Source organism: Gobio gobio (assembly GCF_949357685.1).
Source record: "Gobio gobio genome assembly, chromosome: 15".
Taxonomy (NCBI): Eukaryota; Metazoa; Chordata; class Actinopteri; order Cypriniformes; family Gobionidae; genus Gobio; species Gobio gobio.
In genome coordinates this window covers 30,522,026-30,799,580 of record NC_137108.1, presented here as the reverse complement: position 1 = coordinate 30,799,580, position 277,555 = coordinate 30,522,026, and the positions used below count along the sequence as shown (strand labels likewise).

The window sequence follows — 277,555 nt, the reverse complement described above, 5'->3', positions numbered from 1 at the left end:
AAAATAATACTTAAGTACAGTAATCAAGTAAAATGACTCCGGTACTTTACACCTCTGGTCTGGGACATTGTGAGCAGTGTACACCATGAGTTTTTACAAGCTAAGCTAAAAGTTGGTGTGAAATGGATGTAGCGATCGTTTTTTTCCCTTCCCTATTGTGCAAAATGTAAGGAAAGACTTAATTTTGTCCATAGGGAATTAATTGGATTGTTGTGGTTTGCTATTGCTGGGATCATGCCAGTAAACACATCAGAGAAGAGATGCAAGTGGGAGGGGAAGTTAATTTGATTAAAAATGATGAGCACATGAATTGTGCATGGATAAATCATTTATAATAAACACTGCAATATTCCATAAAAATTACAATTGTCCATTTTGATTTCATGGTGACTTTAAAATGTTTGATATGGCGTTCTCATTTGAAACTAATAGGATCTTGGACCCAGAAAAAGTATTCCTTACATCATGACTTGTATCTGCATTTGGATCCTCTCTTCCATCTTGTTGTCTGAGTTCATCCCAGAAGAAATTTGAGAACCCATACATAATTGATGTAGAATGAGTTATCTAGATTTTTTTTAAGTAGTTATCATAAGATTAGGATTAATCGAAGTTTCTCCTTAATGCCTTTTAAATATATTTTGAGCTATTAAAATGGTCTTGGGGCAGAAAAAGAGGGTTAAAGAGTAAGTAGCTCTATATAGACCATCCATAAAACTCAAGAGTACTCTCATTACACATACACTTTGTAGACAGAGAATCCTTCAGAACATATTTAATAGCATCAACACAGAAAATCACATTGTGTTACCATAAAGCCAAATACAGTACAGAATATGTGGTCTGTCATCTTTTGTTTCCCTCTACAATATACTCACATTATATATTTTCTAATTTATGTCAGTCAGTACAAACAGTCATGTGGCCCATGCTATTTCATAATCACAGTTGTCACATCAAACACAAATATTTTACCAATATTTTATATGTAAAAAGAAAGAAAAAAAATTGAGGTTAAAAATGTCACAATATTACAAAAAAACTTGCAGCACCAGAACAAATGAGGAAATAAATTAGCGACTAGATCTTACGTTATCTGGCCAGGCAGGTGCGGCTTAGGTTACAATGATGTTGGAGATTACTTGAGGTCTGTGTTGTAAGGGCTACTGAGATATTTATTCAGGAAGCTCCATAACGACACTTAATTGTGATAAAACCTCAGCGCATATACCAAAGAATAGCAGAGTGACATGTACAGTATTGCAGAAAGTGATGGGAAATGGGAGTGACTGATTGGACGCGTTTTCTCAGGGCTGTGGTGGACATTATGTAATGTTGATCGGATTTGTTTGCTCAGGGCCGGTTTCACATCAGACTACATTTCGCACATTTCACCTGCTTCTCTTTGCTCAGCAATCCAAACTGAGAACTGGACAGAGAATCAACCAATTTCCAAAAATCCTTGAACGTGACGCCCTTCCCCTCTTCCACGCTCATGTCTGTCAGGAGTTTGTGCAACCCTTCCTGGTCGCCTGCTGACTGGAAGAGAATAAAGGGTGTGGGAAACTTATCAAAGGTGATCAATTGTGTATTTAGGTGACCAAATGCTTTTACTCGTTCGCTAGTCTGAATAAATATATATTGGATTTATAATGCAAACAAATGTCTCCCCTTAAAGTTTCACATATAGTGAGTCCAAGTTTGTATTTTGAAAAATAGAAAATAAACCTTATATTTGATATTTGAAGTCAACTCTAAATTTCTATTTATTTTCAGTCTAATTTTGGTCTATCCTATGCCAAAATAGTATCAAGTAGGTGTTGTTGCTTATGGAAATGTGGCTTTTGGTTTTGTAGTATGGATGATATTAGTTATTTTGAGAGACTGAAATGTAGTGAAGTGATGCAATGATTGGATTGTAAATCCTGACATACCTTCACCATGGTGGGCAGCTCTTTGGAGACCATGCTCTGGAACTCCTGGGCTGTGAGCGTGTTGGCATTAGTTGATGATGCCGAGTGGAAGTTTTCCACCAGGGTGTTGATGGCCAATTCTAGATCTGTGTACTACAGAGGGAGCAGGTTCAGACTCAGCGCAGCTAAAAAGTAATGTCTCCAGAGCCAGAAAGGAGTCAAACCTTGGGTGATTTGCATTTACTGCCCTTCAGGCCTATCTAAGCACCTCAAAAATGGTTCAGTGTTAACACACTCCTAGTTTCACAGACAGGGCTTAAATTAAGACAGAATTAGGCTTAGTTCAATTATGGCATTTAAGTAGCTTTTATAAACATGCCATAGAAAGAAAAATATACTGGTGTGCATCTTGAGACAAAACAATGGCACTTACCAAGGCTACTTTAAGATATGTCAGTGCAAGTTGCTTTCGGTTAAAACAGCTCAAACATGCATTTTAGTCTGGTACTAGCTGCCTGTGAAACTGGGAGGAAAGAAATTAAACCCATTGTAATCCTATCTTACAGAGACCTATTTTCAGTACACTGAAAAAAATTCCCATCATGTTTCCATTCATTTAAAATAATATTCAAAAGTCATGCTACTTGATTTTATGAAGTACCAGATTTTTCTTCATCAGTTATAAAAAAAATTTTATACTGTATGTAATATATTGTAATGTCATTAACTAGTGTCTTCCAGCATAGCTATTCCTCGTAGCAAAACGCTACAATATCATCACATAACGGCAAGGCTTTGTTGTTAGTAGCCGTCTGTTTGCTGTTGAACAGGAGCTGTAGAGACCTGTCACTACCTCTACTCGAACATTACATTCCTATGCCAGACAATTTCACATAGCCTAACATATGCCGAAGTAGAAACCACATTCGACCGCTCGAGGTAAGTCGGCGCTCCCGCCATCTTGGAACGGTCAGCGTGTCGTCACTATCATAGGTGAGTGTGTTGGTTTGTGCTTTTATATGCGTTAACTCAATATTACAGGTTTCTATATGGTACATGTTTAATGTTGTGTTAGCTGACGCATTCGTCTTGTATTGTGTTAGTTTAGGAGTCTTTTGCAGATATTCATACATGTGTCTACCTACGGGTGCAGTACCACGGACCGGTGTTTTAACCGTTCCATTATGGAGGACGGCTTACGAATAGAGGCCTAGAAACTGCCAATAATGAGGCATCTATGTATATGTTCTATGGTTCAGCATGACTGACAACTACTTACTGGGCGTTGGCCACAAAAAAAGAGACATAAAACAAAACAAAGCAAATTCAGTTATTTTAGTCTTAGCGTTTTTAAATGGCAATCTTCAAAAAATATTCATATAGTACTAATATTGTTAAAAATAATGTAGGCCTAACTTGTAGCCTAAATATATTTGAACGGCAGAGAAAATGAGTCCATATTGAACAAATTATAAATAAAAGTATGTAAATAAGTTATATTTTTATCCAATTTAATTCAGTTAGATGGATAGAAAAGCTAATTTTAATTCATTTCCTCTATTAAATGTTTAAGGGAACTTATGACGAAAAACTAGCCTAGGTGAAATATTGCTATAGGTGGATCATGCAAGCAAACATATCGAAAACATAAACTATTTAAAATCGACACAAAATAGCAGCTTACCTGTGGATCCATTGGGCCCGTTTCATGTCCTGATTTTGCGGAAACTAGAGCAGGTGAGGTGAAGTGACGGTATTTCATCACCTGACCAGAGCGCTTCCGATCCGCCTACTCTTCACGCGCACATGGGTTAGGTCCATGCTTTTATTGTATTCGGAGTTTATATGGGAATGTCTTGTACGGAATGTGTTAATTTTCGATGCAAACTGAGACTATCTTGTATTTTTCAGTTGTATGTAAAAAACAGATTTAAATGGCTTGAGTATGTGTTTTACAGTTAAGAGACTGCGTCTCATATTTGACATTCTTTCGACAACCATGTAAGCAATGTAACCAGACCAACCGCATTGTGACAGATGTGATGAGATTACATGAGGTAAAATTAGTAAAATATTTGTAGTTTCATCACGTATACATAGCCTACCCAAGTAAAAAAAAAAAAAACATATTTCATTAAATTCAATTAAATAACTCATACTGCACCTGTTTTAACATACATTTATTCAACTTCACAGAAAACCGTACTCTGCACATATACACTTGCTAAAACATAAAGAAGCTGTGGCCTCAAACACTGTTATTGACAACCATATTTTGATGGCTAGATTGTCCATTGAGCCACACAGAATGATCCTGATTGGAAATACTGAAACAAGCATATAAAACAAAAACATAAAAAGTTACTACTGCACTGCTAATTTGCCCTCTGCATATGTATAACTCAAAAATGTGTGACAACGCTGCGCACACACACCTGATCATTACTTTCGTCATCTCAGTGCCCTGGCCACTCTGCTGTGATGTTTCAGCGGCCTCCCGTAAACCAGCTTGCTCCTCATCGCTGGAGTCTCTGAAACTCACAAGCCTTTATGTGTAGAACTGTCCATTTTCAAAATGGCAAATAAAAGCTAATCTGAACAAGGATTTCTTCTGGTTAAATATCCAGGTTATATATAAATTAAGCTGTTCAATACCACAAACTATGATGTTTCCTTCCTCAATTTGTGGGAAACACACACACACACACTGACAATTGTGCTATCATTGCACTATCATTGTTCTGTCATGTGACTTACAGCTCTTGCTCCTCCTGAAACGTGAGCGGTCCCATGCAGATAGCACAGAGGTTCCCCATCAGTCTGAAGCACAGCGAGCAGTAACGGCCTGTGAAAGGAAATAAATGTGCCCAGCAGGTTGGTCTAACAGTCTATTTCTTTCCTGACAGTTAAATATGATCTTAAATCAATAATTTCTCTAGAGTGAGAAAACCAACCTGTGCAGCGAGGGGTAGGGCAGATATGCACTTCATCATCATGACCTCTCGTCTCCAACACTTTCCCACAGGCCATGCATGATTCTTTATCGATATCCAGGAGCCTGGCTATGATGACACCCCCTGGCAGGCTGCAAAAAGGTGAGGAGTGTGAGAATTTATTAAATTTTTCACCATGATGTTATTTAATTGTCATTTAAAACCATATTTCTGTAGGATAAATTGAAATCTTCACCCGAGGAAGTGCTTTAAAACATTACCCTTTTTGTGTTTTTGCTCACAAAGGCTGCATTTATTTGATTACAATACTGTAAAATGTTATTACAATTTAAAATAATATAATTATTTAAATTATTCCTGTGATAGCAAAGTGTTACAACTTGTTATAGTGATTTTTATAGCAGCTTATACTCACCGTTTGGCCAGTGTTTGTATAATGCCATCATGTTGCTGGTCCACCTTGTTTCGCTGTACTGCCCTCAGTAGGGCTTTTCCTAAAGACTCACGCTGAGTGAGAATACGCCTGTGGAGGTACTGGATCCTCTTCTGCAACATGCACACATTTAGTATAAACTGTTCATAATAAAAGCAAACTGAAAGTAAAATAGTTCAGTCACTGTCCCTTTACAAGCCACATCTGCACACAAGTACTGTGCTTCTCCTGCATGAGACATAATTCTCTTTATAGATTAAAAAAGCAGTTTAAATGCATTAGAAAGGTGACCAGCTTAGTAAATATTTGACAAATACTTTATATCTGTGAATCGGAAAGGTCATTTTGATGGTAATTGTGCTAGGAAACTTTCTTACTTTCTCTCTTTCAGGATGGGACCCGGCACACACGAACCTCTTAAAACGTTTGACGTAGCCGCCAGCAATCACAATAAACAGCGTGAAGCCATAAAGAAGACCTTTGTTTGGAGGGAACACAAAAGTCAGGCATATAACCAAATAGAAGTAAAATGTTTGCATTGTAAGAAATGCCATTTTGCTGTTTTAAAGAAATGTTATTTGGTCACTTTTACATTAATGCTATATAAATATGCTTGAATGCTATTTGCTTGAAAAGCACCTGCAATACTTAAAATGATCTTGATGTAGAGTATAAACAAATGTACTTGACTTCCTTTGTTTATGATGTAGAACAGGATAAAATGAGCAAAAGGTGTGAAAACGGATATTCATGTAACCGGCCACAAAGGTTAGCGAGAGGACAAACGGCGGAGAAGGGAAGACGATAAAACCACAAGCAGAGATGAGGCTAACAAAGACTACAGTGAGTGAACAAGGGGAAGAGTGTGAAAAAAACAGCAAGGACATCTGTCATATTAGACTCCTACAGAAGGAAGACTGGCTTATAGATGACATAAAGGAGTTGATGAATGAAATGAAATTAGAATTCCACAAAAAGTAAAAGGCAGGGATGCCTAATCCTCTTCTTGAAGATCTATCTTACTGCTAAATTCAGCTCCAATCCTGATCAAATACAACTGAACCAGCAAATTAAGATGTTCACGAGCACTTCTAATTACAGACTGGTGTATTGGATCAGGGTTGGATCTGAACTCTGCCGGTTGGTAGATCTCCAGGAACAGGAATGGGCACCTCTAGTATAAGGAGTAAAGCCCTCCTAAAATAATGCCTGGATTAACCTTAAAGGAGACCTGATACCCTATCAAGGGATGCTTTGCTTGACACCATCTCCAATATTGCTGTATATTGGTTACAATATAAAGCAGTTAATGCAAACATAAAACTTAAAATCAGCTAAACTAAAAGCTTTGGGTGCTTCTCAATTCTTATTTGTGCATCCTCGTCCTTTCCTTGTGCCTTAGCTCCACCCCCTTTAGGATGCGAGGGTAGGATACACCTCTTCACTCATGACAACTCAGGAAGCTTCCTTCCTCCTCATTCCTCAACTTCTTGTGGTGCAATTAGAGAACTGAAATGCCCTTCAGGATTGCTGAGTTTGATCGGTTTCCGGGTCACAGGCTGGAGGAACAAGAATACGAGGAAGCATCAATTTGAGTATTGAGAAGCACCCTCTATAATTAAGCTCTAAACCTTCGGTTCTCAACTCTGGCCCTTGAGGTCTACTTTCAAGCATTTTTTTTTTGCTCCAACCCTAAAAAACACACCTGAACAATCTAATCAAGATCTTCAGAATTACTAGAAAATTACAGGCAAGTGCATTTGATCAAGGTTGAAAAATGGAAAATGGACCTTGAGAGCCAGAACTGAGAATCCGTGGTTTAGAGCTTGATTATAGAGATTTTAGCGTAGCTTTATTTTTTGCATTAACTGCTTTGTATTGTAACCAATAAAATAAGCATTGACTCCAGTGAGACTTTACTTATTACGACAAACTAAGCCCTAAACAAGAACATCCACAAGGGAGTCGTCTAAGTCATTCCTGAAAAACTTCAACCTGTGGGTGGGTGAGAACTATATGGTTTAAGCTACCTCAATAATCATAAGCTTAAAGTTGTAAGATAAAAAGACACATCAAGTAAAAGCATATGTCTATTTTTTTATTTATTTTTTTGATCTTGAAGCTGTGATGCGTTTTACAACATTAAAATGTGTCTGAGATTTAAAGATTCAGAAAAACAACTGTAGCTGCTTTCTAGCTCAAGTTTCAGTAAAACTATATTAAATAAATTTTGAATCAACATCAAAAGCACATTTGTGAGTAAATATGAAACCGTTTTGACTGGTGAAATGTTCCATTTTCTGTTCCAGTGTTGACCACTAGGAGTCACTCTAAAACAATAGACTACATGGATGTTATTTGTACAAATGTCTAAATGTACTTGAATGTACCAATGAGAAGGTATCTCATGTAGTCTGGCTCCAAGGGATTCATGAGACATTTCTTGCTAAGCACAGTGATATTTCCTTTCTGCAGGACGTCAAATGAGGCTGCAATGTCCCTAAAGATATCTGAGGCGTAACCAGATCCATTCACTTGTACTGCAACCACTACAGGAGCTGGTGAACAAAAATCGTGATGATAATAAATATCACTGAAAATAATAAAATACTGAAAATATATAGTAGAATATACTAGAAGGATATACACAAAGCAGGCATAACATTATGACCTAATATTGTGTCGGTTTGCTGGTAAAACAGCCCTGACCCGTCAAGACTCCACTAGGTCCCTGTGGTATCTGTGGCACCAAGATTTTAGCAGCAGATCCTTTAAGTCCTGTAAGTTGCGAGGTGGGGCCTCCATCGATCAGACTTGTTTGCTCAGCACATCCCACAGATGCTCGATTGGATTGAGATCTGGGGAATTTGCAGGCCAAGTCAACACCTCAAACTCGTGCCCATAGTGCATCCTGGTGCCACGTGATCATCAGGTAAGCGACGCACACGCACCAGGCCATCCACATGATGTAAAAGAAAACGTGACTCATCAGACCGGGCCACCTTCTTCCATTGCTCCGTGGTCCAGTTCTGATGCTCACATGGCCAAGGTTGGTGCTTGCTGACCGGTCTGCGGCTATGCAGCCCCATACTCAACAAACTGCGATTCACTGTGTATTCTGACAAATTTCTATCAGAACCAGCATTAACTTCTTAAGTAATTTGAGCTACAGTAGCTTGTCCGTTTTATCGGACCATACAGGCCAGCCTTCACTCCCCACATCAATGAGCCTTGGCCGCCCATGACCCTGTCTCTGGTTCACCACTGTTTCTTCCTTGGACCACTTTTGATAGATACTGACCACTTCAGACTGGGAACACCCCACAAGAGCTGCAGTTTTGGAGATGCTCTGACCCAGTCGACCAGCCATCACAATTTCTCAAATCCTTACGCTTGCCCATTTTTCCTGCTTCTAACACATCAACTTTGAGGACAAAATGTTCACTTGCTGAATAATATATCCCACCCACTAACAGGTGCCGTGATGAAGAGATGATCAGTGTTATTCACTTCATAATGTCATAATGTTATGCCTGATCGGTGTATATACAGAAAATAAGCAAACCATTGACTTATTACATAGGATTATATGTTTAAATGTAAAAAATATGCTTAAATAGATTAGGTAGATTAGTGAAACTGTGGAATTCAACAAAAACATGCATCGAAACCATTCTGTGGTTTTAATCTTTTGTACCTTGGGCCACGATTTCACCCTGGGCCTGGTGGTGTACCAGCTCAAACACCCAGAACACCATGAGGTCAACAGCTATCAGTATGACCGTCATGAACATATACCTGAACAAAGACAACATCTGACCTGCCATAGCCCGTCTCTCTCTCGCAGTCAGATACAGAGAGCCTGAGGAAGACATGAGAGTCATTATTAGAGTCAGTCTAGGGTTGCATATAAAATCACATAATTCCCTACTATATAGTAGACAAACAACAGTATGTGACAAAAGAAGTCTGTCCGAATTCACAGTACTCATAAAAGAGAAGGGAAAAAGTACCCGGATAACCTACTTCTTCCGTTGCGAATCTAAAGTGTGCATACAATGGACACTTTACTATCCCATGAGGCCATGGGAGAGGATTTGTGAATGGCAGTGAAGCGACGTAACTGATGCTGGTAGTTCACATGATAATGACAACATGGCGAATGTAGTATAATAGTATAGTAATGGTATAATAGAGCACCCAGTGATACGTCCAAACACATTAAACTGTAGAATTAAGCTTTATCAGCTCCACAGAGATACACACATCTGGCTAAGACGAGGGCTGCGTCCGAAATAGCATGCTCTTGAGTAGGTACTATGACTACTAGACTAGACACTTAGCTCACAAGATGAGACACAAGATTGGGTTCACAAGACAAGACAAGATTTTTGCACAGCATTTTAAAGAAATCCTCAATGACAAAATTTATGATTGGAAAAAATAGTCTGCAGGGGCATTTTGAAATGTTTTAACTAATCTTGTAATGAATGTAATTTCAGCTCTACTTTCTGAGTATGAATTATTATGTGCATTGAAAGATGTGAATTGAATCGAATAAGAATCAAATGGGAATCGAATGTGAATTGAAAGTGAATCGAACGTGAATTGCATTTAATGTGAATTGAATTTGTTGGGGTAACAGCTTAGGACACAGGACCAGTAGTGAAAAATGAAGACCAAGAGTCAGGAGTTAGATTAATTAAAGAAAAATGTACTGAAGAATAGTTTGCAGTTTCATCAGCAGAAGCCAGCTTCAAGTCTCACAAGGAGTTCGTAGGCCGCGCTCCCTCTAACAGTCTCCCCGCCTCCACCTATCGTACATACAATTTCTGAACAGTTATACTGTTTTCAAGGTCTAACCACGTCATTATTGTCATGTGGAATGATTCTGATTGGCTCAGAGAAGATGGACAGTCTTGGTAAATTTCCACACATTGTCAGTTAATCAGATTCACGTGTACAGATATCACTTGTTGACGCTTTCACCCCGGAATTAGGCACGTAATGACCTTCCAGATTCTGGAGCAGGCACCAGCTTGTCCAGAACAACAAGCCCCTCATCTTTTAGGATGCCCGTAATCCACCCCCAATACTGATCTGTAACACTGAATACTGCGCACATACAGAGATACACAGTCTTTCCAAGGTTGGAGTTGGTGAGATCTGGTCCCAACCAGAGAAAGTTTTCCAAAACATATTGATAACATGTGCTTTTATCTCAGTGAGAGATACAGACAATAGTACAGACCATATTCATCTTGATTCTTTAGGGTTTCAGTAAAAGGAAATATAAAATGAAATAAAATAACATGAAAGACAAATCCATATTTCATCTCTGGAAGCCGGGCTAAATGAGCAATCTCTGTTACTGCATTCCTGTCGAGTTGGAGGTGTGTGATGCCTCTGAAATCCAAACACACGACAACATGTAGAAATCAAGTGTTTTTGCGAAACATCACACACCACCAGGACAGACCCTCAGTCACCACTCAGAGGACCAAATACAAACTTTAGAAATTATAAAGGAAGAAACAATCATTGGTCCTATTGATATAAGCAAACTCATAACTGGACAGAATCATTAAAATCATAATAAATATATAGGAGGATGAATATTGATTGAGGCTTTGATTATAAATTTAATTAGAATATATATATACTGTTTATACACAATTATATTGAAGCGGTAGTGGATTTCAGAATCCACCTTTCAAATTTTATTTGAAATGTGAATAGAATTGAATGTGAATTGAATTTGAAATCACATTCAATTCCATTCACATTTCAAATCAATTCACATTTGAATTCACATTCAGTTTACATTATATTCACATTTCAATTCACATTCACGTCTGGATTACATTCATACTATATAGCACATACTTTTTTAACGGTCGTGAAGTAATTACTTGTTCAAAATAAGTACCTACTCGAGAGTATGCGATTTCGGACGCTGCCCTCGTCTTGGCCAGGTGTGTATCTCTGTGGAGCTGATAAAGTTTAGTTCTACAGTTTAATGTGTTTGGGAGTGTCACTAGGTGCTCTAAATTAGTGGGTTTTGTAACTGGTTTAGCTTCAGAGCCCAGCTCCTCAATCAATGTAAACTTGTTTTTAATGTAGTCTTTTTATACCTTATATTTTATTCTGTACACTACTATCGTTCAAAAGTTTGGGGTCAGTACTTTTTTTTTCTGACCCCAAAAGGAATGAAAAGGAAATTCATACATTTATTTTATAAAAGTGACAAGGACTTTTACATTGCTACAAAATATATATATATATATTTTTAAGTTCTATTGAGGTTTCTGTTCATCAAAGAAAACGTATAATTTTCCATTAAATATTAAGCAGCACAACTGATAATAACGATTCAAAATGTATAATAATAAGAAATGTTTCTTTAGCACCAAATCAGCATATTAGAATGATTTCTGAAGGATCATGCGTCACTAAAGACAGGAGCAATGACTGAAAATTCAACTTTGCCATCCCAGGAATAAATTGCATTTTAAAATGTATTAAAATAGCAAGCATGTATTTTCCAATATTTTTGCTTTTACTGTATCTTTTGAACAGAAGTGATATTTTGCAGGTTAATATGCCAAAGTACTGCATAGTTTGATTTGGATTTTTCCCAGAACAGACGTGCAACACATTTTTGGATCACCAGAAGTATCCTAGAGCAGTTTACTTTACTACAGCAGTTTGACCTTTTGACATGTCCTGTCTCTCTGAGTGTGAAACATTCCCTGTTTTCTGGTACTTGTTGATGACCTTTCCCTTGTGAACTTTTTCTCATCTTTCCTTGTTAATCTCTCTCAGCTCAGGGTCCTCCTCCACATTTTTTTCACTTATCTAAATGTCTATGAACATTCTTTCCTTTCTTCCTTCCTATTGACCCTTCACCCTACACCATCTATCTGCTAACAGACACATACACGCAAAAGCTATTCAAATAAGTATACACTCACAGGGCCTGATGTAGGTGAGAGTTTCTCTGTGGCTGAGGGGAAGTACTGCTGCTTTGCCCTGTCTGGAGCGCTTCCTGTCCAGCTCAATGAACTGGTCAGTTATGTAGATGTTCTCAAATTCATCATTATGAAGGTACTGATTTTTGTACAGCACAGCCCTGTTCACAAACACATAAAAAGACAATTGAGCATTACACAAATACAAATGGTTATATTTTCCAAATGTTTGATGCCTAGGACCCCAAAATATGATGAGCCAGAGGGACCCTCTGAGCACGATATTATGAAAACAACAATACAATGTCAGATTTTTTAAATGTTAACATATACAATTTTATAAATGTTTATAATTTATTATAAGTTGTATTGCATTCTAGTTTATTTAATATATAATTATTTTATAATTATTAAATAAATCATTATTTAATAAAATAATTAGAATTTTTACACGAATATGAATAGTTTATAATAGTGTATAAATTATAATTATGCTATTAGTATTAATATGCATTATATTTTGTTTACAATTTTTAAAAATAATAATAATACTTAGTTATTAATATTATTATAAATATAATGTATCAAAGTACTGTCATTAGTTATTATACACCGATCAGGCATAACATTATGACAGGTGAAGTGAATGACACTGATCATCTCTTCATCATGGCACCTGTCAGTGGGTAGGATATATTAGGAAGCAAGTGAACATTTTGTCCTCAAAGTTGATGTGTTAGAAGCAGGAAAAATGGTCAAGCGTAAGGATTTGAGCGAGTTTGACAAGGGCCAAATTGTGATGGCTAGGCGACTGGGTCAGAGCATCTCCAAAACTGCAGCTCTTGTGGGGTGTTCCCGGTCTGCAGTGGTCAGTATCTATCAAAAGTGGTCCAAGGAAGGAACAGTGGTGAACCAGAGACAGGGTCATTGATGCATCAAACATACGAGCAACTGTAGCTCAAATTGCTCAAGAAGTTAATGCTGATTCTGATAGACAGGTGTCAGAATACACATTGCATCCCAGTTTTTTGTGTATGGGGCTGCATAGCCGCAGGCCAGTCAAGCTCCACCACCGAAAGCGCTAACAGTGGGCACGTGAGCATCAGAACTGGACCACGGAGCAATGGTCTGATGAATCATGTTTTCTTTTACATCAAGCCAGTGGAGGCAGTGTGATGCTTTGGGCAATGTTCTGCTGGGAAGCCTTGTAACCATGCACACCCTTTCATGGAAACGGTATTCCCTGGTGGCTGTGGCCTCTTTCAGCAGGATAATGTGCCCTGCCACAAAGCAAAAATGGTTCAGGAATGGTTTGAAGAGCACAGCGAGTTTGAGGTGTTGACTTGGCTTCCAAATTCCCCAGATCTCAATCCAATCGAGCATCTGTGGGATGTGCTGAACAAACAAGTCCGATCCATGGAGGCCCCACCTCACAACTTACAGGACTTAAAGGATCTGCTGCTAACATCTTGGTGCCAGATACCACAGCACACTTTCAGGGGTCTAGTGGAGTCCATGCCTCGACGGGTCAGGGCTGTTTTGGCAGCAAAAGGGGGACCGACACAATATTAGTCGTAATGTTATGCCTGATCGGTTTATTATTAATAACAATAATGAATGATTAGTATTTATAATAATTATTATTATTGCTTTTGATATACCGTAATTATTATTATATTATCCTTATTATTATTATTATTATTATTGTTAATTTATTTTACACTTTCTGAACAGATAAATCCTTATTCTCTTAAAGTTTTAGTACTACAAACTTTATAAACATTATTCAGTTCTGACTAAACCAACAGACTTTGTTAATAAAATAATTCAATTACAGTACTGACATGGTGAAGATATCTAAATGTGTGTTATTTATTGACTATGGCAAGTTGTGTTTAACAGGAAGTACATACTGGAGATACATGAAGAGAAGCAGGAAGAACCCCATGTATGCAAGTAGGCCCTTGAGCTCCTGGAGGAGGACCAGCTGTTCAGACACCTCATCCATGATCTTCTGAGTAGCATCCTGCATGGACTGACTGTTGTTCAGAAGCAGATCAAAGTTGATGGAGGTAGAAATGTTGAATTCAAATTCTTTTTTAATTCGATTGAATGCCGCAATGGTTGCTAGAGGTAACAACAAAAAAAAATGGGAATAACTAAATAAAAAAGTATTTCTCTGAACTTTTTTTGATGATTCACTCCATGCATGCAAGTAAATCACTCAGTAATCTTTAACACAGGTGAATCTCAGAAGGTGAATTTTACTTACGATAAGCCAAAACAGTCTTCATGTGGTCAGCAATATATGAAGGTAAGATGCAGAATAGCTGTCCCACTGTGCAAAAGTCCATTATAAAAAAAAGGTATTAATTTCAAAACATCTATGAAAATAGCTTCTTTTAATAAATAATTTTAGTAAAGACATGCAGTTTTTAAAAGTTAATTAAGCATAAAAGAACTGCTCTAAATGGCAGAACTCTGCTCAATAAGGCTGTGTAGAATTAATTTTAGCGCTTATTCTGTTGCTAGAGGTTATGTTTGGATTTGCTGTCAGCCTGTTGAAGAATGTGAGATATGCATACACATGGGAACACAACCACCCCACTTCAAACTGTAACATTTAGGGTACTTAAACGTGACAAACTGCTCCCACAAGAACACATATTGTAAATAAACTTGGTATGTATATTGAGCATGTGAGATTAACAGGAACCATTTATCACAGTTTCTGCAACGGCAGAATACACTGAAATATAATAAAACTAAATCACTGTTATGCATAAAATAATGCACTAAGGAATCAGTGAGCCGTGGCTATATGGCTTCCTGTAAAGAGTGTAATGACAGGGCTTTCAAGGGACTAATCATATGCCAGAGACGCACCGCGTGCGAGCCCGCAGAGAAGCTGGAATCCATCTAGGAGGTGGCAGAGGAACGAGAACACAGAGAGCAGCTCCATGCAGTTCTCACGGCTTTCATCAAACAGCCTAGTGCACTTCTGATACGGCAGACCCAGCTTGTCATTACATACATCACCAATATCTGCCAAGAAGTGCAGTACGTTTCTTAGAATACGAGCTGAAAAGGAAAAAGGGAGACGGAGAGACTTAAGCTCAAACCTCAGGAAACAATTAAAAATCATAGGGCCAGATCCGTTTACCGGATGTTTGGTCAATTGATACACTCACCGACATGCCGCACAGATTCCGTCAGAGCTCTGAAGAGGTTTTGTGCTCGGCCTGCCATTGAGTAAGCATTCCTCGCCATCTCCTTAATCTTACTCAGGGCCGCTAAACAAAGCCATTTTCAGAATATCAAAACAGAAATATACATACATAACATAACATACAACTGTATTTTTCAAGTAAACCAGAAGAGGTTGAGATATGTATGTGTATACAATGTATATATAGTGTTAGAAATAAATATATAAAAAATAAAAAATATTTTATCCAATATATCAAATATAATATAATATTTTATTATCATTATTATTATAATGTATAATATCAGTCTTTTATCAAAAATCACCTTTTTCTTCTGCAGTTCTTTTGAAGAACTGATTTTGTCCACACAGTGAATGTCAGTGAGGTGCCTGACAACACTGGACCACATTTTGGACTTTCATCATATGGACAAAAACATAAATAAATACTGAGACATCTACTGTGTTTCACAGAACAAAGGTGAGGGTGAGTAAATGATGACAGAATGTTCACACGATCTCTTCAAGGGATTATGGCATGAATTTCTACATAATCTCACTATTTTGTTTTGAGCAGATGTTGGTATTTTTGAAAGAGATGTTGATTGTTGATATTGACATGATGATCTTGCAGATAGACTCACGTAGCAGTGGGTTGGCGGCACGCTGCAGGAGTTGTTGGGTCTGATTCATGGCAAGTTCTGCACCACAGATCACGCTGTCTGCGGCCCGTTCAACATTCTCCATCGTGTTGCTCACGGGGCCATGGATAACCAAGGTACAGATGAGGAAAAGAAGGAATTTTTTACCCCTGGCTTAAAAACAACAACAACAACAACAACAACAAAAATGTGTGAGAGAAGTGTTATAGTGAGCAATACAATAGGGAAAACTGAGAGGTATAATAAACTATTGGTAATGCACATGATTTGACAGTAGTTTTAAAGTTAATTCAAAGGAGATTTAGAGGAGACCAGCGCTGTGAAAATCAAATACTTCCCTACTATGTACTCAGCCGTGTAGTGTATGAGTTTTATAAAGTTATTTTGTCATTCAGCATTGGAGTCTGATAGCTCCTCCGCTACATAATTAAAGCTGCAACCATTGAGTGCATGAAGTGTCCAACGTTCCACACTTCATTTTTCCATTTCGTACACAGCGTAGGTCACAAAAGGAAGGGCTGTATCTCAGTATCTGTACGTTTTTGAGACAAAGGTCCAAATACATCAAAAGTTCATTAGCAGTGGTATTGTAAGTTGGTTCTAAACACCGAGTTTTAAAGCGTTATGTCCTTCACACCTATCATATCATATTTTTGCTATAGCTAGTTGTTGAGTTAAAAAATGAACTAAAACTACTCTAGCAATATATTCAGACAAATGGTGATTTTAATGTTTTTTTAAAGTTACATTTTAACTCAAACTTGTGTTGTCAGGGAATATTTTATAATCGTCCATATTTTACATGTTAATTTCATGTTTTGATATATTTGTAGGCCTACATTATCTATTCTTCTTTTTTTTTTTACTGTTCATAATTGCTGTGTTTCATAATTTTAATAGGCTATTTAAATTTTGCTGAAAAGCTTGTAGGCCTACTAGGCTGTTTAATTTTCTCCCAATGTGACATGATCCTCTATAGTTCAAAACGTAAAGTGGGTGTTCAACTAACTGTAGGCCTAACTTTTTCCCAATGGACAGTAACAGTGGAAATATTAATTATTTTCTTCCTGTTAAACCAAGGCTTTAAATTGATTAAAAAAATAACCTAGAGAAAGCCCCGGTCTCCCCTATATCTGTCCTTACGCTTGATAATGTTAATTTACATGTTCACATGTACCAACACAGAATATGTTTATGAAAGAGATTGACAGGTGTGTAGTTACTCGAGCACAGCATTGGGATCATCAGCTTGACGTTGGTGCGCACGAGGTCAGAGAGCCCCGTTCCAAACCCCGCAAAAGCGGCGAGGATGCCAGTAGTGATGACACAGAACCAGAGGTTTTGGTTCTGGATGAACAGCGCTGTCATACCGTAAACTGATGCGACGAACAGACCCAGAGTAAACCCAGAAATGCTGCGCTTCACCTGACGCACCGCCGAGCTACGGCGCAAAAGCGATATTTTCCTACCGAGCGACTTTAAAAAAGGTTCCTTTGGAGTCATCCTGAAGAAAAAGAAAGTAAAACGAATAAAAAGTAAGCAATTTATTAGATGTTTAGCTATTTAAAAAGAGAAAGATGAATTAAGATAAACCCCAAAACATCGCTGTTTTTAGACTTAGGCCTACCTGTCCACAGTAGAGCTCGCAGTAATAACTTCTCTTCAATGCAAAATATACCCGCTTTTTTCATTAAAGTTTCACTTTTATATATGTTGACAGGTAAAGGGGTGATCTAGGACCCATTCAAATACACATATTAGTACATTGTCCTGTCAAAAAATGTTAAGTAAGTTAGGCTGTTTTTACACCAAACCATGAGGGCTCATTTTAACCGACTCATTGTTGCATCTTTTAAAACAGCTTTCTTTTGCTGTGTTCTTATGTAGCTGTGAAGAATAAACCAGCAATGGAGTGTCTCGGGGAAACCAGATGTAAAACACCCCACTCAAGTGTGTTTATCTTACATTTTGTTTTTAGATACCAATTTAAATATGTTAGTAGATATATATAACACTTTTGTGAACTTGCAGCTTTGGAGCGGGTGTGTAAGTGTTTTCTGCCAGCTGGAGTTCATAGGTTCCTGTTCGGCCCACTGTCAGAGTTTCCTATGGTCCGACGTCTCACGGGTGCTGTGTTTGGAGCTTTGAGTGGTGTGGGTAAGTAACTGCAAAACCTGCTCTACTACCATTCAAAAGTTTGGGGTCTCTTAGGCTCACCAAGGCTGCATTTATTTAATCAAAAATACAGTAAAATATCATTATTACGAAAGAACGAAAAGAACATTTATTTGAAATTGAAATCTTTTGTAACATAAATGTATTTACTTTAACTTTTTTTAAAGTAATGTAATGCATCCTAGCTGAATTTCTTTCTGACCCCAAACTTTTAAATGGTAGTGTATAAATGATTATTTCATGAATTATATAACTAACTTGTGATTCTAATCTTGTCTTAACCTGTTTTTAAGGGTTGTTTTTCGGACTCATGCACAATATTGCCATGTCAGCAGTACAACGTGTTGTTGTTGGATGTGTGTTTGTAGGCAAGTACACTGCAGAAAGTAAACATTTGACCCTTAAAATAGTATCATCTATTAGAAACTTTAATTCAGTCATATAAAAAAATATTATAATATTCTGCTTCAGGTGGCATATGTTTTTTTTCTAAGGTGTCTTTGTGTGTTTGTGTAGGTCTATGTAGTCTTGGAGGCATGTTTTCCTCACTGTTCCGCTGCTCCGTCCTCCTGATTTTTCCTAGTATGATTGGATCTCAAGGTCGGACATTCCTGATGGTTTTTGTGCTACAGGGACTTTACCAAGGTAAAAATCCTAGGGACAGGAATATAACATATTGTGACTGACAATGACAATACAAAGCACAGATCTCAAACGTAGACACTCATGAGCTTTCATTAGTTTTTGACCCATCACCTGTGCTCTTCCCATCAGGCCCCATTGCAAACATCCAGCATAATGTGCAGGATGTGGCCTCCTCGATGGGCTGTAACATAGACCTGCAGATCACACACAGCAAGGTGATGTGGAGAATGCTGACAGAGCCTTACGTCCAAGTAGTGAAGGAGATAGTGGTGAGTCTAGGAAATTGAGTGTGAATATACAATTTGCTGATACGAGTAATGGAAATCTGTCACACAAACTTCTTTCTTCTCAGAGTGACAGTGAGGAATTTGAAAAAGAGTCTCAAAATGTGAGCAAAAAGTTCCAGAAGATTCGGGATGAGGTAATGGGTCGGTATGGATATGACTCTCCTGCTAAGGAGTCCGTCCATACGGCCAACAGCACTCAGGAGGAGTATGTAGAGAAGACTAGAGCACGTTGTGACTGTGAGTGTAAATGACAAGAAATCAAGCTATTATCGACTGTGTATGAGGTTTCAAGATGTCTAAATGATGTTGTGTGTAACAGATGTGGTGCAGCAGGGAATTAGCCGATGTCAGGATTGGTTCGGTATGAAATGGGAAGAGTGTATGAAAACCATTCAAGCCCCTCTTATAAACCACTTCCTCTGCATACCTATGCAATTCCACTTTCTTTGTAATATCATGAGAGGTAAGATTTGCATGTTGCATCTGATCTTAACATTAAGCAATCAGGATCCCAGGTTTATTGAGGGATTTTCTCTCTCTCAGTGATGACATCATGGTGCACAGAGAAGATCCCAGTTGAGGGAAACTTTGGTCAGACCTTCGACAAACTAAATGACTCGATCAACAGGCTTGCAGAACACTTCACCACCAATGTAGTGCTTCAGGTATGGCAAACTTTCTGAGTTTTAATATAAAAAGGTAAAAGGTAAATCTTTGTCCCCATGAAATGTTGACATTTTTAAATCTTCCCCATGAATGGTTTTGTCTTTTAGTATGAATATGTTAGTCTTACTGTTATCTATAAGCTAGTGTGCTCCAAAACAATTACAAAATTCACATTTAGGAGATATAAGCATTCAAAACTTTCAATATTGATGCGCCAGTATGGATCAATGATCATTCTTAAGCGTCCCGCCTCCTACATTACAAATAGATGCTGAAGCTCCAGCTAAAATCTGTCATTTGTTCACACATGTACTATTTTTTTTTACATGGTGAATGGGACATGAAATGAAGTCTGGTTTGACATTAGTGTCATGCAAACTGCTGCAGAGCGCACAGTCTACTCCTGTCCAGAGACACGATAGCACAGAACGGATCATATGCGCGAGTCTGCGCCAATCACAAAACGAAACGTTTATGCTGAGTTCACACTGCACAATATTTAGCCCCGATTTTGACTCGCCGACAGGTTTTGCGAAATCGCAGAAAAAGGCAGATCAGTGCTCATTCACGCGAGTGACAATCACGTGGTGTGAATTATCAAAGACACGATCTGAGAGAATCGCTGACGCGTCGCCCGTGAGATAATTTGGCATGCTAAATATCTGGACCTGTCTGTGATTCAAAATCCTGCTGTGTGAAATGTGTTCTGACTAAAAATGATATCAGCGATGACCTACAGCCAGTGAGAGCGCAAGATACAGGGCAGCAGGAAGTTCAGTTATAGAGTTATAGACCAGAGTATCAGTATTTTAATACATATATTTACAATTATATCAAACAAAAATAAAGCACAAACATTTGCTTGACCAGCAGCACATTGCAAAATTATTTATTTACATCACAATCGGTGCTCCCCGCTTCTCCCCGACCATTTCCTCCATAATTTTTTTTTCTCGTTTTTGGTGCAAATCAGCGCACAGACAGTTTGGATCACAAGCTTTCTGCAGGCTATCAATTTTAGCAATCAACGCGAGAACTCTGACATGCGCGTGATTTCACGTTGTTTCCTTGTCACATCTTGCGTATGTTTGGTTGTGAAACGTTGCTGCAGACCAAACAGAGTGGATGTTGTTGGATATTCGTTCCTATTGTACAGTCATGCAGTGTGAAACCCCCTGTCATCAATCCATCGTGCAGTGTGAACACAGCAGCAACTGAATGCTACCACAGATAGTCATGGAGTGTGAAAAGTATGGAGTCAAAATAGGGCCACATATATCTGCAAAATAACACAATGTTTTGCAAACAAAAAATATGTTTTGCAAAAAAAAAAAAGTTTTGCAAAAAAAAAAAAAAAATTTGCAAAAAAAAATAGAATATTGAGAAAAAAATGCTTTTTTGCAAGTAAAAAAATAGTAATTGCAAAAGAAAAGTTACCACTGAGAGGAAAAATAAAGTTTAGCAAAGTAAAACTTGCAGCATTGACTTTGCAACACCTTTGCGCCGCTCCTTTAAATCCGCGTTTCCGTCATCCGTGCCTCTGAGGCGCAAGCTTTCCTTTGCGCTTCATTTTTCTTTGAGCCTCGCTTTGTGTCCCTGATTTGACGTCGGGGAGGGGTCAAGAGGTTGGGGTGTGTACATGGGTGTGTACAAGGGACGAAGGCGCGTCCTTCTCGTTACGTCATCAGCGCGAGCCCCAGACCGTATGGATCTCGAGACCTCTGTGTGTCATTCTGCTGCATATCATCTAACTGTCTTTGAACACAAGAATATATTGGGCATGATTAATTGCATACATTTTTTTAATCATGTGTTTTTTTTTAATTAATGAGTTAAATTGACAGCTCTACTTGTAACACTTTACCCCAACACTGATGATGTGTCAGACAGATTCAAGAAATGATTCCTGATGTAGTTTGGTTAGTTAACATAGCTGAGAGCTGCATGCATGCAACATGGGTATTTATAACCCTTACACCAGAATGCTAGACATCGATGGATCATCCTCTGCATAGAAAGTGAATGAGATTGGGCAAATTAATTGAGACAGCGAGAGATCAGCACAGTTGCTCAGCCTCAAGGGCGAGTGGCCAAATTTAAGTCAGATTGTATTGATTGACGTAACGAGAAGGACGCGCCTTCGTCCCTTGTACACACCCATGTACACACCCCAACCTCTTGACCCCTCCCCCACGTCAAATCAGGGACACAAAGCGAGGCGCAAAGAAAAATGAAGCGCAAAGGAAAGCTTGCGCCGCAGAGGCACGGATGACGGAAACGCAGATTTAAAGGAGCGGCGCAAAGGTGTTGCAAAGTCAATGCTGCAAGTTTTACTTTGCTAAACTTTATTTTTCCTCTCAGTGGTAACTTTTCTTTTGCAATTACTATTTTTTTACTTGCAAAAAAGCATTTTTTTCTCAATATTCTATTTTTTTTTGCAAAATTATTTTTTTTTTTTTGCAAAACTTTTTTTTTTTTGCAAAACATATTTTTTGTTTGCAAAACATTGTGTTATTTTGCAGATATATGTGGCCCTATTTTGACTCCATAGAAAAGAACTGTGATCTGACGAGTTTGAAAACTCGGCATTAAAGATTAGGAGGAAACTGCGGCTTTACCGAGCTCAACCGCTCTGGCTTGAGCTGTGATATAAACGAAACGCTAAATAGAAGAAGGGTATACAGTATGTAATTTTTTTATATATATATATTTAGACCATTTCTATTATTGATCTATTATAATTTCAACCAGTATAACAAAGATTGTTTATGAAAAACATTGCCTAACCTACCTATAAATGAAGAAAAAAAACATTCTTGTTTTTAAGAAATTGGAGCAGCAGTCAGTGCTTGGAGTGAACGTCCTCCAGAATTTTTCCAAGGAGCTGAGCCGTGTGTTTCAAGAGAAAAAAGTAATTGCTGAGAAGATAGCTGGGGTGATTAACTTCCTTCTCTCATTCACCTTCATCACGGTGTTCACCTCGTAAGTTCTCACTTCTTCCTTTTAGCGCTGTTGTGCTATATGTGACCTTACGTGCACATGCATTGTTCATTTGCATTGTGCATTTTTGATGGTGTATCTACTGAATTATTATAATAAAACAATAGGTAGTTATATAAATAATATATTTGTACGTTATTTAACTACAAAGTATCTGCCAGGAAAATTGCATTTGACTTGTGTGTGTGTGTATACACTCACCTAAAGAATTAATTGGAACACCTGTTCAATTTCTCATTAATGCAATTATCTAATCAACCAATCACATGGCAGTTGCTTCAATGCATTTAGGGGTGTGGTCCTGGTCAAGACAATCTCCTGAACTCCAAACTGAATGTCAGAATGGGAAAGAAAGGTGATTTAAGCAATTTTGAGCATGGCATGGTTGTTGGTGCCAGACAGGCCGGTCTGAGTATTTCAAAATCTGCTCAGTTACTGGGATTTTCACGCACAACCATTTCTAGGGTTTATAAAGAATGGTGTGAAAAGGGAAAAACATTCAGCATGCGGCAGTCCTGTGGGCGAAAATGCCTTGTTGATGCTAGAGGTCAGAGGAGAATGGGCCGACTGATTCAAGCTGATAGAAGAGCAATAACCAAGCAATAACAAGAGCAATAAGAGCAATAATAAAATATAATAATTTTGTATATGACTGAAATAACCACTCGTTACAACCGAGGTATGCAGCAAAGCATTTGTGAAGCCACAACACGCACAACCTTGAGGCGGATGGGCTACAACAGCAGAAGACCCCACCGGGTACCACTCATCTCCACTACAAATAGGAAAAAGAGGCTACAATTTGCACGAGCTCACCAAAATTGGACAGTTGAAGACTGGAAAAATGTTGCCTGGTCTGATGAGTCTCGATTTCTGTTGAGACATTCAGATGGTAGAGTCAGAATTTGGCGTAAACAGAATGAGAACATGGATCCATCATGCCTTGTTACCACTGTGCAGGCTGGTGGTGGTGGTGTAATGGTGTGGGGGATGTTTTCTTGGCACACTTAAGGCCCCTTAGTGCCAATTGGGCATCGTTTAAATGCCACGGCCTACCTGAGCATTGTTTCTGACCATGTCCTCTGTCTCTGATGGCTACTTCCAGCAGGATAATCCACCATGTCACAAAGCTCGAATCATTTCAAATTGGTTTCTTGAACATGACAATGAGTTCACTGTACTAAAATTGCCCCCACAGCCACCAGGTCCACCCAATAGAGCATCTTTGGGATGTGGTGGAACGGGAGCTTCGTGCCCTGGATGTGCATCCCACAAATCTCCATCAACTGCAAGATGCTATCCTATCAATATGGGCCAACATTTCTAAAGAATGCTTTCAGCACCTTGTTGAATAAATGCCACGTAGAATTAAGGCAGTTCTGAAGGCGAAAGGGGGTCAAACACAGTATTAGTATGGTGTTCCTAATAATCCTTTAGGTGAGTGTTTATAACTATGAAAGATATATAATCATTATGTAAATGATTACTTAAAGGTCCCATGGCATGGCATTTTTCTATTATTTTATTATGTTTCCTGAGGTGTACTTATATTGTTAGTATGATTTTTACATCATAAAATATCATAATTTAGAAATAAAAGGCATTTTTTCTATACTGCTGTTTGCCCTGTGGCTGAATGCCCTGTTTCAAGAGGTGTGTCTGCTGTGAGACTTCAGTAAAAACGCCCACAGTTGTGATTGGCTGACATCTTTGCATTTGAAAATAGCGGAGGGGGCGTGGTTTAACGAGGCACGAGCAGGCACGAGCTGCTCACTTCTCATCAGTTCTGTCAGTACGTCTCAGTTCAGTGAACTGTTGTAGTTACAGCATATACTTCAGGTTATTAGTTTATTTCTAGTCGGAGGGGCTGTCACTCATGTCAGAAAGTTAGTAACTTTAGTAAATTATGGATCAGCGCTGACTCGAGACGCGAACCCTTTAGAACGATTCAGTCCGATTTGGTGAACTGATTCGGTTCACTAAAAAGAACCGGTTCAAAAGAATGATTAGTTCGCGAACCGGACATCACTAATGTACCAGAGACTGAGTGATTGCTAACAAAGTTATTTATAGTAACTACTGCGTTATGAGAGCGCTGTCTGTCAGCGCAAGTTTATTGTGTTTGTATCGGAGAGTTCTGAATAAACACGAGTCCCAGTCACGCCGAGTCCATCTTCATCATTATTCTACCAACTTTGTAACACATGCAATGTACCATTACAGCGAGATGAACGAGTTAGTAAGTGTTGATTATAGCATTATTTTTAGATATGTTCCAATCATATGAAAAGCGTCAGTGACGCGCATTGAGTACACAGTGCAAACAAAGACACAACAGCAGTAATCAAATGTAATCCAGTTTATTGTGGGGATAGCTGGCTAGCCTAGCCAGATACCCTCATGCTTACCCCCCTTCTGCTTAATCTCGCGCCGCGTTTGGTGCCTCCGCTGTGGGCCAGATGCAGTACTGGGGGTCGGGGATGTTGAAGGCCGGTCAGTGCTTCCCGAGCCTCGGCGTGTGTGAGGTTTATCTCTAAAGATGTGACTCTGCTGATGTTGAGCAGAAACTCACGACTGTATGTAGAACAGATAGACGCGACGAGGACATACAAAAACACTGACTCACAAGATAGAAAACAAATAATAAATAATTAGCTACACATAAGAAATCACTGATCACAGATCAGAAGGAACTGAAAAAAGACTTCTGTTTTCATTTGTACATCCAAACACTGAGAAACTGCCAGCATTCACTCGTTCACAAGCCATGATCTCTCCAGGACAAATATAGCGCTTGCATGGGCGTGCCAGATTCTCTGGGCGGAGGAAAGGGAGGTAACCGTTCCTGCTTGGACGTCAAAACAGGAGACTTCAGGATTGGCTAGTCTGGCCTGTCATTTTCTCAAAGGCAGAGAAAGTTCAGCCAGAACTCGGTTTTACACCGATCAACATTTCTATCCACTTGGGGACAATATTCAGGCTAGGGGAACTCATATTAATGTTGAAATACCTCAAAAAATTTAAATTTCATGCCATGGGACCTTTAAATATTAATCAAAATGTTGTTCAGTTTAATTTGTTTTGTTTTGTTTGTAGAGCGTTTGGATATGTTCGTCAATTTTGCAGAGACATTCACTTTGACAATGTCTACATAACTACTTACTTCAGACAGATTGATGCTCGCAGAATAAGAGCTGTAAGTTAAAATCTTAAACATACACTTGCACATTCATATCTATGTTTGCACTCATTTCAGCTTCTGTTTTAGGGGAAGAGGCATTTGCTGCCACTGAAGAAAGCAGAGCAAAAGAGTTTTATCAACCCATGGAGCTTATCTATCCACCCAAGCGAGCTCATGCCTGTGGTACTTGTTTTGGGCTGTATGCTATTATATGGTCCCTGTGTTCAGCATTTAATTTATGTTCTGATGGCCAGGTTGTGTATTTATAATGGAGCACAGTTAAAGGTGAATTTCTGTTTTTCTAATGGCACCAAACAGAATGGCTAATGTCATGTTTTCAAACAGGCTTTTCAAACACTCAAAACAGATAATTCCGCCCAAACTCCTGCCATTGTCTAGGCCATTGGTTGGTGAGGACCCTTAAAGGTCCCGTTCTTCGTGATCCCATTTTTCAAACTTTAGTTAGTGTGTAATGTTGCTGTTAGAGCATATATAATACCTGTAAAATTATAAAGCTCAAAGTTCAATGCCAAGCGAGATATTTTATTTAACAGAAGTTCCCTTTCAAAGCCTACAGCGAACGGCCAGTTTGGACTACATCCTGGTACTTCCTGCTTTAATTACGTCAGTAGAACAGTTTGTCGACTAACCTCCGCCCACAAGAATACGCGAAAAAGGGGGCGTGGTCTTGTTGCTCCCTCGTGGAGAAGAGGAAGTGTTGCGTTCGGTTCGGTTTGGTTGCGTTTGTCGCCATGTCGTTCAGACGCTGTTATTTTCATCCCGGAGTCAAATAACCTTTGTTTGGCCTTCAGGGGCTGTAGTTTGAGCGCGTTCATCTCCCCGTTATGGTAAGAGGCGTGACCTTTCCGGGCAATGTGCGCTATGCTGCTGTCGAATCACAACACGGGAACCGCTGGCACAATCAGAACTCGTTACGTGTTTCTGAAGGAGGGACTTCATAGAACAGGGAAATCTTTCAAGCCGTTTTGAGGACAGTGAAAACAGCGGTATACAGATAAGTAAATTGTGTGAAAAATACTGTTTTTTTTACACATGAAACATGAACACATGTTATATTGCACACTGTAAGCACAATCAAAGCTTCAAAAAAACACGAAAAACGGGACCTTTAAAGAAACAGATAAATGTTTTGGTGGCGCCACAGAGCCAAAGTGTTGGTGCTTTTCAGGGAAATAATGGCTTACTTATAGTTGTCTTTGCAAACAGGAAAGCATTTATGTACAGTATTTTATAATAAGTTGATGTTGATTTTAATTCTGAAACAATGTCTCTCGTGCAGATTGTGGGCTTCCTGCAAGTTGCATCTCTGGCTCTGTTTGTGTGTGTTCTGCTGGCTGTTGATGGAATCCTGTATAACATTTTTGACCTCATCCGAAGACACACTTTCACCACATACTCGGTTACTAGTAAGCACAAATACAGACTTGTATATAAGCATGAGCAGGGTTTTCCTTCAAGATTAAAGGAATCTACACCTACACTACACTATAGTAGTGCATCTACACTACTTGTGCATTAATTTGATGTAAATACTAGATTGTCTGTCTTTATCTCTGCTTTTTTTTTAAGGTGTTCATCATGCACACATTGTAATCGGTGGAGATTCCATGTTAGCCAGACTTCTGCGGAAAACCATTGGTGCCTTCAACACCTCCTCCAATCTTGATGTGCAATCAAGTAACTTGCGTAGGTTATCTACTATTTGAGTGTCGATATTCTTACCCTAACCCTAGTGAAAAATTTACATGACAAATTTTGGGGAAAAAGAGATGATCATAATTTGTGGCTAACTCAGCGAAAGCTAAGAATAACTGCAGGCACAAAAGCCCAGTGCAGATGAAAGAGGAAAAAAAGATCTAGAAGAACATAAGCTCAATACACCACAGTTTGGAATAACTAAACTTTTATTATGTTCTTGGATCATGGCCTAGATATCGATATATTATAGTGTATTGCCAAGTCCCTGATCTCTCAAGATGTGTACCACAGCACTCTCAAACTAATCTCAGCTAATGTGGGTTTTAATTAATAAACTGTTTGCTCATTCCATGATAAGAAACATCTATTAAAGGAATTATCTATTCTGTTGGTTTTTCTTTCAAAATACAAGTTCAAAAATATCTGGTTTCATCTTAAGGGGATGATACACAGGGCAACTTTTTGAGCAATGTTACCGAGCAATGTTCCCTGGGCACTTCGCCATTGAGAATGGGCAACAAATTTCTATCTGGATACTTTAGATTGGTCATGGCCCCTGTGTCTCACCTGGTTGCCCATTGACGTCAACATTGCCCAGCAACATTGCTCAAAAGGTTGCCCCGTGTATCACCTTTAGTGTCCTGAAAACATGAGAGGCAGAGGAATGCACCAGCTTTAGTATTAGAGAGATTGTGAATGTACTTGTGACTGGCTCAATGATTCAGTTGGACTCTCCTGAGGCCAAATGACGTCTTCGGTCTGGCCGTCTATTTAATCTGATCAGAGTTAAACTAAAAGCTCTGATTGTGTCTGTATGTCTCATCCAGATAGGTCTAAATTGATCTAGTCCGGTTGCCACACGGCAGCACACACACACACACACACACACACACACAGACAGCTGATGAGAGGACTATTTATAACACTAACATGACAGCACGCATGCCATACAACATAATGTCGATACATCAATTAGACAGCAGCCATTGTATTCTGTTTACTTGCTATGTAACCCGATCCAGAAATAGGTTATTGTGTCTATATATGTTCAAAAGTTTGGGATCAGTATGATTTAAATATTTTTTTTTTTGATTGTTAGAAATTATTTCCATCATTCAGCAAGGATGCATTACATTGATCAAAACTGACATTAAAAAATGCTGTTCTTTCGTGTGTATGTTTGTATAGATTGTTTGCCCCAACCACATGCTCTGAGCCAGTCAAACTACTTGTGGATCTTCCTTCCCCTTTTCCTGATGTGCCTCATGTGCTGTCTGCAGGTATACACCAATCGTCTGCGCCGGGTCATCACCGCCTTCTACTTCCCAAAGGTAACACCACATGCCTCGTGAGCCCAGGTAGCACATTTCCACTGATGCACTCCTGTCTTTCGGTCAAACAGTCCCATTCAGTTCAGCAACCCTACAGTGACCAGTACCATATGAATGACTAATTGAGTTTGTTTGGATTGAGAGACAGAAGCCAGTACTCCTGGCAGCGAGTTTATCATTAACAATATTGGTCGCTCATAAACACAGAAGCTCCTTATGCTTTCTTTGGCTAAGGAGCTTAAGAGTCACTGTTATGCATGTGCTGCTGCTTCCAGCTAATGCTGATCACGTTTAATATTGCATAATCAGAACGATGTACTGTACTAACAGATATAGATGTACGTTGTTATATGTATTATAAAGAAGGATTTAATTTTTGTAATTAAATTAAATTTTCAAAGTATCCAGAATAAGTTCTGGTATGAGGTTTCTGCGCCATATTTTTCCCTAAATGGTTTTTATCATTGCATTTCTTCATCAAAGAAATATTATTTGGCACCTTTATAGTCAGTGCATTTCACAAAAAAAACATTTCACAAAAGAATTCTCTCAGCAGGAGAATATTTATTATTGTGCAGGATGTTGTTTTGTAATTGTACATTTGGCACAGGAAGGCTTGAACAAATGCTAAAGGTCTCTCCTAGCATAATTGAAACAAACAAAAAGCACAATAATAGGCTAAATTACTTCCTCTGAAGTCATTTTTGTTTACCGCCGGTTCTCCAATTAAAATAAACTTTGCATTTTCATTTCATATGAAATAGGGTCCAGAAGATTACAAGAAAGACAAATTCAGATCTCCCATATTTTAAAGCAATTAGTGTAGTATAATACAATTTCTAACAAAATAATAGAAACTTTGATGACTTGATAATGCATCTTTGGGTTCTTGGCTCAGTTCTGCACTTTTTTTGCAGAACATGTGCAACTAGTCCTTTGAGTGAAGTAAAACCCTTAGGCAATTTAATCGGTTTGGTCACGATTGTAACCGATACCCTGATTCAGCAAGTTCAAAGCGCCTGATACACAGCGTGCAGTGTAAAGAGAGAATACTTTCTCACACATACTGAGTGAAATATGTGTTCTCTAGTGTGTGTGTGTGCGGGTAAAGCACTAATAAGATAAGAGGGTTTTAAAGTAATAGCATTAGATTTGCAGCATTTTGTGGGCCCGTGTCGGCGTGAGGAGGATTACAGGCCCCCTGTGAACCCTGATTCAGCTAGTGTCACAAGTATTACCTCATTCATAAAGAGGTGCACACTGGTAGTGTTTTTATCCCTATAATCCTGCAGGAGAACACTGTAGTGTCCTTTATTCCTATAATCTGAAATCTATCTACAGCGTTTTGCTGGACGAAATCTGATCTGCCCTGCTTTTTCAGAGAGAAAAGAAACGGATTCTGTTCCTCTACAACCTACAGATCCAGAAACGCATCTCCTTCATGAACAGACAATGTCATCGGCTGAGAAATCAAAAACAGACATTTGTAACGGTGTGTATGATAGTTCAGCATAGGACCCTACAGAGAAAACAACTGTTTCTGTTGTTGCAGATTTTCTGCTTACAACTTGTTTAGCATTTTCTCATCTCAATTATTTTGTTTCCGCTGCACATACATTTTAAAAAATGCATTTGTAGGACAGAATTTTAACACTCCGTAGGTCATACGTTCAGTAAAATCTGAGAATAAGCATGAGACCAAGGGGGCATCTGAAATCGCATATTTCCCCCAAAAAACAGTATGTGAACGGAATAAAATATCCAAGTTCATAATATTAATAAAACAGTAGACAAAATTTTCCCGGATGACCTACTAATTCCGGCGAGATTCTATCCCATTAGGCCACTTGAGGATTTGTGAATGGCAGTGAAGCAATGCAACTGACATGACAACAACATGACAAATGTTTACCTCCAGATTGCATTCATATTATATAGAAAACATTTTTAAAGGTTGCAAAGTTATGACTACTAAAAAGAAGTACCTACTAGAGAGTATGTGATTTCAGACACAGCACAAGTTGAAAACTTGGTTAGATTCATTTGGAAGTACTTCCCCTCTTATAAAAACTGGCAAATATTTTGTGGGAGATTATCTGTCTGTCAAGCAAACTAAAACAATCACACCATTCTTCAATAGCCGTATTCTCCAGCTGTAGCAGTAAATGCTCAACAATGGCCTTTCTTCTAGGGTTACATGCAAAAATAGTAATTTTTCAAGAATCAATTTTGATAAATGAGTGCCAAAATATATTTATGATCGCATCTTCGAACTCTCACTCTCTTCTCTTCCAGGTGCTGTCGGTTCTGGTGGCCCTTCTGAAGCGTGTGGGCTGTAGACTGCACTGGTGCTGGGTGTGTGATAGGTTTGTGAGGCAGAACCAGGCTGTGCAGTGCAGTTCTGTAGGCTGCACAGTGATCTATTGTCAGCAATGCTGGACAGACCTGGACAACATTTGCTATGCCTGCTTACCTCGTAACCAGTGTGGACCACAAGATAACGGCTCTGATTCTGATGTGTACTACAGCTGCTGATGAACGTCACTGCACCTTCAAAGTTCAGTGGCTAACATGTACAGTTTTCATAGTTCCAAACGGCATTAATGGCTGATAAAACCTTTTTGATTGCAACATATCTATGAATTTAAAGTGACTTTGCTAAAGTTTAAACAACTGGAATTGGTTAAAATTACACTTATGTAAGCTTTATGCAAATCATATTCATAAAATACTAGGCCAGTGGTTCTCAAAGTGTGGTACGAGTACCACTCAGGCTGCCTCTAGTGGTACGCAGAGGAATCACTAAATAAATTAACGTTAAAACACATTTTAATTGAATCTTTATTTGAGTAAAGTTTAAAGTTAAGTACAGTACAGTACAGACATTTAAATTTAATCATTATTTCATTATTTTATTTACCTGTATGTAAGCACAGTGCAGTGTTAATGTAAAAACTGTGTATTTGCTGTGTATGTTAAAGTGTAGAGCTGTCGCCGAATAGTTAGGCCTACTACGCTACTGTATTTTAATGTTGGTCATTATGGTGGTACTTAGAGAGCCAAATATTTTCTGAGGTGGTACTTGGTTTGAGAACCACTGTACTAGGCTATGTGAGAAATACCTTTGTTCATCTTCGGAACACAAATGAAGATATTTTTGATAAAAATCCGAGAGCTTGTTAAAATAGTCCATGTGACTCCAGTGGTTCAAACTTAATTTTATGAAGCAACGAGAATACTTTTTGTGCGCATTAAATAACCACTTCATTCAACAATTTCGTTCTAGTCTGTCAGTCTCTTAAAGGGTTAGTTCACCCAAAAATGAAAATTCTGTCAATAATTACTTACCCTCATGTCGTTCGACACCCGTAAGACCTCCGTTCATCTTCGGAACACAAATGGAGATATTTTAGTTGAAATCTGATGGCTCTGAAAGGCCTCCATTGGCACAATGCACGGTTCACTCTCAAGACCCTTAAAAGGTACTAAAGACGTTGTTACAAAGTCCATCTCACTACAGTGGTTCTAAAATAACTTTATGAATTGGCGAGAATAGTTTTTGTGCGCAAAAAACCCCTAAATAACGACTTATATAGTGATGACGATTTCAAAACACGGCCTCATGAAGCTTCGAAGCGTTATGAATCAGTGAGTCGAATGAGCATGAATCATGATTGAATGATGAATCATGAGGCCGTGTTTTGAAATCGTCATCACGATCCCACTATTGAACAGTGCGCACTGCTTGACTATTTTTTATTCGTTACGTTTAAAAGTGGACATTTCAAGCTTTATACACATATTTCTCATGTTTGTGAGGCAAGTAAACTGCTGAGTTTCGGTTTATTTGAGACGCGCTCCTGTTCATGTGTAAAGCATGTGATCGATCCCGCGATTATTGTCTGCTATAGATTATTTGCTTCTTATTTATTAAATCCAGGTAATTATCTGATTAAACGTTGATTAAAATTAAGATACAATTTATACAAAACGAAATTCCCATTAAAGACAGGCTTTCTAAGCAAAATCATACAAAATTTCGTTTCTGTCTTCTGACATATTGCGCATATTTTCACTTTTCATAATCAATGTAGCCTAGATTGAATTTAAAAATAACGTTATAATATTTAAACATAAACAGGAACTTCCTGTAAATGGTCTGAAAGTCCGAACCATACAGAAAATGCTTTCAGACTAGAAACGAACCGAACCTTTGTTCAGTTTGATCCGGACCGAGACTACCTCTTTTTGTCGGACCAAATTTCGTCTGTTTGGTCCGGACCGTGGTACGGGGGACGTTTCACACCTGCAATTTTGATTCGGACCAAACTGAAAAGTCCGAAAATCCGGACCAAACAAGGCAGGTGTGAAAACGCCCTCAAAGTGCAGTGGAAAGTGATTACATATTACAGTTAGAAGTACGGTGCAAAATGCAAATGTAAACAGTTGGTACTGTAAATAACAGTCGGCAGTGCAAATGGGCATAATACAGTTAAGGTATGGAAGTGCAAAATGCATAAGTAAACAGTTGTTACTGTAATAAACAGTCGGTAGTGCAAATAACAAAGTGAAGGCGGATGTGAGGTAGGAGAGTTATCAGTATATGAGGGAAGTGGATCAACGGGGGTTTGAGTTCAGTAAAGAGACAGCTCTGGGGAAAAAACTGTTCTTTGGTCTGCTGGTCCTGGTTCGGTGGATCCTTTCGCGGTTATTTAAAAAAAAAAAGTCTTACTCTTTTTTTTTTGTCCATCTCAATACTGCTTTGACTAACTTTATTACCTCTCCCACCCCTGCTTTAATCGCTGTGGTTTAATAATAGTGGCTACGCCCTTTAGTAGGATCTTTCGTTTTACCAGCTGTTGAAGAACCTATGCGTAGATAATCTCCATGCCAATGATGTGAACCCGGCCGGACAGCAAAGAGTTAACTCGAAAGAGGAAATCCTATCTGGTTGGTCACACTGAGAAATGCGATTATACTGCCTCAGTTTAACACGGGCGAGCGGGCGGACTGCGCACTATGCGATCTGTCTCATAAAGCTTATTCTTCCAGGTTACAGGCGATTCCGCTGATCTCAAAACGAAACGAGCGAAATAGAGAAGCCATTATTATTGCCAGGACAGGACTGATGTTTTCAGCAGGATGTCGGTTGCCCCTGACAGAACCCACACTGGGCCGGGAACACGCTTTGAGAACGGACTGCAGCTCGGCGTCCAGCAGGTGAATGGCCAGGTGCGCGTTCACGTGTGACGGATCCTCTGGCTTCTGGCCGTCTTAACGTGATTAGCGTGCTGTTGTTATGAACTCTGCAGATCCACTACTCCACTTGAATTCAAAGAAGAGAACAATCAGTGCGTCGCTGCACCATGAAGCATCATCATCAGTTGTTTAGATGTTTTTGGCGAACTGTCGTCACACTTCTTCTGTTTGAAGGCACCCCGCTTGTGATGTTCAAGGGGTCCCTCACTCTGACCCTAAACGGGGATGACAGCAGTTTCACACTGCAGCAGGACGCGCGGGTAACTCACTCCTCTCACAATGGTATGGAATACTCCGCTTTCCTATTGCTTTGAAGAAATGTGTTGCATCAAGAATTGCGTTCTTTTTTGCGCAGTTAAAAGTTGTACATTTAGAGCTTTTTGTGATGCACAAATTACGCTCTATTTTATGTTTGCACAGCAGACAGTGTCATTACAATCAGTCTAGTCATTTACATATGAAGTAGCCTATAGGACAAAATCCCTATTTCAAATGGTGTTGCAAATTTGAAAGAATTTGATGTTTTTTGGTATTTATGCTTAATTTTATAATTGATCAAACATTGGCTATCTAAACAAAAAGGACCTTAAAAATTAGGCTATTAGATGTTCTTCACACAATTCAATATTGTTAAAAGTACAGAGCGTCTATAAATATGCAGCCTGCAATTTGTAATATCCTCACATGAAGGAAGAAAAATGTAGCCTACATTTATGAATTTATTATAGACACTTTTACACGTTACTTGCATTACATTTCTGGGGATTCATAGCATGAATGTGGTGTTGTCAGTGACATGCTCTATAGTGTTTGACCCATCACAGTCTGCTTAGAGAAACACATCGGACAGCTCAGCTATTTTAGTTAGTCTAGATAAGTCACAGGCTCTGTTCTTTAAGAGCCTGCTTAGGAGACTGACATTTACCCACCTCACTGTTTGTAAACTGCTAATGTAGGCCTATTGATTCTTGAAAATGATTGCAAACGTCAATCTGGGCTGCTGGAGAGGAAGCTCGCTCTATAAAAGCTATTCACATCACATCCAAAATACTTGCCCATTCCCTTCAGGATTTCCAATTCAGACTTATTTCCAAATGATTTAAACAATTTGTTGAGAATCATAGAACTATGTTGTCTCATTTTTGGCTTGTAATTTTTTGAGGCAGATTGACCGTATGCTTCTGATGCAGTTTAGAGGCCATGCAAACCAGTGCTGTACATGTTCCAGCACAGCTGTCAGTCAGAGACTAAACAACAGCTGCCCTCACAACACAGTGCACTCTTTTACTCACTCGCAGTGTTACTTTTAGGAAATCTGTATATGAGTGTGCATCTGAAGAAAACCGTTCTGATGGGCAAGCATTATTACTTAAAAAACACCATAAAAATCTCATCAACACAACTTTAATTCTTTGGAAAAGATTAATAATGAATCCCATAAAATAATAGAGGATTGTTACACCACTGAAAGACAGATGGAATGCGAATCTTACTGTTCTGAAGAAAAAAAGAAACAGAACTTTCTGTCCCTGTTTTGCCTTTTTTTGACATGCAGGGAGATTTTTGGCACTGTTAGCCAAACCAGTGATTACCCAAGTATTTGGGTTGCATTGACAAAAAACATACTCTTCTCAGTTGAACAAATTAAACCTTTTGTCATTTTGACTCATTTACAGTAAACAATATGAAATCAATTCTACAAAGGTTTTGCAGGGGGAAACAAGCTTTTGAAATTGTGAGTAACATCTATATATATATATATATAGCGACACACAAACAATGTGGTTGGAATCACTTTCAGAACAAAATTTTTCCAACAGATGAACAATAAAACATTTATTTTTGCGATGGATGTGCATTGACTGCTCTATGCAGAGATTCATTTGAGATTGTGTATCTGAATTATTTTTCAGGATGTGAAAAGCAATTTAAATAAACCAGGAAAATGGACACTTTTTGCGGTGTCCATGACGTTTCATGGCAAAATAGGAAGTTTATGAACTAAAGTTTATCTATTTCTACAGTTACAAGTCATAAAAGAGAGCTGAAGCCTCTAGTGAAGACAAGACCATTTGCTGTGGTGGATGGAGTTAGGAGAAGCCTGAGTGATGTTTTACAGGTGGGTTTTTGCACCGTCTAATAACAGATATTATTAACCACACTAAAATAGCATGTCAAATTGACTAACATCATACTATAATTCATGCCTGTATGGATAACATTCCTTGTTACTGGAACTGGTAATAAAAAAAAGTGTGTGTGTGTGTGTGGACTGGGGAGTGGGGGGAATTCAGCAGGACATGACTTCAGTTGCTCTCAGCTGCACAGGAAATGTCCGTCCCCATAATGTTGCCTCTAGTTCCTCTCCTCTCAGATCATACTTTATGTCAGGAAGTTTCCAACTGAATATGTCAACACACCTACATTCTCCCTCCAGGACAGGACAGATACAGACACCAAACCCAACTCCCTCTCCTAACCTTTAATTACTCATTCGCTCTCTCATAATTTGTGTTATTCACTTTGTCATTTCTCTCAACTGCGATTTAAAAAATGATCCCTGGGTTACAAGCTGATTCATTTATTTTGTCATCACAGTAAAGCAGCCCCTCTGTGCCTGGCTGAATCACAGAAACCGAGGCAACGATGGTCTGTTTTTAGCATGTTTTGCCATTGAGAGGAAAGGCGGGTGATGGCTTGGGTGTGTGTGCATTTTTATGAATACAGTCTGTTGATTATAATCAGTGTCCTCAAACCATCCACCACCCACTACCTACTCATTTATAGTAGCACAGCAATTAGAGAGTGTTTGTTTCAAACTAACAACTTATACTGAGTGATATTTTTGAGTGCCATAACATCTCTAATACGTTCTACTCCTGTTTTAACACGGTTTAAAATGTGTAGTCATATGCCACACAGCTTTATTTACATTTACGCACAATTAAATATGATTTAAGGTTCAATAAAAAAATGTACTGATACGAAATTATTGAAAGTGAAATGATGTCTCTGAAAGTGTTCTCTGCACTACTTTGTCGTGTGAAATATACAGTGCTACCTGTGAAGCAAATTACTTTTATGAGCCCTTTCTTTCAGCCATTTCTTTAAGTGAGTCAAAAACATACTGGTGTGATGAGTGTTCAAAGTCCAATTCCTGTGCGAATAACTCTGAGACGGTACATTTCAGAAAGTCAAAAATATACAGCATGACCAGTGAATTCTGACTCTTATGAGCCGGCTCTTTTTAGCGAATCGCCAACACTTATAAGTGTTCATATATGAATCAGTTGTATCAGTTTTAATCGTGTGCGACTCCATGAACCAATAACTAATAATGTAGTAATTGAAGATTCACATTAAACATTTTGTCAGTGGAGCTGTGCAAAAATAAAGGATTAAACAATTACATTTGGAAATTCTAGAAATCTCTAGAAATTAATATTAATAATGATAATAATACCCATATGAGCAGTTAAGGCACAGGCAAACTGTGAGATCTGGCACAATCATCATCCTCCACCCATTCTCCCCTTCCCTTACGCACTTTTTTTCTTCACCCTCAACTAGCCTCAGTAAAAGTACCCCACCCAGCATTCATCTGCTGCTGAGGTCATCGCGCTGCATACTGCATGTGCTCAGGGACATTACCTCAGACAGAAAGAGACGCTTATAAAGAAAGGGAGAAAAAGAGAGGCCAGAGCAGAAGGCAATAACAGAATAGAGGGAGAAAGAGGAATCAGGAGAACAGATCGGCTGAGGCAGAGAGAGAAAGAGGGGAAAGAGAGAAGCAGATATGAGTATTCTGGGGAGGAGTGATTAAAGGCATAGTTCACCAAAAAATACGAAAATTCTGTCATGATTTACTATGACTTCGCTTCTTTTGGAGAACACAAAAGGCACATTTCATGCAATTAGTTCCCATGAGGATGGATGGTTTCAAGCTTCAAAAAAGACATAAAAGCACCATAACAGTATCGAAAAAATCTGTGAAGAGATCATTCAGTTCGGTTTTATTAAAATATTTGACTCAAAAGAATAATTTGTTCACAAATTAGTCTTTTCTCTTGAACACGCCAGAAAAAGCTATCGGGCAGATAACAGGATTTTCAATAAAAAGATTTTCATCTTCCTCACACAATGACTTCAAAAGACTTAATATACATAATATAATTCACAGGCCATATGGAACACATTTATATTTGTATGATGCTTCCATGTCTTTTTTTTTTGAAGCCTCACTTCTCATTCATTGTAAATGTATGGAAAAGTGTCTAGTACAGTCTAAATATCTCATTTGTGTTAGTAAAGAATATTCACATTAGGTCACATTAGATTGGAATGACATAAAGGAGAGTAAATAATAATAACAGAAATGTTACTTCTGAGTCAAATATTCGGTAACACTTTACTCGAAGCCTTTATGTATAATGAATTATAAAGGTATAGGCTATTCATAATGTACGTTGCAATGCATATATCTTTTCATAAATAATTGTACCTGGGGGAAAACGTCCAACCCCCCTACCCCCCATTCCCCGAAAAATCTAAATGCCTGCGCATTTTGTGGGTCCGGGCGGCGACCCTGCACACACACACACACACACACACGCTTTTTCATCTTTGCCTCAGACACTAATTTGACTTGCCTATGGTTGTTCAGAGTCGAGCGATCCACCCATTCCCAGTGAACTGCAGTCTGTTCCCAGGAGTTCATAGTGAAGGCGCTCACCAGAACCATCTGATAGTAATAAACATATAACCCACAAATAGACGCCTATGGTTATGGAGGAAACCTGAACAATGCTGGAACAGTATCTGATGCTTGAATGTGGGCTTCAGTTTTTGTGAACAGCCCAGAGGTTCGATCCTGGAAGAAAGTGTATGTATGGGTGTGTTGTGCAGCTTGGTAAACGACTGCAGATGTGGGAAAGAGAGTGATGCTCTTAGGATGTCCGTCTCAAGACCTTTTGATGAACCAAACTCCACAGTTGGGGTAAAGCTCAATGGCAAAAAGTGTCCCAATCAAGCTGAATTGGCCCCTATCTTTAAAGGGTATTTAAAGTTTTTGCAAGAGGTTGGATGAGATCTAAGGGAGCTGGAAGGGGTTTCACATTTTGGCTTGTTATGCATTGGTGTATGACATCAAAGTACCACGAGAGCTTTTGATGCTTTTGATGTCATACACCGCGATCGGTCTGTGCATGTGCCGCTTCAAGTCGAACACTCCTGTAACATCAAATAATGTTAGAACATCACAAGCTCTTGATTCAAGTACCATTTTGATTCGGATTCATTTGAGTATTTTAGCCTATAATGTGTGCATATTTAGTTTACACATGAAAGAAATACTCAGCTATTACTATATTTATTACATGGAGCCCTCTAACTTGGTACATTGCATAAACATAGATACAAAAAATTAACAACAGACAGAGTTCAATTGCTATTTTTTAACAGATAAGTTTGTGAGTTTTTTTTAATGATTCATTAAAAAGGGCAGCTCAAACATTTGCAATTTCTTTCTTAAATTAGACTACATGGTTGTTCTACATGCTTCTGATTCACTAAAAAGAACCAGTTCATTATTATTTGCTAATAAACTGCATGCAGTCCAAGGACAACGTGTGCATTTCCTGCCATTCTTTAGGAAAAAATAATGCACTGCCGGTAAATGAATGAATGAATGAATGAAGCATTTTATATAGCGCTTTCATATGAACTACTGTACACCCCTGTCAAGGGTCTCTCCTCAACCACCACCAGTGTGCAGCATCCACTTGGATGATGCGACGGCAGCCACAGTACAGCGGCGGCAATGCGCTCACCACACACCAGCTATTGGTGGAGAGGAGAGAGGGTGATAGAGCCAATTCAATGGATATTAGGAGGCCATGATTGGCAAGAATGGAGGGAATTTGACCAGGAGACACCGGGGTTACACCCCTACTCTTTTACATGGGATTTTTTTAATGACCACAGAGAGTCAGGACCTCAGTTTAACATCTCATCTGAAGGACGGTGCTTGTCAGTCAGCCCTGCTAAGCTTCAGTGGGCAACCAGTCTTGGGCTACAGGGTGATATGGCTGCTGGCAAATACCATGCAGGAATACCATAGAATAAAATATTGTTTTCAATCAATATTCGGGTCGTTCAAAGGAATATTGCGAGTATCACAAAATGAGTATTTTTAATCACCCTAATTGGGCTACTAAAATGTGTTAAGACTAACTTCCAGAAAAATAGAGATAACAGATGTAACCTTTCCTTTTTTTAAATGAGTTTGCAATGAGAGATGTCCGTCTTGCTTTGACTGGCCGGGAAAGAGAGAGGCCAGTTAGACCTGTTCTGAATGGCTGGTTCAGAGAGAGGTCAGATAGACCTGCTTTAATTTGCTGAGATGAGGGGTCAATAAAGTGAGCTTTTCCCATTAGCACATTGGAGAAAAGCAGGAAACAGCAGCAGCGGTATAACGGGAAGCTGAGTGGGGTTTCACTTTTTCTTCAGGCTGCTGAATGTGTGTGCGAGCCAAGGGGATGTGATAGAATGGCAGGAAAAGGTGCTTAGAGTAGGAAGTGAGATGAGAGAAAGGCACAGAAAAAGTCTGGAGGAGGGGAAGTCTGTTTATAGCCCAGCTCACCCTTTAAAATGAAGCTATTTTATCCTCTTAGAGAACTCTCTTTTCTTCTGGTCATGTGCTGATGCAGTGATTCCAAACCACTGTGTGTATAGGTTCCAGGGTACATACTTTACATTGTTAAACCTATAAAACAGATTATATCATTTTAGATAAATAACTTTCATAGCAGAATGTGCTGCTTGTATGTCCATTTTTCCTCCAACAGTACTCACTGTTATTTTTTATTTTAATAATATTTATAATAAATACTATAATTACATTATTGAGTGTGATGTTTTTTTATTAGCTTTTAATGCCGTACGGATTTAGGGGCCAAAAACATTTATAGAAATTAAGAAATATACCTATGCTTTGCAGGTTTAACATAAAATGTATTTTCCTTCATAAAGAAAACATGATCTCATCTGTACTGATCTAAATAAAGGCATTTGATTGACATCAGTAGGGCTCATAAATATGCTGATCATTTTGTTATATATATATATATATATTATATATATATATATATATATATATATATATAACAAATACACTATTCAGATAATATCTTTATAACATGAAATCTCTCTCTCTCTCTCTCTCTCTCTCTCTCTCTCTCTCTCTCTCTCTCTCTCTCTCTCTCTCTCTCTCTCTCTCTCTCTCTCTCTCTCTCTCTCTCTCTCTCTCTCTCTCTCTCTCTCTCTCTCTCTCTCTCTCTCTCTCTCTCTCTCTCTCTCTCTCTCTCTCTCTCTCTCTCATTCTCTCCAGAATGGTCACCCTGACAGATTGCAGTGTGGGTTACAAGTGGGAAGCAGCTTGTATATCCTGGACCTGGAAAAAAACCAGTAAGTCATTTCCTGTGAGTCTAATCAGCGGCTAATGAAGATAAAATAATCATACATGAACATTTGTTTGCAGAGATCTTTTGCCAAAGCCGCCTAATGTGTTCTACTATCTGCCAAATGGAACTGGGATATCCATGAAGGAGAGCCTAGTGGTGAGTAGAGCCCTTCATACACAAGCGCCTTTTGCAATGTTACTCTTATTGAAGCAACATTTGATCTGTTCCTTTGTCAGACACATTGCTACTATCACGGTTCTGTGCAAGGTTTCCCTCAGTCCCGCGTGGCTCTCAGCTCCTGCTCTGGGTTACGGTAATATTTGCTTTACATTTGTCAAATCTACAAATGTGTTGTTTCTTGTAGTTATATAACTCACTGACCACTTCCTTTGAGAGATTCTACTGAATTATGGTTATTACTAAACTTTCAACAATGCTGTGGCTTAATTTATTTGTAAACAATAAGACCAGCTTATATTTCAGAGGTCAGGTTGTTAGTTTATCAGAAGGACCGTGAAAGAGAGTGTGAAAGCAATGGAGGAAATATGAGAAGGGAGTCTGTATTTCTTAAAGGGTTATTTCACCCAAAAAATTTAAACTACCCCATGATTTACTCACCGTCAAGTCATCCTAGGTGTATATGACATTCTTCTTTCAGACGAATACAATTAGAGTTATGTAAAAAAAAATGTCCTGGCTTCCAAGCTTTATAATGGCAGTGAATGGCTGATCTGTTTTGAAGTCCACAAAAGTCTATCCATCATAAAACTAAACTAAAATAACTTGCTTCCGACAGACGGCTGTTCGCATCAATTTACGGCAAAAGAGTAACCACTGACGTATTGACGAACGTGAAAGCGCAGAGGATAGAGCAAAACAAAACACCGGCCATGAATTAGAAGTCTAAAATGAGAACTTTTTAAAGAGAAATGACGAAGGATTTCGATATAAGAGAAGAGGGGCTTGAGTTTGTTGCCCAGCCATTTCCTGCGTCATATATAGCGTCAGGGGTTATTCTTTTGCCGAAAGTCGACTTGCGTAGGCCGTTTGCCGGAAGCTAGTTATTTTAGTTTTCAAAGTTTTAAATATGGATATTTGTCTTATTGCATTAATGTGATTAAAAAAATTCAGTAAAATAGTAATATTGGGAAATATTACTACAATTTCAAATAAATGTTTTCTATTTTATTACATTTTGAAATGTAATATATTCCTGTGCCGACAGCTGAATTTTCAGCAGTCATTACTCCAGCCTTCAGTGTCACATGATCCTTCAGAAATGATTCTAAGATGTGCTGCTCAAGAAACATTTCTTATTATTATCAATGTTCAAAATGGTTGTGCTGCCTTCGATTTTTTTGTAAAAACGGTGATACGTTTTTAAAAGTATCCTTTGATGATGAAAGTTCAGAAGAATAGCATTTATTTTAAATTGCATCTTTTGTGGCAATTTTAAGTTTTACTGTCATTTTTGATCAATTTAATGCATCATTGTTGAATAAAAGTATTTCTTTCTTTCAATAAAAATGCCACTCACCCCAAACTTTTCCAAACAATGTATTTATAGCCTATACAGCATTTACCATATGTTTGTATCAGATGTCTGTGTGAACATGATGTTCAGTCTGTGTTAGTAAGTAATGACACTTCTTTTTCTCTCCACAGGGGAGTGATAGTCATTAACGCCACGCTGAGCTTTGAGCTACATCCTGAGGAAGAAGAGCATGGAAAATATGAGGAAGGGAGTGGAGAAATGGAAGGAGGGCTGCATGTGATCTACCCGACAAACTCACAAACATCTGAGTCTAGAGATTGTGGAGTGTCACACACCTCTATTCCTCCCATTCAGATCATCCCACACACACACAGGGTGAGCATGCTGTGTGCATGTGTATTTATAGGTATGCATATTTATCTGATTCTCATGATCCTTTTCTGCTGTTGTGTGCCAGAGTAAAAGAGACATTCTCTCAGAGACCAAATATATTGAGCTGGTGCTGGTGGCAGATCATAAGGAGGTAAGAGAGTAGAGGAATCTCTGTCACGCGCACACACATTTACAGTCATAAGACACTTACACCCTCTACTGGTGAATATACTACATCACCTCAACTCTTTATTGGTTTACCATACATCGTATATCTGAATATTTAAGACTTCAGTTTTAAATCTGTTCTTTTTCTGTCTGCCTCACAGTATATGAATTATCAGAAGAATAATAAAACCATGATTTACCGCATGTTGGATGTGGCAAACCAAGTAGACTGGGTAAGTTTTGTAATCTACATTACTTTTTGATTTATTTTTAAGTCTCTTATTTTTGTTAAGTCTCTTTTTCTTACCAAGACTACATTCATTTGATAAAAAATACAGTAAAAACGGTGATATTGCTGAATAAAAAAATTAAAAGCTGCGTTTAGAGCAGTACACTTCATTTTAAACCTGGAAATAAACATTTTAGAATTTTAAAAACAATGTAAAATTGTTAATTGCAATTAAATGTTTTGATATAAAGTGAATAAGAAATGTTTAAGATTCTAGACTACATCTAGATCACAAATAGATTAAGCAAATTTGTGACAATGATCATGCGGCTCATTGTACAGACGGTCAAATGTACCTGCTTTCATTATAGTACTTCAATTCTTAGATCATGCTGGAGAACATGATCTTCAGTTTTTACACAAATATATCAAATTTACCAATAGTGGTCTTTTCAAATCCAAATATAACAGTGTTATTTTAGTATTAATTATTAACTATTATTGATTTTATTCATATTTTGAATTGTGCCTTTCATTTTATATTTTGAGTTTTCATTTTAATTAAATTTTTTTGTAATTTCATTGTGCTTTTGACATTTTTATTAATTTTTGTTTAGTTATATTAACCTTTAATTTGTTGCTTTAGCTTTATTTAGCTTTTAATTTAATGATTTAGTTTTAGTAATTTTAGTACTTACATTAAAACGTTTGTTTTTTTCAGTTAGTTGCCAAAGCAACATTTATAATTTTTGGTTTTTATCTAATATTTATATTTTATTTTATTTCAATATTATTTCAATTGATGAAAACAATTCCCTTTCGATACAGTTTACTTTGCATTGCGTCAGTTACTGATGCGTAGGGGGAAAAGTTTTTCTCTGAATACGGAAGCCTGATTGGGACACGTCTGTGCACCTGCACAGATAAATGGCATTTCAGCCCGCCAAAATAGGCGGGGCTAACTGCCTATATAAGTCTGAATGCCATATTGTCAGAATCTTTCTCCTTCAAGCGTGAAGATAATCTCCTTGCTTACTCCGAAGAAGAGAAGAAGCTTTCTGCTTGCCATTGAACAATAATGCCGCTTCAGCGACTGCAGCTGACTTGGCGCTTCTCCCCTGCAGCTATCCGGCGACTCTTTAAGAGCAAATTTCTTTCTTAAAATAACAAATTTGAGCGACGTTTGTTGCAAAATGTTGCGCTACGAATGTGGCTCATGCAGGGTTTCCCTGCTTCCGTCAGACAAGTACACTGAGTGTGTAGCTTACTTGCTTACTTACCACGCCAAGGCTGCACTCAAAGAGACCTGCTCCTCTCATTCGATGTCTCTGCCCTCCCTCTACCCTAAAGAGCCGGATGAAATCAGGCCTTGGCTGGACTCCGAGCTCATTCGCGTCCTCACAAAGGCCATAAAAGAGCTGGGCTTAGAGTGGTCAGCTCCTGAGGAGCCCGCCCACTGATGCTGGGCACGCTTCACCAGTAATGCGCATGCCCAAACTCACTTACTTACAGTAAATCAAATAAAAAAGTTACCATGGCCCACAGCGAGTCAGGATTTTACAGCCTCTACTTCCTCATTCCAAAGAAGGATGGCGGCCTCAGACCCGTCCTCGATATAAGACATCTGAACCTGATAAGACGGATGTTCAGACCTTACTGTTCGACTTTCAGTGGACGCATCTTACCTCAAGTTTGTGCCTAATGACAGTAAAGTCGTCCTAAGCCCGAGAAGAGGCTATGTGCCTAAGGTGCTTTCCACGCCCATCAGAGCATAAGTTATAACACTCCCATCAGAGCATAAGTTTTAACACTCTCATCCTCAGTGGCATTTTCCTTCCGCTGAGGATGAGCAGGCACCACACTCACTCTGCCTGGTTCTGGCCCTTAGGGTGTGCATTGAGCGCTCTAGCCAGCTATTTGTGTGCTATGGACGCCGCTCAAAGGAGCTGCCAGTTACCAATGTTGGGGTAACAGCTTAGGACCTAGGACCAGTAGTGAAAAATGAAGACCAGGAGTCAGGAGTCAGATTAATTAAAGAAAATTTTACTGAAGAATAGTTTGCAGTTTCATCAGCAGAAGCCAGCTCAGGAGGAGTTCGTAGGCCGCACTCCCTCTAACAGTCTTCCCCGCCTCCGTCTAACGTACATACAATTTTCTGAAGAGTTATACTGTTTTCAAGGTCTAGACACGTCATTACTGCCATGTGGAATGATTCTGATTGGTTCTAACAACATGCAACGTAAGCAACTTTCCACACGTAGACAGATAGGAGCATATATCACTAAAAATGCGTAGACTTGATGTCGCCCAGGCCCAGATTAGTCCCTAGTGACCTCGGAGGTCATAGAAAAGACGCCTCCAAGTCTAGAATCGTCTGCCGAAAGGACCATCTCCAATACTGGATCTGCACAGAATCATGAAACGCACACACAATGCTCCACAGAATAGCAGTTTCCATCAAGGTCGGGAACATCTTAACTAACTATCAACAAAGCACTTCTCCAAAACATGCTGATACTACATTGAGTACAGAAGTGAATTTATTCTATTTATTAAGAAAGAAAAGTATATCAAAGAGGTACATTTCTCTGAGTCCCCAAAGAGTCCCATAGCTGTGACATAGATGACCCCAGGGGTCACTTTAGTAAGACATACAGTTAACACATGCTGAGCACTCTTCACTCCCTGGAGTGTTATTACAAACACCCAGGACATTCGCCTGTCAGCACGTCTTGACACAGACTCAGAGCAGCACCTAAAGAATGTGGATTCAAAAGCACACAGCAACTAAAACACTACAATATCCAAAATCACTCCTTGAATATAGAGAACTGATTTATCAAATGTAGGAAATGGTTATAACTTGATTATCATTCATTCTTATTTTAATATTGAACATAAAATCATTCTTGAAGGATATGTGTCTGATGAAGAGACAAGTGATGTTTGGCTTGACCCTTGACCCTTCACCAAGCAGAGACTTTCTCGATGGATAGTGGACACGATAGCGCTGGCCTACAATTCCTTGGGCTTGCAGTTCCCTATATGGGTAAGGGCCCACTCCACCTGAGGAATGGCCTCCTCTTGGGCTTGGTCTAGCGGAGTGTCCATTGCTGACATCTGTGCGGCAGCCAGTTGGTCCTCGCCGTCCATCTTTGCCAGGTTTTACAAACTGGGTGTCCCTGCTCTTCAGGCATGAGATATTGTCTGCCTAGCCAGTTCCCAGCCTCTGGGGACTTTCTTCTGGCGGCACCATACCTCACCAGGCTTCAGTATTCGAAAAAGGTTTCCTCCATACACGTCGGTAACTGACTCAATGCTCAGGGAACCGAGGTTACGATAGTAACCAAAACATTTTTAATAGTTTTAGATTTAGTTAATCATAACAACACTGCTAGTCACCATACATATCCTGAAAGCACTCATGAGTCTTAGCTTATGTCTAAATCTCTGCCTGGCCCTTTGTCTCAGTTCTACAGGCCGCTGAATGTACGTGTGGCTCTGCTGGGTTTGGAGATCTGGAGTGACCAGGACAAGATTCAAGTGGATAAAAGTCCCACTGAAACTCTAAACCGCTTCCTGGATTGGAGGACCAAGGAGCTACTACCACGACTACGGCATGACAATGCACAGCTGATCATGTAGGTTGAGATTCCAAAAAATATCCGCACAGTGTAATCGGGTATTAATAGACATAATTCAAAATCATTCAGAATTGCGATATGTGCTTATATGTTAGGGGTGAGCCATTTGATGGGACGACAGTCGGCATGGCGTCTCAGTCCTCCATGTGCTCAAAGGATCGGTCAGGAGGAGTGAATGTGGTGAGAGAAATCGTTCATCTAATCTTGCTCTTTATGCAATACGTTAGATCTTGTTCTAGTATTCACCTGTGTTTCCTGTACCGTAGGATCACCTTGTGAGTGTGTTAGGTGTGGCTTCAACTGTGGCACATGAGTTGGGTCACAACCTGGGAATGAGTCACGATACGGCCGACAGGCTCTGCCAGTGCCAGAACGAGCCTCGGCTTGGGGGCTGCATCATGGAGCCCTCTACTGGGTGAGTGAAAAATGTGTGTTTGTGAATGATATTATATCGTTAGTGATAAATCATGCAGTACGAAGTAAATGGTCCCATGTGCAGGTTTATGCCCGGTCAGCTCTTCAGCAGCTGCAGTGAACGGGATCTCTCTCTCAGTCTACTGCACGGTGGCGGTATGTGTCTGTTTAATGTGCCTCAGCCAGAGAGCCTTCTGGGAGGTCCGCGCTGCGGGAACCTGTACGTGGAGAAAGGAGAGGAGTGTGACTGCGGCCTGTTGGATGTAAGAAACAGCTTCCTGCCTATTGGTTCCTGGTTCTGCTTCATTTACCTGTGACTTACGTCAAAGTGCATTTGACAACTTCGTTCATAGTTCAATAGTTCACCTAAAATTAAAATTTTGTCATAAATTACTTACCTTTATGTTTTTCCAAACCTGTATGCCTTTGTTTCTTCTGTGGAACAAAAATATTATAAAATATAATATAAAAAAGTCTGGTACTTATGGTACTTACTTCTGGTAAAATACTGGTTTGATTGAACAATTACAGAATCTTCATTTTTTGGGGTGTACTATCTCTTTAAGCTGACAGCAAACATTACAAGCACAAATATTAAACCATCAGATTGATTTATATAATTACGGTTCTATCTTCTATTAATTTACAAATTTCAAAAATCTATTTATGAATTTTAGTTAATAATAACATAATATTTTCAGTGCAAAAACGGCAGAAGTGAGAGAACAGTGCCGAATTTATTTTACAGTGAGTTTATTGATAATTTTTTTAAATGAAAGTTTTACATAAAAAAATGATAATTCATTTAATATGGTTAGAAAAATATTGAGACTCCCACCGAACATTATCATGCAGAAGTAAAACTGAGAAGTTCTGATTTTATAATTCGATTCAAAATCAAGAATGATGACCCCAAGATTTGAATCAAATCAAATCATTAGATTTCTAATGACCCCTAATCATAATTTATAGGATTGTTAAACAAATTAATGTGGTTATATGCTCTTCACCTCTGTAATCTGCTTCCTGTCTGTGTCTGTTCAGGAATGTAATGATCCTTGCTGCAATGCCAGCACATGTAAACTGGTTCCTGGGGCCCAGTGCTCTTCTGATGGCATCTGCTGTGAGAACTGCAAGGTTTGTAAGTTTCCTTATAAATATATACTCACTTAGACATGTGCCGCTAATGCTACTCTCTCACTGCATCCCATTCATCTCTTTCCCCATAGTTGCGTGTGGCCGGGTCGGTGTGTCGGGAGCCATTGAGAGAGTGTGATTTGCCAGAGTACTGCACCGGCACTTCCCCCTACTGTCCTCCCAATGTGTTTCTGCAGAATGGAGAGTCATGCAAGGACGGTTCCTCCTACTGCTACAGCGGTGTGTGTGCCAGTATGGACGAGCAGTGCCAAATGCTCTGGGGACAGAGTGAGTGTCACACACTCCACAATGATGATTCTGATCATTCTCACCTAGTGTCTAGATTTATTGTGGTTCGTTCTCTGTTCTCTCCGCCCCTCTAAGACTCCACCCACGCTCCACCTATCTGCTTCTCATCTGTGAATAAGCAGGGCAATAAGTACGGAAACTGTGGCCAGATGCCCAACGGATCCTATATCCCCTGTTTGAAAGGGTAAGGACTTGTAGCCTGGAAGGTGATATTTCTTTAAGCATAAACATGATCATGATTGTTTCATAAAATGTTTAGTATAAAGTAGTCCGCTTTTATAAGCATAATTTCCATCAAAATGTGCAACAAAAACTCTGCAGGAATGTTGTTGAATTACATTGCATTTTATTAAAAAATAGCACTGTAATCTTTGTTTTAAAGTGTACTCTATTTTGCTTAGGGATGTGCATTGTGGTAGGATACAGTGTCAGGGTGGAAGTGAACGCCCTCTGCTGGGCTCCAACGCTGAGATTCTGACCACAACGGTCATACTGAACCAGAGTGACTTTACCTGCCGGGGGACCTATTTTAATCTGGGTGATGATGTTTCTGACCCTGCCATGGTGTCCCAGGGGACAGCCTGTGGTCCCAACAAGGTGTGTGCATAAAATGTGTACTTTTTAGGATTGTTAATTTAATAAATTTAATACAGATTTATTGTGTTTATATTTTTTTTAAATAATGTTATAAAAATGAGAAAAATGTATTTAACTCTAGCTATTTATATATATTAAAGGGTAAGTTCACCCAAAAATGCTGAGCTTTTTTATTTACTGAATGCTACAAATGGAATTATATTAATTTACAATATGGACACATTCATTACTATTAATCTTATGCCTAATCTGAAGAAAACGCCTTTGTTAATATTTCTTGTTTGTTAATTATATTATAAATTACATTACATTGGCCTATTTCAATACAAAATGGCGAAATTAGACAAAAGTTTATTAATTTGCCTGAATATTTTTGTCATTTGTTTAACATTTCTGACTTGAAGTGTTAGTTCACCCAAAAATGAAAATTCTGTCATTAATTACTTACCCTCATGTCGTTCAACACCCGTAAGACCTCCGTTCATCTTCGCAACACAAATGAAGATATTTTAGTTGAAATCTGATGGCTCTGAAAGGCCTCCATTGGCACAATGTTCTTTACACTCTCAAGACCCATAAAAGGTACTAAAGACGTCGTTACAAAGTCCATCTCACTACAGTGGTTCTACAATAATTTTATGAATCGACGAGAATAGTTTTTGTGCGCAAAAAAACCCTAAATAACGACTTATATAGTGATGACCGATTTCAAAACACGGCATCATGAAGCTTCTTACGGGTGTCAAACGACATGAGGGTAAGTAATTAATGACATAATTTTCATTTTTGGGTGAACTAACCCTTTAAGTTTTATTAGGGATGTAAAAGTAGCATTAAAGACTTTTACATTGTTAAATGCTGTTCTTTTGAACTTTCTGTTCCTCAAAAAATCCTGACAAATTCTATAAATATGTTAAGCAGTACAATGGTTTCTTAAGCATCAAATCAGCAGAAAGCTGAAAGAAGGATCTCTGGAGAATCAAGTGAAACTAAAGACTTGATTAATGACTGCTGAAAAATCACCGTTGCCATCACAGAAATAAATTACATTTTACAAAATATATTCAAATAGAACCAATTATTTTAAATTGTAATATTTCATAATATAGATATATTTATGTCCTAGTAAAAAGGCTTTTTGTGTAAAAATGTATTTGAAATTTATGAAAAATGTAATTTATCATATGTTTGATTTATTGTAACATTGTATTCTCAGGCATGTGTGGACCAAAGATGCCGGGATGTGTCCATGTTTGGCGTTGAAGAATGCCGTAGGAAGTGCAATGGCCATGGGGTGAGGAGGGGGGAGGAGCAGACAAAGAGAGATGAGTCACTAAAACTTGCAGTTTCATTTTTTCCTTCTCTATTTTGTCTTTGTATATGTAGGTTTGTAACAGTAATAAGAACTGTCACTGTGATGAGGGCTGGGATCCTCCTGACTGCAGATACTCTGGAACCGGAGGCAGTGTAGACAGCGGCCCTGCTCGAGAGCCCAGAGGTACTACACACACACACACACACACACACATTCAAATATAACTTTAAACATTTGAACTCAGTAAGTAACACATCATTACATTGATTACATTGCCGTGCTAGTGTTTAGCCTCATTTTTGTCTGTATACAGATTCAGATCCTGGACGGGTGGCTCTTCTGGTTATCTTCCTGTTTGTGTTGCCGGTCTCACTGCTGTTTGTTGCACTCCGCTTCCCCCGCTGTCGACGAGGCCTTGTGTACCTCGGCCACACCCCGTTCAGCAAGAGCCGACAGAGCCGGTGAGACTGAGAGAGACACAGGGACAGAGAGATGACATGCATTATTGATGCAATTTATCTCACTTTACTGTGAGACTTTAATTCATTGAGGGTCAATAACATGATATACTGTATAATAATAATTATTATTTATTATTAAATAATACATAAGAAATGCAATTTATGCATGCAATTACTTAAATACACATCTTCTATGATGAGTATATTTTTAATTTCTGAATTAAAATACATTTTGATATATGTTGGGGGGAATAATGATGGGGGAATTTCACTGTGAAATTTAACGGTGAAACAACTGGCCTGACAACATAATAAAGAAAGAAAAAAATCAATAGAAGAATGAAATTCTTAAACAGAAGGCCTTTTGTTGTAGTTTGACATAATCATTTATGTATAAATAATTGTTTAACAATGAAACATTTTAATTAATAAATAACAAAACAAAAAAACTGTATGCAAGATGTAAGGAAAGTGTTAACCCTCTGAGGCTCTTCCGAATTTTTTTAAATAAAAAATGTTAAAAATCGTAGCTTCATCGGAATGGTCCGAAACTTGGTGACTTTATTGGTACTTGGTATATGAATACCCAAAAAAATTGGGGACAGGATTTGAAAAGTCTAAGTGGTCATAAAAAAAATGGTCACACTCAGGACCTTCGGGTCAAAAATGACCCCCATAGGAAATGAATGGGAAATTGGCAAAAATATGAAAATACAGAGTTTTTTTGTGCATACAATCTTCAAATCATCCAGGATGCAGAAAAAAAGGGCTCAACAGTGAAGGGGTGAATCTCTAAAACATCAAGAGTGCAAAACACACAAAAACACTATTAGCTTTTGGAATGGCACGCGTTAATTTGTGTGTGCGTGTGTTTTTGTGTGTGTGAGTTTTTTTGTCTGTTTTGCACTCTTGATGTTTTAGAGATTCACCCCTTCACTGTTGAGTCCTTTTTTCTGCATCCTGGCTGATTTGTAGATTGTACTATGCACAAAAAAACTAATTTCTCATTAATTTCCTGTGGGGTCATTTTTGACCTGAAGGTCCTGCTTAGACTTTACAAATCCTGTCCCTAATTTTTTTGGGTGTTCATATACCAAGTACCAAAAAAGTCACCAAGTTTTGGACCATTCCGATGAAGCTACGATTTTTAATTTTTTTTTTATAAAACGCAAGATCCACTATAGTGGTAAAAATGTGCTATTGCGTGATAAAAATGCTCAATGTGTCCACCGGATGGCACCAATCTCATTAAAAAAATTGCTTTCATAAGGCCTTGGCTTGACACAAAATGAAATACAGCTTTAATAAAAAAAATTATATATATATATATATATATATATATATATATATATATATATATATATATATATATATATATATATATATATATATATATATATATATATATATATATATATATATATATATATATATAATTTTTTTTTTTTTTTTTTTTTTTTTTTTATTATATTCAATGGGAAAAAATGGGTCATAATTATTGCATAAATATCAATTATAAATCATAAAATTATCTCAAAACACCAAAAAAGAAAAGAAAAAATATTATTGAACAAAAATATATTTCATTGATTTTACTCAAATCTTTTTTATCTTAATCCCGCCCTCCGGGTCATTTTTGACTGGAAGGTCCTGAGTGTGACCCATAAATGAAGAACCTTTAAATGGGTTAAAGGGGTCATGACATGAGAAATCAAATTTGCCTTGATCTTTTGACATATCAAAGGTCTTTGTAACATCCTGCAAGTTTCAGAGCTTAAAACGTCCTCCTCATAAACAAAGCATTTATTTAATTAAGCTCCAAAAGCAAAAAAAATTGTGACGTCACACTGGCAAATACATTTGCATATGACTGTCTCCAGAGCAAGACATCGACAAATAGTTTAACATCATTGCACCATAGGCCCCGCCCACTGGCATTCATTCACTTAACGACTGACACTTGTCTACACCAGATGTGAGCGTTGCGTCTGGATACAGTATACAGATGTTCACTTTCTGATGTACGCGTTTGAGTCTGCTGACAAGGGGACAAATGGAATATTCATTTTTATGCGCCCTGTTTAAACAGCTCCTTTGTTCATTTCTGTAGAAACTTCAGAAGGATACAGCGTCAGGAACAAGTGGATGATTTATTTTTAATGACGTCATGGATCGTGTCTGAAAATTTGTATAAAGGTTTTTCAAAAACATGAAATCAACATGCATACAAAGAGTACATTTTTAACAATTTGGGTGTTCTAAAGTAGTTTTTGTTTTCTTTGTTGTGGACACTTTTATTTGTCATTGACCCTTGGGAAAAAAAAAAGATCAGACCACCATTGTAAATGGATAAACCCACTCAAATCAACATAACGTAGATAACAAACATACTGTAAAAAACACTGGTGCCATAAAAAACAATAGCCAGCTAGAAATGACACAAGGTGTTAAAATGAGATAAAAGAGAAGATCCTTCATAAGAGTCATAGATCATATGATAAATCATTAGTGATAATGTTTTACTGTGTTTTACCCATGATGCAGTGGGGTCTCGGTGGCCTATATTGAATACTCTTTGGAGGAAAACTGGAGGTATCTGTGAATGTAGAACTTCAGTTTGTGCTGTAAAAAAGCCATATTGTAGCAGTAGCTATACTTAGTTAAACATTAGTTGAACATTTGTCTCTCACCAGCAGGGGCTTTGAATGACAATGAAAAACTGAATATAAAATTGGGCTTAACATTGGCTTGTCATTGACAAGCTCCTCTCTGGTTGTGTGTTGTGGGACTTCCAGAAAAACTGTCCCTCTGAAGAGTTTCTTAAATTTCTTTAACACACCAGAGGTCTGTGTTGATGAGAAGAAACATTTGTTTTGTTTAATCTCAAATATTAAGTGTCTCCCTGCTAGCTATCTTTCCCACACAGTTCTCAAGTTCCCTATTGCACAACAGTACTGGTGTATGTGAAGTAGATTTACAGTCAAACCAAAATTTATTCAGACACCTTCAACATTTTCTCATTTTATCCCAGTTTATTCGCTATAGTTTAGAAAATGGTAATAAAATATGACAAGAACTCAGAGTTAAACTGTGTCAGAACATATTAATCTTGATAATGTCAAATAACTTTTAGTACACAATTAGATAGTACCAATTTAGGTCAACCAATTACCAAGCAATGCTTAATTTTGTTCAGTCTGTGGTGTAAATGGTCGCATAAGCAACTAAAGAAAAAAACACTTAAGCAAAACATTGTCAGGTCAAAGTGTCTGAATAATTTCAGTCCTTGCTCACTTACATAAATGAACTATAGTGTCCTGCACCCACTAGTAAAAAAATTATATCTGTGTCTGAATAATTTTTGGTTTGACTGTATAGTGCGATGCTGATTTTTCTTTGTGGTTCTGTAACATTGGTTTTCACTCCGTTATTTTCGGTATAAATTTATGTAAAATTGACCAGCAATTGTTCTCATATTTAATTTTGTCATGCTGGAAAATATAACAAGAGTTTGGGTGTCTACAAAATGTGTGAATGTGTGTAATATTGTGAATATCTTGTATTTTCCTCACAGAACTCCTGCCATGGAGCTAGCAAATGCTCGAAATGGAGATCAGGTGCAACCGCTCAGGTACCAATGGCCCCACCAGAGCGACATCCCTCTCACCCAGGCTATCAGCAAGGTACAGTAAATCTGCTCTACAGAAAAACAGTGCTGCTCCCGAGCATCTGGCCCATTCGATGAAACGATTACTGGGGATTGATCTCCTATAATGTTGGTGTAGGGTTACAGAGAGTCAGAAGTAGAGAAATGAGTCCAGAGAGGGAATAATAGTCGAGCAAGCTGCTGGTAGCTGGTGATCGCGTGCAGTGAAATGTATTATAGTTGAATGGTATGTATACTGGTACCAAAAAACATACAGTGGTACCTACAAAAAGATTTGTGCTGTGTGATGTAGAATTTATGTTTTGAAATACTATTGCAATTTATAATATACTGTTTTCAATATATATATTAAAAAGTGTATTACTGTGATGGCAAAGCTGAATTTTCAGTAGCCATTACGCCAGTCTTCAGTGTCACATGATACTTCAGAAATCATTCTAATATGCTGACATTTCTTGCTAATATCAATGTTGAAAACAGATGTTAATAATAATAAAAAGTTGAAAAGAACAGACTTTGAAATGGAAATGTGAAATCGACTGAATGCGTCATTGCTGAATAAAAGTATTAATTTCTTTTAAAAATCTTACTGACACCAACTTTTGTATGGTAATGTAAATTCTGTAATGTATTTATACATTAAATAAGGAAATAATAGCAAACACTTTTTTTTAATTAGTTAAATTTTTTTAAATAATAATAATATATATATATTTTTAAATGTTTAACTAATGACCTAGGAAAATAAGTGAGTATAATATTTTTCATTATTAAATCTATATTTATCAATATTTACAGCCATAGTCTCATTTCCTCAGTTGCCCAAGCCTGTTTAATTGTGGCCTCAGGTACAGATATAGTATCAATGCTGAAATAACAAAGCTAGTATTATATCACTCCAAAATTCTGGTATCGATCCAGCTCTAGTATGTATGCAATAGTTCTTTTTTGGTAGATTTTTAATTTTCTTTAGCAATAACTAGGACAATTCCTAGTTAAAGAGGACCATTGAAAGGTCAAGTAAACCTACTGAGGGGTGAGACAGTGTTTAGGCCACAGTCCTGCTCTTTCACCTGGGTACCAAAATTGGTCTACTTGACTCTTTCATCAATCCACACAAAAAAAAAGAGCTTGATGCAGTAAAACTTAAGGTCAAATGCTTTTGGTCACTGCTCCTCCTTCAAACCTTCCCTGCATGAATTTTTGTTTCATTACAAACTGCAAAAATATCTGACAGTAACTGTAGTTCATTGCTTCTGCTGCCATCATAACAATACCAGTTTTTCTTGGCTTACTGTTATGACTAAAACAGCGAACTAACTTTTCTTATTATAACGTGCATGTGCTATAAAAGTTCACTCCCTCTCTACTGCCCCCTCCACATCACTTTTGTCTTGTTAGGTCCAGCACAGACCTGCTCCTCCAACTAAACCTCTTCCACCTGATCCTGTCTCTAAACCCGCTCAGGTAAATCTCGTCATGCTTGCCAAGCTTGTGAGGAATGGAGACGTGTAGAGCTGATCTGGTGGATGTAGCGGTGTGTTAGAAATACAAATCAATACTGTTTTATTGCTCTTTCTGGTTCTTCAGTTGGCAGGGCATTGGCCCGCTCCTCCCACCAAACCCCTCCCTCCTGACCCCGCCCCCTCAGAGAGCAAGATGCAGTGCAAGGTAGAGGGAGCACTTGCTGCAATAGCTGCCATGTTTAACTGTCTGTTATTTTGTCTTGACCCAAAGTGTCTACCTTTAGAAACTCACTTCATGTTCCTAGTCGTCGTCCGAGTCTTTGTGTGGTTTTGCATGCGGAGGTGTGCTTGTCATTTGGGTTTAACAGTGGGATGATGGTGTTTTGTGCATGTGGATGGGCTGATGTTTCCTCTGGAGTGAAACGAGTGTCTAGAGATCCCAGTGCCCTGTGAGATCAGACTGGGGGAGAGCATGTCATCTGGAATATTTTCAAATATCACAATAAAGAAACCCCCCTCCCCCACAAATTAATAATATATCACATACAGTGCTGTTTTTTATTTTTATTTAATCAAAATTAATGTAAAAAGTGCAAAATTTGTATTAAATTAACCTGTAACCCCAACACGTTGGGAAATAGATGGAAATTAAATAATCAAATAATTTAATATTTGTCATATGAACATGTTGTATAAAACCTAGGTGTGGAAAAATTATTTGAGTTATCTCACCGATACTAATTATAATACTCCACCATCACTAGAAGCAATGACTTGTAGTTATTTGTGAGTGTTTAAAACACTTTTTCACACCTGATGATAGCTTGATTGAAACTTTGAATATTAAAGAGATAACATTATATATTACCACCCTCTAAAATAATATTTGACCAGTTAAAGGGGTCAAATAACATCACTATTACTAAAAACTGGTGTATACAAATATTTGGTGATGCATTATGCAGAAATACTTTGTCTACTGAGCATTATGTAAGAGTAGGTGATGGTGGCAAAACAAGAGGTCTTTGCCCCCCTCCCCTCCCCCCATCTAAATTTCGGAGTTTGTGCATATTTTGCATATGTTTTATCTCTCCCAGTCTCTCTGCAAGGTGAAAACAGAAATATTTGTGCAGCCTCTTGCTTGGATGAATCAGAGGAATCAGTTGTGCAGTGCATGGCCTGTGATTCAGTCCGGTCTCGGACAAATTGTTCTTGCGATCAAGGGGAAATCAGGGTGGAATAGTTTGATTCCCAATGATTTGAGTAAAATTGTTCAATAAGTTGGTCTCACCGAGTGCCTGCTTTTCTCTGTCACATGGCTGCATCTGCAACTGTACGTCTAGCCCAAAGGAACACGACCGGCTGCACCAAGCAAGCCCCTCCCTCCTGACCCTGTCCTCTCTACCCGACAGGTATCACCACAGGCGTGTAAAGTGTAGCCCTCGATTAACAACACTAATGTGCTCTTGCATCTATTTCTCTCAGAGCAGTGCTATTTTGAACTATATTAATAGCAAATTGAACCTATAAGACGAAAAACAAGGTCAATACTGACTCTTCTGAATCACCTCATCCTGTTTCAGAACCCTGTTCCTCCCAAACCTCCGGTTCCCAAGAAACCACTGCCTGTGGATCCTTCACCCCACCCTCCTCCACCCCCACTTCTAGGACATCCAGGATCTGCTGCATCTTCATCATCTTACTCGCGTAACCCTGCATCAGCTGCTGCTCCTGCCAGGTGAGAGGACCCTCATCCTTCCTGCTTTCAATTTCATTCAAATGAATCATATGCAACAGGCAATGGAGTAAAATATTGTTTATTGGGAAAAAGTGTAATCTGATAAAATTCTTATTTATATGTACAGACCTGCTCCTCATCCACCTTTACGGAGACAGCAGTACCCTGGGAAACCTCACGCTCCTCACCCGGTATAGTCAGGAAGGAAACACTGGACTGGCTGCAAATTTCTGGACTTCAATTCTGGAATTTTGTTTTTCTCCTTAGTATTTTGTCTTGTTTTCCAAAAACAATATATGAGTTTCTATAAAACAATATACATTTTAGAATACAAATTGCATAAGATATGCATTTAAATATAAATAATTTTGTTCGATTTAATTAATAGAGTAATAAGAACCCGAACAGTGAACAAGTCTTATTATCTCATACGATTTTCAAAGTCAATTTATTTTAAAAGACTTTTTACTGGGAAACGAGACAAAAACACTGATTAGGAAAAAGATTTTTGCCATGTGGGACACTATGTGATGTAGATTTGCACAATTCTATTTGCACTGACCATGAGTGAGGAGTTGCTTCTGCGGGGTGAACATTAACACCTGTACTGACTTCTGTTGCTCTGCATCTGGATCAGAACTTTAACTTCAAACTCATTATGAGGCTCATTGAGCCATCGGAGGGATTACAGACTCCAATGAAGCTGAAAGGATGTTATAACTCTGAAGACAAAAAAGTGGATATACAGTACATTCCTTTTCTGATTCAGATGCTCAGTTCAACGCATGGAAATATAATATGATGAGATGATGCCTTGAGGAAGGAATCCTGATTTCTTTCTCTGAGATGCTGTATGCATGCTCGATTTGCCTGCCTATAGATGATCTGATCTTTTCCTACAGAATCTCTTCGGTGCCTAATTAATTTGCCGCACAACATCTCATCAAGGATTGTTCTAATACACTCACATCAAAACTGATATTCAGAACTCTTCGTTTTTAGAGCTGAAACTTACATTCCGTTTAACTTCAGCTGGTCTCAGTACAGACATCAGCTTTGACACAAACACACGTATGATCTCTGTAAAGTCTTTACTGTAAAGTAATGTCTTATATCGATATCAAGACAACTCAGATTGCAAATTGTGACCGTAAATGCTGCTGCGGGGACAAAGCTGGCTGGTTGGAAGATGAAGATTGCCTTTTCGATCAAAGCACTGAAGAAGGTATATGACGATATTTAAGTGTATTTTGAAATATGCAGTATTTTTAATGCAATAAACATGGGATCTATTTTTACAGTTGAATGCAGATTTGATTGTCTTAATCAATTCACGTATTTATCCAGAACTGTCATCCTTTATTTATCCAGCTTTATCACACAGGTTATGACCGTATGAACATTTGCTAACTACAAACTTTAAGACATAAAATAACATCTCAGAGGGATGTGACAGCACATCCTTTTATGATGGTGAGTGGGTCATATAAAGTTAATGATTGTGATGTATTGAGGCTCCTCAGTGTGTTTAGGGTCATTGTGAATTTAATTTTGACAAGAAAGTTTTGTAAAAAAAAAAAAAAAGGTTTTAATTTTTTAAACTATGTAGTGTGGGGTTAAATGTGAAAAATTAATAAAGCAGATATAGGCAGAAAAAAACAGACATTAAATAAGAGTAAAATGTTTAATTTCAAATGAATATATGCTAAAAACATCTATATCAATATGCCATTTAGTAGTGACAACTTTTATGTCGTGACGACAACCTGATATGGTGAAAAGCATCAAATTTGTCACGGATAATAATCATGACAAGATATGCTTAGTGTCACCTTTGCCACTATTAAGTTTTATTGCATGTCATGTAACTGGAGCACGTGGTACTATATTCACACACTTACATCTCGCATAAACTATAACTGGTCAGATACTAACAGAATCTTTTTGTTTCTTACTGACAGAAAAAACAACTCATTTACAGCCTGTTACATTGCAAACTAACCAGACCCAGTTCCTTGTCTCTGGCCAAGAGAGGGATATGAAATTGTCACTTAGACTTTTTTAGTCAGGTTTCTATAACCACACAAAACTTGTAGTTTGTCTTTTTCCTTCTTTACTCAAAAAGTGAGTGACCAAAGTGAACCCATGACCCATCTCAGCAATAACCTTTAGAAAGCCACCTTTATAACCATATCCCCTATTCTTATAAGGCATTTATTTCAAAACCAGTACAAACAATGGCTTGAAAATGTAAATAATAATAAAATAAATTTGTATTACTTTTTCAACAGATAGACAGGGATGGGAGGTGAAATTGCTAAAAAAACAAAACAAAACAAAAACCTTTAAACACTTGTTTTGGTTTTTGTCGTTCAAATAAGTTAATAATAACATCCTTTTTCTCAATTATATATTTATTATTCATTAGATTTCCAATTTGATCGTGTTAAAAATAATGATACTGTACGACTTCAATTGTTGGATAAAATGAAAAGGTCAGACCTCTGACGTGAACAGGTCAAAATCCCCATTTGGGGAGGGTTTTTTTTACAGACATGTAATGTGTTTAAACCTAGCTGTTGATGCTTGGGTAATGTTAAATTAGTTTATAAGACAAATACTCACAAGAAAATGTGCTTGTAATACTTAGGGGGAAAAGTAATTAGAGACCAAGTACACCGTAGAATGCATGAGGCATGGAGGTTGTAAATGATGTAATACGAAGTAACATAATAAACTCAAGGCTGTATAAACGTGTGCTCGACTGCGTTCTGACAGAAGGTCCTCTCTGCGCTCTCGCGCCTAGGGTGGGACAGTAGGGTGGGACGACAGCGTCTGAGCGGTATGTATCTTTTATCTCCTCATATCCACAAATTTAGCATGGAAACCCTCGTTTTCGGACAAAATACTAGTAATCTCTACAGTTATTTTAAACCACCACTGTCATAAAAAAAGAATCAATCAAATGACAAACATTTTGAAAGCTTCCAATATGGATAACGTATACTATCGCATTAGATTACAAATTAATTTATGATTTTACCTATGGTATTTGGGACATGATAACCACGATAACCACGTTTTTAAGGGTCGGTAAACGTTGTTTTAAAGCGACAGTATTTAAAGCAAAGGGATTCCATACTCCCCGACTTGAACGTTTAAAGCTCACTTGTGGGACCGACGAAATTCAGAATTGAAGTACTCTGACCCCTTAGATTAACGCCTTGAAGTTATAATTTAAGCGAAATGTTTGTGTAATGCTGTTGATATTGGGTAGAAGGGAACCATCTTTGTATGCTAAAAGGTTAAATATGTGTTCAAACTGTCAACTCAAAATGCTACAGTTTTTATTGTCTGTAATTGCTGTGTTTTTATATAAACACCTGCCCCATCCAGACAATTCACTTCATATTAACACCTACCCGACCGATCAGCATCGGAGATGGGTAAGAAATTAAAACTGGAACGGTCAAATGACAAAAAGGAGGAAAATGGAGATTTAAGGTAAATAATTTTATTGTGATAAAGGTTACGTTGACGTTTTAACAACCATTGTTCTTACAAATACATGAGTTTGAGCTGTAATCATGGTTTATGGCTCAAGTCCTGGCGTAGTAGCCTATATCTTCTCACGAAAGAAGTAGCCTAGATAATTTGTGATCAAAAAGAAATTAACTATGTAACTGTAAAAAAAAAAAAAAAAAAAATTAAATATATATATATATATATATATATATATATATATATATATATATATATATATATATATATATATATATATATATATATATATATATATATATATAACATTTTAATTATAGTTTTATTTGATTAATTTTTTATTTTATTGTTTACTTTTTTAATTCTTCAAACTTAATTGTGTTTTTTTTCCAGCAGTGAGAAAAATGGAAAGGAAGAGGAGAAAGAAAAGGTGGAGATGGTGGGAACATTCGAGATAGTGAGTATTATTATTATTGTGTTATTAAAATATTATCAATATTATTATTATTATTACAACCAAAAGCCGGCTTACAAATTGATGTGGTGGAGAATTAATTTTGTTAAATTTTGTAATTGTTTACTTTCAGTACATTTCTTAAAGAAGTGTGTCCTTGTGTCAGTTTCGTTATGCAGATAGTGTCGATATTTTTCTGATGCTGCTTGGGACAGTCATGTCCATGGCCAATGGGGCAGTACTTCCTCTGATGGTTATTGTATTTGGAGACATGACAGACAGCTTTGTGGAAGATACAGTTTCAGAGAATTTAAAGAACACCACCCTTCCACCCAGTGAGTGTATAGTTTGTATGCCTCATCATACTGTTGTTACACAGGAAATCTGTGAGTTTTTTTTTTTCAAAACTAACAATAACATATGGTCTTTTAATCTCTAGACTTCACCCTCCCAGTGTCCAGTAATGAGACATTGGGGGAGCAGATGACAAGGTAAGACCACTGTGCTTTGTATTGGAACATTGCCTTTTTCTTTCATATTTTGTGTTTTAATTTAATTAATTTAAAAGTCTTTCTTAGTGTCTGATAGTCTTGTTTGTCCTTCTCAGGCATGCCATATACTACAGCATCATGGGATTTGTAGTCTTGGTGGCGGCATATATGCAGGTGGCCTTTTGGACTCTTGCCGCAGGACGTCAGGTGAAGAGACTTAGAAAGACGTTCTTCCACTCTATCATGAAACAAGAGATTGGCTGGTTTGATGTCAATGAGACAGGACAGCTGAACACACGCCTCACAGAGTATGAAATGCAATTTAATACATAAGTAATTTACCTACATATTACACACACAATGGCACATACATCACTTTTTTTTTTACTCTCCAGTGATGTCTACAAAATAAATGAAGGCATTGGAGATAAGCTTGGCATGCTGCTTCAGAATCTCACCACCTTTTTAGTTGGCATCATCATTGGCTTTGTCAAAGGCTGGAAACTGACCCTCGTCATCCTCGCTGTTAGCCCTTTACTCGGGATCTCAGCCGCTATCATCGCAAAGGTGGGATAACAAGGAATATAGAGAGAAAGAGTTTTAACATTTTCATACCTACACAATCACAATGACTCATGTTGAAGTCAATATAGAGAAATGATATGTATATATATATATATATATATATATATATATATATATATATATATATATATATATATATATATATATATATATATATATATATATATATATATATATATATATATATATAGAGAGAGAGAGAGAGAGAGAGAGAGAGAGAGAGAGAGAGAGAGAGAGAGAGAGAGAGATTTCATGTTATAAAGATATTATCTGAATAGTGTATTTGTTGTATATATATAACAAAATGATCAGCATATTTATGAGCCCTATACTGATGTCAATCAAATGCCTTTATTTAGATCAGTACAGATGAGATCATGTTTTCTTTATGAAAGAAAATACATTTTATGTTAAACCTGCAAAGCATAGGTATATTTCTTAATTTCTATAAATGTTTTTGAGATTATATACAACATTTATTTGATTTCTATTTCAAATGAATGCTGTTCTTTTTATATTTTTTTATCTGATATGATTTTTTGTTTAATGTATTTATCGAAAAATGTATTATGGGTTAAAATATTAAGCAGCATGAACTGTTTTTAACATTGGTAACAATCAGTGTTGGGGGTAATGCATTACAAGTAAGTTGAGTTACGTAATACTTTTTAAACATTTTAAGTATATTAGAATAGTTATTTAAAATAGTTATTTTAAATTATAATAATATTTCACAATATTACTGTTTTTACTATATATATTTTTAATATATATCCAATAAATGCAGCCTTGGTTAGCATAAGAGACCTCTTTCAAAAACAATAAAAGAATTGCATGTATGTATGTATATTTTCATACAATAATTATATACAACAAAAATGAGAGATAAAGTTGATGGGCTAAAAATAAAATTATTCATAACATTAATTTAAATGATTGAAAAAACAATGCATCCATGTCTCATTAGGTGATGACATCATTCACGTCGAAGGAGCAGACGGCCTACGCCAAGGCTGGAGCAGTGGCTGAGGAAGTGCTGTCCGCTATCAGAACTGTCTTTGCCTTTGGTGGACAGAAGAAAGAAATACTGAGGTGTTTTTGAAAATTATCCTGTTTAGAATGTCAGCACCATAGGATGTTTCTCAGTGATGACATACATGGTTGTTTTGTGGAACATGACACAGAGAGATAAACACTTGACCTAACTTACTCTGTGAACTCTCATGTGTCCTAAAACAATTTAAATTGAACCTCAACCAGCTCATCTGCCAAACCAGTTTTAGCACTTTATGGTTTGGTTCTAAAAGTTTCAGTCTATTGTTCCCTCAAAACGTGAATAGGAAAAATTATGGGGAAGATTGTGGGGAATTTTCTATACAGTGTGATCATCATAAGTGTTTTGCATCCGTATAATAAATATCTGCCTTTTTCCTGTTCTTCAAAGGTATCACAAAAACTTAGAAACTGCCAAGAACGTTGGCATAAGGAAGGCCATCACCGTGAATATTGCTATGGGCTTCACATTCTTCATGATCTATATGTCCTATGCATTGGCCTTTTGGTATGGCAGCACTCTAATCCTGGCTGGAGAGTATAGTATCGGTATACTTTTAACGGTGAGTCACAGCAGGGTTATGTCAGACACATAACTTCAGTAACTCTTTGGTCTTATATTTATAGCCCACAGTCACATTGGTCCAGAATTCGGCCATGTGTCAAATATTGTAGGATAACAAAAAACCAAAATGATTACATCATCATAAACAGCATCTGGTTATGTTTTCTTTATGGGAACTTAAAGCAGATTGTTAAATAAGCGTGAGTCTGTTTCACGAGTGCATTTTCTGTTCCTCTATTTCAGGTTTTCTTCTCTGTCCTAATTGGAGCTTTCGGCATCGGTCAAACATCTCCTAACATCCAGGCCTTCGCTAGTGCAAGAGGGGCCGCCCACAAAGTTTTCCAAATCATTGATCATGTGAGTGAACTGATTGTTAGCTAATCATACATTATTTCAGGATATTATATTTCATGAAGTTGGAAGAAAAAACAATTGTCCTCAATGCAGTTCCATAATATAATTGCTACCTGGGTTGTTAGACAGGATATTAGTATTTTATTCTCTGCATTAAGGAGTTAAAAAAAAAAACTTAACCCTGAACTCTGACCATTCTTCCCATATAAACCTAACACTTCCCCTTTTTATGGCTTCTAAACTCTTATTGTTTCATGTCTTGTTCAGTCCTCCTGCAGTAATTGTGATAACACAATATATTCATCCATGTCTTTAAAAAAAGAATATAACTAATTAATAAGATGGCATTAGCATAATTGGAGCTCCCATGTCCATGAGACAGTCATATAGGCCATTTTGTACACAAATATTTTACTGTTTGGGTTTGGTAAGATTTACTAATGTTTTTGAAAGAAATCTCTCCTATAAATACAGTAAAAACTGTAATACTGTAAAATATTATTACAATTTTAAATAACTGTTTTCTATTTTAATATTTTAAAATTGCATGTATTCCTGTGATGGCAAAGCTGAATTTTCAACGGCCAGTGATCCTTAAGAAATCATTCTAATATGCTGATTTGGTGCTCAAGAAACATTCAATGTTGAAAATATTCAGTTTTTTTAATGAATAGAAAGTTTATTAATGTCTTTACTTTCACTTCTACAAAAAAAAAAATTCTTACTGACCCCCGACTTTTAAACATTTGTTTACATTTATGAATTTCAAGAATTGATACCTGCCATACAAATTTGCTGCCATTTCTCAAAAATTATAAAAACAAAAATACAAATGCAATCATGAATGCCTGGAAAAGTTGTGTAAAAATCCATTTGTCAAAAAGGTTGGGAAACCTGACTTTTAAAGGTTTTGTATTGTTTCCTGACTTTGTTGTGCTATATCTCCAGATGTATTCTGGCCATTTTTATATCCTTTCAGTTGTCCTGTCCTGGCCTGTACAGTATAGATCATTCAGCCAATCCTACCCATGTGAAAGTACAGTAAATCTACATCTCCTTCCTCCATCAGAAAGTGCAGCTCCTATGACTTTAGTGTTTTGAACATTTGAACATGGCAAAGTGGCAGAACTGTTTGATGTTTAACTTCTGTCCGTTTTTCCAAGAAGGAAAAGCCTGGACAATTGAAACACACACACACACACACACACACACAGTACTAAACTTGTCTTTTATTTAGACTAAGATCCTTAAGTTTAAACAAACACCACACACACGGTGAGCAGACAACATCTTTGAGATAAAGTCCAGAGACAGAAATGTACGCACAAATAATCCAAAGCCAAGTTGCATAACTTCCCTTCATTGTTTTAGCAGCATGAAATATGGCCAGGCTTCAGGATCAGAGGTGCTTCCCTGCTGAGATCCAATGAATAGAAGACCACAGGGAATAATTTTTCTCTTGTGTAGAGCAATTAGTGTGTTATTGACGTCTATTAAGTCTGATTGCTGTTTGATTGTTAATTTACCTCTATCCCCTACTGGAATTTGTATTTTAAATCTCACAATCCTTTTTTCGCCAACAGGAACCCAACATTAACAGTTTCTCGGAGGAAGGTTACAAACTTGATGTTGTCAAAGGAAACATTGAGTTCAAAAACATTAACTTCAAATATCCATCACGACAGGATGTAAAAGTAGGAACATCAAATGATTTATTAAAAAAGTTAACTTGAGCAATATAGCTTGATAGAATGAAATGACTCTTTTGGCTGTGTAGGTCCTGAATGGAATGAATCTTAAAGTCATGAGTGGACAGACCATTGCTTTGGTGGGCAGCAGTGGGTGTGGGAAAAGCACAACAATCCAGCTGCTACAACGCTTCTATGACCCACAAGAAGGAACGGTAAGTAGAAAGAGAGACAGAGAGATGTGAACTCTTTATTCTTTCCGTCCTTCATTCAAAGTTTCCTTTTTCTTTTCCTCTAACACATCAGGTGACTGTAGACGGTCATGATATTCGCTCTCTGAATGTTCGAAGTCTGAGAGAACTGATTGGGGTAGTCAGTCAGGAGCCAGTGCTGTTTGCCACCACCATCTCCGAAAACATCCGCTATGGGCGCCAAGACGTCACCCAGGAGGAGATTGAGCAGGCAGCACGTGAAGCCAATGCCTACGACTTCATCATGAAGCTCCCTGATGTAGGATAAGACCTTGCAAAACAATTCTTATTTATAAGGTGATAATTTGATCTGATAACAAAGATTGATAAGGTATGCTTTGACCAATATCTCTGGTCATTTTCAGAAATTTGAGACACTGGTTGGAGAAAGGGGCACCCAGATGAGTGGTGGACAAAAGCAGCGTATTGCTATTGCACGAGCACTTGTGCGTAATCCAAAAATCCTCCTCCTTGATGAGGCTACATCTGCTCTGGATGCTGAGAGTGAGACCATCGTGCAAGCAGCTTTAGATAAGGTAATAAAGAATATAGTAGTCAAGAAAAGTCTGGAAATACACTGAAAATATTGTGGCTATATTTAAAAAACAATTTTTACATCTGAAAAGGTGAGGCTGGGCAGGACCACCATTATAGTGGCTCACCGGCTGTCCACTATTCGGAATGCTGATGTCATCGCTGGATTCCAGAAGGGTGAAATAGTAGAACTGGGCACACATGACGAACTGATGGAGAGAAAGGGAATCTACCATACTCTAGTTACTATGCAGGTTAGAAATCCACAGTGCAGTACACACTTGAGCTCCAAATGCAACTGTTGCCCGTTGTCGTTGAAACGTTGTTGGAGCCATAGCCTTGTGGCTGCACTCTTAAATATGGTGCAGCTGCACCCTGAGATCAAGTCTTGGCTTGAGGGCCTTTCCTGGTCATGTTCCCCCTCTCTTCTCCCAATGTTTCCTGTCTCTCCTCCTACTGTCCTTTGATTAAATGTTAAAAAAGCCCATAACAGCATTAACTTCACATTGAGCCTGTCATTTTTAATCAAAAAAAAATTTTTCCGGTAAAACAGTAGACTTCTCTCTGATGAGGTATGACTTTTCCAAGTATTCCGTCCGCTTAAACGCTACCCCTTTCTTACAAGAGACCACAAGCTCTCATTCAGATCTGCCTCCATCCAACAACCGATGGATAGAATCAAGTCCCTGTCCTATATTATTTGTCTTTTACAATAAGAAAAATTTCACTTGTGTATCACAATATGAAAGAAAACATCACAACAAATGGCATTGAATTGGGTTAGCATCTCCAAAACTGCAGCTTGGGGTGTTTGTGGTCTGCAGTGGTCAGTATCTATCAAAAGTGGTCCAAGAAAGGAACACTGGTAAACTGTCGACAGGGTCATGGGCAGCCAAGGCTCACTGATGCACGTGGGGAGCGAAGGCTGGCCCGTATGGTCCGATCAAACAGACAAGCTACTGTAGCTCAAATTGCTCAAGAAGTTAATGCTGGTTCTGATAGAAAGGTGTCAGAATACACAGTGCATCACAGTTTGTTGCGTATTGGGCTGCATAGCCGCAGACCAGTCAGGGTGCCCATGCTGACCCCTGTCCACCGCCGAAAGCGCTAACAGTGGGCATGTGAGCATCAGAACTGGACCACGGAGAAATGGAAGAAGGTGGCCTGGTCTGATGAATCACATTTTCATGTACATCATGTGGATGGCCGGGTGCGTGTGCGTCGCTTACCTGGGCAACACATGGCACCAGGATGCACTATGGAAAACCCGGTGGAGGCAGTGTGATGTGACCAACACAATACTAGTGCATTCTTGCCTAATGTGATTGTTCCTGCCTGCATGCTTTGTCTAGCAGCAGAAAAAAAAGTTTCAGTCGTGCAAGTTCTTTATATTTTGTTGAAAGATTCTTTAGAGTAACATACTGATGCATGATAACACAGGGAAAATGTGTTCAGAATGTAAACGCTGTCCAATTTGAGTTTCTGTTTTTAAATCACAGATGTTTAAGAGCTCAGTGGACACAGAGGAGGGCAAAGAGGAGATGACTATGGATGAGAAGAGTCCCTCAGTCATCTCTCTAAATGATCACACACTCTTCAGACAGAAATCCAGAAGTGACTCAGAAAAAGATCAGCAGCATGAAGAAAAACATACAGAGGAAGTAAGAAACTGAGGCCACATCGTCAATTAATTAATCATTTTAATACCTTTATTTTTGTACCTACACTCACTCTAGTGGCACACGTGTAAATTGAAAAAGTAACTGTAATTCATATCAAACCAAAATGGGAGGGTTTGCAAAAGTCCCATAAATATATCTGTCTGGTGACATTTTGTAAATATGAAAAATTATTAATTTGATTGCAATTATTTTACATACTTCTTTTTGTATTTGTTCTCTCTCTCTTCTTCTCTGTAGGAAAAGCTTCCAAACATCTCCTTCCTTACAGTCCTGAAACTGAATAAACCAGAATGGCCGTACATGGTGGTTGGAGTTTTATGTGCCACCATCAACGGAGGCTTGCAGCCTGCATTTGCTGTCATTTTCTCTAAAATCATTGCTGTATGTTGTACAAGAAAATCAAATATCAATAATTTGTACCATTATTGACAGTCAACAATATTGAGACATTACTCCTCATACATTTATGGCCCTCCTCTTCTTACATTCCTCTTTCCTTTGTAGGTATTTGGTGAGATAGATCAGAATGTTATACGGCAGAGGTCTGATCTCTACTCTCTGCTGTTTGCTGGCATTGGGGTTGTGTCCTTTTTCACTCTGTTCTTTCAGGTTTGTTTTGTGTTAACATTAACATGTGATTACACACAATGAATTTTAACCAACTTATACTAAATGAAACCAACATACTAAATGAAAATTGTAGAACTTGCCTAAGACACCCTATATAATACATTTCTTAGGTGCCATCTTAATACATATTCAATTCAAAAGGCAAAAGATGAAGAAGTTAAAAAGTTCATGTGATCTTTCTTATCTAAAAGCTGATGACCGTTGTGAAATACCACGCCAATAAATAGCAGACATAGCTGTCAATAATTTGCTTAGTCAAACTACCAATGCTAAAGTTTGAAATGCTGAATGATTACATTTAACTCTTGTAGAAATAAAAAAGTTAAATAAAACCGAAATGAATAGAAAAGGTCAATTTAAATGTACTAAAAATAGGATTTAAATTCCAAATGTATTATAAAATCATAGGATTATATATACTTTGCAATATATTATAAATATGTTGCAAAAGCTTTTTATTTTATATATTTACTGTTCTTTTCTTTCTCCTGAATAAAAGGATCAGTTTCAACAAAAATATTAAGCAGCTCAAGTGTTTTCAACATTGATTTCTGAAGGATCATGTGATGCAACCAAAAATTTTTTTTTGTTATTTTAATATTTTTAAATAATATATATATATATATATATATATATATATATATATATATATATATATATATATATATATATATATATATATATATATATATATATATATATATATATATTAAATTGCAATAATATTTTACAGTATTACTGGTTTTTTATCAATACATTTTTATTTCAAAAACATCCCAAACTTTTGAACTGTAGTGTAATAAAACGGATCCTGCCATCATTTATTTACCTTTATAGATTTTTCAGATGAAAGTGTGCATCAGCAAATAAAAATACTATGATGAATGACAGAAAAAAAGCCTTTTAAGAAACAATGTTATGTCTTGGTCTAAATGGTCTAATTCTGGTGTAATTTTCACTCTTTCTGTTTTTTCTTCAATGTTTTAATTTATTCTAGGGTTACTGTTTTGGGAAAGCTGGTGAGATTCTGACCATGCGACTGAGGTTTAAAGCCTTCAATGCTATGATGAGACAGGTGAGATGATAATGGACATAGACCAGTCATCTGAAGGTTAACCCCAAATAAGCTATTCATGGATGTCTGCTGATGGGGAGTTGTATAACACCTGTCTGTGTGTTTTTCAGGACCTGAGCTGGTATGATGACAGTAAGAACAGTGTGGGTGCGCTGACCACCAGGCTGGCTGCAGATACAGCTCAAGTGCAGGGCGTAAGTCTCACTCTCCATCTACAGAGAGTAACACATAGTCCTATACATAACTTTGTCTCAGTCTCCTAAATTGATACCCATGTTCAGTAAAAAAGTGATTATATTCTCTGTTTACTTACTCATTTACTGTATTTTTGTGAAAATAAGCTCAATTCAATTTCATTTTGGTGTGCTTTTGTAACATGACAACAATAATATAAATTCAAATTGTAAATGATACCCATTTAACACAGTAGCTCATCTCAAACGGCACCATGACTTTATTTCCTACAGGCAACTGGAGTGAGAATGGCAACACTGGCACAGAATGTGGCCAACCTGGGCACCGCCATTATCATCTCATTTGTGTACGGCTGGCAGTTGACCCTCCTCATTCTCTCCATTGTGCCAATCATGGCTGTGGCTGGAGCCATCCAGATGAAGTTACTGGCAGGACATGCTCTAAAAGACAAGAAAGAGCTTGAGCAAGCTGGGAAGGTGAACATTTATGCTTATACTTCAATGCGTTATACTTTTTTATTGCACTATGTTGTCCAAAATGTATTTTTCCCATTTAGATTGCAACACAAGCCATTGAGAATATCCGCACTGTGGTTTCGCTGACGAGGGAATGCAAGTTTGAGAGTCTGTATGAGGAGAACTTAGTTGTGCCCTACAAGTATGTTTAAATTGACTAATAATAATTCTTTAAAAGTCTGTTAGGATTCTAAATGAGCTTGTGAGATAATTGATGTTTGTCCGATTTCCCTAGAAACGCTAAGAAAAAAGCACATGTTTTCGGCCTGACGTTCTCTTTCTCTCAAGCGATGATCTATTTTGCCTATGCTGGCTGTTTCAAGTTCGGCTCTTGGCTTATTGAACAAAAGCTGATGACCTTCGAGGGCGTCTTCCTGTAAGTGGCTCTATAAATGACTGTTATTACACCCACTAACAGCAGACTGAGGAATATGTGAGAAAAAGACCCCACAGTAGTATTAACATGATCCAGAGTCGTCTTGCATGTCTGTCACAGATAGTTCGAATGTAAGTGAGGTCAAGTAAAAGAGACACATGGGCAATATATGCACACTGCACACTCAAGCTAAAACAGACTACAGTAGAGGTGTCTGGTGGGAGTGGACTGGAATGTCCAAAGTCTGCTGGTTTCTACAGTGTCAATTAATGATTATAGAAAGAAATGTAAGTCCAAAAAAAGATGTGCTTTGAATGTAAATGGCTGATCCATGTTATCTAAAAAGGGGGCTTTCAAACAGAGAGATAATTAAAACTTAGACTCAGAGGCTATGGGTAAACACTGCTATTTAATCAGTTATTAAGAGAACTAATAAAGATGATGAAAAATGGGCTACACATATACATCATATATGCTATGCAATCTGATAATATCTGGAATAATGAGTTGGGAAAACATTAGTATTTTTTTATTCACTCAATACTGTAATTTTTCAAAATACTTGTAAAGTTTTAATTTCAGTTGTGTGACGTGAGCTTTATCGCCATGACAAAAACTGTACATGTGTATTACCAATTCAGTGATAAGTGATTAAAATTAAGTAAAATAAAATAAAAATAGTGAAAATGATATAATTACGTTTAAAAAGTGAAATAGCTATAGTGCAAATATATATTACATTTGATCAAACAGTGCATTTTATTTTATTTATGTATAGACAGTAGACACAGTTGTTGGATAATGAAACTTAAACAACTGGTTTTAGACCACAATCATTTATTACTATGGTGTTGTGCCTCCTTTTGCGGCCAATACAGCATCAATTTGTCTTGTGAATTACAGATACATAAAAGTCTTTCACAGTGGCCAGAGGGATTTTTAGCCATTCCTCTTCCAGAACATTGTCCAGGTCACTATGTGATGCTGGTGGAGGAAAACGTTTTCTGACTTGCTCCTCCAAAATACCTCAAAGTGGCTCAAACATATTTAGATGTGGTAACTGCAGGCCATGGGAGATGTTCAACTTCGCTTTCATGTTCATCAAACCATTGTGTCACAAGTCTTGCTGTGTGTATTGGTGCATTATCATGCTGATACACGGCACCCCTTTAAGGTACAATGATTGAACCATTAGGTGCACATGGTCCTCCAGAATGGTTCGGTAGTCCTTGACAGTGCCCATCAAGCACAGCTGGGAATGCCATGATATTGCAGCACAAACCATCACTGATCCACATTTGTGCTTCACTCTGGACACGCAACAGTTCGGAGGTTAAGGTTAAGCCTTTTTGGGGCTTCTCCACGCCGTAACTTCTATGTATGTGGAAAAGACAGTGAAGTTGGACTCATCAGAGAACAATACATGTTTCACATTGTCCACAGCCCAAGATTTGCACCTTTGGCACCAATGAAACTACATTGGCATTAGCACACCTGACCAAAGGTTTGGCTATAGCTGTCCGACCATGAATATTGACTCTGGAGAGCTCGAGCTCGAAACAGGAGAGTCGAGGTGCACATTTAATTCTGCATTGAGGTGGGCAGCTGTGGTTTTATGTTTTTTGTCTACAATCCGAGTTAGTACCTGGACATCCCTGTCCGACACCTTCCTCTTGAGTCGTCAGTTACTACCCTGGATACAATAGCTCTCGATACACCTCAAAGACTTGCTGTCCTGGTCACAGTTGAGCCAGTGAGACACACAAACAATTTGCCCTCTTTTGAACTCTGATATGTCTCCCACTATGTGTGGATTGCAATGTTTTATGTACAGCTGTGCTATTGCTCTGCTAATTCAACTTTCACACTCTGCTCTTACTGATGAAATGTAAAATCAGTGAAGATTGGCCACCAGGCCATATATATACAGTATATATATATGCTTGAACCATTAGTTGCACATGGTCCTCCAGAATGGTTCGGTAGTCCTTGACAGTACCCATCAAGCACAGTTGGGTATGCCATGATATTGCAGCGCAAACCATCACTGATCCACATTTGTGCTTATATATGGGCGTGAAACCTCCAACACTATGTTGGCTATACTGTTTTAGTTTCATTGTCCAACCTCTGGATGGATGTATAGATAACAGTAAATATGATAATGTATAGATAACAAATGTTTTATTTAGTGATAATAACCATGTGTAATATATCTGTTTCTGTCTCTCAGTGTGATTTCAGCTGTGGTGTATGGAGCAATGGCTGTTGGAGAGGCAAACTCCTTCACTCCAAACTACGCCAAGGCCAAGATGTCTGCTTCTCATGTACTGATGCTCATAAACAGAGTCCCAGTTATTGACAACTCCTCAGAGAATGGAGACAAGCCGGTATTCCTTTCGTACATGCATTTGAACACTAGAATATACAGTACGCCCAACAAGAGATAATTTTTTTTTTTAAACTATAGTGAATCTTACATCTAGGAAAGATCTCAGAGTTCCAAGAAGCCTGTCATGATTAACTGTCCCAGGCATCAGTCCTGGAAATTAAACATTAATCGGTTCTGCAGCTCCTTCCTAATCTGATAAGCACTCAGACTGAGTGGACTCTGCCCACTGTAAATATCCTGTCAATGTAAAGCCTAGTATACACAAGTGCAATAATGTGGTTGTTTGCTGTGATTGCTGCAGGATAAATTTGAAGGGAATGTGGGTTTTGAAGATGTGCGTTTTAACTACCCGACCCGGCCAGATGTACCAGTGCTTCAGGGGCTCAGGCTCCGGGTGAAGAAGGGGCAAACTCTCGCCCTGGTGGGCAGCAGTGGCTGTGGCAAGAGCACCACCATCCAGCTCCTGGAGAGATTTTATGACCCTCAGCAGGGCAAAGTGGTAGGTGAACACACAGACGGACAAGTAGCTCAGAGGCCACATTTTGTAGCTTTTTTAATGACATTTTATATAATTGTATTGATATGTTAAGCTCTTTTCCCAAGTACCTCAATTGACATGTAGCTTTACTGTCTCTAATCACTGATCCAGCTCAGCGAAATGTCACTCATGCACATACAGTGTAATTCAGTACACTCACACAGTCATGGAAGTCAGAATTGTAGCCAGAAAAAGGAAACCTGGACATGCACATCAAAGGATGGTTCTCTTTCACCTACATACATCAGGTCCTTATGACTGTCACATAACACAGACCTGTTTACATTTCAGGTGATCCAATCACAAGTGGACAGTGCTAAAAAGTGTAAACAGGTCCTCATTTTTTATGATCCAGTTGATCAAACCACATTCCAAAGTAGTCAGAAAGACATGTGACCACACTGCATTTTTATCATAAATGTGGATGTAAAATAAAATAAATGTTATTATAGCAAAATAATTAAGACTATTAAAGGATTAGTTCACTTTTAAATACAATTTTGCTGATAATTGACTCACCCCATGTCATCCAAGATGTCCATGTCTTTCTTTCTGCAGTCAAAAAGAAATTAAGGTTTTAGATGAAAACATTCCAGGATTTTTCTCCATATAATGCATTTAAAAGTGAACTAATCCTTTAAGTCAAAACAAAAAATCAAGTATACACAACTAGTGTTGAGATGTATTATACCAGTAATAAATCATATTTATTTGCCCGAACTGATTACAGTTACCTTTTGTTAACAGATGCTGGATGAAAATGACACAAAGCAGCTGAACATCCACTGGCTGCGCTCTCAAATTGGCATTGTTTCCCAGGAGCCTGTGCTGTTTGACTGTAGCCTGGCAGAGAATATTGCATACGGAGACAACAACAGAAAAGTCAGCCAAGAGGAGATCGAACAGGCCGCTAAGGCTGCTAACATACACTCCTTCATAGAGGGGCTGCCACAGGTACATAAACCACACAAAAGTCACTCTCAGTTACACTTCAGTTCAAATGTTTAGGGTCAGTACGTTTTTTTTTTTTTTTATGGTGAAAAAAAATCTTATTTTTATTCAGCAAGGATGCATTAAATTGATCAAAAGTGACTGAAATCTTTTGTTTATATATATATAAACAATATGCTGTTATTTTGAACTTTCTAATAATCAAAGAATCCTTGTATCGCAGATTCCAAAAAGTATTGAGCAGAATAACCATATTCAACATTGATAATGCTGAAAATTCAGCGTTGGCATCACAGAAATTGCATTTTAAAATATATTAAAATAGTGTATGTAAATTGTAGTAATATTTCACAATATTTTTTTTCTTCTGTATTTTTGATAAAATAAATGCAGCCTATTTTTATGCATATTTTGGGAGATAAAAACAACTGGATGGAAACGGCAAGATGCACATTCTAAAAGTTCACACAGAAAAAGTTTTTTTATCCGATAAGAAGACATGCACATAAACTATGACGTAAACACTTTTACCGAATAAATCCCTCGTTGCACAATAAAAGGAAACTCCCTTCACTTTGCCTCAACATAGAATGTGATTGGATAAGTGGACTAACCAGCGGAGCAATTTCATTGCACAGCATCTCAAATGTTGCTTTAGTCATTCAGACCAAAGTCTCTGAGCCATAGTCTGTCATCAAAATGGTTGGTTATAATTCCCTCCCAGATTTGTCTCGAATGATTGCGTTCCTAAACACCAGGCATCTGCCTCCGAATGCAAGATAACACGATATTGTTTATTGGGTTTTGTCTGCACTCTCTTGAGGTGCAAGTAATTTATTATGTATGAAAAAAGAGTCTCATTGGCTTCCCCAATTGCAGGAACTTCCATTTTTATTGCAGATATTTAGCGCCATTTCTTAGGAAGTGAACACATGGGATGGAAAGTACTTTATTTGCAAATGTTTCGCGCAGTATTCCAATTATGCGCAGTTAAATTCGCAACTTGGAAACAGCCATTGTAAATCACAGTAACAGATATTGGAATCGCAATAAACTCTCTAAATGTTCTAGTCTTATAACCAACAAACTAAGGAGCATTTAACTGACTGTCTACGGTCATAAACTATTTATTTTTGTGTTTTGTTGCAGAAATACCAAACGCAGGCAGGTGATAAGGGTACGCAGCTGTCAGGAGGGCAGAAGCAGCGTATTGCTATAGCGAGGGCCATACTCCGCAACCCCAAAGTCTTGCTGCTGGATGAAGCCACATCTGCTCTGGACACTGAGAGTGAGAAGGTACGATCACAGTTCATTCTTTATATTATTATCGCTCTGATATCGCTATAAAACCATAAATAAAGGCTATCATGAGTTTGAAAACTGAATGGACATTGGTTACCTGTTCATACAGACTGTATTCAGTCTGGATTTGTGAAGATAATGTTCTTGCTCACCTCCCTTTGTGTCCCTCTCTGTCCTGTTGAGTAGATAGTGCAGGATGCTCTGGACAAGGCACGCGAGGGTCGCACATGCATCATTGTAGCCCATCGGCTGTCCACTATCCAGAACGCAGACCGTATAGCCGTGGTTCAAAATGGGGTTGTGGTGGAGCTGGGCACGCATCAGCAGCTCCTCAACCAGAAAGGGGCGTACTACACCCTCATCACCTCTCAGATGGGTCACTGATGGGCAAGAGCAGCAGTGTACATGCAGCTGGAGCCGAAAAGGCAGATTCTTGAAAACATTCCTTATAATCGCTCTCCTGTGGTTGCAGGCCTGTATTTTATTTGTTAGGTTCATCTAAGTGGCATTTCAATATACTACAGGAAGCCAGGGAAATAATAAGGATGTGGTTTTGTGTAACTGTCAGTGCCTTGTCATGTCATACTTTTCGGTTTTAGGCCATAACATTAATCCAACTCAGCACTTTCTTGCTGCCGATTTAATAAAAAAGAAAAAAAGGTTTTGTATTAACCGATCTACCAAGCACTACCATTCAATTACTGGTCACACTCTTTGTACGCACTACTGTTCATGCAACAAAAACTGCAACAAAAACTGAGAGCAGAACATTTAAAACTTGATTGTTTTTACATAATGATGTACAGTAATATACAGTACATACCATAAATCATGCGTATTGCCAAAAACAATGCTTTGGTTTCTCATTAGTGAAGAGTTATTGTTCTTCATGTGACAAGATGACCAAAGAGTTTCTATTTTGAAGACTGACTGCCTTATAGATTTCTGTGTTGTGTCTTAATATTTATCAGACTAACATAAAACTGTTTTATTTTGTCCTGTTATGGAATTGTTTTTCTAGTGCACATATGTAAAAAAAAAAAAAAATTGGAATAATGTTTTCATTAACCTCATTATTTCATATTCTACGGCGAGACTGTAGACCGTAGACTTAAATTCTAAATGTATATATATATTAATTTTATTTGAAACTGACATTTAAAGTCACAATGAAACTGAAGTAACGACAGATCTTTTCTTCTGCACATTTCTTCTGTATCTTTTATACATCACAAGAGAATAAATGAACTGTCGCTTTACTGGAAGATCCAGTTACGACATTTTGCCGAGGTCAAAAAAATGAAACCTATGTATGGATGAATTGTTAATACAATAAGCCCAAAACATGCTTTTAGAAAAGTGTTATCACTTCATGCTAAGTTGTATAAATGTTTACAAACCAAAATCACATTTAGCGCTGGTTTACGCCAAGCTAGATTTTGATAATTTAGGGTTTAATAATTCACTTGTCTCTCCATAAAATTTAAATATTAGATTTGCTGCATACAAATATAAAGCAAAGTTCACAGCTGGAGTCAATGACCTGCCAGAAAACAATGTGCTTTTTCACTGAGACAGACGCGTATGAAATAAGGACTAAAAGACTACCATGATTATTTCAACAAAATAACTTTATGCATTTAATAAGCAATTAGAGAGCTGTAATCACTACAATTGCAACTGTAAATTATTCACAATCAACTCACATATCAATCTCAAGAACGCAATAATTGAATACAACCAGGCATGTTTAAGGCCATAAGTGATAAAGATAGTTTGGTCAACTAAAATTCATACACGGATACATGGATATTCAGTGGCAATGTTTGCAATATCTTTGCACGCAATTGAGTATGCAATGAGCGACAAGCCAACCTGTGTTCTTGGTAAACTTGTGGAAAATTCACATTCAAATTGACATGCATGCATGACAAACATTGTAATTAAAAATAGCAGGTGGAAAAGAAACAGCATGTAATATCTGAACCAACATTTCAGGAACGTTATTTCAATGATTCTTCATCAAATCTACAATTAAACGGTAAAACATTTTTGCGTCAGCACATATATCTTCAATAAAAAAAACACATTTATATCCAATGGTGCAAAAGATTTGGCTCTAGTGCATTAAGCCTTGAAGAAAATCTTAAAATTAAGAAAGTAAAGAGGAATTATATGTCTGCATTATATTTGTGCTGTTGCATTGATTGTGCATTAAAAATGTGAAATCAAACCATATATCTATTGTGCATGTAAGAGGTGAAGAGGTCAGGATCGAGTTCCACACTCAAGGGCTGTTTATTGCCTATGATTCACTAGAGAATAAAGATCAGCTTAAAAATCAAACTGCATTGTGTTAAAGTCTCTATCTAGTGGACTGAAAGGGATAGTTCACCCAAAAATGAACATTCTGTCATCATTTACTCACCCCCAAGTTGTTCCAAACCCGTATTAAGTTTCACCAAACAGTTGGTAGGCATTGACTTCCATAATATGTCAATGGCTACCGTTAACTGTTTGGTTAACAGCATTCCTCAGAATGTCTTTTTTGTGTTAAACAGATGAAAGAAACTCATACAGGTTTGGAACAAATTGAAGGTGAGTAAATCATGACAGAATTTTCATTTTTGGGTGAACTATCCCTTTAAGATGCATAAGCATCCTGTGACATTCTACAGTTTCACAGGTCGACAATTGACAGGAAGAAATACTGCTAATGTAGCATAAACTGTCAATTAGAAATCAAGCACCTTTATATAAGGATAAGAATTTCCTTATTCAAATGATTCAGAGTAACTGAAGGCACATGAGTTTAAAGCACCTGCTGTACTAAAATTATTCGCAGAACTATTTCAGGTCATTTCTGAAAATCCTCATTTTAATGTCTAGTAACTTCCTGGAATAAACATCACATTTCTTTAAAAGTCTCTAGAGCAGGGGTGTCCAAACTGGGTCCTGGAGAGTTTAGCTCCAACTTGCCTCAACACCTGTCTGGAAGTTTCTAGTATGCCTAATAAGACCTTGATTAGCTGGTAGTGGTACAGGTGTGCTTAATTGGGGTTGGAGCTAACTCTGCAGGACAGTGGCCCTCCAGGAGCAGGACTGGACACCCCTGCTCTAGAGTATAAATTCTGAATATGACCAAAAAAGGGAGCATATGAAAACCCTTTATATTTCGAGCATAGCAGATCAGTCTAAAGGGAAGAACATGCCTGAGATCATCTCAGCCCTGCAGAGCTTTGCTTCCTGTCCAGTGGCATAACTAAAGAACGTGAGGTTAGACTATACTTCCCAGAATGCTCTACTTTACAGCTGGGACAGAGTAGTGACGTGCATGATGTCATGGAAAGAGGTGGAGAGGTTCTGAAACAGGGTTTCAGCATCTGTCTCTGGACAAGACTTCCAAGCAGAGCAGGATGCAACAATTCTACAATAGGGTGAGAAAGATAAGGAATTTAATTAAAACTATAATATGCCCCCCAAAAATTATAAATTATAATAATAACTATTTTCAAATTATATGAATACAAAAATTACAATAACTGATATGGACCAACCTGTCATCACGGATGCGGTAGAAAAACCCATAACCGTGTGGCACCATGGGTGCAACCGCTCCCAGTACAGTAGTATAGCCCACCAGACTAGTAGAAAGCACAAAACTCCCCCCTCCTCCACTGTAAAACAGAGTGCCAAACAGAGAATTTAGCATTATACTGCAATACAAATAAATCAATACACTGGAAATGACCCACGGGAATGAGAGTGTTTGGGCCAGACCTTTTAGAATAGAGTGGATCTGAGTAGAGTTCAGGCACAGGAAGACCCTCCTCTTTAGCAATCAGGTACAAGCCCAGGAGGTGTCTGTCAAAGCCTGAAATGCGCAAAGATCTTTCAAACATTTGTCCCTGCCATATATTATCTATTACACAAAGTAAATATTATCACACTGACACACACAAACCTTTTCCATTCTGTGCCTCTCCCATCAGTTTGTTATGTTTGGTGAAGGCTGCATTTAAAGCTTGTCTTTTCTCTTCAGTCTGCATTAAAAAGACAACAAAAAAAGCCATCAAAACAAACTAAAAATAATTTAAATGTTTAGATCAGTGGTTCTCAGCCCACTAGGGGGCCTCAGCACACTCCCAATGGGGCCTAAAGATGATTTCAAAGGATTTAAAAAAGAGAAAACATGTCTTATTTTAATTCACCCCCTCAGCAAAGATTTTGTTTCTTTAAAGGTCCAGGGTTTCCACAGTCTTGGAAAACCTGGATATTTGAGGCATCATATATGAGTATGATTTCTAGACCTGAAAAAGTCATGTAAATGGTTAAAATCTTAAAACGACATTGGAATTTAAAAATATATATATATACATTTTTCTACTTAAGCAAAGTATTAATATTTGTGTAGAAAAAAAATCGGGTAGAAATGAAGTACAAATATTTGTTTTAATTCTTAAAAAAAAAAAAGATTTTGATGGTCCACTTTAGACATTCTACTAACTATACATAACTACATGTCAACTAACTCTCATTAGAGTATCAGCAGACTGTAGTAGACCGTAAGGTTAGGGTTAGTAGAATAAGTTGACATGTAGTTGCAAAGTTTCTTATAGTTAGTTGAATGCCTGTAGAGGGACCATCAAAATAAAGTGTTAGCAGATATTAAAGGGATCGTTCACCCAAAAACGATTTTTTTATGTTTATCTGCTTACCCCCAGGGCATCCAATATGTAGGTGTCTTTGTTTCTTCAGTAGAACACAATTGAAGATTTTTAACTCCAACGGTTGCAGTGTGATAGTCGTATAATGCATGTCAATGGGGATATTTTAGAGTATGAGAGCAATGAGAGTAAAAACACATAGACATACGAATCCGTATTAAACCATGCGGCTCGTGGCAACACATTGATGTCTTAAGACACGAAACGATCGGTTTCTGCGAGAAACCGAACAGTATTTATGGTATTGTTTTAGCTCTTATCAGACGAATGTCATCTAGTATCCCCAGCGCCATAACTTCCGGCGAATAAGATCAAAATACTGCTGCGATCAAAGATATATATACGTAGATGCCTCATTCGACCGATCCGCGCAGGCACTAATGAGGAATCTATGTATATATCTATGATCGCGCCGGTATTTTGCATGTATTTTGACCTTATTCGCCGGAAGTGATGGCGCCGGGACGGCTGATGCAGAGCCATAGAAAAAAATATGGATATTTTTCTTACACAAACGCATTGATTCGCTTCACAAGGCCTTTATTAACACCCCGGAGTCGCGTGGAGCACGTTATTTGATGGACAGATGCATTTTTTTATGGACTTCAAAAACAGAGCGACTATTACTGCCATTATAATGCTTGGATTAGCATGGATTTTTGTAATATAACTCAGATTTTATTTGTCTGAAAGAAGAATGTCATATACACCTCGGATGACTTGAGGGTTAGTAAATCATGGGCTAATTTTAAATTTTTGGGTGAAATATCCCTTTTATAGAGTATAAGTGTACTCATACTCTAATGAATGCTAGTTGTCATGTAGTTGCAAAATTACTTCTAGTTAGTAGGACCATCGAAATAAAGCGTCATCCATCGTGAACAACTGGAAAAGTTTTATTGGTTACTGGCAATTTATTGGTTAAAAAGAGTGGGATCCCTGAAGAATATTCAGGTGTTAAAACTTCTGGAACTCTAAAACTTATTTTGTATTCTAATTATTATTATGTTTTTAATCATTATATCCTAGTTTCTGTAAATTAAAAAGTTCACCTCCAAAAATGAAAATTGTAATATGTTATCCCAAACCTGTATGACTGTCTTTCTTCTGTGAAACACACAAGGAGAAATTTACCCAAACGTCTGATCTGCTAATTTCCAAACTGTTGAGCTTAAAAACAAAAACGCAAGCTATACAATACAACATTTAAATCAATATTTGTTGATATTCTTCTACCATACCATCTCCTGAAATGTAGCACACAAGCAGCATGAACAACTTTTATGATTTTTTTTATAGTGGACCGACAGCCCTGGGGCCTGTACCATGATGGTAGTTTAACAAACTCAGGGTTACAGGATTAGTTTTGAGTTGACAAAACCAAACCAATCTATTCAGGCTTTGTTGGTCCCATGATGCTGATCATCAACTTTCTCTGTCAACTCAGGCTTTGATCCTGAGTTTAGGAGTTTAGCTGTGACATCAGTAGTGAACAGCCAATCACATGCTGTGGATCAGTAAAACTGAGATTCACTTCTCACGAGAGAAGCAGTGTGATTAACATCACTCTTCTGCAGAATATACATGATTGAAAAATATTAAGAATTGAAACAAATTTACACAGAAGAAAAGAGCTGTCGAGGACAACTTTAAGAAAAATCTTATACATCAATGCAAGTAAAAGTTATGAAGTTAGTTTAGTTGATATATAGAGAGAATTGAACATTTATGCTCACATGTAATTTTTTATAGATTTAGTTATTGAATTTAAAGCTTATTTGTATGACCTTTATATAGGCTATTTATTTTAATATTAACTAAATGCATATTAATGATTGATTTACTAAAATTATACATGTGTAATTGATTAAGGGTATAATAATTACATAAATTATTTTTAAATAATTCAAAATTATTATTATTATAAATAAGCATTGTTAAAAGCCAGAGGCTTAAGTCTTTAATAGCCATTTGCTATGTAGTGACCTTTAATTTGGAGAAGAAAAAGGGGAGTGACTTTATTGCATCAGATATGTGTCACTTTGCTCACAGCTGATTGGTCCAATTTCAGTTTGATATCTCTTATCCAGAACATAACCTGCCCTGGAGCAGGTTAGCTGTGGAGGGTAAGTTACTATGGAGATGAACACAGCTAAAAGCCAAACCACTTTAATGGTACCTTAAACCCAGGATTGGCACAAACTAAGCTTAAACATATCTGGCTAGCCAGCTAAACCGGCTTCATGGTATAGGCCCCTGGTCTCTTTACTTTCACCATAAGGAAAAAGATGGGTCATACAGGTTTGGAACAACATGAGAATGAGCAACCATTTTTCCCCCATTGATCTAACTCTTTATTTATTTAACACAGGGCACTCACAGAGGCTGTAGGGTTCAACATGGTTCTGCACCAGTGCTGGGCTTCCACAGTGCAGGGCCTCATGGTCTCTGTGCGGCCATGGAAGAAACGGCGTGTGGTGGCCGTCTCATAACAACTACCAGGCCTGAGGAGGACAGAGAGAAAGATGCCAAACTTAGCAAGGAGTGAAACGTCTTGATTATTTGGTCACGTAGTTATCGAACACACTTACTTCCTATGTAGCCTGTAATATGCTAACTGAAGAGCCAACTGTACAAATGTGTCAGGGTGAAGCTTCCTCTTCTTAATGGCTGCTTTTCCAAAGGAGGTAAAGGCGTAACTGACAACCTGCAGGTCCTGAGACTGTTGATACAAGCACATTGAGATGAGTTTCATGATTTTACTAAAAACTCTATATTCTGTTTGCATTAATGCATTATGTGATTGTATAACAATGATTGGTCAATAGTGTGTGAAAGTCAATGAGAGTACTGTGTGTGTACTTACACTTTTGTTGTACTGTTCTTTAGCCAAGGCGATGTCTCTCCTCACTTGTTCATCCACGGTGAAAATGAGCTCCTCTGGTACAGGCATCTCATGCACAATCTCTGAACCCTGGGAGGCATTTGATTATTTCAACATGACAGTCATGCATATAAAATGATATAAACAAATATTCATAAAAGTGGTCCTACCTTCCATACTCCACCACAGGCCTGCATTTTTTGATCTACGTAGTATCCATTAGACACCAAAACCATGGCATCATATGGCGCATGCTTTAAACAAACAAACACATACACAATGAAGACAGATTAATATTCAAATTATGTATTTGTATCACAGATATATGATAAACATAGACATGGACTGCAATCTGATTACTGGTAACATTAAGCCTTTATTTCGACTAGAAATGTATTTAGAAAAATATGTTTTCTGATAAAACACACGTAAAATAAAATACACACATGTTCAAATGTTTATGGTCAGTAAGATTTTTTTTCTGACAGTTGTTTGAAAGTCTCGTATGCTTGCCAAGACTGCCTTTATTTGATCAAAAATACAGTAATATAGTGAAATATTATTACAATTGAACTAATTTTAATATATTTTAAAATGTTATTAATTCCTGTGATGCCAAAGCTGAATTTTCAGCAACCATTACTCCAGCCTTCAGTCACATGATCCTTCAGAAATCATTCTAATATGCTGATGGTGCTCAAGAAACATTTATGATTAATATCAATGCTCGATCAGGCATATTATTATGACCTCTGTGAGGTGAAGAGAATAACACTGATTATCTCTTCATCGCGGCACCTGTTAGTGGGTGGCATATATTAGGTTAAGTTGATGTGTTAGAAGCAGGAAAAATCGGCAAGTGTAAAGATTTGAGCGAGTTTGACCAGGTGATGGCTAGATGATGACTGGGTCAGAGCATCTACAAAACTGCAGCTCTTGTGGGGTGTTCCCGGTCTGCAGTGGTCAGTATCTATCAAAAGTGGTCCAAGAAAGGAACAGTGGTGAACCGGTGACAGCGGCCAAGGATCATTGATACACGTGGGGAGCGAAGGCTGGCCCTTGAGGTCCGATCAAACTGACGAGCTACTGTAGCTCAAATTGCTCAAGAAGTTAATGCTGGCTCTGATAGAAAGGTGTCAGAATACACAGTGCATCGCAGTTTGTTGCGTATGGGGCATGGAAACGGTATTCCCTGGTGGCTGTGGCCTCTTTCAGCAGATAATGTGCCCTGCCACAAAGCAAAAATGGTTCAGGAATGGTTTGAGGAGCACAACAACGAGTTTGAGGTGTTGACTTGGCCTCCAAATTCCCCAGATCTCAATCCAATCGAGCATCTGTGGGATGTGCTGAACAAACTAGTCTGATCCATGGAGGCCCCACCTTGCAACTTACAGGACTTAAAGGATCTGCTGCTAACATCTTGGTGCCAGATACTATAGCACACCTTCAGGGGTCTAGTGGAGTCCATGCCTCAATGGGTCAGGGCTGTTTTGGCAGCAAAAGGGGGACCAAAACAATATTAGCATAATATATGCATAATGTTGTGCCTGATCGGTTTTTTGGAGTCAGAATTCTTTAATGAATAGAAAGCTCAAAAGAACAGCATTTGTTTGAAATAGAACATTTTGTAACAATGTAAAAGTATTTACTGACAGTTTTGATCAATTGAATGTATTCTTGCTGATTAAAAGTATTCAACTCTCTCAAATCTTACTGATCCCAAACATTTGAACGATAGTGTATGTGAAATAAACTCTTATAATGCTGCCAAAATCAATAAATGTATTTACATCACAGTTAGAAGCGAAGGTCCCATTAGAGAAGCAGATCAAATTGTAAGATTTATCACCCCAGCGGATCGTGGGGTCACCAGTTAAAGCCAGCTGGGTCAACTATCGTGAAAGAGAGAGAGAGAGAGAGAGAGAGAGAGAGAGAGAGAGAGAGAGAGAAATCATAATTTCTTACTCGGAACAAATACAAAATCTGAGTGACGTTTATGACTGTCATCATACAAGTGTGTATGTATTGTGCTCAACCTGTGTGTAGTTTTCAGGGGTGGCGTAGGGCTTGGCATCATCTAGTGCGACCACAAATAAAGAACTCTGAATGGTTTCTAGTATGGTCTTATTCACAGGATCAATGGAGATCAGATACTCCCGAGCCTGAAGAGACAAATGGGGGGGGGGGGGGGGGGGATCTCATCATGATAAGCCTGGAATATACTTGTAGATTTCAGCACAGGTTCAGAAACTGTGGGTGGAACTTTGCTAAAGATTAGTATTCAGCCACATCCATGATGAATGACAGGTGGAGTTCATTTGCCTACTGTACTGTGATTGGTTGTGGTGCTCCAGCGTAGGACGTGGCTTTACCTTTGCCCAGCGGGTCCTTTCCTCAGTGGTGAGAGCGCTCACTCCATCCCCCTCAGCCTCTCCATCACAGCATTCTTTAATGTAAGTGAGCTGCCTACAGGTGGAATAGCATACTACTTTACTATTTCAGCAGTTTATAGTATGCTTACGGTGTAAAATATGATGGACACTACCGTTCAAAAGTTTGTGAACGGTAAGGTTGTATGTTTTTGAAAGTCTCTTGCTCACCAAGGCTGCATTTATTTGATCAATGAAAATGCTGTAAAAACAGTAATATTGGGAAATATCACTACAATTCTGTTTTGTTAAAATATATCATAATGCATTTTAAAATATAATTTATCCCTGTTATGGAAAATTTGAATTTTCAGCAGCCATTACTCCAGTCTTCAGGGTCACATGATCTTTCAGAAATCCTTCTAATAAGCGGATTTGGTGCCACTGGCTGAATTTAACATGTAACATTGATGAGGTCGCGTGACAATGACGTAGTGTGAAACATTTATAGTAGAATACTGCCTATTTTATTTACTAATTAAAATGTTTGAAGACATACATTATGACAGATTACACAGCATCAAAAAAACAAACCCACTGAATCAATGAAAACTTGGCACCATACCTCAACAGCTCTGGGGGAGTGAGGATACGGCCATCACAAAGAGCATCAAATGTGAATACCCTCCCACGACACATCACTATCATGTGAGAAGGGCAGGGTCCTTCGCTCTCTACAACACGGAGAGATCCCACATGCAGCATCATGTAACATAAAGACACATGTATGCATACAAAACAAGCATGCATATGACCTGACCTGTTTTGAAGAAGTTGAGGATGGTGTCTTTAGTGATGCCAGGCACTTTGCAGGTGCAGAAGAGCATGCGGAACTGATCCATGTCAAAGGGTATCGTTCCTGCTTTATGAACAGCCAGTCTCTCCCTGATCAATATCAGCAAATACAAACAAATAACCATATTACTTACAGAATACATTCCTGATACAGACAAAAACAAGACAGTCATAAACAGAAATATACAGAGATTAGACACTTTTGAAAATAATTTACATCTGTTGTTTCTTTGTTTACAAAAGTGATCACATACGTGCGGATAAGGTCCCAGTACTGGAGGGTGAGCCACAAATTTATGCTGGACCTCTCCAGCTGTGTGCCCTCACGTGGAGGCCAGCAGTGCTCCAGGTAGGCTGTAGGTCCCCCAAAATTTACATTCAGCTGAGAGGGGATGCGCACCTCTAGATACGCTGTGTCCAGCCACCATTCCTCAAGCTGAAGAAGAACAAAACAGCAGGTTCAAAAAAAGTCTATAAACTACATACATATAAATGCATGTAGATTCTAAATGCATCGGATATGTAATTGATTCATTGATGTGGCTCAAAAAGAGCAACACAAAAAATGTGTGTACCCAGTTGCGCCTGCTCTTGGCTCTCTGCAAAAGCTTCTGGTGCAGCTGTTGTCCGATACCCTCCTCAAAGCGTTTCACAATGGCCTCTGTGGCCCCAAACTCCTCCTCAGATGCAAAAGGTTTTACTGGAAAAATAATATAATACTACATTTTTAATTCTAATAATAATTAAATTAAATTCAAATTTAAATAATACAATCTAATTAAATTCTACATTTTCCCCAGCTAGGTGAACACGTGTATTTTACTCATGAAACAAACACACACACACACACACACAAAAAAGTAAACAAATATTTAGTTGCTTAATAAGACAATAGAAAAGTGCTAAACATAAGCTAACAATTTTGTTTATAAATAATAAACAAAATTGTTAGTTTAAGTTTTGCACTTTAATTAATGTTAAATATTTATATGTAATGCTAATGTTTCAATGCTGTGAAATCTATCAATTTATAATGGGAATCAATCAGTTGCATATTTTAGTTTAAAACAGGGCTCTGTTTTCTCTCTGTTCACACACTTGACCAACAATGTGTTGTTCATGTAGAAGACAAAATAATCGTAATAAAATTTGAATAATATATTCTTTAAATATCTCTCTCTGACACACACACACACACACACACACACACACACACACACACACACACACACACACACACACACACACACACACACTATTTTTCCCTTTTATGAAACTTTGACAAGCTAATGTGTGTTTTTTTTTTGTAATTTAATTTAAATGTTTATATATATATAGTTTTAGTCATTTTAGTACTCTATTATTTATTTATGCATTTATTTTATTTTTTTGTGAAAACAAATTGTAATAGTTTTAGTTAACAACAACAACATTGACACAGTCAGACATCATCTTTCAAAAGTAAAAACTGCATTAAACAGCTCTCTATTTGTTATTAAAAATGTTAACATGAAATCAGTAGTCTTTCGTTTATTTATAGTCAACATCTTCGTGTAAAATACATCAACAACTCAAAAGTACATTTGGTCACAAATGTAACAAGTGAAATGAAATAATCATCATGTAATTGCATATAATAGCCAGCAGAATGCAGGCGTTGAATGACCTCTCACCTGAATGCAGGTATTTGTTCAGTGTGTCCTGTAGAGCGGGCACAGGTAGAGGAGGGAGGCTGTCCTGATACTGAAATGTCCGCTCTGCAGTGGACTCGAACGCCTGATTATCCATTATTACTGGACTGCTTATTACGTCTGCGAATCAAATCAGATAGTAAATCAATAGTCAGAAAGGCTCAGTGGTGGCAGCATGCCCAATCATATCATATTACAAATACGCTTCTGCAAAATCTGTTTGTGTTTAACGTTACTCCCCCTAGAGAAGTGCGCTTGACGCAGTGACTTTTAATGCAGGGTTCACTTTGGATTTAATGCAGTAATGCATTAATACATCACCGAAATAACTTCATCAGACATTTAAATAAATAAATAAAAGCCTAAATACACATGTAGGTCGCGATGAATACACATAATGCAAACGGAAACATTGTCGAAGTGACTTACCTCAGTAAGACAAGAGACTGTATTAATCCAGAAACGGGTTTGAAGCTGCACGGGTGAAACGGAGAGTCTTGATACTCTGCTGCTGAAGAACCTCGTTGTGTACATTCAACGCTAGATCGAGATTCGTTCCCGTTACCTTTGCCCTAATTACAAGATGTGAAGTCAAAAACAACAATGACTCAATCAACATGGCCAACTGCCTGAACATATTTCAAAATACAGGTTCTGCAGGAACGTTGCGCGAAGGAATGAATAACAGGTTGTGTGATCTTTTAGGCTCAATAAAATGTTTTCAGACGTTTTTGAACATTTTCTACGACGATTTTGATAAAATTGCTTTATAATTGCGAAGTTTCTTTATTCGAATCATTATTTCAAAAACGTTTTTTCCCCATTCATTCGTTCAATAAATATCAAAAGTCATGAATATTTTTTTCCTTAGTTAACTAAAATTTACCTAAAACCGTCCATTTTCATAGTTAAACACAGGAAAATGTGATAAATGTTTTATTTATAAAAATGTTCTTTTGTATAATCTCTGGACACCAAGAGTATATTTGATATAAAAATTGTAATTTATTATTATTATTCACCTATAACGTCACTTATAGGTCTATATATTAAAAATATTTATATATTTGTACATTTTGTGTTGGATAGATTTTTTTACCTAACCCCCAAAAAAACCTGATGGATTTGGTCTTTCAAATGACATACACAAATTATTGGTTTGCTGAAAATACTCCTGAATTTGATTCACTCAAAAGTTTTCTGGCATCTATTCCTGAGTGCTGATTTTTCCGATTTAGCAACACTGTACAAAAGGCCTGGCCTTGCATTCTGCATGCATCCGATCCAAAGGGGTGTTGTGATGACTACGCTTCAGTGAGCACAGGGAGGACAGACGGTCTTTGTGTGTAAGGGCACAATTACTGGTCCTCAAGTTGAGGACTCTGTTTAATACTAATGAAACAATACATGAAAAGATTTTGTTAGAATATTGAAAATAAAGAGGACAACATTACCATGATTTTTTACCTCTTTATTCAATGACTTTTTTTTTATATAAAACAAAAACAAGATTAAAACCAACATCTTTAGATCTGATTGGTAATGAGATGTTATCAGGTGGTATCACTATGATACCAGGGGCCTGTTTCAGAAAGGAGGTTCAACCAACTCTGAGTTTAAACCCGAACTCTGAGTTGACTTACTCTGAGATGGGAAACTCTGAGTTTTGGGTTTCAGAACAGCTGAATTGAGGTAGTTCAATCAACTCTGAGTAGACTGACTCTGAGTTAAGCTCATGCACTCCAACTATGAAAAGCCACGATCAATGGAGCTCCGAAATTACGATTCACCATGGCAACAGCACCCAACAAAAAGACGTTTGCATACTTCCAGGTCAATACACAAGTTTAATTCTTAATTATTTTAATGAAGTTTAATTTTCATGGTATCCAAAAGGCAAACAAAGAATGTGGCAGCAGCAGCTAAAAAAAAACAAAAAACAAAAAACATAATTCAATCAGGAAAAGCTTTAAGCATAAAATGTTCATGGGTGTAGGTTTAATGACTTTACAAACATTTGACACATTAAATAAATATCATTCAATGTCCAATGTGCAGCAGCTTTTCCCACATAGACCCTTTTCACAGACTGTGATGACGTTTTAATGGTCATTAATATCGTAAATCCTGCAACGTTTTTTGTATTTTTTTTTATGTATGTACATTTATAACACTAATACTTTGTATTATATTACTTTTGCATCAAATTACAAAAATCAAGTTACCGCTGCTGTGAGAGTGTTTCTAATACAGCGTCTATGGGAGTGATAGTTAAAATTAACATATTTCTCTCTTTTCACTGCAGTTATCAATCTAACTTTAATTTTTCACTTTTTGAAAGTTGTGAAGGAGTTTTTATTTTGCTATTTGAGCAAATGGAGACACAAAAATATATATTTGATGTATTCTCTCATTCACCGTTATAAGAGTTAACCCAACTATGACGACTTCAGCTTCAGAAACCCAGAATTGTGAAAAGGGTCTATGCTCTTTTCTCATAATGAAATGTTCTCTGATCCCACCTGTTACATTTATTAATCAGGGTAATGACATTAAACATTTGACTTCTATTCAGGCCAGCCAAACACCAGCACCACTGACAGATGAAGAGGAGATGGAGGAAGAATATTAACACCCAACAGGAAAAAGAATAAAGTATTTGTAGGAAATAAAGATGACTATAAAAAATGTAAATAAATTTATATAACAGCTGTGGTGGTGGTTATGCCATATATCTTGTACTACCATCTGGCAGCATCCTTCCATTCCATACAATAATCCGTTTTCAGAAAGTGTGATGATGGGTATATGAGTGTCATAAATGCGCCCAACCACTGGAAATCCTAAAGGAAATTCTAATTATTAGGTTACTTCTAGAGGTTTATCAAGTGAACGTCAGGATCCTGTAGGACATGCCATTTTTGTCACTTTGACAGTGTCCTCATGATGAAAATATGAGGAATGAATATTCCCACAAAGAATGCTTTTCTTACTTTGTATTTTTGTCAAGTGGCAGATAATTTAATTTGTTTTAAGTAAACTTTGCTTACTTTAGATTTAGATTAAATTTATAATTTTTTTATATTTATACTTGAAATACAACCAAAATACTCAGTAAGAAAAGCATTTGTGGCGTTTGAAATAATGAATAAAGTATTTAAACACTGCTGGTGCTTTAAAAAGGGGGAGGAGAACGAAATAAACTCTGGGTTTACCAAAGAAAATCTGCTCCTGACCAGGTTAGGTTCACAGAGTAAGTTACCCTGGTAACTGACTCTGAGTATAAGTTACCTCTCTTTCAGAAACGGGCTTGGCTTACCCTGCTTTCTCGGGTTTGACATACCTCCCATTCTGAAACAGAAAACCCAGAGTTTCCCTTATTTCAGGGTTAACCTACTCAGAGTTTTCACTTAACCTCTTTTCTGAAACGGGCCCCTGGTGAATAATTTTTTAATCAGTTAATCTATAATACATAAGAAAAAAAGGTTAAATAAAAAACTTTAGTTTCAATCTTGCAGCTTTTGAATAGTTTTATAAACTTACAAAACTATAAGTTTATTATAAAACTATAATACTATTATGTACAGTAAACTAAGGAGATGTTTTTCCCGATCACATTCCATACTTTTCAATGACTTCCTTGGCCAGAGAAATGTAGGCATTCATGGCATCTTCATTTGATATACCTGTTGGAGAAAAGAGTGAAGAATATATGGATCAAGTCGTCACCAGAAACATTTGAAGGGACTCATATAATCTTAGCGGAGTACAAATCTGAATACAATTAGCATATTATATACAAACAAGTGCAGTGAAGAAAACTGTGCAAAGTATGACATTACGTCTATTGCAAAACAATCTTAACTGCTTGAAAAAAATGCAGGATCTCTTTTTTTCTTACCTTTCTTTAAATTCCATGCATTCCATTTGGCTTTCCCTTTCATATCCAGAAATCCAGGTTTATCTGCACAAAACAGATCATACATATTTGCAACTATTAGATTTGTCAAGCTCAGAAGTATGGTTTAAAAAAAATTAAAAATAAAAATCCTTGGTACAATTACCCATATTAATGTCCCCAACACTAGCTTGCTTGTAGAAGCCGTACAAATCCCGCATCTCAGAGTCTGTAGGTCTGGCCTTCATTTTCTTTACATCCTCAGCACATTGCTCAAATTCAGCCTATAACCACAGACATCATGAGTAAATGCATTTGTTTCCTGCAATCCTAAAATAATATAATCAAGCTCTAATGTATATCTGCTTACGCCTGAAAAGGGCGTCACATAGTCTGACCTATCATGCCCCACTAATCAAACAAGTTAATCAAGGTCTGAAGGGTTACTAGGAAGCTACAGGCAGGTGAGTTGTATCAGGGTTGGAGCTGAACTCTGCAGGACTGAGGCTCTCCAGGACCGGAGTTCGCCACACCTGGTATTAGTGCCACAGCGAACTACCAGTTGGGTTTTACAACATGAAATGTCTTTGTTTGTGCCCATATAAACATACATGCTATCTATAGCCACTTGAAGTATTATTATCAATCAATTACAAGACTTTCATATGAAAAAGTTTGTGGATAGTCTATACATCGCGCAATTTTTTAATACAAACCACAGAAGCTGCAGATGACAGTAAGCACACGAGGAAAATAAAACTAGCTTTTGTGTATACAGCGGGATATAATCAGTATTATAGTAGGCTAAGTTAGCTAAAACACTGTTCGTAATCTATATGTTCACAGGCACAGCTGCTGATATCCAAAGGCTTGGAATTCACGCGTTACATCGCAACAAACGCGAGGAACGTGAAATTAAATGAAAACAGTGCAGTTAAATACCTTCAAAGACATTTTCTTAGACGAGTGTCGTGCGGCTGGGCGCGTCAGCTAGAAGGTGGTAGATGTATTGAAACTGATTGAATACAGTTTACGAAGACACCGCGCGGAACTCCAGTGCGCTGACTTGAAGCTGAGCGCTGATTGGCTGATGGAAAGTCCCAGGGCAAGTGTCGCTCACTGCAGAGCCAAATGACGTCCAGCTCCACCTCTCTAGATGTCATGGGTTGCGCTTATGGAAGGGGTTAGTGTGTGGTTGGATATAGCTCTACCCTTTACACCCAAATTACATTCATATAGAGGGGGAGCTGGACTTCACACTCCACCCATGGCTCTGCAGGGAGCAGCCTCTCTTCGAGGGTGAAACCCGATGTTTATTCTATTTCTACTGTGAAACCATTAATTCCAGCATTGTGCCTTTGCAAATCAATGGAAAAATTAATAATTAGCAGGTACCCACTGTTTCCTTATAGTCCTACTTTAGATAAAAATGTCTTTTAATTGTCTTAACCATTTTAATCACAAATAAATGGTCAGGAAATTAGCAAGAATTGCACAAATACTGTAAGTAACTATTGCAGGAAATAGCCTCCCCCAACTTGCAGAAAGCTTTTTACAGGAAGAAGAGACAGTGTTGTTCCACTCAATGTTGATGGCTTCAAACAGTTTTCTCCTAGTTTATTTGAGTTTAATGTGAGACCAAACATTCACTATAGGGTTCACTAGGGTTCGAATCTGGACTCTGACCAGGCCAATACATGAACCTGATGGACTTGTTCTCCAGCCACTTGGTCGTCTTTGCAGTTTGGGCAGGGGGGTATTCCAGAAAGCAGGTTATGTGACATACCTAGGTATGTTTTAGAGTAAGTAAGCGGATAACCTCAACTTTCGGCTCCAAAAACAGAGGTAACTTTCAGGGTATGTAAGTAGCCATAGCAACTCACTCTCTGAACATAACCTGCTCCCGGGTTAGTTTGCTTAAGAGGTATTCAGATGTGTGTTATATATTACTACATTTGTTATATAGTTACAGTTATATAACATACAATATTATATATTAATTCTAAAGCAGGTAATGTTTAAATGTCAATTCAATTAAAATATATTTATTATTTATTTAATTGTCATCACACACATGGATCTGCATCCGATTAATTAGCATCAAACAAACAATATAAGCCTTATTTTCAGAGAATAAAGATTACTTATTAAACGAAAAGATTGAAAAAAAAATGATTGCACAGCCACCAAATAGGTGGCGATGTGCACTAAGTAGGTTATGTAAACCACCATTAAACAAAAGAAGAAGGAAGAAGTAGAATGGCGCGCTTTGTCTTAGCGTCTGTTTCAAGGGGGTAATTCAGCACCTGGAAAGCGTACCTTCCATAGGGGCAGCCATTGCTAACCAAGCCATCACCTGCTGCTAGCATTCCATTGACTCCCATTCATTTTGGTGTCACTTTGACAGCGAATAACTGTACATCTGAGGCTTTTAAAGACTCCATTTGACCATTGTTTATTTCTAAAGACACACAACAATGTATAAAAGGCTCCATTACCTTGTATACTATCGCCCCGTAGAAGCCGTTTTTGTAAAAAACTAGGCTAATGATTGCGTCATAACCACGCAACTCTGTCGCACAGTAGAGAAATTCCACATAGACAGGAGGAGAAGCTCGCAGGCAATCCTTTACTGTCTATGAGGCAATCGGGGGGATGTGGAGGCATAAAGTCCGATAAAGTCAAGGGAGAAGCATGTGGAGAAGCCCATAGAGAGCCAAAAGCAATGGGACAAAATATTTCAAGAACGTGATTCAGATTTCACTTTGCGCAACTACTAGAGGACTTACAACTGTCAGACAGGTTGCTCATGTCACATCTACTTCGTCAAGCTCAGTCTGAGGCTGCGCAGTACGCTCAGCCATCAGGAAGTGAGAGCTTCTAATTGACTTCACTTTTTCCCGTTGAAGTCTGTGGGGTCGCTGTGTCCATTTCTTTAACTGTCTATGGTATGTTTCCATGCGAATCATCAATTCGTTGTTCTGTTGAGAATGTCTTGTGTGTTAATAGTTGTCTGAATTACTCACGGACACGTTTTTGGAACCTGGATACTTCGAGTAAGCAAGATTTGGGTTAATCAACCAAGAGTTCAAGGTATATGGTACGGTAAGTTAACCAAGTCATTCTGCAATATTCTCCTGTAGCTACTCAAAAGCATTACATTCCTCTTCACAGTGAAGCAGCTCACCAATACCAGGCAGCAGATAAAAAGGACACCTCTTCCTCCATGCTTTACTGTTGTAGAGATGCATTTATTATTATTATATTTCTCACCAGATTTCCAAAGACACCACTCTGGAGCATCACCATGCAACTCGTGTTTCATTGTGCTTCATCACTCCACACACAACTTCCCATATTCTGCCAAAAACTTCATTCTGTCTTTGATGTTTTTCTCTGACAGCAATGTCCATTTGCTTACATTTAGCAAATCTCCTGACCATTTAGCCTTGTTTTTTTGTTTTTGTTTTTTTTGCCAGGAGTGTTTATAAAGCAAGAACTTTTTTGCCAGAATAAAACAAAGTGCTCAATAATATGAGGGAAAAAAACAAAACTTACTAAAGAAATCTTACATAGGCATTACTAAAATAGACAACAGTGGTCAGGACGTATATTACAAAAGCACAGTTTACATCAATAGATTCTATTGTGTAGCAGAGTAAATTCTATAAAGAATTTTATATAATATTCCCTTAAATGTGTTTCTAATCAGATTAAATTACACGATTGGCCCACCAGTGACAATAGTTCTGTTTATATTAATAATTAATAAACAAGAATAAAGTATTTATTTTTGTTTCATATAAAATATCTTTGATGTGAGAAGTTATATTAGTAAACTGTAGCCTACATGACAAAAAGGCCTGACGGTGATATCTAGCCGGCTTATGTTATGACTGAACAGCTATGACTGTAAGCTCTACAGCTCTACAGAAAGTCAGTCGCTAGATGGCAGTGTGAACGTAAAACTTTATTGTGTGACGGCTGTGACCACAGAAAAACACCTGTAAAAAGGTAAAAACGTAGCCTACTCCTGAGATAAGGGAACGAGTACTGCGTCTAAAGAAATCTTGATTTATTAGGTTTAGCCTACATAATTCATGATAATTATATGTCTTGGTCCATATAAAATATATAAAACGAGTTTTGTTGCTGTAATTTCGCTGGCGTCATTGAGTTTAATGATTATTGATGCTGACTTTTGGTTTCCAGAAAGAATGTCTACCACCCCAGCGAAAGTGGCAATGAAGAAAGAAAAAAAGAAGCCCATACCAGTGAAAACATTTTGTTAGGATATTGAAAATAAAGAGGACAACATTACCATGATATTTGACAGCTTTATTCAATGACTCTTTTTTCCTAAAACAAAAACAAGATTATTTGCCTAGATATTATCAGGTGGTATCACTGATACCAGGTGAATTATCTTTTAATGTTAAAGATTAAAAAAAAAAAAAAAATTAATTGTTAATTGTTTCAATCGTGCAGCTTTTTAATAGTTAAACTTTTATATCTATGTAAAACTAAGATGTTTTTCCCAATCACATTCCATACTTTTCAATGACTTCCTTGGCCAGAGAAATGTAGGCATTCATGGCATCTTCGTTTGATATACCTTTTGGAGAAAAGAGTGAAGAAATATGGATCAAGCCATCACCGGAAACATTTGAAGGGTCTCATATAATCTTAGCTGAGTACAAATCTGAATACAATTAGCATATTATATACAAACAAGTGCAGTGAAGAAAACTGTGCAAACTAAGTATGACATTACGTCTATTGCAAAACAATCTTAACTGCTTGAAAAAATGCAGGATCTATTTTTTTCTTACCTTTCTTTGAATTCCATGAATCCCATTTGGCTTTCCCTTCCATATCCAGCAATCCGGGTTTATCTGTACACATTTGCAATTATTAGATCTGTAAAGCTCAGAAGTATAAGTAAATTATATAGCCTATATTAAAAAATTTACCAATATTAATGTCCCCAACGATAGCTTGCTTGTAGAGGCCGTACAAATCCAGCATCTCCGAGTTTGTAGGTCTGGTCTTCACATTCTTTACATCCTTTGCATATTGCTCAAATTCAGCCTATAACCACAGACATCATGACTTATTTTTTTTCCTGCAATCCTATTATAGTATAATCAAGCTCTAATGTAGCCTATATCTGCTTACGCCTGAAAAAGCCCCATCATGCCCCACTAAGCACTTGTCTTAATCATTATTCACACACTGTATGCAGCCTATTGTTTAGTAGCTCACAGCGAACTAACAGTTGTGTTTTCCAACATGAATGGTCTTTGTGCCTATAGGCTATCGTTTGCCACTTTAAATATTACCTATCAATTACAATACTTTCATATGAAGAAAAAATTTATGTGGATAGCCTATCGCGCAACTTTTTAATACAGCACCATGATACATCCAGAAGCTGTAGATGAAATGCAGGATGCGTATGCCTTAGCACAAGACTTCTGTGTATACAGCGGAATATAGCCTAATCAGCATTACAGTAATACAGTGTTCGTAATCTTTAACAGTCTATTTACCCAGCTGCTGACATAAAGGAATATCCAAAGGGCTGGAATTCATATAAAGTTACATTCAGTTCGGCTACATCGCAACAAGCAAGGAATGTGAAATTAAATGAAAAGTGCAGTTAAATACCTTCAAAGGCATTTTCTTAGGCGAGTATCGTGCGGCTGGGCGCGTCAGCTAGAAGAAGATGTAATGTTGCTGATGAATATAGTTTACAATGACATTGCGGTGATTGCTCGGAGTTCCAGTGCGCTGATGTGAAGCTGAGCGCTGATTGGCTGATGGAACGTCCGAGGGCAAGTGATGCTCACTGCAGAGGAGGAGGGAGGCTGCAGACCTGGAGCAGATATACGGCCCATGCATATGGCAAGCCAGTTTAGCTTAAATTGTTCCCAGCGTTACTCGTCGTAATTGCATTTTTATGCAATTAATTCAAGAATTGAATTAGAGAGCTCTACAATTCAATTATTAGAAACACTTATGATTAGATAACCCTCTAATTCAATTACAATTACAGAGCTCTAATTCGATTCTTATAGTAGGCCTACATTTCCAAATAGAGCTCTACAAATTTATTTTTACTCGTCATATGTCTCCATTGACTCCCATTCATTTTTTTTTTTTTACATTACTGAGCTCTACAATTGAAATGTAACTAGTAAGAATTTTAATTAAAAAGCTCTACAATTAAATTCTTATAGTAACCATTCCAATTGAGAGCAACAACAAAATCCTCCTTTGTTTGCATGAGCGTTTTGAGTTAGAGTAATCAATCATGTCCATTTTCAATGAAATATCCATTCTAATCTAGCCTGGATGCCAGACGAATTTAGCCCCACCCACAACATTTGAGGTCGGGAAGTTTGGTCTGGACTTGATCCGTTGTGGAGCAACTATGCCCAAACAGGAGCTTTTCGGACCAATTAAATTGTCAGGGCGGGCTTTAGACGATGATGGACAGATGATAAACAGTGACGTAATCATCCATGTCACCAAAGAACGCTTGGGTTGAATTTGTTCTAATCCTAAACGGAGAACTTGTTCGTATATGCATTCACCTTCACTATTTCTCTCAGAAATGATGATCATGTTCTCTGGAAAAAATGGCATTTGGGGGTTAAAATATGTGTTTTTTTGGCAGGGTTGCCTGTTAAAATTCGCATTCCTGGGTCTAAAAATCACATAATTGGGGTTGCTTCAACCCGCGGACATGGAAAAACAACATTGGCAACACTGTGTGCAGTTGAGTTCTGTTGACATTTGACAACTAATGTTATGCGTCGCTCCGTTGCTCTGATTGGTTGTAGGTCCATTTGAGGTCTTTCCTGGTTCGGTTGAAACACGCCCCATATTCACAGCCCAACGGAGCAGTATCAGACTCATATTCTGACTAGAGTATGACAACGTCAGACTAATTCTTATCCATATTCCATCATTCTTGCCTGTACTTTGGACTCTTGCACTCAAGTTGAGCCCTCCCTTGTCTCTGCTTCAATCACAGGCGTTCTGGTGACTCAATATATCCAGCGAGGTGTCAATCATAGCACCCAAGGTTTTCGTTGGATAATGCCTAGCCAATGCCTTGCCAGCAAAGTTTTGATGGATGGACTTAGTAACCAATCAAAAGGCGTTATCTTGCACAATTTTATGTAAAGAGCATTGGTGAAGAGTATGAGGTCTCTGCGGAACAAAAGTGGGATGTTTCTAAATTTTCAAACTGATGCGTTTATACATCACGCAATGAAAATGATCCCCTTCACCCGATCCCACCCCTAAACCCTACCCACACTGTGACGTGGGCAAATTAGGTAATGCAGTGGAAAACGCCCCTCTGTTATGGCCTTGCCCCCTGATCTAACTCGTATTACTATCCTGCAGAGGCATATACTTGTTGGTGAATAGTGCTGATGTTTCTATTCACACTGGTGCGTGTCTGTCAGTTTACGCACACACTTTAGCGTAGCTCCTCGCAGACTGTACGACAGACAGCCTTATCAACTAAATTAGTTTTTTGACTTTATAAATTCTGTAAATAGTTGCTTTAGCTTTTCAGTAACTCCATTATAATTAGCAGTTTATTGCAGATTTATTTGAATGGAAAACTACTCTTACAATTACAAATGTTCTGAAATAAATGGCCTTTTTCAAAGGATGCCTAGACTTTTCTTGACATAAACCCTACAGAAGCTACATTTTTGAGAGTATCATCCTCAAATTGGAATCAAAACATGATCAGAGACATTCAGTTTTATATTTAGGTTATTTTCAGGCCTTTAACATTAAAGTCTCATCCATTTTTCCCTAATTGAATTTCAATACAAAAAAACGTGAGTCACTTACATGTATATTTTACCTTGTTTTACTCTGTTCCTATACTACTTCGAGTTATTATGAAACAAAATGTCAAGTGTCTAGTTTAAAATAAGACCATTTATGAACATAGACCATAGGGTTTAAGAGCTGCAGACATTTTTATTTGGGTATGTTGTTTTCAGAAAATTCTCAAAAATAGGGGCGCAAGTTAAGTTAATAATTAATATAAAGTACTTACTTTTGTTTCATATAAAATATATATGAGGTGAGAAGTTATATGAGTAAATCGTAGTATATGACAAAAAGGCCTGACGGTGATATCCAGCCGGCAGTCGCTAGATGGCAGTGTGAACGTTGAACTATTTATTGTGTGACCACAGAAGAAGACCTGTAAAAACAACATGTCTGCGCGCACGCTGTGGAAGTGAAACCTTGATTTCAGGCTGTTTTATTAGGTTTGTATAACTCATGATAATTATGTGTCTTGATCCATATAAATACTATATAAAAATATTTTTGTTTGTGGCGGCCTCATTGAGTTTGATTATTGATGCTGACCTTTGCTTAAAAGCTCAGGTTTCCAGAAAGAATGTCTACCACCCCAGCGAAAGTGGCAATGAAGAAAGAAAAAAAGAAGCCATTACCAGTGAAAGTATCTCTGAGTAGCCCATACAAACCAAGCTGGTCAGCACTGGGGGAAAAGGGGGACAAGAGTGTCATACTGAACACGCTGAAATGCAAAATATCCGCTCTTGGGCTTCAGAAACAACGTGTCAATAGGTTTCGCGAGTGGGGAAGCAGAAGGATATCAAGAAAAAAGACATCCAATCCCACAGAGGATCCAAAACTAGCTCCTGAACCCGCAGAGAGCGTACAAACCCTCTCTAAACCCACATCACCGTCCTGGACCAACCCAGCCGTGAGGAAACAGCTGGCTATCGGAATCAACGAGGTCACCAAGGGTTTGGAGAGGAATGAATTGAGTTTGGTGCTCGTGTGTGATTCGGTCAGGCCAGCACACATGACTTGGCATTTAATCCCGCTGAGTAGTACAAGGTCGGTGCCCGCTTGTCAGGTGCCCGATCTGAGCGACAGTCTCTCGGGGCTGCTGGGTCTCAAGTGCGTCCTGGCGCTGGGATTCAAACGCGGTGCCGAGGCGTTCGAGGATGTTGTCCGCGCGATCACTCCCGTGGTTCCGCCGCTCAATGTTGCTTGGATTCCTTGGATGCCGACACCAACAGCTAGAGCCGAAGATAAGCACACAGATACAGGAAAGGGACAAAAAAGGAAAAGAGAAGATGTGTCGGATGAAGCCAGTGACGCCTCTCCTATAATCCTCCAACCTCTGAAAGTGAAGAAAATCATACCGAATCCGTCAAAAATTAGAAAACCGAAGAAGAAGGGAAAGCAAAAGTGCTAATGAAGTATTTTGCCTGTATTCCATGAATGCAGGTTACTATTTAGGTTGTTTGGACACATGTTAAATGTTTAGTTATTTAGAAAAGTTTGCGTGATGGTTATGGTGAGGGAAAAGACCCAAGTGGATTGTTTTTGGATGCTTTTATTCAGTCAAATATCCATGCTGGTATACCTTGATGTATATTTTTGACAATTAGTTATTTGGGTGGACTGTCATGTTTGACATGGTGCTGGTACGTATTCCCATCAGTTCCAACCTGCAATGGAATTCAATAAAAATACTGTCTTCAGAAAGAGAAAACCGATCATTGAAAACTACACAATTTGACATAAAAAACAAAACAACCTCTCTGAAATAAGGCAAGTACTTCGGGTGTTCTCGCCATAACCCATAAGTTCTTAAACCATACAGATTGAGGGGGAAAGCAATTGTCATGCTCATTTCAATTCATACGGCAAGCCTTAAGAAGAAGAAAAAAGAAAAAAAAAACATACGCAAAAGTGCCCTGGATGTAACCAAACCACTGGGTAAATTGAGATAAGTACCTTTCTTTTTCAGCATGTCTGGACGTGCGCTTATTTAAAAGCATATTGTAGATTCAAATACATTAAAGCAAACCATGACAAGATAAGCTGAAGTAACACAAAATAAGCTTCTGCTATATAATAACGTTGTTCACATTTCATTGAGTCCCACCAGTGATTGTAAATGAACAGCGAGCAAGCTTTCCTGTCTTTGTGCTTAAGTATGTCAAAATTACCAGGGTCTGATCGCGAATGCACCATTTGAACGAGGTTATGGTTTCACTACAAAGAATACTGGCCGATACAAAAAAATAAAATAAAAATAAAAATGGAACGTGTATCTTAAATACAATTCTAAATATCAGAATTGTTTTAGTAAAATTATAATTTAAAAACACTAGATGGTATAGAACAGAAACGGGCGGGAAAAATAAGCTACTTCAGGTGTGACAATCATGCCTTCATGAAACAAAATGTGTAAATGAATTCACATTGAAAATTCTAAATGTTTCTTTTGGACAGACAAAACCTAAATAAAACATTCTTAAAAATGCACCTCAGAGCAAACTGGCCGTTTTATAAACAGAGTAATGTTGTGCTTCGAAATGCAATACATTCTTCCACATGTGTAACCATTTACGCTCACTCCCTCCCCTCGCCCAGACAGCAGGAACTCCGAACAGTATATGACTTCAAAGGCAGCTCCATAGAAAAGACTTTGGATTTCGACCCCGGTTCCTGTTCCGTTGTAAACCTCACAACACATAATAAATATCTGGCATTAAATGTACAGCTTGCTAATTCACACAAATGTATCAACACTCCTTCATAATACAAAACAAATGAACAAAAAGACAAAAACCATGGGATTAAACATGTTCTGCGAGAGGATTGCATGTTAAGGAAAAAAACAAAAAACACTACGTGTATTTGTGTGTGTGTGTGTGTGTGTATACAGCTTGCGGATGTGTTTGACCTTGATAAATGTTTCTCACATTCTCAGAAAGAGAGTCAAAGACAAAGAGAAAGGAGGGGAGACCCCTCAATAACTGGAACAAGACCTAAGAGAGCTGCACAACATAACTCATTCACTTTGAATGGATGTCAGTTTTTCCTCTTTATATAGACTACGTCCAAGTCCGAATATTCGAGATGGACCTCTGAATCAGTCGGCATCCAACTCGAAGCAGCCAGTTACTGTAAAACAAGGCCAACCTGGGGAGGATGGGGAAAATAATTAAAACACACTCCAATAATGTTACTGATGACTAACTATCATCATGTATTCTCAACATTTATATGGCTTATTTTATCTCTAAACATGGCAAAATGCTGATGGAGCATTACCCTCCAAACCACAAGGTAGTTTGTGTGTGTAATTTTTTATATATATATATATATATATATGTGTGTGTGTGTATATATATACATACATACATACACATATATTTATTAGTGGTGGGCATAGATTAATTTGTTTAGAATTAATTCCAAAATTACTCTAGATTAAAATGGCTCATTTGAATTCTGCCGAAGGCATTCAGAATATGTGTGCTCGTAAGTGATCGTTTGTCTTTTTGTAGTTTGAATAATAAATAACTTCTGTCCCTTTAAGAACTGACGCACACATGGATCCCACTGTTCCTGTGAGTTTGTTACGACTGTGTTTACATTAAAACTCACCAATATGGGCATTGAGACATTTTTGAGTGTATTTGAGCATTAATAAGCTGGAAAAAGGAGCTCATTTTTCCACTTGTATGTCAGAGGCGGCTTTATTACGGTATGTGTGTGTGCGCTTCAGATGCGAGCGCGAAATCTGTGGGAATTAACGTTATGTGCAACCCCGTGCGAAATTCAGACAGGTCACACCAATACTGACAAAAGTCCAGCAGAACACCCGTTCGCAATGTTCAGAGGATTAAACGGACTGAATGAGAGGAGGCGGGTGCGTGTCAACTCGCTGTCGGTCGGAGAGGAGAGGAGAGGAGAGGAAAGCGCAGCTGATATCGATACTGTAGAAAATGAGTATTGTATCGTTTCAGATATTTCAGTATCGATACATAGCGAAATATGGATATTTTTGACAACACTAGTAGGCATACACACAGGTTCGAAGACTCGTTCTCTCGCCCCCTATAGTGCAGTTCGGCTAGGTGTACATCCGCACTAAAATATCAAGGTGAAAGTCATCATAGCTTGCGTAGTATAGACCCAGCTCCCAACCCAACTTTGAGAATAGATTAACGGCGATATTTTTTTTATCGCCCGATAAGAGTCTCACGTTAACGCAGCACGTCGTTAACGCCGATAACGGCCCACCCTATATATATATATATATATATATATATATATATATATATATACAGTGTTTCCCACACATAGACTAATTTGTGGCGGTGCGCCACAGAATCAACACCAGCCGCCACACATTTAAATCTCACGCCAAACTGCCAAACCTGCTTTTGATATGAAAGTCTAAGCTTTTAAAATTGAATATGAAATTCAAACAATAAATAGCGTTTTGGCGCTAATGTGGCATAACAGTTAAAGCCAGAGGCGTTGAAAAACAGAGTTGCGACATGCTCTCATGTCCCGGCAGCGCGCGGTCACGTGGTTCACGGAGCTTCAAAACAAACCAGCGCTCTGTCAATGCATTTGAATGGCTTAAGCGGATACACAACAGTTTTACTATACAGGTATTTTCTGCAATTTTTTATTACGTCAACAATATTTACAGGATCATTTTATTATGGAGAGTGATGGAGATGCAACATTGTTAACATTAATGTTAATGTTTTTCTTGTATTTAGCCCTCATTGCTTAGGCTACTAATTGGTCACACTCAATGGTTGTCAAATGTGACCACACCTTAACTATTTTTCAATTAAATAAATGTTCTATATTTTAGTTTAATAATATTTATTGAATATTTTGAGGATATCTTTTGATACTAAATAGGCCTACTATTTGTGCAATAATTATGGTCCATCAATGACCACTTAAAATATTTTTTATTATTTATATTACAATTAGTGCAGTAATCTAGGTTAAAAGAGAGAATTCCAATGCAAAGAGGTAAATTAGAGTAATTTTGTGACTGGAAAAATAATAATTTTCATTTGTAAAGCCATGGTTTACCCACTAGGTGCTTGTATGGCTCTTTAATAAATATACATGTATCAAGTCAGGTTGCTCAAAGATGTATTGCAGATCATAACTTCTTACTTATTTTTAGATTTTGCATTTTGATCAAACACTAGATTTCTTCAAATGTGAAGTTTTAAAAAGTTAATAACTTACATCCTAATATTTGTAATGATATAAGCACACACAAGTGAATATTAATGAATGCAAGCAAATATAATTTAACCCATGAAAAGTTTAAAATAGTGCTAAAAAGACAAACTTATCTTATCTATCTATCTATCTATCTATCTATCTATCTATCTATCTATCTATCTATCTATCTATCTATCTATCTATCTATCTATCTATCTATCTATCTATCTATCTATCTATCTATCTATCTATCTATCTATCTATCTATCTATCTATCTATCTATACACACACACACACTCTTATTTAGTGGGGGAAAGGGTTAAGAATCATCAAAGCTGGGATTTAAAAGCGTCATGACATTTAAATTTGTCTTGATCTTTTAACATAAGAGGTCTCTGTATCATATTAAAACATGCTGCAAGTTTATTTAATCACACTCCAAAAACGGCATGTTTTGATATAATGGGATCTGGCGCAAATATATTTGCATATGACTGCCTTCCAGAGCAAGACATCAATTAATATTTATACAACATCGCACTGTAGGCCCCGCCCACTGGCGTTCAGTCACGGCTAACATTTGCCTACACTGGATGTGAGCGTCACGTCAAAAGAATAAACTGAAAAAAAATATGGACGTCGTGTCCGTGACGTCACCCATAGGATTCCGATGAGCAGTTTTGAAGCGGGCGTCACTCCCGGATAATAGAAAATGGGCAAAAAGGCGGGACGTGGGCGGAGCTGAAGTGACGCGATGACTAGCAGATAAATGGCTATCCACCTGTCACTCAAAGAGGCCACGCCCTTAATTATGCAGAATTTTAATGCTTTATATAATGTAAACAAATGAGTTAAAAAAAAAATTCACCCCCCTCACAGTTGTCATGAAGGGCAAAATTAGCTGTATAGACCAAAACCACAATTTGTACCAGGTTGTAAACATGTTTTAATCTGCTGTAAAGTTGGCCATTTTAACATGGCGCTCAATGAGATTCTGCTCCCTTCTGGAGCCAGTCGATGAACTGCAGTTTATGTCACTTCCGTATTGGCTTCAAGAGAAACTGCGGGAGGTTGCCGCTTGGTCAAAAGCAAATAGAACCCATTACAATAATCTCTGACGCCATCTACACTAGATACAGTAAACGTTCAGTTTCTGACTACATGACAAATGTCGGATCAGCAGGATTGCAGCGTCAGAAACAAGTGGATGGTTTATTTTAATGACGTCCCGGATCAGCGGATTATAGGTTTGTTCGGAGCATTTTGTTTTGTAAGGCACAGCGTAATAGAGAGTTTGCAAAAATACTTTTGTTGAATGATGAAGCAGCCAACGGTGTTAAATCTGACAACAGCTGCAACTCAAACCGCAAGTAAATGATTTTTATAAAACTGTTTGTAAATGACAATTTTATATATGTAATGTTTTCAAAACCCTTATTCTCGGGCAATAGTGAGTGTCCGTTCATACTGTTCCAATCATAACAGTGGCCGTTTACTGACAAGCCTTAAAGGAGCCGCCTATTAAAAAGAGATCATTTCAGACAGAGGGTCAGAATGAAGGTTAAAAAGAATTTTTTATTATTTGGAATTTTTTTATTTATTATTTATTTATTTTTATTTATAAAAAAATAATATTCATTTATTATAAGTGAACCTTAAGGAACATATTCAAATAATAAATAAAAAAAATATGTCATGACTCCTTTAAAAGATAATAATAATAACATTTTATATGAATGAATCTTACTTTCTCTGGGTCCATGGGAGGGCATTTCCAGTTGTACAGGTAATACTGCAGGTTACCATCACCAATCCCAAACTTGAGCTTTTCCAAGAAAGTCTTATTGTCCATTAGATCCAGCGCATTAAAAACATCAAAACCTTTCTGTCGCCCCAAAACATCCCGGAAAAACAAAGGGAATATGAATTAGAATATACGAAGACACAATTGAACAGCAAGTCATTAGTAATCATCCATTAAGAACACAATCAAATAACTTCTCAGTAAAACAATCTTTTTCTTGGGTTTACAAACTCATTTGTGTTCTGATTCGTTGTCGTGTTGTGATCATACCAGTTTGGCTAGGATAAGAGCATCATTCATCAGGTCTATGAGCGGCGTCTCTGTATGGACATTGTAAAAGGAATAAGCGGCCTTCAGACTTTTGTGCAGCGGATGATGCATCACTGTAGATGGCAGGGTGTAGAAACTGATGAAGTCCGTTAGCATCCCATCAGAGCCCTTTGAAGGAAGCAGAGTTATGCGAGTGGGTAAAAGAATAAGAAGTTAAAGCAGAGAAGTAAATTGTGAACTGCACATAGAGATGAATGTTCCAGCAGGTACCTCGACTACAAAAGTGTCAATGATGTTCTCCTGCGGTAGGAACCAGTGCTTCACCTCCTCTTCCCCCAAGACAGGGCGCAGGTGGAACCGGCTCAGGTATTTCTGCAGCAATGCTGTCACCTGCTTCACATCCCCCTCTCCCATCGACCTCAAACCAGGGGTACGAGTGCTCTAAAGAAAAATACAGAACGAAATCAGAGAATAACATTTAAAGGGACGGGGGGTGGGGGGGCATATAGGCTTGGAACAACAACTAATTTCTAGATGCACTTTCCATTAAGAGTGTTCTTCTTGAATAAAGGCCATGATTCTTATTTGAAATGACAAAAATGTTTACATCAGGTAATCTGTAGAGCTTCATTGTCCGTTGTAGTGTCATGTTTCTGCTGAGGTGGGAAAACTTAACCTCCACAAGCTTCCTGGGGTTTAGAGAGCGATGCCAGTATCTGTAAAGACACAAATACAAACAGGTTCAATCTCACAGAAGTGCTTCTAATAACTCAAATGAGAGTAATGATTTAGTGCTGCAGCAATCCAGCTGAATTTGGTACCTGCATGTAGAAACAGGTTTGGGCAGGACCACACCAGCAGTGTACACGGCTTGGAAAATTCCCTCTAAATTGACCCGCCGCGTGATCTCTCGGATTAGTACAGGAGCGACGCGCTTCGAGCGCAATTTTTTATGCACACACAGGAAGTTAATCTCCACCATCCTTTTCAACCTTTGGATGCAAAGAGAATTAGTGCTATAGTGAGGGTTGGAACTATGAAAAACTCTCAGAATTTACAAAGTTGCTTTGGCACAGACATTGATGTGATGTGGTCTCATACTCACGTGTCATAGATGTGGATGTCTGCAGGAATGGCACTGATGAACCCAACCAGCTTCTTATTGGATGAGACCCTGACACCACAGTGCCAATGGGGCAGCCAGCCCGGTGGACGTAACGCCCTTACATTGAAAGAGACCAAAATTAAACTTGCATGCAACGCGCTACTTTAAAGGCATCTTCTCAGATGGGCAGAATATAATGCAAACCATCAAACGATCACTTACCATTTCAGAAAGTTAGGAGAATAGTCAAATCTAAACATGTTGTCATCATCCTCAACATAATTTTCATTCAGCAAAGTGTATAATTCCTTCAGCTACGAGGCAGAAAAGAGAAAATATTATGATTTTGTATGCATAGGACTAATATATATATCTCAATAAATAGCAAAACATTCAGTCAGTCATTTTACACATGCACGTACCACTTCAGCATTGCTAAGGTCCAGAGTGTCCCACATAAAGCCTTGTGGAAGGGAATATGGCTCTTGTCTGATATTTTCTTTATCTGGCTCAATTGGTCCATGAGTAGTCACCACCTCATCTGCAAAAAACAGAGGGAGCTCTTTAAGTCTTAATGCACAGATCTGATCTTTTGACCAAATCCGATTTTTTGTCCCGCCTGTACCATTCACTTTAGACACGATTGGTATTCGATATCTGGGTTTACATTAATCCCCGCCCAAAATTATTCTGTTGATGCAACAAAGTTGACCCTTGGGTTCTGAATGGCCATACTAAAATGATTTTATAATTCAGGTGGCCATGATTATTTGCCAGCATGAATACATTAAAAGCTGTCATGGATGTTTGCAGTGCAAAATATGACTGAATGGATACAGACCAGAAAATAAGGGGAATTTTCAGTTGTTATTTTAGTAGCGCTGTAAGATTTTATTTATTTGAATTAATTCAATGGAATTAACAAGGGAGAGAGAGTTTCTAAACTATAGAATTTCCACCTCAGTAAAAAAAAAAAGCTGTGAGTATTATTGCATACAGGCACGTCTGCTTCATAATACGGCATTATAAAGGGGTTAAAAATCTTTGTGGGCAAACTTGTCGCCCTTGTCTTGTGGTGGCTTGGAATTCCAATGGGAATTGGATGCGTTTAGAAGTAGGTCAGATGTCCAGATATCTGTTATGTATATGATTTAAAACCACATTTGGAGTTGGCTCAGAACGGATGAGGAAAAATCGGATCCCGTGCGGATTTTTGATCTCTGTCAGATGCGAGTACATTTTTTTAAATTTTTGTGCCAGTGCAAGTCTTTGTTTGATTATTTTTTATTTTATATGAATTAATTAATCAATCAATTTAAAGGAGTCATGAACTGGCTGTTTAATTTTTTTATACTGTTGTCTGAGGTCAACTTATCCTCTCTCATGGAACGCTCGGTTTTTAAGGGGCGTGCCGCACTGAAGACTTGGAAGTAAATGCCCACTGCTATGATTGGATAAGCTTTGCATAATATAATGAGCTTCTGCTCCCCCATGAGTACATGTGAGGAATTGTTTTGAAAGCGTGTGGGAAACGGCAACCGGAATTATTCGTCCCACAGGGCTCGCAAAATGTCTTTATCAAACAAACACAATGATTTATCTCTCATCCACCCGCGATTAATTAGAATGTTATTTTTTTATTACTTGGCCCGCCCGGTCTGTGGATATAACCGCAAACTGTGCATCACTAACACACGCGCCTCACTACAGAGTCAAAACATGATCAAAACAAATCAAAGCATGATCAAAACTTCCGCAATTGTATTTTTCCTTCAAATATCAAGTCAAGAGAGTGAACAACGCACATCAAGAAAGAAATGTTATTTCACAATTTAAGCCCGTTGCCAGGCCGGCGATACGTTTTGGTAGCCCGTCTGGAAAACACATAGCCCTGGTACGTTGGCCTTTGTGAGCCCTGTGACAGCGTGCCAAGTTATGTTCAAGTTACGTACACATAATCAATAGATATCAAACGATCTGTAACAATGCAATACTGTCACATATTAAAAAAAAAACGTTTTACTCACATTAGTGTGTTGCTTCATTCATTCATGTAATCTCATCATGTCTGCAAAGCCAGTTTCTTGTTTACAAACGAATCCGTGGTGAAATGAAGGAACAAACGCACATTAAAAATAAAGTTCAACCACACATTCCTAATATTAGAATCCGAAGGAAGCTTATGCAGCGACTGTGTTCTTCCACAACCAGGCACAGCGCAATATCTTGCCATCTTCGGCTTGTTTATTGCTCAGTAGCGCAATCCGTTTAGCTCTACGTGTCGGTGGGCGGGGCTATAGAATCAGGTGTAATTATTGTTTTGTTGAGGTGGCGTTTCAACACACTCAGACGTCAAGGGTTGGCATATTCTGAGATCGAGCGTTTGCTGGGCCTGGTGTCAATAAAAGCTTTTCTTTGACTAACAAGGAAGTTTTCAGCTCCGAAACGTATAGGATATTCTTATATCACGATGAACTTTTATATATCAAAGGCTGAATGAAAAGTTGATTTCTCAATTCATGACCCCTTTAACTCCCCACTCCCATTATCAAGCTTTTTACATTTACAACTACTTAAATAAGCAAATATTAATCCGATATATTACAAAACATTTCTATTTCAAATAAATGTATAAACTTTCTATTCATCAAAGTAATAACTGTTTCTACAAAAACATTAAGCAGCACAACGGTTTTCAACATTGATAAAAAATGTTTCTTGAGCAGAAAATCAGCATGAGATTTCTGAAGGGTCATGTGACACTTAAGACTGGAGTAATGAGGCTGAAAATTCAGCTTTGCCATCACAGGAATTTTAGAAAATTACATTTTATAATATATTCAAATAAAAAAACTGTTATTTTAAATTGTAATACTATTTCACAATACAACCGTTTTTACTGTATTTTTGATCAAATAAAAGCCTTGGTGAGCATAAGAGATTTCTTTCAAAAACATAAAAAGAACCCTCATCAACCCCAAACTTTTGAAAGATTGTGTAACTAGACATCTTGTGCTTGTGCTTTAATTTGTGACGCTGAGGTTGTATAAACCATTAGTTGATATGTTTGTTGAATACAGCACTGTTTAAGGATTAATGTAAGATTCTGCAACCAAACACACACAGAGGTCACATATATGACTCACTGAGTTTGGGCACGGGTTGAGTGTCCCAGAACTGGTACTTGTGCTTTGTGGCCTCATCTATGTTTTTGGCTGGACCTTGACAGGTGGACAGGAGCTCCATAGCTCTCTGAATGTCCTGCAGTTTCTGCATGGGAATGGCAGGGTTCTGTGACAGGAATAGAGCGAAATCAGATTTTTGTTTTTTTAACAAAACAACCGTTTGACAACATTATACAGTCAGTGCATTACACAAAGCAGAAACCTTGATCTCCTGAGAATCAGAGGCAGAGTCAGACTTGGTTCCTCCTGAGCTTGGCTTCTCCTTCTTTCTCTTCTGTTTCTTCTTTTTCTTCTTTGCACCAAGATCACCCCCAGGACTCCTTAACAAAACAACACATTTCAAATGCGAGATATACCTTACTAACAAAGCATACAACTGTTTCTTTTGAAAGGCAAGCATGCCAGTTGAAAGTGTCATGTGTGCTATAACAATAGCCTGGAGGGTGAGTGTCAGAGGGGAAAAAAAACACAAAAACAAGTCTTAGTCTGTTCATCAAAGCAGGTCAAACTTTATGGTGCTTCCGAAAGGATGTTAGTCTGCCTGACAACAACAGACCCGTTATCATCATCATCGGTCCTTGAGCTGACAAAGATGCTCGACTGCAATGCTGCTCAGCTCATAAAGAGGATCAAGCGTGTTTGTATTGTTCAGAGATGAAGACACACTAATGAAACGAGGCGCATGATTTCCACTGTCATCATGTAAATATGAACAACAATGGCGACTTAAAAATCACACAGACTAACAAATATGTTGAGAAATATAGTAAAGAAGAGCCTGGAGGACTTGTCTGACTGCTGAGCTCAAATGAATGCTTCAACATTAATATCGAACTAGCTAGAGCTAACTACTTTGATTCAAACGCTGCATAAAGTAAATGTCGACATTTATCTTTGCTATTTTAAACGTTTATACAAAGCGCTATATATCCATTACACAATTAACGAACTATTGTGTTAGCAGACTGGTTTAATACAGTAATTCTCCTCCTGGTTACCTGGTTGCTAAGCTAGCCGTTTGTTTACATCACTGTAGCAGTTAAACGGCGTCGGCTTGCCGAGGCTAATCCTCGCGCAAACAGCATCTCTTCAGCGCGTGCTCACCCTTGCATGTGCTCATTTTCCTCCTCGTTGTCTCCGTCGATGCCGCAGGTGTCCTGGTCGTCCATCTCCAGGCTCTGCTGGCTGGCCGCGGACTCGCTGTCCTCCGCCATCATGGATGAATCTGCTGCAAATCCTCACGACAAAACTACTTGATAAAAACCACGGAAAACAGCACCGTCTACCGAGTATTGCCACTAACAGCTCATGAGAGTGTAAATGGAGACGAGGACAGGCTAACGTGACAATATGCATTTAAAATGCACCACTTAGGGTCCATTAATTGTATTAAAATAGAAGAATGTGACAAGTGAATTATAGTGCGTTGTCTCTGATACAATTAAAAAGTGAATGTCATTATCATTTTAAAATTATATTATATTATAATGGGCTATTGCTTACCCTAACCTAAAATCAGTTTTATTTGACAAAATGTGTAATATGAAAAAACTGTAGTATTTGTTCCCAATGGAATTATAAGTTTTAAAATAGCTATGCCATTTAAAAAATGGTGTGTGCGCCATAAATATATATTTTTTTAACTCAATCTGAGTTGAATATACATTTTGTATACATATTATATAGTCTTATGCTCACCAAGGCTGCATTTATTTAATGAAAAAATACAGTAAAACCAGCAATACTGTGAAATATAATAACAATTTAAAACAATGGTTTCCTATTTTAGTACATTTAAAAATGTAATTTATTGAAATATATATGAAAGAAAAGCTGAATTTTCAGCTGTCTCCAGTCTTCAGTCACATGATCCTTCAAAAATCATTTTAACATGCTGATTTGCTGTTCTAGAAACATCGAGTCTCATTATCAATGTTGAAAACAGTTTTTGCCGCTTAACATTTTACCATTTAAACATTTGTGGTAATATTAAAAAAAAAAAGAGAACTTGATACCTTTATTCATCAAGTATGCATTAAATTGATAAAAAGTGAAGAAATGTATAATATTATAAAATATTTCTATTTAAATAATGCATAAATGTAACACATTTAATAAATGCAAATAAATGCTGTTCATTGAACGTTCTATTCATGAAAGAACCCTGCTAAAAGTATCTCCATTTCCACAAAAATGTTAAGCAGCACAACTGTTTTCAACATTGATAATAATAATAATAATAATGAATGTTTCTTGAGCACCAAATCAGCATATTAGAATTTCTGAAGGATCATGTGACACTGAAGACTGGAGTAATGATGCTGAAAACTCAGGAGTAAATTACATTTTAAAATAAGTTATTTTAATTTATAATAATTTTTGATTACATAAATGCTGCCTTTGTGAGCATAAGATACATATATACATTATATATATATATATATAATATATATATATATATATATATATATATATATATATATATATATATATATATATATATATATATATATATATACATACATATATATACATACATATATATTTATTTCCACTTTGGTGCATAAAGTCATTTTTATTTATACATTTAACATCATCCAGTGCAGTCAGTCTGGGATCTGTTACAGGTGTTGTTGGGCCATTTGATTACGTTATGTTTTGATGGTTCTTGTATTTAATTATATTCCATCAGAATTATATATGTTGAAAAATAATGTTCAACTAGTGTTGATTTGGTTTTTTGGCTTTATTGGGATAATAGGCCTGAATTATAATACAAGCAACCAGTCCAGACATTCAAAGTAGATTGCTGAAGAAGAGCCGAGTGACACAAGGGTTCTTGCCAAGTGGTTACCCTGGCAACATATCAGACCTTCAACAGCTTTCAAATAATGATACATCGCTTTCAGTCCTACATCAGTACATACACACACCGCATAGTATGTCTGAAACAGACACACTGAAATATCGAGCAACACACACTCACATGAGCATAAACAACTGGGTGAATGAATATGTACATACATACATACATACATACAAGGCAAAAAAGAAGGAAAGAGCAGATTCATAAAATGCACTGAACACAGTGGGAGCCAACTGTTGGGATCCAACAGTCTGAGACTACTAGTAAAAATGATTAAACAATATTTGTTTTGTAAAAAAAATTTCCATGACAAATACTGTGACTATAACAATTTGAGTAAAGTTGTATAAAAATAAAAAAAACATTTGGTGTATCCACTTTTTTCTTCAATGACCACAGCACTCGAATTGCATTAATACATTTGCATATTCGATTAGTGACCCATATCGAATTGTAAATGCGTGAACTACTTATTGTTCTAATTTAGTCAAAATCTTTAGTGCGGTCTCAGACTTTTGGACTCCACTGTACATCCAGATACAACATTAAAACGCTTCACACATACATTGAGGTCAAAGGACAGTAATGTCAATAAATTGTGAAAAACAACAAATTATATGACAGAAACTGATAATGGTTGAAAAGAAAATCTAATGATGGATATAAATGATTACTAGCAAAGGCACTTAAGAAAAAAACTGACAGATTTGGAAAGAAAAGCTGGTGGCTGTTTATGTGAGTGAGTGTGTTTCAGCCCCTCATCTGAATGTGCCGTCCACTTCACTCACACGCTAAGGCAAGTTCAAACCAAAATAATTATAACAAAAAACATACATTGAAATTAAAATGCAGAGGTTAAAATAAAAAAAGAGGCATCTAAAGCTACATGATCCTTCAGTTTAAAGCAATGCATAGTGTTTTTTTCTTCTTTTACAGGTGGGTCTGCTTCTCTGAAGTCTACTAGCAATGTTGGCAAAAGTTCTACTGTAATCCTACAGTCAAAAGAAACGCATATTTGAAAATCTGTGCTCCACACCAAAGCCAAAATGACTGATTAACAGGAACAAATGTTGCATTATGTAAACTTATTTGGTTTCACAAAGCTTCAGCTGTATTCTACTCATGAATGCATGATACCAATAAAACAAAAAATGGGTGAGATTTAGATTGTAGATCCCATTATAGTGGTTTTATGTGTTTTAACCCATTAAGACGTGGAAGACATTCCACCGGTCATCCCATAAAATGTTCAAAAAGAAGTACTGGGAAACACTTGGTGGTATAGTTGCAGTGTACACATGTTGCCACTAGATGTCATATTGCTCAAAAACAGCAGCATCTCATAAAGCTTAAACAACATTTCACCTTCAATACAAGGCTTGCGATATTTGTTTGCTGAAAGTGTATGTCTGGAAAGCCATAGCATTTGTGCATTAGATTGGTGGTATTTATTGGTGTTTTTTTGCTTGGAAACTTCAGTTTGTTCTCCCTCGTTCCGTCGTGATGCAGAGCAGCTCCAATAATTATTTGTGCTATGGCTTTTTTGGCTTTCATTGCCACAGGCAAATAACCACGCACAGACCTGCACTCATAAGGCAACTCCATTCAACAGTCCAGCAAGGGACCACAGGGGAAGCACTTAAAGGGACAGTTCACAAAAAAAAAACAAATACAAATAAACTTCTGGCATTTACTTACCCTACCAACATTTCAAACCAACATGACTTTTTATGTTACGCAGGAAAAAGTACAATATTTTGAAGAATGTTTCAAATGTTTTCACTATATGGACAAACAGACATTTAAGTTTTAAGTCATACAGCTTTGAATGAATGAATTTTCCTTTTTGGGTGAACCGTCCCTTTAAAAGACATGTCATTTTAGGTTAAAGGCCAGTAGTGGTCGCTCCTCTCTTTTTTGCCATGGACTCTTCTTGTTCTCGTCTTCACCTCCTTCATCGGGCACGACCAGGTTGTCTGGCCGGCTGCTGCTCATGTGCATTTGAGTCTCATCAGTCCTAAAAACCTCGCTATCTGTCCCCGTCTCCTCTGCTGTCTCAGCCACAGGATCAGGGAGAGGAGGTGGGGAAGGAAGCTCAGGTGGAGGTGTCGGGGGTGACAAAGTCTCTTCATCTTCCTCCTCCCTCTCTTTTTCCTGCAATGAACCCCCTAGAGAGTGTTCTTCTGGGCTGCAGACTGGTGTGGGGCTACCGCTGCTCTCTGCATTAGCATTTGAATCTTCTACAAATACTAGTGGCATATATCCAATAGGCACCATGGGCTGAGCCCCAGCTTTAGTTTTAACCCTGACTTTATCACGAATACGCCGCCCCGGTGTGATGTCACTCATATCAACCCCAGAGTCCAGACTGGCATCATTGCTTCCGACACAACTGCTGTTGCATCCTGCCCTCTGCAAGTCGATGTAGGAATGGCGGATATGCGCGTTGGAGCGGCCATCCAGTGACACGAACCAAGCTCTTGGGTGGGGGAGTGGCTTTCCTCCCCTGAGCTCCATCAAAGTCTTTTCGGCCAGAAGCTGATCTTCTCCGTTCATCTGCACTACATCCAGGCCCGCCTGACTGAGAGAGTTGGGGATGGAGAGATCGGCGGGAAGAGCAGCCGTCTGCAGCGTCCACTCCTCTGCTCCTCCGTCTTGGTTGTCCCCCGTCCCTTGTGACCTTCCTTCTTGCTCTCCTTTGCCCCAAGGGTGTGGGACTTGGCCCTGGGGCTGATGACACGCGCTGAGCTCTGCCTGAATGCTTTCCAATTCACTCTGTTCGTCCGACTGCAAAAGCAGCGCCTGGCCCGAGAGAGGGTGCGTCCCTGGAAGTCGCATGTAGTGGGCGGGAATAACGAGGGTAGGCCGAGCCTTGCGATACGTCTCTTCCCCATGGTTGACTTGCAATTCGGAGGTGCAGCAGAGCAGGGCTCCAGGTCGGGGAAGCGGGGTGGGACGCTCCAGATGGTCTACGGAGCGGGACAACATATACTCTGCTGCCCGCCGCTCAATTCCTTGCTCCCGCTCTGGGGATCCGACTGGACTTATGGACGCGGCTGAAACTGGAGAGAGACGGGGATCTCGCAGGCTCGATTTACTTGCAGAAGAGAGACGTCCCGCAGAGGCGGTGTGATGCAATGGATGGGGGGATGAGGATGAGACGGACATGTGGAGGGGATGGACGGATGAAGTCGTGATGGATGTATAGCTTCGCCGATACTCCCCGCGTCCCGCCGGGGAATCGTAACCCTCAGAGGGATTGTTTGAACAAGCTGACTTGAGGGGAAATATCTCTACTGAGTGTTTGTAGTGGTTGGATCCCCGGCTATGGAGCTCGCCATGCGAAGCTGCAAGCTCATTGTTGGAGGTGTTATAGGGGGTAGGTTTAAGCATAGGCGTGTGCATGTCCGGCTCTGCCCCATTGTGGTCTAGGTGAGTCTCACTGATGAGGTTCAGGTGGGACATGGAAGTAGCCTGGTCTCGTTTAGAGCCATCCAAAGCTGAGGATAGAGTGAACTTCCTGTGGGCAGGCCGTAAGCGCGCACACTTCCTCCTGAAAGTACAGAACGTATCATAAACAGAAGATCTAAATATCAACACGCTTCCTAAACAAAGCACAGTCTTGTTGACAATCTTTTAATCTTAAAGGGGTGGTAAACCACGATTTTACTATTCTAACTTTAGCTAACGTGTAATGTTGCTGCTTGAGCATAAACAACATCTGCAAAGTTACAACGTTCAAAGTTTAAAGCAAAGGGAGATATTTGCTTTTAAAGAAATCAGTTTCTAAGGACTACAGCAAACGGCCGCTAGGGACTACTACACATTCACCCAGGTTTTGCTGACATCACCAGGCCCAATATTTACATAAACCCCTCCTCCGGGGAATATGAAATAAGGGGGGGTGAGGCCATTTTGTATCGCGGCGCTGTTGTGGTATAGTTAGGCTGGAGTGTTGTTGCCGCGATGCCAAGGAAACGCTGTTATTTTCATCCGGATTGCAGGTCTGGGGTACTTGCTCTGTTCAGCCTGTTCAGCGTTGCAGAGCGTTTAACACACAGCATGTTATATGCACGTGTGTTTGAGTCAGCGGGGAATCAGGCACGCGCAGGGCTCCCTGCAGCACATCCACGGAGGAGAACATCCACCGTCTTCGCGATTTCAATGCCAGATTTGCACAACGTCAGCTGCGTGAAAAAAACACTGCCGGTGCGTGGATGCATGACGCGCGCGCTGCACATTTCACGGAGGACAACACAAACTTCCACAAACTTCGCGAGTTCAATACAGGATATGCACAACGGCTTGTCCTGAAAGCTGGATTTACAAACAGAAGCTGTTTACGGGCCACAACCTGTAAGTCTGATTTATTTTTCATCGATGTGTTTTCCTGTAATAGGTTGTAGCAAGGAAGTAAACAGATGACAACGCTGTTCTGCAAACCAGTCTGTTAAATGCTCATTCATACTTAACGATATCCAACGAACACCTATCGTTACAAACACTAACATTAAAATCTCAACAGCGAACCTGGCATTAGTGTAAATGATTCTTTGATTAGAGCTTTTATGTATTGTTTATCTACAGGCTTGCTAAACATGGTTCTGTGTGTGATTTGGCTAACTTACTAGTTTAAGCCAGTGCTTAGTGTTTGTTTTGGGTTAGTTCTTGTGACAGATATTTGGCTATAATCGTTCTAAAAATACAAAAGTTAAAGTGCCATTCAGTAGCGATCATTATAGATCCGCAGTCTTTACTCTTGAGGACTGAACAGGTTCTGCTCGATCATCTTCACTCAAATGTTCTGGGTCTGATTCGGGCTCAGATTGGTATGGTTTTATTGACGCTGTTGTTTCTAACACTGACCAAAGCACAGCCTCAGATAAAGGTAAGGGGCGTGACGTTTCCGACATACGTGCACTAGGCGTTTAGCGAATCACAACACACTGGGCCAGCTAACCAATCTGAGCCCATCGCGTATTTTTGAGGGACTGGCTTCATACAACCCGGAAAGCATCAGACCGTTTTACAAGGAGGGACAGAGCAGTGTAGAATAAAGGTCAAATATATGAAAAATAAGGCAATTTTTTTTTAAACGAAGCATGAACACATGTTACAGTGCACCCCACAAACACAGTCAAGCCTTCAAAAGAATGTGTTTTACCACCCCTTTAACACTTGATATTTATTCTATCTGAGCAGTCTTTTTTTTTTGTCATTGGACAATAGTGATTTAGAAAAAGGTTTATGTTTGATATTACATTTTCTTATGTCTTTGTTAATGGGCTATATTTGGACAAAATAACATATATGGAGTTGTACAGTAAAAATATTTCTATTTACAATAAATGCATGTATACTGTTCTTAAGAGTGGCCTCTTCCACAACCCCAAAAAACTTGTATTTATGCATTTTCCTATATATTTTTGATTAGGCTTTGTGCTTACTAAAAGAAGACACACCTGCAATAGTAGAGCAGAAGGCATAGCAGGAAGAGCAGTATCAGGGCCATGCCTCCTAGTATGGCCAGCAGGAAGACTGTGTGATAAGTGCTAATGTCCTTCGCCACCACTGGACCTACAACAGAACATACATACTTGGTGTTCAACATAGAGGAATCCATCCATTCTATTCACATTTACACTGTCCTCCACTTTACTGTCTCCATCAATAACACTTTTCAACAGTCGAGATTTCCTATAAACATTATTTTCATGCTAAATTTTCACCAAACTGAAATAACCGACATAATGACATTATTCTCTCAGCTGGTGGATATGAATAGCACCGTGAATGTGCAAACATCTACAAAAGTCAATAACTCTGTCTGCCACAAAGCACTTGTATGTCTGCCTGTCAGGCTCTTCTCTGCATTAATGGCCATATAAAAGGGTCAAAGAATGCAGTGTCAACTGAACCAAGATGAAAGACGAGAAATCGAAAGGAAAAAATGGCCAGAAATGGTTACCTGTGTTTATGGGAGACATGGCTGCGACCCAATAGCCAAGCTGAGGGGCAATATATGTGAGAGTTAACTGCTTCCCCTCTCTCTGGATGTATCCAAGACTGCTCTTCAACCAGGCCCCTACACAGACACACACTTATATATTTAATTAAAAAAAAAAAAAATTTAAATTAAGTTTACATTATAGCTGGCTAGTGAGCAATATCACAACTAAAATACTATCATTTAATCAATCAAATAGAAAATATAAACCTCTATCTTGAGGACATCTGCGGTTAGCAGGTGAGTGTTGAGACCAGGCAGTGCAGATAACACTCACACTGTACTGTTATCCAATCAGGTTTCGCTAATGATCACATACAATGCATCCATTATACTTTCTACTGCATTATTCTGTCTAGATGCTTTGCCAACTGTTTACAGGGTCAGACAGGGATTAAAGCCATGCCAAAGCTCAACCACACAAACCTCTAAGTGCCTCTGTTAGTATCTGAATCTGGGTTGTCGTGCATTCCCAATTAAGGTGAACAGTTCGAATAGGATTCATGATTCAAATTCAAGTATTGATCCATTAAGAGTACAAACTAAATGCATACTCTGAATGTGCATGTCGAACTTATCAATTTGAAACGTAAAAGGGTAGAGCACATTAGAGCACGTGTCAAACTCCACTCCAGGAGGGCCACTGTCCTGCAGAGTTTAGCTCCAAAACAAGTTTTTAGTAATCCTGAAGACCTCGATTAGCTGGTTCAGGTGTGTTTAATAAAGGTTGGAGCTGAACTCTGCCAAAGCCACTTGAAGGCAAGCCTGAAAAAAAGTAATGCCTGCTAACGTTGCGGTACGTAGGGAAGGAAGGAGACGAGAGGCCGTTTTTTGAATGGATGTCAATGGAGGAGATGCTTCATAACATTGAATAAACAGCTTTTGTGAGGAAATAGCTCATTATTTAATTAATCGACAGCCAGTCGGCTAATGTTCGACATGTTTGCTCTTAAACTATTTTTGCTCTTGGTCTATTGTACCCTCAATTGTATGTTAGCCGCAAACAGTGATTGACTGTCGCACAACTCTGAATGAAACTCAGTGACGCTAAAGCTGTAATATGGTTGGTTATCAAGGCACACATGATCCAAGTTAGCCATTGCGTCTCCAATGGTAGAGCCACGGAACCTTGTATCTTCCAATAATAAGATCATCTCTGACTGCTGTCCTCCAGTAACTGAGTTTGACACCCCTGAATCAGAGGATGATTTGTGCGATTTGTTTATTGGCCACTTGGTGGCAGTGTTTGTTGATGGAAGGATTATTGAGGACTGAATAATAAAGAAGGGGAGAGGGTAAAATAAAACCCAATTTAGGTAGTTTGTTTGTCTGGCGTAGACAATCATGAGAGGGTATTTTGTGGTTGTACGTTTATAAGAATTTGAGCTTTTTCTCCATGAGCACCATATTGATCTGATCTGCGCTAGATAAGCAATCACACTCACTGCAATGGTGACTATACAGGTCACATAAACACAGTGTACTGAGAAATGCTGATGTGCACACACAGAAGAGGGAGGCTGGAGAATGATTCAGCATTGTTAACACAATCAATTACCTCAATCCACACTTGACTGTTTGTGCACGGGAATATCGCTGGGAATCTTCCCACACTCTCACAATAGTCACATGCAGAACTCTGCAATATATCAATCTGCCAAGCAAAGAAAGCTTTGTTTGATCTGCCTTGTGCTCAGCATTATGTACAGTGTCTTTGCTATTTGACATTTCACAATGGTTTTACACTAATGCATCGGCTTTGATCCAATATCCATTGCATTGAGTTAACCACAAAACAAGCAACAGATCATGAATATCACTATATAGTGCTTATCGTTCAAAAGTGTAGGGTCGGTAAGATTTTGTCTCTTATGCTCACTAAGGTCAAACTACAGTAATATTTTGAATTATTACTTTCACAATTTAAAGGAACTGTATTTTATTTGAATATATTTCACAATGTAATTTTTTCCTGTGATGCAAAGTGGAATTTTGTTAGCAGCAATTACTCCAGTCTTCAGTGTCACATGATCCTTCAGAAATAATTCTAATATAATACTTTGGTGCTCAAGAAAAAAATCTTATTATAAATAAGAACATTTTAAAATATTACACTGCTTCATAGGATTACGGAGGACTGAATAATGAAGAAAACAAGGGAAGAGTGGGTAAAAGAAAAAAAAAATCATAATTGAATTGATTTGGTGCTCAAGAAACATTTCTTATTATTAATGTTCAAAAAATTACAGCGTCTAATATTTTTGTGAAAACGGTGATACTTTTTCAGGATTCTTTGATGAATAGAAATGTTAAAAGAACAGCATTTATCTAAAATAAAAATCTTTTGTAACATTATAAATGTACTTTACTTCAGCATATATTGCTGAATAGAAGCATTGATAACAAAAATGGTAGTGTGTACATCTACACATACTGTATATACATAAACACAGACACACACAAAGTGTGACCCTAACCTTAACCTAATTCTAACCATAAACAGCCTTTAAAGGGTGTCAGAAAGTAAGGACCAGCATTATATTTTGTACACACATACATGCATTCAACACAAAAGCAGAGACATTTCATTTTTCACTACAGTGCTCTTATTAGAAAACACAGGGAGGAATAGTGTCATTTATATGCTGTGTGATGCCAGGGGCTTTTCAGTCAAATCTCGGTGTTTCAGTGCACTGCAGACAACAAAGCAGCTTACATCTCTGTGCTCTAAGAAAGAAAATCAAGTTAGCGCCAGCTGCTGTTTTCCACCTTGCTCTCTGCTCTGTTTATGAGCGGCTGCTAGGAGACAACAGTGATAACAGAGCAGCCCAGAGACGAGGCCTGAAGTTATGAATTCAAAAGAATTCTCCCTCAGTACTTCCCATAATATCCTTCTTTCAGTCTCTCTTGTCCTTCTGCAGATTCAGACATATATTCCCTTACTCCATGCTCATTTCCGCTATTTAGAAATCCTTCGCCGTCATTTAATGCTTGCTTAAAGTTAATCTTTAAGAACACTAATAATTCAATACACTGTTAAATGTTATTTTTTTAGCAAATTTTAAAATCAATATCCATGTTTCAAACTGTATAATATAAATGTTGGTGATGCCCAAGTTCACTTTGACTTTTTAATCTAAAATGTATTTATCTACCTTTAAACGCATACTTCTGGGCTTTTTCGACATCATTCACGATCCTACCCCTCATTGATTTCTTCTTAGTATTCATAGAAAACAATATAACAAAAAATATAAATATAAATTTTTTTTTGTAAATAGTGTAAGTATATTTTTCCCTGCTAAACAATAATTGAATCTCTGATGACTCAATAAGTGCAATTTACCTTTATCATCAAGGTGGTAATGTCTTATACACGATGACATGTTTCACTCATAATTACCACAGGCATAAAACAAAAGAATACACAAGTATCAACAGAAAAAATTAAATGGCTTAGCGATTTCCTTCAAACCAAGTAATGAATGCAATCAAATATTAGTGCCAGTGTCACTTGATGGGTGAATCTGTCAGCGATCGAAATATTGATTTTGAAGATGTTGAAATATGGTTGAGATTGCAAATATGAGCCAGAAGCTGAATGTACAGAGGAATTGAGCTCTGGTGATAAAAAGCATCTGATCGAACTGAGCCCTTCCATGTTCCAAAAGGTAACAAAATATGCTTTATTAATTTCTTTTGTAATTGTTATTAAAATATCAGGAGAGTTTTATACTATTGCGGCAGTTAGAGTGTTAGGTATAGATTTAGCTCTCTAAATGACCTGAATATGTAATAATGATTGCTGAAACATTCATGCATTAAAGGGTTAATAATATGAAAAATATATATATAATCAGCTTATTGGATTAAAATGATAATCTTATTGGTTGGCTGAATAGACATTAAAAACACAACATATCAGAGCTTTCAGAATGGAAGAACTCATTGAAGATCCTGTGTGCACACATTTTGATCCATCACTGCCTGTCTTCCTGCCTCCCACACACAGCGCTAGATTCTTCCAGCCTGCTGTGGGAGTGAGTGTGAGCGAGCCTCTGAGTGAGAGTGAGTCTCAGGCTTCTGAGGCAAAGCCTCAAGATTTGTGGAACGCATCATAAATTAGCCCAGTGGTCAAACAGTCAGTGTTAACCGCCAGAAGACGGTGTGGCTGAGTGTGGCTTTAGAATTGAGCTTTAAAGCCACAGATATATATATATATATACACATACCATTTTCAACATTGATGTTAATTTTTTTTTTTCTTGAGCACCAAACTAGCATATACAATTATTTATAACGCTTTGCCATCACAGAAATAAATGACATTTTAAAATATATTAAAATAGAAAACACATTTTTTAAATTGTAATAAGATTTCACAATATTACTCTTTTTACTGTATTTTTCTGTTTTAACAGTAGTGTGTGTCAGATAGATAGATTTATATATTATTATACACAAAGGATATGTCCAAAGAGATTGATATTGAAAAAAAAGATTACCTCATGTGACCCAAACAGTAATTGCAAGGACAGAAAAAATAAGAATGCTGGGTGAATATGGCCAGACAAAGAGGGAGAGGGACAGAGGACTGAATTTGACCAGATTGGCTTTGGGTTGTAATTATAGCAATGATCATCTTACCACAGTCAAATTATGGGATATTCAAAGTTCAGATTTACGAGGTAAAGACCCGAGAGAGACAATTGAAGCATCAAGAGACAACTGTTCCAGTGTCACTCCACTCTCAAACCAAAAACAAGCCAGCAGATACACCAAATGAGCCTTCAAAACAACAGAAAAGTCAGAAATGGCATACTCTAATAGCAGACCGTGGCCTGGTTCCGGACCCTGGCTTGGTTCCAACTGGACCACTAGACATAATGACAACGGTAGCAGCATTTTACAGTTTCTACGGTTTAAAGTGAGCAGCACATTAAGACAGAGCTCAGGGTCGTATATCCTCTAATATTTTTATCTAAAGTCAAACACACTTTATTCTAGCCCTTTTCATTCAGCGTATTAAAAGCATTTCATAATAAACAACAATTTTGAACTTTGAACTTTTTTTTCCTGCTCATAATGAGGGCATTTTTATTATGTTGTTTGTTTTTAGTTGACTTATTTAAAGCAAAATATATATTTTTTTAAATCAATAAGAAAACCCTGAACCCCATACATTATATTTTCTGTCACATGGCCTTCCGCCATACATGGGTATATAAATGTAAAAATAACAGCCTGATAAAACATCTGATCTCACCTGTTAAATGCACAATATGAAAGATTTTTGGATTAAAATATCCAAAAACCACTGGAACAATGTTATATATTTTGTTGACTTGTGTACTTACATTATCCCAAATGTTTCCAAGAATGTTTAAATCCAGAGAAATAAATAATTTTTTATACTGTTGTCTCAGCTTATGACATTCGATAACAGTTTTGCATATTATTATGGGTTTTGACTCCCCTCGTCAGTACACATGGGGAATTGTTTTGAAAACTTCCAATGTGGAAAAACGGCAGCCGGAATGATTCGTCCACAGGGCTCGCAAAATGTCTTTATCAAACAAACACAATGCATCTCTCATCCACCAGTTATTTTTATATTACTTGGCCCACCCAATCGGTGGATATAACCATGAATCGCGCATCATTAACACACACACGGCAGGCCCGGCATTTTTGAGTTGGATCCCAAAATCACAGGACAATGAACCAACAACACCTCAAATACAAAGGATACTCCATCCTGTGACAGCATGGCAAGTTGTCGTTAATTATGTTTAGTTAGACACATAACGTTACACATAATGAACTGAGAGTTGCGTACGCATGACCAGAAAAAGCGGAAGTGGCCGTTTGCAGCATAATAAAAACTCAGCGAAATCCAGGTGTCATCAAGCTACGCCTTTGTTTAGAATAAGCGACGGAGGAAAAATAAATATTGTGGCTTTAATATCCATATCCAATTGAGCTAAACTGATGATTTTTTTCCCTTTTCCCGAAACATTCTCAGATACCACTGCTTTGGCTCTGAGGGCCCAATATACTCATCTTTGATGACCATTTTGACTGTTTAGGATTTGATTTCTTTACTACTGCTACCCAGATTGCAAATTTATAACTATTCCAAAAAAGTATTGTCCAGACCTCTGCTGGGAAGGAAATATAGAGACTGGACCTCTTACAGTGTGAAAACTGGCAGCCACAATCAATTCCAAGCAACTGGGAGAATTAAGAAACTCCATAGATGTTATTTATTGTACATTTTAAAGCAATACATGTATGATACATTACAATACATCTGGCAAAATTTCAAAGCACTTTGGCACAAGATCCTCAGTCTGGGGTAAGAAATGAAAGCAACAGTGTGAAAACCCTTGTGACTTGGATTTGATTTGGAACAGATTCATTCTCTCTGTGTATTATTTGATTATGAGATTTGCCTACTGAACAATCTCCTTTGTCACCACTGGAATCTGTATAATCTCACAAAATCACAGCAAAAAACAGCAACTTAAACAGGCTATTATGATGTCTTTTCACTTAGCCAAAGTCTTTTCGTAGCGACCCTACTGTAAATGCAAAGAAAATAATTGTTTCAGCAATTTACCTGTCCTGTTCGCTCTACTCCAATTTACAATACTAATTGTGCTTAATTTTTTGATAAAAGAACATGTGCGTGTGTGAGTTGGAAATGGGAAACTGGAAAAGGGGTCCATTCCGTTTCAGAGCTCTTGACCCCAGGAACATCTTTCCATCAAAATTCCTTAAGAAAGATTGAAAAACAGTCCGACATCATTCCCACCCAGCTCAGATTTGAACACTTCCTTTGGACTTATTCACCTCAGAAACCAGGAAGACAGGAAATCTGGAGGCTTGAAGAGATCACAACCTCACATTCAAACATACAATAAACCCGCCTCGGGCAGGAAACACCTTCAGCACCTTTGGTGCAACAATTCATTGCATAACCCTTTAGTTGTGATATGTTAGAAACAGTTAATGTGATTTATATTCACAGAGGCTATAAACAGGGATTCTTTAATATCTAATCTAAGACGAATGTGTGTGTAACTAACTCACCCAGTTTAGGGTCAAACCGCCAGGCAGGGATGTGATCATTCTCTTTCAATCCACTGTTTGCAGGAAGAGGGATGCTTACACTGATTGGCTCGCTGACGTGAAGCTCCGCCCCATCGCTGCCCAAAAGATGGACACTGATAGCAGCTATTGGAGTCAACTCGAACTTTCGATCACTGGCTGTGATGTAAACAGAGCATGAACAAAACAAGGTGATGTATATAAAAAGACAGAGATAAAGAATAAAGTATAGACACTATTGTTCAAAGATTTGGGGTCAGTAAGATTTTTTTTACGCTTTTGAAAGAAGTCCCTTATGCTCAGACTGCAGTTATTTGATTAGGATTACAGTATAAAACAGTGATATTGTGAAATATTATTACAATTTAAAATAGGTTTTAAATATATTTTAAAATGTAATTTATTCCTGTGATGCAAAGCTGTACTTTAAGCTGCCTTTAGTTCAGTCAGTGCCACACAATCTTTTAGAAATCATTCTAATATCCTAATTTGCTGCTAAATAAACATTTCCTATTATTATCACATTTGAAAACAGCCATGCTGCTTAGTATTTTTGAGCAAACTGGTCTTTTTCTTCAGGATTTTTTGATTAATAGAACATTTATCTAAAATAGAATTGTATAACAATATAAATGACTTTACTGCATTCTTTCTGAAAGTATTCATTTGGCTTATGTATTTCATGGTAATGTTAATACATTTCAGTGCTTGATTTTAAGGACTTTTTTTTACTTCCGTACGAGAAACCATTTTCATACTTTGTTGGACCCACACTTGATGACCTATATTATATATTAATGATGAGAGTCGTCTAAAACAGTATTAGCCAGACATAAGCCATTCATTATTATTATATTATATTAGCATATATCATCATTATGGACGACAGAACTTGTTCTGTAATGTCTTAATTAATTATTCAGTACTGAAACAGTACTGATCAATTCAGAGTTCAACACTTTCTAATGCAAATGAAATATTGGCCTCAATCTCACAATCACTTAAACATACAGACACGCACACATAGACAGACAAAAAACACTTTATTGATGCAATTCAACAGCTCACAGCAAGAATGTCAATCTTGCCAAGCAGACAGGCAGCTGCTCTTCAGCGGCTATTAGGCTTTTTTTTTTTTACTTATGCTTTATGGTGCTGTGGCTCCATGCATTGACTGTCAAACATGTTCAAAAGGCCTGTCTGAGGTACTAATGCAAACACACTCTGTTTGCATTAAGGGAATGTAAACAGACAGGGCAAAAAAAAAATCTAATTTGTGTCCAAATATAGGATTTGTGCATTTGGCTTTGCATTGTAGATGCATCTTAATACACATGCCATTATGTATTTATGTTGTTAGTATGGGCATTAATACAGTTTTACTGACATTTAGTAATATTGTAATAAATAGCATGCTGTGAAATGTTTAACTGCTGTTGATCTTCACTGGTATTGACCAGTGAGATTTGGTGCCATGTCAACCGTAGTCCTGAGTGTGTTACCTGTGTAGTTGGGATGAAGCCCCTGCAGGTAGGGGAAGTACTGCGTGTCTTGTGTTGAACTGCTCACAGTGAGGAAAGCGGTTAGGTTGGTGTAGGTTGCATTAGAAGGAAGACTCAATGCTCTTCTCTGGAACTGTACCGAAGGCTGCAGCTTTGAACCTACAGACAGACACACACAGACACACAAATAAGATGGCAGAAATGAGCATACATTAGGTTAGTGATCCAACACCCTAGACATAATCTAAATGGAGTGGATCAGTAGCTGATGGAGTGCTGGTATTGCAAAGTGTGTCTCTTGAGAGTGATGTCATTATGTTTCCTTTGTGGCAAATCTTACATACCATAGACATGAGACTAAGCTATAGCACACATGGACCATAGTACCCAACTGCACGAACATAACTCCCAAAATGACACCCTCAGTAATATGGGTGTACAATACACTACCGTTCAAAAGTGTAGGATGCCAAAATTTAAAATTTAAAAATGTATTTGTATTTCTAAGAAATTGTTGTTGTTTTTCCCCAGAACAATAAAGTATTATACTTATTGGAAACAGTTGTGAAAACCACTATACATTTTTTTACAAGACTCTTTAATTAATAGAATGTTCAAAAGAACAGCATTTATTTGAAAAATAAATATTTTGTAATATTATAATTTTCTTTACTCTCACCATTAATTAATTGAATGCATCCTTGCTGAATAAAAGTAGTAATTTCTTGAACAGTAGTGTATATTGGCACAATATAGGTTATTGGCAGATAACAGATATTTAAAGATTTACACAACACTGTTCATTGTGCATGACCATTTCCTGCATTTTCACATTTAGATTGCTTGTACCGCCATAACACTCACTTAAAGTTCATCTTAAAAACACTAATTCAATAATCATAATTTACAACAATTATCAACAATCATCTTTACAAACAACTCAATAATTCAATAATGCTGTTAAATGTAATCTTTAGCCATTTGAATGTCCATTTGTCATACTGTACATTATAATGTTGTGATGCCTAAATGTAAATGTACTGTAGCCTTTACATTGATTGATTTTAGTTTTTAGCAAAACGCGATGTACATTTTAATATGAGCTCTTTATTTATAGTTGTTGAAAATGAAAATAATTATTCAGTTTTTAAGTTGAGTGATTGGCTTTCAATGAGCCTTTTTATTATTTCTTAGCTACATGTCAGAAGAGCTGATTTCATGCACATCACACACACCTGCAGTGAAATACGAAAGGTGTTTTGTTTGAAAATGCTGCGGTGGCTGAGCAATAGGTGAGAGTGTGTGATAATAGTCTCCAAGTAGAGGATTATAATCACAGATCTGTGGTGCGTGTGTGTGAGAAAAGTCTTTGTTTCAGCAGTGTGTCTGAGGCTTTGTATGTCTGTCAGTGTCCTCTGATTTTGTCATGAGCGTATGGTGATTGAGTGTTTTTAGGGGACAGGATTGGGGCGATGCTCTGAATGAGAGTGCAGCGTTAGTACTCCCCTGAGACCAATAAACATGTCTCCTGAAATATCACACACCGAGGGACAGGTTACCAAACAAAAAGAGGTTGCTAGGGGGAAGAGTAAAGGAAAACAGTGTAAGCTAGGAGGAAACGGGGACATGTGGGAAACAGGGAGACAGAAAAAGGAGGAATGTGAAAGATTGGTTTCAAAAGTGAATTCCTCTCATTCTTGCTTTGTGTGTGTGTGTGTGTGTATACAGCTTTTCATTTAAATGTCGCTTCACACTCACTCAGAAAGCTTGAATTAGTAGTAAGTCCAATGAGCCACGTGGACAACAGTACAGAATGATTCTCATTACACTTGCCACATTGCAATTACCCAGACAATTCAAATGTAGAAAAAAAAATCTTCACTATTTTGTCTTGTATTCTAGAAAAAAGAATTCTAAATATCCTTAAAAACATACATTTACAAGCAAATCAGAATAGGATATGAAGACCTTCCAGAGAATTTACACTACCAATAAAAAAGTTTTTGAAAAATGCTCACCAAGGCTGTATTTATATCTGTATAAATCAATATAGAATTAAATTCATTTAGAACAGTAATATTGTGAAATATTACAATGCCAATTTTTTTATTTATTTTAATACATTTTAAAGTTTAATTTATTACTGTGATGCAAAGCTGAATTTTCATCCATTATTCCAGTCTTCAGTGTCACATGATCCTTGAGAAATCAGTCTAATATGCTGATTTTGTGCTAAAACAATTCTTATCTATGTATTGTTTTCAATAAAATAATAAACAAAAAAACAGTTGTGCTGCTTAATATTTTTGTGGAAACCTTTTTTCAGGATTCTTTGATGAGAAAGTTCAAAAGAACAGCATTTATTTTATATTTTATCACATTTGATTAATTTAATGCATCTATGCTGAATAAAACATTTATTAATTTCTTTTTAAAAAAAAAACACATTGACAATTTGTCGTCTTGTTTTATATACTAAGTTTAGGTAAAACCTTTTTTCTTTACTGGAAAACAGCACTGAATTATATTTATATATATATATATATATTTATATTTATATATATATATATGCAGTGTTTAAATAACACAAAGTGATATTATATGAACATGATGATAAATGGAATGTTTAAAATGTTGTGATTACAAACATGCTGATCTGTATACACACATACACACACACTAGGGATCTGTCGGGCCATTTTAATGACCGACTCCACACACACACCCTCACGCTCTCCTTCACATTTCTCCTCCATTACAGGTAGTTCATTAACATACTGTTTTTAATCCCTAGAGAATGTGTGTTGTCATGTGTGAACGACAAAATTGCATCACCAATGAAGGTTCAAACCTTTGTTCTTGCGAAGCTATATATAGTGTATACTGTGTATGATATCGTTAAACACTGTGATATCAGTCAGTGCTGCATTTATACACACAAGATTGTTCTACAACGTAGAAATAAAAAAAATCACTTTTTCCCCACATATTTCAGCATTTACACTGACAATTGTACAACTTCTAACAATTACTAAGAAACCATAACCGACTTAGGTTCAAAATGTCTTACTGATGTAGCTACAATGTCAGTAAACGGAAGGCAGCACAATAACCCTTTCAAACACACGCTCACACAAGAGAGCATTACCTTGATATCCAGAGACAATCTGCACCACGTCATCATACACCATCAGAGTAGCAGCCCTCTCAGGAAGCAGATCCAGACTGAGAGATGAGAAGACTTGAAAACAAAGAAAGTGACAATTAGGAAGATGAATCACAATTCACAAATCACAACTTTGCGAATCACAAAGGCCTGCAAGCGCAGAATCATGTCCACAAAATCTCAACATGTCTCCCCCGAAGGTCTTTCACTTGTTATTATTGATCTGCATAGGGAGAAAAAGAGTATGAACTCCTGCTCCACAAAATGTTACCAAACAAACTTAGTGCCCTGAAACATCTGCACGATTGTGCGGTGCTTAGGTATGTAGGCGTATTTTCTTTTGCCTGCTGCTAGATACTAGTAGGTTAATCTCATTAGCTGTAATCTAACATTCTATTTATTTCCAACAGCTTTCTGCATCCCTGCTCCACTCTAGTTTTCATTTCCTGTCCCAGATCCTCTATAAAGTGACCCACAGGATGTGTCGGTCACCAAGAGTTACAGCAGAATTAATCCATCCCATTAACACAATCTTCAAAGAAAAGAAATACGGCTTTGTTCAGACACGCTGGAAAAAAAAGGATTTTTCTGCATTTAAGATTTTGTCTAAGTGATTAAAATAATTGTCTTAATTTAGGCACCATAACATTATAATTTACAGTATGAAAAGTGGATATTCATTTTGAGATATGCTAATTGATTACAAGTGTTGATAAATTAATTTTTAAAAATCAACTTTAAGTAAGTGTTAGAAGCAAAGTGTATTCTAAATGTAAAAACAGATCAAATGAGCATACACAAATAATTATCCAATATAAGGTCATTACCAGGTAGCCTGCTTGGTCGCCATGGAATGGAGTTGGGTACGTAGCCACGCTTGGTTGCCGTGACTACAAGAAGGTCGCCAAGGCGATAGGGGAACCTGATGAAGGCGTTGCCATCGGCACCAGAGATATCCGAGGCAACAGGGGTGTGGTTAGTGAAGATTTCAACAGTGACACCAGAGAGAGGCTGGTGAGTGCTAGCATCACTCAGGTGAACCTTCAGCGCCACTTCTGAAGAGAGAGAAGAAAAAAAAAAACACTGGTCAGCATGACAGGGTCATATTAGTTGTGTCCCAAATGACATACTCTACACTATGCACTATGTACTTAACATAGTCTGCCGCTTATTGATAACGACTCCCTGGCGCCCGGCAAATTGTATACAAAATCAAAAATCGAGCAAACGAGAGAGAAAGCCTTTTTCCTTTTCAAGATTCAAGATTCAAGATTCAAGAGATTTATTTGTCACATACACAGTTATATACACAATATACAACTGGCAGTGAAATGTAAACAGGTCCGCTCCATGGACAGTGCAAATAACAGTTACAAGAACACAAGGGGAAATTAAAATAGAAATAGAATAAAATTAGAATAAAAAGTATTAACATAAGTAGAGTTATAAATAAATCAAGTAAGATAAAAATAGGAAATAAGTATTAAAAATATAAAATATAAAATAAGTGGATATGATAGGTGAGAAACTGTAGACTTAAAAATAAGTGGTTAACATAAAATATATATATATATTTATATATAGAGAAGTATGATGTGCATGCAATAGGTATAATTGCAAATGGAGTATAATGTGCAAACAGGAGTATGATGTGCAAACAGGTTATTACAGGTTGTTACACAGTAACAATAGGAACGTAAAGAACAGCTGGTAAGATGTGTTTTCGGTGAGGTGTTCAGTAGGGCTGCACGATATATTGTTTTAGTACATCATCCGTGATATAGGGAATCATAGTTGATTGATTCACAGAGTGAAAGTTTATAATTTGCATGTGTTTTTAAGTCCTGTCAGTTTAAAGCACACAGAGCCACGCAGACAGAACTTCAACGCCAAATTCAGTTCTCCTTCTCTTTCTTTTGAGCTTGAACTAGGGCTGTAACGACTTGACCGAAAATAAAAATTTGCTGTTTGTTGTACATCAGATACAGATAAATTAACACTGTAGGCCTACATTACATTTATCTGAATGCATTAATGAGAGAGAGTAGGGATGCACCGAATATTCGGCCACCAAAAATTTTCGGCCGAAAATGGCCCAAAAGTGCATTTTCGGTTTTCGGCCGAAAGACTTTTATCACCGAAACAATATGGCCGAAATGTTGTGATGACGCAAACAGAAACCGCGACCTGCACGTGCTTGTCTGAAGCAACATGTCAGCGGTGTGGACGTGTTTCAGTATATCTGAGAAACACCCACGTCTGCTCCATGCACAATCACTGACAGCGAAAGAAACTCTGAGAGTGAGAGCTAGTGAAAGAGCTACTCTTTAGTGAGAGCTGTTCAGTGCAACAGCTCATGTTCTCGATGAGAAAGGGACCAGACTTCACTGTGAATGCAATCTTTAACAGTGGGCATGTTTTAACTTTTAAGCACGGAAAACACTTTAATCCGAGTTCCCACACCAACATCGATCAACATGGATCACGAAATTCAAACGATAAAAGCCGTTTTGACGCTCTTTAATGTGGCATCACTGATCACATCACAGTTCAAGCGGCGGCGCGCGCGTGAACGCGATCGATCATCTCTTCCTTAAGAATAATGAATGAACATTGAGGACACAACTTACTGTCATGTATCAGTGGTGTAATCGCTCAGTCAGTGTTTCAACGGCGGAAAGACCTCACTATAACTGCGGCTAAACTAAACACACAGTCATGTAAGAGCATCACATTTACCTCAGGCAGTCATTTAGTGTCCACAGCTGTTAGTTCACTTGAGAAATCAACTCTTTCACTAAATATATTACCTATATTAGCCGTTATATTCATTATATTCTACTTAACCTGTTAATGATATCTTGATTATTTCATGTATGTTTAAATAAACCTGTCATGAAAATGACAGACACAAATTATTATATTTCAACAACGAATTGGATAAAAAATTATTTTATAATTAAATTTAGAAGTTAAACATTTTAGTTTGAATTTTATTTTATACTGTGCATTGTTGCAATGTGCTAAATAAATATTGGCATACTTTGTAATTGATTTATTCTTTGAAACTTTAATATTAATTTAGGCATTTGCAATGCCTTGATTTTAGTAAAGTTAGTACACAGTCATAGCCATAAATGCAATGGTACTAATAATTGGCATAATTTATTTCGGTGTTTCGGTTTTCGGTTTTCGGCCTTGGTTTCCTCTTTTTCGGTTTTGGCCAAGAATTTTAATTTCGGTGCATCCCTAAGAGAGAGATTGTGTTTGTGAATTACTCATACCGTCTCTCTATTCATTATGAAGCTGTGGTTTGTACTTACTGCAAAGGTATTAAAATCAGGGCTTAAAAATGGAAAAAAATATCAATCGGTTCACTCCGAGCAGAATTGATATTATAGCGTTTCCGTTTTTGCGTTCCTCATTAAACATTACTGTTCCGAAAACGGTTTGATTAAAAAAATACCGGTTAATAACGTTATTTTAATTTAGCCTATACTTTAAACAAATATGTATAAATAGACTTATTTTCACTCAATAATAATATAACGCATGGTAATTAAACTTGAATATTTATTTCATAACATTTTTAAAACCACAACAGGAATACATGCATTAATTACAAAGCATAAACAGCGGGACAAATATTGACCTGTTTTAATGGAAAGTTAGACAATCGAAAGTGGCTCTCTATATGCCTAACGTTAATTCTTTTCAAAAGAGTGATAACATTCTTTGTACATAACTTTTTTTCAACACGACTTGTTTAAAAAATTGCATGAATAAAGAATAAATAAACTGGATAACCATTGCTCTTTTAATGCACGTCAACTGCTAATTTCAAAGCAAACACTGCGCAACACGTCCTTGCATCACATAATCAAATTCAGTCAGCTAATAAAGCTTGATCATTTAATGCAACATAACATACCATTTAATACAAAGCATCAACCGTGTATATAGAAAACATTGGCCTGTCCTGTATTGGCAATCTGAAAGACTATAGGAAAAATGTTTGATAGATGCTAGTAACCTACTTGGATAGGCTTAAACGGAATCCACAAACTAGCCTAAATCAGTCTATTTGAGCTTAAAGTCCGTACTGCTTATTTAAACATACGAAAAGAATGTCCTCCAATACCTGCACATTCATAGTAGACCTCAGCGGGGAAAGAAATGTACTTGAGGCATGAAAATGCGCGCTCACACTGACTTGCGTTACCGGTAGATTCATAGATGACTGGTGCGTGGGCATTTCACTCACGCGTGATCCGTCAACGTCACATGCTGTACTACTCAATTCATGATTGGTCACTGCCAAATTAAAATATTAAAGAGAACGATAAAATAACGTTATTAACCGGTTAATGGTCATTTCAAATTAACGTTTCTGTTCAGAACGATTCAAATTGATTTTGATTTCGTTTTCGTTTTTGTTCCTCTTAAAATATCGTTCGTTTCCGGTTTTCGTTTTCGTTCCTTGAACTGGTTCGGAGCCCTGATTAAAATGTATGCTATGACGGTTGAGTTTCTAAGCTACTTTAGTGACTTTACTTTAGTCACAGCTTCTGTCTGAGTGTTCGTTTGTCAAAATATATCAGGCATTAGTTTAACATAATTCACATCTGATGGTCTAAACTCGCTTTAATGTTCATACTGGCAGGTCTTAAATAGGGTTGGGCATCGAGAACCGGTTCCAACTTGGAACCGTTTAAAAAATAACGATGCCATTGGAATCGTTTAGAAATTTTGTTTTCGATTCCGATCATCGGTTCCAAACGCGCAAGTTTTCGGAAGTGCTTGCCGCGCCCGTTTGTTCTGTTGCAGCCATGGAGCACGGTAAGCGGCGCTCAAAAGTGTGGCTTTATTTCACTAAAAAAAAAAAACCTGGGTCGGCACAGTGCAACACATGACAAACTTATTTCTTGCACGGGAGGATGCACTACAAATATGTGGTGTAGCTATAAATTAACGAGTGTAGCGTGTTTGAAATGCTGCGCAGGTCTGTCCCTCGGGCAACCCTGCGCTAACCAACGTTATTAACGGGATAGTTCACCCTGAAATGAAAATAAAGCCTTCTTTTACTTACCCTGATGTTGTCCCAGTGCCCTATGTCCTATGACACTTAAAATACTGTTCCTGCACGCGCTCCTTCCTATTATGGCAGTGAATGGCGATCAGCTAAAACATTACAAAAAGTAAACAAATGTATCACGCAACGATACAGGGAGACGCGCGCCATATGGAAAGTGTTCAGGGGGCACACTATAGGTTTTGCGAGAAAGAAACCGTATTATTCAGTCAAAACACTGAGCTCGGCCGTTATTCTGAGCGCGCTCCTCTGTGTAAGTTACACTATGAGCTGTCAGCAGCCGCCGGCGCTCATGCCTACTATAATAACTCGCACTGTTGTCATTGCACCCACGATAAGCACACACACACACACACACACGCGCGCGCGCGCGCGCACCATTTTGAGAAATCAAGCTCAATAGAAAAAAACGCGATTCTCGTCTTTTCTATAACGTATATGATAAGAAATAATACTAATAATATAACCTCCTTAAGTGAATATTGTGTACCGGTTGTCATGACAATATTTCACGAGGCTACTGCGGCTTGGAGTGCGCACACACTGGAACACGCGCATTTGAACAACAGCTGGGTGAGTAAAAGATGGCTTTATTTTCATTTCAGGGTGAACTAACATTAGGCCTATCCCACCTCATCATAATCAGGTAAGTGATTGTAGTGTAAACCCCTTGACCAAATTGCGAATTGTGGTGAACAACAACGTTACTGAAATTATTTTTCCCCCTCGTAGATAAATGTAGCTAAACGCAAATTGCCCACGCTAGTAGCCGTCCTAATGACTGCTGTTAATGCTATTGTTAAACCGGGACTCGGTGTGGAACTCCATTCACCTTTGCAGCAAAGCAAGTGAAAATGCCAGCGGAGAAAGTCCCAAAACTAAAACTCATTATTGAATCAAAATACAATTTTCCTCTGTGAAATGAGCCTGTGACATGTTGTGACTCCACCCCTCAAAGAATCGGAATCGAGAATCGAAAAGAACCGTAATCGAAACTAAGAATCGGAATCGGAATCAGAATCGTTCAAATCAAAACGATGCCCAACCCTAGTCTTAAACCACCTACAAATGACAAGCTCTGTGTGGACGCAGGTGAAAGAGGTCTGCCTTCAGGGCGCGCGCGTTTTCAGAGACGCGACACGGCTCGGCTCTCTGTGTTTCACAGAAAGAAGTTGAGCACTGAACGGAGAAGTTTTCCGTATTGTTGTTTTTGAATAGTTCACAATCGCTTTAAATGTTGAAACTGGCAAGCCTTTAAACGCATTTACTTGACAAACTTTATGAGCACGAAAGTGAAAGCGGCTTCGGGGCTTGCGCGCCGTCTGTGTGTGTGTGTGTGTGTGTGTGTGTGTGTGTCAGCGCATAGGCTATAAGAACAGCAATTAACTGACCTGTATAAACTGTGTAAAACATGCAGCTACTATAGTGATTCTGGGCATCTATAAGCACAGATAACTGCTCCTGCATCTGTGTGTCTGCAAACTGCACTTGATGTGACTGACGGGGCGGTGTCACGTGAAAACCGAAATAACCGACATGGGAAAAATACGTCGTTTAGAGGTTCTGAATGTCGGTTTCGGTTATTTTTCGTTTAATCGTACAGCCCTAGCTTGAACAGACATGTGCATGCAAAATGAAGTTAAAATGCCTGTCAAAACAGCAGGTTATGTGTTGCAAAGAATTGAGAAAGAAAACGGGTGTGTTATTATATTGGATCCGTGCATTCGGCTTAAAGTGACAGCAGCCTAATATACTCGGAGCTGTTTGTGTCACTAATGTTAACCAAACAACAAAAGAGAAAGAAAATCATTTTTGTAGCTTTAACAAAGATAATTTGTATTAATGAATTATATTTAACTTGTACAGTAAACAGTGTTATTTTACATATTTTACATTTATTATTCCATTTCTGTACCTCAATACGGTTAGATTTACCTGGAAAACAAAGCACTGCTTATTTCGTTTGTATCTTTGTTCTATTGTATCTATGCTATCTATTTGTTTATTATTTTCTATGCACTCCACATAAAAATCATCCTACAATGATAAATTCTTTTAAAATAGCACTATTCAAATCATGTGGTGAAACTGTTTTCATATCGCAATATTTATTGCAGAAAAACAAAATACCGCAACATTCCACACTTCATTTTTTTGGTTAATTAAAAGCATCATCCGGGCACCTTTTCTTTTTGGATTTTTCAATGTGAACATACTACTTGCACTATTTATACAAATAATAATAATAATAATAGCGCATAAGTGCACAAATAATACATCTTAAAATATGCCCTAATTAATACATGATACATTGAGAAAATAATCCACTTTCTGCCAACACACAAAATTTTATCATGAATTTACGCACAATACAAAAATAAAGCATCACGACTTACCACTCGAAGAAGCAATTTTGAAGCATCAAATTAATTAAAACCCTTTGGTTTAGGCTTACAATTTATTGAGGGGTTACGTTTCATTCAAGACAAAACGCAATTAGTGCACAGAATTATAGGCAGAATTGACCATCGGCAACGCCAATAAAAATGAGTAATTGTATTATGTGTGACCCTCTTTAATTACATAAAGTGCACCCTAACATTGACGTTGAGAAATGTTCTTTCATGTCCGTTTTCATAGAAATCCTCAAAGGGCACTTAAGGAAAATAACCAATCATTACACAGAGAAAACCCCCTCCACATCCTTTGCATTGGCCAATGGAAACAACGGCTGAAAACAATGGGCTGCTTTTCCTTCCCCTAAAATCCTTTGGTTTCTTTTTAGAAAGCCACTGCAAAAACACACTTCCTTTTTATGTAGTGATACATTCCACTGACCTGCTCCACAAGAGAGGAAAATATTCTTGGGTAGAAACAGACTAATTTATGTGAATACTGCTATAGTGGAAAAGGTGTCTGTGCTCCTTAACATGTTTAAATCATTGTAAGTCTGATTTTTAGTTCTATTTTCAGTTGGATTCACACAAAACCTGTTTGTTTGCTTTGACTTTGTAAGAGACATGCTTAAAACGCAGTGGCGAAGACAACAAAAGACTTGACAAAAGAATTTATTCAGTTTAACAAAAACATGAATGTTACATTCCTGGAATAATCATACATCTACCAAAATATGCAAACAACGAGGAAAAATTAAATGTATAAGCAAAACAAACACCACACAGACCTAACAAATAGCAAACACGTTTCCCACTTCTGAACAGCCAAGAAAAGCTAGACATTTATATAAAACAGTTTTACATAAATACACTTAATTTCAGTGTTAGAATGATTTATAAAGACCTTCAGGAGCCATTTATTAATGTATTTTAATACAACCAACACAATCGGCAAACAGATTATAGCACCTACTTTAGTTTAGCTTAAGGCTTAAGAGTAAAAACACAGCCTACCTATTTTTCTACACAGCGCGTACTTTTGAAATCCGCCTTAAAGCCAAAGGAAAACAGTCCAAAACACTGACGCACATGCACACACACACAAGTTTAAATGCTGTTACCGTCATGTCACTTCCCTCCCCTCCCCAGTGATTTATCAGTGAAAGGATGACAGCTGTGGGTACAGGCACTTACCCCACCTAAAGAGAACATACTATACGCAAACCCTGAGAACCTATAAAAGATTAATATAATAAAGGATCATGTAGAGTGAGTCGGTCATAATGACAACACCTGAAAAAGCGATCAAGCCTTGAATCATCCTGAAAGAATTTATTTTGCGATAATGTCCGGCTGATTGCATGTTATCTCGCTTATTACACGGCTACTTACCAAACAAGTAAGCAAACAGATGTGAAATACTTATGTGAGATGTAAAAGAGCATGGACATTAAACTAGGAGTGTGGGGGCTGGTTGTCAGGAAAAACATTCAAATAGCAGTCATTAATAAAATGATGTAAATTATATGAATTAAAAGGACTGGGGGGGAGGGATGTATTGATTTCACTGAGTGGAGAGGGGTGAGGAGGTTACAGTATAATCCAGACAGCACTAACAGATTTGGAAGAACACAACCATAGACGAATCAGGATGTCACGTCAGTCATACAAAACACTTTACATAATTGATGCAATAATACAACAGCCTTGGGTGATTCAAACAGTCACCACTTTTTTGTATATAACTCTGATCCAAATTGGTAGGAATAATAAAAATCATCTGAAAAACCACAGAAGGGAGCAAATTTGTTCACAAATGTTTTAATTTCTTCAGCCTATGACTCAATTTCTACTAAGAAACAAGCAGAATAGTGACTAAATAAAGATCAGTTGAATTTGTGTTAGATCATTAGCCATGACGTTATAGTGCCCTGTAAACCTTTCTGGTTTCCTCAGGAGAAGCCTCCAAACTCAAAAACACTGCATGTTTAGCCATTGACTGACTGTCTTGATTGATTGTTTCGCAAACAGGTACTTACATTTCATTATGTTTCACATACATTTTCACATGGTCACTATGGTATTCTGCCTGGTCAAGCATAACTCCTTTATTCTGCAACAAAAGTGTCCGATACTTAAGATAAATGTGTAGTATTCAGCTGGTAATGTGATATCAATATGGCAGAGTTTTCGTTTTGATGTGAGTTTATCACCACGTTTGTGAAAAGTACTATTGATTGATTCCTTTAGGCGTATGTGGAAAAATACCTAAATTATTCCATTAAATATTAATAACACAAAAATCACATACAATAAGCAGCCACCTGTGGTCTTTTTTCAAAGCACAGGTGCAGGCCGTGTCAACGCAGCACTCTTTGCTATGTTTACTGTAAGCAGCTTTTGAAATGTTATCCGGCACTCTGAAGGGAACGCAGTCATCCAACACTAGGTAAATATTTGACTTGAAAAATAGCACTGTGATGAATAATAAGAACTTTCCTTTGCCCTCAAGCTCTACTGGGAATTGCTGAGATAGAGACAATAAAGTCCGACGTCTTCAGTCATCCTGCACGCTTTACTCCCTCTCCATCTCTTCAGACACGACAATCTCCATAACACACTCTCTAATACCCATATCTTCTCCTGTTCCTAAGCCTTTCACCTCTCATGCTCCTATTATAATGCCCTTTCCCTAAACAAATACACACACACACACACACACACACACACACACACACACACACACACACACACACACACACACACACACACACACACACACACACACTAGGGCTGCTCGATTATGGAAAAAATCATAATCACGATTATTTTGGTCAATATTGAAATCACGATTATGTAACACGATTATTTCACATGACTTTGGGAATGTGTTGCATTTATTAAAAATACACCTTTCAACAATTCAATTGAAATTGTAACATTTGTTGTACTTTTTGAACTATTAAAATAAATAATATAACATATATTCAAATCAAAGTATAAAAGTATTCACGTAAAAATGATAACCACAAATAAATAAGATCAACAATATGGTTCGGCTAGATATGCTTTTCAGGTATGTCTAACATTAGTTTTCAGGTACAGAAATGTATCAAAAGTAAAATAACATTGCATATTTAAGTGCATAAATTAAAGATTAATTCTATTAAACTTACAAAAGCTATTCAATCAAGAGCGTTGAGTGATGTCCTTGTCTTTTGTTGTTTGACATTAAACAGACGGAAGTAAAGGCTACTGCCTCTTTAAGAGGATATGCGTCGTCTTTCTCGACTGTATAAAGTTCAGTTAAGGCATATACAGACTATTGCTGCGTCCCAATTTGCATACTATCCGTACTAAATAGTATTCGAAAAAATAATTAGTATGTCCCAAATCTTAGTATGTTGAAAAAAGTATTCCAAAGATTCCCGGATGGTTTACTATTTCCGGTCAGAATCCGAAGTGCAGATCGCTGCGCACTCTAACGGCTGATATTGCCCACAACCCATTGCGAGATGGACGAGGATTCGATTAGAACTACAAACGCGGATAAAAAGTGTTTAAAAAACTACAAACATGACGGTTACGCGAGTCTGACGGTTAAGTGGAGAGGATTAGATAAAGTGGTTTGAGTGAGTAATTATCAGTATTTAACCTGATGAAAAGATATTTATTCAATGTTATCCACATTATATTTCTCCTTCAGCAGCATTGAGAACTTTTGTAATGATACGTTTGGCCATTAACTTTGCAAACACATGAGAGGAGTCTCTGCATTAAAGACCCACGAAAGGCAGATCAACGAGCGACTACATTTCTCTCCGATACGGTAGGAAATTAAATTGAAAGTGGAGGATTTGAACTGTGACGATGATTGACAGGGCAGTTTAAACGGTGACGGGACGCACGTAACAGAGTCCGTTAAAGATGACGAAGTAGTATGTCCCAAAGCTTGCATACTCTTCTGCTACACACTCAAAAGTATGTACTTTTTCTTCACAAAAAGAGTACATACTTTTAGGACGTAGTATAAGTAGGCGAATTGGGACGCAGCCTATGTCTGCTAGGATACTCATCAAGATGGACATGTTGACATACGTTTTGTGTGAGTTTGTCCGTTCAAGAGCAAGACTTCAAAGAGAACTCAATATTTGCGCGCTGAGAGACGCACATTTTTCTCACAGCGCGCGCGTCTTCTCATTCGCGTCTTCTGTCACTAAACCCGGGTGAAGACGGCGAAATGGCAGCACTCGCATGCATTGAACAAAGTTTACAAAGAGAGAATTATTTGAAAAATATGAAGGAAAAAAAGGACGTTTACACGGCACCCCTGCTCTCGTCAGTTTTTGTTTCTTTATTAGATTGTCATAGATCACTCTGTGTTTTTTCAAGTGGTTAAACAAATTCGTGATGTTCCCTTGCGTTGCAGTCACTACCAAATACCATGTAGCAAATCTTGCACGTAGCATGTTTCTGCTCGTCGTCTGATTCCTCGAAGCCAAACTGTTCCCAGACAACGGAGTTGGTTTTGCCTTTTTTGCTCACCAAACGCTGCTGTAACTGCCCTCCTTCTGCCATCTTTACTCGCGCAGAGTTTTTAAATTCCAGCGGATGATATGCACACGAGTCTCACGAACTGAGAGAGATTTGTGGCTTCGGGAGGGGCGGATGTTTCATTCCGAACGCAAGACAAAATAAGAGTGTTCTTGCAAAACTGAACATGGCAAAATAATCGTTTTTTCTCGATTGTACTATTTTGGTGATCGTTGGGAGGCAAAATCGAAATCGAAATCGAAATTCGATTAATTGCACAGCCCTAACACACACACACACACACACACACACACACACACACACACACACACACACACACACACACACACACACACACACACACACACACACACACACACACACACACACACACACACACACACACACACACACACACACCACACACCACACACCACACACACCACACACACACACACACACACACACCACACAGTTTACTTATTTTAATGGGGACATATCATGTCTTTTTTTTTTTTTAAATAAAGCTAATTATACAGATTAGGCTTTGCATATACATTTTCTTTTTTTCTAAAATATATATAAAGATTGTATATTATAATACAGTATATTATTATTATTATTATTATTATTATATAATTATAAAATTTACTGAATTGAGCAAATATAATAAAATATAATATACTTTATAAAAAATTATAAATAAACTAAAATATAACATTTACTTTAATACAAAAATACAAATTGTGAATTTGCAGCAGTCATAATTTCGTGAATAAATGACACCCTGCAGGAAGGCCTCATCATCATGAAGCCTGATTCAGAGAGCGTGATTCAGACGCCTCATGAGAATTCTGCATAAGGTAATATGAAAAAGTCTCAGGAAACCACTATTTAACGTTTAACCTAACAGGATCAATCTTCAAGTCAATGTTTTGCAAGTGTTATTTTGGCGCTCCTTTCTCTCTGCTCTCTGGGAATTCCCCTCTCCCTCCTCCACTCAGAATGATACACACATGCTGTGAACTGCTGACTCGCTCTCTGAATCTATGACCTCACCGCTTCACTACAATGCAGATCATGTGTAGTCAGCTATTGTACAGTTGACACTGACAGCGACTTGACGGCAGGTCACAATCGGATAATAAATGAGAGTATTTCGACGAGTGTGTGCGCATAGAAAATATTGAGGATGCTGCATTGCAGTGGAGGATAGAAAGAGGCAAAGGGAAAGAGAGGGAATGTAGACATATAACATTTACTCTAATATTCTAAGCAGGTTTAGGTTAATACATTTTGTTCCATTTCTAAATGCATGCCTGTGTATATGTATTTTGTTTTGAGACTGTAATTTTACTTTAAATTTTGAACAAAAAAATGTTCAGAGCCATGAAGCATGACTAGACATCACAAAGACATTTAATACCCAAACCACTTCTATCTGCCATAGAAGCTAGGGATCATTAACCCCAAGAGTCATCTGTGCAGTAATGAATAGAGTATTCAGTCAATACGCTGGATTCTAAACCTTAAGAACGCCTCAGGAAACCATACTATTGATTAATCTGAAAAAGCAGCATTAACTGTCAAGGTTATACAGGGTTAAAGTGTGCAAGAGTTGTCTCGTGTGCATGGGAGAGACAGGGAGAAAGTGGGAGACAGGATTTCGACACTTTGTTTAATTTCATGTATATGAAAATTAGTTAAAATAGTTTCAACAAAAGATCACTAAAAATGTCTGCAAATATTTCCATTAGAGGTGGGGAAAAATACATTCTCCAATTCATTGTGATACTCTCTTCACTGATTCACAATTCTGAGTTTAGTTTATCCGCACAGTCGCGATGGAATTGTGTGCTTGAGACAGCTGTATTTTGCTTGCTGCCAATTAAACACAAACTAACACAAAACCACCAGACATGTATATAAACATACATGAGGTAATCGTAGGCTTCACTGCACAGGATATGTGTTGTGAGAAACAGCATTTTGCTTGACAATTTGGGGTTTCACTGACCAGCATTTCCCTTTCATGAGAACGATGATCGCCCTGAAAAAAAAATATTTGTCTCTTTTTTTATTGGTTATTGCGTCATTTTGCGCGGTACCGGAGGTCTGATTGGTTGGCGTTATACAGCACGCTTCCAGACCACGGCGAAATAAAGTGAAACTGAGGCGCGCACTGCAGTGATGTCTGGAATCACTGATCATTGAATGGTTAGTGCAAGATGTGCAGCGCCAATCATAGCATTATAATGAGAAAACGATGAAAATAGAATGCTGTAAATGATCTGTGTTCAGTTCCCCGTGTATCAGCTGATCCACAGAGAAACTAGCGAGAACACTCAGACTAGCGTGTGAAGTTCATGTGCGCATTCGCGTCCTTTTCTGCAGATGAACGTTGTAAGATTACTTTTATGTTGTCTATCTGATTAATCTAATATAAGAAGCGTTTGGTTGAGCTTAATAAGCTAGCAAAGCGCTGCCGTTGTATCGGCTGTTGTTCATTCTCTTCAGTTTCAGCTCAAACGCATATTTCATGCTCGACATGATGGTTTAGAGACAGTCATATTCTTTTTAGATAGGCTATTTCTTTCTCAGAATCATTGATATTAGTAATGCAGCAGCGCTATACTGTTCTCGTATTTTTTAACAGTAGACCTAGTTTATTTAAAGTTGTTTTTCGTTATGAGATCGAAAACGCGCAGTGATGTCTGTAAACGCTTCGATCATGAATAATACAATGAAGTGTATGATGTGCAGAGTCAATCTGTCAAAGCATTATAATGAGAACACGATTTTAATAAAATTTTGTTTGTGTGTGCTTTCGTTGTCCGTGTATCAGCGTTGTTAAGGGAAGAGCGCATTCAAAATGTTCCGTTTCAAACCCTTCGCCTGTAAAATCTAGCACGCTGAAGTTCACGTGCGCATTCACGTCCTTTTCTGTTGATTTATGTCGTAATAGGTTCATAATAATCTTCATATTAATATTGATATATGGTGCGTTTGGTTGAGTTTATTAACCAGCTAGCAAGCTCTGCAGGGTGGTGTTATTTCACAGTTTCAGCTCAAAGGCAATGCTCGATATTACCGACTTGCTTATTTGAGACGGTCATTTTATAAAGATGTTTCTTTTTCAAAGACATTTATGCATCATAATCTAGCAGTTATTTTTTGTTTTATATGTTCATGTTTTCATATACCTGTTTTCATTTCATGTTTGAATTTGTCAACAACCATTTTCATAACAGTTTTCATTATCTCAATGACAGACATGCCCCGCCCCCTGCACATGCCCCGCCCCCGAGTACTCGAGTACTCGTTTTTGAGACCTATCGATGATCAAATGAGAAACTGACAAAAATGCCCATCCCTAAAATGAACCACAATTTGGCCAATCTAATGACGCTTTTCCACTGAACGGTACGGCTCGGTATGGCATGCTTTGACGCTTTTCCACTGCATGGTACGGCTCGCTTAAATAGTACCACATTGGTTGAGATTCCAAGCGTGCTGTACCAATACTAAAATGTGACGTGTAAACACTGCAAATTACTGATTGGTCAGAGAGAATCGGCACAACCAGCTACCACTACCGTTATATGCTTTTGTGACAATGATATGTTTTTTTTTTGTTGCAGTATTTTGTTTTGCTGCCAACAGCCTCCTTTGAAACAAACTTCTTCTTGCAGTTAAAAACATCCACATGCCGAGAAGTAGAGGTGGTGCAACTATAACGTCGATCATTCTATAATCCCACCCACTTTGAAGCGTTACTACTAACAAGCAGTGGAAAAGCGTATCAAGCTGTGCCGTGCAGTACCATGCCGTGGAAAAGCGCCATCACAGGTACCAAGTTGCCTTTTCAAAATCACAGGGCCAGACAGTGTCAACAACAGTCACACGTACAACAATATTAAGGTCATGGGTTCCAGCAGTCAGCACCAATATTAAAATGTAGATTCACTGGGACTCCACCCTCTTTCTAATTATAGGCAAGCATTTGCTTATAATTACAATTATAAATACAATTCGCTATATGTACAGTTACTTAGCCAGCTTGGGCATTTTCGTTGAACTGTCAGCTGTCAAGATGTCATTCTATCGCTGCCTTTAAGATCTCCCTTGGGTCAACATTTTAATTGATTCAAATTTTGATAAACCGATATAGATTCTTGTGGCGTGACAGATCGCTGTTGTTCAAGCAAAGCGGCAGCTTGGAGCGCAGGTGAACTGATCATCTCTTCCTATTTACTAATTACAGCAGGAAATAAACATGAATGAACATCAGAAGGTATGTTGAAAGATATAGAACGACTAACTGAAATATATGTCTTATGTAATTGTGTTAAAAAGGCAGAACTTTTACCTCTGCGTCTAATGTTCATTAAATCTGTAGCTGCCTGTCAAGTTGTGCAAAGGAACTAGCAATAAAGAAAGAACAAGAGATACTGGGAAAGAGGCGATCACATTTTATTAGCGAGCCAACGTCAAATTACAATAGACTTATGAGTGGAGTATCACAACTTGTGAACAGAAAGGCCAACATATTTTGTTTAGAAATGAATGATCCATTTCTTTTGTTGTTGTTCATCGGTGGGGAAAGTGTGAAAACTGATGGTCGCATTGAATTTTGCTGAGGGACGCAACAGTGCTCAGAAATGCAAACAGTGTGCTGAAATTGAAATGTCTTTTTCATCTTGTTTACGTTTGAACAACTAAATTAACACATAGTCAGGCTACTGACTATATTCTGCTTATAAACTAAGTATAACACTATTGATGCTGTTAAAGTTACCTCAGAAAATTGAAAATACCGCCAAACCAAGAAGTGACTTTCACCCGGATGTTTTCCAGCTGGCTTATATGATTGCAGAAGTTTGTAAGAACGTTGTGTGCATATAGCAGACTTAAGGCTGATTTATACTTCTGCGTCTGACCTGCCTACGCGACCATTTTCATTTATACTTCTGCGTCCTTGTCCGCGTCGAAGTGCAGTTACACATCCTGAGGGAGGGGTTATGGCAGACCAATCACAGCGCTTGCAGTCCGCGTAGAATTGACGCATTGTTACATTTTTTAGAGAGGTGCACGTCAGGGTACGTCGTAGGCTACGCGTGCAACACACAGCCAATGGCGCAGCTACGGCATACACTCGACGCAGAAGTATAAATTGGGCTTTAGTCAACCACATCTAAAGCAAAAAAAAACATTTTAGTTCTATAAGAAGCAATTTAGTACTAGTAAGTAATTCGGTTCAAAATCGTGGACTCATTATACTTTATGTATTATTAGATCAGATATCTGATGCAATAAAACAGACTTTCGGCCTCTTTTTACAATAACAACGGTAACAGTAACCATTAACTCCATCACAACAGTCCGCTTGGTTATCTAGAGTTTATTAACACAGCTTCTCCATTGGAAAATGTGTTTCCCATTATAGTGACCACCTCTCTTTTTTGAATTTTTTCAAAAGATTTTGAATATTAAAATGTAACTGATAATCTTATATGTTACAATGATTATTTTATTTCTAGAAGTAAAAGTATCCAAGACTCTTTTTTTACATATTCTAAAACATAAAACAAGCTTGTCTTTCCGTTTTGTGGGAAAATGACTTATCCAGATGTGCAGCAGACTGGCTGTCTCTCCCCTCCCTCTATAAAAGGAGACACTATGAGAGGCTGTGTGTGTGAATGAGAGAGAGCTCCACGCTCATTCACTACATCCAGGCTCTGTTTAAAGTTAAAAGACTGCTGTTGTGTTGGAGGATTATCATGTTTCACAGGCATGAAAACAGACGATTCTACCCATAAAATTCGAATTAGATCTGAAAATATTTCCTTCAGATGATTTTTTAAACTGAAACAATGCTAATTAAAAACTCTTATAAAACCAAAATTCCTGTTTCAAAAGAAAAAATGTGAACACACGACAAGAAATTGTGGTTTTCAGGTGATTTCAATGGTTTTTGTAATGGCTTATGAAGTGTTACCAGTACATGTTTTCATATCATTATAAAGTATTGGATTTGTTGACTAGATGCTGCATTAGTGGAGACAGATCAGCAGTGTGTTTCCCGTCAAGGCTGAGAGGATGCTAACATTAGTACCTCAAGTGGATAAAACAACGTGACAAAAATACACGCAAGCCTGACCCAAATCTTTAATTTCACGATTGTTGCCATCTATTTGAATTAGTTTATCTCCAGCTGGTGACTTTTATGCATTTGTTGTATTTAAAGCTAGTGAAGAGAAAGAAAATTGATATGTTAAATATAGCCGAAAGAAACATAAACACGTCCGATTTGATTTCAGTTCCTTAATTTTTTTAACACATTGCACTATTCATGCAAAAGAAAAACCTTTTGATTAAATGTCTGCTACATTATCTGTATTGTATGCATTTTCAAATATTTATTTATTTATTTTTTACAAAAAGTTCAGCACTGTTCGGATTGTTTTCATTCAGTACCCAATTTAAAAAATGTAATCGTTATCGGCCAGTGTGGTCCAACCTTGTTATCATTATTCATTATCGGTAAAATCCACTAATCGGTCGACCTCTCGTAAACAGGGTCTTAGGCCCCATACACACAGAGACTGTAAACGTAACAATTTTGTATCGTATCGGTGTTTTGTCCAGACGAATCTGACATTTTGGGAGCCTGAAACCACTATTTTTTAAAACCAGGTCCCAGAGTGGATAAATCTGAAAATGACACTTTTCGTGTGTACAGCCAATCCATATATTTTGTGAAACGATGATGTCATCACCCCACTTTAAGTCTTCTTCTCCGTTTTTAGCGTATATCTGTGGCAGAATTACAGCGCCACATACTGGTCTGGCATGTATACTACATCGTTTTGAGTCGGTTTCAGTGATTTCGTGTGTACGCAGATATTTCTTGAGACGAGGAAAAAAAAAAAGATTGGATAGGGAAAACTCTGGCATCATGTGGATGTGGCCTTAGATTGATATACACTATCTCTATTCACAAGATAATGCATGTGAGTGAAGAGAGAGAGAGAGAGAGAGAGAGAGAGAGAGAGAACTGCCTGACCGGCTTGCCCAAGGGAGATAGTCTGGTTTGGGTAATCAGAGATGAGAAAATGTGTTCGCTGAAAACATGACCCCATAAAAAATTAAGCACAACAGAGGTCTCCAGTGTGCTTAAAATGCTTTGAAATGCTAGGGGGCAAACAAACAGACCTTTCCATTTCTGCACTACAGCAATGTCCAAAATCCAGAGACTATACCACAGAACTCCCCATTACAGATAATTAATGAGTGGGAAACACCAGACTTATTCTCTTTATCAGCCTTTATGAGTCTCTCAAGCTCTAAAACAGCTGGATTCCTAAGCCCCATTGTTCTATGTCCTTGCGCATTATAGTAGGAAACTATTAAGAAGTCCATTTAGTCTCTGTTTTTGGCTGTGTGTGGCAACAAGCAACTGCTTACAGTAAATATCTGACTGTTGGCATGAGCAATATTGGCAGTACAGGGACCATTTTAAAACATACACAAATAAACCAAAAAACATGTTGCGTGCACTGTGTATGTGCTGACTGTGTAAGCAGCATATATAGGCTATATTGTTAATAGTGCATATTATCCGTTTATATATTATTATCTGTGATGGCAAATCTGAATTTTCAGCAGCCATTACACCAGTTTCCAGTGTCACATGATCCTTCAGAAATCATTCTAATATGCTGATATGATTTTCAAGAAACATGCTTGTCGTCATGCTTACATTTTTTGTAGAATCTGATAGATATTTTTTTAATTCTTCAATGAATATAAAAGTTAAAAACGACATGTTTTTTTAACACTAAATGTCACTTTTGAGCAATTTATTCCATCCTTGCTCAAAATAATTACATAAATTAAAAAAACCTTACTGACCCCTAACTTTTGAACAGTATTGTGTATTTACTACTAATATTTTTTCTCTTTAAAAAAAATGGCACATTTTAAATACGTTTTTTTGCATAGAGAACAGAATCAAATATTATAAATGTAAATAGCATAAGTATAAGTATTAATTACAATCATTTGACAAACGTATAGCTCATTTAAACGTGAAGCATGAAAACATAACACATTTATGGTAACTAAATGGCAAAACTCATTCCAGGCCTGTCTAAACTGTGTCAAGGCCTCGCACACAGCATTCCCTTTTCAGATCCTGGTGATGAGGAAGTGGCACAGCCTGGACAAAAGACAGGAAAGCCCTATTTTGCATAGTCAAAGCTTACACTGTGCCAGTCTACAGTCCTAAAGAAGAGAGAGCAGCAGACCCATCTGTGCTGCCGCTGTTCATCAGCAGGAGTCGGGGAGGAGGAGACTCCATCAGGAGGGAGGAGGGGGTTTAAGGGGATTCCTCATTTAAGCTCAGACATGAAGGATTTAACCAAACTGGCTAAATCAATCAGCCGTCAAAAGGTGAGCTTTGTCAACCGTATCATTTAAGCAGGTTTTTTTGCAATCTGACATCTGTGCCTCACCTAAAAGTATTCAACCACTGACACATGATATCTGGATTATGTAAATGTAAAATATGAACTCATGGTATGAAAACGGCTTCCTAGCCAGCACACTGATCTTAATGCACAGACACTTAACATCGCATTACTTCATACATTAGCAAGATCAATTAGAGTATAACACTCTGAAATAGGCAGAAGCTAGACATAATCTCATAATAAAACCATCACGGCATAAATAAACCAGGTTCATTTAGGTTTCAGTGAGCTCTTAGTACCGAAATAAATGACACCATAAAGAGTCATAGGTCTCTGTGCAAAAATATAAAGGATTTTCAAGACAAAAAAATAAAATAACGCAAGTAAAGTATAATGTAATATCTGACTAATAATGAATGTTGAATTACAGAATTTTCATCATCTGAAGCAGCAGTTATCCTGTTTACATTGACATATAGATAAGAAACTTCAACACAAGCTTTTGTTATTTAAAAATAATAATGATAAAAGAAATATCACGACTGATGGAAAGAGTTGTACTTTCCAATGAACTTGTGTCAAATGTGGCCTGCATACTGTCCTTAGTGTCTGCTATGTTTATAATGTGTATGTGTATAATTTCCATTAAATAAATGAATGCACAATGTAAAACGTCCAGGAAAATATGACAACAAATGTATGCAGTCTATAGATAATTTGTAGATTTCTAAACTACTATTAGTTGTGGCAGATAAATATGGTAATATTACATGAAAGATGCAAACACATGATCCTCAAAAACACCGAATTACAGACAAAAATGTAAGATGAATGACATGCGCGCCACTCGGTTCATGTGCTTTGGAAGCTGCAGTGATGCTTGTTGCAACGACAGGCATCACAAAAATGAGATCCGATTTCAAACAGATGGCTTGAGGTTTACAAAACACCAAAAACAACCCAAACACGAACATTTGACAAAGTTTGCGACGTTAAAACAATAAGTTGAAAACTATTTAATTCATACGACCGATATGTTTTCGCTTTATGGCCGTTACACACTCTGCGTTATAAATATGCTAAGGTTGCTAACAGTTAGCACTTGGAATTCCATCCAGAAAGTCAAAGCAAAGCTCCCAAAATCCACCAAGACCTTTATAAACATAAACAGAAGTGATGTATTCGCGGGTGTTAACGGCGTGTCTCTTACCTTTGGCATCGCTGTTCTCCTGCAGTGTTTTAGCGACCGCCGTCCAAAAATCGCATCCCAGCAGGCAGAGCACAATCACGGCAGACCTGCTGCTGATGTCCGCCCCTCGCATTATTGCTGCTCACGGTTACAAGGGTTTTGCTCAACAATGCGGCTTTTCTATGCGACAGGAGTATCTAGAGGCTCGTAGCAGCTGAGGTTCCCTGCCATAATTTGGTGTTTTAGCAAATCTGCTCATGTCATTGAACACGGACGGCGATTAGAAAAACCCTCCGCTCAGCATCTCCGTGTTGCCGCTGTTTTTCCCCCCATCTCAACTCGAGAAGACAGAAAGCGAGCGAGTCAACTCCACCAGTTTAACCATTTCCATGCCACGACCAGACGGTGCAGGTCTGTCCTACAGAAAGAAGGATTAGACCGCCATCTGCTGTCCAATACTGTCAATCACCTCACGACAGTAGTTCCCAACCTCATTGACTCGAAGGCCCCATTGTCCAACACAACATACAAGGACCCCCGTAATTATGACAAAACGGCTTGTTTTCCCAACTCTTTTATTAACATAAACTGTGAATGAGGATATATTTATTAACAATTCATTTTGTTATCCCATTAACTATTGCATTTGTTAAACAAATGAAAAAATAAGGAACAAAGAAAAAACTAACTTTCAGTTTACATCTTGATTGTATGTTTTTAGCAATTGCATTTGAGGTTGCATTATTTTAATATCTAATCATATTAATCTAAATTATAATAATATATTAATTTAAATAATTCTAATTCATCCTGCAGCCCCTTGGGAATTTGAGTATAATATAATATATGGTATTGGATTTGGATTACTAGTACATTTATTCCAACTGTCATGATTTTTGCATAATATGTAAGATACATCTAATATATAATCTCAGCAAAAAAGAAAAGTCCTTTTTCAGCACATAGCCTATTTTAAAGCAAATTTTGTAAAATACAACTAAGCTTTACAGATCGTTATTGGAAAGCGTTTAAATAATGGTTTTTTTTTTCATGCTTGTTCAATGAACCATAAGCAATTATTACACATGCACCTGTGAAACAGTCTTTTAGACACTAACAGTTTACTGGCAGAAGAAAATTAATTTCATAGTTCCAATGAATTGTGTTTTATAAACAACGTTTGGGAGGAACACGTTCAAATTGCCTGTCCACTCAGTAAAAGACAAACGTGGCGTGATAGGTTGCGTGCAATAAGTCCATTTGTGAAATTTCCTCACTACTAAATATTCCACAGTCAACTGTTAGTGGTTTTATAACAAGGTGGAAGCTATTGGGAACAACAGAAACTCAGCCATGGAGTGTTAGGCCACGTAAAATCACAGAGCAGGGTCAGCACATGCTGAGGCGCACAGTGCGCAATTTCTGCAGTCAATAAAATCCTCCAAACTTCGTGTGGCCTTTAGATTAGCTCAAGAACAGTGCGTGGAGAGCTTCATGGAATGGATTTGCATGGCCAAGCAGCTGCATCCAAACCTTAAATCACCAAGTGTAATGGTATAAAAGCACACCGCCACTGGACCCTAGAGCACTCACGCTTCTCTGTCTGGCAATCCGATGGACGAGTCTGGGTTTGGCAGTTACCAGGAGAACGGTACTTGCCTGACTACATTGTGCCAAGTGTAAAGTTTGGTGGAGGGCTTGGCCCTTTGGTTTCAGTGAAAGGAACCCTTAATGATTCAGCATTCCACAACATTTTGGATAATTTCACGCTCCCAACTTTGAGGGAACAGTTCGGGGATGGCCCCTTCCTGTTCCAACATGACTGCGCACATAAAGACATGAATGAGCGAGTTTGGTGTGGAGGAACTTGACTGGCCTGCACAGAGTCTTGACCTCAACCCGATAGAACACCTTTGGGATGAATTAGAGCGGAGACTTCGCGAGCCAGGCCTTCTCGTCCAACATCAGTGCCTGACCTCACAAATGCGCTTCTAGAAGAATGGTCAAAAATTCCCATAAATACACTCCTAAACCTTGTGGAAAGCCTTCCCAGAAGAGTTGAAGCTGTTATAGCAGCAAAGGGTGGGCCAACTCCATAGTAAACCCTACAGATTAAGAATGGGATGTCAGTAAATTTCATGTGCATGTAAAGGCAGGCGTCCCAAAACGTTTGGCAATATACTGTATATATGTTTTATAGCATTATTCTGAATATGATATTGGACAAACATATTCCAATTTTCATAAATTTAGTTAAATAATTAAATAAAAAAAAACAATCAATCAAAATATGCATTTGAATTATACTATATAATTCTGTATTACATCTGTCTAATTTTTTTTACTATAATACTATAAAAAGGATAGGCTCCAGCATCCCCACAATTTGGATAATGGATGGATAGACCATAATACATAATAGTCGTACTGAATCCTTTGCTACTAGTCAGTATCCCAACATTTACAAGTAACTATTCAATTGTTACTTTTTTGTTTTTGATTTCTATGGGGATCTGTGGTTCAGATATCAACTACTGATATGAGACTAGTATTTATTCAAACTGTTGCTGGTAACTGTTCCAGTTTTACTATGATAATGTTTTACTATAAATTGTGTTATCTATTCCTGTATACCATTTTAACTATTCATTAGATATCGGCACTTGTTCTGGAACTACTCCAACAGTAATAACACTTTTACACTTGCACTATTTATTAGAAACATTGCAATTGTTCCTAGTAACAGCTTTAATCTTACAAGTAAGAAATTGAATCAAACTGTAAGAACAGTTGTCTTTCTGTGAGCCATTTGCTTTCTCTCACTAGCATGCAAACACGAGAGACAAAGTGCAATACACAATGATAAAGATCATGGTGAACTCTATGCTTTATTTGTATGTAGCAATTTACACTTTTTTCAAAGAAAACCAAAATAACTTCTTAAACTCTTACTGTACCTAAAGTTACCAAAAGATTGAACATTACAGATCAGTATAGAACAGTTTAAATTAATGTTAAGTGAGTTTAATTAAAGAAAGAAGAGAGCACTCAAGAACACAGAGTTAACATTTGCTAAGACGATAAATCACTCGTCAGTTTGTAGTGTTTCTCGTTTGCCTTGCCATAGACGAATTAAACAAAAATGACAAGACCAAAACAAACTTCCAAACAAACTTTGTATCTCCTTTAATCACAGGTCTTGACCACAGGCACAATCCTCAGAGGAAAGATGCTGCACAGATTGCAGAAGAACGGAAAGACCGGCTCCATGAAATTGGTTGTGAATGTGTAATAGAGTGCATCTCTGAGAGGATCTGAGAATGAAAGCTGTTCTTTATCCAAATCGAGCTTCACTCTCACTCGCTTCGGTTTCGCACACCCAACCAAAGGGATGTATGACTCCTGAGGAGACTTCAGACTGAGCGTGTTGCTGTCACAGCCGATACACCACACATCGCTGGGCAAACTGGTGGCTCCTTTTCTCTGGACAGACTCTGTAGCGACTCCAAGCATCCAGAAGGTGCTGTCTCCTACATCCACATCCCAAATGTGTGTCCCTGAGGAATAGCCCACAGAGCCCAGAACGCAGGGAAACCTATCAAATCTCTCTGGGTTTGCAGGAAGCTGCTTCCTCTGCGTGCCAGCCACTTTTTCCTCCTCAAGCTCATCTTTGTCCCTCAAGCTTGTCAGATCTTCAGACAGTATAAGTTGAGAGTTAGCAGTGTTGGGATCGAGTACCACAGGAGCTAAAAAAAGAGAGATGTTGCTTTATTAATGTAATCAATCGAAGATACTTCGGGAAAAAAATAACAAAACTGCTTATTAATATTTTTTTTTAAAACTTGACTGTGTGTCAATGTAAATTTAAATTTTTTGTAAACATCAGATAATTGGAATTTTTACACAATAGAAGATTAGTTCATGTTATAAAATGTCATGAATGACTCCCCAAAACGGTGATGATATTTATGAATTAATCATTTTCGATATTTGTTAAAAAACGTTTTTAAAACAAAAAATATAACTAACATACAATCAAGATGTAAACTGAAATTAAAATGAGTTTTTTCCTTTGTTCCTTATTAAAAAATGTAAAAATAACCATTAAGATTCAAGGTGTAAGGAAAATATGTTATTACTTTTTTTATGGTGACATCGCATAAATCATTAAATTAACTTTTTCTGGAAATGATAGAAAATACAAATATGAAATAAGACACCAACAAAGAGCTGCAAAGAGTACATTACTAACGTGTTTTAAACTCTCTTTATTTTTTTCTATAACCAGACGACCCCAAGATGTAGCAAATAATTGCAAATTCACAGGAGAAAATCTTTATATTGTCCATGAAAAAAATGGTCTGAATGTTTTAAAAATCAACTCACAGTAACTTGTTTCAGTAAGTCTTATTTTTGACCACACCGTGAACTTCAAATTGCCCAGGTATTGTGCGGTATCAATAAGCCCCCAATGAACTGGGTCTGATTCTGGATCCAGGTTCATGTCCTGGGCTCTGCAAGCACATTCAGAGGTCAGACTCAGCAGTACCAATACTGAAAGTAGAAAAAAAGGGAAAGCAGAAAGTCTGCTCACCTCTTCATCATATCCTTGAATTTCTATTGAAAATGTAGGAAATATTAAACGTTAATGAACCTTTTAAAATGATGCGATGGGAGAGCAGAGTAAACGATAAAAGACAAGCAGAGAAGAAATAATAAAGGACTAACCTGAAGGAACAGGATGTCCCCACTATCCAAATGATCTCCCAATTCTCTTATCAGACTGGACAGAGATGATATTTCGTCATTCATCTTCTTAATTTCGTCTTTCATGAGCTGTGTTTTCTGTGTTTTTTCCCCGTTCAGTGCAGCAAGCATTGCTTTTTCTTCATTATACAGAAGCTGGTGAAGATGCTTAAAGTTCTCCCTGATGACATTCTCTGTGTGCCAGGCCTGGTGCTAAACACCAAACACACACACAAAAGCATGTTATATGTTTCTTTTGTAACAATAATATTAATAATACAAATTCAGACTCAGGCTCCTAATAAATCAAACTTACACATATGTACTCAGCCTGGATATTATATTCATATTTGGCATGTTGTATCATCTTCCGTTTTCTAGTCAAGAGACTAAGTTCTCTCCGAAAAGGCCTCTAAAATTAAATCGACATTTGTTTATCCGAATATTAAATATAGCAAAATGGATTAAGATCATTAAACATCATCAACATGTAGGCTACCTTTCGTTCCTCGGCGAGCTCACGGACAGGGCGGAACGTGTGTGTTTTATGTTCGAGTGACTCTCTGCAAACCAAGCACACGAGCTGTTCATCATGCAGGCAGAACAGACTCAATCTCTCCCGGTGAATCTCACACAGCTCCTCTAAAGGGCCTCGGGAATCCAGGAAAGTTTGGCTTAAATTTTTCAGAGCCAGATTAAAGGTTGGATATTTGTTGGATCTTTTTCTGCACGTCGGACATTCTCTTGACCCTTTGACCATCCAGTACCGTTGGGTACAGGCTCTGCACAGACTGTGGCCGCACCCAAGCAACACGGGATCTTTGAAAATGTCGCAACAAACAGGGCACGAAAAATCCGCTTCAGTAAAGGGACGTTTCGACGCCATCTCTGCCACTGATTTAGCCTGGGAAAACCCAGACAACTTCCGGCAAATTTGGTCTGGTTTTAACCAGGCTACCACTGATTCGCAACCGTCCTTATTTTGGCAAAGTGTGTCCAATTTCCAAACGCAAACCTAAAAAGGCATGATTTCCGGCTTGCCGTGTTTTCACTGTTTTTACGGTAGGGGGCGCTGTGACACATCTTCTGAAAGAGTAACGTTACGGAATCTCCTGTCCTGATCAAAACAGCCGAAGAAGAAGCAGAAACAAGCAATAGCATAATGTATGCGCATGCTATTTTATGAAACTTGTCCACATTCAGTGGCCCGTTTCAGTAAGGAGGTTCAACCAACTCTGAGTTTAAACCTGAACTCTGAGTTGACTTACTCTGAGATGGGAAACTCTGAGTTTTGGGTTTCAGAACAGCTGAACTGAGGTAGTTCAATCAACTCTGAGTAGACTCTGATGCTGCGTTCCAGTTCATTTTTATTATGCCCTTCAGTCGTTAACTTCCCTCCGTCTCGTTCACTCGGATGTGCGTCATTGCTTACGTTGCATGAGTGTCCACTACTGGAGGAACCTTTGCAATGGACTGAACTGGAACGTCCTAAGCCCTTGATCACTTCGAATCCACTATGGAGTTGATTTATTTTTTTTCCTTTACGAAATTGTTTAATGCAGCATTCTATATGTATTATGTGTATTTGGGTTGTTTTAAATGTTTTTAAAAATAATAAAAAATATCATTGAGTTGTTTGTGGTGGGGTATATTAAACGCGATAGGCGGTGTTGCATTGTGGTAAATGAAGCTGCCTGAAGTGTACATATGAAGTAGACTCGCTCCCTCTGTCAAAATCGAGGGAGCAAGGGTCTGTCCATATAAACTTCCCTTGTCCACTTCACGAAGTGGAACGCACTTCAAAATGGCGGCGGGGATTCCCCCAGGGGAAGTGCTTAGGGAAGTTCGCAAGTGCGTGTCTAAAACTGGAGTGGAACGCAGCATGAGTAAAGCACATGCACCCCAAACATGAAAAGCCACGATCAATGGAGCTCCGAAATTACGATTCACCATGGCAACAGCACCCAACAAAAAGACATTTGCATACTTCCGGGTCAATATGTAATTTTCAAAATGTTTAATTTTCATGGTATCCAAAAGGCAAAAAAAGAATGTGGCAGCAGCTAAACATGAAAAATAAAAACATAATTCAACCAGGTAAAGCTTTAAGCATAAAATGTTCATGGGTGTAGTTTTAATGACTACAAACATTTGACATATTAAATAAATATCATTCAGTGTCCAATGTGCAGCAGCTTTTCCCACATAGACCCTTTTCTCAGTGATGACGTGTTTTAATGGTAATCAATATTGTAAATCCTGCAACGTTTTTTTTATTTTTTATGCACATTTATAACACTTATTTACATTTATAATATTACTTTTGCATCAAATTACAAAAAACAAGTTACCGCTGCTGTGAGGGAGTTTCTAATAAAGCGTCTATCCTATGGGAGTGATGGTGAAAATTAACATATTTCTTTCTTTTCACTTCCGTTATCAAACTCACAATTTTTCCCCCTCTTTTTGAAAGTTGTGAAATCACTATTGTGGAGTTTTTCTTTTGCTATTTGAGCAAATGGGGACACAAAAATATATGTTTAATGTATTCTTTCATTCACCGCTATAAAAGTTAACCCAACTATGATAACTTCAGCCTCGGAAACCCAGAAATGTGAAAAGGGTCTATGCTCTTTTCACATAATGAAATGTTCTCTAATCCCACCTGTTACATTTATTAATTAGGGTAATGACATTAACATTTGACTTCTACTCAGGCCAGCCAAACTCCAGCACCACTGACAGATGAAGAGGAGATGGAGGAAGAATATTAAAATCCAACAGGAAAAAGAATAAAGTATTTGTAGGAAATAAAGATGACCATACAAATAGTAAATAAATGAATTTAACGGCTGTGGTGGTGGTTATGGCATATATCTCGTACTACCATCTGGCAGCATCCTTCCATCCCATACAGTAATCTGAATCAGAAAGTGTGATGATGGGAATATGAGTGTCATCAATGCGTCCAACCACTGGAAATCCTAAAGGAAATTCTAATTATTAGGTCACTTCTAGAGGTTTATCAAGTGTATAAAAATTTGAGGTGGCTGGCAACTTTTTTTTAAAAAACACTGGCAGGGAAAGAGTTAATCTGACCGACTCCATTAAATTTGTTGTTATATTGAAAACCGATTGAAACCTCTTACTTTTTTTTAAAGGTAAAAGTCTTTCTAGGTAAACGTAGGATTTAACCTGAACGCTAGAAACAAAAGTTACAATCACTTTATCTTTCAACATTATCAGTGGTAAAAGATACGATTCTCAAAGCCTTTAAAGCAGGCAGAGTTATCTATTAAGTTACATGTTTAAATATACAGACTATAGAATGGAACAACGTGCTGTAGACAAACTTAGCAGTAACAAATAATTCCCTGCTGTGAAAGAGAGGCTGTAAAAGCACCAGTGTATGGGAATGGTAGGGTTAAGACTTTCTCCCAGATCAACAGTTACCTTTCCTTGCATTTTTAAAATTGAGTGGAACGCAAAAACCAAAACTGACACAAAAACCAAAAGATATGGCAAACGGGTGTTGATCAAGAGGGGGAGATGTACATTATCATATTCTCCTCAATGCACGTTTAACCAATAGTACCAAGATAATAAAACACACCTGAACAAGCTAATCAAGGTTTTCAGGCTTACTAGAAAAGTACAGGCAGGTGAGTTTGTTCAAGGTTGGAGCTAAACTGCCGGAAAGTGGACATCGAGGGCCAGAGTTGAGAACCCCTGACCTTAATATCTCTATTAAGCTCACTTTAAGCTGTCAGATGACACCAAACATGATGAGTTACATGTTAGAACACACTAGTAGATAAATAGTATGTAGGCCCTGGTGGAAAGCATGTGTCCTGTGAAGCAAATGATATGGTCATTGTGCCTGGAGAGTGTCCCAACAGTCCTCAATCAGCATTTTGATCAATCCCTTGCACTGGATAGGCATTAGTATATTGTGATGAAGGGAGGCCATTGTGCCATGATTCACATGTATACCTTTAAAGGGATTTCTGAAGTACTAGAGCAGTAAAGAGTTCTACCCATATTCGCTCAGCCCTACATTACAGCGTCACTTTGTACAATCAACAGAAAAAATAATCTAATACAGAAAGAATAGTTTCAAATTTCGTTTTAATTTCAGATCTGTGTAAAATAGACAGGGGTGCACATCACAATACATCATTCATGGACTGAAATATTGATCATATCCTTCCAAAGGAGAAAATATAACAAAATGTGGTTCTTGTATTATCAGTCCATATGTATTGAAAGGAACTGGTGGGCATTGACTGAGGTGAAAAAAAAAAAAAAAAAACATTGACGTGAAAGAAAAGAAAATGTTATTTTGTCATTAACATGCTCTGAATGCAACATGTTAGAGCAGCAGTCGTTTAGAAAAATGACCAACAGATGAAATAAATGTGCATACGTCGTCTAACATTATCTAGCTATGCATTTAGAGCGCTGAAAGACACAATATTTTTGTTCCCTTTAGTTTGGAAAAGAAATATTCATGTCAGCCTGACAAATAAGTACTTTAACTTTATATACAAAACAACCTGAACTTCAGGTTTTAAACATTTAGGAGCCAGTGTACACACAAATGATCAACTCAAAAATGTCTCATTATTGCACATGTAATTTAAATCTATTCATTCCCCCTCCCCATCTTTGTACTTTCTGAGCAATTATTTTACAAGCTTCATTATGTAATCAGTACAATCATTGACAAGGCATGTATGAGCCTTTGCTGTGAAACTACATTGTGGGTTGAGGCAAAGCACCAGTTCTGTAAGAATAAAGATTCTAGTCAGCCACAGATTGCAGGATTTACCACTACAAATTTATCATTAGCATTCTTATCTGTAAAATTCAGTTCTTTTTATCAAAATCCATAATGTACATACTGTAGGTGACATAAATGATTTGTATACAGTACAATACACTTTGTATACAGTATGTGACATGTAATGTTTTATAACATTCTGTAAAAAATGACCATATATACACACACTGCAAAGTTTTGGGAGTGGCAACTATATAAATGTGGGGGTGAATCCCCTTAAATTATCGTTCTGTGTGTGGTTACAGAAAACAGGAGTCAGTCCCAAGACTGCTCTAGTAATAATCATGCCAATGTTTTAGCATCTCTCTGCTGTAAACATGAAACATGGATTGCAACAGTTAAACCTGTTTGGTGTCAAATATTTAAAAGCAAAAGAAATTTCAGCAAATGGCTTAAAAGGGAGTGGATCTATATTTAGCTGCAGTGTGTATGTGGCCAATGTGAAGTGTATTGTGGAATGATCCAGATCTTGTGCTGAGCTGGTGTTCCATTGATAATGTTAAACAAAATGTTTTTTTCATCATAACTTAGAGGACGTCGATGGAGTCGATCAGACAGTGAGATCTTAATCTTTGGGATTGATTGTATTGGTCAGCCTCTAGTCTTGTACTGCCATGTGGCTCTTTGGACACTGTGGATATTGCAGCTCTATCAGACTTCTTGATCTTCTGCCATTTTAAATAAAGCTTTATGAAAGTTTCTGAGTGGTACTGTGGCCCAGCTCACAGATCGCAGTCCAGTGTGGCAGCTGTAGTTTATTTAGAGGCTTGGATCCGTAGTCTTCTACAAAGATACTGAAACCTTCGAAACACAGCTCCTGCACTGTCCTCATGGTGAATTATCCCATGGCCTCTTTATTCACACTTCTCATCTGTTCGGCTCTCACGCATCTGTGGATTTTTCTGCGGTCAGCTGCTCGCGGTCTGACACGTCATCGTCTTTGGGTGGCCGTGCCCGATCGAAGAAGCCGCACTGAAGAAGGAGAGCAGGTGGGACGAGGCGGGTGGGGAAAAGAAGAAAAAAAAAAGAACAGAGAATGAGAATGTGATCCCTGGGATAACATACTTGATTCCTTTCGTCCAATGTTTTGTCTGCTAAAACACTTGCACAGATGTGCTCTTAGACACGCATAAAGCCATGACCCATTTAAGACCAGAGATTCAGAGGACCACAATCAGTGGAGCTCAAGTAGATCTGTTTATGAATATGCTGATTGAACTGATATAATTCGCTTTAAAATTAGAAATCACAAGAGGTAATCAAAAGATCATACGTATTCCTCAGCAGACATTACTGAAGCACTGAATGTATACATACACCTCGCACACACACACCAAGTGCTTAAAACATTCTGCACTATTTCTAGACACTAATAAAACATGAACATTTGTGAAAATGTAATCTGTGATGATGTCATGCAGCTCGAGTGTTGCTGTCATTAAATCAAAAACATGTATGATATAGGAAATTAGCAAACAATTCTGAAATTTCATTCAAATTGTCACGCTCTTGTAATAAATATAATCACAAATATATATACACACACACACAATTTGAATTAAATATAGCTACATTCAAATAATTTTAAATACATACTGTGTGTATACACTTTAATTTAACATTTTGATTTTGATGAAGTTCATTAACACTTCGTCAACAACCAACTTCACCACAAGAGGGGGCAATTACGTATTCTTAGCAGGATGCATCTAAGTTTTCTCACTTTTTTCAAATCTGTTATATGTGACACTACCTATAAGATGTGTTAAACAGCCTCAGCTGCTGTAAAACCCCCCTCTCAGCATCTGATTGACATCTTCCTCTTGTGCACCCATGCACACTCGTCACTCTTCAGTGTGTTAAATGCATACGTGTGTGTTTGTGCATGTTAGCCAATTAGGGCATGTCTCCTCCATAGGGACCCAATCAAGTGCCTGAGAACAGCCCGTGTAGACAAAACACTGATAAAATCAAAAATGGCTCATTAATGCCTAACTGCAACAGCACCCCCCCCCCCCATCTGTTAACCTGATTTGCCAATTTTCATCAAGCTCTTCAATGTTCCCCATACCTCTTTTCACTTCACATCCTCCAACCCCCTTCTCCACTTCCTCCACCATCTCCTTCTCTCACTCTATCTCTTACAGCCATCTCTTTCTCTACCCCCCGTAGTTCCTTTGTTTTGCTATTTCACTGAAGCAGAGACGCAGTTACAGACGGATTTTACAGTTCAAGAAGACTTGAAGACTAATGCCAACATACACATGAAACGCTTTGAGAGCATGTATTTTCTCTCTCAACCAGGATTAACAGATTCCTTGCATTCTAATATGCTGATTTGCTCAGGAAACATTTGTTGCAACCATTTGTGTTGCTTAATATTTTTGTGGAAACCGTGATACTTTTTTTCAGCAATCTTTGATCAACAAAGTTCAAAAGAATAGCATTTCAAATGTTGGTATGGGGAATACATATTCATTATTAACTACGAATTTAGCTTTAATAAACTCCTATTTACTGCTTATTAATAGTTAGTAAGGTAGTTTTTGTATTATTGTATTTTGGATTAACGGAGGTATGTTTTACCATCACTTTTGATCAATTTAATGTCCTCGCTGAATAAAAGTATTAAAGGGATAGTTCACCCAAAAAGGAAAATTCTGTCATCATTTACTCACCCTCAAGTTGTTCCAAACCTGTATGAGTTTCTTTATTCTGCTGAACACAAAAGAAGATATTTTGAAGAATGTTTGTAACCAAGCAGATAGAGCAACCATTGACTACCATAGTATTTTCCCCCCTACTATGGTAGTCAATGGTTGCTTGGATCTGCTTGGTTACAAACATTCTTCACTCTATCTTCTTTTGTGTTCAGCAGAACAAAGAAACTCATACAGGTTTGGAACAACTTGAGGGTGAGTAAATGATGACAGAATTTTCCTTTTTGGGGTGAACTATCCCTTTAATTTCTTTCAAAATAGCAACAAAACGTCTGACTGATGATTACTGTATTCACAACAGCATCATGTGTAGAGCCAGAAGTAAAGTATAAGACTGTGTGTGTGAGAGTGTGTGTGTGTGTGTGTGTGTGTGTGTGTGTGTGTGTGTATGTGTGTGTGTGTGTGTGTGTGTGTGTGTGTGTGTGTGTGTGTGTGTGTGTGTGTGTGTGTGTGTGTGTGTGTGTTTGTGTGTTATGGCCACGACCTACCTTCCACATTACTAGGCTAAGCATAGCCAGCACCAGCAGTCCTAGCAGTATAGCCAAAATTATTACCCACAGGGGAATGGCAAAGGAAACGTCAGGAATGGCCCACACCACAAATGTGCCGATCTTAAAGACACAAGCGCACAAACAAAGAAGTCATTAATATTTTACCACCCACTGATCAGGTCGACAGCTTACTTTCCCTTATTATCTCTCTCATTTCTTGGTCTCTTTTTAAACTAAATGTAACAGAAGCTCCTTAAGAATGTTTTGTTTATTCTTATAATTTCATTATCTTCCTTTTTGACAGTTTTATACAGTACACAGAGAAGTAGAGGTGTTGTGATTTGATTATAGCACTCAGCTAAGAAGCCCTAATGTAGTTAATACACATAAAGAGCCATACTGTGGCGGTAAAAGTGTACAGCGATTGTATCAGTAAGTGTTGGTGATACCATGGTACATCATAACATTTCAGTACCAAGGTATTTATATGGTACTTCAATGTACTTCTAAGAATAACATTATTTTAGCTGTAGCCTAGTGGGTTGCACATGGACTACTGTTTGAAATTTTGGGGACAGTAAGATATTTATTAGATCAAACATACAGTAAAACACTATTGTTGCAAAATATTATTACAATTTAAAATATTTTTTTTCTATTTTAATATAATTTAAAATGTAATGAATTCATCACTCCAGTTTTCAGTGTCAATTGATCCTTCAGAAATCATTCTAATATGCAGATTAATAATTAATCATTTCTTATTATCATTATCATTGAGGTCAGTTGAGCTGCTTAATGTTTTTGTGGAAAACATGATACAAAAAGAACAGCATTTATTTGAAATAGAAATATGTGTGATCAATTTTGATCAGTTTCATGCATCCCAGCTGAATAATTAAAACATTTAAAAATATTATAGTGAACTTTGAATGGTAGTGTGTACTATGATCTCGGTGCTCTTGTGGAAACTGAGAGTTTGAATCTGGCTTGCAACATTTCCTAATTTTGCTCATATTTATACTCCCTTCTAAATAGCCCTTAGTTGAGAATCTTTTTCTTCTCTTGCTCTAATCCACATGTTCTCCTTTTCCTCCTGTTGTTTTCTACTTTCTTAATCTGCACCCACACAAACACACTATTACTCACTGATTTGCTCTGGTGTGGCAGTGTATCAGCTCTGATCCGATAAGGCATGGCCGTCACTTGAAAGGACACCGTGGAGTTTAGCGTGTAGTGGTCATTCCGTCTCTGCCAGAGGAAAGCAATGGATTAGCATAAATACAACACACATGGAAAGATCTCAGAGCGAACGGGACAGAGGCTGGCCCCTCGCCGTAGAGGAAAATGTCAGATTAACATTAACAGAACGCACATGGCGGGTGTCTGACAGGGCGCGGAGTTGTAATAGCTTCAGCATGGATGAGGCTTAACGAGACGCAGTGGTCAAAAGAGCAGCAAAACAAAAACTTAAAGCACTTCCTTCAAACTACGATCACTCACACAGACACACACACACATGCAAAGAGCACTACTCTCTGCAGACACACGTACGTGCTCTCATTCAAGTGTCTGGTTTCTATGGACGTTCCTCTGAAGATGAGATGAAAGCATTTTGTTCTGACGATGTCAGGGTTTATGGCGTCACATAACTGAGGTGTCTAACTAGACTGGTGATGTCATCTCACCAGCCTAACATCTGAGGTTGAGTTAAACACTTGGTCATGTTCAGAGAGGAAGGGTGGCCATGAACACCATGTTAAAGGGATAGTTTATTTCTGTCATCCTTTAATCCTTTATAGGTCATGGTGTTCCAAACCTGTACAAGTTTCTTTCATTGGAATGAAAAGACTTTTTATTTCATTAACAATAAACAAACAAACACCTGAAACATTATACCTTTTTTTGTCTTTCACAGAAGAAAGTAAGTCATACAGGTTTGGAATGACATGAGGGCGAGTGAACTGTCCCGTTAAAACACTAAACTGTTCTTACACTTCATTGTCTGCACTCTCATTGGTAGTCATGAGCAGAGTTGGGGAAAGTTACATGGAAAAGTAATGCATTACAATATTAGGTTACTCCCTTAAAAAGTAACTAATTGTGTTACTAAGTTACTTTTTAAGAAAAGTAATGCATTACGTTACTTTTGCGTTACTTTTTCTCACCTGGGCTGGGCTTGTTTTTGTTTTATTTTTATAACAAAAAAAGTTATATTTTTGTGCAACAGTAAAGACCTCTTCACACCAAAATTGAAATAATAAGCCCCAGGCTGAGGTAAAAATGCAAATTCACGCATGAACAGTAGAGGGCGCAGCTCTGCTGTGCTGCCATTCTGGATAATGGTAGAATAGGATGCAGGAGAAAAAAGTTTTAGCAATAAAAACAAAAAATCTAGTAATTTTCATCATCAAAGGTCTGCAGCAAGACATTGGTAAATTAAATATTAAGGTAGATTAAATGCATAAAAATAGTTGTTTTATTTAACATTTAATTATTGGAGGTTTGCATAGTACTCTGATTTTGCATTCTGATTTTAATCATTTTGAGGAGTACAGAATCTTTATTGTGCAAGTGAGATAAATAAATGCTCACATTTAGTCTGGAACTACAATAACCCTCATGTTTACACACAACGCCTCTGCACTTATTCTTCTCAACATGTGGGCAGGAGAGCTGTCAGTCAAATTAATATGAAAACTTGCTTTTGAAAAAGTAACTCCGATATTTTGTTGTGAATTTGAAAAGTAATGCGTTACTTTGAAAAAGTAATATTATTACGTAACTCAAGTTACTTGTAATGCGTTACCCCCAACACTGGTCATGAGTACCGACCTGGGTACCAAGTCGGCAATAAAATTTAAACAATGTGATAACAGCATTTCCCTCTAGCATTTTGAGCGCTGTTGAACAGATTCTTAATCACCTCTGATTGGCCATTGTATTCACACGCTCAACATATATGTCTGTGATTAGCTACAATGCCACAAATGTGCCGATCTTCCCCTGATCAATGCTTCAAAAACATGTTGTAAATAGTCATCTTTGACGCTCTTACACAGATACACACAGGAGCGTTTGAAAGCAGGGGTCTATTAGCGAATCCCTAATATATCCGCTGATAGACGCCTGCTTTCAAACGCTCCTGTGTGCCAATCACAGACATATATGTGACCATGCTGGCAAAATGAGTCGCAATAAGCATACAGATGTTTTTTTTTTTTTTTTTTAACCCCATCTTAAAAAAAACCCAAACAAGTCTTCTATTTCCTCCCTATTCTAGCATGTGCTGCTCTGGGTAATGCCCAAAACTTAGTATTTCAGGCACTTTTGGTGTTTTTTCGCCTCTTCATGACGGATTGCTTCCTGTGTTCCCCAGTTGTCGCTTTGGAAAAAAGCGTCTGCTAAATGAATAAATGTAAATGTAAGACCTACTGTATCACCCAAGGATCTAAAATAATGTCACACATCAGATGTTTTCCCCCAACAGTTAACCAAACATTCACAAAAGACATAACAGATAATGTTTGCGTGAATACTCGCTAAGACAGATATTTTGAAATACTGTAAATCCGTGTATATGTATACCGGGATTGTGCACTGCCTGAGGCATCTTTGTGCGCACTGGTCAGATCTGTCGGTCAGCGCGAGTAAGATCGTTTTCATGGACAAAGGAAAGGTACTCCTCTCAGAAAACATACAAATAAAGATACTTTTAGATCTTTATTTGATATTTGGAGCATTGGAATCGCTAGACAAGGGCTTAATGAACACATTTTTGTGAAAACCTCAAAATCGACCAAAATTATAATTTTTCAGTTGTTTTGCCTGCCCATGCGCATTCCAACTCTTTTGCCAGCACGGATCACATATGTTGAGCACATGAACACAATGGCCAATCAGAGGTGTTTAAGAATCCGTTCAACAGTGCTCAAAATGCTAGAGGGAAATGCTGGTATTGACACATTTTTTAAATTTGGTACCGAATTTGGTACTGAAGTCGGTACCCATGGCAACACTATGTTGTTCATTTGCATAAAAGCTTAACTCTGCTCAACTTTGTTGCATCAGCCACGGTCTCTCATCACAGACAATGCTCATTGAAAATGAATTACTGCTGGTAAGTTTGTTGCTGCAAATCACAGTCAGTGTAAACACAGCTTAATATGAGCCTTTGATCATACAGTGATTTAAGAAGTGAAAATCACCAGCTGGACTTTACAGGGATACCGTGAAGATAACATCCAAAAACACTGCGACAGTTTGTGAATGTTTATACACTACAGTAGATTCAATGACGCATCCTTCTCTGTGATTACATACACTGTGTCCCTGCTGAAAAGACCGGCAGACGTTGTGCTTTGCATGCTGGTTTTCCAAGCAGGTTTCTTAAAGGGATAGTTCACCCCAAAAATACAAATTTCATCAAAAAAGTCATAATTTACCCTCATGTCATTGCAAACTGTATGCTTTTTTGGTCAACATGCATTGAAAGTGAATGGGGTTCAATGTTGTTTTGGACCCACTGGCTTTCATTGTCTGAACACTATTTTTTCCAAAGATGATATTTTGAAGAACGTTGGCAAGCAAAAACATTACAGCCCACTCAGCCCAGTGACTTTAACTCTACTGTATGTAAAAAAAAAATAATAATAATTTTCTTTTATGTCATACAGAAGAAAGTGATAATTTTTTTAGAACAACATGAGTAAATGATGAAATTTCATTTTTGAGTGAATATTCCTTTAACTATGTTAACAAACAAGACTTCCTTGGTCATAAAAGTACCTGTAAGAAGGTGTGAGCCCAGAGACGAGATCTGAACTTGATCACTGCGCTTTGCCCTCGATCCAAACGATCCACGACACACTCCACCATTAGGCAGTTGATATTAGAGCAGTTCTAGAGAAAAAGTAGAGAAGGTCTTTCACATTAATAGTCTCTTCCTGTGTGTGGAGGAATTATGTACTGTGACCCCAAAAGTTTGAGACCACATAAAACATCTGGGATTCAACATCTAAATAAAACCTGGTAATAAACGTTCCAGGTTTTAGGATTTTGAAACATTTAAACATAAAATGAAACATTTTCCAATTCAACATTTCAGCTGATAATACAATTTGTGTCAAATTAGAAAAATGTAAAATATAAGCATTTTCACCTCATTGTACCTCTGCAGATGTCCTGTATGTTTTAAAAGCCTCACACTTAATTTTGAGTGATTTTAGTGGTGACATTTAAAGAGCTGAGTGATGGTGTGTATGTATGTTGTATCAATGCCAACTGTTTGTGTACGTGCATAGGACATGCCCTCTGCCCTGCCTTATCACATTGCCTAAGGTGTGATGGACTAAGATGATCAAAACCACCTGGTCCCCACACACACTAACCTAAAGAGACACTTCAAGAGAGCAAGACAATAAGCACAGTATAAATGACCTGTTATGAGATTTACAGGTGAACTCTCCCTTTGAGGTCAACACAGGTCCCCATAACACGTCAAGTTCAACATAAGAATCTATCCGTCACATCTTTAAGATTGTTCCCACAGGGCGTGCAGCCATGTGCTTCAGGTGGTTTGTGAGAGTGTTTGTGGTGTATGTGTGTGTACCAGTATCTTGCTGCTGTAGCTCTGGGCTGTAGAAACAGATCGTCTATGGCGAGTCGGACCGCTGCTGTTCCTCAGAAAGCCCAGTAATTCTGGAGTGTCCTGAAGAGTGGAGGTCTAAGGAGACAAGAGAAAGACAGAGATGGGAGAGGAATTGAAAAATTAATATTAGATGCAACATGACGTGTGTAGGCAATAACAGTTACATTCATAAAGCAGTTTTAGTATTATTTATACCTTATCAGTAGTTATAATATTTAGAATTCGCTATTATTTTTTATATTTTCAGTATTCCCTTTCATTTTAGTTGAAAATAATATATTTTTATATTTAGCTTTTATTAATTAATTAGTGCCATATCAAAAGTGTGTGTGTGCAAATGAGCAAGAATAATGCTAAAGATGACAAGCTTTAATTCAAATTAAATTATATGTATTTTAAATAAAATAGCATTTATGTTCCAGTTTTAGTAATTTTAGCACTTCAACTGAAACTTTCAGTTTCAAATTTCTTTCATTGAATTAAGTTTTCACCTGATATTTATATTCTATATTATTTCAGTTTTATTTCAAATACTGTTATTTTAAATAGTTAACAATAACAACACTGCCATAAAATCAGCATTTGGGATTGTCAACTGTATTTATTAACAGGCATGAAATCTCAAATCATCCTGTTCAACAACTTACAAACTTTTTGATGCCAAATACATGAAATTATATGATAAAATTAATTGAATACATTTTAAAAAATAGCAGCGATATAATAATTATACATGAAGTTATATAATACAGTTATAAAATTAAATAGCTGCCATTAATAAGCAAATTAAAGAATTTAAAAGACATTAAAAGACATGTCATGTTATCTGTAATAATTTGTGCAATGTTCAACCTGAAGACAAATACTGTCAATTAAATTGAACTTTATTTATATACCACTTTTCAAAATAAATATTGTTAAAAAGCTGTTTTCAGCACTGAATGATTTATGAATAAATGTCACAAGGAAGGAGAGATAAAAAAAAAATTCTATTTCTCTTATATTATACACTTACAGTTAGTATTTTAAGTTAAAATAATGATAGAAAAAAAATAAGTCACTGTTGTGAATGTGGTCAGAGAGGCAGACACAGAGTTCTAGGCCAAAACTCTAAGCATAATTCTCTCCTCTAAAGTTCACAGGAAAAGAGCTCTAATATCAGTCCAGGTGGTTAAAATTCTGAACTCAGCATGAACGCAGATCAGTTACAAGGCACAGAGGCTTCACGAGGACGTCGTGACGCTTCATAATGACTGCACGTGAAATCTGAAGAGCGATAATGAAGTCCAGTCAAGAGAGCAGAGGGGTCAGAATTAGTCCAACACTCTCTGATCAAAAGCAAGTAGGCCTCAGCATTCACAGCTTTACATTTATCTGAGGCTCATTAGTAAAAGCACGGAAACCTGAGATTTATGACAGCTAAGGACACAGGCCAGAGAGAAATTTGTAATGCAGATGAAGAAAGAAACATTCATTTAAAGGGTTAGTTCACCCCAAAATAAAAATTAGCCCATGATTTACTCACCCTCAAGTCATCCTAGGTGTATATGACATTCTTATTTCAGACTAATAAAATCGGAGTTATATTAAAAATGTCCTGGCTCTTCCAAGCTTTATAATGGCAGTGAATTGTTGGGTCATTTTTGAAGTTCAAAAAAGTGCATCTATCCATCATATAACTGCTGTTAATAAAGGCCTTCTGAAGCGAAGTGGCGTGTTTGTGTAAGAAAAATATCCATATTTAAAACTTTATTGACTAAAATAACTAGCTTCCGGCGGTCAGCGGTACGCAAGTCGACTTTACGGTGAAAGAGTATCCCCTTCAAAAATTACCCATTTTTGACGGATTTGACAAATTTTATTTGTCTGAAAGAAGAATGTCATATACACCTAGGAAGGCTTGAGGGTGAGCAAATCATGGTCTAATTTTCATTTTTGGGTGAACTAACACTTTAAGAAACTGGCTCTGTGTATGAGGAAATATCTTGTCAGGGGGCCGACTTTACTGAAGCGGTGTTAAAAATTGTGGACGTGGACTCGTTCTTCTGGAGCTGGCTCTCTTTAGAAAGGACACTCTCAGGGAGGAAAAAAACCAGAGAAGGATAGAGTGATAAGAGTGAGTTTACCTCTAGCTTCAGTGGGTTGAGGGAGCCGTTGACGCTGCAGTGAACAGGTCCGTCAGTGATGATCTGAAGGGCATAGAGGAGGTGTTCCTCACGGTACTGACTGGGCCAGCCCACCTCCAACACAGTCCTGCTTATTGAACTTGGACCCTTATTATGTAACTGGGAAAAAGAAAAGGGAAACAAATTAGCAACAAACCAGCATAAACTTAAACCAAATTCAGCATAAACAACTCACCAAACGTAAAAATATACATTTAAATCTGTAATCTGTATGGCTGATCCCGTTATATACTTATTTTTTTTAAAAATTATTTTCATGTTATAGCCAATAACCGATAAATGGCTGATTAAATAACATTCATACTATGTTGTGTAAATTATTTTTTATTTAATTACAAATAAAACTCACTTCAAGTGATTTTAGGAATCACAACATTATACATGTACAGTATGAAAAATGGATATTCATTTTGAGATCTAAATATTACATTCAACAGTGTTATTAATTTATTCGAGTTTTTTTAATAACGTTAAGTGAGTGATAGAATCGTATGAAAAATGTCAAATGAACGATGAAAAATTAAGTACATTCAGTATGAATCTACAATGTTTCTTCCAAAATACTACTTCCAAACTTTTACTATTGTGAAAAACTATGGCAAAATTCCATAAGGGGTGTTGTTGATGCCAAATACTTTTAATATGAATCATCACATTTTTATTTAATATGGGAAAATGTACAAGAATGGATAAACATTAAATCAAACACTCCGGGCTAGCATTAGCATTAGCACTAGCGGTTTGACTGAACATGGCAGAGCTGAAGCTGCTTCTAACACAAACCATCTGTAAAGCGTCTGGCCAACATTACAGGCAATTAAAAAATTAATAGCTGCGGGACAGATGCCGGTTAGTGAGGCCCTCTCACAGCAAAAAGAGGTCAGGAGTCTCCACAAAAACAAACAACAAATAAATAGCTTTACAGAAGTTGGTTTTTGCTAGCTGAATGCATTACGCTCCATAGGGAAAGTTTCCATTTTATTGTTGGAGAGAGTTACAAAAAAAGTAACGTTTAGTCACAGTTAAACTATCTTTAACTCACATTAAATTCCCTCACACTCAGTGTGTTAAAGATAAGATCTGCTGTACATCAGCTGTGATTAGTTGTGGCATGCTTGTATGTCTACTTTCTATGTACTGTATGCAAGTGTGTTTTATTCAATGTGATTACTGATCTGGGTCCCTTTGATCACAACAAAGTTTGCTGGTCAATCAACAGAGCACATTAATCCCAGTACTTTTAAAATCTATCTCTTCTTCTATTCCTGTATCCGAGAATCTCCATGTTTGCCATGTATGTTTTGTTTTTGTGTCTGTTTATTCTGTACCTCATATATGTGTTGAACCTGAGGGCCGACGTCATCCTCTCTCACAGGTTTCTCTTTGGGTTCCCATCGAGGGAAGGGCAAAACAACCTGAGCTGGGTGGGACACACTGAGGAACACATAGAGAGGATTTTCAAGCAGGTACTGTAAGATGCAAACAATTAGCATGTACAGTCATAAACACTACACTGTAAAAAAAAAAAGTCCCTAAAAATAGGACATAATGTACTGTATAAATATGAAGGAATTTTCCGTATTGTTTTTTACAGGTGTTTTACCTGTATTTTGAATTACACATTAGTTTGTGTTTTAAAGGAACACGGTGACTTTTTGGGACTGGAATGCTGGGACTGGAGGTAAACGGCTCCATCTAGCCTACTGCTTAATAAGTGACAAAATAACGCCAACATTTTCCTATTTACATGTTGTGATGTGTATAGTTACACTGTGTACTAAGACCCAGATATGGCTAGGAACTATTATCTCAGTCCTGCGTAATAATCAAAGAACTTTGCTGCCGTGCAGCGACGCAATGATATTACGCAGTGCCTGAAAATGGGATAACTTCCATCAACATAACCAACGTGACAACCTGCTTGCACAGAGAGCAAGCTGGGGACTATTTTCAGGCGCTGCGTAATAGTTCCTTTATTATTTACGCAGGAATAATCGCAACTTTTCATTTTCTGTCGGTCTTAGTACACGATGTAACTATACACATCACAACATGTAAATAGGAAAATGTTGGTGTTATTATGTAATTTATTGAGCAGTAGGTTAGCTGGAGACATTTACCTCCAGTCTTTGTGCTAAGCTAGGCAAGCGGTGGGTGCGTCAGACAGAGTCATGGCACGCACGGAGATGAGAATGGTATGTATGGACTTATCTAACTCTGGGGGATACCGTGAATAAGCTAAAGTCCCAAAAAGTCTGCGTGTTCCTTTAAGGGTTAACGGAAATTTCCGTAAAATTACTGGATAATGTCCTGGCAGAAAATGACCAGTACATTTTCCGTTTTTATTTTTTACAGTTTATTTGTTAAACTTGAAAATCTGCCACACTTCAAAATTAAAACCGATTTGAACTTTAAATATATTTAAAGTTCAAATCGGTTTTAATTTTGAAGTGTGGCAGATTTTCAAGTTTAACAGGATATTCAACAAGACAAAAACATCTGACTGAGGGAAAGTAAGAGATTTATTGGCCTTATTTTCTAATTTTTCTCATATAGACAATGGCAAGACAATATTTTAAATGAACAGAAGCGTTTAGTAACCAATATAGGCCTGTTGGATAATCTCTCTAGATCTCTCTGAACAGGCAAACAGTAGTAGTTTGGGTTCTTTCATTAAAATTAGACTAGGATTGCTCATTTTCTGCTCAGTGAGACAGATAAAAAGAGATACTTACCCTCTGATCTCCACCTGTGCTCTCGCCACAATGCTTAGAGTCAAATTCACTGGGACGCTTCTCGAGTTGTCCTTATTAGAGCTTTTCAGAGAAACAAACAATATAAAGTTTATTTGCAACAACAATCTTTACTTCCATAAACATTATGTATACTACATTATCAAGGTAACATTTTGATATAAAATAAAGTGCCAGTAACATAAAGAGTTATGTAGTGTGTATGAGACAGTAAGGCTCTTCTGTATTAGGTCTTAGTGAATTGGCCACAGTGTCTCAGACTACTGAACAGTTCCATGTGTGAGCCTGAGGCAGGGAGCATCTGTGTTCTGTGAACATGTCTGTCCTTTGAGTGTGCGAGGACGAGAGGATGAACAGGGAACAATACAGTTTTCATCGGAGTGTGTTGCTGTCCTAGAGCTCCCCCGAGTCAACTGTCTCGCCGGTCATTGTGCAGTGAAAACCACAGAATCTCCACCAGCCACGCACATAAACCGGTACACTAGACAACACTCTTTTCATATATCACACAACAATAAACAAATATTGTACAAAAGGAATTTCACCTGGATTGTGTGGACAAACATAAATAATGGAAATGATGTGACATCCTGCCCAAAAAGAAGCTTATTTTGTAAAGTCCTTAAATTGTTTTACCAATTAGTAATGCAATTGTATTATAATTGGACAATGTACTGTATTTGAAATACTAATGGGCCTCTTTTTAGCCTATAGAAACCTAATATATCTGTCAGTGACGCACACCTTATTAAATATCATCCTGGTAACTATACAGCTGTTAAAAACATAGAAGTAAATCGTAAAAGATATATATAATTCCAGGGAAGCTAAGTCAAAGGAGAGGATGTATGCATAAAAAAAAAAAAACATAAAAAAATCTGACAATTGAAAACTTTGATCTTGTGGAATAACGGGCTCACAAAAAAACCCGATATATTTACTATATGCCATAAAACACACCATGTGACTGAAAGGAACAAGGAGATGGAAGAATCTTTGAAGCCTTGTAAGATTTTGTTTCATTCATTCAGGTCTTATTAAATACTAAATCATGAGTCAAGAAATGTGATACCTTCATTCCAGCACCCACATTTCCATCCTGAGACAATCAGAATCCAACTAACATAAAATAAAGAATAATATATAAAGTATATGGTTTAAATTAAATATTAAAAGTTTGGGCACAGAAATTAAGCACACATTAAATTGTTCTAAAGTGACTACATTATATATGTATTATTAAACATATTTATGTTACAAAATACATTAATAATGTTAGAAAAAAAAAGTGTTCTAAAAATGTATCCACAAATTATGGATGTTTAGCAGCTGTTTTTAACATTGATAAGAAATGTTTCTTGAGCCTCAAATCAGCATAGAATGATTTCTAAAGGATCATGTGACACTAAAGAGGGGAGTAATGGTGCTGAAAATTAAGTTTTACCATAAAAACAGTAAAATGCAGGAATTTGTTTTATATATTGCAATAAATGCAACCTAGGAGGGCAACAAAACGAAGAAACTTTGTTCAAAAACATTTACAAATATGTCCGAAAGCAAATGTTTGAATGGAATTATATATAATTTGAACGTTTTTAATAATAATGACATAATTTGAATTACTTTTAAAAGTAAAAACCAACCATCAGAGCCATATGTCATACACACACAACTTTAAAAGACTTGATAGACAAAACATTCAAGTTTTTTTTGCTGCATGACACCTGGCTTCTATCTCTCTGTATCTGTAGTTTTCTCTCCCCCTTCTCTGTCTTTCACTCTTATTCTGTCTCAAGGTGAAAAATCAGAGTGGGCAAAGGAACATGTGGCTAACATTAGTCACCAGAAAATTTCTCTATTCTCTAGAGACACACATACCGAAACAGATAAGACACACACCACCAATGCATTCATACAGCACACACAATTAAGTGCAAACATATTACATGTGCACACTCACATGTGCAGGCGAAAACACATACACATACGTAGACTCGCCCTCTTGTTTGACCTAACCTTGCTCTGAGACTTTAGGGTTCAGTGATTAACCCCTTAGGGAAATATCCCCTCCACTGAGAGCAGCCTGGCAGTCATCTCAACACCCCAAAACTAACATGCGCTCATAAAAACCTCCCCATGCATATGTGTGAGTAACATCACAGTGAGGAGTGTTGTTATAACGAATACATTTCACCCCTGTGCTTAACAGAACATGGCCAAGGACATGCAAACCAAATGGGGAGGAAACTATGTGATTGAGATTGTTTTGCTAAATACACTATGCAATGAAACGCAAAACTCCAAAACTGACCAGCCAGTGAGTTACCTGGTCTTAAGAAAGCCTTTTATAATTAATATTTTAATTTAAAAGACACATTTTTAAATTTAAAATCAGATTAATAAATAAAATAAAACACACACACACACACACTAGTTGGCTGTTGGATGATTTAACCATTATGACCCATCCCTAACATTGACAAAACAGAGGACCAAAAAAAAGCTTTTTGTAAAAATACAAAATTGCAATTTTTCTCCACATACACCCACACATAGGCAAACAGAGTCTCTTAAAGAATGCCATCCATTTTCTGTGACCCATCCAAGGACATCTTATCAACACTCAGCTTCCTGTTCTGAAGTCTGGCTCTATAACGACCAACATTTGGGGCCCTTGCTTACAAAATGACCCCCAAAAACATACATCAAAGTGACACGCACCACTTACCTTGTTCTCGCTCTCTCTCTCTCGCGCACACACACACACACACACACACACACACACACACACACACACACACACACACACACACACACACACACACACACACACACACACACACACACACACTATTGAGTAGTGCGAGAGACCTTTACATCAAATTATAAGTTAGGTACCACATGTTGCGTCTTTGTGTTTTATGAGTAGTCAATGATTTTTATGATGAGACACAATGATTTTTATACTGTACAAACTGAATATTCTATCAACTACCTAAACCTAAACATTACAGAAAACATTTTGTACTTTTACATTTTCAACGTTTTCTTTTACATTCTTTAACTATCCATGTGGGGACATTCGGACTCTACTGTACAACGTAGGGAATACCTGAACCAGAAATGTTAGCCAGGCACATTCAGCTTCTCAGACACATTATAACTTTATGACCAGAGGGAACATAAGGACTTGGGTGTTGACAATGATTTGGCCAGAAATAACGAATGACTGTGTGTGTGTGCACATTTTGGCAGGTCCTCACTTTCTGAGACTCCTTTAAAGGCCTGTTTGAGTGTCAAGACTTGGATTTAAGGATAAGTTTATTATTAGGTTACTTATAATTAAAAATTAGTTCACTTCAAAATGAAAATTTTCTGATCATTTACTCACCCCCATCTCATCCAAGATGTTCATGTCTTTCTTTCTTCAGTCGAAAAGAAATTACGTTTTTTGAGGAAAATATTCCAGGATGTTTCTTCATATAATGTACTTCAATGGCAACCAACAGGTTGAAGGTCCAAATCAATGCAGTTTCAAAAAACTTCGAAGGGCTTCAGAGGGCTCTGCTCGATCCCAGACGAGGAATAGGATCTTATCTAGCGAAACCATTGGTCATTTAAAAAAATAAAAAATAAAATATAAAGTATAAAGTAACCTCAAATGCACGACTTCTGTGTTATGCTTCTTCACGACGTATGATGCCATCACGTCAGAAAGGTCACGCACGTGACACGTGTGGAAAACCCAGATCCAGTGTTAAAACGGATGTGCAAAGACTAAATCACGCCCTTTACAAAAATAAAAGTAACCCAACGATGTCAGACAATTTTGAAGTCGGAGGAGAAGTTTTTCGGCACTGGGTCGGTACTTCCACCTACGTCACAGACGTGACCTTTCCGTAAGACCCAATTCCTCGGATGGGATTGGGCAGAGCCTCTGAAGCCCTTCGAAGCGCTTTGAAACTGCCTTGATTTGGACCTTCAACCCGTTGGTTGCCATTGAAGTCCATTATGTGAAGAAAAATCCAGGACTTAATTTCCAACTTACTTTCTTTTCGACTGAAGAAAGAAAGACGACATGAACATCTTGGATGAGATGGGGGTGAGTAAATGATCAGGACATTTTCATTTTGAAGTGAACTAATCCTTTAAGGGTAGGTTTAGGGTAAGGGTTTGTGTTAGGCAGTTAGTGTTAGGGTAAGGAGCTAGAGATTGCATTGTGTCAATGTGTGTGTGTGTGTGTGTGTGTGTGTGTGTGTGTGTGTGTGTGTGTGTGTGTGTGTGTGTGTGTGAGTCAAAGGTAATTGCTGTGAGAATACATTATGCATACATTAATACATTTGTAATTGGGATTTGGTTGAAATGAAAGGTGAGTTACTGTACCTGTGTATCTGTAACTCAAAGCCAATGGTAGGAGGGGCATCTTCAAGCCTCTGTACAGAAAACCGTAAACCAACCGATAACTAGAGCCAAAGAGAGAGAGAGAGAAGAAAGGGAAAAACATGAAGACATCAAAAGCTTAAGGGACATCTGTAAGTGCTCAGTAAAACAGAATAGAGCTCTCCCCCCACTGGTTCATACAGGAAAAACCCACCACAATTAACACTGTGCCGTCTTACATGCTGGGGGGAGGAGTGTGGGCTCTGTCTGGACAGTCTCACTGCTCTTATACCCCCAAGAAATAACATTAAAATTATTAAACTGTAAGTATACAAGTGTAACTCATTAAATCAATAAAAAACATGGACATGCAATACTGATATGAGTCAAAATTATTGCTATAAATATTAGCTTGAACATCTTAAAGCTTCCACAAAGAAAAAAAGCAGTTTACTACAACTACTTTTGCAACCTCTCACACAGGACACAGCATTCTAAAAACTGAGATGCAAGATTGAGCCAGTTTGTATGACAGTGGATATGACAGTGTCCAACTTCACCAAGATGAGCGGTTTGATTTACAGCAAATATTAGGAGATATCCGACCACTAGTGATGTAAAGACCAGATTATTTTACTCACTTGATCTTTGAATCTTGTGCAGCAAAATGCACAAATCTTTAATAAAGTCATTGCATTTAGTTATATTTGTATTAGAAAATCATTATAATGCAGCCAAAGATAAATTGTGAGAAACATAAATGAGTAGTTCACTTCTGTGTAAAAGGAACCTTGAAATGCTAAAAATGTATATGTAGGAATCAACCAATTAATATTTGCTGTAAAAGTATAGCTCATTATTATTTTGCATCAGGTATCATATTGTCAACATTTTGAAATCTTATTGTAAAGTGTTACCATATTTTCCGTATTTATATTATTGCAATTTGTCCTTACGTACAGTCAAAAGTCTGTCAGCTCTTAAAAAACAAGTCTTTATAGAGCCGTTTTCTCTGATTAATATCTTTTGTTGTTTTTCTGCTCTGCTGAACAAAGTCTAAACACTGGCATCTTCATTCGCAAACATATAGTAAAATTTCACCAATCATCTCTCTCTCTCTTGCTGTAACTGTGTCCATATGGTGTAGTTCATTAGGAGGAGTCTGATAATGGCTGCTGGGATGGTTAATGAAGGCCAGTCCTATAGCTAAAGGCTATGTGCTAACTCTGGAGCCCCATAAATGAGCTTCCCCAGGCGGAAACCTTCCTCACTACAAAGCCCCCTCATAACAGACGGGTGAGAGTAACAAGTGCTGTTAAACTTTAAAGAGGGAACTGGCTACGGAGCCTCTTTTAGTGGTCTTGCGTCCTTTTTTAAAACCCACAGAGTCGGTAAATCACAAATGAAGATCACGTCTCCGCAACTTCATACATGTGTTGAGAAATGAGGCTTCATCTGAGCTCGGAGTTTATAAGGGCTGGTTCATATGTTTCTGTGGCAACAATAATCATCTAATTACACTAATGAGACAATAACTCTAAAATCGAAAGTTTTAATGAAACTCAGAACAGAACAGTCTATGACATGGGGAAAATGTACAAGTTCTTCAAGTGTGTTTGATTAAGTGCATTTCACAACAATGGAATGATATGTAAGATGCAGTTTCCGTTTGAAACAGCACAAACACACACATCAAAAGCACTGTGTTTGAATACATATGTGCAATGGTATTTATTCAGATGGATTGCAGATTGACTAAGCAAAACTGGACAGAGCGCATCCGGAAAGCATGAAGATGGCTGGATTGTGCATGATTAAAAACAAAGAATAACGTAAGCCAAAGATGAGCCTGTCAGTCTATTTACATTGTCATCATCAGAAGCATAAAGCTAGGAAGCTCCAAAAATATCAGCCCACTCTGTTAAGAAAATACATTGCTTCATGTTGCTGGGAAATACGAGGTGTTGTGGACTAAAGCCATTAACTGTTGCCAAATTCTGTGAATATATGTCACCCTAATGTGACATTAGCTAAAATGGGTAGGAGTGCGTGAAACAATAAACTCATTCAATGCGTTTTATTTTACAGACCATGAAACTCCTCTCTTCATTGAATACCATAGTGAGAACAATAGATGGGGCGAGTCATGTCGGATTTGTATAAATTATTGCTCACTAAAGACATTTACACTGTTACTGTAACTACTGGGACATTTAATGCATTATCATATAAGGAAGAAGATTCACATTAGCGAGACTAAGAGAATACAAGACACTTCACTTCATGAAATCCCAATATGATAAACACCTGAAGTTATGGTTTATTAAAATATAGAGCTAAAAGGTCCAATGCTTTATGGGCAGCACTCCACACAGTAGCATTTCTGACAACTTCCTGCCTTTACTTAACTGTTCTGTCTAATAAAGGCAGAAAATGGCCAGAAATATTACTAATTATTTATATTATAAATAAAAAATATTAAATAACAAGCCCTATTTGCTGTTCACCTGCTGGTTCATAAATTCATTGACTGACCTACAGAATACTGGGACTGACAGCGAAGAACGTAGGAATAAAGATACCACATGAAATATAATCATAAGTTCATTTGAGCACAAGGTAGAACACAACAGTTCAAAAGTTTAGGGTCGGTAAGATTTTTCTCTTAGGCTCACCAAGGATGCATTCATTTGATCAAAAAAAACAGTTTTCTGTTTCAATATATTGTAAATAGAGTAGAGTATTCATTTCTTTCAAAAAAGTAGAGTATTGATTTATTTATTTTTAAACTGCAGCATATATCGAAAAATAATTTTTTACACACTTTTAACTGTAACATCATTTATTGTTTTAGTTTTGACTTGATATTTGATGTTGTAATGTGACAACCAATGTGTATGTGCAAAGGCCCGTGTTTACACTGGCACAAAAACGCATCCGATCTGAGCTACTTCCAAATGTGGTTTTAAATTAGATGCATATCTGATATCTGGACATCCGACCTACGACTAAACACATACATCCAATTCCCCTTTGAATTCCAAGCCAACACAGGGCAAGGGCGACACGTCTCTCTCTCTCTCTCTCTCTGAATTCATTTGAATTCATTAAAAAAAAAGTAATCTTACTGCGCTACTTTATTTCACTTCAGAATTCTAGATCTAACTCTACTTTATCTACTTTGTGGACAAAATAACAAATGAAAATTACCGTTAATTTCCTGTATATATCCGTTTGTTCAGATTTTGCGCAGCAAAACATCCATGTTATCTTGTCCATGCTGACAAATAATCATGGCCACCCGACAGGAATTATATAGGCCTAAATAATTTTAATAGCATGGCCATTCAAAACCAGAGGGTCTACCATGTGCATAGTAAAGCGATCACCGACAATCATTTTGGACGGGAATTAATGTAAACATAGATATCCGATAACAGTCGTGTCTAAAGTGAATGTAAACAAGTGGTCCAAAAAAAATTGACAAAAAAAATCGGATCTGTGCATTGAGACTTGCAGTGTAAATGCAGCCAAAACTCCCCACCACTTTATAGATTCAAGATTCAAGATTCAAGAGTTTTATTTGTCACATACACAGTTATATACACAATATACAACTGGCAGTGAAATGTAAACAGGTCCGCTCCATGGACAGTGCAAATAACAGTTACAAGAAATTAAAATAGAAATAGAATAAAATTAGAATAAAAAGTATTAACATAAGTAGAATTATAAATAAATCAAGTAAAAGATAAAAATAGGAAATAAGATAAAAATAAAAATATAAAAATTAAAATATAAAAAATATAAAAAAATAAGTGGATATGATAAGTGAGATAAACTGTAGACTTAGAAATAAGTGGTTAACATAAATATATATATATGTATATATAAAGAAGTATAATGTGCAAGGTTTATTACAGGTTGTTACGCAGTAACAATAGGAAAGTAAAGTGCAGTGCAATGGCAGTATGTGAATGTTAATGTTAAAAAACTGTATGTTTATGCGTGTGCGGGGGTGAAGTGAAGTCACGTGACTGAGTTCAGGAGTCTGATGGCCTGGGGGAAGAAACTCCTCCTGAGTCTTTCAGTCTTTGCCATCAGGCTACGGAAGCGCTATAAAAACAGAATGTTTCGTTGGTGGCTCAACAATTGTGCAGGAGAGCCTCCACATCTTCCTTTCACAGTCAGTTGACTGAGCTAGATGTATTTGTACAGTTTCCTTCTAAAAATACAATACAACTGGAAGCTTCTACTTGAGACAACACAGTCAGTACAAAACTCTGCTGTTCCTCATATAGGGACCGTTTGTGGCACTCGGACCGTTTGAGGTGGTGTGACTAACATGTTTTGTGCACATTTGGTCTTGTGATGGCTTATTTGAGATGAATAGGCTGCACCACATGGTTATTATGACTTACTTTTATGGGCTATGAGAGGATAGCTTGAAAAGTTTTGAAAAAGAAACTTGAATTTGATCACAGGCCTCACGCTGATTCCATGTGTGGCGCGACTGTTTAGTGACGTCAGTGACGACGGTGTGTGAGTGTTTTGTGAGTGCGAGTTCATGACGGGTCTCTCAGTTTGTTTGTTGTATGTGTGTGTGAGATGGGGGATTTGTGGCCGTGTCACCCTCCTCTGCTGGTGCCATGATAATTTGCCCCATGTGGGTTTAACTCCGGAGGCTCCATGACAAAGCCTGTCACCATGACAACGCCCCCTCCTTCCAAATCTGGAACATGTTAACAGGTCACAGAGCCAAACAACCCTCTCGTCATTTGTGTTCCACAGAAGAAAGTCATATAGGTTTGTAAAAAAATTGTATTTTTGGGTAAACGGCCCTTTTAATGATTGTTTCCAAACAGGTTTGCTAAACACACTAGCACTCCTTCTGCCCCACCCCTCGTTTGTCATTATCAAAGTCCCTTTCAAGGAAAGTCTGTTCACTCGGCGGCCATATTTGCAACGTCTCCGTGCAGCTATTTCGGGCATCCAAGACCAAGTCCTATTTATTTTAATGGGGGAAATCTCAAACACTGTTTGGCAACCTCACAATTAAATAACATATTTCAAATCAATGTTGTTACTTATGCTCAAATAGCGTTATTTTTCAGACTAGATGAGCCAATGCGCATGTGCAGTCCTAAGAAATTCTGATTAGCATGGTTAGCGTTAGCATTGACTAGCTTGTTTGAATAATGACCAAAGACTATAGATATAAAAAGACGGTTCACTCCTATTAGTAGGAGAAACTAGCCTGGATGCCAGCCGAACTTAGCCCCGCCCACAACATTTGAGCTTGGGCAGTTCTGTCTGGACTTGATCCAAGTAATCTAATTAAAAAGTATATAATGGTATATAATAATACTGAAATAACACTGGGGAATACAGTATGCACTCTTCGTCTGTAGCCAATCCTATGAATTGCTATGATAGAAGAAAGTATTTGAACACCAACGAAATGACACACTTCACCTTTAAGGCTATTTCTGTGTGAGGCATTTTTTTTGTCTCACGATTAATTTGCTCCCTTTACATTCTACATGCTGTCACAGCATTTCTCTACAAACTCTCTTCCAAACCCACAATCCGCCAACACGACAGGCCAGTTTGACACAATAAAACAGACCTCTGAGTATCCAGCCAACTGCCTCCACACACTGACAAATACCAAATACCATTTTAAAACCACAGGTCCATCCGCAGGTAATATTCTGCCTATTCAGTTATGATGCTCTGATTTATAGTTTATGAGCAACATAATCTTTTGGCCTGCTGTAGTAAACACAGTCATAAAGCTCTCTACCCTGCCTCCGCTCTCAGTGAGCTGGCACTGCTCGAGCACAAGCATTTACCCGCTTTGCATCAAATTACTGACAAATTACATTTCAATTTACCTTGGCTTTAACAAGCACTGCAATCCTAACAAACAGAAAAGGAGGAGAGTAAACTGGCTAATAAAGATGCAGGTGTGTGTGTGTGTGTGTGTGTGAGACACACAATGTTAACTTATTAGTTTATATTCAGTTCAGTATAAAAAAAACACACAAAAATCTATATTTAATGCAACAGTAGACATGTTGAATCCAATTAGCATATGCTAGATGAAATGAATGCTGCAAAACAAAACAAACCAGTGAGTTCATTATGAACCCGCTCTGCAAAGCTGACTATTGTTACCACAACATTATTATTTTACAGAATTTTTGTAGAGCCAACTAAGAACTTTAGATACAGGCCATTTTTTGTAGTTGGACAGACCTCAGTTTTCTTCATATGCTCTCAAAATCTATCCTAGTCACACAATTTCTTCTACAGCCAAAATAACCTTAACAGCTGCATCTATTTGGGATAATGATACAATATACTTAAGTAATCTTCCCTACTTTATTTTTTTTTTGTATTTCAGTGAAGAGTAATGCTCAACAGGGATGAAGCAGGAATGAATCGGATTTGAGCCTAATGAGCAGTTCACCCTGAGGGCTTTGAGGAAATAGAAAACCGATGGAGTGAGAAAGAGAGATGGTGAAGTAGAGGACTTTATAAATGTTATTAAAATCACCTTAGAGTTCACAAATTACAGCCATTGCAACTAGTAGAAATAGCAAACAACAACAACATAACACCACCAATGAATGCAGTTCAAAATACACAAATTAATGTAAGACGATCCAGACATACTAAGGAACATGGTTGTAAGTGTTTGTTTGTGTGTATTTGCCTGCAAATGAGATGCAGGGCAGGATGTTGTGTTGGGAGTGTGTGCATGAGTGTGTGCATGTTGTGACAGGTCAAGAGTGTGTTTTCTAACTGTTGTAATCGCACCCCAGGCTGAGATATTTGGGATTGCTGGAGACCGGTTGTCATGGTGACTAGTAAATAGATGGAGAGCGTGTTTAGACTGAACTTCAAACTTTGTCCCAATGTGTTTACACCCTCCCTTCACACACTCACTCCATCATTCCCCTTTTTCTCTCGACCTGCTGTTTTGTTTTCTGGACTCTCATTAACAATGTTCAAAATCAACCTGATAGAGAAACAGGGAAGAAAGGGGTAGGAAAGAAAGAGAGAAAAAAAAATCACACAATGCACAAATCAAGCTATTGACTGTGCAAGAAAAAGTTTATGTGTGTTTGTGTGTTTTCTCTTTAGTGAACATACATGCTGATATCAGCAGGGAGACGTATATGTGTCATGAATGAATACATCTGTATAACAGACACATTCCTGAGGGTCCGTGGGGCCAGTAACACACGCACGCGCACGCACACGCGCACGCGCACGCGCACACGCACACGCACACGCACACGCACACGCACACGCACACACACACACACACACACACAGAGAGAGAGAGGAATGGGGTTTCCTTCCTCTGGATGGATGGTTGATTAGATGATACTTGATTAGATGAAAAAAATTGTTTTGATCAATTTAAAATGTCTTTGCTGAATAGAAAAAAAAAATAAGAGGTGTGTGTGTTCATGTTTTTCTATCCCGGTGGGGACTTCAACCTGAATGCACACTGACTCATGGTCCCCATGAGAAACAAGCTTATAAATCATACAGAGTAAGTTTTTCTGAAAATGTAAAAATGCAGAAAGTTTTCTGTGATTGGAAGGTTTAGGGGTAGGGTTAGTGTAAGGGGATAGAATATACAGTTTGTACAGTATAAAAGTCATTAAGTCTATGGAGAGTCCCCACAAAGATAGTGAACCAGACAGTGAACCATGTGTGTTTGTGTGTGTGTGCTGCATCTGCAGGTGTCTCATACAGCACCTGAAGTCTGAGTAAGCTGACAGCGCTGCTAAATATCAGGCTATTAAAGGGCAAACTGATATGCTGCCTTACCCTTTTCTCACCCCTCTAAAATCCTCCTTCCTCTGTCCTGCTCATTTATGTTAATGCGCTGAGGGATTCAAGTTCTCACTGCAAGCTAAGGCCAACATATGCAAATACACGAGAATACAAACAATCTACACAAGCAAATGAACACAAGCCAAATTTAATCTGTTGATAAATGCATCAGAATGCTATTCATAATGCAATGCAAGTATGTAATGCCTTCTCAGCGCTACCACAAATCTTTTTCCAAAGTCTGTTTCCTCTTTTAGGTAAACGTCTGTCATGGTGGCTGTGCAAGAAAAGCAATAGCTTGAAATGAAGATTACTGAGCAAGTTAGTTAAGTTAGTTAGACTGTTGACAGGTTTATAGTTTGCTACCTGAATGATAACACATCTGGTTTAATGGCACAGACATTTGAAGGAAACTCTATCTCTCCCTTGAGTGCTGAGGTTTGTTACTGTCACTGTAATGCAAGTAAAGCGCATTATGTAATGTATGTCCATAATGTAAGCATGTACCACACACTTGCAAAGCATTCATGTCAGTGTACTACTGTAGAGTATGTTTCATTCATATATTTTTGGATCAAACTGTACACATTACATCATATCAATAGAGTTTGTGTAACATGGCTCTTACGTTTGTGTCAGCCACCATTGGGTTTCCCAGGTCACACACCACAACTCTGGAATCATTCTCTGTCCTGTGCTCGCAGTTCAGCCGCTGTAGATCCTGAGAGAGAGAGAGAGAGAGAGAGAGAGAGAGAGAGAGAATTTCAGGTCTTTATCATTTAATCTATAATAGATGTTGTGTAGAACTACATGCTGAATAGCTAAAGAACACAAACAGAAGCATTACGCTCAATCAAAGGGACATGTGCCCCCTCAGAACTTCTAGAATATTTTCAAAATATTGTATTAAATAAATATTTAAAAATTAAAATTGCATGTTTATTGTATGCAAAAATAATTGATTCGTTCTCCCCACATACAAATCAAAAACTACCACTAGACTAACAAATCTTACACTTATAAATACTGTACACTAAAAAAAAAAAAAAAAATAGTGAAATTATTTTTCTAAATAAAAATAATGAAAAAAGTCATTAAAATAACAATACAATTAAAAAAATGTGCTAAATAAAATAAAAGGTGCATGACATCATTGAAAACAAAACCAGGCAATTATAAAACCCGGTCAATAACTAACATAATCCAGTGAAAACATGTCTCTTGAGGGTCAAGGGAGTGACGGAGGAAAGGAAACGAGGGAGAGAAAGTACATGATGAATTCTCTGATAGTAATCACATCATACATCACTGAGGCCCTACCCCTGTCATCTCGTCAACCCCCTACATCAGTCTCTCTTTTCCTCCATCTCCCTCCTCTGGCAACCACTTCCTCTCACCAAAACAGAGTCAAACCAGTATCCAGTCGGTTCCCAGAAGAACGGCTAATGGAGTTGTGCAAATTGCATTAAGAGCCACTCTCAAACACGCGCTGCAATTACCAGTTATATACACTGCATCTGGTAAACTCATAACTGACAGACAGAGAGCAATCAGATCTTCTGCGGTTAGTGCCGCAGAGCGCCAGTGTCTCATGTAGGAAGAGACGGAGATGGATGAACGGGATGATGGAATGACTGAATGACAGCAGAATATATGAATTAAGAGAAGTAGAACTGCATTAAATGAAATAAACAGTAAATCTAGGCATGAGGCATGTTTTAGACTATGTTTAATAAGAAACCTTACCCATAATTAGATCAACATTCACTGCATTCCTGCCTCATTACTACATCAAAGACATTGCAGCACTCATGTTTGTGTTTTTAACTCGGTGTCAGAATGGATTACAGATTTAGCATTTCACCATGATGGATTTAAAGCCGTTTAGTAAATCTGATATTTCACAAGACCTGAGTTCACGTTACACTGTGTCATGACCAGGTGCCATTCGATAAAACATCAAGAAATACAAGCTATCCATGTAAATGTAAAGGTTTTTGTCTTAAAGGGATAGATCACCCAAAAATATGATATTTTGAAGAATGTGGGTAACCAAACATCTAACGGTAGCCATTGACTTCCAAATGAATGTTTTAGGGATGTCCCGATCCTGATCAGAGTCGTTGAATATTGAGTATCTGCCAATACAGTCCCGTACTTGTATTTTCCTAGTGCTTTGTGCACACTTCAGGTACATTCAAGTAATTCAAATCAATCCAATGTATACAGTGATGTGCAAAGATTTTTTCATGGGCAGGAGCGCCAATGTAAAAAGGGGTAATTCTAATATAACAATTACTACAGTATTTACAGTATATTTATAAGCCAATATTATTATTATTAAGATTACTACATAATTCTAAAAAGATACTCTCTGATATAAAGTTATTGTATTGTATATTTACAATAAGTAGAATAATTGCAACAAAAAGGGGGGAAAAGTGGATTTAAGGTTAGAAAGCATGAAGCTTGCGGTGTCAGAATGCCAATCTGTTGGTCAAGTCCGAAGTTAGACACAACTGGGGCCGGGTCTAGGCATGGGCAGGGTCCGCATCAGAATTTAGGAACAGATAGTGTTAATCTGCATTGATTAAAAGGCCCCCTGAAATCAAAATTAAAGTTTTTGTAATGTCTAGTGTTTTGGTTTTGTTTCATGTTCACTGTCATGTTTCCTGGTTTTGTCATGTGTTCCTGTTTGTCATGTGATCCTGCCATGTGCAGCCATTAGGTGTGTTCGACATCGGCTGCGGCTGGATGCAACTGATCGGCGAGAGTAGCCGCGTGCAGGCGGGGAGGAGCTGCAAACACAGACGTGAAGTCGGACACTTTCTGCTTCCCGCGGTGACGCTCGCGCTGTGTTTGCACACTTTATCAGCTGAAGTGAAATAAATGCAATATTTGGCAATACACAGATGTTTCAGAGACATTATTTTCATGTAATACTTTATGCACAGCGTGTGTTAATAGAATAAAGTTCAACATATAAGCCTACACTATCAATGAAGTGGGGTCTATGTTTTTAATCAGTTATATTTTGATAAACATGACAATATAACATCGCGACTACATGAAAGGAGGTTTTACTGTTATAAAAAACAGATTTGTGCGCATTAGTGGAGCTGAAGGTTTTAGAATAAACACGAAACACACGTGATCGCTGTCATGCGGTGAATCTGGCCAATCGTGGAACGGCTGTGTGGAAGAGCCCGTGCAGCCTCATGCAGTCGCTCTCGAGAAACTGCACCGGCTGTATTCGCCGGCTGCTCTCGAATCGCTCTCGCGGCACTTTGTTGACATACGTCACTGTCACGTGGCGTCGGCGCTGCCTCAAGTCGGACAAAATTTCTAACCGGCATGCACTGCTTCAAGTCAGCCGCCGATCGGTCTGCGCATCGCTGGGTGAAGTCGAACAAGCCTTTTGTCATGTGATTCCCTTGTCCTCATGTGTTATGTTCTCATTCATTGGTTGTTTTAGTCATGTGTTCTCAGTTCAGTTCTGTCATTGGTTCATTGTCTGATTGTTCACAAGTGTGTCTTGTTTAGTCTTTGTGTATTTAAGCCCTCATGTTTGCCTTGTTTCTTTGTCGAGTATTGTTTCCTGTAAACCGCTGTTGGTGGTTTACGTTCAGGTGTCTGTCATGGTTTAGGTCAAGTCTGTTCATGTTTCAAGTCACGTCTGTTTCAAGTCAAAGTCATCATTGGATTCTGTTTATCACCTTCTAAATAAACTGCACTTGGGTTCACTACAACTTGCCTTCAGTGGATCTGTTACAGTTTTTTAGCTTTTAGTATGACTGTGTTAGCCTTAAGGTAACGAATAAGCTGGTGTGTTCCAAAACAATGACAAAACTCGCATTTAAGAGACATAAGCATTCAAAACTTACAGTCTCTCACTTCCGTAAAAATGAATCCCAGATTTTGATGACATCATCGCAAACTTCATCTTCTCATCACATCTTCTGTCCAATCAAATGCTCTCTAGAATCTGAAGCATCCCGCCCCCTACATTATAAATAGACGCTAAAGCTGCGTCTGAAATCGGTCAGTTGTTCACACATTTACTAATTTCTACATGGTGAGTGGCACATAGCGCACTATACATGGAAATGATTCAGGAAATGATTCAGACATGTAATGCTTTCAGTTGAGGCGAATTAAGTCTGTGTTCACGTTAGTTTTATGCGCACCGCACACACATACATTTACACACACACCAACGGCTCTGGTGGTCTAAAGTTAGACTAACGTTAGATACTCGAGAGCGCAGCGCGGATCATATGCGCAAGTCGGCGCAGACAACAAAACATATCGGACCCATTTAAATTCTGCACACAATGCTGTATTTCAAAGCGATATGGAGGAGAATATGATGACAAACGGTTAGAGACTAGGAGGAATCTGGCTTAAGCTTTACCAAACAGAAAGGCTCTAGTCAAACTGTGGTATTAATGAAACGCTATTGGCTGTTTCAAAAAAGGGGAGGAGCTGCTAACAGCTGGAGCCGTTTCAGGGGAAATTACGTCAACATATTGAATAATGCTGCGCGTTTCAAAGCACTTCAGTGGGCCTTTAAAAACAATCTGAGGTGGGCTCTGTGTTGAAAGGTTTGAAGAAGTGCTTTAGAATGGCCTAAAAAGTCACAAAAATAACACCAGAAATTTGCAGTAATCTTTCCTTTATAAACTGATGGCGCAGTGCATTACATACTGTATACTCACACGCTTCAGACTGTAGCAGAAAAGCAGAGCTGCCAATCACACGAGTGAAAACGGGCAAAAATATTTGCATGCTATTAAGGTGTGAATTACGAGGAGTTGTTTTCGTGAATAAGTATCTTGTAAATATTAATATTCAGCTCTGATTTGATTTTTGATTCATGCCGAGTTGAAATTAGCTGAAAAAAACTTGCTCTTTTAAGAACGTGCATTTATTGCATGGACAGAGCTAGAACATAATGTAAGTGTTTAAAATGCATAAGTGTTTAAAATGCATATGCATAATTCCGTTGAAACCTTGCCCTCTTTGGCTTTCTGTTAATGCTGTTAAACTGAATATAAGGGACAAACTGTCAGCTTAAATAACAGCACTGAAATAAGAATGCGCTGTTTATCTTTTAATCAGTTTAGGGCCATTCACACAGTATGCGTTTTTGAGCTTAAAAACACGAGACTCATGTCAGTGCAGGTCTAGAGACGTGTTTTTTAAAAGTGATTTAAACTTGAGTGCCGTGTTTTAGAAAGCCGCTTCATACACGATACTCTGATAGATAGATAGATCTTTTCTGAAAAAAAGGATACAGTGATTGAGTCATAATCTAAACACAGCAGTTAGGGAGTCTGAGACTAAAATAAACCGAAAAAGTATTCATTATCTTCCATGTCCAATCGGCTACTGAGACCCACATAAGCACATACACAGCGATATCTCATACACAAATGTAAAAAATGATAGCGGGTAATGTTGTTTACCTCACGCCTGCGCTCCACACCAATATAGTCCGCCTCTGGAGGGAGTGTCACATGGAGCTCCGCCTCGTACGCCCCCTCGCCCTCATTAGCGGTGTTAATGGTTAACATAAGCAAGTTGTCATCCCCGATTATAAGTTCTGTTCGATCCCTGTAAAAAAATAAATCTCCATTTAAAATCACTTCTTAATGTTATCACATTTGCTGTCTAGATATGAGGCTAAAATCAAGGAACTACACGCTATTAAAACATAAACAGAGGATGCATAATACAACACAGCACATAAATTATAACATATATACAAACAGTTGTTCAATGGCACACACATGTATGCACAAGACCCACGGACTCACATTTTAGCGGAAAGTTTGAGATCTGGGATGCACATGTTGTCTTCCCCACAGTCCAACAGGATGTTTGCCTAAGGGAGACGATAGAAAAAAAAAAATCTTCTCTTTCCGTCTTTGGGTTTGTTTGTTCACTGAAATGAACTTATGTCTCATTTTTTCTCTAATTAACTGTTTACTGTTTAAATCTATTAAAACTGTTTACTGATGTTGTCTTGTTTTAAACCCTCTTTTAAACCCTGCATGTCATGGCATCATAATTTAAATAATTTAATATGATGCACATACGCAGTCTCTCACTAAACAGTTATGTTGCATGCAAACCTGCTCATGATGGAAGGTCTTGCTATAGTGGTCTAAAATGGGCCGCAGCTGGAGGCCAGGTGGAGGGGAGTTCCGGTCCAGACTGTAGTTCAGTGCCACGCTGATAGGACTCAGTTTATCCCTAAACTCTCCCTCATCCTACACACAAACAGAGAAGGATCAAACAAAAGAGAGAGAGAGGTGGATTGCAAACAGAACTGACAAGTTTAATTTTACACTTTCTACTCTTTTGATTATCTTCGTCATTTGACATCAGTCTGTTTGACTGAATCACAGCTGTTGTTTAAGAATGCTTGCCTCAGAGAGCCAAGGGCAATAAATACAGTTATTAAATAAGTTTCAAGGATTTGAGAAAACGAGAAAGTATGTTTATGTTTCTGAACAGAAATGCACAATGATGTGTGAAGGAAAAGCTTATGAACACAAAAGCAGCCAGGCTGTGATAAAGTATTGCTGCATCAAAACACACACATTATTTGCACAAATCCAAACTAATTGTTAAGGTCCTTGCACTCGGAGTCCGAAATTTTCTGCCTCCGAAACTTTCGTCTGTTATAAATTTTTTGGATCGCGTACATTTTTTCATGTTTTTCAATTTTTAGGATGACAAATAAAACATTTCAAACTCAATTTACACAAATTCTCTACTTAAACGAAATCATGAACAGAAAAATGATATAACAAAAATGATGAATATAATATAATTAATATAAGTTATTTATATAGTATGATGATAATAATAATAATAATAATAATAATAACAACAACAACATTTTACTTATTAAAAATAAGATGATTTCTTATTAATAATGTAATATATACTTTTGTATATATATATGCCTATATATTAGGGCTGTCAAAAGATTAATCACGATTAATCGCATTCCAAAATAAAAGTTTGTGTTTATATTATTATATATTATATATATATATATTATACAAGTTTGTGTTATAAATATATACATGAATGTGTGTGTATTTATATATAAATAATAATTAACAGAGTACACATATATATTATGTAAACACAAACTTATTTTGGATGCGATTAATCGTGATTAATCTTTTGACAGCCCTACTATATATTATTATTATTAAATAATACTTTTTTATTTAATAATAATCATTTATCAGTGTATATTTTTAAAAATTTATAATAATAATAATTATTATTATATTTTTTTACAGAATCCAATTTCTATTATTATGTTGTTGAATGTTTGTGCTTTACTTCTGCCATATATCATAGTGATAGGTCATGTTGCCTGAGATTTTATCATAATTCAAATTGAGCTGGCAAATAAAAGTATTTCCCATGGCCTGTGTTATCATATAAACACCCAGATTGCATTCGGCTCCTGTGTCACTTCGGCCCAACTGAATTTTTGGTCTCATTTTTGCGACACACTCTCACGGAGGGGTTCTCACATCGTTTATTCTGTCCAGATGAGCGGTGTTGTAATAGAAGCTTGGTTTGGCTCACAATTAACTTTCTCATGGGTTCATTTGTAGTCAAGATAAAAACAAGAACTTTTCACGAGGAATGAAGCCAGTTCAGCAATGCTCTGTGTTGCGTGTGGACTAGGCGTACCCGCAGGTAAACAGAGTAGTTCTGGCAATGTTGGCGGTCCCCTTGACCCAGAACCAACTGTTGGGTTCTCTGGTGCTGGTGAGTGTCCATGAACAAGATTCGCTTAACTGCTCCACGCTGCTTCAGCCAATCCAACTGCAGGTCCATTGTCAGAGCTGAAAGAGAGAGAGAAAAAGACAGGCACGCTATTGTTAGTTCCACATTTACAGAGTCTAATTCCTGCAATTTCTGCTCTGACCAAAAAGGTTTTGGACCATAAAACTTGCACGTTCCTAAGGTTAATGACTAGGGCTTCTGAACAACAATCAAATAGTGCTTCCAACAAACGTGCACCTCACACACACCAGCCTGTGTTACTCTCACAGGCACAGGAACGCACACAGCCACACCTGTTCTTTGTCATCTCCAAAACCATATGCACTGAGTTTTAACAGGCCTGTGTTCAGAAGTGCTGGGAAAGAGGCTTTTATTGCCTGTTGGTTTAACTGAGTTTGGCACCTTCTCCATTTTGGCCATTACTGAATCCCCATACAGATGTTCAACAAGTGCTGAGACACACAAACTCATACTGAGCACCACACATATAAGTAAAAACAATAAAAATGTCTTCATCTCAGCAAGCATCAAGAGAAAATGTATACTGCATGACAAAATTGTTTGTTTTGCTGTGCAACAGAGTGCTACATTAGAGTTTTGGAAGTCTTGTTAATTTTCTCCATAGAGAAATTATATATGAACAATATTCTAAAAACACTATAAGCGCTGAAATGAAGAGGTCATTCCCACGTTTTTTTAATTTTATTTATTTTAATATGTTCCTTGAGGTTCACGTATAATGTTAATAACGTTTTTTTTGCTCAAAAATAACAATATATATGCGGAAAAACTATTATTTTCAACCTTCATTCTGAAATCCTTCTGAAGTCTGTACAGAGACGCAAACGAGCTGTTTAAACTGGACGTGCCAAAGCTAACATTCTTTCACTCTTCCATTTGTCCTGTTGTCGACAGACTCAAGTACGTGGAGTGTCCGGAAAAAAACATGCAACTGTTTACTGTTTCTAGTGTAGACAGTGTCAGAGATTATTATAATGGGTTCTAGTTGCTTTTGACATGACGCTCACATCCAGTGTGGGCAAATGTCAACCATTAAGCACCTGAACGCCAGTGGGCGGGGCCTATGGTGCGATGATGTGGGCCGGCAGGCCGTGTGACATCACAGGTTATCCAATATCAGAATTAGCTGTTTTTCGAGCTTGATTAAATAAATGCTTCGTTTATAATGAGGAGGACGTTTAAGATCTGAAAGTTGCAGGATGTTTTAATAGTACAAAGACCACTGATATGTCAAAAGATCAAGGCAAATTTGATTTCTCATTTCATGACCCCTTTAAGTATTGAACTACACATCATTCTAAAGCAACATCCACCAATCATTTCTAATTTGTTGATTTGGTGCTCAAGAAACACACATTTTTATTATCAATGTTGAAAACAGTTTTTGATTAATATTTTTGTGTAAACGCGAATATATTTTTCAGGATTTGAAGAAGGAAAGTTCAAAAGAACAGCATTTATTTTAAAGGGGTGATGAACTGAGAAATCAACTTTCCCTTGAGCTTTTGATATTTTAAAGGTCATGGTGATATAAGAATATCCTGTAAGTTTCAGAGCTGAAAACTTCCTTGTTAGTCAAAGAAAAGCTTTTATTGACACCAGGCTCAGAAAACGAAAGCTCTCAGAATATGCGGATCTCTTACGTAAAAGGACCTAGACGCCACCTCTACAGATAAATATGCTTCTGTAGCCCCGCCCACCGACTCGTGAGCTAAGGATCGTCCCTGCATAAGCTTCCTTCTGAACACACATGTGAGTAGGCTAAAACATGTTTTTTTATATGTGTTAGTTTTGCAAATCTATTGATTACATACCTTAGCACGCTGTTACAGGGTGGAGAAGGTGTTATTGAATTGGGTCACTCGTGATCGGACTTGTCTCCGCGTCTGCGTGCACGAGTGAGTGAGTGTGTGTGTGTGTCCGCCCGCGTGAGTGTGTGTGTGTCCGCGGGAGTGAGTGTGTGTCCGCGCGAGTGTGTGTGTGTGTCCGCGCTAGTGAGTGAGAGTGTGTGTGTGTGTCCGCGAAAGTGTGTGTGTGTGTGTGTGTGTGTGATTTAATCATTGTGTTTGTTGATATTTTGCGAGTCCTCTGACCCCCAGACGATTCCTGGGACTGAAGGTAGCTGAAGCTCATTAAATATGCTAATCTTTTCCAATCCTAGCCGTGGGCGTTTACTTCCAAGTGTTCAGTGCAGCACGCCCATCAAAACAGATTGTTTCTTCAGAGAGCCTCAAAACCATGGCAGAAAATAGCCTATTACTTATTCATTATGATGTTTTTGAATATAAAAACCACACAAACGTCATAAGTTGACCTCAGACAACAGTATAAAAAAATAAAAAAGCCAGTTCATGACACCTTTAAATATAATTTTTTAGAATCATGTAAGTCTTTACTGTCCCTTTTGATCAGTTTGATACATCTTTGCTGAATAAAAGTATTGTTTTCTTTTTTTTTAAACGTCTTGACCCAAACTTTTTAATCTTAGAGTATAAATCTGAATAATTAATAGGTCTTAAAAATCATTTAAATATAATTGTATACAAAAAAAAATAAATGGCTGCACATTAATAGTTTTTATGTTATAGTCAAGGCTGATTTGTGCATGTAATTTGCAATGTTTTGTGATATGAAGTTAATTTAAGTACCTTGTAACTTTATATTAAAATTGTTCTGCTTTGAATCAAAATTTGTGATTTGTTTAGAGCTGTTTGGTTTGATTAAAGACTAAGAATTTGTTATTTTTTTAAACACTTATGGAGAAAATGAATGGGAAAACATCCTTCCAGAACCAGGTTAAATGCATACAGATTTTCACTGTTTTGAGGAAATTGCATGGCTATATTTTTAACATACAGAGAAACACACCCAGAATACATTTCCTCAAGACATTTGTTGAAGACGACATCAGTTTACTGAAACAAAATGCATTTAATAAAAAAAATAAAAATGCACTTACCTACATAATCAGGAATACCAATCCCAGAGATCTTAGCACACACATTTACTGACAGACTGAGAGAAAGAGAGAGAGAGAGAAGAAATTAGAAGAACAAAATTGAAGTGACGCTGACAAAGGAGAGGAAGAGGATTGTTAATAAGGGTGGAGTGTTTGTATATGAAGCTGAATGGAATGTGGGATGCTGAGGTACTCCTCAATATTTAATAACTTAATCGAATTTGCCTCTTTCTGCCCCTTCCACCTGTCCTTTGCTCACTTCATCGCTCTATCCCTCCCTCACTCTAATAATCTGGTAATATAGGCCGCAATTAAAGTGGCCTAAGTACGACTTCCTGTTCCTGTCAATTTTTTTCTCATACAAATTCTATATTGTCATTAAACATTGTAAGAACATTTCCAAACCCCATTTATATGAAGTCTAATATGCAAACTTCAAAACACGCACACAGACTTATCCAGTACAGACACGACACAGGATGTCCCAAATATGGGCCGCACAATTAATTTACTGGAATCTAAAGATGGCAGTTCTGTTGCCATAAGGGTCTTGTAAAAAAATAGCACTTTATTCCCAAAGAAACACAAATACAACCAGGACTGGGGATTTAAAACATGGCACTCCATCACAAACATCTCACACGCACACAAGCTGTAAGGTGAGATTGCAGAAAAAAAACACTTATTGAAACACATGCACACCTCTCCAGCTGGTGCTCAATAACTGTATTTCCGTTATGTTGAACGTGTAATGATATCTGTGCTCTGGGACTCACAACTGCAGTCTTATTGGCCCAAAGGGCCAATTCGATGCATAGCATTCCACACAACCCAAATACGTCTCATCAGAAACACCCCATTAGGCCGCCTAAACACACTTAGACAGCATTGAGCGTGTCTGAGTTTAAATTAGCGATAAACAGCTGGATGCTGTGCCTCATGAACAACACGAAATACCCATGAGGCCATGCCTGATGGAATACAGCATTGTGCATTGTGCTCTAACCATGCAAACCCTGCCATGACCCCTCCAGGTAGTGGTGCATTTTAAAATACACAGAAGAAGTCATGTGTATGCTGTACAGTGAGAGAGGAAGGGGAGAGAGTATGCATATTTAGAGGAGGAAGTGGCCCCGCTAATTTAATGATGCCTTGTTAGTTCTCCTCCCCCGTGACAAGGGTAAACGCAAAATCATGCAGGCCTACAACACATGCAAACACTGCAGTGCCCAGAGTTTGACCCCGCTGACCCCTACTCTGACCCTACTGCAACTCTTCCAACTCTGCAGCCAATCTGACATCTGTAATTATTACTGCCCACTCCTCACAGTATTAATGGCACTTGTGTGTGTGAGGTTTGACACGAGTCTTGACACTTTTATACTCAGCATGTACATAGGCTGTTTTATTGGTAATCCTTCATTTATAAAGCATTACAGCCTTCAAATAAATGTAACTCACATCAAAATTAACAAAATTCTTAATTATTATATTTGTTTTATGTACAGTATACTTGTGTCCTTGCTGACATGTGATGTGATGTTTGATATATGTGATGTCTATTATTGTTGTTATATTATATTATATAAAATATCATGTTATTTTTTTTTATTAAATTAAAATTATTAAATTAGAAAAATGCAAAACAGAAGCATTTCACTAGTTTATATTATTTATTTATTTATTATTATGTACTAATGGGTCCAAAAACTGGTGAAATACTTCTATTTTGCATTTTTCTAATTTCATGCAATTTGTTTCATTACTACTGGAACAATCTCAGAAAAAATTAGCAAAACTTGTACCTTTAGGGGGGCTGTCACTGGGGCAGTACCCTTAAAAGGACATCTTTGTACCTTTTTCACTCTTAAAAGGTGCATATTTGTACCTTAGAGTAGCAATATGTATCTTAAGGTACAAATATGCTAGCCTGGTTCCCCCTCCTACGTACTTCCACTCAATTTTCATTTTCCTTCAGTACACTGTCTGGGATTGCGGTATATTCTCTGGCTGAGAACGATAACGTTGATGTTGTGCGCTAGTTTGAGATGACATACGTCAAGAATTAACGCTAGCGATTGGTTATGGCAGATCCAGAGTGGCTCTGGGCAGATCCAATAGCTTTAAACTTCAACAGAGTACCTGCCTTCAAGGAATTTAACGCTTGTCAATGGAGAGTGGCCAGACTCTGTGCAAATGAAATGTATGAGAGTCTGGTAGGACCAGGCTACAAATATGCACCTTTTAAAGGTGAAAAAGGTACAAAGGTATTGCTCCAGTGACAAGCTGCTGTACCCCTAAAGGTAAAATCTTTCTGAGTGAAGAGTATACATAATAAAATCAAACAAATTAAACTCTAGATAGACAGAGGGGTTCAACCTTAACCATGGTGGGGTTTTTTATAATCCTCTGGATCTTTTTATGCTTGTTCAGTTTCTCTCTGTGTTCATCTATGTCTCAGTGTTTCTCTCTCTCTCTCTCCATTTCCAACCACAGTTTGTACATTTATTTTACTACGCTACTCTTTTGTTATTGCAGAATTCCACACTTTAGTTCTCTCGTTTGTCTCTCCAAAACCTCTAGTCCTTTCTTCCCCACGCCAACCCTAACACACAGGCACATGCACCCCAAGCAGCCAAACAGATCTGGTATGTTTACAGTCACAAAGCCCAAAAACTGCTTGTGGGACACAATGTCCATCTACATACAGGGTAAGAATGCAGGGTTGTGTGTATGTTTGTGTGGTTTGGAAGAATGTATTGAGACTTCCAGAAACACTTCGTTTTACCACAAAGAAAAAAGAACTGCTGTAATGTGGTACTATAGACCACATGGATTTAAAACCTCCCAGTCAGCCATAGCTCTTTGGCCCAGACTGCTTTGGTTTACCCTTAACCAGGACTAAAGATCAACATATATGTCCCATCAACTGAACACTTCATCTAGAAAAGATAAATCAAAACATGAACTTTCAAAATGTTCTTCTTTTATGAGCATTTAGTACATAAGAGTCACTCTTTGTGTCAGAAGCTGAGAGTATATTTCAGTAGCTCAGTTGACACTTACCAGGTTACCATGTCATCAGAATTGGGCATGCGGCAGGACTTGTCCTCAGGGATGAGAATTCTGGGCATCAAAATCAGCTGAGCATTCACGGTGACCACTGGCCTTGCCCTAGCATTGTTGAGAGACAATAGAGTTGGAATAAAAAATAAAATTACTGATATGATTTTATTGCGGCAATGAGTTTAAATTGGAAGCTGAATTCAGAGCTGCACATACACATTAAGAACCCACTAAAGTTGTTTATGTCTAATAAAAAAAATGGCAAGACTTAAAGTCAATGTGAATTTCATTTGGAATTTGAATTTCAACACTTTTAACTTCTGTAATGTGAAGTATTTCAGAGTGGAACAGGACATTCAATGAAAAAGATTTGGGATCCTATTTTATCCATCTCGAAATGATTGGATCGAAAAAATTGCCATTTTAATTGTGAATATGAGTTTCTTAAAACAAAATATATAGCTGTTTGACTGTTAACAACATCCAATAGCTCACTTGGCCTAAATGATATCGGCAGAAAAGGAAAGAGCATTTTTATTTGTTTCTCTTTTTATGTAGAATAACATGTACCTATGAATCGTACAGGAACATGCATTAAGAAAGTAAATACTGTCCATTTTGATTTTATGTTGACTTTAAAGCAAAGCTGAATATTCAAACTGACTAGCAAGAAGAACGCATTTCTGATTGGATAAAAAAGCTAATTTAAGTTATTTCTCACAACTCCTATTTCAGTGATATGTCAGATAGAATGAATATTCAATGCAAAACAGTATTACATGAAGAATCACTTAAAGAACCTTTAACCAAAAGAAACTAAACATTCAGAGTCTAATAAAACATCAGACAGGCTGAGTAAATGAGAACTTAACATGAGGTCAGTCTCTGCTCTGCTCCGGTCTCACATTCACTCTGTTGAGACTAGCACTCAAACTGGATTAACAGTGGAAATGTTAGCTTACACAAATACACCAGAGCCCACTACAGCTAATCGCTTTAACACTGACACCGAGACACCGCGTATGTGTGTGTGGAGTGTGTGCTGGGACATGTTAATGTGTCTGTGTGTTTTTGGTGGCTTTGAGGCAGGAAAAAGGGACTATTTTGAAACATTTCTGAGGGAAACCTGAGCTGAAACACCCAATCGAAGTCTTGGCTACTCAGACTAGACATGCCACAAGTCTGCAGATAATGTTTGCTGACTGTACTCCGGTCAACTAAAGCTAAAGAATTTTTCATGAATGCATTATGAAGCCAGACATTTCAATATAGTCTGTTATGCAATTTGAAAATATGTTACTATCATATCAAGGAACAGAGAAAAATAACTTCATGTGTATTAGGTTTCCTTCCAGCAAAACCTCAAACACAGGTGTTTTCTGTGCCGTTCACTCTAATTGAAAAAACATGTGAGTGTAGTGAAAGCTGTAGGTGAGTTTAGGCCAAAATAAGTGTGTTTTGCTACAAACTATATGGTACAATAAGGTTGTATTAGTTAACCTGAACTAACCATGAACAACACCTCTGTTCAGCATTAGTTAATCTTTGTTAACTTTAGTTAATAAAAATACAGCTGTTCATTGTTTGTTAATGTTAGTTCACAGTGCATTAACTAATGTTAGCAAAATTTTAATAATGCATTAGTAAATGTTGAAATTAACATTAACAAAGAAAAATAAATGCTTTATAAGTGCAGTTCATTATTAGTTCATATTAACTAATGTAGTTAATTAATATTAACTAATGAACCTTATTGTAAAGTGTTACCAACTATATATATATATATATATATATATATATATATATATATATATATATATATATATATATATATATATATATATATATATATATATATATATATATATATATATATATATATATATATATATATATATATATATATATATATATATATATATATATATATATATTTACATACATATTCTTTTATATGTTTCACTGTTTAGTGCAATATCTTCTAAACTCAGGATATATTTATATTTATTCATACTACTCACATACTGTAAATATGTTTATAATCTGTAAATGTTTATTCTGACTAAACATAACTGTGACCTAATATTTGTAATGCTATTTTCATATTTTTATTCTTAGAATTTGTATTATTATGTTCTTGTTGTGTTTGTATTGTATATGTGCACTGGAAGCTTCAGCACCAATAAAAATTCCTTGTGTGTGCAAGCACACTTGGCAATAAATGCTCTTTCTGATTCTGAGATTATATATATATATATATATATATATATATATATATATATATATATATATATATATATATATATATATATATATATATATATATATATATATATATATATATATATATATATATATATATATATATATATATATATATATATACACACTAGTTTGTAGCAACACACATTTATTCTGGCCTAAACTCACCTACAGCTTTAAATATATATAATATATACAAATAATAGCTAAAATTTATTTTAAAAGCATAAAATGTAATACAAAATACATCAAAAAAAAATTCTATTATCTATTAGCTTTGAGCCTAAAAATTTGCTAAAAACTATGCTTTCTAATGACATCATTCTTGTTTCTTATTACATTTCTACAAACTTTTAAATGAAAAAACTAATTTAAATGGCTCTCATAAAAACATGTTTTTGAGAAAATGCCCTAGAAAGATTTTCAGATTTTCATAATTTTTATTCAAACATACTTCAAATAATTAAGACATCACTAACAGGTTAGGTAAAAAATATAATGCATATGACACAGTGGATATATATATATATATATTTATATAAATGTCTTTCTTTCTTGCTAAGAAAATGTTATGTGACATGTTGATGTTTTTCTGTGGTTGAAACAGATTTTGTGAGAATTTTGTGAGAGATGATCATTTCGGTCAATGCAATTGTACTAGCATTATTTGAATGCTGAGACTTGTTCACACTTGGCATGTTTGGTTAGATTAAAACTAACCCTGATGCAATTGCTCTGTTAGTGCAGTTAATTTGAATAAGTGCGAATGTTGCCATCCAAACCCTAGTGCACACCAAACAAGCACACCCAGACCACAGAAAAGATGGGTCTCGGTCCGCTTCCAAACGATGGTGTGGTTTGAATGAAATATGAAGCAGATCTTTCTTTGTGTGTGTGAGTGACAAGAGGAATTCCTGCCGCTGTTTTGACTCCTTTACACATTTTATAAGCTCTTCACGAGTTTTCAGCTGGTCAAAATACCATCATATGTCTACGCACATACGGCGAGCGCATTTAGCCCAGCACACAGCAATGTTCAATAAGTTCCATCATGAAATACATGTAATAAAAGCCGACCAATCAGTTATGAACATATCCCTATTCCTTTGGGTTCGGTATCTTTAGGTTCGGTGTTAAAATGCCAATGTGAACGCTAAGCGGATCAGGGCTAAAAGCTTTTTATTTGGTCCAGACCAAACAAACCACGTGTGAACTACACACGTGGAAACTACAAGTGTGAACACAACCTTAAAGCTGAGAAACAGAAAACTTATATGACTTATAGGACATATGAATATATGTGATATTCACCATCATAATACGTATAATATAACATTTTAAAATATGAAATTGTCAACATTTGTAATGACAGTGTTGTATTATGTGGTGCATTTAAAGTGAAAAATGTCTCACCTGTAGGCCACAACTTTACTCACTCCAAATGCACCGACCAGCAAATCTGTAAAGAGAGTGAAATACACTGAGAGGTGCAGGACAGACACAATATGATATGAAAATATGTATGAAAAATACATATGAAAATATGAAAAATGTGTGTTGTGAGAGAACGAGGAAGAAAGAGAACAAGTGGCTGGATCATAAAGCTTCAAAGCACACTGCAGCTGGAAGTGATTTGGGCCTCCAGCACTCTCTATCAAAGATTCGTCGACCCGTTTCTCATTCTACCAGTCTAGCATCTTAGATCACCTGCCATCCCTGAACAGAGCCAAAGAGCAACCCCAGAGAGCCACGGAGAACGTGTGAGACTTTAATCTCATTCTACTCAGAGGTGCACCGAGCCACATTTGATTAAGGGAAAGGTAAATACACCATGCTGAATGGTTTCCCTCTTCTCTTAATGAAGGGGAGAGGGAGATTTTAATATTAGATTTATGAGATTTTAATGTGATGCAGTGGAAGAATCGTAATGTAGTTTAAATGAATCAGGGCCTTTACAAAAATCATGCAACAAGGTTGAATAAAAACAGTGTGATCACCATCATTAATTTGTCAATCTAATGTTAAGTGAGACAAACCAACTAATACCACAAAACATATTAAAATTCATTAGTAATTGATTGCTAATACTTGCTCATTTGCTGCTGTTTTCCTGGTAGACGAAACATGTTTAGGAGTAGTTCAACGGATTTTACAAAACTATAAAAACAATTAAAACATGTTTTGTTTCACACATTTTGATTAGAGTAAGGGAACAAAAAGAAAACTAATATTTCTTAATAAATAAAGCACTTAAGAATAAGACAAATATGATGACATCTGCTTAAATCAAAGGTGAAAATATTAAAAAATCACCTCTGTTCACTTATTTGTGATATTGTTATAAGAAAAAATCTAATATCATTTTTTTCTCTCTCTCTCTCTTTCTATGTATACATATTTAAATAAATTAATGCTTTTATTTAGCAAAATAGCATCAAAAGTGACAACTTTTCAAATGATGATGTTCAAATAAATTATGTTCCATGAAACCTTTAAAAAGAAAAAGTATATTATGGTTTTCACAAAAATATTAAACAGTCAACCGTTTTAACTGTGACAATAACAAAAAATGATTAGAATGAAATCAGCGTATTAGGATCATGTGACTGAAGACTGGAGTAATGATACTGAAAATTCATCATGATGCCGGCTGTCAGTCAGCCATCGGCGATGGACGATGCCATTGTAACACATCTCAAAATATATTCTTTCATTTTTTCTTCTTCCTCCTAAATTTTTCCTGTTTCATAAGCCCTACTTAAAAGCAGCATCAAAATCCTTTATTTAACTAATGCAACACAGGTAGCAAAAGAAACAAGGTAAAGATAGAGAAAATGTCTACATTTTGTCTTTCTAAAACATTTAAAGACTTTAAGTGCCTAGACAAGCACTATATGTAAAAACGTATTAAAACAAAACCTGGTCACGGACAACATCAACAAATATTCAGGGGTTTGTGTGCAAACAAACCACACCTCCAGTACCTGAGACAGTGGAAAAGTTGTCTGTGTGTGTTAGTGGTCTGTTGCTTCCTCTATAGCCTCTGCTAAAGCTATAACCATCCATTCATCTCTGACATCTCATTAAACTATAATTGAACCAACATAAACCATAGCAAAGGAGCTGATCCTGACACCAGCTCAGACAATATTAGACATTTTGTTTTCTTTGATGGTGAAATAGTTTTTGTGATAAGTGTAGAATTTCATTCTCTATAAGTATAGAGACTTTCTCTCTCCTCAGCTTTTGAATTGTACACAGCATTAATAGGAAGGAAGAGTACAAATCGCTCCTGGAGGGATGCTTGCAGTCAGGCAAACTCAGAGACTCACATGCAGGAATGTTCCAGAACAGCTCCAGCACCCTAATGAGGGCTCAGAGACTGCGGCTTTGATTCCTATTTCACTGAGGTCGATCACTGGCTTCGCTTTCCATCAGGTCCTGCCTTCAGGAATGAAACAACCCTGGCAAATAGCCCGTTGTAAACCAGAGTCAGCAGCTTTTGGTATTGTGACAGAAAACACACCTCGAACACAATGGACAGAAACAAGCACACTAACACTGACGGACACACACACACATCCTGAAGGCCTGAACTCTCATCTTGTAAATGCAGAGAAGATGACAGAATAATTCAATTTATTACATTCCCACATCTGGAAAGTCCATTTGAGCGCTCGACTTCCTCACAATGGCAGTGAGGTGTAAATGTGTGTGTGCATTGCAATAGGCAACCTCAAAATATTCAGGTCGAACCCTCCGGCCACCACAACACAAGGGTCTTGACCGCATGAAAAGGTTAATAGGAGGTGGAATGATGGAGGGAGGAGATGGAAGAAGCTCAAACACTTGAACTTTAATAAGGTTTGAGTCTGTTATAGTCATCTTCATCCTCTAGCCAATGAAATGCCGGAGCACAGCCAACTAATGCAATCTTCTCTTTTACCTCCAGTTCTGAATTTCTCTCTCATTTCACCTGACATACAATCCATCTCCAAAAAAGAAAGAAAGAAAACAGAACCAAACCTTTCCCTGTAGATGTTTGGATGGAAATGTTCTTGACTGGACTGGTAGTACATTCATATTTATATGGATTATATGCCCACCCAAGTTCCTAAAACATTTCTAATGGGTCCTGAATGTAACATTAGTTTCACATACTAACAACGTATGTTTTTGGAAGCAATATAATGTAGAAATATAGGGGAAAGGGGAATTCTGATCAAAAATCTTTTCACTATTTTTCCTTTTTTTAATTCTTAGAACGACAAATTCTGTTCCTCTATGTTGCCATTTTGGTATTTTAAAGTGTTTCTCTCTTAAATTAAGGAAGTAGTTGTTAAATGTGCAATGTGAGCATGTCTGTTTTGTGTTATATCTGAGAACGATGCCTGAAGCGGTGGGCAGGAAATGTAGAGTACGTAATCTTCACTGCTGTTTAAGCAGGTCATGATGAATGACCCTTGACCTTTGACTTTTACCCTGTATTTAACCACAACGTTCACTCGAACCCTCACCATAAACCCCAAACCGCAGACACACACACAAATGAAAAGGTGTATAAACAGGAAAGGTATGAGAGTGTGATGATTTAACTCCTGTAGAGAGATAAATGAAAAGTAGGATTTAAGTTCTAATATCTACAGTATGTAGACATACTCAAACACCGTGTCAACCAAGTTTTCAGCAATAAGTAATTCGTTTGTACACACTGCGAACGTAAAACTGCTGCACAATGTGACAAAATTACAGCCAATCAGAAGATTTTTTTATTATTATTATTTTTTAGGCTAAGTGTATATTTAACAGGGACAATTGACAGTACATGACTTCCCCAGAATTAGCTGCAAGAGCTAAATTACATCTGCTGTCCCTGGGCAGGAAGAAGAGGAGGAAGACATTGAGTAGAATACATAGATAAAACCATCAAACCTAATATTTAAAAATACAACTAGCAATCCAAATACAAGCACAATACACTATAAAAATTGCTATAACAACTGAAGTAGTAAAAAACTACATATTGGCTCTTTTTTCGCCATATTGTAGGACACCTTCCAATGTTAATTGGTGATTTATTCCAAATATAAACAGCTCTTATAGAAAAAGCTGTGCGAGCAAAGTCTGTAGCTCTATATTGGACTTCATAATAACTTCTTAAAGAAGCTCTTGTCTGTCTTTATATAAACTATGTAAAAATTTAAGAGAAGATTTTGCAACCATGATAATACATAATATTAAAAACGAGAAAATATTGAGTGCAGATAAACTTTAGCAGCATCTGTAGAAAGTTGATTCCGTATAAATAAAAAGTGTATTTACTTGTCACTATACAGACCACATTTTTTACATACTTCTCAAATGTCAGGTTTGAGTATAAAATAATTCCAAGATAATTAAAATTTGGCACAATTTTTAATTTCTCACCATTAACAAAAATGTCAGACTGAACATCTTCCTTATTTTTAAAAGTAACCCATCCAGTTTTCTGAACATTTAACAGGACTAAGTAAGTCAGTCATATATTTTTGTCAAAGCAGAAGATAATTGAAGCACCACTTGTTCTCTGGTTTTGGCATATACATAAATCACAGTGTCATCTGCACACATTTGAATATTTACATCGGGACAGACTTAAGGATGATCAATACAAGCGTTCGAATACAAGCTCAAATGTAGGGGCCCAAGGGTAGAGCCCTGAGGAACCCCAGTTGAATAGTCTTTTAAGGATGATGCACGTTTCAAAACGAGTGCACTGATATTTGATGCTTAAATTGATGGTTCATCTAAAATTCTGTCATCATGTACTCACCCTAATGTTGTTTTAAACTGGTATGACTTTCTTCTGCAGAACACAAAATAAAATATTTTAAAGAAAAAGTAAGTAAAAAGTATGTAAAAACACAATGAGACATTTCTCAAAATATGTTCCACAGAAGAAAAAAAGTCATGAAGGTGAGTAATGACAAAATTCATGTTGGGATTTTTGGCCCAATGAGATGTCATAGTGGGTCGAGCTACCCATTACAATGCCAGATGAAAAAAAATCTGGCAATTTACAACATTTCTGTAACCAGTTTTGGACACAAAGTAACATAAAGCTACTTCCTCTATCAACCAAGACTATATATCAAAACTAAGTAGTAAAATAATCTTTCAGATCATGTTAGAGCTATCAACATATTAATATAAGAGTGCTTACATTTACATATCTACGCATGTTATGGAACATTATGGAAGTTTACCGTTTGTTTAGATGTTAGGAAATCATAGAGATTATTTACATATCAAAATCTACAAGGTGTAAAAAGGTCATGTAAAACAAAATTATGACTATTTCCGGTGAAAGAAACCATAACTAAATAAAATGTTCAACATGGGGCCATTTACAATTATTCATCTAGCAGATGCCTTTATCCAAAGCAACTTATAAAAGAGGAATACAACAGAGAAAATGTAATCTTAATGAACTGATGAAAGTGATAAAGATCTGAAGAAATATATATGCACAGCACACACATCATCGAGGCCGATTAGAACATCGGCACAGATCAAAGATCACATCTCTAAAAAGCTGCGATATATCCATTCTGAGAATAAGAGACAGGAAAACCTGTTTTCTGTCTTTCGTTTTGCTTTCTGGCTCTGTTCAACATCATTGTGTGTGTGTGTGTGTGTGTGTGTGTGTGTGTGTGTGCGTGCATGTGTACACCTGTGTGTGTGATTGTTCTACCATCCATCTATGGTTTTCATGTATGGAAAATATCTGCGTTTATTAGAGCATATTTAAGATGACAATCCTGTCACCATGAAAGAACAAACTCCCACACACACTCATGCGACACACATGTGCATGTAAGCTGCCTAACCATCTGACTTCCTGTCTCTATAAAGAAAGCATATGACAGCATCTGCTTTGATGATTTTGTACAATGTCATTAAAAAATGAAAGAGGAGATTAAAGGACAGAAGGAATGAATACACCGCTCTGTTTTTGTTGAAAAGGGCTTGAGGCGTTACAGCAATGTTCGGCTTTAGAAGCACGCTGAGTGTTTCTGTAGTTCTGTTTCTGTAAATGAATCAGTTAATTCATGTTTCTATTAGTCAAACCAAGATGATGGTGCAGCTGTGATGGATTGTGAGAACATGCAGATCTGTATTCTTCTTAAAGCTCTGGATATTCACTCAGACAGTTCATTTCAATATAGACTAATCCACAAACACCATGGGAAGTCTAGTTGGGGTCATTTCAAATTCAAATAAACACCTGGGTCTGAGGAACAAGAGTTGAACCCTTAAAACTTCATCTGGAGGCCAGTCAACATCTGTCACACACACAGGCTATAAATATCTTGTTCAGTGACATCGAAACAATCGACTTTAAAGTATCTAAAATGTTCAATAAGATTTGACCTTCTCAGGTAAACTCCAAATCACTGTGCTCACAAGCAGAAATATCATTCATTAATATGTGCGTGATTTGATGTGGTTCAGACAGCAGAGAGTGTCAGAAATCATGTGGATCTTATCATACTCAGTGGAAGATTGTTCTCAATAAAAACATTACAAATATATAGTGATAAACATAGTAATGAGAATAATATGAAGAAACAGTATCCCACAATAAAAGGAGGCAAAGAAAACAAAAGAAAAAGAACGAGTGGAAATACTTGCACACATTTGTCAAAAATTACCAGAGGACTGACAGCAAAGTGACTCAACCTGGATGTTTCAGTCCAGTCTTTTTCTTCTTCATCCAGTCTTTCATTCCTCCTACATCTAATCTCCCTGGCTTACATCAGTTCCTAAGCATGATTGTCTTAACAGAAACTTGCGTAAACAGAGAGAGAGGAAGAGACTAAAGGTTTTTCTTTACTCACCAGGGTACTGGTTGTTATCGAGGTCAGAATCTCCACGCAGAGTGAATCCAAAGCCTGCTGGGATGGCGGATGAGGCCCAGTCGCCTCTTAGCACTTGAGATGCCTGAAACATCAGTCCAGATTTCTGCCCATTATAGATGAAGACCCTGCCACCACGGTCCTCCCCTGCGAACGGAGCCCCTATTGCCACGTCTGAGTAAGAACGAGATGGAGAAACCATATTTCATCAATAACAGCATTTACACTACACAACCTAGAAAATATGTGCATCGCATCTGTTTCCACCTACAACCTACCTATGAAAGCCTTTTTCTGCCTCAGAGTTAAATAAACAAATAAAACAGATTAAATAGAGTTAAAGTTAAACAATTAAAAAAAGTCTTGATTATGAAAAATATAGGGTCAACTGTAGGATACAATCAATTGTGGGAATTAGTTTCAACTGTGTGAAGTGGAAATTATGAGAAATAAATTCTAAATAGTAAGATATAAAGTCTCAGTTCTCATATTGCGAGTATTTCTCTGAATTGAGACTTTATATCTCACATTGTGAGACACTAGTTCTAGTTTATATCTATGTTGCAATGTGAGATATAAAATCTCAATTCTGAGGTATAAAGTCGCAATTGGGAGATATAGCTGCAATACTGAGATGCAATGTGAGAAGTTGCAATGCGAGAGATAAAGTTTCAATATCAGATGTAAAGTTGAAGTCGCATAGTTGAATAGTGAGATATAACTCTCATTTGTGAGATACAGAAAGAAATGGGGTGGCCACTGTGACATTTTAGATTTGGATAAATAAAGTCCCAAAAGTCGTATTTTGTTTTTACTCTTACATAAAAAACAGGCTTCATAACCACCAGAAAACCAAGATTCCCACTAAGTGCTGTACATTTGGGTCTGCTCCATTTTGCCATTTATCATTTATTATTGATTATTTCAGTGTTGGCTATGGTGGAGTGGAACAGAGAGATGCTTTTATGCAAAAGAAAAGAGGATGCTGCTGAAAAGAATACTGATGATTTACACAAAGCTCCGCAGGGAGCGACCGCTCTTTTCTCCTCGGCACTGAGGGACTATTACAGAACAATAACAGACTCATGCACAAGCACAAGTCCAAGTCCACTACTGCATGGCCAATAAATCTCCAGGGTAGAGTTATCTATTCAAGTGTTCCTCCTGCCAGCAGCACTGCTCAAGTCATTAACCTACATTTGGGCAGCGGCACACAAACGAGAAAAACTGCTGACCCAGACAGAGATGCCCACTGAGGGGCAGAAAGGCAGAGAAACAAAGTGACTGCAGGGATGTTGAGGAAATAAGCTCTATAAAGATCTATGTCAGGGATATTACATTTACTTTGCTTTAGGCCCACTTTTAGAAAACGACCAGGGACCAGTGAATGATCTAGTAATATTAATGGTACATGGGTTTCATTTGGTTCAAAAGCGTTCACAACCTTTCTGATTATAAAGGAGGCATTTTTGTCCTGTTACGCCACTTGGTTGCAGTGTAGACATGGAAACTGCAACTGAACTGTCAAAAACATTAACAATGTTTTTAAGAATAGTTATGTCTGCTGATAACCTCATGGGGAGCTGCTTTTGGCACGCAGGCCGGACTTTGAGTATCCCCGATCTATGTCCTCACTCTATTATGAAAATAGCTGACAAACTCCAAAGAATGGCTAAAAACAAAGGGATAAAAGGAAACGGATTCGGGAAAGAGAGAAAACCCATGACTAATGACAGATCTGAGGGGAATGTGTGCTCATGGAAATCTTATAAGTTAAGCAAACCATTCGGAGGTAGAAGGGAAAGAAAAGTTTAATTAAACTTAGAAAAATAAAATCATCACCACAAGAAAGCACTCATTTCCGTCCACCGGACCACCATGTGTTTGTGTCTGAGTAGGAAGTGTGTGCGTGTGTGTGTGTGTGCGTGCACGTGCGTCAGTGTATGTAATAATGCTCTGTTTCACTGTTTCTCTTGGGCGAGTTCCTTTCTATAAATATCCATTGCGTGTTTTTGGTGATTCTTGATTATTTCCTTTTCCTGTTTTCTGGCAGTGGGCACAGTAGCTGGCACAATGCCCAAAGACCGCCAACATTAACAGCCTGATGGTCGACGAAAAAGAACAGCATAATATATTTCAGAGAGAATTCATTATGACATTTTACAAGATACTTAATTGTGTGGCTTGGCCTTAATCGACTGCATACATACACTACATGCCACAGCGGAGATAAACCGACGTTTTACAGACATAAGAAACCACCGAGTCCAATAATAACAGACGCATATTATAAAATCATGCTCACAGGCCTAATCTCATTTTGTGGCCCTAATGGAATTATAATTATAAACGTATATGCAGTTTGTTAAATAAATGGATTTATATATTTTTCCACCATTTATATATCATTTTTCATTTAATACTCATTAGAATGAGGGCAATCAAATGGTGTTAAACATAATGTGTGATATACTGTATAGACACGTGTGTGCGGATTGGAATTATTTTGTCAACTCTAAACATCCTCTGAAACGTACTTTGATTTTGTTCAACTGGCTTTGTGTAACAGGACACAGGACACTAGAGACTGTATACACACACATAAGGGATGCCTCTCACTGGATACTCTTCATGGATCACTTTTCACTGTATGTCAGTATTTGACTGCTCCGCTATTGTTCCGCATGAAAGCAGGAACAGCAAATCCATCTGAAGGCACCAGAGCAACAAAACTGAACCAATAAAGCTCAGAGCAAAGCAACTAGAGCGACTCAGCTAGCTAGTTATTTCACAATAATTCATATAGCAGAAGTACAAACACAAACAGAGACATTGTGACAAGTGTCACTTCATCACTCCAGTGCAGCCATATGGCTGGTGTAACAGAGATGCAGTGTGTGATATCAGATTCTTTATGACCATATCAGATATTGATTAAGTCATTATTCTCCAAAACTCCCAGGCAGCATCATCTCATAATGCGATACTTTTACATAGCCAGAAAATGTGAATCAAGACGCATAAATAATCCACAAAGCGAATCCCTGCATAAATTAAAGTATTTTGTTTCCATTAGCTCTTCTTTGAAACCCACAGACAAATTATATACAGTATCTGAGTTTCTAAGCACATTGCCATTTCATACAAGTTGTAAAGTCTTATATTACAACATGTTTGGTTTTTTTGGGAATCAGGTGGCTTACAACTCATGCATGGATTTCATATCCTCATCTTACTTTCATCCACATCAAGTGTCATTTTAAAATTACAGTGACATATTAGGTCACGTTACAGTAACATATGGAGCTGATTCGTAGATTGCATGTGAAAACACACACAGTGATCAGTATGACAAAAAAACTCTCTGTTCCCAACTCAATCTGTCTGCACTGATGGAGGTGATCTGTGAGTGATTAGTCCAGCCTGGACTCCACCCCTGGACACCTGGTTCACTTCAGATGCAGGAGGAACTCTTTTTGTGTTAATCAGGACAGAAATTGAGAGGCAGAGCTCAACTATAAGGATTTTTATGCTTGCCCGGTCAGACTTCTACACTTCAGAATTCAGGGGACACGTTACCAGTTAACTTAATTACATGAAACATAAAAATTCGAATTTCTTGATTTAAATAAACCTTTTAAGTTGCAGAAGTTATTTTGATAAATTCTGTTGACATAATAATGTGGATCAGCTTAATATTGCGTGTAATAATATTGGTTGACCAGCAACAGGAATATGAACCAGGTTAACTCCATCTGCAGGCTCAACAAAACACACACAGCAAAGTGGTTCACACCCAACTCTTCACAGGAAAATGCAGACAAGGGCCGAATCACTAATTTTACACTTCCCGACTGGAGTAAATCTGGACATTTTAAGTGTGTGTATGGACATAGTGAGAGGATATCCTACAGAGAAAAGGCAAGTAGGAAATGGGAGTAAGTGCATTAGCAAGAACGCTTACCAAGGTAGCCATCCTGGTTGATATCTCCAAGAGGGGCGATGGCACTTCCGTACCGGCCGAACAGGTGCGTTCCAGTGAGTGTGATGGGAGGAGAGAAGAGAAGCACGTCCTCTTGCAGGTACAAGTACACACGGCCCACCTCACGTGGTTTACTCTCAAACTCACGGTCCATGTAGAGTGGGGCTCCAACTAGCACGTCATCTAGCCTGTGTGCGCACAAATAAATTCACAAAAACACCGTTGCATTTTTAAATGCCCATAAATAACATTTTGAGAATAACCAGGAAGAAAACCAACAACGATGGTGGCAGGATTGCTTGATAAAGTGGAATGAAACGTTAAAAAAAAAAAATCACATTTGTATTTCTTGGACTTCTCAGATCTAAGATAACAGATAGCACAAAGTTGTTTTATTCTAAAAAGAAATCCCTGGGATTTATACGTTTCAGCATTTGGTAGCCAAAATAACAAAAACGATACATTGACTTCAACACGAAAGACTGATTGGCTCAGTTTCCAGCAAATGAGCCATTTAAACAGCTATACATGTAATGAGCTGTAATTCACTCTCTGTGCGTTGGTCATTGCTGGTGTATCATTTAACTGCTCTTTCTCTGTGTATACTGCTGATTTACTGTGTATTCAACTATGTACGGTTAGTAAGGAAGCCTTTCAGTTAATGGCATAAACACATGTCAGAATTTCAGACATAAGAGAAGGAGCTTTGGCACTGATGTGTCAGCAAGGTTTTGAATCCTCATAAGACCAAATTAGAAACAAGTTTTATATATATCAAATTTCCCCCCTGGACGATGCGAGCATTTAAACAAGGGTCAAGTAAACCAAAGCGTAATGCATGGGTCTAAATAAGCCAAACCCTAAAGAAAAACTGATGGTCCCATTTATATATTTTTTTATATACTGTAGTTTATATGGTCCGATTTCGCTCTGAATACACCTTGTAACTAAATACAGCAAGGTAAATTAAATTAGCTCAAAATAAATAATACGGGCAGATAAGAAAGCCTTGTTACAGTGCAGACAGACCATGAGGAACACCTAGTAACTATGACTATGGAATGTGCACTTTTGAGTTGTACACATGGGGGTGGAGCTCTGATTTCATAAGAAAGAACTCATTGCAGACAGACTTATATTAGTGCCACCTCTTGCATTGGAGTCATTGGACATTGTTTTTCCCAGTTTACTTACCCATCTCCATTTAGATCAGTCACGGCAATGGTGTATCCAAAATAAGAGGCCATCTGTGAGAAACAGTCATATATGAAATCAAATGAAATTGAAATGGGGCACAAAGAGAGAAATGGGACACATTGCTATGATATCTTCTGCTGACTACTTGTAGTCCCTTTAACCAAGCGCTACAAAACAGCGTCATTTTACAATAAGGTCTCATTTGTTAATGCATTAACTAAAAATTATCTATATATTTTAACAGCAATTAACCTTCGTTAATATTAGTTAATAAAAAGTGTTAGTTCACAATGCATTAACTAATGTTAATAGATACAACTTTTGATCTTAAAAATGTATTAGTAAATGTTGAGATGAGCATTAACTAAGATTAATAAATGCTGTATATGTATCGTTCATTGTTAGTTCATGTTAACAAAAGTGTTACAAAAAAACCTTAAAAAAGGTTGGACAGTCACTCACCTGCTCCCCAGTAAAATTCTGAATAAACGTCAGGTTTGTTGCATTGATCACAGCCACCTAAAAAAAAAAGTCTGATTATATTATTGCTCATAAAACAGTTTTAACATTCATGACAGATAGTCATGATTCTGGATTATTCCCTGATGTACTGCAGGACTTGTGTATCTGACCACATGCCTGTCCTCCACTCAAAACCAGAGTGATTTTCCTCATGTTAGGCATCTAGCACTCTAATAATTACATCCAGATTGATCTTAGTGGATGTTTTATGGGGCACGTATGACCCTAAATCAAACAAAGCCACATATGGCTAATACCCAAGAATATAAATGCAGTGAAAAAAAAAGTCCCAAATTCACTGTCTGTTTCACAAACCACCCATCCAGCTGAATATGATTCTGTTTAATTGAGGGCCAAAGGGGATACCCCTACGTCCTAGATGCTACAGTCCTAATTGGGAATTCCTTCTTAAGACTTCAAATCACATCCAGATGAGAAACTCACATCCACTTACACAAGTGACTTAGAGGTTGTACTCTTACCAGAATACATAGAGCTTTTCTTTGTTTATTTGGATAAATAAATGTTTAAATTTGAGTACAAATGAAGTGGATAACCTCTCGAACATTTCTCACATTCTTCCTTCCCCCTTGACCTTCACCTCTGACCTTTGATTCTTGATCGTACCATGACAGAAACACAGGAAACATAGTATGTTTAGAACTGTGTACTTACATAACCAAAGTTTTGAGCTCCTCGAGGAACCCCTGCTACCAGTTCTGCATAGAGGACATAAGAAAATCATACATTATAAGTATACATACATACCCGAGATATTTACATATGTGCCAGCAGGTTTATATATTTTAGACTAGCAGAGTTTGAAGAAACAAATGATGTGCTTCAGTAGGGAACAATAATAAAACATTCCCTTTTCCTGTCTTGAGAAGAGTGCGTATGAGTGAATGTTTCACACACACACACACACACACAACCACTTATCTAGGTGAGACTTGTGAGTGTTGTAAATCTCTTCTCTGTCAACACCATGTCAGTCACTCATTTATTATAAATATTTAGAAGAGAGAGACAGAGAGGAGAATGACACATAGCGAAGGAGACAGAGGCTGTCTGAGGCCTGATGGATGATCTTGGAGATAGTGATGTGGTGGGAGGGTTTGTGGCTGTCTGTCAGATCTGTCCCACCCACTGAGATCGGAAAGGAACCATTCAAAAGTTTGCCTCCTTTCGAACTCGAAATCTCTCAGACTCCCAGGGACCCGTCACACCCCGCTCGTCCTCAACCCTTCCCCCCATAACCTCAAATTTCCCGCCTCCTTTGACCGCAAAGTGAGCCACAGCAAGACCCCATTTATGAAACTCTGACAAAAAGAGATCAGCATGTCTCTCCTCTCTGGATTCCCCACAAATCCAAACCAGATAGAACATATGTATGAGAAAGACAGAGAGGGCATTCTGGGAAGAATGAACTGAGCCCACTGATAGCGTTGTATATTTGTGCATGCTGTCTGCGTTGTTTTAGCGTCAGAATTGTGCAAATCAAGTATACTTCCAAAAAAAGGTGCTGAATTTTGTCACAACTCTGATTCATCATGTGGCTTTCTATTGTTCCGCCTGTATTATTATAGAGGTTATCAGTGCATTTTAAGGTAAAAAGCTGATTTTGGAAGTTAAAGGGTTAGTTCACCCAAAAATGAAAATTCTCTCATTAATTACTTACCCTCATGTTGTTCGACACCCGTAAGACCTCCGTTCATCTTCGGAACACAAATAAAGATATTTTAGTTGAAATCTGATGGCCCTGAAAGGCCTCCATTGGCACAATGGCACTTTACACTCTCAAGACCCTTAAAAGGTACTAAAGACGTCATTACAAAGTCCATCTCACTACATTGGTTCTAAAATAACTTTATGAATCAGCGAGAATAGTTTTTGTGCGCAAAAAAACCCTAAATAACGACTTACATAGTGATGACGATTTCAAAACACGGCCTCATGAAGCTTCGAAGCGTTATGAATCAGTGATTCGAATCATGATTCGGATCGCGTGTCAAACCGTCAAACTGCTGAAATTTGGCGATCCGAACTGCTGATTCGACTCACTGATTCATAACGCTTCGAAGCTTCATGAGGCCTTGTTTTGAAATCGTCATCACTATATAAGTCGTTATTTAGGGTTTTTTTGCGCACAAAAAATATTCTCGCCAATTCATAAAGTTATTTTAGAACCACTGTAGTGAGATGGACTTTGTAACGACGTCTTTAGTACCTTTTAAGGGTCTTGAGGGTGTAAAGTGCATTGTGCCAATGGAGGCCTTTCAGAGCATCAGATTTACACTAAAATATCTTCATTTGTGTTCTGAAGATGAACGGAGGTCTTACGGGTGTCGAACGACATGAGGGTGAGTAATTAATGACAGAATTTTCATTTTTGGGTGAACTAACCCTTTAAGTATTTTGACAGTACAAGCACAGCTGGCAGTTTATTTTTTACTGTTAATTAAACAGGATTTTTTTTTTAAAGAAAATGTGTACTTTTGTCAATAAGGTCAATCTATAATATGATATGTCATAATAATTTATATAAGATGATTTTATACCAGATTTTAGAGTCTGGATTGTGGGCGGTTAGTAAATAAGATGCAGGGTTTTACAGAACGATACTGTCTGATGGATAGGTATGCTAATGATTGCTTGTGAGTCGATGTGGGTGCACATGTGTGTGTTAGAGAGGGATGACAGACTGCAGACAGGCTGTTTGTCACTGGGTGGCATGTCAGGGACAGAATCCTGTGAGGGCTCTGTAATTATGGTCTGAGGTTGAAGGGTCCGATCAAAGCTCAGCAAGCAACAAATCCACAAAACAACCACACACAGAGACAGAACTCGGTCTCTCTCATACACTTGTATTCATACACAAAATCGACAAAATATGCTAAAGTTTGTTTATGTGTCTGAGATAAAGGTCTGCTACTCAACCCGAGCATTACGACATGTGACAAACCGACGAAAGAACATATTTTGAAGAAAGTTTTTGTCCACACAATGAAAGTCAATGGGGTCCAAAATAACACTGGAGCTCACTGACTTTCATTATATGAAAGAAAAAAAAACAGCAACACTTGGATGTGTTTCAAAATATCTTGGGTTTAGAATGACATGAAGGTGAGTAAATGATGACAGAATCTTTTTTGGGCGTCTTCCCTCTCTTAGTTGCTCTTTAAATCGCAATGCGCTCTGATTGGTCGGCAGGACTAGTGTGTTGTGATTGGTCAATTGACCAATCGGTAAGCCCCACCCCCCTAGTTACTGTTGCTAACTCGGACAAACAAACGGAGTTGCTATATCTTACAATGACAGCTGTCAGTGTGAAAACCTTATCCCAAGATGTTTTTGGACACAGAATGTAGCTTATACCCCGTCCGAATGATGGCCAAACTTTACTGATGGTTTATCAAGTTTATTATGTCCTTTTTCACTCCAAAAAAACCATCGTAAGAGCTGAACAAACAAAGCATAAGAAGTGCGCATTAACGTCTCATTCACAAACTATCTCGCTCCGTTGCACTACCATTAACATACACAGCAAATTACATAAAAACACTCTAACAGTAAACAAACATATACACAGACCTTATGCCTTTTCGAGGGTGCAGTTAATAACTGGTAAACTTTGTATCTGCAAAACAACTCTGATAAACTGCGTGCAAGCTCTTCCTTTCACTACCCGTAGACTATAATACCCATCAAAATAGGAGTCCTCCTTAGTAGGACAGATAATGTAGACCTTAAACATATCTAAAATTAAATTAATTGACATATAACCAGTTTAATATGGAGAGGCACTGAAATGTAGACCTTCGTGTTTTTGACCTAACGTCACAGTGTTACATGACGTGAGAACAGTTAGTTATTACGGTTTGTATGTTAGCAGGGACTTTAATCGTAACTTAACGAGAGTAGGACAACCCGAAAATCCTCTCAGGATACCTGGAATCAGTGTTACAGTACCCCAGGCACAACATTTTAGCATTTTTGTAGCATAAACACCATCAAACCGATGAGAGCTTCGGAATTTTCAATGTTTCTCTATGGCGCTGACGCCTAAAGATGTCCGAGTTCCAGTCCCAGCGCAACTGATACTCAACTGCTATTGGCTCATCTGCGTTCGAGGGGAGGGGCTTACCAATAGGTCAATTGTTTCGAGCACGCTTCGAAAATTCTAATTTCACGTTCCCAGAAGAAAACGTTTCAGAGAGTTCAGAAACAGTGCTTACTTATATAGAGAATAACTCTCTTTGGACTTTGTAACTTTGCAGACTTTTACATGCTCAAAAGGCAACATTACAAGCTAATTGTAAGCATAATAGATCCTCTTTAGAAGTGCTCACCTTGTTCCGAATCCCCTGTGAACTCTCCGACCGCTACAGAGTACCCTAACAGACACAGAGAGGGAGAATGTAAGAAAACCAGAGACACTACAGTGAGAGAAACAGTTGATGCTGCTAACCAAAGTAGGACACTTTAAACATGTTTACTCATGTTGGGTTTATCTCGTCATTTTATTATTGATTGCACTATTATCATGACAGTCCAACTGTGAGGATGATTACTTACAGTACATGAGGGAAAATGCTCATAGGATTTTGAAGTGTGTATTTAAGGAATATTTGTGTGTGTGTGTGTGCGTGTGTGTGTGTGTGTGTGTGTTGGGGTCTGTAGTTCCAGATGGAAATGTTATCAGTAGGTACAAACTCAGCACCAAACTGAGCTATGGGACAGAGGGTCAAGGTTACCTCAACATCCACAAAAAAAGCTTGTGTGTGTGCATGTGCGTGTGTGTTTATTAAATTGACTGAGGGCTGGTTCCCCTGACCCATTAACAGGGCCTCGAGCAAATCGCTGGTGTCCCATAAAGCATCTTTACATTTCAAAGGCAAGCACACAGACACATCTCTTACCTAGGTAACTGTCATCATATGTGTCTGATGCAGCCACAGTCTGCTTCTCTCCCTGAACTTTGCGCAGGATATTTTTCAGGGAATAGCCGTTCAATATTTCTGCAACTCCTGCAGTGATCACTTGACCTAAACACACAAATACACAATTCTGTTAGTTTTCACATACTGATTTTGTGTGAGTGTGTGTTGATGTGTATTAGACAATTGTAGTGGGAGATGTCATTACTCATTTTTTAAAGATCATTTTTTAAGATTTTGTAAAACATCAAACTTTAAATGCACAAAATTACTACAGAAAACCAAATGCACTAAAATAATAAAATTAACAAATATTTTTTGGTAAAATATATTCTAGGACTTACTAAAAATGAAATATAAAAAAAGAATCACCATTTGTCCATTAATGTCAATAATGTTACTGCAATATTTCATAAAATGAATTTTAATGAAAGAAAATTATAGCCTAAAGGTCATTTCATGTCCAAGAGTTTCTACATGTGACATTCTTTCAATTGAAAAGATCAGTTGTTTATAATAAAAAAAAAAAAAACAATTCGTAACATTTGAATATAGCACAATAGGTATAATTTAGGTTTGATAAGTTTCAGATTTGAAAGATTTTTCAAGTGGAAATACTAGCGCTATTGTAGATTAACCCAATAATTGATATTTTGGTCCAAGGATGACAGAAAGACACAAATAAAAAATTATGGGACACAACTTCACTCCCAAACAGTGTCAAAACCCCTCTGTAATGCTTTAACATCATGTCATTCTGCAATGACTTGGCCATTACACCAGCTCTGAGGAAAATAACACAGACGCAAGTTCACATCACAAATTAAGATTTGACATGGTGAATAAAGAAAAAGAGAGAGAGAGATATTTTCTCTGTTTTTGTTGTTCAAGGTCAATACACACATTAATCTAATTTACTACCAGGCTACAGCCTGACCTGAACCCTAACCATGAATCTCTCTTAATGTGTGTGTTTAGCTGTGTGTCTGTGTGTACATGTGTCTCTATTAACTTGCATTTGTTTTCTGGACACATAACACAACGTGATACTTTTTCTCCTCACAATTTGTTGTCTTTCCTCAAAACAAAAAAAAGAAAATGATGAAAGGCAAAGGTTAAGATGGACTGAGCGTGGGAAAATAGGAGAGGAGAGAAAGCGAGTGGCAGGTCATAACTTCTAATGCATTAGTATTTGTCCACAGCATGAAGTATATGAGAGAGAGAGAGAGAGAGAGAGAGAGAGAGAGAGAGAGAGAGAGAGAGAGAGAGAGAGAGAGAGAGAGAGAGAGAGAGAGAGAGAGTCCCTGTGCCCGACATTATATTTGTCTCATCCCCAGTTATTGGTCTCTCCATTACAATCAAAAACCAATAACACATGTGAGACATGATGTGGAACCCAGTATTATCAGTATTTATTAATGACTGCAACTGACTTTTTTTGGGGGGGGGGGGGGGGGGGTCTAAAGAGCTCATACAGTATGTTTTCATGTCTTAACATATGACTGCAATTACACAACAATCAACATGTGATCCAAATTCAAACACAAACAATCACATATACATCCGGCCACAAAATATTTAGCTGTGCCTCATATAGTCTGGGCCAAACATTCATTCCACACATTTTTAAGAGGTGAAAATCTTCTTTTGCTCTCTCTACAAGCAATACCTAAGCTTTCCCACATCTTTTGGATTTGACACATGATTTCTATAACTTATTCAGTCATTCAGGATGAAGGGATAAAACATAACTGTAACAATAACTGATAAAAATATTGTATAGACATTGCACTAAGAGAGTCTGTTTATTATTAGTATTAGAGTGGAACATAAACATTTGCATTATAGAAACTTCCAATGCATTAATAAAGCTATATGTAGATATTGAATCAACTCAACTTGGTAATCAACCAGTTGATACTGACCGTCTCGAAATGGACAAATAGTTGCTGTTTCAATCCCTAACATAAACATTGCTAAACAAATGCAGGTGTACAGATCTCTGCATGCATTCTCTTCAAACCTACTTCATTGTTAATTAAGCAGAATGTATAAAAGTGAGGAAGTGCAGGCGTTCATTTCCCTGCAGTCACTGGCGTTTCAAAGCGATGATTATATCTCTAACTGTGAGCCAACACTAAAGCCACTGACCAAAGAGAGCAGCTCACTGACCTCGACCTGTCTTCTATTATCACAACCGCTATATTACTGACACCGCTGACCCATCTGTGATGAGAGAACTGTGACAGAACACTTCACTGAGGAGTGAACGCTGAGCTCTGATTGGCTGAACAGACTCAGCAATGGTAGCGCTAACACACCGAGATAATCCCTGATTATTTTGCTAACAGGGCTCACGGGAGGTGACGTGTCATCTGTCTGAGTGTCTGCTATTCTGCTCTGGAGGTGGAGGGAAGGGTCAGCCTGGTCAGTTTGTTGGACGGAGCTGAGATTCTTGGGCTCCTGTGAGACTGAGTCTGGGATATGAGAGGCTTGTGTTTGCCAATCTCACTCAGAGAGACTCCGTAAAAGGATGGAATGATGGAAAAGACAAAATAATGAGGAGAAGTGTGTTACCTTGCCAGTAGAAACTCCCTGGTCCTCCCACAACTAGAGTCCCTTCCTGAAAGAGGGAGAAAAAATGAGTGAGGAACTAGGAAAGAAGGTAGAAATGAGGACACAGACCTCAAAAATGTTTCTGTGCGTTTGCTTGCGTATTTTGAGCAGGAAAGACTTGGAAAGAGATGGGTGCTAAAAATGTTGCGTACAAGAGTGAGTAATAGAGATTAAAGAAATAAGGCATCCTGATTGAATGAAGGGTCAAGGTGATAAAGTGGGGTCCAAAAGTAATTTTTCCATTCAAAAAAGGAAGTGAATGATTTTAAACAAAAAATAATGACATCATGTCACATAGGAAGGAACCATAAAGATGAAATACATAGACATAGTTAAGGGAGGGAGATTTGTTACCTTAGTGAAATCAACACTAAAGCCTGCCTGGCAGAAGCCCTGGCCCTCGGGGTCCGGGTTATCTACAAAGATCAGAGCAACCTCAGTAACACAAGTCATTAGGATATGCCTGAGTATATAAAGTTCCAGCACTTTGAAGACAAATCTGTAATATATTTATGTAAATGGGTGATGTGATGCAATGAAATGTAGTTGTCACAAGTTCACACTTCATATTATTCTTGAATGAGATCGTGTAAATATGAGGTCTATAATTGCATGTATTGATCATTATCAATATATTCAGTAATTAAGCATAATATAATTGGATTCACGAGCTAAGCCACTGGCATTTCTTTACATCACAATTCACACTTCCAAATTGTCATAATTTCTTTATAAAATGAAGTGGCAACTATGGTCTATAATTAATCTCAGTCTCAACCATAACCAAACCTGAATCTAAAATCAGAGGAAGAAGACTGATTGATAAAAATGATGTAAACCCAGGCCAAAATCTAATCCTAAAATCTGATTGGAGGATAGGAATGTTGTTCCAGGACAAAAAAAGAAACATGCTGAAATATTATGTACAGTAAGTTATGTCCTGTGTGTGTTGATATACTCTGTTATACAGTAGGTGGGGTGAGTTAATGAGGCATAACATCACTTCCAAATCCCAACGGCTGCAACACAGCATGTTCTCCGGAATACAAAAAACTCTCTCTCTCATTCCATCTCTGTTTCTCTTCTTTCACTACTCTGCCAGACTTTGCCTAGTATTTCACTTATGCAACACAAATGTGTGTGTAATGGCACGCATGAATGTGTCTAGTCCACAGCGAACACAAGTTGGATAATATTAACGAAGAGCGTCCCTGCCCTGCGCCATGGCGAGGACTCCTAGCTGACCTGCCAGGGAGACGGCTGGCACTTGAAACTATTTGACAAAGAGTCAGGAAAGTAATTCACAGTTATTATGTCATATAATAATTTCCCCTCTGAACAGATGAGGCACAGTTATCATTAATAATCCACCAAACTAACTGTTAATACAGACTGTCACAGTGTGTGTGTGTCTGTACATTTAAGAAAATGTGTGTATCTGATATGATGGCAAAAAATCTGAGTAAATTTATCAACTACCCTTAACTGTGAATGAGACTTCAAAGTACAGGAAATAAGCTGGAAATTACACCAAAACAAACATGTGAGTTTCCCCTCTGATCTCCGTTTACAGCAGGGCATATGATTGCCATGCCAACTGGCTCAAATGGGCAGTCCGAGATGCAGCAGATGCATCTGTTATTCTGTGTGAAAAGCAGGGCTCATTTTTACTAGTCAGCTAGTCATCCAGAAAAGTAATCGGCTAGTAGACTGACGGCAGAAGGTCTGGACTCCATCGCAGCTTTCATTGGTCAAGGACCAAAACGGTACACTTAAAACGTACTTTGTGAACAAGTGTTTTGGGTTCATGCTATTTTAAGTCCTGAATAATTGTCCATTAGTACGAAACTGTCATGCAGCTACTCAACCTTTCAAAAGTTAGGGTCAGTAAGATTTTTTTTGTTATTTATCAAAGCTCAACAAAAATACAGTAAAAACAATAATACTGTGAAATAATACTACAATTTAAAATAACTTCTTTATTTGAATATATTTTAAGATGTAATTTATTTATGTGATGGCAAAGCTGAATTTTCACCATCATTACTCCAGTCTTCAGGTCACATGATCCTTCAGAATTCATTCATATATACTGATTTGGCCTATACTGATTATAGAATAAGCACAGAATCATAATTAGCAGACCCAGACCTAGAACCAACAAGCAGGCCCGGTTCCAGAATCAAATCACTGAGGGTGCTTCTGAAATTACTGAGGGAGCTCTAGTAAAGTGCAGATAGGCTAAGCAACGACTCCACCATAGCAGTGTACAGTAAGAAATGTATGATTATTTATTTAGGTCATCACTTTTACCAATAACTGGAATTTCAAAAATATTTTGCAACAAAATGTCTATTAATCTATTAGTCTGCCTTTACATTGCTTTAAAGCGTTACTGGTATTTTAACACGTCATCTTCCTGAGAACCAGAAAAAAAGGTCTTGTGAATTTAGATTTTTTTCCCCGGTCATATACTACATTCTTTGGAGCATAAAAAACAAATTGATATTTTGTATTTAATTCCTATGTTATATGCTGTATCCTCTGCTCTGTATAGGACACCAGAACCCATTTATTGAGAAAATTAAAAGACATGAATAGACAAATAATGGGATTTTTGGATTATAATACTTTATTAATGGGTAATAATATTTTCATAAGAATATCCAGACTTAAAACTGTGTATGTTGTCAGAGAAATTCCCTAAAATATAATGTCCTCTACAGAGGCAAAACCTCTATTCTGGGTCTCAGGAGGATATTTCTGTCTCATGCAGAATGGCATTTATATTTATATTTATAATATACATTTATATTTATAATATATATATTTATATTTATATTATAAGATGTCACTTCCGAAACTTTGCTGGATGCAATTGGCCGTCGGTCGTCTTAGCAACAATAGTTTTATTCAATGAGTGTTATACCGTAGCCTCGAAAGCGAGCCAAGATCGCTACGATCACTAAAATGCTGTTGCTTTGTCAGTTCATCGCGGTCTCACAAACTTCCGTCATAAAAATGAAGTCTTCAACAATAAATCTCTTGATGAGAGGTTTCGCGATCCTGCATTAACTCAGAAACTGGCGCTTTTGAGCGGTCGAGATTCTGATCGCGTTCTAGAGATCAACAGCTATATCTGTGATTGGCTACATTACTCACCGCTGCAAAAACACGCTGTAAATAGATGCATTTGACGCTTTCCAGAGCTCGGACACAAATTTGCAAATCTGCCAATCGGTTTCGCCAATATTATTACAGTATCAACTGAGGGTGATTTTGCTTGGCCTGCCAACAAGTCGACTACTGTATTAACAGAACTATTGGACTCTCTGGTGCAGCCCTATCGCAAAGCGTGATGGGAATGTGTTTCTGTTCTAAATCAAGCGTGTTGCACACGTCCTGAAACGTGAAGCCAAAGCATCTCGATTGCACCCAGGTGGTTGGTCCCACTATAGCTCATAAACCCCGCCCCCTCCATGTATTCTAATGGGACACGAGACAAACTAAACAATCAAATTACACTTAAAATAAAAGAATTTCAAAGATGGTTTCCATTATTTTAGGTACTTTTGTATCATGCTGATGTAAGTTCAAGTGTTCGTTTTTTAAAATAAGTTTGGTTTTATTTAGATTGCTCTGAGTGAAGTCACTGACGCACCAACTGACTTTTTTCAGGATTTTCGGGAGGAGATTGGAGCTTTTGCTTTAATTTCTACATTTTCACTGTTTATTTCACACCGACATAATGAGTTGTTCTGTACTAACAGATACTGCGAGAGTGTGGGCGGGATTTAGATATCGTAGCTCTACTTCCTGCCCTCTACTGAACTCAGGTCCCGAGGTCACTACTGCGCAGACGCAGGTCCCAAATCCAGGGTTCATACACATTTCTAACAATACAGAATCAGAATCAATACATTTCCATGACTTTTCCATGACTTAAGAAAATATTCAGGACTTAACCTTCCATGAAAGTCTGTGTATACGTAAATCTATATGCACTCTAAAAAAAAAGGTTCTATATGGCACCAAAAATGGTACTTGGCTCGTAATCATAGGGGAACCTTTTTTAGTGCTATATAGCACCAATTTTGGTGCTTCAGTGGTTCTTCAGCGGTTCTTCAGAGGTTCTTTGACTAAGGTGCTATATAGCACCTTTGAAGAACCGCTGAAGAACCACTGAAGCACCAAAATTGGTGCTATATAGCACTAAAAAAGGTTCCCCTATGATTATGAGCCAAGAACCATTTTTGGTGCCATATAGAACCTTTTTTTTTTAGAGTGTGGTTGAATACAAAATAAACGCTGACACACCAGTAAAACGGTTAGATAAAATACTGTCTGACCCTACCAATGGATTAACATGCATCAATGGAAGGCAACAATGATAAATAAGTAAATAAAAGTGTCCAGTAACACTGACAGTAACTTTACAAGGTGGCAGTGCCAGAGACAAAGTTTTGGAATACAAAATTGGGTAACTAAGAAGATTTTAAAACAGCTTTGCGTCCTAGTATTTACAATTCATCTCATTGGAAACCCATCAATCATTAACCATTAACATGATTTCCAAGAGCATTTTATTTATTTATAAGTGCCTTTTTTTAATGATTACCTTTGTTGTCGTTTGTCAAATACTTACATTTAACCAACTACTATCAATCAGAATACTAGACTGTTACCAGTAAAATTTGATCATTAACAAAAGCCATCTTTACACTGCAAAGGTGGAACAGAATCTGCAGAAGCTGTATCTGAAATATGTAATAGCTTAAATGTTTATTTACACACTGTTTAATGTAACTCAAATTATAAAATGAACAGGAACTCTTTACAGAGTCATTGTCAGTTATTGATATGTTCTTGATATTGTAGGCTAATAATGATTCGTCGATTAAAAGATACATAAAATGTTTTTGTGTTTGGGGAAACTGCACGTCATATTCTGACTACACAGATAAAACTACAAACATTTATGAATTATTTTAATGCTTTTTATGCAGTAGAAAATGAAGACTTTGTGTGATCTTACCAGCATGTGAATAGATTATATTAATCGGAATAAACTATACAGAAAGGGAGCAGAGAATGTGACCGATCGTGAAGCTGTCCATAACTTGGGTCTAGCGCGAGTTTAAGCGCTCTCACAAACTCTCCCGTTAAAATCACGAAAGCTGACACCATCTGCACTTTTTTGTTTATGATGACTGGAGAATTCACGAGTTTCACTAAGAATTCAGTCAGAGAGTGCGCGCACTGAACAAAACTCTGTTTCAGCGATGACTAATCTGAACGCCTCTAATTGGCCATCACGCTCGACAGAAACGCATGTGATTGGTTATAATGCTCAACGCTGCAAAAGGAAATCTGACGGACGGAATGCAGCAGTCGGGTGGATCGAAGGAATGAAGTACGTTTACGAAGTTTCAAAGTTTGTTTAACCAATATTATCACTTAAACATATATTCTATTACATACATTTTTTAAAACAAATTTCCATGACTTTTCCAAAACTTTCTGGTTCATTTATTTTTACAAAACTTTTCCAGGCCTGGAAATCGCTACTTTAAAATTCAATGACTTTTCCAGGTTTTTTATGACCGTACGAACCCTGCAAATCACTGCAAGATGTCAGTGCCATATTCGAACATTGGCAGCTTCACTTTTCTACAATGGAAGATAGTGAAGGGGCGTTGTCCATCTATTTTTACAGTCTATGTTCTAAAAAAACTTATCTAAACTGCACGCTCACTGGTTCTGTGTCAATGGTTTCTTTGTGTAAGAAAAATACTCACTGGATCTACAAGGTGAATACTCAGCATAGGCACTGAAGTTCTGCACAGCCACATAACAGGTTCCCACTGGATCCATCTCAGTGCTGACCTTCACTGTCCTCCAGTGATAGAGGGGAGCGCAGGCCTACAGACACACACAAGCACCATGTTACAGTAAATAATAGCACTGATATAGATGTCGGTCGAACATAAGGACGTTCCTTGGGACTTAGCTGGAGATGGAAAAATACATCCGTCTTGTGTCATTTTCTGAATAAAAGCAGTTTAAAGAGCTAAATGTTTCAGTGTTTGGTCGCTTGGAGAACAAAAGTCACACTTGGGCACCGTGCCTTCCCTCATGTAAAAACTCTGGTCTATTTCATTTCAAACATCAGCAGTTCTCCACCTCGCATGGTCAACCTCAAATCAACATTTTCCAAAAACCCCCTCAGCAACGGGACAGAGCCACATTGCCTATCAAAACATTTTCCCAAAACAAGCCTCCCATGCATTCATGAATGAAACCGTGATTCTGACTCCCATGCATTCATGAATGAAACACTAATGCAGTGCTATTAAAAAAACATTAAACCCATTGATTCCAACCACATCCATGAACGCACGGAAGCATACGTCCAGCATGAGGATGACTGCAAATGGTCTTTAAATGGATTATGTTCCTGAGCATCACTTACCACCACTTTGCCTTTGTGGGTCCTGACAGTGGCTCCAAACCACTGATGGGATTTAAATTCAAGAGGCTCCCGTGTGCCGTTCACTTTGATCATCCTGTTATCTGGGCAAAAGACAGAGGAAGAATCAGGAAAAGTCAACGAAAAACAGAGCGAGGGACTTCATTATATAATAATAAACAGAAAACATCAGGCAGCTGAGTAAGACATTGCGAGCACTTGTGCCATTATACTCACTTTCGAAAAATATGAGCCATGAAACAGCAAATTAGCCTTGTTTCAAATGAGTGTTTTTGTTTATGCGAAGGCAAATCTACAGGGGGTCGTTTTACTCTGAGAGTGTGTACACACATGCACATGATTCTGTGGATCTGTATCTACAGGGGTTCTGTGCGATCCAGAAAAGATCCAAATACAGCTGGGCCTGTTTAGAGCTCCATAAGGTACAGTCTTCACCTCATAAAAACACATCAACTTTAATACTTCTCTGCTTTCTTCTCGCCATCTCTCAGGCCTTTACTATGGGCCTTGTTCTTCACGCTAAATGCATAAAATCATCATCACATGCATAAAGTCATTTTCTCTATAAATCTCTTTCTTTACTAAAGTGAGCATGACCAATACTGTGGAAACTATAACTGACAAATTTCTAAAGATGCAGTCACATTTAGAGTTATTCAGTGACTTAAAGTCATTTCAATAGGAATCAATGTGATTAGGAATTTGGTCAAGTGAATTAACTGACTTGACCAACAGAAAGCTGCTTGGTTTGAAAGTAACTCCTGTATGAGCTGTGCTGCAATGAACCATTTTTGCCTTTCTGCGAAGTTTAGCTGATCTGACCACTCTTAAAAGTATTCAAGTTTGGGATGTAGCTTGTTCCTCACTTGTTTGTTCCATGAATGTGTGTGATACCTTAAACCATGCAGCCAAGTCTGCTACTCCTTTTCAAAAGAATTTGATTTACGATATTCACCTGGAGATGCAATTCTGTAGTCTTACTTTGAAAAAGGGACCTGAGCCATATCAGAGACTTGGGTGTACCGTTTTCTTTTACTTTGAATAGCCAGACTGCACAGAAACACCCTAGCAACCAGCAAACATACCCTTACAACAGCACAGCAATGGTCTAGCAACCATCCAAAACACATTATTACCTACACGGCATGCCATAGCAACAAATCAACAGCACTACTATAGTAACCACATAGATAACATACCCTGGGAATCTCCTTAAACACCCACAGCAAAGTCCCAGAACACCTTAGAAGTCAAATAGCAACATTCTAGCAACTACAAATCGACACTTTAGCATGACAGCAGGGACTTTTGCACAGGAAAGCAACACTAAAATTTTCTATGCAAAATGTCCTTGCCAAAATGAACGTTTAGCTGCAATTTTTGTGTGTTGATGATATTAGGTTTCGCACACCTACAGTTGTTGCTGATGGAGATCAGCAGACTGGATAAACAAAATACACTGTAAAAACATTGAAACTTAAAAAAAAGTTAATTCTGCCTTAAAATGTTAAGTTTCAAATGTACTATTTCCAATTCATAAACATAATGGTACTTTTCAAAATCAAAAGTATGAAAAATCAGAACATCCTTTTTAAATGAACACATATTCTGGTGTGACACACTGCGCTAAAATGCAAGACTGACAATATAAAAACACAGCAGGGCATCATCATTTGGTGCTTTAAAACATCTGTTTCATTTTTGGGTCCAAAACACATGCTTGTCATTTTTCCTTTTCATTTTATGCATTGATATATATTTGTTGTAAATGATTCCTCCTGTTATGGATGAAAGCCTATAATAATAAAACTGTGATCTTTGTAAATGAAAGTGACCTGTGCTGCTAATCAGACAGTGAACTTGCACATTCACTCGTCTCTGAGATAAAAAATCGAATACTAGAAATGTACCTCATATATGTAAAACGTTCTTGCTGTAAGGCCTCTAGTACACCTGGACATTTAACTATGAAGCTGTGTCTGTGCATGTGTGAGAATTGTGTGAAAACTTGGAAGACAAGGTCCACTGGTACATGACCCTGTCTGGTGTATCTAATGAATTTACTCTTCTCAGTCAGAACTGCATTAGTTACACACACACAGACTGTCATCAGAAACATCAGTCGCACAAACACGTGCCATGCCCCCCATGGAGAGCTCCAAAGGCCACAGTGGGAAGAGTGCACAGGATCAAAGGTCAAGTGTGTTGAAAACAACGTGACTAATGAATCTGGAAACGTGTGTGTTCTGAGTAGATGTTCTTGAAGGAGTAGATGCTGGAAATGCATGACGCGTTTTCTCAGACATTAACAAAGAACAGACAGCGCTTTTGCCCTCCCTCGACAGGTCCTGATTTCTTTCCTTATTTCCCTTGTGTTCGCAGCTCTTTTAACCCTCTATCTCTCACCTCATCACCATCAGGCTCCTTCTAAAACCAACCATCTTGAACCAGAGCGCCACTGCTTTCATCTCCAACAGACAATCTGTTTTAATGCAGATTCCTCACTGATGCTTGAAATACACACACACTTTGCGTTTTCATGTTTTATGAGGACATCCATAGACATAATGATATAATCATAGCTGTTTTCCTTCACGAGGACCCAAATATGTCCCCCCAAGGACAAGTACCTGATTTATGTGCTTTCCTTACAAACGTCAAATTACAAAACAACAAAACAGTTGACAAAAAGTAGTAATAAATTAATAATAATAATAATAATAAATATAGCTGCAAGCAGCCATTAACGGGGCCAAGCGCAACAGAAGCAAACAAGGAAGATAGCAGCAGACCAACTGAAAAAATGAGTATAGACATTTGAAGCAAAACCGTTAAAACACCACATTAAAACACTGAGTTGTATAGTGCCAATGTCATGTTTTGTTCTATTATAGCGCCACCAAGAGGCAAAATCCTACATTTTTTTTATGTGTCATCAGAGTGAGCCCATGCATGTGTGTGTCAATTTTGGTGAAAATATCTCATTTCGTTTTGGAGTTATAGACATTTATATGAAAAAACATGTAAAAAATTACTGACACTTGACTTTGATTGGATTTTACTACCCCTTACTATAAATATTTTGACATTTGGCCATAAACATATAGCTAACGACCTATGTTTCCGATTTTCTGGCGCTGGTTTCGTCTCGATCGGACTAGCGGTTTCGACGATATCAGCTAAAGTTTTATATGCGCTAAATTACCGCGCTGCGCAAACCATACGCCGGAACCTGGCAAATCTGGTATCGTTGGACTCGGCAAGGATTCAGGAGGCAAAAAAAGTTAGTCCCATGAAAATAAGTCAACCCCACCGAAAGTTATAAGCGTTTGAAAAAAAAATTATCCACTAGGTGGCGCTGTTTCGAAACTTGCCAGGCTACTTCCGGTTCTCGTGCTGATGACCCATACCGAGTTTCGTAACAATCCGTTCATGCGTTCATAAAATACAGCATTTTAGTACATAATTCAAAATGGCCGACAGTCAAAGTGGCCGATATGGCAAAATTGGATATCAGACGACTCGGCATGCCGTCCTGAATCTAACGAGACCACTTTTATGATTTTTGGACAAACAGTTCAGAAGTTATAAGCAAAAATAGCCATTTTTCGTATCTCTGGACCAGTAGGTGGCGCTGCGCCGAAACGCTGCATGTTGCCTCAGGTCATGCTTGTGATGACTTTTACCAAGTTTGGTTTGAATACAATAAAGCGTTGCGGAGATATTGCCTTAAGTGTGTTTTTTCAAGCGTTACGTAAAATTTGTTTACGTGTTAATCAAAAAAGATTTAACGAATCAACTTGAATTCCATGTTTTTTTGTCAACCCTGTCTGGAGATGATCTGGTTCAATTTTCGTGAAAATCGGACCAACGGCCTCGGAGGAGTTCGAAAAAGTTGGGTTTCTGTTAATTCAAAATGGCGGGAACATTGTAATGACGGAAATGACGTCATAGGATGCGATCGAATCGGCTTGAACCAATGAATCGAAAGAAAAAAAGATTTTGTTTCTAGCCCTTATGGTTCAAAAGTTAATAGCAAAAACATGAGTCAAACTTTGGACAGGTGGTGGCGCTAGAGAGATTGATTTAGAGACTCCAAAATTGGTGTGGGTACTATTGGTAATGACCTCTATCAGTGTACCAAATTTCATAATTTTCCCGCAAACGGTTCTATGGGCTGCCATAGACTTCCATGGCGGAATAATAATAATAATAATAAATATAGCTGCAAGCAGCAATACCGGGGCCAAGCGCAAAGAAGAAGACAAGACATGCCAAAATGGCTGGCAGTGTCAGATCAACTGGAGCAATGAGCAATTAATCACGTTTTAAGATGATTTTAGGCAAAAGGCTGAAAAATGCATTGTAGTCTGACAGTGTCAGACCAACTGCATCAATGAACAATTAAACAGTTTAAGAAGATTAGGCAAAATGGCTGAAATATCATATATAGAGTCACTGATAATATAAGTTAATGGTTTATCACTTTTGACCAATAGGGGGCACAGTTACGAAATTTATGTGGTGTGGCCAAAATAAGGGAACAATGACACATGCAAAGTTTGATGCCAATATGTCAAAGCATTGCAGAGATACAGCCTCAAGAGTCATTTTGGCATCATGCCTCAAATTTGTCGCTGCGGTTTACAAAAACAGTTACATCTATTGATGCAAAATCCCTAACTTTTTGTTGACACAGTCTGAAGATGATACGATTCGATTTTGGTGGAAATTGGACAAACGGTCTAGGATGAGTTTGAAAAAGTAGATTTTGATCAAATAAGAACATTAAGGACAGGATGTTTGACCAAAAATGGCAAAATTAGTATCTATGTTCTCGGCATGAGCCAATAAATGTATTATGACCAGTTTCATTAAACTAGGCTAATTTAATAAAAAGTTATTAGCCTTTTTGTAAATTTTGTTATAACCTTTGACCAAAAGGTGGCACTACCTCAAAACTTTTTGAGTACCTTCAAAGCATGGCGTGGAAGACACATACCAAGTTTCGTAACGATAGACTAATGCATTTGTAAAATATAGTATTTTAGCACATAATTCAAAATGGCCGACAGCCAAAATGGCCGATATGGTAAAATTGAATATCAGACAACTCTGAATGCCGTCCTGAATCTAACGAGACAACTTTTATGATTTTTGGACAAACGGTTCAAAAGTTATAAGCAAAAATAGCCATTTTTTTGTATCTCTGGACCAGTAGGTGGCGCTGCGCCGAAACGCTGCAAGTTGCCTCAAGTCATGCTTGTGATGACATGTACCAAGTTTGGATTGAACACGATAAAGCGTTGCGGAGATATAGCCTTATGAGTGTTTTTGCAACCGCTACGTAAAATTTGTGTGCACGTTTATCAAAAATGATTTAACGAATCAACTTGATTTGCAAGATTTTTTGTTAGCATGGTCTGAAGATGATCTGGTTCAATTTTCGTGCAAATCGGACAAACCGTCTAGGACGAGTTCGCAAAAGTAGGTTTTTTGGAAAATTAAATATGGCGGGGAAATTGTCATGACCGAAAATGACGTCATAGGGTGCAATTGAATCGGCATGAGCCAATGAATGTATTATGACCAGTTTCATTATACTAAGCTAATTAAATCAAAAGTTATTAGCATTTTTGTCAAGTTTGTTATAAATTTTGACCACAAGGTGGCACTGCCCCAAAACTTTTTGAGTACCTTCAGGGCATGGAGTGGAAGTCACATAACGAGTTTAGTAACAATACACTAATGCATTTGTAAAATATAGCATTTTAGCACATAATTCAAAATGGCCGACAGCCAAAATGGCTGATATGGTAAAATTGAATATCAGACGACTCGGCATGCCGTCCTGAATGTAACGAGACCACTTTTATGATTTTTGAACAAACGGTTCAAAAGTTATAAGCAAAAACAGCCATTTTTTGTATCTCCGGACCAGTAGGTGGCGCTGCACCGAAACACTGCATGTTGCCTCAAGTCATGCTTGTGATGACATGTACCAAGTTTGGTTTGAATACGATAAAGCGTTGCGGAGATATTGCCTTAAGAGTGCTTTTGCAACCGCTACGTAAAATTTGTTTGCGCGTTTATCGCAAATGATTTGACGAATCAACTTGATTTGCAAGATTTTTTGTCAGCATGGTCTGAAGATGATCTGGTTAAATTTTCGTGCAAATCGGATGAACCGTCTAGGACGAGTTTGCAAAATTAGGTTTTTCGGTTAATTAAAAATGGCGGGAAAATTATTATGACGGAAAATGACGTCATAGGGTGCAATCGAATTGTCTTGAGCCAAGGAATCAGAGGAAAAAAGAATTTCGTTTCTAGCCCTTATGGTTCAAAAGTTATTATCATAAACATGAGTCTAATTTTGGACTGATGGTGGCGCTAGAGGGATTGAGTTAGAGACTCAAAATTTGCTATGGTGACATTTCAGACTGTCCTCTATTAGTGTGCCAAATTTCACAACTTTTTACCATACGGTTCTATGGGCTGCCATAGACTTCGTGGCGGAAGAAGAAGAAGAAGAAGAAGAAGATGAATAATAATAATAAGAACGGGAACGGTTTCAATAGGTGCCTTCGCACCTTCGGTGCTTGGCCCCTAATAATAATAAGAAATCTAACGATTACAATAGGTGCCTCCGCACCTTCGGTGCTTGGCCCCTAATAATAATAAGAAATCTAACGATTACAATAGGTGCCTCCGCACCTTCGGTGCTTGGCCCCTAATAAGAAATCTAACGATTACAATAGGTGCCTCCGCACCTTCGGTGCTTGGCCCCTAAATATAGCTGCAAGCAGCCATTAACGGGGCCAAGCGCAACAGAAGCAAACAAGGAAGATAGCAGCAGACCAACTGAAAAAATGAGTAAAGACATTTGAAGCAAAACCGTTAAAACACCACATTAAAACATTGAGTTGTACAGTGCCAATGTCATGTTTTGTTCTATTATAGCGCCACCAAGAGGCACAATCCTACAATTTTTTTTATGTGTCATCGGATTGAGCCCATACATGTGTGTGTCAATTTTGGTGAAAATATCTCATTTCGTTTTGGAGTTATAGACATTTATATGAAAAAACATGTAAAAAATGACTGACACTTGACTTTGATTGGATTTTACTACCCCTTACTATCAATATTTTGACATTTGGGCATTGACGTATAGCTATCGACCTATGTTTCCGATTTTCTGGCGCTCGTTTCGTCTCGATCGGACTAGCGGTTTCGAAGATATCAGCTAATGTTTTTTAAGCGCTAAATTACCGCGCTGCACAAACCATACGCTGAAACCTGGCAAGTCTGGTATCGTTGGACTTGGCAAGGATTCAGGAGACAAAAAAAGTTAGTCCCATGAAAATAAGTCAACCCCACTTAAAGTTATAGGCGTTTGAAAAAAAAAATTATCCACTAGGTGGCGCTGTTTTGAAACTTGTCAGGCTACTTCAGAACATCGTGCTGATGACCCATACCGAGTTTCGTAAAAATCCGTTCATGCGTTCATAAAATACAGCATTTTAGAACATAATTCAAAATGGCCGACAGTCAAAATGGCCGATATGGTAAAATTGGATATCAGACGACTCGGCATGCCGTCCTGAATCTAACGAGATCACTTTTATGATTTTTGGACAAATAGTTCAGAAGTTATAAGCAAAAATAGCCATTTTTCGTATCTCCGGACCAGTAGGTGGCGCTGCGCCGAAACGCTGCATGTTGCCTCAAGTCATGCTTGTGATGACTTGTACCAAGTTTGGTTTGAATACGATAAAGCGTTGCGGAGATATTGGCTTAAGTGTGTTTTTTCAAGCATTACGTAAAATTTGTTTGCGTGTAAATCAAAAACGATTTAACGAATCAACTTGAATTCCATGTTTTTTTGTCAACACTGTCTGGAGATGATCTGGTTCAATTTTCGTGTAAATCGGACCAACGGCCTAGGAGGAGTTCGAAAAAGTTGGGTTTCGGTTAATTCAAAATGGCGGGAACATTGTAATGATGTAAATGACGTCATAGGGTGCGATCGAATCGGCTTAAACCAATAAATCGAAAGAAAAAAAGATTTTGTTTCTAGCCCTTATGGTTCAAAAGTTATTAGCAAAAACATGAGTCAAACTTTGGACAGGTGGTGGCGCTAGAGAGATTGATTTAGAGACTCCAAAATTGGTGTGGGTACTATTGGTAATAACCTCTATCAGTGTACCAAATTTCACAACTTTCCCGCAAGCGGTTCTATGGGCTGCCATAGACTTCCATGGCGGAATAATAATAATAATAATAATAATAATAAGAAATCTAACGATTACAATAGGTGCCTCCGCACCTTCGGTGCTTGGCCCCTAATAAATATAGCTGCAAGCAGCAATACCGGGGCCAAGCGCAAAGAAGAAGACAAGACATGCCAAAATGGCTGGCAGTGTCAGATCAACTGCAGCAATGAGAAATTAATCACGTTTTAAGATGATTTTAGGCAAAAGGCTGAAAATGCATTGTAGTCTGAGAGTGTTAGACCAACTGCAGCAATGAACAATTATACAGTTTAAGAAGATTAGGCAAAATGGCTGAAATATCATATATAGAGTCACTGATAATATAAGTTAATGGTTTATCACTTTTGACCAATAGGTGGCACAGTTACAAAATGTATGTGGTGTGGTCAGAATAAGGGAACAATGACACATGCAAAGTTTGATGCCAATATGTCAAAGCATTGCAGAGATAGCCTCAAGAGTCATTTTGGCATCATGGCTCAACTTCGTCACTGCGGTTTACAAAAACGGTTTCATCTATTGATGCAAAATTCCTAACTTTTTGTTGGCACAGTCTGAAGATGATACGATTCGATTTTGGTGGAAATTGGACAAACGGTCTAGGATGAGTTTGAAAAAGTAGGTTTTGATCAAATAAGAACATTGAGGACAGGATGTTTGACCTAATATGGCAAAATTAGTATCTATGTTCTCGGCATGAGCCAATGACTGTATTATGACCAGTTTCATTAAACTAGGCTAATTTACTCAAAAGTTATTAGCATGTTTTTAAATTTTGTTATAACCTCTGACCACAAGGTGGCACTGCCCCAAAACTTTTTGAGTACCTTCAAAGCATGGTGCGGAAGACATGAATTTTGGACAAACAGTTCAAAAGTTATAAGCAAAAATAGCCATTTTTCGTATCTCCGGACCAGTAGGTGGCGCTGCACCGAAACGCTGCATGTTGCTTCAGGTCATGCTTGTGATGACATATACCAAGATTGGTTTGAATACGATAAAGCGTTGTGGAGATATAGGCTTATGAGTGTTTTTGCAACCGCTACGCAAAATTTGTGTGCGCGTTTATCGAAAACGATTTGACAAATCAACTTGATTTGCAAGATTTTTTGTCAGCATGGTCTGAAGATGATCTGGTTCAATTTCTGTGCAAATCGGACAAACCGTCTAGGACGAGTTCGCAAAAGTAGGTTTTTTGGAAAATTAAAAATGGCGGGGAAATTATCATGACCGAAAATGACATCATAGGTTGCAATTGAATCGGCATGAGCCAATGACTCTATTATGACCAGTTTCAATATACTAGGCTAATTTAATCAAAAGTTATTAGCATTTTTGTCAAGTTTGTTATATCTTTTGACCACAAGGTGGCACTGCCCTAAAACTTTTTGAGTACCTTCAGGGCATAGCATGGAAGTCACATACCGAGTTTAGTAACAATATACTAATGCATTTGTAAAATATAGCATTTTTTGACAAAATTCAAAATGGCCGACAGCCAAAATGGCCGATATGGTAAAATTGAATATCAGACGACTCGGCATGCCGTCCTGAATGTAACGAGACCACTTTTATGATTTTTGGACAAACAGTTCAGAAGTTATAAGCAAAAATAGCAATTTTTCGTATCTCCGGACCAGTAGGTGGCGCTGCGCCGAAACGCTGTATGTTGCCTCAAGTCATGCTTGTGATGACATTTACCAAGTTTGGTTTGAATACGATAAAGCGTTGCGGAGATATTGCCTTAAGTGTGTTTTTGCAACCGCTACGTAAAATTTGTTTGGGCGTTTATCGCAAATGATTTGACGAATCAACTTGATTTGCAAGATTTTTTGTCAGCATGGTCTGAAGATGATCTGGTTCAATTTTCTTGCAAATCGGATGAACCGTCTAGGACGAGTTCGTAAAAGTAGGTTTTTCGGAAAATTCAAAATGGCGGGAAAATTTTTATGACGGAAAATGACGTCATAGGGTGCAATCGAATTGTCTTGAGCCAACAAATCAGAGGAAAAAAGAATTTTGTTTCTAGCCCTTATGGTTCAAAAGTTATTAGCATAAACATGAGTCAAATTTTGGACTGATGGTGGCGCTAGAGGGATTGAGTTTGAGACTCCAAATTTGCTACGGTGACATTTCAGACTGTCCTCTATTAGTGTGCCAAATTTCACAACTTTTTACCATACGGTTCTATGGGCTGCCATAGACTTCGTGGCGGAAGAAGAAGAAGAAGAAGAAGAAGAAGAAGAAGAAGATGAAATATAGCTGCAAGCAGCAATACCGGGGCCAAGCGCAAAGAAGAAGACAAGACATGCCAAAATGGCTGGCAGTGTCAGATCAACTGCAGCAATGAGAAATTAATCACGTTTTAAGATGATTTTAGGCAAAAGGCTGAAAATGCATTGTAGTCTGAGAGTGTCAGACCAACTGCAGCAATGAACAATTATACAGTTTAAGAAGATTAGGCAAAATGGCTGAAATATCATATATAGAGTCACTGATAATATAAGTTAATGGTTTATCACTTTTGACCAATAGGTGGCACAGTTACGAAATGTATGTGGTGTGGTCAGAATAAGAGAACAATGACACATGCAAAGTTTGATGCCAATATGTCAAAGCATTGCAGAGATACAGCCTCAAGAGTCATTTTGGCATCATGGCTCAACTTCGTCACTGCGGTTTACAAAAACGGTTTCATCTATTGATGCAAAATTCCTAACTTTTTGTTGACACAGTCTGAAGATGATATGATTCGATTTTGGTGGAAATTGGACAAACAGTCTAGGATGAGTTTGAAAAAGTAGGTTTTGATCAAATAAGAACATTGAGGACATGATGTTTGACCAAATATGGCAAAATTAGTATCTATGTTCTCGGCATGAGCCAATGACTGTATTATGACCAGTTTCATTAAACTAGGCTAATTTAATCAAAAGTTATTAGCATGTTTGTAAATTTTGTTATAACCTCTGACCACAAGGTGGCACTGCCCCAAAACTTTTTGAGTACCTTCAAAGCATGGTGCGGAAGACATGAATTTTGGACAAACAGTTCATAAGTTATAAGCAAAAATAGCCATTTTTTGTATCTCCGGACCAGTAGGTGGCGCTGCGCCGAAACGCTGCATGTTGCCTCAGGTCATGCTTGTGATGACATATACCAAGATTGGTTTGAATACGATAAAGCGTTGTGGAGATATAGGCTTATGAGTGTTTTTGCAACCGCTACGCAAAATTTGTGTGCGCGTTTTTCGAAAACGATTTGACAAATCAACTTGATTTGCAAGATTTTTTGTCAGCATGGTCTGAAGATGATATGGTTCAATTTCTGTGCAAATCGGACAAACCGTCTAGGACGAGTTCGCAAAAGTAGGTTTTTTGGAAAATTAAAAATGGCGGGGAAATTATCATGACCGAAAATGACATCATAGGTTGCAATTGAATCGGCATGAGCCAATGACTCTATTATGACCAGTTTCAATATACTAGGCTAATTTAATCAAAAGTTATTAGCATTTTTGTCAAGTTTGTTATATCTTTTGACCACAAGGTGGCACTGCCCTAAAACTTTTTGAGTACCTTCAGGGCATAGCATGGAAGTCACATACCGAGTTTAGTAACAATATACTTATGCATTTGTAAAATATAGCATTTTTTGACAAAATTCAAAATGGCCGACAGCCAAAATGGCCGATATGGTAAAATTGAATATCAGACGACTCGGCATGCCATCCTGAATGTAACGAGACCACTTTTATGATTTTTGGACAAACAGTTCAGAAGTTATAAGCAAAAATAGCAATTTTTCGTATCTCCGGACCAGTAGGTGGCGCTGTGCCGAAACGCTGTATGTTGCCTCAAGTCATGCTTGTGATGACATGTACTAAGTTTGGTTTGATCACGATAAAGCGTTGCGGAGATATTGCCTTAAGTGTGTTTTTGCAACCGCTACGTAAAATTTGTTTGCGCGTTTATCGCAAATGATTAGACGAATCAACTTGATTTGCAAGATTTTTTGTCAGCATGGTCTGAAGATGATCTGGTTCAATTTTCGTGCAAATCGGATGAACCGTCTAGGACGAGTTTGTAAAAGTAGGTTTTTCGGAAAATTCAATATGGCGCGAAATTTTTTATGACGGAAAATGACGTCATAGGGTGCAATCGAATCGTCTTGAGCCAAGGAATCAGAGGAAAAAAGAATTTTGTTTCTAGCCCTTATGGTTCAAAAGTTATTAGCATAAACATGAGTCAAATTTTGGACTTATGGTGGCGCTAGAGGGATTGAGTTTGAGACTCCAAATTTGCTACGGTGACATTTCAGACTGTCCTCTATTAGTGTGCCAAATTTCACAACTTTTTACCATACGGTTCTATGGGCTGCCATAGACTTTGTGGCGGAAGAAGAAGAAGAAGAAGAAGAAGAAGAAGAAGAAGAAGATGAATAATAAATATAGCTGCAAGCAGCAATACCGGGGCCAAGCGCAAAGAAGAAGACAAGACATGCCAAAATGGCTGGCAGTGTCAGATCAACTGGAGCAATGAGAAATTAATCACGTTTTAAGATGATTTTAAGCAAAAGGCTGAAAATGCATTGTAGTCTGAGAGTGTCAGACCAACTGCAACAATTAACAATTATACAGTTTAAGAAGATTAGGCAAAATGGCTGAAATATCATATATTGAGTCACTGATAATGTAAGTTAATGGTTTATCACTTTTGACCAATAGGTGGCACAGATACGAAATTGATGTGGTGTGGTCAGAATAAGGGAACAATGACACATGCAAAGTTTGATGCCAATATGTCAAAGCATTGCAGAGATACAGCCTCAAGAGTAATTTTGGCATAATGGCTCAACTTCGTCGCTGCGGTTTACAAAAACGGTTTCATCTATTGATGCAAAATCCCTAACTTTTTGTTGACACAGTCTGAAGATGATACGATTCGATTTTGGTGGAAATTGGACAAACGGTCTAGGATGAGTTTGAAAAAGTAGGTTTTGATCAAATAAGAACATTGAGGACAGGATGTTTGACCAAATATGGAAAAATTAGTATCTCTGTTCTCGGCATGAGCCAATGACTGTATTATGACCAGTTTCATTAAACTAGGCTAATTTAATCAATAGTTATTAGCATGTTTGTAAATTTTGTTATAACCTCTGACCACAAGGTGGCACTGCCCCAAAACGTTTTGAGTACCTTCAAAGCATGGTGCGGAAGACATGATTTTTGGACAAACAGTTCAAAAGTTATAAGCAAAAATAGCCATTTTTTGTATCTCCGGACCAGTAGGTGGCGCTGCCCCGAAACGCTGCATGTTGCTTCAGGTCATGCTTGTGATGACATATACCAAGATTGGTTTGAATACGATAAAGCGTTGTGGAGATAGAGGCTTATGAGTGTTTTTGCAACCGCTACGCAAAATTTGTGTGCGCGTTTATCGAAAACGATTTGACAAATCAACTTGATTTGCAAGATTTTTTGTCAGCATGGTCTGAAGATGATCTGGTTCAATTTTCGTGCAAATCGGACAAACCGTCTAGGACGAGTTCGTAAAAGTAGGTTTTTTGGAAAATTAAAAATGGCGGGGAAATTATCATGACCGAAAATGACATCATAGGTTGCAATTGAATCGGCATGAGCCAATGACTCTATTATGACCAGTTTCAATATACTAGGCTAATTTAATCAAAAGTTATTAGCATTTTTGTCAAGTTTGTTATATCTTTTGACCACAAGGTGGCACTGCCCTAAAACTTTTTGAGTACCTTCAGGGCATAGCAAGGAAGTCACATACCGAGTTTAGTAACAATATACTAATGCATTTGTAAAATATAGCATTTTTTGACAAAATTCAAAATGGCCGACAGCCAAAATGGCCGATATGGTAAAATTGAATATCAGACGACTCGGCATGCCGTCCTGAATGTAACGAGACCACATTTATGATTTTTGGACAAACAGTTCAGAAGTTATAAGCAAAAATTGCAATTTTTCGTATCTCCGGACCAGTAGGTGGCGCTGCGCCGAAACGCTGTATGTTGCCTCAAGTCATGCTTGTGATGACATGTACCAAGTTTGGTTTGAATACGATAAAGCGTTGCGGAGATATTGCCTTAAGAGTGTTTTTGCAACCGCTACGTAAAATTTGTTTGCGCGTTTATCGCAAATGATTTGACGAATCAACTTGATTTGCAAGATTTTTTGTCAGCATGGTCTGAAGATGATCTGGTTCAATTTTCGTGCAAATCGGATGAACCGTCTAGGACGAGTTCGTAAAAGTAGGTTTTTCGGAAAATTCAAAATGGCGGGAAAATTTTTATGACGGAAAGTGACGTCATAGGGTGCAATGGAATCGTCTTGAGCCAAGGAATCAGAGGAAAAAATAATTTTGTTTCTAGCCCTTATGGTTCAAAAGTTATTAGCATAAACATGAGTCAAATTTTGGACTGATGGTGGCGCTAGAGGGATTAAGTTTGAGACTCCAAATTTGCTACGGTGACATTTCAGACTGTCCTCTATTAGTGTGCCAAATTTCACAACTTTTTACCATACGGTTCTATGGGCTGCCATAGACTTCGTGGCGGAAGAAGAAGAAGAAGATGAATAATAATAATAAGAACGGGAACGGTTTCAATAGGTGCCTTCGCACCTTCGGTGCTTGGCCCCTAATAATAAGAAATCTAACGATTACAATAGGTGCCTCCGCACCTTCGGTGCTTGGCCCCTAATAATAATAATCAAACACTGATAATCAAATAATAATAACAATATCTAAAAAAGCAATTTCAGTAGGCTATCAGTTATTCCAAAGCTATGTAAATCAATAAAAACATCAATTTCATTTTAGTAGATATTCAGGATAGTCTGATTAAATGTGAATGCTGGACATATTGAAGACAGTGGATTCTGATTCCTCAAGGTTATTTTAGTCATTTTGCTTTTTAACTATTTTTGAACTGGTTCATAAGAGTGATTCATTTGTGTATCGCGCTACACTATTCGTGCTGTTTTTGATACACTAAAACAAGTCATTAATTCACACTCTGCATTGCATGTTTTTGGTTCAGTAAAAATAACCGGCTCATTTGATTCATTTGTTTGGGAATCGGACTACATTGTTCGCCATGCAGATTCTTCAGTCACTATATTGAACCGACTAATTTGAGTCACTCGTTTGAGAATCGGACCTCACCTCACCGGTCGCGTGGTTCTTTAACTTTATTTAGGAGGTCATCATAGCCTGTTCTTGTAAGAGCCCAGGTTAGAACCAGCAACAGCACACAAATACAGAGCTGCCAACTCTCACGCATTGGCCGTGAGACACACGCATTTGATTGGTTTCACACACTCACACGCCACACCCCCGATTTCTCACGCTGAAGTGTCACCTGGTCGGTCAAATGCCTGAAAGATGAGTTTGATCTACATGTTGAGCCGATCATGTTGATCGATTAGTTATGCTTTCGGTGAGGGAGGGGGTTCAAGATTCATGGGCAAAAAAATACGGTGTTGCGCGACCTAAAACTACATACTGTTTTGGGTTCTGACGAGAACGAGCCTGTAATGAGCGAAGTGGAGTGGAGTGACGTTCAGAGGTGCGTTTCCCGAAAGTGTCGTTCGCTATATGGTCACAAGTTCCGTCATTATAAGCATAGTTAAACGAGTCGTGTTTCCCAAACCCATAGTTCCAACGAACGTTCGCAAACAGCATCGCAAGTTGATTTGCATACATTTTGTTCTTGCACTGATGTTAAATCTGTAGCCATTTTGCACTTTAACAGCCAGTTTGAGATATAGGCTATATTTGAGTGTGTAATGATTCTGACATTTTTTTTCCATTGAAATGTCTGGGGAAAAGTGTCCCAATAACCCTGAATTCACCCTATACTCTTTGAAATCATAATTACATTGCATTATGAAGCTTGAAACCCCAAATATTATAACATTCTTCATTAACAATTATTCAGTTATTTGTAACAATCTCATTGTAAAAAAAAAGAAAAAGAAAAAAGTGGTTTCAATGTAGCCAGCTACTTTTTGATAGTAACTTGTAGTGTAGCTACTTTTTCAAAAGGGTATAACTTGAATGTAACTTAACTACTTAAAGTAGTTTTTACTACAATGTTTTTTTTAGATCAGCCACAGCAAAAAAGAACCACACAACAGACAGAAGAGCAACAGACAGGACTGACAGTTTTTTCCCTTTTCTTCCCTGTAAATGTATACTGTAGGTTGATGTATAATCAATTTGCTCTATTAGACAAAACCATTCCTCTACATAGTGCTTTAAAATTGTGTGTGTGTGTCTATAGGATATACTGTATACAAAGCGTCATAAAGATGCATTTTGTCTTAATAGACAGAATTAATTATCAACCTTATCAAAGGCAAAAAAGAAATAAAAAAACAAAAAAAACAATACTACTCAAATGCTAATGCAGAGAGAGTGTTTTCTGTGATGTGTGTGTGTATATAGCTATTATATATATATATATATATATATATATATATATATATATATATATATATATATATATATATATATATATATATATATATATATATATATATATATATATATATGATTATTATTTATTTAATTTTTTGTTGTTGCAATTTTTGCTTTGTACGCGGCAAAATTTTGGTTGGCCCCACCAAATCTCACTCTAAGTTTTTTTGAAAAGTTGGCAGCTCTGCAAATACTGCGAACGAAGCTCCCTCTACAGAATGCCCTGAATAACACCACGCGACTGTGAAGAAACAGCGCTCACATTCCGCTGCATCCAAGTCTGCCTCAAGTCCATGCCGCGTTTCTGAGTCCAAAACCGACGACTGCATTTACCGGAGGCAAGCCATGGCTCATAAAAACAGTCCAATAATATCATGAACAGCCCTGCAATCTCCATCACAGATGACAGAATCGATCTGTGACAGCAATCTTTCCCTTTCTGGAACTTCAAATTTGACTCTGTTGCACAATAGCTGCAGACATCACCTTTTCCCCTCACTAAATATATTCGCACAAAATTACAGAGAAATAGTGAACGAAGAAATTCAAAAGTAAAGATAAAATGTTCTTGGGACCAAAAGACGCGCGTAATGGACGTCAAAATGATGGCAGATTACGCACTGAGGTAAAGTTACGCGCCTTTCTCTGGTAATTACTCCGCTCCTGAAATTTTAAACCAAACCATATGCGGTGAAATTAACTCTTTCTTGGATGTGGTTTTTGATCTTTTTATTGGAGGAACAGGAATTTACGAAGCCCACTCTAAAGATGTTGCTTGGTACAGAAAATCTGCAAATAAATACGATAAATAAACTATATGCGTTTTAAAATTATTTGCACATTATTTTAAGTTTACGAGTTTATAATGAATTATAAAAAGACACAAGAAGACATTGTTTTAATTCAAAGGGGCAAGTTGTTTAAATGGAAACTGCTCTGATCAATTTGCATTAGTTGAAGGGTTGTAAATCATGAGGGTACCTACTTGCTTTATCAAAGGGGATCTGGCGGCAGGAGTCTGGGTCTGATGCCGGCCACGGACAGTAGTACACCGCTCCTCCCTCCACAATCCCTGGCTGAGAGGTGTTCGCTTTAGGAGCCCCAACCAGCACCGACATGCTAGAGAGAGAAAGGCATAAATCTACGCACAACCGCATTCTAATACTGAACCAAAGTTACAAGTGACAACATGAACCCCAGAAAGTAATTCAAATGTGAGGTAGCGTATTCTAATTTCATTTAAATGTACTTCATCAACTTCATGCGTCTGAGTTCATTGGTCCATATTGGTGGTGCTGAAAGTGTTTGTTCATACAAGCTGGGGCAAATGTCTCGAACATTGCAACTTGGGTATAACCAAACTAAGTTATACGACATAGTCTACTGGAAGATGCTTCTTTTTGATAGTTTGTCAATTTTATAAACAAAAACAAAAAACTTTTATCCCACTTACATGTTTCTGTCCTGTGTTGGGTGGTAAAAGTCCAGTGAGTATCCAAAATAACTTCCTTCAGGTCCATTGTAAACCGTTGGCTTTTCTAAATCCAGATTAAAAGCAGCAGCTTCGCAAAAAATTGAAAATGTGAGCAAAAACCCACGAGAAAACACGCGGAATAAACAAGGGTGCATGGCGTCAGCAGTTTCTCCAAATGTAATCCAAATGTTTTGATGAAAGATGTGCAGACAGAATGTAAGGCAAGTCCGTGCTCAGCTGTCATAAATTGAGTGCGCGCTCCACGCGTCTGCCGCTGCCTTCATGCAAGCTGCGCGCCTTTCTCTGCGCGAGCTCTCTGAGTACGAAACATTATAATGAGTTGCGCACGAGACCGGACTCCTGCACCACATCACACAGCATCCGGCCAACTCCTTTTATGGAAACACACATAATATGAATATGCACACAAATAAGAAATGAAAATACCTTTACTACTACTAATATTATTAGTGATATTATTAATTTTACTCAATATTATTTAGATAATTATTATATTTATCAAATTAATTGTCAGTTATTTTGTTTATAATCTCTCTCTCTCTCTCTCTCTCTCTCTCTCATATATAGGCTATATGTGTGTGTACACTTATTTAATAATCTTTGGCTTTATATCAACATCAAAATAAGTCAATTTGTATAGACACATTTTTTTATTGTAGCTATATGAAAAAATAGCAGTCAAATATTATTTATAAAAATGACTTATAATTGTATTAATTAAGATAATAGCGTATATCGAAGTAAAATTGATCAGCAATAGCTAATATTGCCAGCATTCATATTAAAGTTGTTTCAATCTGCGTCAAACTTACAGCGGATGTTTTTAATTACGCAATTTTAACACCGGCTGCGAATAATACACGGTAATTATCCTTGTCAGACGTCCAAAGTTTAACTTTTGTACGAAGCGCGCGCGATAAGTATAACCTTTGGAAAATAAATGGTGCGGATGTTTTTAAGAGAACCTACAATCGTGCGTTCTTCTTGACCTGTTTCCTTGAAGCAAATCTAAATTTAGATGCTCTGTTCACATCTGAGCGCAAGACACAGGCTGCTCTCCATCTGGGTGTCGGAGTTTTAATCTTATCTAAATGAAGTCATTCCCTTCACCGCCTATCCTGTGATCACCAAAGAGTCTGTGTTCCAGTGCCAACTGTAAACAACATCACACTTTCTAGAAAACCACTCAGAAACACTTGGAATTTGGCTATTTGAAATTGCCATGGGGTGCATAGGCCTACCATGTGGATATTATTTTAGCTTTGCATGTTAATTAATGATAATATAAAAATAGTGACATTGTTATACAGAACCACAAGAATACCAAAGGGAGAATCAGTGCGCAATTTAGGACAGGACCATAGTGAAGGGCTGTGTGCTTTTTTGTAGTGCCATCAGCCAATTAGCATCATCACGTGATAAATGACCATGTACTGGACTTTCAGAAGTCAGTCACATGAGTCCCATCAGAGGCTGTGTGCCTGGAAAGAATTCACATTTCAATTAAATTCACATATTGATATTTTTATAGCGCTTTTCACAATACATATAGTTTCAAAGCAGTTTTACAGAAAATGCATGTTTCTATGTTACAATTAAGAGTAATCGGTTATCAGGTGACCGTGTCAAAGTAATGTCCTGCAGAAAAGATGATACAAATCACGCAGTTAGCAAACATGTATTAATTTAAGCAGAAAGAATGAGCTCATTAAAGCAATGGTTACATGTTGTGATAATGATTCAAGTATATGGAAAATTAATCTGAAGTTCTTACAGGGGCTAGCGTCATCTCTTCACAGGAGTCGGGTCATCTTAAAATCTTTTTAAGAGGCTGAATCTAAACTGGAGCTGGCATAATCTTTAGTTACTACAGAAAAACAAATGGAGAATAATAAGCGTAGCTGCTGTTCATAACATTTCAAGCAAAAGATTCACCCATCAGATCTGATATCTGGAATACAAGGTTATGAGATGCATTCTGTGAATCCCATAACAAAAGAAACTTTATTTCATAAAGGAATTTTAAAGGGGTAATGAACAGCATTTGATTGTTTTATAATGTTTCCTGGGGTGCACTTATAATATTATTATGATTTTTACATCATAAATGGTCAATTTAGAAATAAAAGGCATTTTTCCTACCCTTATTTTAGCCTCTCACTCTAAAAAATGCTGGGTTAAAAACAACCCAAGTTGGGTTGAAAATGGACAAACCCAGCAACTGGGTTGTTCTAACCCAGTGGTTGGGTTAAATGTTTGCCCAACCTGCTGGGTAGTTTTATTTAACTCAACTATTGTTTAAAAATGACTGTATGGCTTGCTTAAAATGAACCCAAAGTATGTTGGAAATTAACATTTATTCATACGTTTAATAAATTAACATTGATAAGTTTAATGAATAATAATTAAACAATAAACATTTATTAAATTGCTAAATGATTGTTGCCTCTAGTAATTGTGTGTCTGATTTTTAATTTCCAACCTATTTTGGGTTCATTTTAAGCCAGTCACATAGTAATTTTTAAACAATAGCTGGGTTAAATAAAACTGCCCAGCACGTCGGGCAAACATTTAACCCAACCGCTGGGTTAAAACAACCCAATCGCTGGGTTTGTCCATTTTCAACCCAACTTGGGTTGTTTTTAACCCAGCATTTTTAGAGTGTTGAAAGCGCTGTTTGAAGGGGCGTAAACGGCCACTGCTGTGATTGGCTGACATCTTTGCATATGAAATAAGTATTACATGTGGAACTCTCCCAAAAACCTTAAAGGTCCCGTTTTTCGTGTTTTTTTGAAGCTTTGATTGTGTTTACAGTGTGCAATATAACATGTGTTCATGTTTCATGTGTAAAAAAACACAGTATTTTGCACACAATTTACTTATCTGTATACCTCTGTTTTCACTGCCCTCAAAACGGCCTGAGAATTTCCTCGTTCTATGAAGTCCCTCCTTCAGAAATACGTAACGAGTTCTGATTGTGCCAGCGGTTCCCGTGTTGTGATTCGACAGCAGCTTAGTGCACGTTGCCCGAGAAGGTCACGCCTCTTACCATAACGGGGAGATGAACGCGCTCAAACTACAGCCCCTGAAGGCCAAACAAAGGTGATTTGACTCCGGGATGAAAATAACAGCGTCTGATGGCGACAAACGCAACCGAACCGAACGCAACACTTCCTCTTCTCCACGAGGGAGCAACAAGACCACGCCCCCTTTTTCGCGTATTCTTGTGGGCGGAGGTTAGTCAACAAACTGCTCTACTGACGTAATTAAAGCAGGATGTACAGAGATGTAGTCCAAACCGGTCGTTCGCTGTAGGCTTTGAAAGGGAACTTCTGTTAAATAAAATATCTCGCTTGGCATTGAACTTTGAGCTTTATAATTTTACAGGTATTATTTATGCTCTAACAGCAACATTACACACTAACTAAAGTTTGAAAAATGGGATCACGAAGAACAGGACCTTTAAGCTGAGAAGAGAGTTGATTATAGCATTATGCACTCTAAAAAATGCTGGGTTAAAAACAACCCAATTTGGGTTTAAAATGGACTAACCCAGCAATTGGGTTGTTTTAACCCAGTGAATGGGTTGTTTTAACCCAGTGAATGGGTCATTTTAACCCAGCTGTTGGGTTAAATGTTTGCTTAAAACAACCCAATCGCTGGGTTAAAACAACCCAATTGCTACGTTAGTCTGTTTTTAACCCTGCATTTTGTAGAGTGTGGCTTTATATTTAGATCATGGTTGCAGTGATCAGCATTGTAGCCGATTACAGACATGTTGAGTTATGATATACTTAATATGGACACGTCGCTGTCCGATGAAAACCACGTATGTCCATTTTGCTGATTTTGAGATTTTTCGACGGATTGAATGTCCAGGTTCATTTCCGTATACAGTATGCTTCACATATCTAAATGGCCAATGAAAAGTTGGGAAATCATGTCATCTGATTTTCACGTACATCCATTTGGTGTCAAAGCTGTCAATCACGCCGCGTATCTCCCGCCCTGTGGAAGCATCTCGCCGGCCTAGTGAAGTTTCATCGAAGCTCAGCACTGGATAGCCGAAAGTACGACATTGAAGCTCTCCAGAGTTTAGTTCCAATCTAGTTCTTCACAGATTAGTTTGCTTGCTAGTATGTAAATAAACTCGGTCTCATTGATAAGATTCAGCCTTTTTTTTCTTAGTCAAACTGATCAAATTATAGCCTGTAATGCTACTGTCATGATTGTCACTAGAACATGCCTCACTCATACTGCTATCACCGCTTGCCAGAGGCTGAGAATGTCCAGCACGTATTCCTCTGTCAATATGAAATGAGACTTGGCCATTCTAATTAATGATCGGAAGAACGCGTATCGACCACCGTTACTGTAAAATATGCACGTATGTCCATTTAAACTCAATTTTGGTCAAATGTGGATTATATCATTACACTGGCAAGAATATGGTTACATGTAAAGATACCGTACCAAGTATGACAACGCTACATTCAACTGCTTTTGAAATACGGTGTTATTTTCACTTCCTGAAAAGTAAGCGTTTTGGACATACGTGAGTTTCATGTTATTTTCCCCCTTTATCTATGTTTGTATGTCTATTGCTTTAGCAATATTGTGCTATTTCAGTCATACCAATAAAGCTCATTTGAACTGAATGCAGGGATCTCATCATTGCTTGATTTCTGCACTCTCACGAATGATTTCATCATAACTAACAGTGCAAACACAATGTAAATAAGATAACTTTTAATTTTTCCAGGGGTTTTGGTGAGAGTCCAGAACTCAGTCACTGATAAACTTGCACTGTTTGATTGACAGCTCCAGCGTCTGAAGTTCTGTGATTGCTGAAAAGTTCTTTGATCGCTTTCTATATATAATTTAATAATTATATAATAATAATAATCACAGTCACAAATCAGGCATTAGAATTAGCACAGTTACTTACATGTTGTTGTGGCAATACTGTCGAGTCCATATCGTAAAAGTCTGTTTGCAAAGCCTGCGGCAAAATTGTGACTGATTTACCAAAGAATCCACAGTGAAATGTACCGAACTCAAATAAATAATGCTCAACTGAGACATTCACATCGTTGAAAATAAATAACAACATTAGCATTAGGATCCTTTGGAAGGTAATGTTATTTTTAGTGCAGTGATCCTGTTTCGCTCTCTCCTCGTCATCTCACTAACACACCAATGGGCGGGGCAAAAGTCACAATGATGAAGTAGGCATTGCTTTTCTACTGCCAATGCAGTCTTTCACCCATCATAGATAGGCACATTCCACAACAAGTCGTTTGCTGGACAATAAAAGTTGTTTTTGGACTAACAAAGATGTTTTCAGTTATTCTTATATGATGACCTCTTATATGTCAAAAGCTCAAGGAGAATTTGATTTCTCAGTTCATGACCCCTTAAAAATAAAAATAATTAGTTATTCAGAATATACTTAGTAATCAAACATCATTGTGAAACAACTACACTGTTCTAATAAATGCTAATGTTACAAGTAAAAAAGGGGGATTTTACCTGATCTTCCAAAGATAAACCCCCCCTCAAAAATATAGATCAAGACTGCTTCCCTGGTCACTATAAAGCACATAGTCGAACTACCAAAACATTTCCTTACATAGCTTACTGCTGTTGAGATAAAGTATGTTTTTGGCCCTCTCTCAAAGAAAACCAGGTGAAGCACAAAAAACCGCCACTGCAGCGCACATGCATCAGCCAGGACTGAAGTGTTGCTCTGCTGTCCATTTTTGGTCCTGGTGAAGATTATTGGCGACAATCTTAGATATAGTGTTGTCTGTGCAACACAGGACTAAAAGCATGATGATTCGATTCTGCACACAGAATAATGGGTTCAGTATTGGATCTTCAGTGGTTGTTGTTGTCATCGCTCTGTCTGGTCTAATAAAACACACATTCACAGTAGTGAGTCAATACCCGCTTGTCTTCTCAGAACTGACATGTTTAGCTCAGCTGCCTCTGAAGTCTTTTGTAAACAACGAGAAGGTTTCATATCTAACAGACACATATTTTAAGAAAAATTATAGATTAGGCATGGTCCATGTATTGTTCTTTCATTCCAGGAGGAATGAGAGAGCTGGAGAACATTCTCTGAATTCCCCTCTAACGCTCTGAGAGGCAAAAAGCCAGACAGACTCTTCACTGTCCAGAAACTATTGGATCTTAAAACAAAGCACACAAGCTTAAACATGCAAAGAAGAATATACGCATGCAAAAATTGACATGTCCCATGACCTGTTGCATCATTTAAAAAAATGCTTTACTAGAACTTCACAGATTCCAATCCCTACATTGTCATTGTCTTCTCGTGGTATTTTTATTACAATTACTGAAACTTGAAATTATTTCAAAGTGATAGGACACAAAAAATAACACCTAAAACGACGAGCAATTTTACAGGTGAAATAAAACCCAAGCTTTAGCAAAAATGTATGCAACTTATATAAAAAAGTCTATAAAAAATTGGACTTCGGCCCCATCCACACGCATAAATGGCTATAACTTGCTGAGGGATTGTTACATGTAGACAGAATTTCATCTGGAAGTCTAAAACAACCATGTCTAACTTTCTAAAGGAAAAAATCCAAACTTCATGAAGTTCTGTTTGAGTTAACAGTAAAAACACAAAAGTTTTGCTGCCGTTTTTCTTAAAATTCTATTAATTTAACCCATTCTCAGACTTAATAAATGTAAAATTGGGACTTTAAATGAGCTAGATTGAAACTTCACGTTCTCCTGTTTAAAATGACTGCTAGAATGGGTGAGAAAATCAAAGAAAAGTAGAGGAAAGTCAGGCGCCCCAAAAATGTTCTAGGTCTTTAAGGGTTAAAGAGTTTTGGGACAGTATAGACTATATGTAAAAAGACGTGTAATAATACTTTCATAAGAATGTTTTGTATTTCATAAGAATATCCAGACTAAAAACTGTGTATGTTGTCAGAGAAATTCGCTAAATAACGTCCTCTACAGAGGCAAAACCTCTATTCTGGGTCTCAGGAGGATATTTCTGTCTCGTGCAGAGTGGCATTTATATTTAGATGTCACTTCCGAAACTTTGCTGCATGCATTGGCCGTAGGTCCTCTTAGCAATAATAGTTTTATTCAATGAATGACTGTAGCCTCGAAAGTGAGCCAAGCCAAGACCGCTACGATCACTAAAAAAGTCGTCAACAATAAATCTCTTACTTAAATCGTATCTAGACTTTGTTTGTTAATGAGCGGTTTCGTGAGCCTGCATTAATGCCGCCTTCACATGGTATCAGAAATGTAATTCCGACTTCTGAATTCAGGTGTTCCGATCACTTCCATGGCCACAGATGGATAAAATCAAGCACCTAGGCATGCAGACTGCTTCTACACAGATTTGTGAAAGAACGGGTTGCTCTCAGGAGCTCAGTGAATTCAAGCGTGGTTCTGTGCTGGTTGCCACCTGTGCAACAAGTCCATTTGTGAAATTTCCTCACTACTAAATATTCCACGGTCAACTGTTAGTGGTAATATAACAAAGTGGAAGCAATTGGGAACAACAGATGCTCAGCCATGAAGTGGCAGGGCACGTAAAATCACAGAGCAGGGTCAGCGCATGCTGAGGCGCACAGTGCGCAGAAGTCGTCAACTTTCTGCAGAGTCAATTAATAGCTAGAGACCACTAAACTTTGTGTGGCCTTCAGATTAGCTTAAGAACAGTGCTTAGAGAGCTTCATGGAATGGGTTTCCATGGCCGAGCACCTGCATCATCACCAAGAGCAATGCAAAGCGTTGCATGCAGTGGTGTAAAGTACACCGCCACTGGACTCTAGAGCAGTGGAGACTCTGGAGTGAAGAATTATGTTTCTCGGTCTGTTCTTCTAATCTGGTGGAAGAGTCTGGGTTCGGTGGTTGCCAGGAGAACAGTACATGCCTGACTGCATTGTGCCAAGTGTAAAGTTTGGTGGGGGGTTTATGGGCGGGTTGTCTGAGCTATGAATAAAAAATCCTTTTAGTGTAGATTGAGTTAAGCTGATTGTATTTAGGATGACAAAAAATGTTAAAAGTAAAATGTTTAGGCTGAATAATTTTCTTAGGCTGCTCTACCTCAGTGGTCTAACAGATGGCCAATCAAATCAAAGAATGCGGGGCTTACTGTCATGGTGTCACTGTCACACACACAATGAGAGTTTGTGGAAGATGTATAGATGCAATCATGCAAGTCTTAGACAACTATTTTATGATAGAAATGTTCAGCTACCGACAGCAACAGACTGCAAACTACTCAACTTTTTGTGAAATTTCGCCATTTTGAATTGAAAAAAATGCGATCATGATTCATGTTATTCATAAATGAATGTGACGATGAGGCAAAAAACGTTTGCATTTTTTACATTTTAGACATGATTAAGAGTGAACTCTTTTAAAATAAAATATTGGCAAATAGTTTAAATTGACAGCGCACCAGTGCACAAAGCAAGGTCCATAAAGACATGGATGAGCGAGTTTGGTGTGGAGGAACTTGACTCGCCTGCACGGAGTCCTGACCTCAACCAGATAGAACACATTTGGGATAAATTAGAGCGGAGACTTCGTGAGCCAGGCCTTCTCGTCCAATATCAGTGCCTGACCTCACAAATGGTCAAAAATTCCCATAAACACACTCCTAAACCTTGTGGAAAACCTTCCCAGAAGAGTTGAAGCTGTTATAGCAGCAAAGGGTGGGCCAACTGCAAATGAAACCCTACAGATTAATAATGGGATGTCATTAAAGTTCATGTGCATGTAAAGGTAGGCGTCCCATAACCTTGATTTTACATTTGTTTATAATAAATGTTATGAAGAAAATTAGTTAACAAGTCAAAATAATTGCTTGTAGCAATTAACATTGATACAAATGCTGTCCATTGAACTCAACTTGTATTGAAACCAGAATATTCCTTTAATTTGGCCTATGGGATTCATTTTCTTGCTGTAAAATTAACTTTTATTTCTGAACTTGTTAACAGACTGAAGTGTTTGATTTTCACCACATGTATTGCTTTGAAATTTAGTTAAAAGCGTTATCTTATTCTCATCTGATTACAAAAACCCCTTTCTTTCTGGGTTAAATTACTGTAAAATTCCAGATGTGTTTTATATGGTTCTTGAGTAACATCTTCTTTTGCTCTATCCTCTCGTACAGGCCAGTGTTCTGTAAAACTCTTATATATGATAGAAATCTTGGTCTCAGCTACTGAATTCTGTAGCCCAAAGCAAGTTTTTAGTGACAAACCTTTATAACCTGCTCAACCCTAAATGGTTTGATATGCATCCTCTTCCTCATAATTGAGCCGCATTTGGATATCATTTTCAGAGCTTTGGCATTTGTTTTACTCTAGCTTTTAATCTTCTTCAGTCACATTCACTCGAGCCAGACTTTAGCTTGTTAATCAAACTGAATAGCCATTAGTAAGAGGACAATAAAGTTTCAATAAAAAAAAGGATCAGAGAACCTAAAAAAAAAAATGGTTAAAAGGTCCACATACTTTTTATTTTTTTATTTTACAGATGTCACTTTCTATTTCTATTTTAGTGATGTTTGAAATAAACCATCCCAAAATACTTTCTCCTCCACATTTTCTTGAACTTTTGTTCTGCCAAGAACTGATAAACTCTGGCCGTGACGTATAAAATCCTCCATGTTTTCATATTCCAGACAGACATCAGTATTAGTGTCACCTAACCAAGAATAGAAGCACCTGTCAAACACCAGTTTGTGTTGATAATAAGTCATGATAATATATACACTCGTCTTGGATTGGTGATACATTATCACGTTGAGCCGTAACAGAATCCTTTACAGTGTGCACTTCATAATGTTTACGGAGCGATATCTAGTGTCCTCAACGTTTACATCATTTTAGCTAAGATTGTTTATGATGACGCAACAAATGTCTGATAGCTCCCAGCTGACCCGATGATATTCTTTAAAGCAAAAATTTAACAGGAACTACAAAGACATGGAAGACTTCAATAGGCACGTTCTGGCAAATAAAAACCTTGCATCCTGTATTCTGCATCTTGTTTTGAATTTATTTTCTCTGCCATCGAATATTGCTTGTTTGATGTGGCGCCAAGTCGTTTCGCTGAGAGCTTAATGAAAAATTTGGTTCCACTAAATGTCACTTTTATTTCTTTCTGTAATAATGTGGAATTTGGGCAAGTCACTTGGCCCATGAAAGATGTGTTCCACATGTCTCATGCACCCTTAGTGGGAACGTTTTTAATTATCTGTTGGTCTGACCTTTACAGAGGAAACCAGAGCAGCTTGATCTGTGACCCTGAGGATCGTATGGGCCACAACGATAACATCCTGTGACATCAAATTTATTTAATGCCACAATCTTAAGCCCAAATCTGATGTAAACTTCTGTAACCAGTCAAAACAAATACTGATCATGACCAATTGACACAGTTAAAGAAAAAAAAATGTCAGTAATTGGCCAGGAAAATTAATATATCCCTCTCAACAGTTTAGGACGGGACTGCTTAAAAGGCAAAGTACACCAATCCCTCCACTGTCCAAAACAATATTCAAAGTCCCCTTAAATATACTATAATTCTTTTTTTATGGGTAATTTTGCTGCAATTATGACAAAGCTGCTTGTCTTCAGAAACTGGAAGTGTCAATATATTAAATTAATATATATACACTAGTTGAGAACCACTGATATAGAGGACGATGAAACAAAAAAATAATTTAAGAGCTTGAAAAAAGGGTTGGGGAAAAAGTATCCATATTTGAATAACTGATTGAACGCATAATTGTTTAATTGGCGTGTGTGCGTATTCTTGCTCAAAAGTTTACACACCCCTTGCAGAATCTGAAAATGTGAATATTTTTAACAAAAAAAAGAGGGATCATACAAAATGCATGTTAGTTTTTATTCACCATGTCCTGAATACGATAACACATAATTTCGTATAACAATTTCGTTCGCTAACACAGATTTACATAAAAGTTGTTTACATAGTCGACAAGACAAAATAAATTAGCTGAATTTATAAAAATGATACCCTTGATTCTTAAAACTGTGTCGTTATCTGGATGATCCACGGCTGTTTTTTTTGTTTTGTGATGATGGTTCATGAGTCCCTTGTTTGTCTTCAGCAGTTAAACTGACCAACGTTCTTGCAAATTCTTCAGTTTTCCAGCATCTTTTGCATACTTGAACCCTTTCCAGCAGTTACTGTATGATTTTGAGATCCATCTTTTCACACTTGAGGGACTCAAACACAACTATTAAAAAAAGGTTCAAACATTCACTGGTGTTCCAGAAGGAAATACGATGCATTAAAAGCCGGACTTTTGAACAGAAAGTCCAAATTTTCTTTTTTTGTCTTCTTTTATTTATTAGTACTGCCATTGATACAGAAGATACTTACTTGTTTCCCGGAAGTCAAAGAAGTACAATTTAACTTGATCTTCAAATTCAAAAAGTTATGATTAATGCATTGCGTTTCCTCCTGGCGCATCAGTGAATGTTTGAACCTTTTTTAATAGTTGTGTTTGAATCCCTCAATCTTTTGCATATTTGAACCCTCTCCAGCAGGGACTGTATGATTTTGAGATCCATCTTTCCACATTGAGGACAAAATCACCTGCTGGAGAGGGTTCAAATATGCAAAAGATGCTGGAAAACTGAAGAATGTGCAGGACCTGGAGGATTTTTCTGAAGAACGTTGGTCAGTTTAACTGCTCAGGACAAAAAAGGGACTCAAAAACAACAATCACAAAACAAAAGAACAGCCATGGATAATCCAGGAAACGACAGTTTTAAGAATCAAGGGTACATTAACTTTTAAACGGGGTCATTTTTTTTGTCTTGCAGACTTTATGTAAACATCTTTTATGTAAAATATCGCATTCAGGACAGTACTTAATAATAAAAAAAAAATAACATTTGCATTTTGTATGTTCCCTCTTACTTTGTTAAAATTATTCAGATTCTTCAAGGAGTGTGTAAACTTTTGAACAAGACTGTATATACACCAATACCTTTTACCGATGACATTTATACATTTAAGCGTATAGTGGTATCATCTACAGATACAAATACACTTCCACATACTGTGCCATACAACATACTTACTTACCTAAACTGTCACTTACCTGTAGTTTGACTACAGCAAAAGTAAAGCAATTATCCTGTAGTAGACAATTACCATGCCAGGAAGTACAGAGTTCAAGTCATGCAAGAAATGTTTTCATCCACAGGCGTTGCTTAAAGTTCCTAATGCTTTCGCTCTTAAGCCAGGAAAGACATAAAAACATGAAAGACATTTTGAAAAAATAATAATTATATATATATATATATATATACACACACACACACCAAAAGGATTATTAGGAACACCATACTAATACTGTGTTTGACCGCCTTTCGCCTTCAGAACTGCCTTAATTCTACGTGGCATTGATTCAACAAAGTGCTGAAAGCATTCTTTAGAAATGTTGGCCCATATTGATAGGATAGCATCTTGCAGTTGATGGAGATTTGTGGGATGCACATCCAGGGCACGAAGCTCCCGTTTCACCACATCCCAAAGATGCCCACTTGGCACTAAGGGGCCTAAAGTGTGCCAATGAAAACATCCCCCACACCATTACACCACCACCACCAGCCTGCACAGTGGTAACAAGGCATGATGGATCCATGTTATCATTCTGTTTACGCCAAATTCTGACTCTACCATCTGAACGTCTCAACAGAAATCGAAACTCATCAGACCAGGCAACATTTTTCCAGTCTTCAACTGTCCAATTTTGGTGAGCTCGTGCAAATTGTAGCCTCTTTTTCCTATTTGTAGTGGAGATGAGTGGTATCCGGTGGGGTCTTCTGCTGTTGTAGCCCATCCGCCTCAAGGTTGTGCGTGTTGTGGCTTCACAAATGCTTTGCTGCATACCTCGGTTGTAACGAGTGGTTATTTCAGTACAAGTTGCTCTTCTATCAGCTTGAATCAGTCGGCCCATTCTCCTCTGACCTCAAGGAGGCTGAAATAAGCCTCTGATCAACAAGGCAAAACCCCTGATACACCCCTGATCAACAAGGCATTTTCCCTTTTCACACAATTCTTTGTAAACCCTAGAAATGGTTGTGCGTGAAAATTCCAATAACTGAGAAGATTGTGAAATACTCAAACCGGCCCGTCTGGCACCAACAACCATGCCACGCTCAAAATTGCTTAAATCACATTTCTTTCCCATTCTGAGATTCAGTTTGGAGTTCAGGAGATTGTCTTGACCAGGACCACACCCCTAAATGCATTGAAGCAACTGCCATGTGATTGGTTGATTAGATAATTGCATTAATGAGAAATTGAACAGGTGTTCCTAATCATCCTTTAGGTGAGTGTGTGTACACACACACACACACACACACACACACACACACACACACACACACACACACACACACACACACACACACACACACACGCACACACACACGCACACACACACGCACACACACACACACACGCGCACACACACACGCGCACACACACGCGCACACACAATTAATAAAAAAAATATTTTGGTCAGGAACATTTCATCTTACATACAAAACAAACATGCCACAGTCCAGATGTGAAGAACAAAAGTGTTTATTTTAGTGAACCTTAAGGATCAGAATAAATAAAGGGTGAGCATTTGTCTGTGTTATTCTTTTCTCTCATGCAGAGAATCATAGTGTCACTCCACAGTCCCTCCTGGAGGGTTGTTACTTCAAAGTTTAAATAATAAAATTGCCCTATTGCTCCACTGTCGTTTGGTGCCCAGCATGGGGTTGTAGTGCATTCTTTTGTAAACCTGTCTAAACAGACTTCCTCTCTGGACCGAACTCTGCAGAACATTGCCACTGCTTAGCTGACCATTGACAAAACACAAATACTTTATGTCCAACAAGAGGCTTTGGTCAAATGATCCCTTAAATATTCACAACTACTAACTACATTGAAATTTCAAATAAAAAAAATATATTAATAATTCCATAAATTACTCATAAGATTATCACAGTCTGTGTGCTATTCAAAGATTTATAATTTCAGACCAGTAAACAAATCGTGTATAAAGTTAACAAAAATATTATGAACACCTGCAAAACAAATACATTTGGTATACACAACAGATGGCAAAAGAGAACGCAGAATTTCCCACCCCCAAAAAAGAAAAATAAGAATTTGTTCAACTCCAGGGCTTTAAACACAAAAACAGTCTAATAATCAAGCTGGTTGAGATGTGTAAAAAGCAAACAAGAGGCTTTGTGCGAGTGCCAGGCGAAGAGCATCGTCTCTCATTTGAACTTCAGGCCCCGTGTTGGCCTCCTAAATGTAGTGCAGAGAGAGTGAGGAGTCCTATGAGTTTTCCTGAAGTCAGCGGGCTGTGCAGCCAGAGGTTGGCAGGTGAAAGGTGAGAGATAAAGGTTAATTGAGGGAGGGCGACCTTTCTGTGGTCCACAGGAGCTCGATGTAGGGCCATTTGGTCTGTAGACAGCGCTTGACTGGGGTGTCGTCTGTGCGTACCATGGGGTCCTCAAAACCCATGACCAAAGCAGTGCCCTCGACATAACTCACCTGGTAGAGAAAAACACAAAGGGTGAACTTGCAACACATTTGCATATATCCAGTCAACTTCCTGACCTTCTAAATAAAACCTGGCCTGTTTCTGGACATGCCAGTGTTTCTTTCTCTGTATGTGTCTCATTAGAGACCTGGCCTCCTGCTATGACATCATCAGACATAAGACAGTCGATGGCTTCCATATGGAGGGCGTCATATTGCCAGGAAGGAATCTGCCCTTGACAAAGTGTCATGATAAACATGTGCCCTCATTTTTCTGAACATTTTGTGTTGCTGTTATATATTGTGTAACCCAAGTGAAACCTGAAAATACATTAACTTATATGAAAGCAGTCTAATGGTGCCAGTATTGAGTGTGATGGGAGATCCACTGACCAGGGTATCTGCAGGTTTCACCAAGTCAAATTTAAGACTTTTTAAGACCATTATGAATGAAATTGAAGACCTATATCATGCAATAAAAAAACATACAAAGGAAATGCAGAATCACAAAAACACTTGCAAAGCAAATACATTTATTCAAATTGAACAAAGTATTAGTAAACTTGCACTTCGTCATAGCTCAATCCCACCAGGATTTCACTATATATATATATATATATATATATCATATCTCACAAAAATTATAATTATATATATATATATATATATATAATTTTTGTGAGATCAAAATGACTGATTTTGTGGAGGTAATTTCCAGATGTTTGTGACAAATTTGCATGTTTTTTTTTTCATTATTAGGATGCCACATTTACCATATCATTTGCTTAATATAGGTAAAAAGTTCTCAAGAAATTAAGTAATGAAGTAAATGGTCAGTAATAAAATAAGAACACAAAATGACAATAGGACAAATAAATACAACATAAATGTACAGCTACAAACAGTGCTTTAAGTTTTGGTAGGCTACTGTTTGTGTTTCCCCTGTTGTTGTTGTTGTTTGTTTAAAATTAACACACATACAGGAGCGAGTATAGGCTAGGCTAACTGGAACTGAAAGAACTGGAGAACTGTTAGCTGAAGAATAAAATAAGTTTTTGTGTATGTGGTACAATCCGAAAGAGACTCGCGCCAATAACACGAAAACTGACTGGCTGCCATATAAGATGGATGTTGGTCTCATTTGTAGTTGTAATACAGCGAACTATAGTTGGACTAGCGAAAGAAAGAACTACAACACCCCGAAATAAACACACACACACACACACACACACACACACACACACACAAAAGCGCTGCGAGAGCATTGCACTCGTGAACATACTCAGCAAAATAGCTCCCTTGTCAAGGAGTATTATTTAACTATAGGCCTATATTAGACATAAACTAAACATGTTGAATTTTTACCTCAGCATGTTTCTTCTGTGAATTTCTTTACGTTTGCCGTTACGCTCATTTTATTTCTCCATGAAAGTTTCTCACAAACAGTCAGGCAGCACGAGCCTCAACAGCGCGACACTGATACCAGAAATACACTATCCTTCATCTATCGCTGAATGTAATAAATGTAATCAGAAGAATCACTCTCGTGATATGATACTGCCATTTGTGTAAACTTACATGAACACATTTAAACTAGTTAGGAGGCTGGTCCGCTAGCTGTAGTTCGACTGGATTCTGCCACCGCAATTCTCTCTGATGACGACACAGTAACTAAAAGAATCTGCGGTTTGTCCAATGATAACATACACTGTGTCCGTCAAGACTGGAGAAATTTTCCCGGTAATGTGGTCGAATCTGATTTTAAGATTTTTTAAGCCATTTTTTAAGGAAAACCTTATTCAAGACATTTTAAGGACCCGCAGACACCCTGACTGACTCCTGATGACCTTTAAATCCAGGAATTAAGCTGTGCTGTCGACAATCATCAAGACTCAGAGACATCCCATAACACAAAGACAATCATCACTCACCAATCATAATCCCCCCATGGAAAAATGCATTAACCAAAATGAAAAAAATGTATCTTTGGTAAAAAAGTTCCCGACCCCAGGCCTAATTCAACCTAGTCTTGAGTGAAAGTCATTAAGGTCCACATCACTCCCTCTGGTGGCAGCCAAAAACATCTCTACAGCAACATTACCAGCACATTATGCAGTGAGGCTCAGACATGCTGACAGTGCAAGTCTTTCTGTCCCAAGTCATTGGGAAGCAGATCACACACTTGCAAGACTCCACTTGTCATTTTTCTTCTAAGTGGCCAACTAACCTCTGCTCAACCCTGTGTTTCAGCAAAAAAGTTGCTTTTGTCATCAACCATGAGCGTTGTTTTCATCGGTTAAGAGAACAATACATCAAAACAAACATTGATGCTCTCGGGGACTACTGAGAGACATGAGATTGATTTAAGACTGCAAAAGCAGCAAAAAGGCAGGTGTAGAAAAGAAATTATCTCTTGAACTCTAAGCTTTCAGATCTGAACTTTGAAGATCTGAGAGTGCAGCTCACTATACTTCTACTATTACTTCCATCGTTTTCAAGCAGCCCATTTTACCCAACCCCATCATTCCTCATTTTATAGCTATACTCTAGCTTTTGGCAGTAGAATGCAACTGAAGGAAGGGTGACATCTTCTAGGTGACTAGACTGTAAACCATAACCAGGCATTTCCAGGCCCAATAAAGCGCTACATCTTGTTTGAAGGCACACATTCATCATGGCTGCCAGTCAACTGTGATCGCTTGGAACAGTGCGGTTATCCATGTTAGTCAGAACATGCCTTTCATAAAACTTGTCAACACTCTGTGTATGTTTACTTGAAATAATCCAAATATTTCCACCAGCCTGACAGATTTCACGTTCTGAAGGTTTTTTGGCCTATTCACCTGAAGATAATAGTCTAGTGTTGGTCAGCTTGGCTTTGTGTTCAGTTATGTGTCTATATTTTAAAATAAATATTTCTTTACATTCAGACTAAAAACAAATGCATGTGTGCATAATCAGTCCGACTGTATACACAAGGATTGAATAAAAGCAGTGTCTGAACCAGTACCACATCAAGAACTGATTGGTTCCCACACTTTTTACCAATGAATTTCCAAGGACCAATGACTTTACAAAACATTTATTACTACTGGATAATGATTTGAAAACATTTTCTGGAGATTTCTTGTTGTGCATCTCTAGTAGTATTTCTAACAAACAAGGAATATTCTGTGAAGCATTCAAATCTTGTGGAAATCTGCAGTTCTCTCTATGGGCAAAGATTCAGTCCTTGCAAACATCTTATGAATGTACACTACTGTTCACAAGTTTAAGCATTTATTTGATCGAAAACGCATTAAAAACAATAATACTGTGAAATATTAGTGCAATTCAAAAGAACAGTTTTCTATTTTAGTATATCTTAAAATGTTATTTATTCCCGCAATGGCAAAGCAGCCTTCATTTCAGTCTTCAGTGTCATTCACAAACGTTCACACACAGTGTTGTTTTTAAAATAATGTAACATTTTAGATGTCTTCAATGTCACTTTTGGTATATTTAATGCTTGCTAAATAAAATAATAAATTGTGAAATAAAGCAGGAGTGCTGGAGGAAGACAGAATGAGAGCAGATCCCTTTGGATGGTTATATGACTTGAGCAGAAAGGCAATCTGGGCTTTGGCTTCAAATGCCAGTATGGTCCATGTTAAAGCCAGAAGCTCCTAACATTTTGCTAGGTGTTTGGTTCCTGAGAAAGGGCCCCTGTGAATAAACGAGTGGCACAGAGGAAACCTCAACAACAAAGGCTGCACACTTTACTGCTGCAGCTAATGCGTTTGCCAGAGTAATGAAGAGTAACCTGTGTGTCCTCAGGGGCCTGATGTGGCAATTCCTACCATTACCCCTTAACTTCTGTCAGTCAATCTCTTTCTCAGACACATGCACTTCCACTAAGAAGCATGTGTGTGTGTGTGTGTGTGTGTGACACCACTTAAATGATCACACATACACTCCTTGATAAACGAAAGTATGAGGTGGTTAGGGTGCGTCTTTCTTTCTTTGGCTGGCATAGAACATGAAAATGGTTCACACTGGTCAGAAAAACACAGAAAATAACCAGTGGTTAATATAGAGGACATGATAAGAACTTAAAAAACAAGAAAATAAATCAAAAGTATATATAAAACATTATAGTTTAGTTACTACTTTAATTTTAACAACTGCTAAAAATGTAAACAGCAACAAAAATAATAAAGTTGAATATTCAACTAGTTCCTCTTGCCTTCTCCTTTTGTGTTCCACAGGAGAAAGAAAATATCATATGGGTTTGGAACGATGGGTGAATGATGAAAACTTAATTATTACTGTATCTATAAATTGTACTGTATCTATACTGTATCTATAAATAAAATATATAAATATATTTAAACTTAATAGAAAAAGAGACCATGAAATAAAACTGAACTGTGACTAATTGAAGAAACTAAACTGAAATTTAAAATAAAGTTGAAAATAATATTACACTAAAATGTATTTGACCATGTGTCCACTGTGGCCGGTTTGACTTTGTATAAACACAAATCAAAAGAGAGAGCATGAGACATATCTTGTCATGTCTATTGAAACAGTTTCAGATCTTTAAGGCTTCAATATACTCTGCCCAGTCTTGAAAGCTGTCAGCACCCACAGGAAAGACTTGGAACGCTAGTTTGGTTTTCTGAGGCTGAGCGGTCTTAGTAGTGTGGGTCATAGGACAGGGTGGCTTACAAGCTCCACATCCCAGGAATCAGACAGGATAAGACTGACCCACCAGGGTTTTCATACAAGCAGGGGTAATATGTGTTATTAAAGTGTGCTTTTATGCGTGGCAAGAGTAGTGCGTCTTACCTTCTCATTGTGGTTGGACTGTTTCAGGCCATTATAGTGATACACAGGAAATGAGTCTGGGATCACGGAATCCTGGAAAAGAGAGACGACACGTGTCAGTGCGGACATGCACATCATCAGCAAACAGCTCTATAACACAGTCCTTATACACTGTGACATATACCGCCTAGATCGGACCCCATCTATAAGACACCAAAAAAAACATTTCCGTGACTTAAGACAACTTAACCAAAACGTCCAATTCCAGCTCAAACACATCACAACACACTCCATAAACTCAAACCAGAGAGCCTAAAACAACGGTCCAGTGGATGGTTTTGGATGTAATGACATGCTCAATGCTGACAGCACATTGAAATACATTGCTTTAAGTCCAAAACAATCACCCCCCCCTGCGCAGCTGCTAATAGACTCAATTACAAACCGGTGCCAGAACTCTGCAGACCAACTCAAACTAGCAGCAAAACCCAAGCACACAGTCCTGACAGGAGCCAAATACCTCTGTCTAGCCCCCATACCACATGCCTGCCTCGCTGCCAAAACTACAACATTGAGTCGAGTGCGTGCATGTGTTTGAGTGGGCCTGAAATAGGGTTATAGTATTTGATTTGATGGTAAATTGAGGCCTTTTTTGTATGTATCCCTAAAGCCCTAATCTATTTAACATAGAGTAGTAGAGCTGCAAGTCCATGCCAACTATAACCGTCAGCTTCTCCCTCTCTCTCTCTGAGGGGTTACATGTACATAGATTTAATCTGGGGCTGATTGTAGGTTTATTTGAACGTAATGAAAAAACAGTAAGAAAAAGCAAACAACTTTAAGCAAGAGCGAGAATCAAAAAAAAAAAAAAAAAAAGACAGCAGGATAGACAGGATAGGAGAGTTAGCCCTGTTCCAAAACCTAGTGAGCTACCTTCCTGTCTACTGCCTGCATAGGCTACATCCTAACCAATAAACCTTACAAGGTACTCATTTTAAACTCCCCCAACTCTGTGCACCACATAAATACTCAACTCACAGTTGATTCCAATAGTTAGATGTTAGCATGTTATTAAGATAATGGAAAATTACTCGTATAAGCTCTAATAAAAATAAAAAAGCTTCAAATATAGGTGTATATACTAGTGCTGTGAATCAAATTCATTAAAACATGTCATTATTGGAGTATTGAACCCCCAAAACTAAATGTAGAATCATCATAAAAAAAGGTTAAAATAAAGGGTCTATATACTAGCGCTGTGAATAAAAAATTCATTGAACATTAAAACATGTAATTTGGAGTACTTAAGTTAAGTATTGAACCCCCAAAACTAAATGTAGAATCATCAATAAAGGAAGTACATTTTAAATAATACAACCCTCTACGAACACAGTGAAGCTCAAGTCGCAATTGGCTAGTAATTTTTTTTTAACTTGTCAGACTTTTTACATGGAATGCAAGAACAATGATATAATAATATAATATAATATAATATAAATGTCATACATTATTTAAGACAAGTAAACAGTCTGTAATAAGAACAAATTATCAAACTACAAGCAATAGCGCAAATAAACAATAGAACAAAGATACAAATGAAATAAACAGGGCTTTTCAGGTAAATCTAACAGTTGTTAGATACAGATTTGGAAGATTAGGTACAGAAATTGAATAAAGTAATCAAATGTAAAATAGCACTGCATAGTCTTCACTGTATACATTAAAAATAGATGAATCCTTATTAAAGTTACAAAAGTTATTTAGTCAAGATCAGTTAATGACATTTTGCAGTGAATATTTTATAGTTTAATTAACAATAAAAACAGATAGCAGGAATATTAGGCTGTTGTCACTTTAAGACATAATGTATGGTTCCAGCAAACCTTAACACAAGCATTGTCTTTCTTGACTGTTTAAGTTTACTTAAGACATAACCCACCGATGTTTACACCTATGGATACTCGCCAAGGCATTATGACATCATTTTGTGTAAAATTGTCCATTCAAGTGCAAGACGACGTGAAAGAGAACTCATTTCAGTATTCGTGTGCTGTCAGATGTGGCTTTCTGGGAATGCACTTCAAACAAGGGCATAGGTTTGATTTTGACATTGGTGGGGACATAAAATGGCATTTTTGCACTTTTGACTGCAATCTCTTGCCATCTAAAGCCTTTATTTATAGATATGGTAGCAGACCCACTTATAAAATAATTTTGATTATGTAAACCAAACAACATTAGCTACAATTTAACGTTCTGTACTTTATGCTAGATTACCTAGACAAGAATGTAACAGCAAAACATTTTATTCAACGATTGACATTAAGATTTAAGTCTATATTGACTATAATTAATACATTCTGGAACATTATAAGTTAAAGGTAACGGCAACAAGTAGGCAGTTTAACAGAGACGCAACTTTAACTTTACTCTGTCCATAAGTGCAATCGTCATCTGAGTATATATACATAATGTGTATATAGAGCACCTACTGCAAACAGTTGTTGCAGAAACGAACACAACTTTCACTCACATGTAATTGACAAACCACACGCTCCTATTTCAGTGTTGTTTTTAATTTTGTGGATATTTCAGCTAACAGTTTGCTTCATGCATTCATTTAATTCAGAGGTTAAACTTTATCATTCAACTGAACTGTGCATGTAGGCTTTGTTTCAAACACTTACCTTACTCCATCCATGCACTAAATGCACATCCTTGAGGGAGCGGTTTCTAATGTATTTACTTTTACTACGGCCAAAATCACAACAACAGTGGTTACATATATATAGGGCTGCCACTAACGACTATTTTTATATTGATTAATCTATCGACTAATTTATCACAATAATATTCAACAATTTTACTTAAAAACATTTCATTTAACTTGCAACGTTGGCCTTCAGTAGTGTACTATAAAAAAAGTATAAATGAAAACAAGCCCTTGACAAAATGTAAAACTAAAAGAGTAAAAATGTAAAAAGGTACACATTTGTAAACCAACATAACAAAAAAAGAGAATATCAGCAAATACTTTATGTAGAATAGTGTTGTCACAATACCAAAATTATGACTTCGATCCGATACCAGACTAAAATACCTCAATACCGATACTGAATCGATACCATGGCAAAAAACATTTAAAGTAATTGAATAATATGACAGAACTTACTATTCATTGTTTTATCATTGTTTTAGGGTTAAAAAAACCCTAAAAACTCACTTGGCCGGCATGTTCCTGCCCTGCCCTGCTTCACACAGAATATTAGGTCCGGCCCTTTAAGAGCTGAACGGACAAATTCATTGTAACACCCGATTTCTCATTCAACTCCGTATACACTCACTAAAGACATATTCGACTGCGTTTACCCGAATACTCGCCAGGACGTGCATTTTTACATATTTGACCATTCAAACCCAATAAGCCACGAAACTGTCGTCGCGATCTGTCTGAGTGAAAGGCGTGTGTGCGGCTGCGCGTGCTTCAGGTCAGAGTCTGGCAGCGCGCGTGAGCACGTCCCGGCCGCGACGCACTTCTGTTGCTTTCTTTTTCCTGAGCTGGGCGTATATATTTGACTTTTTTTGCTTCCATTGTTTAGTAAAAGGTGGAAGCAGAGCTCACACACACGTCCTCACTCCTGCTGTCACACATTGACGCAAATTAAGAAATGCTCTTACTGAAACTGCTCTTATTAGAGTGCTGTCATTTTTAAAGTACCGGTACTTACCCAACTTACCCAGTCGACTAAAAATATTGATGTCGACTAATTAACAGCGTCGACGCAGTCGATTGTATCGACCAATTGCGACAGCCCTACATATATATATTTTAATTGTTTGTTCAAAATTATTGCTAGGGACAATTCAATAGTCTAGCGTGTCATTATGCGTCATGTGTAAGCCTCTCTTTGAAAATGGCTAAAGACTTAGTTAGGCAGGTTCCACCAGTAGGGAACAGTCAAGGAAAAGGTCTGTGAAAGTGATTTTGTGTCTCTTTGGAATGACACCACAAGGCACCATTTTTGGTCATTATAAACATGTTTGAACATTCAGCATGAAAGAAAGACAGTGCGTGAAATACCTGATCAGGGAAGAACTCCAGCAGAAACTGACCCAACAGAATAATACCCAAACCCTCTGGATCCAGCTTACTCTTCATCAGATTCACACTAGAGAGATAAAGATAAAGATAAAGAGAGAGAGAGAGAGAGAGAGAGAGAGAGAGAGAGAGAGAGAGAGA

The 277,555-nt window shown here is 37.7% G+C and overlaps 13 protein-coding genes across 30 annotated transcripts in view; 4 read left to right on the top strand and 9 right to left on the bottom strand.

The window, feature by feature from the left end:
- Window positions 1-758: 758 nt before the first annotated feature.
- s100v1 (S100 calcium binding protein V1) lies at window positions 759-3,674 on the bottom strand. The gene is made up of 3 exons (XM_079836339.1): window positions 3,598-3,674; window positions 1,935-2,066; window positions 759-1,539 (listed from the first exon to the last, which is right to left on the bottom strand). Exons 1-3 carry the CDS (start codon window positions 3,607-3,609, stop codon window positions 1,366-1,368), a joined length of 318 nt encoding a protein of 105 aa, XP_079692465.1. The 5' UTR covers window positions 3,610-3,674; the 3' UTR covers window positions 759-1,365.
- Window positions 3,675-4,195: 521 nt separating this feature from the next.
- dcst2 (DC-STAMP domain containing 2) lies at window positions 4,196-17,644 on the bottom strand (the record flags this gene model as incomplete). The annotated part of the gene is made up of 15 exons (XM_079837041.1): window positions 4,196-4,240; window positions 4,360-4,444; window positions 4,671-4,758; window positions 4,868-4,998; window positions 5,283-5,413; window positions 5,678-5,778; window positions 7,691-7,858; window positions 8,998-9,162; window positions 12,275-12,432; window positions 14,185-14,398; window positions 14,544-14,609; window positions 15,158-15,352; window positions 15,463-15,564; window positions 16,124-16,294; window positions 17,365-17,644. The coding sequence occupies 15 exons, from the start codon at window positions 17,642-17,644 to the stop codon at window positions 4,196-4,198; spliced, it is 2,100 nt and encodes a 699-aa protein (XP_079693167.1).
- Window positions 17,645-17,921: 277 nt separating this feature from the next.
- dcst1 (DC-STAMP domain containing 1) lies at window positions 17,922-31,680 on the top strand (the record flags this gene model as incomplete). The annotated part of the gene is made up of 17 exons (XM_079837040.1): window positions 17,922-17,928; window positions 18,029-18,073; window positions 18,173-18,298; window positions 18,610-18,684; window positions 18,833-18,961; window positions 19,091-19,230; window positions 19,314-19,485; window positions 19,568-19,711; window positions 19,792-19,913; window positions 22,742-22,896; window positions 26,011-26,110; window positions 26,183-26,278; window positions 27,396-27,522; window positions 27,686-27,802; window positions 29,003-29,145; window positions 30,527-30,637; window positions 31,441-31,680. 17 exons carry the CDS (start codon window positions 17,922-17,924, stop codon window positions 31,678-31,680), a joined length of 2,049 nt encoding a protein of 682 aa, XP_079693166.1.
- A 2,390-nt stretch (window positions 31,681-34,070) lies between these two features.
- adam15 (ADAM metallopeptidase domain 15) lies at window positions 34,071-60,185 on the top strand. 13 transcript variants are annotated; one of them, XM_079837075.1, is made up of 26 exons: window positions 34,121-34,686; window positions 36,429-36,523; window positions 41,792-41,868; window positions 41,942-42,020; window positions 42,101-42,177; window positions 43,530-43,734; window positions 43,817-43,882; window positions 44,061-44,132; window positions 47,600-47,769; window positions 47,868-47,952; window positions 48,039-48,187; window positions 48,272-48,449; window positions 49,231-49,323; window positions 49,416-49,611; window positions 49,708-49,816; window positions 50,034-50,229; window positions 51,446-51,523; window positions 51,616-51,727; window positions 51,858-52,005; window positions 54,550-54,597; window positions 55,580-55,688; window positions 57,074-57,139; window positions 57,263-57,343; window positions 58,482-58,550; window positions 58,722-58,876; window positions 59,004-60,183. In XM_079837075.1, exons 1-26 carry the CDS (start codon window positions 34,512-34,514, stop codon window positions 59,071-59,073), a joined length of 2,958 nt encoding a protein of 985 aa, XP_079693201.1. In that variant the 5' UTR covers window positions 34,121-34,511; the 3' UTR covers window positions 59,074-60,183. The 13 variants fall into 13 exon arrangements, with proteins under 13 accessions (XP_079693202.1, XP_079693208.1, XP_079693211.1 ...); XM_079837082.1 differs by lacking the exon at window positions 54,550-54,597 and having other exon boundaries at window positions 34,103-34,686; XM_079837080.1 differs by lacking the exon at window positions 57,263-57,343.
- A 1,283-nt stretch (window positions 60,186-61,468) lies between these two features.
- Window positions 61,469-79,198, top strand: abcb4 (ATP-binding cassette, sub-family B (MDR/TAP), member 4). Of its 2 annotated transcripts, none has more exons than XM_079836198.1 (28): window positions 61,469-61,718; window positions 62,273-62,380; window positions 62,771-62,834; window positions 62,998-63,166; window positions 63,271-63,322; window positions 63,439-63,630; window positions 63,718-63,889; window positions 64,875-64,999; window positions 65,352-65,523; window positions 65,769-65,882; window positions 67,463-67,573; window positions 67,657-67,782; window positions 67,874-68,077; window positions 68,184-68,354; window positions 68,445-68,606; window positions 69,852-70,013; window positions 70,272-70,415; window positions 70,539-70,643; window positions 71,662-71,739; window positions 71,850-71,933; window positions 72,207-72,410; window positions 72,491-72,591; window positions 72,685-72,825; window positions 75,059-75,215; window positions 75,519-75,716; window positions 76,503-76,709; window positions 77,856-78,002; window positions 78,195-79,198. In XM_079836198.1, the coding sequence occupies exons 2-28, from the start codon at window positions 62,319-62,321 to the stop codon at window positions 78,390-78,392; spliced, it is 3,822 nt and encodes a 1,273-aa protein (XP_079692324.1). In that variant the 5' UTR covers window positions 61,469-61,718; window positions 62,273-62,318; the 3' UTR covers window positions 78,393-79,198. The 2 variants fall into 2 exon arrangements, with proteins under 2 accessions (XP_079692324.1, XP_079692325.1); XM_079836199.1 differs by having other exon boundaries at window positions 61,657-61,718; window positions 62,774-62,834; window positions 78,195-79,186.
- A 429-nt stretch (window positions 79,199-79,627) lies between these two features.
- crot (carnitine O-octanoyltransferase) lies at window positions 79,628-91,127 on the bottom strand. Of its 2 annotated transcripts, XR_013817993.1 has the most exons (18): window positions 90,964-91,127; window positions 90,517-90,654; window positions 89,419-89,543; window positions 89,098-89,279; window positions 88,809-88,933; window positions 88,614-88,722; window positions 87,992-88,085; window positions 87,656-87,781; window positions 87,410-87,511; window positions 85,790-85,873; window positions 85,602-85,709; window positions 85,327-85,457; window positions 85,116-85,239; window positions 81,973-82,051; window positions 81,789-81,882; window positions 81,566-81,685; window positions 81,190-81,435; window positions 79,628-80,936 (listed from the first exon to the last, which is right to left on the bottom strand). XR_013817993.1 is itself a non-coding variant. In XM_079836200.1 (17 exons), the coding sequence occupies exons 2-17, from the start codon at window positions 90,629-90,631 to the stop codon at window positions 81,315-81,317; spliced, it is 1,839 nt and encodes a 612-aa protein (XP_079692326.1). In that variant the 5' UTR covers window positions 90,632-90,654; window positions 90,964-91,127; the 3' UTR covers window positions 79,628-81,314. The 2 variants fall into 2 exon arrangements, 1 of the variants encoding a protein (XP_079692326.1); XM_079836200.1 differs by having other exon boundaries at window positions 79,628-81,435.
- Window positions 91,128-91,999: 872 nt separating this feature from the next.
- On the bottom strand, window positions 92,000-95,472 carry LOC307138161 (acyl-CoA-binding protein-like). The gene is made up of 4 exons (XM_079836328.1): window positions 95,375-95,472; window positions 94,599-94,716; window positions 94,436-94,498; window positions 92,000-94,220 (listed from the first exon to the last, which is right to left on the bottom strand). The coding sequence occupies exons 1-4, from the start codon at window positions 95,384-95,386 to the stop codon at window positions 94,147-94,149; spliced, it is 267 nt and encodes an 88-aa protein (XP_079692454.1). The 5' UTR covers window positions 95,387-95,472; the 3' UTR covers window positions 92,000-94,146.
- Window positions 95,473-98,756: 3,284 nt separating this feature from the next.
- Window positions 98,757-100,192, bottom strand: LOC307138162 (acyl-CoA-binding domain-containing protein 7-like). The gene is made up of 4 exons (XM_079836329.1): window positions 100,103-100,192; window positions 99,406-99,523; window positions 99,265-99,327; window positions 98,757-99,047 (listed from the first exon to the last, which is right to left on the bottom strand). Exons 1-4 carry the CDS (start codon window positions 100,112-100,114, stop codon window positions 98,974-98,976), a joined length of 267 nt encoding a protein of 88 aa, XP_079692455.1. The 5' UTR covers window positions 100,115-100,192; the 3' UTR covers window positions 98,757-98,973.
- A 2,455-nt stretch (window positions 100,193-102,647) lies between these two features.
- On the top strand, window positions 102,648-103,996 carry rpp38 (ribonuclease P/MRP 38 subunit). 2 transcript variants are annotated; one of them, XM_079837314.1, is made up of 2 exons: window positions 102,648-102,741; window positions 102,858-103,841. In XM_079837314.1, exon 2 carries the CDS (start codon window positions 102,876-102,878, stop codon window positions 103,704-103,706), a length of 831 nt encoding a protein of 276 aa, XP_079693440.1. In that variant the 5' UTR covers window positions 102,648-102,741; window positions 102,858-102,875; the 3' UTR covers window positions 103,707-103,841. The 2 variants fall into 2 exon arrangements, with proteins under 2 accessions (XP_079693440.1, XP_079693441.1); XM_079837315.1 differs by having other exon boundaries at window positions 102,665-102,741; window positions 102,863-103,996.
- Window positions 103,832-115,154, bottom strand: nmt2 (N-myristoyltransferase 2). Its single transcript, XM_079837313.1, has 12 exons — window positions 114,982-115,154; window positions 114,080-114,197; window positions 113,839-113,983; window positions 111,115-111,233; window positions 110,915-111,006; window positions 110,693-110,809; window positions 110,409-110,579; window positions 110,195-110,303; window positions 109,858-110,028; window positions 109,588-109,755; window positions 109,261-109,398; window positions 103,832-105,445 (listed from the first exon to the last, which is right to left on the bottom strand). The coding sequence occupies exons 1-12, from the start codon at window positions 115,092-115,094 to the stop codon at window positions 105,425-105,427; spliced, it is 1,482 nt and encodes a 493-aa protein (XP_079693439.1). The 5' UTR covers window positions 115,095-115,154; the 3' UTR covers window positions 103,832-105,424.
- Window positions 115,155-116,619: 1,465 nt separating this feature from the next.
- Window positions 116,620-156,566, bottom strand: fam171a1 (family with sequence similarity 171 member A1). 2 transcript variants are annotated; one of them, XM_079837928.1, is made up of 8 exons: window positions 156,237-156,566; window positions 135,359-135,586; window positions 134,514-134,606; window positions 131,366-131,524; window positions 129,846-130,022; window positions 122,712-122,828; window positions 122,206-122,320; window positions 116,620-120,296 (listed from the first exon to the last, which is right to left on the bottom strand). In XM_079837928.1, the coding sequence occupies exons 1-8, from the start codon at window positions 156,346-156,348 to the stop codon at window positions 118,619-118,621; spliced, it is 2,679 nt and encodes an 892-aa protein (XP_079694054.1). In that variant the 5' UTR covers window positions 156,349-156,566; the 3' UTR covers window positions 116,620-118,618. The 2 variants fall into 2 exon arrangements, with proteins under 2 accessions (XP_079694054.1, XP_079694055.1); XM_079837929.1 differs by lacking the exon at window positions 156,237-156,566 and adding an exon at window positions 143,034-143,132.
- An 8,505-nt stretch (window positions 156,567-165,071) lies between these two features.
- itga8 (integrin, alpha 8) lies at window positions 165,072-254,196 on the bottom strand. The gene is made up of 30 exons (XM_079836657.1): window positions 253,861-254,196; window positions 253,393-253,526; window positions 235,601-235,701; window positions 234,927-235,050; window positions 229,483-229,544; window positions 229,090-229,135; window positions 226,495-226,620; window positions 225,925-225,969; window positions 222,248-222,291; window positions 221,513-221,569; window positions 221,048-221,100; window positions 219,836-220,041; window positions 215,854-216,045; window positions 209,387-209,432; window positions 205,712-205,819; window positions 202,646-202,701; window positions 199,570-199,724; window positions 197,979-198,116; window positions 197,661-197,728; window positions 197,310-197,457; window positions 192,470-192,562; window positions 183,988-184,067; window positions 179,587-179,667; window positions 178,180-178,285; window positions 176,792-176,950; window positions 174,627-174,740; window positions 173,804-173,917; window positions 170,165-170,266; window positions 169,013-169,135; window positions 165,072-166,776 (listed from the first exon to the last, which is right to left on the bottom strand). The coding sequence occupies exons 1-30, from the start codon at window positions 254,034-254,036 to the stop codon at window positions 166,687-166,689; spliced, it is 3,147 nt and encodes a 1,048-aa protein (XP_079692783.1). The 5' UTR covers window positions 254,037-254,196; the 3' UTR covers window positions 165,072-166,686.
- Window positions 254,197-267,527: 13,331 nt separating this feature from the next.
- mindy3 (MINDY lysine 48 deubiquitinase 3) overlaps window positions 267,528-277,555 on the bottom strand; it is a 55,538-nt gene continuing 45,510 nt past the window's right edge. The window contains exons 13-15 of one of the 2 annotated variants that reach the window (XM_079836296.1): window positions 277,397-277,484; window positions 273,337-273,408; window positions 267,528-268,518 (exon numbers count right to left, since the gene is read on the bottom strand). In XM_079836296.1, the coding sequence (XP_079692422.1) occupies window positions 268,369-268,518; window positions 273,337-273,408; window positions 277,397-277,484 (310 nt within the window). In that variant the 3' untranslated portion in view covers window positions 267,528-268,368. Of the gene's footprint in view, window positions 268,519-271,573; window positions 272,541-273,336; window positions 273,409-277,396; window positions 277,485-277,555 lie in introns of those variants that run through there. The other variant, XM_079836297.1, reaches the window with a different exon arrangement.

Coding starts and splice junctions, on each gene's coding strand:
- s100v1 (XM_079836339.1), bottom strand. Junction 1,540..1,934: donor AGCTGCCCACCATGGTGAAG/GTATGTCAGGAT, acceptor ATTCTCTTCCAG/TCAGCAGGCGACCAGGAAGG.
- itga8 (XM_079836657.1), bottom strand. CDS start 254,036: ATGCACCCTTGTTTATTCCGCGTGTTTTCTCGTGGGTTTTTGCTCACA. Junction 221,570..222,247: donor GAGCTCAAAACTTTGGTTAT/GTAAGTACACAG, acceptor TTTTTTTTTTAG/GTGGCTGTGATCAATGCAAC. Junction 169,136..170,164: donor TGCCACACCAGAGCAAATCA/GTGAGTAATAGT, acceptor TGTGTCTTTAAG/ATCGGCACATTTGTGGTGTG.
- fam171a1 (XM_079837928.1), bottom strand. CDS start 156,348: ATGCGAGGGGCGGACATCAGCAGCAGGTCTGCCGTGATTGTGCTCTGC. Junction 122,829..129,845: donor GCGGTTTGACCCTAAACTGG/GTGAGTTAGTTA, acceptor GTGTCTGTGTAG/GGGCCTGGTTGAAGAGCAGT. Junction 120,297..122,205: donor CTTCTGCTCTACTATTGCAG/GTGTGTCTTCTT, acceptor CTGTACTTTCAG/GAGGAAGTGTGCGCGCTTAC.
- crot (XM_079836200.1), bottom strand. CDS start 90,631: ATGGATAATCAGGCGTTCGAGTCCACTGCAGAGCGGACATTTCAGTAT. Junction 87,512..87,655: donor CCCCTGAAAACTACACACAG/GTTGAGCACAAT, acceptor CTTTCACGATAG/TTGACCCAGCTGGCTTTAAC. Junction 85,458..85,601: donor AAGAACAGTACAACAAAAGT/GTAAGTACACAC, acceptor TTGTATCAACAG/TCTCAGGACCTGCAGGTTGT.
- LOC307138161 (XM_079836328.1), bottom strand. Junction 94,499..94,598: donor TGTTGGGGACATTAATATGG/GTAATTGTACCA, acceptor TGTTTTGTGCAG/ATAAACCTGGATTTCTGGAT. Junction 94,221..94,435: donor TGCATGGAATTTAAAGAAAG/GTAAGAAAAAAA, acceptor TTTCTCCAACAG/GTATATCAAATGAAGATGCC.
- LOC307138162 (XM_079836329.1), bottom strand. Junction 99,328..99,405: donor CGTTGGGGACATTAATATTG/GTAAATTTTTTA, acceptor AAATGTGTACAG/ATAAACCCGGATTGCTGGAT. Junction 99,048..99,264: donor TTCATGGAATTCAAAGAAAG/GTAAGAAAAAAA, acceptor TTTCTCCAAAAG/GTATATCAAACGAAGATGCC.
- abcb4 (XM_079836198.1), top strand. CDS start 62,319: ATGGGTAAGAAATTAAAACTGGAACGGTCAAATGACAAAAAGGAGGAA. Junction 65,000..65,351: donor CAGAAGAAAGAAATACTGAG/GTGTTTTTGAAA, acceptor TGTTCTTCAAAG/GTATCACAAAAACTTAGAAA. Junction 70,644..71,661: donor TTTTCACTCTGTTCTTTCAG/GTTTGTTTTGTG, acceptor AATTTATTCTAG/GGTTACTGTTTTGGGAAAGC.
- adam15 (XM_079837075.1), top strand. CDS start 34,512: ATGAAGCATCATCATCAGTTGTTTAGATGTTTTTGGCGAACTGTCGTC. Junction 50,230..51,445: donor CAGCCTGTGGTCCCAACAAG/GTGTGTGCATAA, acceptor TTGTATTCTCAG/GCATGTGTGGACCAAAGATG. Junction 57,344..58,481: donor AGAGCAAGATGCAGTGCAAG/GTAGAGGGAGCA, acceptor CTGTACGTCTAG/CCCAAAGGAACACGACCGGC.
- nmt2 (XM_079837313.1), bottom strand. CDS start 115,094: ATGATGGCGGAGGACAGCGAGTCCGCGGCCAGCCAGCAGAGCCTGGAG. Junction 113,984..114,079: donor CTGATTCTCAGGAGATCAAG/GTTTCTGCTTTG, acceptor TTCCTGTCACAG/AACCCTGCCATTCCCATGCA. Junction 109,756..109,857: donor TTGACACTTTTGTAGTCGAG/GTACCTGCTGGA, acceptor CTTCCTTCAAAG/GGCTCTGATGGGATGCTAAC.
- rpp38 (XM_079837315.1), top strand. CDS start 102,876: ATGTCTACCACCCCAGCGAAAGTGGCAATGAAGAAAGAAAAAAAGAAG.